The sequence below is a fragment of the Erythrolamprus reginae genome, chromosome Z (genome assembly GCF_031021105.1).
Source record: "Erythrolamprus reginae isolate rEryReg1 chromosome Z, rEryReg1.hap1, whole genome shotgun sequence".
Classification (NCBI taxonomy): Eukaryota; Metazoa; Chordata; class Lepidosauria; order Squamata; family Dipsadidae; genus Erythrolamprus; species Erythrolamprus reginae.
In genome coordinates, this window is record NC_091963.1 from 53,746,062 (window position 1) to 54,034,419 (window position 288,358).

A 288,358-nucleotide genomic window follows, 5' to 3' on the forward strand; every position below is an offset into this window, starting at 1 on the left:
AAATGAATGGAGGGAAAGAGGGTGGAAGGACCTTTGGGGGGTAATTTCTTTCTCTCTCAACATTCAAATAATACAATGCACCATCTAATTTTCCAGGAATAAAATGCTGTATTTTCTTAGTAACTAATATCAATCATCCCAAAAGTTGCAAAAGGTTTTTTTCTAATTTTGTCATCCAGTTACATACATTTTCTTTTAGTTAAATTCCCTCTTTAATGTTCCTTCAAAAAATATTTCTAACTTATTAACCAGTATGCCAAAGTGCTAAATTCAATTCCATTTATGCGTTAATCCAAATCAGTATCACCTACTGCATATCGTATTGTAATCAATACTTCTAACTTTATTAAAACAGATCAGCAATTCCTAAATTCATATATCTAAATAGAAAAATAAAAGTTAAAAAAGAGCAAACAAAACAATACTCTAAGCTTAATGAACCCTTCTCAAACTCCAATTTCTTCAATCTGAGCAGAACTTTGAACCAAACCCTTTTTAAAAAAAATTTGTATCCCCTTTTAATCCCCTTTTCCATTTTATTCTTTCTATTCTTCCTTCTAGGAAAAAAGGATTTTGTTAGAAAAATAAAGGGGTTTATTGGATCAAACTTTGGACACTTGACAAGTTAGTTATGATGGTGGCCATGTCCCAGGGTTATGTGAACATCTTTTGGGATGTTCAAGCAGCTGCAAGGATTAACTTAATGACTGTGGCAAGAAAGGTGGTAAAGTGAGGCAGAACTCACTTAATAACCGTCTTACTCAGGAGATAGAAACATTGGCCTCATTGGTTCATTTACTGATGGTTCAAAGTCGCAACGGCCCTGAATAAAGTGACATGGCCCTTTTTAACACTTAGCACCTTCGCAGCAGCCCGATGATCGGAGGATCAAAACTTTGCTGCCGTTTCATTTTTATGACCGTTGCTGTGTGTCCTGAGGTCACGTGACCCCCTTTTGTTTCTAACCGATCCACGCCCAGGCATGGAAATGTGCCGCTCAGACATTATACTTTTCTGCTCACACCGAAAAAAAAATAGAGGGAACACTGCTTGAAGATATCTGGCTGGGGAATTCTGGGAGTTGAAGTCCAGATATCTTCAGGTTGCCAAGGTTGGGAAACACTGGCCTATGGGACCGCCTCGCTTGGCGTAAAGCGGGAAATGATCCCCAGGGGATGGAGTGGCTCGGCGACTTAAAGTAGTTTTAAAATGGCGGGGGGCCCAGACACTTAACTGTATGGGGCCCCAAAATTCCTGATGGCGGCCCTGAGGACATGCATTGATTTAATACAGCTACCAGAGCAATCATGGGCTTTCCCAAATATGCCCATGTTACACCAACACTCCGCAGTCTGCATTGGTTGCCAATCAGTTTCCGGTCACAATTCAAAGTGTTGGTTATGACCTATAAAGCCCTTCATGGCACCGGACCAGATTACCTCAGGGACCGCCTTCTGCTGCACGAATCCCAGCGACCAGTTAGGTCCCACAGAGTGGGTCTTCTCCGGGTCCCATCAACCAAACAATGTCGCTTGGCTGGGCCCAGGGGAAGAGCCTTCTCTGTGGCGGCCCTGGCCCTCTGGAACCAACTCCCCCAGAGATTAGACTTGCCCCCACCTCCTTGCTTTTCGTAAGCTGCTTAAAACCCACCTCTGCCCCCAGGCATGGGGGAATTGAGATACACTTTCCCCATAGGCCTTTACAATTTTATGCATGGTATGTCTGTATGTATGATTGGTTTTTATAATAATGGGTTTTTAACTGTTTTTAGTATTGGATTATTGTTATATGCTGTTTTATTACTGTTGTTAGCCGCCCCGAGTCTGCGGAGAGGGGCGGCATACAAATCCAATAAATAAATAAATAAATAAATAAATAAATAAATGAATGAATGAATGAATGAATGGATGGATGGATGAATGAATAAATAAATAAATAAAATAAATACTATTTAAAATTTGAATTTGAAGAGTAGCAGAATGCAAGATAATCTGTACTACTGTATGTAACAAATCTAGCTCTCTTTTTTTTTTACAATACAGAGATATTCCAAAGTGTTCTTGGGATGGGGGAGAAACCAGCTGAGATATATATTGCCTCCCAGGATCTCCTGTGTGAGCTAGTTCTGCATAGGAAAATAATGGAAGATCTACAATATTTGGCATACAATATATGGTTCCAGAAGTCACAATGATCCTCCTTCATCCCACTCCAAGTGCTGATGATTCACTCTGGGTGTAGGAATAAATGTTATCTGGACAAATAAAATGTAATCCAAATTAATTTCAATAGAAATAAATTAGCAATCAGTTTCTAGTCTTCATGAATGATTAATAAAAAATCTTATATTTGTTCAAGTCACCATCTTTATCCCTAAAGATAAAGGAATAATCAGCAGCAGTGGGGACTATTCCCTCTCACTTGGGAATGTCCCTGAGTTCCCAATGCCTGGGGGTTCTGGTCCTTTTGGACAAGACCAGAACTCTCCTGCAGGGAGAGTGATGCATGGGATCCTGCCAGAGGCCTGGCAGGGGCCGGCATGCCCCACCAGGCGAATTGGCTTGTTTCGCATCAGCTTTGGTGAAGCTGGACAGGCAGCCATGCCTGAGCCGACACAGCTGCGGAGACAACATGACGCCAGGATGGTAGCTGAATGATTACATCTGGAAAGAGAGATGGAGGAGTTACTTACAGAGGAAAGAAGGGATTTTCTTTCTATGGTGGTAAGTGGAGATTGCCTGAATGGGAGACTTTTGTTTTTGTGCTTGGTTGCTGGACAGAGCTAAAATGGCCTGAGATTGAAGAAGGCAGCTATTTGTGTGATGTGGCATTTCAGCGGAAGCTTTGAAAAGTAGCAAATTGCCCCTCATTTGATTCTTGCTAACTATCTAATTGGTCTTCTTTGAAATTTGCCTTTTGGAATCTAGAACCTTAAATTTCTGCTGTAGAAGCTTTATTTTTCTTTTCTTATATAAACAAAGAGGAATGTAATACCAGAAGTACAAGTTTCTAAAAAAAACGGAAAGAGCTGTAAAAGAGCTATCCAGAAAAGACTTGGAAAATTGGCTATCTAGCGACATTGTGTGGTCGGAGGAAATATAGCAGTTTGTTATATGTCTAAAGACTTTGATATTTTGGCTATGAGAAGGTGGATCAGCTAATGCATGGAAGGAAGAAAATATTCAAGATGAAATTGACTCAACTGAACTGAACTGATTTGATATGATTGGACTGCTTGATTTGACTGAAATTACATTTGGACTACCTGATTTGACTGAAATCACATTGGACAATATAATTTGAAATTAAATACTTTTAAGAATTAAATACTTTTAAGAAAATCCAGAAGATACTAAAAGTTATCAGCACTTTCTTTTTCTCTTTTCTCTTCTCTCACAAAGTTAAAATTATAAAAAAAATTGAGTATGCATAATGAATTGGATTTATTAATATTTTAATCTTATGAGAGATTACTAATGAAAATACATATATTCTATACATATATACAAGCAAATGATATAAAGTATAAAATGGAAGAACTGTACAAGAGGAGAAAATGTAATGGCTTATGAATGAGAGAATTGAAAATAGCTCTGATTATTGTGCATAATATAGATGAGATATTTGATTATGATTATGATTATTTTTGGACGGTTTTCTTTTTCTCTTTTCTCTTTTGTTCTTTTCTCTCTTTTTTTCCCTCTGATTTATTGAATTATAAATTTCCTATCTGATTTATGGCCCTTGGAGAAGGGCGGCATACAAATCCAATTAAATAAATAAATAAATAAATAAATAAATAAATAAATAAATAAAATAGGAGTAAGGGGGAAAAGAAAAGGGAAGAGAGGTATAATATCAGGAGTAGGATTAATATGGGATAATAATTAGCACTAATTATGTTAGCCATCATAAGGAAACACAGATGAAACAATGAAGAGTTAAAATGAATACATTAGGGAAGATTATCATACTGAGTTCGATAGTGGAAGATATTTAGAATTAGGGATAATATATAGATTAGGGATATATAGAGAGAGAGATTAGGGAAAATTATGGCACTGTACTCAGCAGAGAAAATAATTAGAATAGGGGAGATTATTGCACTTTTATGACAGTGAGACACAGATTAGGGAGGATAATTACACTTGGATTGGCTTTGGAATTTATAGATTAGAGAAGACTATCACACTAAGAACGGCAGTGGAAAATATCTAGATTAGGGAAGAATATTAATACATTGGTCTTTCTTTTTTAATGGAAGATACTTTTCGCACAAAATAATGGAATAATAATGACTTATATTTATTTTGTTCTGTTAAAGTAGAAACGATATACTGATATAATGAAAGAAATGAAAGGAATGAATTGAGTAGCAAATACATTTTAAAATCTATAACAAAAACCCTTCCTCCTATGTATAGATTAAGATGATATGAATAGGGCTTCTTCTTTTTTCTTTTTTCTCTTTCCTTCCTGGGTTTTTAAAGAGAAGTAAATTCGAATATTTTTATTGTTAAGGGCAGTTACGATAAAATGAGAGTTTTTCAAATGAAAGTAGGAATGTGTTTACTAACAATGCTAGAAAGGGACTGAAGCACAATGGCACAGTTATGAAAAATAGCAAATAGCCAAGATAAATTTAGATAGCTATAGCACTTTAAATATACGGTAAATGAACTTTTCAAGATACGAACCCGGTGTTTAAGATTTTTTTGCCTCTTCTTCCAAATTATTTTCACCTTACGAACCCAAGCAGCTGCTGCTGGGATGAAGGGGTTTCTTTCCCCCCCCTTTTTTTGAAGAAAGAAAAGGGAGGGGCTGCTTGGAGTAGGAAAGATTTTGCAGAGAACAATGTGCTTGCAAAGGCACTGAAACGGTGTCTTTTTAAGAAAGAAAAGGGAGGGGCAGTTTGGGGGAGGAAAGATTTTGCAGAGAACAACGTGCTTGCAAAGGCACTGAAACGGTGTCTTTTGAAGAAAGAAAAGGGAGGGGCTGCTTGGAGTAGGAAAGATTTTGCAGAGAACAACGTGCTTGCAAAGGCACTGAAAGGGTGTCTTTTTAAGAAAGAAAAGGGAGGGGCAGCTTGGAGGAAAGATTTTGCAGAGAACAACGTGCTTGCAAAGGCACTGAAATGGTGTCTTTTGAAGAAAGAAAAGGGAGGGGCGCCCCCCTTGCCTTTCTTCCTTCCCACTCACCCTTTAGCCTAGCCTTGCTTCTTCCACCCGCCCCCTTTAGCTGCTCCTCCCTGCCCTCTGTTCGCCTCCCTTCTAAAGTTTGGGATTTTCCTGAAGGATTTGCACGCATTATTTGCTTTTACATTGATTCCTATGGGAAACATTGTTTCATCTTACGAACTTTTCACCTTACGAACCTCCTCCTGGAACCAATTAAGCTTGTATGATGAGGTACCACTGTATTTGGAAAGGAAATAGCACAGGATGAATGATATATACCAGAATAAATTGGATAAATAATTAGAAAAATAATATTAATTTGACTAAGAATTTGGCATTTGGTATTGTAGTGTATTATATTTTAATTTGAGATATGTAAATTAGAATCTCTGTAGGGTATGAAAAACAATAAAAAAGTTATGCCCCCCCCAAAAAGAAAAAGCATAAAACACAGGAACAGAATAGAATATAATTCTTTATTAGCCAAATGTGATTGAACACACAAGAAATTTGTCTTCGGTGCATATGCTCTTAGTGTACATAAAAGAAAATATGTATTTGTTAAGAATCATAAAGTACAACCCTTAATGATTGTCATAGGATTCAAATAAGCATAAAACTGGATACAAATGGGAGGTTGAACAACTAGCCTCGTGGTGCGACTGGAACAATCTAGAACTGAATACACTCAAAACCGTAGAAATGGTGGTAGACTTTAGGAGAAACCGTCCCATTCTACTGCCTCTCACAATACTAGACAACACAGTATCAACAGCAGAGACCTTCAAATTTTTAGATTCTATCATATTTCAAGACCTAACATAGTCGTCTAAAATCAGAAATGTCATAAAAAAAGCACAACAAAGAATGGTCTTTCTGTGCCAACTCAGGAAGCTCAAACTGCCCAAGGAGCTGCTGATACAGTTCTACAGAGGAATCATTGAATCTGTCATCTGCACTTCTATAACTGTCTGGTTTGGTTCTGCAACCCAACAAGACTTCAGAGGATAATCGGAACTGCAGGGGGGGAAAACAATTGCCACCAACCTGCTTTCCATTGAGGATCTGTATACTACACAAGTCAAAAAGACACCTGTGAAAATATTTACTGATCCCTCACATCCTGGACATAAACTGTCTCAACTCCTACCCTCAAAACATCGCTACAGAGCACTACACACCAAGACAACTGGACACAAGAACAATTTTTCCCCGAACACCATCATACTGCTAAACAAATAATCCCCTCAACATTTTCAAACTATTTACTAAGTATGCACTACTGTTACTACTAGTTTTTTCCTCATCATTCCTATCACCCATCTCCTCCCACTTATGACTGTATGACTATAACTTGTTGCTTATATCCTTAAGATTTCTATTAATATTGATTATTTTCTGATTGCTTATTTGACCTCTATGATAATCATTAAGTGTTGTACCTCATGATTCTTGACAAATGTATATTTGTCTACAAATGTATATTCTATTCTGTCCTGTCCTGTCCTATTCTATGATACATGATGTCTTCATATACTTTGCATAGGAAGCCAGATCTCTTGGGTTGTCATATTAGAAGTGAGGACAGTTGACCATTGTTCATAGGCAACTTTTATACCTTCTTAAAATAAAAATCATTAATTGGTTAATACAAGCTGACAAATCAAGCACTTGTACAAACCTCTGTCTATCCATTTTCTTTTAGCATGTAAAATGTTTCTCTGATTATAATACTAAGGGGTAGATTGATTTTTTTAAATATTATAATAAAACAAAAATGTAAAAGTTCATTTAGCACTGGAGGGAACCAGCCTGTATGGAGTCAGTCACATTCCTTGTGCTTATCTTTCCCAGTGTATAAGTGAAGACTTCCTTTTAAGTTTCTAAGGGTTGGGTTGAACTTGTGAGTATTGCTAACATAATAGTCACTAAGAAACCAGTCATAAAATTGAGGACAACTTGAACTTTTACCCACTTACAGCAGCTTAATTATTTTCTGTTAACTGCTTCTTTCATCATTCAATAGCCTCGTGAGCATGTGCAGAAACCTTGAAGCTGGGCAGCTGATGAAACTAGAGTACACTGCCTTCAATCTTCAATATGAAAGAAAAGGTGGATTGTACCATTTTGCACAGACCTGCTCTGGAGCTGTAAAATCTACATTTAAAAGTGCCACTAAAATGCACACAAATATTGTACATATATATACACAATTCCCCCTTCCTTCCTTCCTTCCTTCCTTCCTTCCTTCCTTCCTTCCTTCCTTCCTTCTTTCCCCTTTCAAACTCCTCAGCTGTGGCGGCTTCAAATTTCTTATTGTCGGACCTTAGCAGTTGGATAGAGATAGAGCCAGCCAAACTGAGAGGCAGACACCCTGCTTCACAAAGCTGAATTTAATAAGATACGAACAATATGCCAAGATGGTAGGCTCCCTCCCTAGCATTTATGACACTAGTCGCACAGCGGGGCTCTTATTGGAGCAGTAATCTGGGTGAAGCTGGCAGAGTCTCCTGCATACAGATTCAATATAATAGAACAGCAGGGCCCTGGGAGGGGGGCTGGCCGAACAGCTTAACAAACTTAAAACCTATTACACCATGCTTGAAGGAGAACAAGATGAGGTAAAAACAAAGCCAAACAGCAGCTCACAAAATGGGCTTTACAAGCACAAGGCCGAACACCATCAAGGGCCATGGACTATACACTCCTTTCTATAGTAACACATTTGGTATAGGGCAATTTAGCAAGACACAAAGAAATGGTTGTGATGCCAATTGAAGTGTTGATACAAATGTACCCTGCTCTTTTCTGGAGTGAGAGATGCACCATATTGCTGAAAGAGAGTTAGGAATGTTTGCAAATTTCCCTTTCCATATCCTGCATTCTTTTCAAAGTAAGTGGTATGCCAAAAAGTAGAGGTGGAGGAGAACATATTGAAGCTCTAAAATATTAACTTCTCCTAGCATACCTTAGTCCTGAAGTTTACAAATATATATCTATATTTATCCATTTATGTATATATGCATTTGTCCACTCCATTGATGCACACTTCATCCCTCTCGAAGATCTTCCTTCCCAAAACATACTGGACTGCCATCTGTCAGAACTGGTGTAGGTTATGTCATTTCTCCAGGGGGCATAGCCATGGACCCAGGCAAGGTGTCAGCACTAAAAACCTGGCAACCCCCAAGGAGAGTCAAGGATATGTTGGGGTTTGCAAACTACTATCGCTCATTCATACCAGGGTTTGCCCAGTTGACCGTGCCTCTCACCTGGTTGTTGCAAAAACGGGTCTCATTTCAGTGGGGTGAGGAGGAGGAGGAGCGGGTTTTTGTAGCTCTTAAGGACGCTTTCAAGAAAGAGCCCTCGTTGCAGCATCCAGATCCGTGTCGGCCATTTGTCGTTGAGAGTGATGCCTCTGATGTTGCTGTCGGTGCTGTACTTCTACAGGCCCGTCCCGAAGGTGGCACCTTGTTTCCGTGTGCCTACCACTCCAGAAAATTCATGCCCTCAGAAAGAAACTACATGATCTGGGAAAAGGAACTTTTGGCAGTCAAGTCCACGTTCAAGATGGGGAGACATCAGGTAGAGATCAGGACTGACCATAAAAATTTGGAGTATCTGCAAACGGCCCGAAAGTTGAACCAACGACAAATATGTTGGTCGTTCTTTTTAGCAAGGTTCAACTTTTGGATCTGGTATACGCCCAGCTTCCAGAATCCCAGAGCGGATGCTTTGTCTAAGAAACCAGAGTTTCTGCATCCAAAAGAGCTGGCCCTATTACAGACCATCTTGCCAGCGAAGCGCTGGCTGCTACCCAGGACCACGTTGACTTGCGGAGGCGTATCTGTGAGATACAGCGGGGAGATGGGTTTGTGACACAGCGGGTGAGGGAGATGGTACCCAATTCTCCCTGGACATTTGCTGAGGGACTGCTCCGGTACCGGGGGCAGTTGTATGTCCCAGCAGGGCCGCTTTGTGGATTGATTCTGTCCCAATGCCATGACAATCCTGCAGCGGGTCATTTTGGCTTGTTTAAAACCTTGGACTTAGTGACTCGAACATTTTGGTGGCCGTGAATCCAAGATGACGTTCACTCGTATGTTGCCACATGTGAACGGTGTCGTGTGGCCAAGTCAGCCACAGGGACCCTGCCATTACAGCCATTGCCAATGCCCACGAGTCCATGGGGAGCTGTGTCCATGGACTTTGTCACACACTTGCCCTCTCGGCGCGGTTCAGCACAGTCATGGTGGTGATGGACATGTTGACAAAAATGGTCCATTTCATCCCCTGTCGCCAGGTACCCACATCCCATGACACCGCTAAATTGTTTTTGCAACATGTCTTCCGGATCCATGGACTTCCAGATCAAGTTGTGTCAGACTGAGGAACTCAGTTCATGGCACGGTTCTGAAAAGAGCTCATCTGCTTTACAGATCCAAGTGTGTCTTGCTTTGATCCAGCACCCTCAGACTGATGGGGGAACAGAAAAAAACATTGGAATTTTGGAACAATACCTGCGGTGCTTTGTGTCAGACTGGCAGGCTGATTGGTCATGTTTCCTCCCGGTAGCGGAGTTTGCATTTAATAATTCCCGGCTTACCTCCATAAGACTCACGCCATTTTATGCAAACTATGGCTATGGAGAGGGGCGGCATACAAATCTAATAAATAAATAAATCCCTGGTTTTTCCCATTAACCCTGTTAGATTCCCTGGTCCTCGCAGCAGAGGATTTTTTATTGGAACTGCAAGCGGTTCATGAGATGGTGAAGCGGTATTTGATTAAGGCCAAAGAGGACTACAAACGGGTGGCAGACCAGCCCCGGTGAGACTGGTCAGAGGAGACCTTGTCGACAGATTCTACTGGGAGCAAAACAGGCCTGCGGCATGTGGATGTCTCCGCCACATCCACCCCCACATTCCCTGGGGCAGGAGCTGGGCCAGAGCTAACCACAACACCATCCCCTCCCGGGAGGCCCCTCCCCTGGCTCCAGTGCAAGGGATGAGGTTTCTGTGGCAATTGTGTTTGAAATGCCTGGACAAGGACGGGAGCATCAACCAGGGCAGCCTCCACCCACGAACAATTGTCAGGCTCACCCTCCACCCATTGCACAAGATATTGAAAACTATCGTCCACCCAATGGGAGTCCCGGATGGCATGGATCATGACCTCGGGCAGATGATCCCAAACACAGGGGGCAGGCAACAAAGGGACACTGGGACGAAGTGGGCACTCAGGAGAAACAGGTACCAAAAGGGAACAGTGAAAAACAGGGTTTTTCATGTGCCAATAATCTTCTTGTTCATTGGAGGCTCAACATGTTTCTTTAAACTGTCCAGTTCAGTTTCCATTGCATTATACCATTTTTCTTGTTCTGACTCAGGTAAATGTCTTATTTGAGAAAATTCTCAGGAGTACTTAGAACTTTCCTCAAAACCTATAAATCTGTCTTTCTGCTACTGGACTTCCTTTCTTTCTCTGGACCAGTGGAATATTAACCATGGCATATGAGCCAAAAATGTGGAGTTTTGGATATCAGGCTTCTTTCCATAAAGCATGTAAAAGGAGTTTGTTTTAAAACACTGCTCCAGATATGGTTAACAATGTAATTAGCATACCTTAGTGCTTCACCCCAGTAGAAGTTGTTGAGATCAGCGTCCTCTAGAAGACAGCGAAACATAGTCTGTAAAACACCCTTCCTTCATTCTACTATACCATTAAGTGCTGGCGTGTAAGGGACTGAAGTCTGGTGACATATCCCATTTCGTCTCATCCATCCTTGGAATTGCTGGGACATGAATTCTCCACCACAATCACTTTGAATTCTTCTGATGTGGACAACATGTTGATTGAAGACTTGTGCTGCAAAGTCTCTAAAAATCTGAAAGGTTTCTGATTTTTGTTTCATTGGATACACAAAACCATATCTAGAATAATTATCAACAATAGTTAAGAAATACTTACAATTACCTCTAGTAGGCCGAAATGGACCGACAATGTCGGTATGAACCAAATAAAAAATGTGTGTAGACAAACGTGTGGTGTGTTTAGCAATAGGTGTTGCTTTGAATTTTGACTTGTTGCAAACAGAACAATCCAAATAAATTTTGCAATTACTATCAACCTTAAAACCATTTAAAAACTCAGGCATCTTGGATAAGACATCATATGAAGCATGGCCCAAACGACAGTGCCAATGGTGAATACACCTAGAATGAAAAGATTTGTTTGTTAATACAGGTTTAACATTTGCAACATTATGCGGAACCTCTTGAAGTTCATTGGCTTTATGAGCCTTTGTTTCTATAGTAGCAACAGGTTTTCTCTCTGGCCCTGTGCTTTCATTGTTTGGAATGTTTATACTTACATCAACTTGTGCTTGAGGTTTTGGCTTCAGGTAATAAACACCACCAATTGGAATAGCATGTGTGATAACAGTCCCATTCTTAATAATGTGAATTTCATTTTGTAAAAGCATAACTTTGTAACCTAAGTCTTTGTTTAGGTAATACAGACTGAGTAGGTTGCTTGTAGCTTCTGGAATGTAAAGGACACATGGAATCATCTGGTCTAATTCTTTTAGGTAAACAGTTCCTTCTCCTTCAACTTTGCATAAGTGATTTGACACTGAATATAACTCTTTTACATCAGTCTTATGTAATTCTGTGAAAAGTTCTCTTTGGTAAGTGATGTGAAAAGCAGCTCCACTATCTAAAGTCCATAATTACCTTGTGTTGTACTCAGAATTTGAATCTGGTATGCTGTTTAGGGTTAAAGTATTGATATAAGGATGTGATTCACTTCTAGAACCTGGTCTGTAGTTGCTGGAGCTTCTGCGTCTGTCGCCTCTCGGATCTGTTCCTCTGGGCTGGGCAGGATATTGGGAGTGTTGAGAATCAGCAGATTGAGTGCGTTGAAAATCTGTTCTTCTGGGCTGGTTATACCCTGGATATCTCGGAGTGTTACCTCTTTGTTGGTAACTGTGACTCATTGGAGCTCTAGAAGTAGCTGTTCTGGATTTAAGTCTTCATTCCATAATGACTTCTTCTTCTGTTAAGAGTTGGGAAACTCTGGATGTGGTGCGTTGAGCTAAAGGTATGTTACTGTATTTTGTAATAGCATCTTTCCAATCATCATTTAATGACATGATGATCGCCATGGTCATTTGGATGTGGTCAATATTATATCCTCTTTCTATCAATTCCTTTTGCATTGCTAAGATTGCTTAGATAAATGTAGAGCAATTTTCTCTCCAGGCTATAAAGTTCATCTAGAGCAGTGATCAAGGCATTTGCAATAATATCATGTGAAAATCTAACTGATAAATCGGTGTCCATTGACATTAGCATCAGCATGCTGGCTCTCGTATTTAAGAATCTTTCTTCTTCAGTCCACTGTCTATTTGGTGGATTGAATGCCATGTGATCAGCACCTTCACTATGTAGTATTAGTCTAATTTCATGTAACCAAGCTCTATAATTTTGTCCATTATTCTTTAATCTTGACTCACCTTTCAATGGTGACAAGGCAGAAAATTGCCTTTGAATTGCAGCCTGTACTGGTACTGGTTGTGGCAGCTGAAGAAATGGAGCCCACAGTGGTTGTGATGGTTGAATTGGAATCTGTGGCTGGCGCACCTGTGGAATAGGAATTTGTGACTGCTGTACCTGTTGGATAGGAATCTGTGGCAGCTGCACCTGTTGGATAGAAATTTGTGGCCGCTGCACCTGTTGGGTTGGAATCTGTGGCTGCTGCACCTGTTGAATTTGTGCTCCTTGGCTTTGTTGCGGCGTTTGCTGCAAAAATGTTGGTTGAGGTACAAACCTTGGTTTGTCTGCAGTGTAGAATTGTTCTCCTTGATTCATTTGATTATTTGTGGTTCCTTCTGAAGCCGAGGGCTCAGTGGGAGATAAAATCCTCTCTCCTGTGAAAGGGGGGGCAGCTTGTTCCATTTCTTGTTCTTGCTGTGATTCAGCATCTCTCTCTTCCTTTACCCTCATTAGCTTTGAGATTGCATCTTTTACTTCTCGGTTTGTCATACTTAATGCCAAAGTGTTAGAAAAATAAAATTTTCATTTCTTAGCAGGCATAGCAGTCCTTTTAGGGAGTGCTTGCTTCCTTTTCAGGCTTAATTAAGATAACCATCCATCTGCTGCCATATCATGGTTTGAAAAGTAATTAAAGTCTGTTAGAACCTTAATACCGTGGAGGCAATGGATAAGAGCTCCAATCATTTGTTCAAAACAAGATTTCTTTTATTATTAAAAGTAAAATAAACATTGTCTTAGTAGACAAAATAACAGAGTACCTTACATAATGGAGTCTAAGGCAGAGAAGAACAAAGGATCTAGAGAGACAGCATAAAGACGGAAATGATGTAGCAGGATATTACATCAAAGTAGGAGGATCAATAATAAAAGCACACAAGTTAACTCTTTAATTACTAAATGTCTCTGAGGCTGGCACTATTCAGCGTGACATTATTGAATAGTAATCTTCTTTGCTATGCTGTTCTCTGATTATTCCCAACAGATACATTTCCAGTTTCATTTCCAATTGATAATTTAATATTTCTTTCCACCAATTTTGAATCCTGGACCAAAATCTTTCTGCTTCCGGACATAACCACCAAATGTGATAGTACGTTCCTATGGCAGATTTGCATTCCTAGCACTTATTAGTTATATTTGGATAGATTTTGGATAGATATGCTGGAGCATAATGCCACCAATAAAACATCTTGTGTAGATTCTCTTTATATGATACTGATACTGATAATGTCATCTTGTAATTAATTTTCCATAATTTTTCCCAGTCATCTAGCTGAACAGAATAACCAAAATTTGTCATCCATGCTATCATGTTATATTTAACTATTTCCTCTGTATTTTCATAATTTAGTAAATAATTATACATTTTGGAAATAATTTTTTTTATCTGATCCTGTTAAGACTTTATCTATTTCATTATGTTTTTTACAAATTCCAAATTCAATTAAATCTTTTTTTATATCTGCTTTGTACCTGAAAATATGGTAACCAATCTAACTCTAGGCCTTCACTTTTAAGTTTTTCTCTGGATTTTAAGACTTCCTTGGAATTAAGAAGTTATTCATATGTTTTAATTTGATTTTTATTGATTATATTCAGGTGTATTTGAGCTTCCAATGTAGATAACCATCTAGGCACTTCTCTGTAGTGTTTTTTTCTTACTTTTCTCCAGTATTCAAGTAGAATATTCCGTATCTGGTGTTGTCTAAATTATGAATGTTTGATACCCTCCCTTTCCCACAGGTGTGTGTGCCATCCCTCATTAATATTATGTCCTTCAATTGCTAAGATTCTGATGTTATCCAATATAATCCATTCTTTAATCCATAGTAATAGTGTAGCCTGATAATATAATTCTAAGTTCGGAAGACCAAATCCTCCTCTCAGTCTTGAATCCTGCAGTGCTTTGATACTTATCCTTGGCTTTTTATTGTGCCAAATAAATTTAGAGATTATTCTATTTATGTTTGATTTTTTTAAAAAATCCAGTTGAATTGGTGCTGTTTAGAAGAGGTATAGCCATCTCGGAAGTATATTAGATTTTATAGTATTAATCCTTCCCAGTAAAGGTAGATTTAATTTGGACCATTTTTCTAGGTCTTCTTTGGTTCTATTTAAAAGTTTCATATAATTTGATTCTTTTAAAGATGAATATCTAGATGTGAGCCAAAGTCCTAGGTACTTAATTTTTTTTTCTATTTGAAATCCATTTTTTTCCATTAATGTCATGGTTTGATCTTGATTGCAATTTTTGGTTAATATCTTAGTTTTATTCCTATTAATTTTAAGACCAGCTACTCTTCCATATGTTTCCAGTTCTTTTAATAAGTGTATCATTGAGTTGGTTGGCTCTTCTAGAAAGTAGACTAAGTCGTCTGCGAATGCCTGTGTTTTATAAACTTGTTTTTTAACCTTAGTTCCTTGTATTTGAGGATTCGTCCTAATTTCATTTAATAAAATTTCGATTGACATTATGAAAATTAAAGGAGAGAGCGGGCACCCTTGTCTTACTCCCTTCCTAATATCAAATGTATCTGTCAGATCTCCATTAATTAGGATCTTTGCCTTTTGTTTAGAATATATTTTGTTTATCATATTTTCAAAGTTGGATCCAAATTCCATAATTTTTATTAATTTTTTAAAGAAATCCCAATTTAAGTTGTCGAAGGCTTTTTTGGCATCTAAAAACAAAATTGCAAATTCTTTATCGCTATGGCTTTCATAATACTCTAGCATGTTCAAAGTTATTCTAGTATTGTACCTTATTTGTCTGTTAGGCAGAAAACCGTTCTGTTCTGGATGGATTGTCTTATTTAGGGTTTTTTTCAGTCTCTCTGCTATGATTGACATATACAATTTGTAATCGACATTTAGCAAAGATATTGGTCTGTAATTTTTAATCTGGTCTGCATCTGTACCTTCTTTGCATATCAATGTTATATTGGCTTTTTGCCATGATAAAAGCTATACAGCATTTTTTAACATATTATTGTAAATTTATAATAATAAGTCTCCTGTTATATGTAGTGTTGCTTTACAAAATTCAATTGGGAATCCATCCGGTCCAGGAGTTTTATTATTATTCTGTTTCATGATTACTTTTTCTAATTCTTCCTTAGTTATTTCTTTATTTAACATTTCTTTGTCTTCTTTACTTATAGGTTTAATTTTAGATTTTTCTAAATATTTTAATATATCTTTTTCACTAATGTTATCTTTATCATATAGTTATTTATAATATTCTAATGCTATTTCTTTCTTTTTTTCTAATTGGTGGTGTTATTATTTTCTTTAAGAAATAACTCCATTTCTTTTTTAATCCAATCTATATGTTCTTGATCTTTTAATAATTGTGAATTCAACATCCATCTTTTATTTTTTTTCCTACCTTCACCTTTCCACAAGATTTTTATAGGATTGTGATCTGCCCATTCATTTATATCAATTTAGATCTGATTAATTAAATTTTCTACTTTACTATTAGCCCAAGCCGTATCTATTCTGGACCAACTCTGGTGGGCATTGGAGTAAAATGTATATTCTCTCTTATCTTTGTTTCTTATTCTCCAACAATCTCTCAGATTTAATTCTTCACACATTTGATGCAATGTTTTCGGAAGCACTTTTCTTTTTTTGTATAAATTTTTACTAACACTTTTATAGTCTTTAATAGCATCAATCATACCATTAAAATCCCCAATTACACAAATATCCTCAACTTCCAGTTCTACCAATTTCTGATGTAATTTACAAAAAAAAGTTTTAAGGTTTTTTGTTTGGTGCATATATAACTGCTAGTGTAACTTGTACATTAAAAATTGAAACTGAAATTATTAATATTCTTCCTTTTCTGTCAGCATATATCTTTTGGGCATCTAGTTCTTTTTTCACATATACCGTAACCCCTCTTTTTTTATTGTACGATAAGGCTGTAAATACTCTTCCTATTTCTTATTTTCTAGCTGTTTTTTCATTTTCTTGTGGGATGTGCACTTCTTGTAAACAGATAACATTCATGTTTTTTCTTGTAGTTTACTAAATATTCATTTTCTTTTGACATATGAATTTTAACCATTTACATTCATTGAGAGTAGATTGACCGTATTTTCCATGCCCACTTAGTTTCGTATTTGCCTTCTATTTATTCTATTTTCTTTCTGCGCTCTAGTGAGCATTCTTTCTTCTTCCTGTTCTTTATCTTTAGATGTTCCTTCTTTTCCACTGTCTAAGTCTATTAAGGGTTGTACTTTCTAATTCGGATCTTTCTTCTACCATAAATTCCTCAAAGAATTCCTGTGCCATTAGTTCATTGTTTATTTTGATCTTTTTTCCTTTCCACGTAATAAGCATTCCTTCTGGGACTAAACATCTGAAGAGAATTCTCCTTTTATTTAGTTGTTCTGCCAACGGGTGATAGCCTCTTCGATTGTCCCTTAGTCTTTTTGGTATTTGCTTAAGGATTCTAATTTCTTTCCCTTTATGCAATACTGTTTCGTCTTTTGTAATTTTTAATATTTCATTTCTAATCTCTTTTTTGGAGCACCTTACATGTACTTCTCTGGGCAATTTATGTTTCCGGGCGTAATTGGTATGCACCCTGTAAATTTCATCTAATCCATTTGCGGTTTCTTATTTATCTTTTTGTAGGATGTTGGCTATCATTTCTGTCATTATCTCTGCTAGATTTTCATTTTTGTCTTCTACTACATTTTGAAATCTGATATAAAACATTTTGGAATCTAGACTGAATCTGGGCATAATGCCACCAATCCATTGTTACTCCTGCTTCATGTAATTCTTGTCTAGTTTTCAATTTCAATTGTTCATCTAGTAAATCATTGTATTTCCATATTTTACCTTCTTGTAGTAAATTAGGATGGCATATAGTTTCGATTGGGGGGATCCATTCTGGAATTGTTTAAAAAATGGTCTTTTTTATGTCAATCCATACTTCCAATAATGACTTTCTGATTATATGTCTCTTAAAATATGAATGGATTTTATACTTATCATACCATACAAAAGCATGCCAGCCTAACATTAAATCATGGCCCTCAAGATTCAATAATCTTCTATTTTCCAAGGTTAGCCATTCCTTGATCCATGATAAAGATGCAGCTTGGTAATATAATTTCTAGTTAGGGAGGGCAAGCCCACCTCTCTCTTTTACATCTTCTAAAGCGCTTAGTTTTATTCTCGCTTTTTTCCCTTGCCAGATAATTTTTTAAATAATCTTTCTTAATTTTTTTTTAAAAGTTCCCCCAGGATTAATTGGGATTACCTGAAATAAAAACAATACTTTGGGCAGAATATTCATCTTAATTGTAGAAATTCTCCCATGTAGGGATAATTGTAGGTTGTTCCATATTTCTAAATCCTTTTTAATTTGACCTAAAAGATTTGTTTAATTATCATTTTTAAAGACATAGATTTAGCAGAGATCCAGATACCTAGATATCTTACTTTTTTGTTATTTTCATATTTGTCAGATTTTCCAGTTGTTTTGTCTGTGATTCCGTCATATTTTTAATTAACAATTGCATCTTGATTTTATTAATTTTCAAGCCTGCCACACTCCCAAATTCTTCTATTAAATCTATTAATTTTGGTATTGATGTCAGGGGGTTTTCTGTGATGAAGACAACATCATCTGCAAATGCCTGGACTTTATATGATTCTCTTTTAATCTCTAATCCTTTAATATTCTTGTTCTTGTTTTTATTAACAGTGTTTCCTATGTTAAAATAAATAACAGGGGCGAGAGGGGACAACCCTCTCGCCCCTGTTTTTGTATCTCTAACCTTTCCGTTTGATCATTATTTAGTATAATTTTGGCTGTTTGGTTCAAATATATAGCATCTATTACATTAATAAATTTAGTGCCAAATTTCATTTTATTTAATTATAATTTCATAAAAGTCCAATCAACATTGTCAAAAGCACCAACACCATTTGTTTTTCTGGATGTTGTTAATAAAATTCCAATGTATTAATAATTGTCCTCAAGTTGTTTTTAATTTGTCTGCTCAGCAAAAATCCATTCTGGTCTTCATGAATTATTTCATTCAATTTTTTTTTAAAGTCTAAATATATAGATAGAGACAAATATTTTATAACCTACATTTAATACAGATATTGGCCTATAATTTTGTATTTTATCTTTCTCTGTTCCTGGCTTATGTATTAACATTATTAAGGCTTCTGACCATGATCTTGGAATTTTACCATCTGCAATTATCTTATTAAAAGTCTCTAACATATTTAAAGTAAGTACATTGCTATCTAGTTTATAGAATTCAGCAGATATAGCGTCTAGGCCAGTAGCTTTATTTTTTTTATTTTTGTTTGTTGTAATTCTGCCATAGTAAATGGTGCATTAAGACTTTGTTGTTGTTCTTCTAATAGTGGTGGTAAATTTATAGAATTTAGGAATTTAGAAATCTCTTCTTTTATTTCTTCTTTTTGATATAAATTGTTATAAAATTCCACCGCTATTTCCTTCTTTTCATCTGTTCTATATCTTAGTGTACATTTACTATCTTCTAGTTTCTTTATCATTTTAGATTCTCTATGTTTTCTTAATTTAAAGGTTAACCATCATCTAAGTTTATTTGCTCTTTTAATTTTTTCAGTTATTTGTTCTTGTTCAATCAAATTTATTTTGTGTTTTGACAAATCCATTTTCCTTTTTACCTTATTATCATGTGAGTTACTTTGTAGTATGATTTCTAAATCTTTTAATTCTTTCTCTAGTTGTTGGTATTGGTTCTTTTTCTCTTTTTCTTTTTTTGCAGTATAAGAAATCATCAGACGCCGAATGTAGGCCTTAGTTGTATCCCATAAATTTTGTGGGGTTGTTTCTGAATTTTTATTAATTCTAAAAAAGGTTTCTAATTCTCTTTCCATCCATTCTGCATATTGGGGATCTCGTAGGATATTTCTATTCATTTGCCAATTAATTTGTTTCTTATTTCCTTTCCAAAAAATTACTAATGGGTTGTGATCTGCTCAGCTGTTTGTTTCTATTTCAATGTCTTTTATATATTCAGAAGTATGTGCTGAAGCCCAAGCCATATCTATTCTAGTCTAAATTTTATGTGGGTTTGAATAAAAGGTATACTGTTTAGTTAATGGGTGTCACTCATGCCAAATATCTTTAAATAATAATTCTGAGCTCATTTTCCAAAATGACATTGGCAGAATTGTTTTCTTTTTCTTATCTTTCTTTTTACCAGAGTAATCCATTAAGCTATTAGGAATAGCATTGAAGTCACCCACTATAATCATATTCTCAATTGCTAATTCAATTATTTTATCGTGTAGTTTTTTATAAAATTCTTTTTGATTTTCATTTGGTGCATAGATGGATACAATGACGAGAGGTTCCAGTTCTAGTTTCAATTGTACAATAAAAATTCTACTGTCCTGGTCACTATATAATTGTTTTGTATCGATTGTTTCATCATAGTTAAGTGGTCGGTGGTCTTGTAATTCGCCCACATGCCACAGCCATTTCCTGCCATCCCCCAAGCCTACTATATACGAATTTGGCCCTGTTATCTTAACAATTTCTCCAGGTAGCTACAGGGGCCCCATGTCAAAGTTACCTGCGTAAGCTGGATCAGTTATTTATAATGTTCTGATTTTCTCCCTGCTGGGAGTTTCCCTTATATTGTGATAATTTGGGTGTAATCTATCCAGGATAGACTGGAGCTTCCTTCCCATTAGTAGCTCAGCTGGGATTTTGCCCACGGTTGTGCTAGGGGTTATATGTTGAGTTGCTAAAGTTTGTCTATTCTAGTACATTTATATTGGCACCACCCATAGACAGGAATGCAGCTCAGAGAGTTAGGTTAGGTTAGGTTTATTGGATTTATATGCCGCCCCTCTCCGCAAACTCGGGGCGGCTCACAACAATAATAAAAAACAGTACAGTACATAATACCAAATCCAATGCCCACCCATCTAGTTACAATTTAAAATTAATTAGTGCAGAATGATAAGGCAAAGGCCACATTGTCATTAGCAATGGGAGTTAGCAATGGGAAAACAGTCAGCTAGTAAATATAAGACTGACAGATAACACTTTCCAGACTTAGCAAAGGTTCAAAGAACTGTTTCAAAGAGAAATGGCTGGAGCAAAAGTTATCTTGACTCAGCAATTATATAATTTTAAACTGCAGCCAAATGGTTGTGTTAGTCAACGTGTGGATAAGATGAAAAGTTTGTTTGCAGAATTGGAAAATAGAGACCTGGCATTTCCAGAATATAAAACATACATCTTTTTATCCTCATTAGATAAAATCTGGGAACCATTCTTTTTAAGTTTACAAAGTGTCCCAGAAACATATCTAAAGATGTATTTCATAACATCCAAATTGATGGACTGCGGCTGACAGAGACAATGTTATGAGGAAAATCAGGTGAAAGATGTTAGTAAAGAAGAAAAGACTGTAAAAATATTTGCTGTCATTTGTTGTTATCATTGTGGCCACAAAAGACATATTGAAAAGAATTGTCCATACAGAAACAAACCACTGAGTAAAGCCAAGAACGGGCATGAGGATAAGATGCTGAGAGAAAATAATTCAGCATATTTGATATCAGGACAGAAGCAGCAGAACAAAGCAACTTGGATTCTGAACTTTGCGTGTTCTGAGCACATTGCAAACTCTGAAAACTTGCTGAATAGTAATATGAGAATGTCTGAATTGAATCATACTACTTTGGCAGACAGAACAACTTCAAATGGAGAATTGACTGGTTCAGCATATATTCCTTGTTTGGGTACAAATGTAAACAATGTAATTTGTGTTCCAAAGTTAAATTTTGTTTGTTAATCATAGGGAGATTAACATTTGAGGATTACATAGTTAATTTCTTTGAAAAGAGCTATAATGTTTTGAAAAATGGTATAGTTTGTACTGAAGGAATTCTAAAAGACAAACTGTATGTTATTCTTAACAAAGGTAATATAGGGAATGCTACACATGTTAAAAATGAACCATATACACTATCTACACAGAGTATTTGGACATGTCACGCTGAATGTTGGCAGCCACAGAGACATTCAGAGACATTCAGTAATTAAATAGTTAACTGTGTGTGTTTCTTTAAGATCCTCCTATTATGATGTAATATCCTGCCACATCATCATACCTCATATCCTTCTTTATGCTCTGTTGTTCTTTTATTCTCCTTTCCTGTTCTAGCCTCCATCATGTGAAGATGTATTTTTTACTTTGTCCCTTGTGACATATTTGTTTTGTACTTTTATAATAAAAAGAAATCTTGCTTTGAGAACAAATGACTGGGCTCTCAGTCCATCACCTCCACGATGCATTAGTGTTCAAACGGACATTAATCACCACCATCGTGACATGGTAGCAGATGATGGTTAATCTCCTTTAAGTATAAAAATCATCAATCTCTGTAATGCCTGCTAAGCATAACAAACAATTATTTACAGAGTCCTTCTTCTCTCAAATGTCCGATGATCAGATAAATCATGTTCAATCTCTTATAAATAAAACTAAGGAAAAATGTTCTGCAAAGATGCAAACACAGACTTCTGATCAAAAAGAGACTCAGCCTTCTTGGCAACAGATGGAGATAATCAAGCTACACAACAACAAATCATAAGTGAAAGTTACGATCCTCTTTTAAATGTTGAAATTCAACAAGTGATTCATGGTGCTCAAGCTATAAAACTGTCAGACAGCTCAGCTCATCTGATTTATGATCCAAGCCATTTAGAAACTGTTTTAATGAGTTCCTCAGAGCCCTGTAGTCAGGCAATCTCAGAATGTAGCGAGTCCCATGAACATGGCGCCTCCCTAAAAGCAGAAATGAAACTGAGACATTCCAGTGACCGAGAATCTTTAAAAGGCTCAGTCAGCAGTCTGAATTCAATTGATGATATTGAAAAAAAAAAATAACCTGATAGCAAACCTAGAACGTAGTTTGCAAGATACCCAGTCCTTTGTTTCTAATTTCTATGGGCAGAAAGGATCCAATCTAGATGAAGAAGAGAAAAAAGTAATGCATTCCTGCTTTGCTGATATTTTTAAATATAGAAAGAAGCTTAATAAATTAAGAGATATTCAAATGAATCTATATGAAAAAGAGCTATAAATTGAAAAAGATAATAGAGCTGAGATATTAGAAGCCCATACACATTTGAATACCCTTTATAATATGTCTGCCAAAGAAGAAAAATCAGAACTAGAGAAAGAAAAACTCAAAAGTGATGTTGCAGCACCATCTAGTGACCATATAAAGCAAATTTTGTCAAAAAGATGTATTCTCAAACGGATGTAACAGATTTCATTTCAGATGAATCCTTGAAGTATGGAGAGCATATAGTCCATTATTATCCTTCAATTAAACCACAAGTACCGCAAGCAAGCCAAGGGGCGCAGATGCAAAAGGACCAACAACCACAAGTTCCAATTTCTCAGATTCAACCACCGTTGGTTCAAGTACCCCAGATGCCACAACCAATAGCAGTACAAGCTGCAGCTCAAAGGCAAGTCCTTGCTTTTTCACCATTGAAAGTTGAGTCATGATTAAAGAATAATGGACAAAATTATAAATCTTGGTTACATGAAATCAGCAACTACAGATCAACTCAACAAAGTTCTAGAGGTGAACCATGTACTTACATCAGTTCTTTGGTCCTGAGCAATGTTCCACAAACAGGTCCACAGTATGACATTCGACATTTATGGACATTAGTCAGCGGAGCAGCTTTTCATATCACCTACCAAAGAGAACTTTTTACAGAACTACACAAGACTGATATTAAATAACTACATTCAGTGTCAAATCCCTTATGCAAAGTCGAAGGAGAAGGAACTGTCTACATAAAAGAATTAGACCACATGATTCCATGTGTTCTATACATTCCACAAGCTACAAGCAACTTACTCAGCATGTATTGCCTAAATGAAGACTTAGATTCATTTGAAGACTTAGGTGACATTTGAACAAAATGAAGGCCACATTGTCAAGAATGGGAAAGTCATTGATTGTGCTTTTCCAATTAGAGGTGTTTACTACTTAAGGCCAAAACCTCAAGTAAAGATTGGTGTAAATATAAAAGTTCCAAAGGGTGAAAGCACAGGCCCAGAGAGAAAACCTGTTGCCACTATAGAAACAAAGGCTCCTAAAGCCAATGAGGTTCAAGAGGTTCCGCATGATATTGCAAATGTTAAACCTATATTAACAAACAAATTTTTTCATTCCAGGTGTGTTCACCATTGGCATCGTCGTTTGGGCCATGCATCTTATCCAGTTTTATCCAAGATGCCTGAATTTGTAAATGGTTTTAAGGTTGATAGTAATTGCAAAATTCATTTAGACTGTTCTGTTTGTAACTCATCTAAATCTAAAGCTGCACCTATTGCTAAACATGCCATACGTTTGTCTACACGCATTTTTGATTTGGTTCATACCGACATTGTCGGTCCATTTCGGCCTACTAAAGGTAATCGTAAGTATTTCTTAACTATTGTTGATAGTTATTCTAGATATGGTTATGTATACCTAATGAAACAAAAATCTGACACCTTTCAGATCTTTAAAGACTTTGCTGCAGATGTTCTCACTCAACATGGTGTCCGCATCAGAAGAATACAAAGTGATCATGGTGGAGAATTCATGTCTCAGCAATTCCAAGGATGGATGAGAAGAAATGGAATCCATCATCAAACTTCAGCTCAAAACTGAGTTGCAGAAAGCCACCAAGGCATTTTACAGATTATGTTTCGTTACCTTCTAGAAGATGCTGATCTCAACAATTTCTACTGGGGTTAAGCACTAAGGTATGCTAATTACATTGTTAACTGTACTTGGAGCAGTGTCTTAAATCAAACTCCTTTTTACATGCTTTACGGAAAGAAGCCTGACATTCAAAACCTACACATTTTTGGCGCATATGCCATGGTTAACATTCTGCTGGTCCAGAGAAAGAAAGGAGGTCCAGTAGCAGAAAGACTGAGATTTATAGATTTTGATCAAAGTTCTAAGTACTATAAATTTGCTGACACGAATCACAAAGTTGTTATCTCTAACTCAGCTAAATTTGAAGAAGATACAAATTGGTCCAGAATACACAGTAATGATACTTCAGTTTATTTTCCTAAGGATGATGTTCAAGGTACAGCGCAACCTAATCCACAGGCAGCTGTTCCAGATGTTGTTTCCTCAAAAGATGATGCACAGTCTTCACCAGTCGCAGATGATGTTCCTAGCAATGCAATTGGAGACGGAGATGACCAAGATGAAGGATGGACCACAGTTCCAAGATGCTCGGAGAGAACCACAAAAGGAATTCCTCCAAAGAGATACCAGCAGCAAGTATTACACAAATCTTTTCCTTTTCTTTGTAACAATGTTACACTTCCTCCTGAGATAAAACATTTACCTGAGTCTGAACAAGAAAAATGGTACGAGGCAATGGAAACTGAACTGGACAGTTTAAAGAAACTTAAAGTGTTTCAATATGTTGAGCCTCCAACAAACAAGAAAATTATTGGCACACGATGGGTCTACAGAATTAAACAAAAAGCAAATGATTAGAAAATATACAAAGCAAGATTAGTAGCACAAGGCTACTCACAAGTGTATCCCGAAGATTACACAGATACATTTTCACCTACAGTTAAAAATGAAAGTGTCAAAATTGCCTTAACCACAGCTATTGCCTTGAATTTAGAAGTTTACCAATTTGATGTTGAAACTGCTTATCTGAATGCTGATTTAAATGAAGAAATCTACGTGAAGAGCGCACCTGGGTTCCAGGATCAAGAAGGGGATGTCTGGTACCTGCAAAAGAGTCTCTGTGGTCTGAAACAGTCATCCTTAATGTGGCACTGTTGTCTCACTGACAAGCTAAATTCAATGGGCTTTATTAAGTCCGACTCTGATGAATGCATGTTTACAAAAGGGCAAGGTAACATTTATGAAATTATACTTGTTTATGTTGATGACATTGTTTACATTGGTCCAAACAAACGTATGAGTGAAATTTTTGCAAAAGGTTTAGAAAGACATTTCACATTGAAAAGCTTAGGGCACATTCATGATTATCTAGGAATTCAGATTGAAAAAACTCAGAAGGGGTTTTGCCTCTCACAAGAAAACAAAATTGATCAACTTTTGCAAAATTGCAACATGACTGACGCACATCCATGTCGCTCTCCAATGCAAACAGATTTTTACAAGTTGACACAAAAAGATAGTCCTCAATTTGCAGACCAAACACTTTATCGGTCAGTCATTGGGTCACTGTTATACATTAGCAGTTGGACAAGACCCAAAATTTCACTTAGTGTCAAACTTTTGTCAAGGTACGTTGGCAAAGCAACTACATTTCACTGGACATGCATAAAGAGACTGCTGAGATACATGAAGCACACGAAAGACATAAAGTTGTTCTTAGAGCCGAAACACAACAAGTTTCCTAAGTTAATTTGCTATGCAGATTCTGATTGGGCAGGTGATAAAGAAACACGAAAAAGTACTTCTGGTTATATAATGTTTTTGAATGGTTGTCCAATTTATTGGAAAGTTAGAAAGCAGAATTTTATTTCTTGTTCTTCCACTGAAGATGAATATGCCTGTGTTTCTGATTGTTGTAATGCATTAACCTGTGTTTCTGCTCTCGTTGATAGTATTTGGGGCGATCCCATGAAACCAGTTGTTATTATGGAGGACAAAGTTTCAGTTACGTTCATATCTGAAACTGAATATGTTGGATCGCGTTCACGGCACATCGACATAAGATATAAGAATGCAAGAGAATACGTAAAACAAGGATTCGTGAAATTACATTATGTGCCCACAACTGAACAGATTGCTGACGTGCTGAATAAACCACTGCCAGCTAACCAACATGAATACCTATCCAAGAAAATGTGCCTTATGTGAACCAATGTCCCTGATGACTACCAAAGAAGGGGTGTCACGCTGAATATTGACAGCCCCAGAGACATTCAGAGACATTCAGTAATTAAATAGTTAACAGTGTGTGTTTCTTTAAGATCCTCCTATTATGATGTAATATCCTGCCACATCATCATACCTCATATCCTTCTTTATGCTCTGTTGTTCTTTTATTCTCCTTTCCTGTTCTAGCCTCCATCATGTGAAGATGTATATTTTACTTTGTCCCTTGTGACATATTTGTTTTGTACTTTTATAATAAAAAGAAATCTTGCTTTGAGAACAAATGACTGGGCTCTCAGTCCATCACCTCCACGATGCATTAGTGTTCAAACGGACATTAATCACCACCATCGTGACAGGACATGCAAGTTTATTTATTTATTTATTTATTTATTTATTTATTTATTTATTTATTTATTTATTTATTTATTTGATTTTTATGCCACCCTTCTCCTTAGACTCAAGGCGGCTTACAACATGTTAGCAATAGCATTTTTTAACACAGCCAGCATATTGCCCCCACAATCCGTGTCTTCATTTCACCCACCTCAGAAAGATGGGAGGCTGAGTCAACCTTGAGCTGGTGATGAGATTTGAACTGCTGACCTACAAATCTACAGTCAGCTTCAGTGGCTTGTGGTACCACACTATCTGCTGCACCACCCTGGCTCCTTTTTGGGGAGGTAAAATGTGAAGGTTAAATAACAAATCCAAATCCAATCAATCAATCAATAAATAAATAAATAAATGTCAGAAACTGCAAAAAGTTTTTAGAGTGTAAAATTTATAATAAAGTTAAAATGAAGGTATATCCGATACCAAAATTCAGCAGTAAAATCACGAAATGACCATTCAAATTGGTGCATGGAGATTTTAAACCAAGTCAAGGGGATGCTAGATATGTATTTGTGTTGGTAGATGATTAGACAAGATATACATATTGTATGTAAATGTGAAGTATTCTAAAGGTTTAGAGAATGGGTGGCTATGATTGAGAGACAATTTAACTGTAAAGTAGGTAAATTGCAGACATATAGAGGTGGAGAATTTACAGCATATAACTTTAAGAGATGGCTCAATATCAGAGGGATAATCCATAGATTAACTAACCCTAATTCACAGCTGAGAATGGAATTGTAGAAAGGTGGATAGGTATGTTAAATGTGGTCCGAGATGCAATGCTGGTTGATGCTGGTTTAAATTTTAGTTATTGGGGAGAAGCCATAATGACAGCCACGTATGTATTGAATGGAACATGGAGTTCTACTATATATGAGACTCCATATTACTTGCTGTATAGAAAAAATCCTTACCTAGATTATTTAAGAATTTTTGGTTCATATGCCAATGCATTAATTCCTGAGGCAAGAAGATTTAAAGGACAACAGAAATAGAAAAGACTTAGATTTGTTGGGTATGATACAGATTTTCAAGTGAATTTGGAAAAGTGGTTGTGTCTAGAAGTACAAATTTTGAGAAGCACTTTGGATAGGGAAATAATACATTGTAATACTGAAGTATTCTTTAACTAGGATAAAACCGAGTTTGACCACAATAATGAAGAAACTGGATAGAAACTGGATAGCTTTGCAGGATAGAGTTTGACCACAATAATGAAGAAACTGGATAGAAACTGGATAGCTTTGCAGGATAGCGTTAAGATAGAGACTGAGAATATTGCAGCGTCAGAGCAAAAACAGAGTAGCGGTTGTGAGAGACCATTACCAAGAAGGTCAGAGAGAACCAGTAAAAGAAAACCATCAGAACGTTTTGGGTATACACAGGGTGTATATGCATGCAACGTATTGTATGAGCCACAGAGCTGTGAGGAAATATTAACAAGATCACCAGAAGAAGTTAGGCAATGGAAGAAAGCTATGGATGTAGAGTTCCAGGTACTAAAAAGACAAAACAATGTTGGATAATATGAGTTTGCCCAGGGACCATAAAGTAATAAGGTTAAAAGGGATTTCAAACACAGTATTGCTGATGAGTGTATGTACAACAAGGGCAAGGAGATAATCATAGTTTATGTTGATGATATTTGTATTTGTGCAAAGGATGATTGCAGGATAGAGCAAGTGTTTAGGGATTTAAATAAGACATTTGTTGTTAAAGATCTTGGTTATCTAAAGCACTATTTAGAAATAGATATGCAAAAGATAGATGACAGGTATTACATGTTAAGTCAATGTGGAAACATTGAAGAGGTAATGGAAAAACTTAACATGACCAATGTCAATATAGTCAGGACTCCAATGGTCATTGATTTTAATGCATAGGAAAGTGATGAAATTTTCAATCAACCAGGTTTGCATAGGTCAGTGATTGTTAGTTTATTACACATTGCCAACTTTACGAGACCCGATATCTCATATGCAATCCGGGTGTTAAGTAGAAAGGTTTCAAAGCCCACTATAAAAGACTAGCAAAGATTAAAAAGAGTAGAGAGATATTTGAAAGGGACTGCTACATATGGGTTAAAAATTGCACCAAAGCAAGGGAATAATGTGCAATGTATGGTAGCCTGTATGATAGAAAATCATGTACAGGTTTCATTGTAAAGTATGCAAATGTTTCAATAACGTGGAAATCCAGGAAGCAGGCATTGATCAGCCTGTCAACTGCAGAAGCAAAGTTCACGGTGTTGTCTGAAGCATGCTGTGAAATTGCATGGATAGAACAGTTATTGAAAGACTTTGGGGAACACATTGAAAAACCAATAACTGTGTTCAAGGACTTAAAGACATACATACATCTTGCAGAAGCAGAAAGTATGAAAGCAAGAACAAAATATATTGCAGTGAAATGTCAAAATGCGCAACAGATGGTGCAGAGTGAAATGATAAAACTTTATTATGTTGAATCAGACTGTAATGTAGCTGATGGATTCACAAAATATCAAACTGATGTAAAACATTGTTATTTAATAAAACATATGAATGTACGACCAATGGAATATTAGAAGGGGTGTCAAGGATTAGTACTATCCTAGATAATATTCCATTTAGGGTAAAGTGAGTATGAAAAGCAGTCATACTGCCGAGTCATAGTAACAAAGCTGGGTTAGAACAGAATAAGAAGCAAGGCAGCTTTGCAGGGGTGTGGTTGTTCTTGGTGTTGTAGTTGTTGTGGCTGGTAGTGGTTAGTCTTGTGGGTGGATTGTATTATGTTTTATAGTTGTAGTAAAGTATTTTCTGTAAATAGAAGAATGGGAAAGATTCTATTTTTGCTACACTGAAGAGTAAAACTTCTTCAACCAGTTCCTGCTGAATTGTCTGCATTCTTCATCGGCTTCACTTCCTCAGTTCCTGTGTCACATTTTCCTGTGCCTAGCCAGTAGCCAATAGCTTTCAAATGTAACTTGGACACTATACTGGGTAGCTTGTTTAAGATTCATTCCATTATTCCTTGAAAAATTCCTAGGGCCACACTCACACTGAATTGAAGCCTATTACACTTTATAGCCCCACAGTAAGTAACTACCATTTGGGCCTCTATGGTCTCACAATCAACAGGGAACTTCTAGTATGCTTATGTGAGGTCTAACTTTGCAAAAATGGTACCTGGGCCCAGTGTGTGTAAGAGGTGTTGGACCACTGGCACCAGATATGCGCTCTGCTGTAATGCCTTGTTCAAGTGCATTTATAGTCAGCACATACAGTATGTGCAAAGACCCATCTTCCTTGACTATGGTGACTATGGGAGTTTCCCCTTTTGCATGACTGACCAGTTCTAAGATTCCCTGCCCTTTTAGTCTATCTAGCTCTTTGTTGATCAGTGGCTTAAGCACAAAGGGAAGTCTATGGGGTAATCTTATTGGATGCATTTGACTAAAAGAAATAGGGGTGACCACATAGTTACCCAGTGTCAGGTCAAATATGTCCTCAAACTCCTGCAATAGGTCACCACAGCCATCCACAGTTGTCACGTTTATTGTTTTATCATCATGAGCTGGAAAAGTAAGCGTCATCAAGGTTTGAAACTTACAATGTATTACAGCTTTTCTCAATTCAGCTAAGAAATTGTTTATGCTTTCACCATCCTATTGCAGAAGTTTGCTGATCTTGTACCGGATTACAAATTTTGACAGTGCCAGATCATAATGCCTCTTGAACACCACTTGGAATTTCATCCAAATGACTATTTCTATTGTTTTGGGCTCCGTTACAGCAACAGCCCTATTGAAAACTTTTGGCCTGCAATAGCTGAGGAACATGTCTCTTTTCCAGTTGCCAGGAAGATCTTTCATATCATTTGCCCCCAGGAAGCAATGGAATCTTGCAATATAGTTGTCTCAGGTCTTGTTGTCTGAATCAAATGGGGTCAACAGATGTTAAAGCAACATGGTGATGACTTGTTTCCTTAGTTCAGCCTTTGAATTTGGTGCCTTGTGGTTTGTCACTTCCTTCCAGCTGGTTGGATTGCCTTTGTTAAAAATTCCTTAAGCATCCCACTCTTGTCCATCCTCGTTGCCAGATGTTAAGTTCCTCTACTGAAGAGGCAGGAGACAGTTTAGTGACTTCAGCTCTTTATTGATCATAGTGAGCAAACATCAGCAAGGTCTTAATATAGGCAGGGGTTTAAATAGAGAGCCCTTTAACTCAAGAGCCAATCAGATTTTACCTGCTTGAGTTCCTGGTCGGACTGGAGTGAAAACTTCCCAGCTTCTCAGGACATATCATATATTTCCCTTGAGCTTCTTATGAAAGCTAGGATAAACAAATTAATAAAGCATTACTTTTCTTAATCACTTGTCCTCGATGAAATTTTCATCAAGTTCCATCAGTTCAAGCAATCTAATAGACAGGAATATTGGGAACTGAAACCAATCTATCAACTGGTCTAATATACTTGACTAACCAGTACATTTGATCTATTTCTTATGCAATGCTAGCTGCTACTAAGAATAATGGAAATTAGCCTACATCTAGTGGATGTGACAGTCAGATTATGACAAACCTAAATTTCTCACAACAGTCTTAACTCAGCCTAACTCATTCAACTTGTCATTCATGTTTTCAGATGGATATAGAAATAAAATAAGGAAGCTTTTTGTTTTCAGGACATTTATTAGAAACCATGGTTTTATCAGATATATCTTATAATCTACCAATCAACAGGGAAATAAAAGGATCTTAGGAAACTTTATGGAGAGTTTGGTACAGCCTTTCCCATATAATAGAGATCCTTAACCCCCAGAGTTAGTACTGGGTTATAGCCTGTTCAGAAATGGGCCTCAAAAGTGATGGACAAGCATACATGCAGCTCGACTTGCACAAACAGGTGGTCAATGGCAAAGGTGTACATCCGAAGCTCCATTTGTGTGAGCAGCAGGTGAGCACAATCACCTGCCACTATAATGTTCTCCAAATGTGTTGAATTACAGCTCTCAGAGTTTGTTGTAACATGACCACCAAGGGAATTGATACATACAGTACAGTGGTACCTCTACTTAAGAATTTAATTCGTTCCATGACCAGGTTCTTAAGTAGAAACATTCTTAAGTAGAAGCAATTTTTTCCATAGGAATCAATGTAAAAGCAAATAATGTGTGCCAATTCATTAAAAAAGAAATAAAAGCTCAGAATTTGGGTGGGAGGAGGAGGAGGAGAAAGAGGAGGAGGAGGAGAGTCTCTGCCGAAGGAAGAAGTTGAGGTGAGGGGAATCAAAAAAATCCAAAACTTTAAGGCTTAAAAAAAAAGAGCGACTCTGAGGCAGCGAGAAGGAGCATGTGCCTCCAATATACCCAGTGCGAGGCTGCCTCCCATACACTGGTTGCTGCTGCTGCTACCTGCTGCCTCTTCCTTCCCATGCTGAAGAGTTCCCCTCTCCTCTTGCTCGCTCACTTTGCAGCCAGTGCCTTTCCTTTGCTGTGATGACTCCTTGGCTGCCCAGAGTGAGGGATGCATTTCTTTTCTCTGGGCGCTGGCAGAGGTTTATTCCTTGTCTAAGTGCCCAGAGAAATGAAAATGCTTCATTCCACCAAAGCCTCCTTAAGCACCACCAAAAGGCTCCTTTGGCAGCCCAGATGACCAGAATTAAAGGGGGAATGGCGGGGAACTGGTCAGGCCTTCATGCCACTCTAAAATTTCCTGGTAAATTTTTCTGGGCTTGGGTTCTTACTGTATTTTGAAGTGTATAAGATACACCAATTTATAAGATGCACCTAGATTTTAGAGGAGGAAAACAAGAATAAAAGCATTCTGAACCAAATGGTGTAGTATTATATTGTTTAATAAAATTCCAGTGTAGCAGAATACTTTTTACAATCATGTATGCTTTTTAAAACCAAACTTCAAACTTGACAGCTTCAAGACTTGTGGACTTCAATTCCCAGAATTCCTCCACCAGTCATGCTAGCTCAGAAATGGTAGTTGAAGTCCACAAGCCTTAAACTTGCCAGGTTTGAAGACCTTTGCACTCCTAACCTCTAACTCAAGTGTCTTCAAACTTGACAGTTTTAAGACTTGTGGACTTCAACTCCCAGAATTCCTCCATCAGGCATGCCAGACTCGGCTCTCCTCCTGCTTCTTTCCCCACCCCATACCCGCCCATTCCACAGTTCAGATTCACCCACCCTTCTACTCTAGTTGGACTTAGAGCTGGCATCACTCTGCAACTGCATGACAGCTTCAGGCTCTGAAGACATAGCAGCCATCAGTGGGAAGCCAAGCCCAACTGAGGAAAATCTGATGGCTATGCACCAGGGATCGGCTGGAGTGTGAATTCAGCTGTGGGTGGCTAGCTTTCCACCAGGTTCTTTTCTTTTAAAGAGAGAGAGAGAGAGAGAGAGAGAGAGAGAGAAGGGGGTGGGTGAATAACCAGCTTCTCTGGAGAAAGAAATGTGTATCCCCCATCAATTGCAGTGTAATTCTGTCTTTCCTTCTGTCTTTCCATTGCAATTGATGGGAGATATACATTTCTTTCTCTAGAGAAGCTTGTTATTCACCCACCCCCTTCTCTCTCTCTCTCTCTCTCTCTCTCTCTCTCTCTCTTCTTAAAAGAAAAGAACCTGGTGGAAAGCTAGCCACCTCCATCTGAACCCACACCCCAGCCTCAGATCTTCCTTACATTGCAAGTAGAGCAATGGAAAAAACCCTGCAAAGACTTAGGGCATGGAAAACATTCTTCTTTGCAGAGAGTAACAGTGAAAGAACTGAAAGAAACTTACTCAGAGCAAGTTAGAGTAATGAAACAAACCCTGCAAAGACTTAGGGCTTGTAAAACATTCTTTACAGAGAGAAACAATTAAAGAGCTTGAAAGGTAAGAGCTGGGAAGATCGTTAGCAACTAGTTAGGGCTGGGGGGGAAAAGCTACATTTATTTTAGGGAGGAAAAAGGTGCATCTTATACAGCAAAAAATACAGTAAGTACAAAATGGTTCTTAAGTAGAGGCAAAAAAATCTTGAACAACCTGTTCTTATCTAGAAAAGTTCTTAAGAACATCTCTACTTAAGTAGAGGTACCACTGTACATCACTTCTGAAATATGCATAATGAAAGATTATCATAATATATAAACTGAATTATTGTCTATATAAAACTTCTCCTATTGTCCCCTTCTTATGTTGAAGCAAATAGTTCCAAATAACCTGGTGCCATGTCATTGAGGATGTTAAGTCCTCACATATATGACTGCACTCTGTTAGTCAAGCCTGATTGGCTATGATGCAAGCAGTCAGTCATTAGGAAAACGGAACCCTATCATTGACTCAGTGTTTGACAGCTCCAGTATAAAAGGAGCTGTCAAGCCACCTGTTCTCTGTTCTCTGATGTTGAAATAAAAGTTTGCTGTTGCTGTTTACCTCTGCCTCCATTCCTGTTAGTCCTGACTCGCTGATTTAATATTGGTGATGAGGATGGGCTAAAGCCTGAAGGAACACATGGAATTGAGACCTTTGCGGAGTGAGTCAGTAAAGCTGAAGTTTGAGCTGATCTGATCACTAGCCAGGCTATAAGAGCTCATTGAAAGCTGACTGTTAAAGCTGTCTTTCTCAGGATGGTTACTCTACTAGCCTTCTCTCCCCTCGAGCTGGCCACAGAAACTTGGAATGATTATCTAACCCTATTTGAATGCATTATGAGGGTGAACAATTTTATGGAGCTGTCCAGGTCACAGAAATTAGGATATTTCCTCAGCTCTTGTAGCTGTGAAATGTTCACCACATCCAGAGCTCTAACAGCATTGCAGCCTGTTTACATAGTTCCCTGGGACATAGAAAAGTTAAGGAACCACTACTCTCCGGTTCCTTTGCATGTCACCCCGGAGGCACACATTTCGCCAATGGTTTCAAAAAGAAGGTAAATCAATTAACGATTACATGGCTGCCCTTCAGACAGCTACTGTGGACTATGAATTCTCTTAACAATCTTCTCCTTGACCAACTCATCTGTGGAATGCAAGATCTGTGACTCCAGCACGCTGTGCTAGCTTGAAAAGAGCTAACCCTCATGACAGCCATAGACAAAGCCAGAACTTCTGAGCTACCTGAGAAATCAGCCACTGAAATACAGTGTTCCATGTCGCTGATATCTCAACCCAGGAGCCAGGCAGTGCATTACAAAAACACTGAATTATACATTCCCTCAGATGAAGAAACAGATGTGGCTGCCTCTAGACCATGTGCAGAAAAATTACCTCAGGCAACAAACAGCTTTCCTTGGCTGTGGCAGGAACCACAGTTGGGCTGACTGCAGGTTCAGAACCACCATCTATCACCGATGTGGCAAGAAAGACAACTGTCCAGGATGTGCAGAACCTCCCTGCTTTCCTCCAATCTTACACCAGCATCTGCCTACCCATCACGATCCATATCTGCCTACCAGTCAAGATAAAACAGAAAACCATCTTTTTCCAGAGATAATTATTTTTCCATCTCCAAAACAACCCAGCCTCACACTATGGCTGCAAGCTAGGCAACTATGTCCAATTCATCTCACAAACTTAGTAACTGTCCATCTCAAAGACCAATCCTGTAAAATGGAGGTTGATGCTGGCTTCTCCAAATCCTTACTTTTCTTGGCAACCATCAACCAATCACTGTCTAACTTAGACAAAAGCTGCCTCTAACCTTAGAGATTACCAAGGCAAGCTAATCCCTACTGCGGCTTGTGGGTCTTTTCATGTTTCTCATGCAGGTTTCCAGGGAGAGCTGACTCTCATCATTGTCAATGACCAGCTTCCATCACTTCTGGGACTTGATTGATTTTCTGTCCTAGGCCTTGCTGTCACTGGCATCCATGCTACCAGCAATGACACCTTGGATACCCTTGTCCCTGATTTCATTGATGTTTTCAGCCCAGGCCTAAATAATATATATTTGCTGATGACTCTAAAGTACGCAATAGGGTTGATATTCCTGGAGGTGTCTGTAATATGGTAAATGATTTAGCTTTACTAGCTAAATGGTCAAAGCAATGGAAACTGCAGTTTAATGTCTCCAAATGTAAAATAATGCACTTGGGGAAAAGGAATCCTCAATCTGAGTATTGTATTGACAGTTCTGTGTTAGCAAAAACTTCAGAAGATAAGGATTTAGGAGTAGTGATTTCTGACAGTCTCAAAATGGGTAAGCAGTGTGGTTAGGCGGTGGGAAAAGCAAGTAGGATGCTTGGCTGCATAGCTAGAGGAAGAGGGAGATTGTGATCCCGCTATATAGAGCGCTGGTGAGACCACATTTGGAATATTGTGTTCAGTTCTGGAGACCTCACCTACAAAAAGATATTGACAAAATTGAACTGGTCCAAGGATGGGCTACAAGAATGGTGGAAGATCTTAAGCATAAAACATATCAGGAAAGACTTAATGAACTCAATCTGTATAGTCTGGAGGACAGAAGGAAAAGGGGGGACATGATCGAAACATTTAAATATGTTAAAGGGTTAAATAAGGCTCAGGAGGGAAGTGTTTTTAATAGGAAAGTGAACACAAGAACAAGGGGACACAATCTCAAGTTAGTTGGGGGAAAGATCAAAAGCAACATGAGAAAATATTATTTTACTGAAAGAGTAGTAGATCCTTGGAACAAACTTCCAGTAGATGTGGTTGGTAAATCCACAGTAACTGAATTTAAACAAGCCTGGGATAAACATATATCCATCCTAAGATAAAATACAGGAAATAGTATAAGGGCAGATTAGATGGACCATGAGGTCTTTTTCTGCCATCAGTCTTCTATGTTTCTAAGAACTGATTTTTAAAATACAAAGGCATTGAAAACAGACTACTCATTTATTGCTGGATTAATTGGAAAGATATGATAGTTATACTTTAACTTGGGGAAGAAATTGAAGAAAATAAAGTCATGGAATAACTCTATGGAATTAATGTTAGACAACCACCTGTTGGTTGGAGGAAATACTGCAGGGGGAATTCCCCCCTATGTGATCTACAATTGATGGTCTTGGTTTTAAGAACATTTATCTATAGTGGTGGTCACATGGAAGGAATCTGTTTCTTTTGCACGGGATGGAAAACAGCTGGTGTTGGTGACAAAACAACTCTTTTAAAGGATTGAAGTATCTGCAATGGAGGTTTAGGGAGACAGAAATGGAAAATATCACATAAGGATTTAATGAACATAATATACACAGGGAGGTTACATTTGGACATGGAAAAGGCTTTAAAAGGACAATGATGTCAGGTGGTCAGTGAACAGTTAGGTCCCACAGAGTTGGCTTTTTCCAGGTCCTGTTGACTAAACAATGTTGTTTGGCAGGACCCAGGGGAAGAGCCTTCTCTGTGGTGGCCCTGACCCTCTGGAATCAGCTTCCCCCCCCGAGATCAGAATTGCCCCCACCCTCCTTGCCTTTTGTAAGCTCCTTAAAACCCACCTCTGTCGTCAGGCATGGGGGAATTCCCCCCAGGCCTATACAATTTATGCATGATATATTTGTGTGTATGTTTGGTTTTTAATAAGGGTTTTTAGTTATTTTAAATATTAGATTTGTTATATGTTGTTTTATTACTGTTGTTAGCTGCCCCAAGTCTACGGAGAGGGACGGCATACAAATCTAATTAATAAATAATAAATAAATACATTTGAATAATGATTAGTGTTGGACGAACTGAACTTGCATAGTTCGGTTCCGTACCGAACTTTGTGGTGTTCGGCATACCGAACCCGAACCTGGACTTTTTCAAAAGTCCGTGTTCAGTTTCGGCGTTCGAATGAACACCATGATACGCCAATCAACAGCTGTGTTGTAAGCCAAAGCCATACTGTATCTGGGCAGGAAACGCAAGGACTGGCTGTGGTTGGCCATGCGTCCTGCTTGCCAGTGATTGGCCAATAGGACACATGGCTGTGATTGGCCTGGCGGGATACTTGACCCTACCTGCAGGACCACATGCTCCAGTGCCCTTAAACGAGCTTAGGTAGGGACACTGCTGTCGCTACTGCTGACAGGCAGAGATAGGTTGGGGAGATTTCTAAGGACAGATCACCTAGGCTGCATCTGGTGGTGGCTGCCACTGAAAGGGGACATATTTCAACTGTGCCATTGTATTCCTAAGGGCAGATCACCGAGTCATCCAAGACAAAAAAAGCAAAGATTTTTGGGGGGCAGTCTCCCTGCATCTGAGGGTGGCTGCCACTGAAACGGGGTATATCTCAACTGTGCCATTGTCTTCGTGAGGGCAGATCACCTAGACATCCAAGACAAAAAAAGTGACATTTTTTATGTGTCCTGCCTTGCTGCATCTGGTGGCTGCCACTGAAAGGGGACATATCCCAACTGTGCCATTGTCTTCCTGAGGGAAGATCACCTAGCCGTCCAAGAAAAAAAGTGAAAATTTTGGGGGGGGGGCTGTCTCCCTGCATCTGGTGGCTGCCACTGAAAGGGGAACCAAACTTGCATAGTTCTGGCACGTGCTGGATATATTTCACTACCTTTATCTGTGCATTTATGTTTTCTGTGAAATACAGTGCCACTAGTGCTGTCTGTGCATTTATGTTTTCTGTCAAATAGCAGGCCAATTCCTTTATCTGTGATTTCACTTTTTCTGTCTAATACAAGACCTCTACTGCTGATTAGGCATTTAATTTAATTCCAGAGATTAAAACTGGGGTGTCATTTTTAACTGGCTGCTACTGCTCTCTGGCAATTTAATTTTGCGTCAAACACAGGGCCACTTCCTTTATCTGTGATTTTACTTTTTCTGTCCAATACAAGACCTCTACTGCTGGCTGGGCATTTAATTTAATTCCAGAGATTAAAACTGAGGGGTCATTTTTTCTTGGCTGCTACTGCTCTCTGGCAATTTAATTTTGGATCAAACACAGAGCCACTTCCTTTATCTGCATTTCCTTTTTCTGTCTAATACAAGGCCACTAGTGCTGTCTGGTCGAGACAGAAAGCTTCAAATATTTTATGGAAGAGGCTGTCCCACAATATGTCGTTCCCAGCTGCTACTACTTTTCATGCCAGGCCATTCCTGCCCTGCACCAACATGTAGTGGAGAAAGTTAGGTGTGCACTGCACAATGCTGTCAGTTCCCTCGTCCACATCACCACTGACACGTGGACCAGTAAACATGGCCAGGGCCGGTACATCTCTCTCACTGCCCACTGGGTGAATGTAGTGGCTGCTGGGAATGAGGCGGGAAGCAATTTAGCGCATATCTTCCACCACGCAGGATTGCTGGACATCAGTCGGTGCCTCCTGTTGCCTCCTCCTCCAACCTCTGCTTCCTCCTCTTCATCCTCCACATGCAGTAACTACAGCGCAACAACCACTGATTTGAGCACGGCCATGGGAAAACGGCAGCAGGCCATGCTAAAACTCATCTGCTTGGGCACACATTCCTTTACGCAGAATCCAAAGTAACTGAACACAGGAAGGAATTAGAAATCCCTGCATCAAATTTGTCCTCATGATTGCACTTGTTGGTGTGGGGATGGGAGATGAGCTTTGGACCTGGATGTAATCTTAAGGGACCTTAAGTTGGAATGAAACATGCTGAATCCAAATTGGCTTTGTTAATAAATGTGACCCTACGCTAAAGAAATAAGACGTGGAAGTTGATTTATTCTCTCAGATGCTTTGGGGGTTCTCATGACAATCAATTCCAACTTTCCCTTCTGAAGAATGCAGTAGGGAGTATCCAAGAATCTGGAGGCAGAAGGGTTTGGAATTTTCTACACACCTGGAATGCAACATCACAGAGGTAATGTGAATCGAGACAATGATGAATCCGCATACAGACGGGAAGTTGAACAACTATCCTTGTGGTGTGACCAGAACAATCTAGAACTGAACACACTCAAAACCGTAGAAATGGTGGTAGACTTTAAGAGAAACCCTTCCACCCTTCCACCTCTCACAATACTAGACAACACAGTATCAACAGTAGAGACCTTCAAATTTCTAGGTTCTATCATATCTCAAGACCTAAAATGGTCACCTAACATCAAAAACATCATCAAAAAAGCACAACAAAGAATGTTCTTTCTGCGCCAGCTCAGGAAGCTCAAACTGCCCAAGGAGCTGCTGATTCAGTTCTACAGAGGAATCATTGAGTCTGTCATCTGCACCTCTATAACTGTCTGGTTTGGTGCTGCAACCCAACAGGACCAACACAGACTTCAGAGGATAATCAGAATTGCAGAAAAAACAATTGCTGCCAATCTGCCTTCCATTGAGGACCTGTATACTGCACGAGTCAAAAAGAGGGCGGGTAAAATATTTACTGACCCCTCACATCCTGGACACAAATTGTTTCAACTCCTACCCTCAAAACGTCGCTACAGAGCACTGCACACCAAGACAACTAGACACAAGAACAGTTTTTTCCCGAACGCCATCACTGTACTAAACAAATAATTCCCTCAACACTGTCAGACTTTCTACTAAATCTGCACTTCTATTCTACTAGTTTTTCTCATCATTCCTATCACCCATTTCCTCCCATGTTGACTGTATGATTGTAACTTGTTGCGTATATCCTAAGATTTTTATTAATATTGCTTCTTCATTGCTTATTTGACCCCTATGACAATCATTAAGTGTTGTACCACATGATTCTTGACAAATGTATATTTTATTTTATGTACGTTGAGAGCATATGCACCAAGACAAATTCCTTGTGTGTCCAATCACACTTGGCCAATAAAAATTCTATTCTATTCTATTCTATTCTAAAGGGGGGAGGAACAGACTTGAATTAACTAAGCCAGAGACAATGTACCATTGTACTTCCACCCCACCAGTTGGCTCCCTAAGTGAATTGCAAGATAGATGCATGCTCTATTACATCAAAAGGATTCCTTTGTGGGGTAATTTCAAAATCTGTTCAGGCTGCCTTCTCCTGCTCCTTTGATTGCAAAATGGCAGACTGCTTCCTAAATTGCATAATGAGAGAGTTCCTCATGATGTTACACCGAATAGTGGAACAATAGTGGAGTAAAGCAAAGATTCCAATTTAAACAGGCAGGCAAGCCTGTGAAGAATTTTATGAAAACTGTTTGGTCCATATTTTCAACTGTGCCCTTGATCCAAAGTTGAGAGAGGCATGTGAACTGCAGGTGGGAGGCAGCTGGGCCATTCAAGACTGGTATGCCACCACAGTCGCTTTGTGGATGTAATTCTTGCTGAGAAGGGACCTCCCCCGCCCCATGCAACAAAGGATCTTTTAAGAGGTTGCCTTTTCTCTTGTCAGATGGGCTCCCTTTGCTCAGGAGTAATGAGGGGAACAAATTGCTACAGATGTGACCAGACTGGCCATAAGGGGACAGACTGCTTGACACCCCTCTCTCCCCCAAAACCCGAGCCATGCCCGATAGCAGAAAGAGGATCTGAAGAAGCCCCTCTGCAGGGTCTCTGGGCCTTTCAACCTACAGAATTGTGCCCTCCTGAGGATTTGATTGATTGTTAGAATTGAAAGGGACCATGACGGCCATTGAGTTCAACCCCCTGCCCAGGAACCCTATAGTACACCAGTCAAGTGGCAGTTCAATCTTCTCTTAAAAATGTCCAGAGCGTTGGAGTTCACAACGTCCGCTGCTAGGTTGTTCCATTGGTTGATCGCTCTGATCGTCAGAAAGTTCCTCCTTATCTCCATGTTGAATCTCTCCTTGGTCAGCTTCCAGCCGTTGTTCCTTGTCCGGCCCTCTGGTGCCTTGAAGAATAAAGTGATCCCCTCCTCTCTGTGACATCCCCTCGTATATTTGTAGACTGCTATCATGTCCAAGGAAGGAGAGGTAACTAAGAAAATATTAGATTGCGCAGAGACGGCTATGATGATAAGATGGTTAAATAATCAAGAGGAATCAGAATTTTATATTATTTGGAATAAGGTGTATACATGGATAAATAAAAAGAAAAATAAAATCTAAATGCCATGGAAAACTATAAATATACTAAAATGATTTTTTTCTCTCTTTCTCTTTTCCTTTCTTAATTCTTTTTATTGTAAGGTTTGAACAAAATTCTTCTTTTCATTTCAATTAGTATGTTGATTTAAGGTATTAATAGTGTATTCTTTTTCTGTAAAAAAAATTGACTTCTAAGATAAGAGGGGAAACTGCAACCCCAACTATATGTTAAATGTTTGCATGTCTGTCTGTCAATTTTTATGAAAAATTAATAAAGTTTATTTAAAAAAATCCACACCAGGCCTTTAGCGAAACCCATCCGGTTCCAGCAGGTGGATGGCTCTCTAGTGGGTGGACTGAGTTAGTGGAGCTGCAGATAGGCTGGCACCATGAACTCTTGAGATTCATAGTTGCCCGCATCCAGGCCCCCATTTGGCCTGGATGGACAAATGGACTCCTACCTTTCATTGGGAGGGTGGGCATCGTAAGCTTTTCATCCCCTTGGGCTCTAACCCTTTTCTAGAGACTGACAGGGGAAAATCTCCTCCCCGGGTCCTTAGCAGCATTTGCAACTAAGGAAGGAACACTTCCAGATCTCCTGAAGGTGCCCTTGGAATACAGAGACTTGGGAAAAGTTTTCAGTGAGAAGATTGCAATGAACTGCCCCCTCACAGACCTACAGACTGTGCAATAGAATTTGAACCAGGGGCAACTCTCCCAAAACCTAAGATGTATGCAATGTCACCGAAAGAATTGGGAGAGCTAAGAAACTTCATAGACACCAATTTAAAGAGGGGATTCATCCAGCCCGCAAATTCCAGGACAGCAGCCCTCATTCTCTTTAAGGAGAAGGACAGAGGTTTTCGCTTAGCCGTGGACTTCCGGAACCTTAATGTCATGTGTGTGCAAAACACTTATCCCCTCCCCTCATGAGGACTTATTAAATCATCTAGCCAAGGGAAAATACTTTACCATTGGACTTGAGGGAGGCTTATTACTGCATCAGAATAAAGAAGGGGATGAAACTCCCATTAGGGAGTTTCCAATTTCGAGTGATGCCATTTGGTCAGAAAGGGGCCCCTGCCATGTTCATGCAGTACATAAATGAAGTTCTACATGCCCACTTCTACAACGGGATTCCCGTGTACTTAGATGACATCCTTATCTACGGCCAGAATCTCCCTGACCATGTCAAACTGGTGAGGCAAGACTTGAAGAAACTTTTGTCTGCTAAGCTCTATGCGAAACTTTCCAAGTGCGAATTTCACCAGACGTCCATAGACTATTTGGGATACCGTATATCTAGCGAAGGCATAGAGATGGACCCAACCAAGGTGAAGGCAGTGCTTGATTGGCAAACTCCCCGCACATGCAAGCAACTACAGAGTTTCTTAGGATTTGCAAATTTCTACTGGCAGTTCATTGCAGCTTTCACAGAAGTTGCCTTGCACTTGATTGAATTAGGCCTCTACTAAGCCCAGCCAATCAGGTGGACAATGGAATGCCAAATGGCTTTTGAAAGGCTCAAAAGACTTTTTGCAAGGGAGCCAATCCTGCAGCACCCTGACCCCGAGCAGAAGTTTGTGATCCAGTCTGACGCCAGCGATGTGGCAATAGCAGCGGTGCTATTACAAGGCAATGGAAGGGGACAGTTGCTGCCTTGTGCATACCTTTCCAAGAAGCTGACCCCCACTGAGAGGAGGTGGGCTATTTGGGAGAAAGAAGCATTTGCTGTACGGGTAGCGCTGGGGACATGAAGGCATTTTCTGGAAGGCGGAGCCATTTCATTTGAAGTGTGGACTGACCATAAGAACCTTGAAGCATTAAAGACCCCATGGAGGCTATCTCCTAAGCTAGTGCAATGGCCCCAATATTTCAGATGGTTCAATTTTACACTGAAACATATCCCAGCTGGGAAGAACCTCATTGCTGATGCTCTATCATGAAAACAACAGTACAATAGCAAGAGAGTGGAAGAAGTGCATCCAATCATCCCATGTCTTTCCCCGCATCTTGAAAGTAAGGAGAAAGCTGCACCTGTTGTCACCCGAGACCAGACCAGAAGACAGGTTCCACCTGGGAAGGGGGATTGGGAAAAAAATTGAAAAATAAAAAGTTTTGCCCACTGACCCATGGTTCAACGATCAAAATTCCATTTATTAAAATAATAAAACTTGGTTTTTTTCTTTATTCTTTTTCCTTCTTTTCCTCTTCTTAATCCTTTTGGCTCTGAAAGATGTTACTGAATCAGCACAACTCTCTCAATCCTCTGGTGGAGGTACTGGTCCCTTAACTCTGGAATGATGAACCCATCCTCTTTCTCTAGTTCAGATTGTAAGCAAAACTTCAAAAGGTCCTTCCCATACAGATTGCAGTTTCTATTCCTTCAAGGCTTTAACCAGGACACAATCACCACTTCTTATATCATGCACTTGGAAATCAAGTATGGGAGTTTGCACCAACAATCCTTTAGACCTTAAATAAGAAAAACACTGCGACATTCCTTGTATATATTGTCTTAAAAACACATCCTTTAATTCTATTCTAGGCATCCCCACACTCCCTGTATAAGGTAATCCAAACATCATTTCATATGGGGAGATACCCACATCCTTCCTTGGGCTTGTACGCATGCGTAATAATGCTAAAGGCAAACATTTCGTCCACGGCAGTTTTAACTCCAGCATTCATTTTTTTCAACATGGTTTTTATTGTTTGGTTCTTCCATTCTACCTTTCCCAAGGAAATTGGGCAATGTGCCAAATGATATTCCCAAGTAATGCCCAGGTACTGGATTACCTGTCTTACTACCTGGGCCGTGAAATGTGTGCCTCTATGACTATCAATAGATTCCACCAATCCATAACATGGGATTATCTGTTCCAAAAGTATCTTTACTGTCATTTGTGCATTGGCCCGGGCACAGGGGAAAGCCTCCGCCCAACCAGTCAAATGATGTACAATTACAATTAGATATTTTAATGTTCCCACTGGAGGCAGCTCAGTATAATCCAATTTAATTCTTTGGAAAGGCCATACAGCTCTCCTGTTGCCGCATTATTTTTCTGTTAATTCATATGCAATGTATACATTTGCGTACAATTTGTATAGCAATAACATACATTCCCCAGCAAACATATTTACATTTTATAAAATCTACCAATGCTTGTGTTCCCCAATGTGATCCTTCATGTACCCTTTCTAATATATTCCTCATAACTGGTTTGTTCACTAATTGCAAACCATTATTCGTATACCATTTCCCATTTATTTCCATAGCCCCATCCTTCTTCATTTCATCCTCCTCATCCTTTCTAAATATCGGAGTAATATCCCATTCCAAAGTCGGAATCAGAACCATTACTTTTACTTCTCTAGCCCCTCTCGCTGCCTTCTTAGCTGCTACATCAGCCAATTTGTTTCCCTGTACTAACTTTGAAGTTCCCTTCCTATGGGCCTCAACATGTATTATGGCTAATTGTTTAGGGCCTTCAGCTTCATGCAATACCGCTTTTATAAGTTATACTTGTTTTACTCTTTTCCTTTGCTCGCTATTAAGCCCCATTCCATCCAAATCCTCCCAAAAGTATGCAATATACCAAATGCATACTTCGAATTTGTATATTCATTTCCCACTGTATTCCTTAACAATTTCAAAGCTTGTAATAAAGCAAATACCTCACATTTTTGAGCTGACCATTCTGTAGGTAGTTTCCCAGATTCCAATACTTTATTTGTATCACCATTCACTACAGCATATCCATTTTTCTGTTTTCCATCTTCTATGTGGGATGATCCATCAATGAAAAGATTCACTCCACCTTCTATTGCACTGTCTCTCAAATCTGCACATACTTTTGTCTGCAAATCAATCGCTTCCACACAGTCATGTTCTACATCATCCCACTCTTGTCTTACTCCAGATAAGAATTCAGCTGAGTTAAGATTCTTATCTGTAGTAAGCACTAAATTTTCTTGTGATAAAATAATTATCTCATACTGCAATAATTGAGAAATTGTGGTGATCAGAGGCTGGCCCAAATACATCCAGGCTGTGGCTGCTACTGCCCTGCTAGTGGAAGAAAGTAGGAAACTGACTTTGGGGGGGGGGGCGTTAGTGGTGAGTAAGCCCTCACCAGATGAGAAATGTGTTGATGCAAACGGCTCATAGATGGCTCACAAATTCTCAGTTATTGCAGTAAGAGGTAATTCTTTTATCACAAGAAAATTTAGTGCTTACTACAGATAAGAATCTTAACATGGTAAAGAAACAAAAACCTATATTGATGTTACATTTTTACTATAAATTAAATGATGTGGCTGTAAGTTGATTATGTTAAGCTTCTTTATGTAAAATTATATGAAGATTATAAACAATGAATTTATTGATGATCATGAAAGACTAAGGCACAATAATAATGAAATAAAGTGAGTGATAAATTGGAAATTATTATGGTAAATATCTTTTTACCTTTTTTACTATAAATTAAATGATGTGGTTGTAAGTTGATTATGTTATGAATATGTAATAATATAAATTTAAATTGATTGATATTTAATGAACTGTTATGGCTTGGCCTTCACTTTCTGATAATGCTATAGTTATGAGGATACTTTGTAAGACTTAGTTGATATGAATAGATGATAAATGTTTAGGAACAAGTAATTTGTTTTTTTTAATTTATTATGTTAATATTTCTTTATTGTTAAAAAGGGCAATTAAGCTAGGATAAGCATTTTGAGATGTATATGAGTAAATAAAGATATATGAAAATTGAAAATTAGCACTGTTAGAGGTCTCTTTGGCCCAAATGTATTAGAGGAGTAAAAGTAGTTGATAAGATGTATTAACTAATTGCAAATTTGAATAAGGATGTTGGAAAACTTTATATTTGATTTTTTTTCAGATGACAAAAGTAAAGGAGGCAGAACTTGTGGGAGGATAATTACCAAAAGTAAACAGATATTGTATTGTAATGCAGATAGAAGGTATATGGTATTGTATATGTTTTTGAGTAGGGGGAAAAATTAACCCCAAAGAGCCTATAGCCCACTCCAAATGGGAAAGCCCTATTGTCATTCCCCTAAAATCTGATGGCTCCAAATAGATTTGTGCTAACTATAAAGCAACACTGCAGGTCAACCCCTACCCTGTCACAATAGTAGAGCACCTCCTGCACTCCTTAGGCCAGAGCTCCATTTTCATCAAATTGGATTTGCACAAGCATATCAGCAACTCCATGTGGATGATACCACTGTCTTGGCTCAAACCACTGTCACCTATCAGGGAAACTTTCAAGTGTAAGCACCTCCAGTTTGGTGTGAGTGTAGCCCCTGTCATTTTTCAAAGTCTCATGGAAAGGCTCCTCCAAGAATTGCAGGGGGCTGGTTCCCTACTTTGATGACATCCTTATCTCTGCCTCCAGCCACTCTGACCTCATAAGCTGTCTTCCTCCATTTCCAGACAGCTGATTTCAGGTTGTGGAAGGACAAATATTGCACTGGAGTCCCCAAAGTGTTCTTGGGATTACTTATTGATGCTAAGGTTATCCATCCCATCCCTTCAAGATTGAGGCCATCCAGCTGACTCCTCCCACTTCCTCTAGGGCATAGCTATGCCTGGTGGCCCAAAATGGACCAACAGATTGAGGCCTGGGTAGCAAAATGCCAGATTTGTCAGCAGTCTAGGCCAGCCCCACCAGCAGCCCCCTCCTTGATTGAGAGACCCCTAAATTTCCCTTGTCAAGACTCCATCTCAGTTTGGCTGGCCCATTCCATAGCCAGATGTTTCTGGTGTTCATGGATGCCTATTTGAAGTGGTTTGAGTTGGCACGCAAGCCCACCACTTCTTCTGGGGCCATCATTAAGGTTCTGGATATGCTGTTTGCCATTCATGGCCTACCTGACATTCTAGTCACAGACAATGCCCCACAATTAATTTCTGCTACCTTCCAGGTTTTCTTAGCACAGCTAGTGCTCTGCCGTGCCACCACAGTGCTGGCAAATCCAGCTGCCAATGGCTTGGCTGAATGAGTCAGCTAAAGGGGCTTTGGGCCACCTGGGACATTTAAATTGGCATGGGAGTATCTGCATCTATCTCCTGGCACAGCATACCACATTGTGCCAGGCCACTGGTAGAAGCCTGGCTGAATTACTCATGGGATGCCAACTCAGAACTCACCTCAACTGTCTACACCCCAGCTATGCCATGAGCCAACAACTCCCTATCGCAACCCTCTACAGACAGTTCAGCCCTGGAAACCCCATCTTTGCCCTGAATTTTTGGAACTGCATTAAAATGGATTCCAGGGCCTAATGGGCCCATGATTCTATAGGGTGTGCTTAGATGATTGATGATTTTGGAGGCACCACAGCTTCACTGGCAAGTCCCCTGGGACAACATGGACCATCCAGCCAAACCCCACCCCACCTGTCCCCCTCAGCCAGAGCCTGTCTGTCTTCCTTCCACTGCCGAGTTTCCACTGGCAGTTTCACCTAAAGTCATGACCTCTCCAGCACTGAATGGGCTCCAAATGTGGCACCACCAGGTCTCCAGCAGTTCTCGTCGACAGTAGCTTGACAACTATGCATATTCTATCTGGGGGATGAAGGGAATTAAGCCCTCACAGTTGCGACCATGCCAGCTGCTAGTTGAGCCTGATTGTCTCTGATGCAAGCAGCCAGTGAGCAGGAAAATGGAGCCCTGACATTGATTCAGAATTTGACAGCTCCAGTCTAAAAGGAGCTGTCAAGTCATTTATTCTCTGTACTGTTCTATGGTGCTGAAATAAAGGTTTGCTGTTGCTGTTCACCTCTGAGTTTGCTTCCATTCCCGTCAGCCCAGACCCTCTGGTTTAATACATGGCTTTTGGTTTGGCCTGCCAGCAACCTGTGCAGCTGGTAGCTAATTACAACAGTGAAAAGGCTGATGTGGTGATGCGCCAGTGGCCTGTGCAGTTGGCACCCAAGTTGGACAGTGAGGAAGCTGGAGAGGACTCGGTGCCAGAGATGGAGATTCAGCTAGGGTCTTCAGAACCTCCAGAAGCTCCCATCAGTAACAAGAATGAAGAGAAGGAGCCTATTCTCAATGCATGGGCACACAGAACTGGCAAAAGTCAAGGATAGTTTCTCAAGAGAAAGTTTCCCTTAGGAGTAAGGCTTGGGATGAACTGGCCACTTCCTTAGCCTATTTAAGGGATGATGACGAAGGAGCCAATTTTCAGGAAACAACTTCATTCATATTCTTTTGTGTCTTGACTCTAGAAACATCTGACCAGTTCCTGTTCTCTCTCTTAGCATTTTTTTTTTGCCAACCACCATTCGATTGCTGTTATCTACAAGACTGTTTATTCAGAATTGAGCTATTATTTCATGAACTCGTGCTGTCTGTTAATGAAGTTGAATTAACAGCCAGTGTACAGAAAAAAGAAAAGAAAACACTGCATTAAATTGTGTTTGTGTTTGACCACTACTAAGAAAGCTCATTAATAGTCTTTAATTAGTAAAGTAAGATTTGTGCAGACTTTGTGTGTGCTGCATTCTTTATGATCCATTGCTGGGTTAGAACAACTTTATAGGTTAAAATCAGCTCTTTAAGTTGCACTCGGATGCTTCAGTGGTGTTTGGTTGGAATGCAGTGGTTAGAACACTATTGTAGACTAACTATTCCCACATACCAGGAAGTTGATTCTGGCCACCTCAAGTCTGACTCACCTGGAAAAATGTGGACTCAGATTGTTTAGGACAATATGTTGACTCAGTAAACTGCTTAGAAAATGCTGTAGAGCATTATGAAATGGTATATAAGTCTAAGTGCTATTGGTATTGCAACTGAATTCTGAGACACACATTTACAAAAAATGGAATATGTGTGCTTTCATTGTCAGTGAGACAGTGATTTCAAACTGAAAGACCAACAAACAAATTGGCAGCTGGCAGAACAATGAGAAATGTTAGCCATATGGTATTCACAAACTAAAATATTTATTTGATGTGTCTTCAACAATCTAAAATGGCCACATGTACTTTAAAAATGAAGATATTTTCGATTCTACACATTCTCAAAATAGGGATATCACTTGTTAAAAGAAACTTGTATTACTTCAAATAATATGTAATTTTTCTTTTGGCACAATGTTCAGAAATGTGCTAATAATTTCTATTTCCTGCCAACAATGTATACCTCAATCTTGCATAGAAAGCTAAGAATGAATAGACCTTTTCACTCAATTTTATTTATGTCCTCCACTTTTAAAAACATTTTCGAACAATGAGAATAATATGAGTAATTTTTTCTGAGGGAGAATTTACAGTGGAATATATTTCAAGTGAAAGATTTTATTATAGTATTAAAATGGCTCAGTTTCAAATTGGAGCAAGGAGTACATATTGAAATATAAGTGGGGAATTGAAAAAAGTCATTTATTTGTATAAAATGTAGAACTGAAATTTGCAAGCTTTAATTGCTGATTTGGCATAGTTGCACTTTTTACTGCTTTTATTTATTTATAAAAGGGAAATGCCATTTTGCCTACTTGGTGGGGCACTGTAAAGTGTTGTCTGCTACAAATTTCATTGCCTGCCCAGCTATTTCCTTGTAGCACTACACAAAAGAGTTCACTTGTTACTGATTGTAGCACTACACAAAAGAGTTCACTTGTTACATGGATTGTTCCTCCATGCCTGTGACATGAGCTTAGTGGTCTTCAGAAGATCATTAGATCAGTGCTCAGAAGTTGCTGAATGACAAGTCACAGAAAGAAAACACTTCATAGTTGAAATGTATAATTTATACAATTTTGCAGGTAGCTAAATCTACCATTCAAAGCACCAATTTCTCTTGCCCTGTTCCCTTCCATGTTAAGAAGAGTGATTGCTGGTTGTTGTTTTTTTATATCAGGTGACACTTGTCAGCCACAGAAACAAAGCTAAGGAATTCACCAATTATTTCCTTTAATTCATCCAGAATTTATTCTTTAAATATAGCACCACTCACAATTCTCATCACTGAGACAGAATAGAAGTAATTTACTGGTCACACAATTGATGCAGGCACACTTTCCTGTTGGCTCAAAGACTGGTGGATTTCATCTGAATGGAACCACTTGGTTGTACCTTAATTTAGTTCTAAAGACATATTTTTTTAAAAAAAATATCTCTAAACTGTGTTTTATATTGTATTTTTAAAACAGAGAGAAAAGGGTAGAGAAGATAGGAATAAGAATATTCCATCCATCCAAAAAGCAACTTCATCTGGACCTGCAGAGGAAAATCAAATGGGGCAGAACTCACATTCCAAACATTCTTGGGCAACTACAGGTGAAGCTCCTTGCTGAGCAAAGGAATAATGCCCTTGATCTTGGCCTTGACCTTCCTTGCTCTTAGCCAAGCCCAAGGCAATTGTGTGATCTCCTCTTGGAAGGTGATAGGCTGCCCCTCACCAGGAGCCCAAGGCCTACCTGGCTCAGGTTATTGGGGAGGGAGTGCCCTTGGGGCTCACCTGCTGCAGGCTACAAGCAACAAGCCAGGTGGAGCCTTTCCACATTCCTTGGGCATGGCTAAGAGCAAGGAAGGTCAAGGCCAAGCTCAAGGGCACCATTCCTTTGCTCAGCAAGGAGCTTCGCCCATAGTAGCCCAGGAATGTTTTGAACATGAGTTCCGCCCCATTTGATTTACCTATACAGTTCCAGATTTAATTTAATAAAGTTGTGCACTCTAGCGCAATCACTTTTGCCTCTTTCTTTGGCAGCGATGGCTGTGTTGTCCAGCCCCGCCGCAACTGTCAGCCCACCTCTAATGGCCAGACTTCAATTTCTATAAGATGTCTCCTCTGATTTGACTTGTTTTCACTCTAATCTGTATCTAGCTTTTACTGGGATAAGCATTTATTTCTAAATATTAGGGTATTACAGTCAGGGTAGTGCAGTGGTTAGGGTACAGCACTGCAGGCTACTTTAGCTAACTGCTGGCTATAGTTCACCAGTTCAAATCTCACCAGGCTCAAGGTTGACTCAGCCTTCCATCCTTCTGAGGTGGATAAAATGAAGACCCAAATTGTTGGGGGCAATATGCTGATTCTGTAAACTGCTTAGAGAGGGCTGTAAAAGCACTATGAAGCAGTATATAAGTCTAAATGCTATTACTATTAACTTTCTTTTTCCTCTTCTCTTTACAATCTGTTAAATTCTATGCTATGACATTTAAAATGTAGCACTGGGATTAATATTAAACCTATTTTGGAGGAAAAAGTGAATTGCAAATACTGTAAAGATAAACAGATACACAGTAAAATTAAATACACAATTAAATGCAATCTCCATAACATGTGTAATAACTTCAAAAACAGAAAGGAATAAAAGAAAAACAACACATTTGCCAGCATAAGAATATGGAATCTAGCTGTTCTTCAAAGTAGACCTTCAGCTAGAAAGCTGAGACAATAGGAAAGGACAAAATAATATTTAAGATTAGGATCATACAGAGAAATTTTGCATGTTTTTAGGAATTTTTTATTCATGAAAGTTTCCCTTCCAAATTTCTTCCAAAGGGAGAATAAAGTGTTCATGGACTCATCTTGAGTGAGGTGTTCTGGAATTTACATAAGTTAGGCAAGGTTGCCATGAAATGGATGTGAATATTCTGTCTTGCACTGTATAATGATTTCTCAAATATGTAGCAACCTCCCAAACGTCATGCTTCAATCATCTCCCAATGGAAGACACCATCCAAGAAACTCTCTCAGGAGACTCCTCAGACTGGGAATTGTAGGCAGACAGGGAGCCATCAAAATGATGCTGGTTGTATACTGTGGCAGGAAACAAATACAGTAGCACCTCTATTAAAACTTAATTTGTTCCATGGCCAGGTTCTTAAGTAGAAAAGTTTGCAAGTAGAAGTAATTTTTCCCATAGTAATCAATGTAAAAGCAAATAATGTATGCAAACCCATTAGGAAGGAAATAAAAGCTCAGAATTTGGGTGGGAGGAGGAGGAGGAAGAGGAGGAGGAGGACAGTCACTGCCAAAGGAAGAAGGTGACGTGAATCCAAAAAAATCCAAAACTTTAAGACTTAAAAAAAAAAGAGGGACTCTGAGTCGGCGAGGAGAAGCACGTGCCTCCCATACACCCAGCGTGAGGTTGCCTCCCCTACAGTAAACCGGAGAGAGAAACCCAGGCAGGCGAGGGGGGGGCCTTCTGCTCCTTTGACCGAAAGGCAGCGGCTGCTGCTACCTGGTTCCTCTTCCTTCTCATACTGAAAGGCTCCCCTCTCCTCTCACTCGCTTGTTTTGCCTTTCCTTCACTGTGCTGACTCCTCGGTTTGGCTGAAACCAAGTTGATCCGGCTGGGGTAAAGTGTCCCCTTTTATCTTTCTGCACCATGAGGCAACGTTGCCCCAGGTATATAGGAGGCAGCACGAGAGAGTCACAACTGCAAAGCGCCCAGAGAAAGGAAAATGCTTTGTTCGCTCTGGGCTGCCAAAGCCTCCTTAAGCATCACTGAAAGGCTCCTCTGGCAGCCCAGAAAAGCCCGAGATGGCTGGGATTAAAGGGGAATGGAAGGAAAATGGCTGGGCCTTCGTGCTGCTCTCAAATTTCCTGGGAATTTTTTTCGGGCTCGGGTTCTTAAGTAGAAAATGGTTCTTGAACACCCAGTTCTTATCTAGAAAAGTTCTTAAGTAAAGGTGTTCTTAGGTAGAGGTACCACTGTATTTCTATGGGATAAAGGAATGGGAAAGATATGATAAATTCTTGTACTTTACATGGATCAGTTTAATCTTTATGATCTTCCCACATTCTTCATCTATGTTTATGAACAGGACCACCACAGCTTGGTGTGCAAATTGTGTGTCACATAGGAGAACCACAGAAGGACACCACTATAGGCAGCACTTGTATGTGAGTGCAATTTGATATATTTTCTATTTCAAACTCCTTGGAACCACTTTAATGTGGCCCTTATTTTATAGATTTAACTGTTATTTTTACCATTGTTCTAGCCATGCACTTGATTTCACACAATTAGACACATTTCTTATTATTGGTTCATCACCACAGGCTTCATTTTTTAAAAAAGTGTACATGTATGCACAGAAATGTTGTATATATCATATTGTTTTATGCATAGAGTCTTGGACATTTTGGGAAGGAACTTTGATCTGGAACAGAACTGCATTCGGGAGTTGAACAGGCTCGAGGCAGCTGCCCAGCTTTATCTGAAAAACATAAAAAAGCTTCAGGGAAACATCATCCCTGAGCGATCATAAAAGCACCACTTGCATGTTTCCATATGAAATATTGTAAGAATCTTGTTCAAAAGCTCCAAAAGCATTGAGAGGCAACATTGAGTGGTTGTGATACCCAAAGGATTTCAGAGGGAGAGATGCTGAACATGAAATTCAAACTGTCTGGGTAGGAAAAAAAATGGGTGTAAATGCAAGATTCATAATCACATTCCCCAGGGGCCAGCTAAGGCCAGATTCAGGGTTGCTGAACAATCCATTTTGACTACAGTTCACCTCCCACTGAAATCATGGGAAATGGCTTTGCAAGATATCCTATATGGAAAAAATGTCATCTAGAAAATGCTGATGCTGTGGATGCATTCAAATTAATAATTCAATTTCACTTCAGATTCATACGAGAACTAACTTATTGAATTTCAGAGATTAAGTGGTTCATATTTTTTAATCACAGATTTTACAATGTTAAAAAATCTAAGTGCAGCCTTCTGTTTAAGCTAGCCATTTATTATTATTTTGTTTTAGAAATTATAGAGGGTTAAACAACTTAAGAGATTATAGGAAGAGTGCAGAGAAGAACAACAAAGATGACTTACAAAGTGGCGCTCAAGGTGGCAAGATGCGCGTATCATGCTGCCTTGATTGCATCAGCGGAATCCTGCCCGGCCGCTCTGTTTAGGGTGACCCGCTCCCTTCTTAATCAGGGGGGAGTTCGGAGCCCTTGCAGAGTAGTGCCAAGGACTTTAAAACATTTTTCGCTGATAAAATCGCTCAGATCCGAGCAGACCTTGACTCCAATTGGATAACAGAGTCGACTGACAACGAGTCTGGGAAGAGTTTGATCTGGTGACACCTGATGAAGTGGACAAGGCCATTGGAGCTGTGAGTTCCACTACCTGTTTGCTGGATCCGTGTCCCTCCTGGCTGGTCTCGGTCAGCAGGGAGGTGACACAGAGCTGGGTCCAGGAGATTGTCAATGCTTCTTTGGAGAGGGGGTCATTTCTGGATCCCTACAAGGAGGCACTTGTGCGCCCCCTCCTCAAGAAGCCTTCCCTGGACCCATCCATTCTCAACAACTATCATCCAGTCTCCAACCTTCCCTTTATGGGGAAGGTTGTCGAGAAGGTGGTGGCGCTCCAGCTCCAGCAGTCCTTGGAAGAAGCGATTATCTAGGCACTCAGCAGTCAGGATTCAGGCCCAGCTACAGCACAGAAACTGTTTTGGTCGTGCTGATGGATGATCTCTGGCGGGCCCGGGACAGGGGTTTATCCTCTGCCCTGATGCTTCTTGACCTCTCAGCGGCTTTCGATACCATTGACCATGGTATCATTCTGCGCAGGCTGGAGGGATTGGGAGTGGGAGGCACTGTTCTTCAGTGGTTCTCCTCCTACATCTCCGGTCAGTTGTAGTCGGTGTTAGTTGGGGGCCAGAGGTCGACCTCTAGGTTGCTCCCTTGTGGGGTGCCTCAGGGGTCGGTCCTCTCCCCCCTACTATTTAATATCTACATGAAACCGCTGGGTGAGATCATCCAAGGGCATGGGGTGAGGTATCATCAGTACGCAGATGATACCCAGCTTTATATCTCCACCCAGTGTCCAGTCAATGAGCAGTGGAAATGATGTGCTGGTGCCTGGAGGCTTTTGGGGTCTGGATCGGTGTCAACAGGCTCAAACCCAACCCTGATAAGATGGAGTGGCTGTGGGTTTTGCCTCCCAAGGACAATTCCATCTGTCCGTCTATTACCCTGGGGGGGGGGGGAATCACTGACCCCCTCAGAGAGGGTCCACAACTTGGGCATCGTCCTCGATCCATAGCTCACATTAGAGAAACATCTTTCAGCGTTTGCCCAGGTTCGCCTGGTGCACTAGTTGAGGCCCTATTTGGACCAGGGGTCACTGCTCACAGTCACTCATGCCCTCATCACCTCGAGGCTCGACTACTGTAATGCTCTCTACATGGGGCTACCTCTGAAAAGTGTTCAGAAACTTCAGATTGTGCAGAATGCAGCTGCGAGAGCAATCATGGGCTTCCCTAAATATGCCCATATTACACCAACACTCCGCAGTCTGCATTGGTTGCTGATCAGTTTCCGGTCACAATTCAAAGTGTTGGTTATGACCTATAAAGCCCTTCATGGCATCGGACCAGAATATCTCCGGAACCGCCTTCTGCCGCATGAATCCCAGCAACCAGTTAGGTCCCACAGAGTTGGCCTTCTCCGGGTCCTGTCGACTAAACAATGTCATTTGGTGGGACCCAGGGGATGAGCCTTCTCTGAGGTGGCCCCTACCCTCTGGAACCAACTCCCCCCAGAGATCAGAATTGCCCCCACCCTCCTCACCTTTCGTAAGCTCCTTAAAACCCACCTTTGTCGTCAGGCATGGGTGAACTGAGATATTCCCTTCCCCCTAGCCTATACAATTTATGCATGGTCTGCTTGTGTGTATGTTTGGTTTTTTAAATAGGGGTTTTTAAAATTATTTTACATATTAGATTTGTTATATGTTGTTTCATTATTGTTGTTAGCCACCTTGAGTCTACAGAGAGGGGCGGCATACAAACCTAATAAATAAATAAATGATCAGGAGATTGAAGGCTAGGGACTGTCTAGTTTAATGAAAAGAACTTAGAGGTGACATGATAGCAGCCTTCCAACATCTCAAAGGCTTCCATAAAGAAGAGGTGGTCAACCTATTTCCCAAAGCAACTGAAGGCAGGACAAGAAGCCATGGATGGAAACTGAAACAATGTACAACCTCTTCACAAGCCAATTAACAGAAATATGCAAAAAGCACAACACAATAATAATGGGGGACTTTAACTACCCTGACATTAACTTGAATACCAACTCAGCACCAAGCGGAACGTCCAACAGATTCCTAACCTGTCTCGCAGACAACTTCCTCGCCCAGAAAGTGGAACCAGGAACCAGAGGGACTGCAATATTAGACTTTGTTTGTTTGTTTGTTTGTTTGTTTGTTTGTTTGTTTATTTATTTATTTATTTATTTATTTATTTGTATGCCGCCCCTCTCCGTAGATTCACGAACAGGGAAGAAATTATAGAGGGAATTGACGTAGAAAGGACATTGGGTGAGAGTGATCATGTCATCCTAAAATACAACATAATACAATCACTAGCTGCTAGACCCAACACCACCATAGTCCCAAACTTCAGAAAAGCAGACTTTAATAAGCCCCGCAACTGAACTCAACATAAATAAAAACACAATAAGGGACCTCTTGTGGGAGCTCAATGAGTATAAATCACCAGGACAGACGGACTACACCCCAGAGTCCTAAAAGAACTGGCAGACATTCTTGCGAAATCACTACTCTTTATCTATCAAAAATCCTGGAACACAGGAGACTTACCGGAAGACTGGAAACGAGCCGATGTAGTCCCCATCCACAAAAAAGGAAAAAAAACAGACCCAGGCAACTACAGACCAATCAGTCTGACTTCTATACCTGGAAAAATACTGGAGAAAATAATAAAAAAACCAGCTCTGCCACTACCTTGAAACAAACAAGATAATAACCAACAGAAACAAATCATGCCAAACCAATCTCATATCATTCTTTAACACCATAATCAAATCAGTAGACCAATGCAATGCTGTAGACCTAATATACTTGGACTTCAGCAAAGCTTTTGACCAGGTAAAACATAATCTCCTAATCCACAAATTAGAAAAATACAGGGTAGATTACAATACATGTAGATGGATAAACAGTTGGCTGACTAACCGCACCCAACGAGTTGTCCTCAACAGCTCCAAATCCATATGGAAGAAGGTAGGCAGTGGGGTACCCCAGGGTTCAATCCTAGGCCCTGTACTCTTCAACATTTTCATCAATGACCTAGATGAGGGAATAGAGGGGGAGTTAATCAAATTTGTAGATGATACCAAGCTGTATGGGGTTGCCAACATCCTAGAGGATAGGCTCCATTCAGAAGGACATAGATAGATTATCACTGTTGCCCAAAACAACAAAATCATGTTCAATGTTGAGAAAAGCAAAGTCCTTCACCTAGGTTAAAAAAAACCTAGACACACATTCAGTCTGGGAGGAAACCTACTTAGCAATAGTGACTGTGAAAGGGATCGGAGTCTTGGTGGATAACCAACTAAATATGAGCAAGCAATGTGCAGCAGCGGCTAAAAAAGCCAATGCAATCCTAAACTGCATCAACAGATGCATACTCCAAAACTAGGGAGGTATTAATACCACTCTATTATGCAGACCTCACCTGGAGTATTGCATTCAGTTCTGATATCCACACTTCAAAAGAGACATAGAAACTCTGGAGAAAGTGCAGAAAAGAGCAACCAAAATGTTAAGGGGACTAGAAACCAAGACATAAGAGATTGCAAAGAAACCATAAGGAATGGCAAAGATCCTGAGGGGAGAATTTCTAACGACTGAATACTGCAAAGAAAAGCAAAGAGCCGGTGAGTTTTTAGCGTGCTACAAATATAGCAACGTGTACCCTTTTCCACTCACCTTCTTCTAGCTGCTCCATAACAAAACAAAGAATCTCAGCAGCCAGAATCTGAGGTATAAGAATCCAGATACTTTTCTTTCCTTAACTCCAGAAAATCTCTTTCCCTCTTCCAAAGCTTAAACTCAAACCATAAGCTCAGAGACTTAATTAACCTCAAGAAGTTTTTCAAGAAGTTTCAAGAAATTTTAAAGAGGAAAAGTTCTTCTCTCCCCCCCACTCCCCTCCCCCCCAGCCCATCTCAATCTTCATCTCAAGAGCCTGAAGAAAGGAAGCTTTGACTTTGCAAACACCCAGATGGTGCTAGGAGCTGGTAGGAGCTAATAATACTCTAACAAAAGGAATAAACAAACCAACTTATTAACAAAGAATTGCTTTCAACCCAACAGTAAATTCTCTGATTTTCCACCACTATATACTATATACAAACATCCCCAGCTGATTTAAATTACTTCCCTGCTAAAGAAGTTTTACTTACTCAGCATTAGGAATCCTGACAATAGCGAAAGGACTCTAAATAAACTTTAAAAAGAGTCCAGCCGTTGCAATGGACTTCAGAAGACGCCTGACCCCCAGCTGTGTAGAGCCATCATTAATTACCTGACCTTAAAATTCCTAGCTGAGACACTCAGCGGTAGGAGCCCAGCCTGCAGGGAAAGACCCTGCTAACGCCAGAGTCTAGCGGCTAGTGAAGGACCCTGGAAGATGCCTGATTCCCAGTAAAACCGAGGACTCTGAAAACGCATTCCTTCCAACTTTAAAACTGCAAACTGCAATTAGCAGCTTTTCAAACTGCAATTAGCTCTTACCTTACCTTGTAAGAGAAGAAACCCTCAAGCATCTCATTCCATCACCCCCTTCCCCAACCAAAGTGATACAAAACAATAAAGCTACAAGTGGCAAAGCAATAAACCCAGTGACCGAATATGCCTGGCAAAAAAAAGGCTCAAAACTCCCAGGCAAATAACATCAGCATCTTATGCTTTAAGTGCAACGACTCAATTATTATATAAGAAGAATCCAAAAAATGCCACTCCTGCAACAAATTAGCTCACCAACCTGCCTTAACATAAATAAGCAAATTGCCTCCTTTCTTCAAGGTAATTCCTCGTTCTATTATTTCTGCTCATCTTGTACTCCCAAACTTGACTCACTCTACAACTTATCTGACGAGATCCTCTCCCTAAAAGCAATAACAAAAACTCAACAATCATACATAGAGAACATAGAACCACAGCTTGCTTCCATTGAAAAAATTATCCAAGATCTGATAAAAGATAAACCACCAAAACAAACACACTATATTACTCCACCACCACCTGTCTATACTCCACCAAGTCCTCCACAATTTTTACCTGCAAGCTCAACTACTGACATTCCCACTCTTGTAAAAGATGTCATGGAGTGTGAACAAAAGTGACAGAATGCCATCCTTTTTGGCCTTGAGGAAAATGGGGAATCTGATTTAACAAATATACGCAACATCATCCGCCGTCTATATCCACAAACCTTTGCCCCTGATGACATCCTAGAGGTTACTAGAAACGGCCCTGCACTTAAGTACAGCGATGGATCAAAGGCCCCTCATTTCTGTAGGATAGTCTGCAAAAATGAAACTGCCAAACAACTGTTCATCAAAACCATGAACAATGTACAAGTTTAAAAAGTAAATATTAAAAGTATTTGGCTGTCAGATCATGCCCCACTATTGACAGAATTGAAAATGGGTCAGCTGTGGGCCACTCTGATCATGGCATAATTCACCTTGTACCTGCTTACAAACAAAGATTTAAAGCCACAAAACCAACAATTAAATCAGGGGACTTGGACTGACAAAGCAAAGTTAAAGCTACAGGCTTGCTTTGACTGCACAGACTGGAATATTTTTAAAGACACCTCTGCAGACCTAGATGAACTCACAGATACTGTAGCATCATGTATTGTATTTTTCCCTAATGAATTTTAATCTATTTCCTATTTTCTTAACCTTTTTAATTTTAATATTAACTTTTAACTTTTAGATCTTTTAATATTAATATTAGTAGTAATATTTAATTTTTTAATTTTTTTAATTGATGGATAATTGGGGTGGGTTTAATAATATGTATGGAATGAGTGAGTGGTATGAATGGTATGGGTGGGGTGGGTGGTATTATGGATGGTGTAAATGGATATGATACAAATGATTTACATGGCCCATCTGATGAGACAGAGGTGGGAGGGGAGGAGGCACCGATCTCTGGGGTGGCAGAGGGTCGGAATATTCCAGTGTTGCTGGGGAGAGGCAGATATGGCGGGAGCCACAGAACTAGCCATTCCAGGGAAACGAGAGATCACTGCTTAATAACAATCCCTTGTTCTATCTCTGTGAGCTCAACCCAGGGCACTGGTGATGAGTGTAACTCTGGCCCTGGGCTCAGGCTGCTGCTACTCAATGCCAGGTTGGTGGTAAATAAAGCTCTCCTCATCCGGGATTTGATCCTGGATGAGGAGAAAAACCTGGCATGTGTGACTGAAACCTGGCTGAGCCCAGAGGGAGGAGTTCCTCTTTCTGAAATTTGCCCAGCCGGGTTTCAGATAGGACATCAGCCTCAACCTCAGGGAAAGGGTAGAGGAGTGGCTATTATAGCCAGGGAGAGCCTTTGCCTGTGTAGACTCATTGCTCCAGAGATTGCGGGTTGTGAGTCCCTCCTAGTGAAGTTGGACTTAAGGGTTCAGGTGGGCTTGCTGCTCACATACCTGCCTCCCAGCTGCATGTCAACAGCCCTGCCTGTGCTGCTTGAGGAGGTAGCTGGGCTGGCGGTGGGATTCCCCAGACTCATTGTCTTGGGGGATTTTAACCTGCTGTCACTTGGCGAAACCTCTGGATTAGCACAGGAGTTCATGGCCACCATAAGAGCCATGGACCTGGAACAAGGCTGCAGCGGAGGCTCTTGACCAGATTGTGCCGCTGCGACCTCTCCACAGCACTAGACCCCATAGAGCTCCATGGTTCAACGAGCAGCTCCAGGAGTTGAAACGCCAGAAGAGACGTCTAGAGAAGTGATGGGGGAAGAATAAGTCTGAATCCAATCGAACATTTGTAAGAGCTTTTATTAAGACTTACAAAGTGGCGCTCAAGGCGGCAAGATGCGCGTATCATGCCGCCTTGATTGCATCAGCGGAATCCCGCCCAGCTGCTCTATTTAAGGTGACCCGCTCCCTTCTTAACCAGGGGGGAGTTGGGGAGCCCTTAATGAGTAGTGCTGAGGATTTTAACATGTTTTTCGCTGATAAAATTGCTCAGATCCGGGCGGACCTTGACTCCAATTGAATAACAGAGTCGACTGACAATGAGTCAGTCGAGGTGACTGGGGCCCATACTTGTCCACCTGTCTGGAAAGAGTTTGATCTGGTGACAACTGATGAAGTGGACAAGGCCATTGGAGCTGTGAGTTCCGCCACCTGCTTACTGGAACTCAAACTCAACCCGGATAAGATGGAGTGGCTGCGGGTTCTGCCTCCCCAGGACAATTCCACCTGTCCATCCATAACCCTGAGGGGGATTATTGACCCCATTAGAGAGGGTTTGCAACTTGGGTATCTTCCTCGATCCACAGCTCACATCTTTCAGCTGTGGCGAGGGAGACATTTGCCCAGGTTCTCCTGGTGCACCAGTTGTGGCCCTATCTGGACCGGGACTCACTGCTCACAGTCACTCATGTCCTCATCTCCTTGAGATTTGACTACTGTAATGCTCTCTACATGGGGCTACCTTTGAAAAGTGTTTGGAAACTTCAGACCATGCAGAATGCAGCTGTGAGAGCAGTCATGGGCTTCCCAAGGTATGCCCATGTTACACCAACACTCCGCAGTCTGCATTGGTTGCCGATCAATTTCCGGTCACAATTCAAAGTGTTGGTTATGACTTATAAAGCCCTTCATGGCATTGGACCAGAATATCTCTGGGACTGCCTTCTGCCACACAAATCCATTGTCCCATCGACTAAACAATGTTGTTTGGCAGGTCCCAGGGGAAAAGCCTTCTCTGTGGCGGCCCCGAACCTCTGGAACCAGCTTCCCCCTGAGATTAGAACTGCCCCCATCCTCCTTGCCTTTTGTAAACTCCTTAAAACCCACCTCTGCCGTCAGGCATGGGGGAATTGAGACATCTCCCCCGGGCCTATACAATTCATGTATGGTATGTTTGTGTGTATGTCTGCTTTAATAATGGGTTTTTTTAATGTTTTTAAATTATTATATTTGTATTGAATTGTTTTATTGTTGTTGTGAGCCACCCCGAGTCTACGGAGAGGGGCAGCATACAAATCTAATAAATAAATAAACTATCCTTGTGGTGTGACCAGAACAATCTATAACTGAACACACTCAAAACCATATAAATGGTGGTAGACTTTAGGAGAAACCCTTCCACCCTCCTACCTCTCACAATACTAGACAACACAGTATCAACAGTAGAGACCTTCAAATTTCTACGTTCTATCATATCTCAAGATCTAAAGTGGTCACCTAACATCAAAAACATCATCAAAAAAGCACAACAAAGAATATTCTTTCTGTGCCAGCTTAGGAAGCTCAAACTGCCCAAGGAGCTGCTGATACAGTTCTACAGAGGAATCATTGAGTCTGTCATCTGCACCTCTATAACTGTCTGGTTTGGTGCTGCAACCCAACAGGACCGACACAGACTTCAGAGGATAATCAGAACTGCAGAAAAAACAATTGCTTCCAATCTGCCTTCCATTGAGGACCTGTATACTGCACGAGTCAAAAAGAGGGCGGGGAAAATATTTACTGACACAAACTGTTTCAACTTCTACCCTCAAAATGTCGCTACAGAGCATTGCACACCAAGACAACTAGACACAAGAACAGTTTTTTTCCTGAATGTCATCACTGTCAGACTTTTTACTAAATCTGCATTTCTATTCTACTAGTTTTTCTCATCATTCCTATCATCCTTTTCCTCCCACTTAGGACTGTATGACTGTAACTTGTTGCTTGTATCCTAAGATTTTTATTAATATTGATTGTTTCTTCATTGCTTATTTGACCCATATGACAATCATTGTGTTGTACCACATGATTCTTGATAAATGTATCTTTTTCTTTTATGTACGCTGAGAGCATATGCACCAAGACAAATTCCTTGTGTATCCAATCACACTTGGCTAATAAAATTCTATTCTATTCTATTTCAGGTATTGCTGCGTGGTTTATCAGCAGCAAAGTTAAGAGATTTGGACAAAAAACGTAATTATTGGTTTGAAGAAGATAAAAGACTGAGAGTAAGGAAAAAGTGGTTAATAGCTAATGAGAACGCCCTTGCTTGGAGCTGTAAAGAGATGAATTTCAAATTGAAAGATTAATGGAGCTGCAATTATTTGAAAATAAATGGGTGAAATTGAAAAAAGAGATGAATGGGATGAATAATAGAGAATTAATATTTATAAGCTGGAACAAGAGCAATCTAGATAAACTAATAGGTTCCTTGAAAAAGACTGCGGAAATTTGGAAAAAAATGGCATAGGAAATTAGGATTATACAAATCAAAATTGTCATTGTTATATGTAATGAATAGAGATAACAAAACAAATTTAAATAAGGTAACAGGAGAGTTGAAGGGAGGAGGGATGACTAGGATAGAACAGTTATACAAAAAGAATGGGAGGGTAAATAGAAATCATATAGAATGATAGCTAGGCCAGGGAAGTTGGCTACAATATGTAAATATTGTATGCATATGCATATGCAATATGCAAATATTTGAATGAAAGGGAGAATAAGGAAGCACTACTAAGGGAGGAGATAGAGTTAGGAAAAATAATAAGGGAAACAAGTGATGGCACCAAAGCGCAAGCAAGTAATATATATGAGATGTTATTGCAGGCAGATGGGTGTGTGATCCAAGAACTGACTAAATAATGGTAAAGTGAATTACATGTAGATGTGCAAGAGATGAAGAGTACAATGGAGAATATAAGGAAAATCAAGAATATAAGAGTTAGGGAAACGAGAAAGAAAATACATAAGTGATATCACACACTGCTCAACTTGCATACTTTCAGCAGAATGTTAAGAATACTTGTTGGCATGGGTGTCAAGATAAGGGAGCGTTTATGCATATGTTTTTGGAATGGCCAGTAGTGCAGAACTACCAGGTAGGAAAGAAGTGCAAGAGGACACTATTAGGATGTTAAATATACGATGGACAATTACAAAGGAAATGGCGGTATTAGTAAAAAGGAACGAGATGGGAGAATTTAGAGAAATAAAATAAGCAGCGATAGAAAGCGCTCAGGTGGTAATAGTCCTAGGATAGAAGGATGCGACAAAATGGACAATACAAAATTGGTATCAGTATATGGTGGATCATATTCAGTTTGACATTATGGATAAGAGGATGAATTTGGACAATGAAACTAATCTGTGGGAACTTATGGGATAATGGGACAAGATAAGAGGACATGTGGTTAGTAGAATTCTAGACCAAGGAACAGAGAATAAATTAGAATTACTTTATAATATGTAAATAGATGTACTGCTCTTAAGTTAAAATGGTATATAGAAAATATGCCCCCATTTTGGTGGAGAGGTATGAATGTTGTCTGGTGGTGGGCACTTTGAGCATTGAGCACACTGTTATGTGTTGGGTGAAGTTTTCACTGTTATATTGTTATTATAAAAATCAATAAAATAATTAGAAGAAGAGGTCCTGGGTCTCTGATACAAGTGCCCAGCACCAGTCAGGGATATGTTAAACATAGAGGAGTCCTGCCAATGGAGGCACGCTATGATAGTGAGGGACAGGAGTGAAAGTGGTGAGAGAACCACAGGGGGGAAGGCTCACAGAGAGCAACATCCTGGCTCTAACAGTACTACCCTGGAATTGCCCAAGCCAGCCTCAGGCTGAGAGTAGGCTCACAGGTTTATGTCATACTACCCTAAAATTGCCCAAGCCAGCCACAGGCCATGCTAACTCATATAGGACAGCAGGCATAGTTGCTGGGCACTAACGTGGACAGGACAGCAAGCGAGGGGTTGCATACAATGACATGGGGTACAGATCAGTGGCAGAGCATACAACCGCGAATCAAGACATCACAGTTTTTCAGACACAGGTGCCTACCACCAGTCAAAGATATGTTAAACGTAGAGGAGTCCAAATAAAGGAGGTGTATTAATACAGTCAGAATCTGGCCACAAGTCAGGAATAGGTCCATAGGTCTACGCCATGCTACCTCAAAAGAATCCAAGCTGGCCATAAACCGAGGGTTGGGGCCTAAGCCTACAACATACTACCCCAGAAACATCTAAGCCAGCCATAGGCTGAGGGTAGTTTCATAAGTACATAGAAACATAGAAGATTGACAGCAGAAAAAGACCTCATGGACCATCTAGTCCCCCTCCCCTTGCCATTTTTCCCAAGTTTTTCAGGTGGGTGCAACTGTCAAAGGGAGAAGGGTAGATCCCACTTCCCAGTTCACACCTGTCATCCACTGCACTTAAAGGGAACAAAGGGGCAGAGTCTGGGCATAGATCAGCATTGACTGGCCGAGACTCCTGGAGCATGCCTGGGATAGGAGGAGCCACAGGCGTGTGGTCTGCAAATAAGGGCAGATCAAGGAAGAGAGAGGCAGGCACGTGCTAAAGGAGGGGAAGCAAGGCCAGGTGTCCATCCAGTGATAAGCGAAGGAGGAAGTGAATAGTAGCACACCTCACTTCAGAATGTCATGGGGGCTTTGGAGTAACATAGAAGGGCCGCTTTGGCATGCCCCCAGCATGTGGAAAGCAGGGCTGAGGCCTGATACATTCCAATTGGTCACTAATTAATGACACTGTTGCATTCTGCATTTGTCATAGATGGAACCCCAGTCCAGGGATCATGGTCAGGCCTCGTCAATCAGGGCAGAGTGGGGAGCCAGACTGTGAAGGCTAAAACTGAAATTGCAGCCCAGGCACATGCTCTGGGGCCAAAGAGGAGTCATAAAATCGCGTGATGATTGCGGCTGAAAAGAATGGTTGACCCAAGAGAGAGAGGAGATGGAGGAGGGGTCACCCCCCATATTCTCCTCCCTTGCTTGGAGGGATTGCCCCTGCAGGTTGTTATGCAGTGACATATGGGCCCATGGGCCCAATTGGCATGTGTAAGGTCTTAGCCCTGTGGGGCTAGGCGCCAGATGAGCCAGTGAGGGCCCTGGCCCCAATGAGCCAGCGAGGGGCCTGGCTCAATGTTTTTTTTTTTGTGCAGCTTGGCCTCTCTGGGGAAAGCTGCTGTGGACCTATGGAGCGTGATGCCTAACTGGCTGAGGTAGTGGCTGGGCTGTGAAGGGGTGGCCATATGGGAGGGCCATGTGAATGGCAGAGCACACATGTTGGGGAAGTGGAGTGGCCATGAGGCAGCAAACACCAGGGACCTTCAGGTCAGAGCCTAGCCCAGGGGCAGGCTGACAGGGAAAATCAGGTTGGCAAAGTTACATTGGCAGATAATGGGTCATTTGACTCTGGGGCTGTGCAGAGGGGCCTACAGGAACTGGTGCAGGCTTGAGGGGAGCAGAGGGCCTAAATAGAGATTCCCCCCCCCCTGCCATAGTGGTATGGGATGGGAAAAGGGGGCTAAATCATATGTGTGATCTCTTTTAGGGCACCGTCTGGAAGGTGATGGGCTGCCCCTACCCGGTTTGGATGCTGGGGAGGGGATGCCCTTGGAGCTCACCTACAAGAGGCCTAGAGGCGACAAGCTGGGGGTTAGCCATAAGAACATAAGAAGAGCCATGCTGAATCAGGCCAAAGCCCATCGAGTCCAGCATTGTATGTCACACAGTGGCCCACCAATTGTACATGGGGATCTTGACCAGAAAGAGAAGGCAAAACCCTCCCTTCGCTTGACCCCCAACAAATTGTACTAAGGGAATCCTGCCTGCCTCAACCAACATAGAGGTGGCACACGGACATCTGTTTCAATAACCACCGATACACTTGTTGGTCCATGAATCTGTCTAATTCTGCCTTGAAGCTATCAAGGCTGACAGCTGTCACAACCTCTTCTGGAAGTGAATTCCATAAACCAACGATCCTCTGGGTGAAGAAATATTTCCCTTTATTTGTCCTCACTTTTTTAGCTATGAGCTTTAGGGAGTGCCCCCTAGTCCTAGTATTGTCTACTACCTTTTCTATCTCATGCATGATTTTATACACTTCGATCAAGTCACCCCCTTAAATGTCATCTTTGAAGGCTGAAGAGACCAAGGCATTGCAACCTGGTTTCATAAGGAAGTGTTGGTTATGACCTATAAAGCCCTTCATGGCATCGGACCAGAATATCTCCGAGACCGCCTTCTGCCGCACGAATCCCAGCAACCGGTTAGGTCCCACAGAGTTGGCCTTCTCCAGGTCCCATTGACGAAACAATGTCATCTGGCGGGACCCAGGGGAAGAGCCTTCTCTGGGACGGTCCCGGCCCTCTGGAAGCAACTCCCTCCAGAGATTAGGATTGCCCCCACCCTCATTAAAACTCACCTCTGCCATCAGGCATGGGGAAATTGATTCCCCTTGGCCGTTTCCGCTTTACGTATGGTTTATATGAGATGTATGATTGTCTTTTATACTAAGGGTTTTCAATTGTTTTTAACTACTATTGGATTTGTATTATTCTGTTGTTGTGAGCCGCTCCGATTCTCTGGAGAGGGGCGGCATACAAATCTAAATAAATAAATAAATGAATGAATGAATGAATGAATAAATAAATAAATAAATAAATGAATAAATGTGCTCCATTTCCTTGATCATTCTTGTTGCCCATTTTTTGTACCTTTTCCAGTTCCATTAAATCCTTCTTGAGGTGCGATGACCAGAACTGTACAGAGTACTCCAAGTGTGGTCTCACCATCGATTTTTACAGAGGCAATACAACACTTACTGATTTATTTTCGATTCTCTTTCCTAATCATGCCAAGGAATTTGCTTTTTTTACAGCTCTTCATTGAGCTGTCCACCAAAACCCCAAGATTCCTTTATTGAGTTGTCTCAGAAAGCTTGGTCCCCATCAGTTGGTAGGTTTGCTTGGGGTTCTTTGCCCCGATATGCATAACTTTGCACTTGTTTAGGTTAAAATGCATTTGCCACTTTGTTGCCCACTCACTCAATTTTGAGAGATCCTTTTAGAGCTCCCGACAATCACTTTCACTTTTCACGACCCAAAACAATTTAGTGTCATCAGCAAACTTTGCTACCACACTATTTAATTCTACATCCAGATCATTAATGAATAAATTAAAAAGTAAAGGTCCCAAAACTGAGCCTTAGGGCACATCACTTCTCACTTCTTTCCATCAGAGAGTTGTCCATTTATTGCCACCCTTTGCTTCCTACAATTTAACCAGTTACCAATCCAGGAGAAGACCTGTCCTCTAATTCCATGGCTGAACAGCTTTTTTGGGAGCCTTTGGTGAAGGACATTGTCAAAAGCCTTTTGAAAGTCAAGATATACAATATTTATTTATTTATTTTGTCAAACAATTATAGGGTGGTAATTTGTACAAATAAAATATTAGATAAATAATGATAAAAAGTAACAAAAGAAGACAATAGGACAGGGACAGTAGGCACAGTGGTGCACTTATGCACGCCCCTTACAGACCTCTTAGACAGGGGGAGAGATCAATTGTAGATAATCTAAGGTTAAAGGTTTTGGGGTTAGGAGTAGAAACCATAGAGTCAAGTAGTGCATTCCAGGGGTTGATTATTCTGTTTTTGAAGTTGTATTTTTTGCAGACATTTAGTTTAAATCGATTTTATGCTATGTGTTGTTGTGGTGGAAAGTGAAGTAGTCGTTAACAGGTAGGACATTTTGGTATATGATTTTATGAACTATAATTAAGTCGGAACGGAGACGATGGAGTTGTAAGTTGTCTAAACCAAGAATTTCAAGTCTGGTGGAGTAAGGTATTTTGTTGTGAGAAGAGGAGTTAAGGACTCTTCTTGTGAAATATTTCTGGACTCTCAATTGTGTTGATGTCAGATATGCAATGTGGGTTCCATACAGGTGAGCTGTGTTCTAGGATTGGTCTGACAAATGTTTTGTAAGCTCTTGTTAGCAGTTCAAAATTACCAGAGAAGAAGCTGCAAAGGATTAGGTTAACAACTTTTAAAGCCTTTTTGGCAATGTTGTTGCAGTGGGCTCTAGGACTTAGGTCATTGGATATGAGTACTCCAAGATTGAGGGTTAACAATAAGTTCAATTCCTCCAAGTTTATATTTAGTATTCTGATTCTTTTTACCAATGTGTAAGACAGAGCATTTAGTGGTGGAGATTTGAAGTTGCCAGGTTTTAGATCATTCTGCTATGTGGTCAACGTCTTTTAGAAGGGTAGTAGTATTGTCAGTGGTATTAAATAGTTTGACATCATCTGAAAAGAGAACGCAATTGCTAGTGATGCAATCGCAAAGATCGTTTATGTATAGTATGAATAGTGTTGGTCCTAAAACACTGCCTTGAGGGACATCACTGTTAACAGGAGCAGGAAGAGAAGTGGCACTTCCTATTTTGACCACTTGTTGTCTGTTAGATAGGAATGCTGTTAACCAATTGTGTAGTAGTCCAGAGATGCTGTAGGATTTGAGTTTCAGAAGAAGTTTGTCGTGGACAACTGATTCTAACGCTTTGCAAAAGTCGATATAGATTGCATCAATTGGATTACCTTGGTCAAGTTGAGTGTTCCAAAGTTTTTACAGTGTAAGACTTGTAGAGTTGTAGATTACAGGATAATTTTTTTCTGAAATTTTATTGGAAAGTAGGTTATTAGCTTCAAGGTGGAGTGTAATGGATTGGTTTATGATTGATTCCATAACTTTGCAGGTGACACAACACAAAGAGATGGGTCTGTAATTTTCAACGTTGCTTGGATCTCCTTTTTTGAAGATAGGGATGACTGTGGCAAGTGACCATAGTCTGGGTAGGGAGCTAGTACTGAAAGATTTATTAAAAAGTATGCTCAGAGGTTCAGCTAAGGTGGAGGAGTGCATTTTTAAGAAGTATGCACATAGTCCATCTGGTACAATAGATAAAGATGGTTTTAGGTTGTGTAATGCCTTTATCTTCTGTAAAATCAATTTGTTTAAAATCATTGAGGTTATTTGTGGTGTGGTTAGGAAATGTTGGGCATGAGCCATTGTTGTTAACAAAGACTGAGCTGAAGAAGTTGCTAAAGAAGTTGGCTTTGACTGATTCATCATTATGTTCTACATTGTTTGGTCCTTTAACCCTGCTACCCTGTTCAAAACCACTATACACTTGTACTGTTTTCGAGTCTCTGTGACTCGAACTGAAAATTCTTTATTTTAAGTGCTTATATTTGGTCAATTTGAAAACTTCTTTCCCTTGGAAACTAGGTTCAGCATTTCAGCACACAATGAAATGAAAATTGAAATTAAAAAATAATGTTTATTGGTTTATTTTGCTAATTAAAGCCCCCCCCCCTTTTGTGAATTTTTTTTCAATTTATAGATAGTTTTGCCTGCAAACAATGTACAACTTTACTAAATTTGGTGTGGAATTACTAGTTTGAACATTTCTGAACATAATGATATGAAAATTGAACTGAAAAAACTGCTCATTAAAGGGCTGTGCCTCCCCCCATTTTTTCAAGCATGTCACTTTATAAATTTTTCTAAGCCCCTAATTCCAAATATTTTCAATAACTTTGGCATTGAATTACCAGTTTGAACATTTCTGAACATAATGAAATGAAAATTGAACTGAAAACATTGATGCTTATTTGTTTATTTTGCACATAAATGTCTCCCCCGCTGTGTTCAATTATTTCAATTTATATACAAATTATGCTGTTAATTTCAAAATTACATACTTGTTTTTAGTAAAATGAATTTATTTCATAAAATTAGTTGTCTGGCTATCATGTGCTTGCTTTTCCAAAGGATATTCCCAATATTTCTAGCCAAATCTATATAAAAAGTGAAAATAATGGCACACAGCAAGGCCGGGGTGGTGGCCCTTTTGTGAGCAAAATAAACAAATAAGCATCATTTTTTTCAATTCATTTCTATTTTTCCTATGATCAGGAATGTTCAATTTAGTATATCAAAACTTTTGGGGGGAAATTCCTTAGAGATTTGTAGCCTAAAAAAATATAAACTGACACAAAATGCTCAAAAAATGGGGGGTGCTTTTGGATCAAAATAAAAATATAAGCATCAATTTTTTCAGTTCAATTTTCATATCATTATGTTCAGAAATGTGCAAACTAGTTTCCCAGTGAAAATGGTTTTCAAAAAGACCAAATTTAAGTACCTAAAAAAATATTTTTGGTCCAGGTCGTATACCATCCAAAACAGACTCAACGTGAGTTTTTTTGCCCAGAAAAAAGTTAGCCCCCACCCTCCCAAAAATATTTTTATAATGATCAGCAATGTTAAATTTAGTAAATCAATACCTAAGATATGAAAAATATTTTTGATTTGGAGCATAAAAAAAAAAAAGTGAAAATGGTTGCAAGCAGCCGGGGGGAGGGCTTATTTCTGATTTTAAAAACCCAATAAGCATCATTTTTTTCAGTTCATTTATATTTTTCTTATGATCAAGAACGTTCAAACTAGTAATCCCACACCAAATTTAGTAAAATTGTATGCATTTTGCAGGCTAAAGTATCTATAAATTGAAAAAAAATTCACAAAAAACAGGGGCGGGCTTTTATGAGCAAAATAAACCAACAAGCATTATTTTTTTATTTCAATTTTCATTTCATTGTGTGCAGAAATGTTCAACCTAGTTTCCAAGGGAAATAATTTTTCAAATTGACCAAATATAAGCACTTAAAATTAAAAAAAATCAGTTCGGCTCACACAGATTCGAAAACAGTACAAATGTGACTTTTTTTGCCCAGCAAAAAAGCCCCCCATCAATGTACCCTCTAAGGTGCATGGCCACGTGGCTGCGCACCCCAAAAAACCCCTTGTGCACCCTTTTCCAAGGAGCCCCGGCCACCCCCGCCCCCCTAGCGCCTCTGGCCCCCTCGCTCCCCTGGCTTCTTGCCACTACTCCCCGCCCGCCCGATCCACCCCTCTTTCCCCTCCTCCGCTTCCTTCCTTGGGGCGTGGCTCCTCCTGCAGCCGTGGCTGCAGTGGCGGTGGTGGCTGCGGCTTCTCGTCCTCTTGATCCGGCAGCTAGCTACTCCGAACACTTTGGGAACACCCGCCCCACCCCTCTCGCAGTCCCTTCGCCGAGAGCGCTTTCATCCCAGCTATTAGCAAAGGGGCTGCAGGAGAGGTCGGGCAGGCATTTTTCTCACAACAGAGGCTGGTGAAGGTTAGTTTGAATGTCGGGCGCATGTGCGCACACGCTCCCCATCCCCCTGCCAGCCAGCCCAGAATATTCAAACTAAGAAAAACCTTTGCTGACCTCTGCAGAGAAGAAAGGAAGAGAGAGAAAGAGAGAACAAGAGAGAGAGAGAGAGAGCAACAGACAGAGCAAGATAGAGAGAAAATGAGAAAGAGAGAAAGAGGGGGAGAAAGAGAGATAGCAAGAGAAAGAGAGAACAAGAGAAAGTGTGTGTGAGAGAGAGAGAAAGAAAGAGAGAGAAAGAAAACAAGAGAGAGAGAGAGAAAGCAAGAGAGAAAGAAAACCAGAAAGAGAACGAGAGAGAGAGAGCAACAGACAAACCGAGATAGAAAAGAGAGAGGGAGACAGAGTGAGAAAAAGAGAGAGAGAGCAAAAGAGGTGAGAGAGAGAGAGAGAAAGAGAGAGAAAGCAAGCAAGAGAGAGAGAGAAAGAGAGAGAGGGGGGAGAGAGGAAGGAAGAGAGTGAGAGAGAGTTTGAGAGAGGAAGAAAGCAAGAGAGAGAGAGAAGAGTGGAAGAAAGAGAGAGAGAAATGATAGAAAAAAGAGGAGAAAAAAAGAGAAATGAGAAAATGATTGAGGCAGAGAATGATAGGAAAGAGAGAGAAACAGAGAGAGAAGTGACTCTTGATTTAAAGCATATGGTAAAAGCACTTAAATAATAATAGAGAAAAAAACCCCAGCCCTCACCTGTTTTTATTAATAGTTATGTTTTGGGTTTTGCTGGTTTTTTTAGTTTTAATAGTAATAGATTTTGGTTTTGTTTTATTGTTAATTTCTTTTAATAAAAAAGAATTATTATTTATTTATTTTTACTTCTATGCCGCCCAGTCCCAAGGGGACTGCTGCTCAGACACTATACATTTCCGCCCACACAGAAAAAAATTAGAGGGAACATTGCCCCCCACCCCCAAAAAAAAGTCTCATAGAGAGAGCCCCTGAAATGATGAAAAGTCAGGGAATTTCAAGTTTCAGAAATGCATTAGACTTTGTCTGTAGAAGGTTTTCTTCTTGGATGATGTGATAATTGGTACATTCAGTCTTTATTTGGTGATACAAATTTTTATGGCGGCTTTTAAAGTTTGAAACATGGCCGGCTTTATTTTTGTGCCAAAGAATTCTTTTTTTGGTTTGGAGCTTTCTTATTTTTATGGGCAATTTGTTTTTCTTAGTTTTGGTGAATATTAGTGGTACGTATAATTTGATGACTCTTTGGATTTCAAATAAAAACACATTGTAGTAGTCTTCAGTAGTGATGCAGTCAGAGAAAATTGTGTGCCAATCGAGAGGTGAGAGGTAGGCTTCAATGAGGTCGTAATTGGCCTTTTTGAAGTTATAGTTGGTTGTCCTTTCATTAAGATGGTTTTTGTGAGGGTGTATGTTTAGGTAAAAGTCAATCATGCTATCATCACTGTTAAAAAAGGGTTTTTATTTGTAGTCCATAAATTGAGTGTACACTGTTGCAGAAGATGAGGTCAAGGCAATTGTTAAGTCTAGTGTTGTCAGTAACTAGTTGATCTAGTCCTAGACTAGTAATGGCATTGTAAAGGGTTGAATGTATGGGTTCAATGGAACATTACTTTAAAGTCCAGTTTATATGTGGAAGGTTTAAGTCTCCAAGAAATATAAGAGGATGTGGGTGGAAGCTTGCCCGCATTAGTAGTGAGGTTAGTTTGTTTGCGTGTGTGATATCATAATCTGGAGCTCTATAACATAGAAAGAAGCGAAGTGTGCTAAAGTCAGTTCACAGATGATGGTTTCAGGAAGAAAAAGTTCTTGTTTAACTTGCACTTTTTAAGGTTGAGTGATTTCTTGTAGAAGATTGCAACATCACCTCCTCTGCGGGATTCACGGTCAGAACGGTAAACTTGATAGTCACTTACTGTGGTAACGGAGTCTGGGAGGGATTCATTTAACCATGTTTCACAGATAAATATGATGTCAAATTTAGCAGTTTGTAGTAAAAGAAAGAGTTCAGGTATTTTATTAACAATGCTTCTTGAGTTCATCAGTTTACATTTGAGATTAGCAGTGGATGGTGCTGAGGAAATAAGGGGCGTACATATCTAGTCTTGGTTTATTGAAAGTTGGTTTTGAGTAGTGATGGATTGGAAGTTAGGATGGTTGTGGGCGATGGTGGCTTGAAGGTAGTGGTTAAGGAGGGTTTGATCTTGGTTGAGGGTAGATTGGAGGTTGGGGTGGTTTTGGTTGATGATGGTTTGGGGGTTGGTTGGTGGATTGCATAACTTGGTTTTGATGCAGCCAGCACAGTAGTTGATATAAAGATCAGTTTGGCCTTGGTCTTGACATTTTTTTAGATCTGCTCGTAATTCAAGGGATTGGATACGTTGTAAAATTGATAAGTCCGGTCTAAAGCAAACTTTTTTAGGGTTTGAGTCATCTCTGTTTAATGAGTTTATGGTCTTAATGAATTTGCGTTTGCTAAGTTCATTTGTGAGAACCAGTCTGCAGAATTTGGTTAAGTATCAGTGAGGTTAAGTATCTTGGGACTTGCTGATGGGTCTATTGTATTTCTGAAGCTAGGAGCAATCAGGGATGATTAGGCTGGGCTATTGGAGTTTATGGTAATCTCTGGAGACTGAGATGATTCTGCTGAGCTCCAGGTGCCCCTCACAGCCACTTGATTTATTTATTTAATTATTTGGTTATTTGATCCCTTTCACCCATGGGATCATGTGGTCTTTTTGTTAGAAGAGTGGTTTGTTTGAAGCCATGAGGTTAAAGTTTCTTTAATGGTGGACACAACTTTCAACAGAAGCTAGATTTGCAGGATGGGTCTTTAGTAGTCAGAGCTTTGAGGAGAGATCTCTGGGCTTCTGGAGTTTGGAGGTGGAATCCTCCTGAAGATTACCTGATGGCTCTGTAAAGGTGAGGGGGGAGGAAACAGCTGGCCAGCAGAGGCTCATGAAGGCAGCTTAAGGAAAGAGGGGGGGGAATCTCAAGCTAACGGAGGCTCCGGGGGAGGAAATCAGCTGGCCATCTGTCTCACGAAAGGTTTTTGAAGGTTCAGTGAAGGTGGGGGGTGGAAGAATCAGCTGGGCAAAAGGGGCTCAGGATGGTAGCATTGGCTTTGGGGAGTACCGGAGGAGGGACATCCCAGGTTGGTGGAGGCTATTTCCCAGTTGTCAGAGGCTCCTGGAAGGCATCAGCTGGGCATTGGGGAGGAGATCAAAGCTCGTGACTCCTTGCTTCCTTTCCCGGCTAGTGGCTTCCTTTCACAGTGCAAAAATCCTCTCCCTCCCCACAGTAGTTTTGTCTGGTTTAATTAACTCAAACGCTCTCTCCCGTCCCGCACAATCTCTTCTATAGTCCCTGATCTCTTCTTTAGTCCCCGCTTACCCTCTGTCCAGGATAGTTGAACTTTGAGCCTGTGCGTGCTGGCGAGGATATGAAGGTTTTTGTTTTTGTTTTCTTCTTAGCTGAGCTTTGCAGAGGCTTTTCGCTAGAAGTCCTTCAGGGTAGGAGTCCGTGGGCTCTCCTTCAGTAGTTATTTTAGTAATTTTTGTTATTTATGTACTTTTAAAAAGGCCAGCAGATGGTGCTCTTGATTCACACACAGCGCCTACCTGTCTCCTGAGTTTCTGAGTTTATCTATGTATTTATTTACATCCTCAAACAATTCTAACAAGTTAGTAAGACATGATTTGCCTTTGCAGAAACCATGTTGATTTTCTTTCAGCAATGCCTGTTTTTCTATGTGCCCAGTAATTTTATCTTTAATAATGGTTTCCTTCACTTTGCCTGGAACTGAGGTTAAACTGACTGGTCTATAATTTCCTGGATCACCTCTGGATCCTTTCTTGAAAATTGGGATTACATTTGCCTCCCTCCAATCCTTAGGTACAATGCCTGATCTTAGAGAAAGATTATATATTTTAGCTAGAAGTTCAGCAATTTCACAATTGAGTTCCTTGAGAACTCTAGGGTGGATGCCATCTGGAACCGGTGATTTGTTGACATTTAGTTTAGAAAAGCATGCAAGAACATTTTCCTTGTTTATCTCTATCTGGTTTAATTCTTTGAATTCCTTCCCTGAGAAAGCTAATTCAGTGGCAGGCAAATGCTCTCTATCCTCCTCAGTGAAAACAGAGGCAAAGTAGTCATTTAGCCTCTCAGCAATCTCCTTGTCTTCTCTGATTATCCCCTTCTAACCATTGTCATCAAGTGGCCCATCTGTTTTTCTGTTTAGGTCCCTGCTTATGATGTTCTTTAAAAGGTTTTGTTATTATTTTTAATATTCTTTGCTATATGCTCCTCAAAATCTCTTTTGGCTTTCCTGACTATCACTTTGCATTTGGTCTACCAGAGTTTGTTATCCTTCCTGTTCTCCTCGGTAGGAAGAGCCTTCCATTTCTTAAATGAGTTTCTTTCCAATAACCTCCTTTGCCTCATTCGTAAGCCATACTGGTATCCTCTTGGACTTTCCAGTCCTTTTTCTTCTTTTAGGAATGCATTTTAGTTGAGCCTGTTGTAACGTATTTTTAAACAGTTTCCAAGCATTTTGGAGGGATTTGACTTTTTTTTACTGTCCCTTTTAGTTTCTTCTTTACTATTTTCCTCATTCTGGCAAAATTCCCTCTGTGAAAGTTTAAGGTCTCTGTGTTTGTTTTTGTTGAATACTCTGTAAATAGCTGTAACCAGGGAAAATATGTAAATAAGATTGCACCTGATTGGTTGAGGCGCTGACAGCTCGTTTTAAGCGGGAACCAAAAATGTATAAAAGGAGCGGTTTTCTCCTTGCCCAGCTGAGATGCGTTCCAGCTGAGAGTCACTTCCTAAAGAGCTGAAAATAAAGAACCGTCTCGTTTACTCGCTGTCTCAAGTCACTTCACCTGGCGACGATGGAAGAAAGAGCCTTCGCTTGCCGCTATGGATTCCCTGCCTGTCGGGAGAGCTCCGGAGTTCTTCGACCCGGAGAAATCTACATGGGACGCCTACCTCGTGAAATTCTAAATATTCCTCGAGGCTGCCGGCATGAGAGAAGCCAACAACGATCGGAAAAGAGCAATCTTCTTAAACTACTGTGGCTCGGAGATGTTCGATCTCGCCCAAACGTTGGCAGACCTGGTACCAGCCAACTCCATTGCCTGGGACTCGTTGAAGGCAAAGCTGTCTGCCCATTTTAAACCCACGAAGCCGGCGATCGTTTTCAGGCACCAGTTCTCGCGAATGGGACAACTAGAGTCGGAGAGCATCAATCAATATGCTACGCGCCTACGAATGGTGCTGTCCAAATGCCGTTTTGACAACCCGGAAGCCCGCCTCATAGATGCACTCATCTTCGGGATGAAAAATTCCACCGTCCGCAACAAGCTCCTCACCGAAGAGGAGCCTACACTACAAACTGTCATCAAATTGGCCCAGACTGCTGAGGTCGCCGAAGCCGCTGCATGAGAGCTTAAACAAAATGACAAAAACGAAGTCGTTGCTCAAGTCACTTCACCTACTCGCCTCGCTGAGTCTCCTAGCAACTTAGCTCCATCTACACCATCCGAAGATGACTGCTTCCTACTCCAGCAAGACCCGGCATGCTTTTTGAGGCAACCTCGCTCAGCATTTCCATGCCCAGGCTGCCGGGAAAACCATCCCCGTCAACGCTGCCCATTTCGGGATGCAATTTGCCACCGCTACGGCCGCAGGGGCCACAACGCCGAAGCCTGCAGAGCCCCCGTGCCGGAGGAAACGTTCTTCACACAACGGGCACCAAGATTCCAAAACCAGCAGCCTCCACACCACGACAACAGGGGATTTCGATCTTTCGGCCAGAAGAATCACTCAAACTTTAACCGCGACTACTCAAAAGGTAACCGGGACTTTTCAATCAATCACACGGTAACGGCAAACAAAACCAAAATTACTATTTCTTTACTCCTAAACTCTCACCCATGCCAGATGGAACTGGACACGGGGTCTCGGTATAGTATAATGCCTTGGGGAAAAGTCAAACTATATATGCCTAATGTTGTCAAAAATGATTTAATATCTACTAATTTAATTATTAAGGATTTTCAAGGGGGGTCAATTCCAGTATTGGGAAAGCTAATCGTGCCAATTGTGTTTAAACATATAACCACTAATCTTCCATTAGTCGTGGTATCTGGTCCTAGGCACTCCCTTTTGGGATTAGAGTGGATGGCTCCCCTAGGAATAGAAATCTCGGGCATTTGCAAAATAACAAATAACCTTGTCCCAAACTTTTTAAAGGAATTTCCAGAGGTGTTTAGCTCAACTTTGGGGTCCTATAAAGGCCCACCAATCTCATTCTCTCTTGATCCAAAAGTGCCCCCTGTTCGCCTCAAACCGAGGAGAGTTCCCCTGCCACTACTTCCTAAATTGGATATTCAATTAGATAAACTTATACATCAGGGCATTCTAGTTCCAGTAGAACAAGCTCCTTGGGAAACACCCATAGTAACTCCTCTCAAACCAGATGGCTCCTTACGAGTCTGCGCCGACTATAAATCCACCCTAAATAGAGCCTTACAACATCACCCATACCCCATACCTGTAGTACAACAGCTATTACACTACTTGGGGGACGGGAAGGTGTTTGCAAAGATCGACCTGGCGCAGGCTTACCAGCAATTGCCTGTCAATGGGCCTACATCCCTGGCACAAACCATCGTTACCCATAGAGGGGCTTTTAGATGCACCCAGTTACAATTTGGAGTAAGTGTAGCCCCGGGAATTTTTCAAAGTCTAATGGAGAGGTTATTGACAGGAATTGGGGGAACCATACCATACTTTGATGACATTTTAATTTCTGGGGAGGACCAGACACAGTTAAACCTAAGAATAAGGGAGGTTTTAACAAGATTACAGGACAAGGGACTTAGGATCAAGCCAGAGAAATGCGTATGGGGAACCAGTAGTGTCGAGTTTCTGGGATATCGAATAGATGGCGAAGATATCCACCCCACTAAAGAAAAGGTCAAGGCTATCAAGGAAGCCCCCGAGCCCAAAAGTAAGGCTGAATTACAGGCGTTTTTAGGCCTTCTAAATTTTTACTCTATTTTTTTGAGACAGAAGGCCACAGCAGCGGAACCTCTACACCGGCTGCTTCAGAAAGGAGTTCCTTGGACATGGGGGAGAATTGAAAGTGAAGCGTTCTCACGAATAAAGAATCTGTTAACATCCACAAGTGTAGTGGTACAGTATAGTACGTTGCTTCCCCTACGTCTGACGTGCGATGCTTCCCCCTATGGAGTGGGTAGTGTCTTGGCTCATGTGCTGCCTAACAACACAGAGGCCCCTATAGCATTTTTTTCAAGGTCTTTGTCCAGCACTGAACGTAACTACAGTCAACTGGACAGAGAGGCTTTAGCATTAGTAGCGGGAGTGAAAAAGTTCCACAACTACCTTTTTGGGAGGAAATTCGAACTTGTTACAGATCACAAACCCTTGTTGGGCCTTCTGGCCCCAGACAAACCAACTCCCCCCTTTATGTCACCAAGATTAATTAGATGGAATATATTCTTGTCAGGTTACCAATATGGATTAGCAGATGGCCTTAGCAGGTGCCCCATTCCCGAAATAGTGGAGGACCCTGCCCCTTCCACTGATGTATTACTTATAGAGTTAGAAGATAACCCCCTGACAACTGCCAAGGAAGTGGCCGAACATACTAAACAAGACCTGAGGCTAAGGAAAGTAATAAATTGTGTCCTAAGAGGGTGGACTAATGAACCTGATGAAAAATACCTGTCTGAATTTAAGTGTAAGAGATTTGAGTTGTCTTATGTTAAAGGATGTCTTTTATGGGGTGACAGGGTCATAATCCCTGACAGTCTGAAGACTAAGGTTTTAAAAATGTTACATGTGGGACATCTGGGCATTGTCAGAATGAAGGGGTTAGCAAGGGGCCATTTCTGGTGGCCGGGACTGGATGCTGAAATTGAAGGGTGGGTGGCCAAATGTGACCCCTGTCAGGAGTCAAGGCCAAAGCCCCCCAAAACTACACCCATGGATTGGGAGCAACCTAAGGGCCCATGGTCCAGAATACACATTGATTTCGCAGGCCCCATTGGCTCACAGTATTTCTTAATTGTAGTAGATGCTTATTCTAAGTGGCTCGAAATAATTGCAATGCATAACATCACCACATGTGCTACTATAAAAGCGCTTAGCCATCTTTTTACAACCCATGGCTATCCAGACGTATTGGTATCGGATAATGGGCCCCAGTTGACAGCCAGGCAATTTGAGCTTTTCCTAGACCAGCTAGGGGTCAGTCACGCCCTCATATCCCCTTTTTTGCCGTGGGCTAACGGATTGGCGGAGAGATACGTATGTGTAGCCAAGTAGGCCTTACGTAGGGCTGGTCATGGGGAGGTACAAGCCCATTTAGATAAATTCCTATTGGCCCAACATATAACTCCAAATGCAGCAACCCACATGAGTCCTGCAGAAATTCTCATGGGGAGGAAACTCAGGTCAACCCTTGATAGGTTACACCCTATGTATTGTAAAAATAAGTTTATGTCTGAAAACGCTGAAAGACATATGTTTTTAGGGCAAAGTATTCTAGCACGAAATTTTGGAGGAGGCCTAAGCTGGCTAAAGGGAACCGTGGTCCAACAAAAAGCGCCTAAAACATATTTAATAAGATTAACTGATGGCCGGTTATGGACTAGGCACATTGATCATTTAAGAAGGGGCCCGGACTCTGAACCTAACCAAAATCTTAGGACTGACTGTTTTACCCCGCTTGAAGTCGACGCACCACCAGCTGAAATAGATTTAAATATGGACTTACCACAAAGAAGCTGCTCAACCAGCGCCGCAGAACCATCTTCGTCAGCAGAGGTCGGTGATGTGCCAGCCAGCTCGACTCTGGGGGCCGGAGCTCAGCCTCGGCCCTTAGAAACTAGAGGAGGTACCGACGAACCGACCTCCTCTTCTGCCGACGACGAAACCCCAACTGAACTGCGCAGGTCAGCAAGGAACATACAAAGACCGCACCGATTGGACGACTACATCACATGGCTTTCCGATTAAACTGGTTTTTTTTCTAGAGAGGGAGGGGTGTTGAATACTCTGTAAATAGCTGTAACCAGGGAAAATATGTAAATAAGGTTGCGCCTGATTGGTTGAGGCGCTGACAGCTCGTTTTAAGCGGGAACCAAAAATGTATAAAAGGAGCGGTTTTCTCCTTGCCCAGCTGAGACACGTTCCAGCTGAGAGTCACTTCCTAAAGAGCTGAAAATAAAGAACCGTCTCGTTTACTCGCTGTCTCAAGTCACTTCAGTTTTCACTAGCAATTTGCTATCCATGGTTAAGTTGAAGGTTATTGTGTTGTGATCGCTGGTTCCTATGGGCTTGATTACAGAGACATCATGAACCAAATCCTGTGCATTAGTTGGAATTAAGTCCAGGATCCCCTTTCCTCTGGTTGGTTCTATGACCATCTGCTCAAGGGAATAATCAGCTGGCTAGGCTTTGCGCATGCGTCCAGAGTAGACGCTCCCACGGAACGCTCTCCAGATGTGATTAGAGAAAACAAATATTAACCCTCAACAGCCCTCCCAAGCTAAGTGAAAGTGATTTATGAGATAGAGAACTTGAAAGAGACTTCGAAAACCTGCTTGGATCAGCTAAAAAGAGGAGTTATAGACCAGAACTTCACTGCTAAAAAAGTGAGTAAAATGACCAAGGGAAATGGCGACTATCCCAGATCTAGGGGAAAAAATGGATACACTCCTCCAGGCATTTACTAACGTGGGGGAACAACTTAAATGCAACTAGCCATGAAAGAAATGACAAATGGCATGAACGAACTGAAAGTTCAATCCAAAGATCAGGAGATAAGGATCTTGAAACTGGAGGCTGATAGGAAAAAACAAGAGCAGTGTATAAACAATTTGGAGGACCAGCAGAGGAGATCAAACTTACGATTGAGGGGATTTCAGCAGGATTTTGGTGAAAATAAGAAATTAACCCAATTGATTTACCAATGGTTCCTGGAAAGTAAAATCACAGTGGACTTGGATGAAATTGAGAGAGTCCATTGGGCTTACGGTCCTCGGAATTTAGCCAATCAAAAAGATATTCTGATAAGATTTGCCCTGGAGCGGAGAGCAGCCGAAGTTTTTACACAGCTTAAAAAAACCCCAAATCTTCATTATAAAGGCTCTCCTGTCCGGGTCTTGAAAGATTTATCTCCTCAGACGCTGATGTTAAGAAATCAGATGAGACAAGTGGCGAATATGCTCCATCAGAATAATCAGCGTTACACATGGAAATTTCCAGCCACGATCCTGATCTTCAAAGATGCCAAGACTTATTTTGCGAGTTCCCTGGAAGAAGGAATGCAAATGCTTCGACAGCTGGGAATTAATCCGAATATGGGAGAAGCAATTCCTCTGTTATCTACAGGAGATCCCAGCAGTCAAGAGAAGGAGGAAAGAATCATCGCATTAGAAAAGGAACTAGCTTTACTCCGAGACAAGGGAAAGAAGGAGGAGGGATGCGTCACACGCCAAAAGAAGAAATAAGAAACAAGCATTGCATTGTATAACTGGTGTTGTTGTTCCCAGCTGACTAACTTTTTGGGTATTCTTTTCCCTTCAATATCTAAAGGAAGGAATGGGGGGGGTTGAGGGTTACTATTTGACTCTTAAAGGAGTATTTTTGTTAGAGCGTACTAGAGGGATAGCAAAGCCATGGGTGCCTCTCGGAGCCAATGGAGATTTCTTCCATTGATTCCCCCCAGGGGGAATGTTGAGGGAGGGGCACTTGGGTGGGGGTTCAAGATTACAAATGAAGAATCTTCCAATATGCTTCGCTTTACAGAGGAGAGAAACATAACTAAAAGGAATGGGTGAAAAAGTTCTGATGTCACTAAATGTGAATGGTTTGTCGTCACAGATCAAACGTTACAGAATCATGAAACTGGCTAGGGATAAAAAAGTAGACTTTCTATTTTTATCAGAAACACATAAGGGGAGAAAAAGAAATGATAAATTAACAAACTGTAAGGATTGGGGAGGGGTATATGAGTCCAGAAGCAATAATAATAAAAGTAAAGGAGTGGCAATTTTAATAAATAAAAGAGTTCCTTTTGAATTGACCCAAACTAAAAGGGACAAGGAGGGAAGGATGTTATTTGTTAAAGGAAAAATGAACAATAAGGTAATAACATTAGCAGTAATTTATGCCCCAAATGTAAACACAAAGCAATTCATATTAAATACAAAGCGTAAATTGAATAACTTCGCAGAAGGTACAGTGATTTTGGCAGGTGATTTCAATATTGAACTGATAGCAGGGAAACAGGGAAAAAATAATTTGCCATTAAATAAATTAGGTATGATGGATCTTCATGACGAGGCAACAAATAGAGCCACGTTCTATTCAGCTAGGCATAACAAGTTTAGCTGCATCGACTATATATTAATGAACAAAATCGGGAATGCCTATCTTAAAGGAGCTGAAACTGAAAGCATTTGGTTATCTGACCACGCCCCATTATTGTATTTGACTCAAACAATAAACAAAAAATATGGAGATACAATCCTATTGTGTCAGGAAGAGAAGAAAATAAATTGAAACTCCAAAAAGAATTGATTGAATATTTTAAATTAAATGACACGGGAAATATGAAGCAATCAACAATTTGGGATGCACATAAGGCCTTTATGAGAGGGAATTGTATCAGTACCGAAATGTGTATTAAAAAAAAAAGTGAGACAGAAAGGAAAAAATTAATTAAAGATATTGAGTTAACTCAAGATTGAAAAGTACAAGAAATGGGGAGTGGAACAATTTACTAAAAATTAAAAAACAACAACAAATATGGAATAATATGAGATTGATTGTAAAGCAGAAAATGTTGGGATGGGGCAATAAATCAATGAAACAAATGGCAAATTATTTTTAAAAAAGAAAAGAAAAATCTTGTATAGTTGCTTTAAGGGACAAGAAAGGTGTTACAAAACGTAGTAATGATGAATTGCAAAAAATAATGAGAGTTTTATGAAGAATTATATAAAAAAGATCAGATTATTTTGCAAAAGATAGAGACTAAGGAGAAACTAACTGATGAAGATAAACAAATGCTAAATGAGACAATAACAAATGATGAAATTATTAGAGTTGTTAATGGACTGAAACCTGCCAAAGCTCCAGGCCCAGACAGACTTACGGGGGAATATTATAAGACTTTTGGGACTCAATTATTACCTCATTTGGGGAAACTATTTAATAACATACTTCAAACCTTCAACATTCCACAGTCATGGAAGACATCCGAGATTATCACTATTCCAAAACCAGATCGTGATTTGTTAGATCCAGGATCCTATCGCCCCATCAGTTTATTAAACCAGGACTATAAAATATTTATGAAAATTATAGCAAATAGGATAGAGAGTATCTTACCAAAAATAATTGGGGAAGACCAATATGGATTTGTTAAAGGAAGAAAGATTCACGAACCAATTAGAAATGTTGTTAATGTGTTACACCATGCTACCACTACCAAAAAGAAATTATGTGTTCTGAAGTTAGATGTGTACAAAGCATTCGACAAAGTTAATCATAATTACCTGTTTCAACTTTGTAAGGAATTAAATATGGGAGAAAACTTCTGTCAAATTATAAAAGAAATTTATAAGGATAATATGGCCTATATTAGGGTAAATGGAAATAGAACAGAGAAAATTAATATCCAAAATGGAACTAAGCAGGGGTATCCACTTTCCCCCACTTTGTTTGCAATGGCAATTGAGGTTCTAGCAAATAAAATTAGAGATGATAGGGATTGGAAGGGTTACCGAATTGGGAAACTCGAATTGAAATTAAATCTCTTTGCAGATGATGCCATAATACTGTCTGAAACCCCAATTGAAATGATGCGAAAATTAATGGTGGTACTTCAGGAATTTAAAGACCAATCAGGTCTCTCAATTAATATTGAGAAATCAGAAATATTCTGTTTGAATATAGGTCCCCGACTTCCGGTTTCGCTGAGGACCGCAGCGGAGTCTCTTGGCAGGGCTCTGCCTTGAGACCCCATCAACCCTCCCAGAGGTCGCTCCAACGCGATCGGATCGAGTCCGGATGGCTCGATCCTAGAACAGGGGATTCCCCTCTGTCCAGAGAGCCATTGCCGAGGCTCCGGGGACAGAGGGTTTGTCCTGCAGCTCTGGTGTAGGGAGCACCGGTCCTCTTTCGAGAGGACACGGCCATTGCGATCCCACCTAACCAGCGGGAAGCAAGAAACATCAGAAAGTAAAAAGCAGAGAAATTAAACAACTCTATCTGAAAAGGGAATACTTCAAAAGAAGCTACAATTAAGGTAAAAAATTTCTATGTTCCATGTTAAGTAAGAAGATTGAAATACAAGAAAACGGAGAATTGAGAGTTTAAACGAAGGCGAAAGAGAAGTTGTTAAAACAACATTGTATCCAGGCGCGATTTAACAGCCGGAACTTATTCTTAACACTTTCACTTATTTGGAACTGTAAAATTTCTGCAAACAAGGGGATCCAGAGGATTTTAAAAATGAGACACTAAAGGATTTATTATATACAAAATGATATTATTTGGTTGAAAATTTTTTCTTTTCCCTTTTTGAAGTAATTGGTTACGAAACATTGCAAAAATGAAGTCCGGGCTGGGATTTTTCTAGCGGAAGGACCAAGACTGCTCATTATCTACTTACAATTTCTGAATAAATATATATAAAGAAAAAAAACAATGGAAGAACTCCTCACAGTTATTAAAAAGCAGAAAAATAACAAAGCTATGGGCCCGGACGCTATTCCAGCAGAGTGGTATAAAATAGAAAATGAAGTATTAAGAAATAATATGTTACAAATTTTTAACGAATGTAGAGTAGATGGTAAAATTCCTAAATCATGGTCGGAATCTTTGATAACTTTAATCCATAAACCAGATACAGCAAAAGAAAAAATCAAAAACTATAGACCAATATCTCTATTGAATGTAGATTATAAAATCTTTATAGCAATATATGCAGATAGGTTGAAAACAGTAATAAATAGCAAAATTCATCCAGACCAAAATGGCTTCCTTCCAGGTAGACAAATCAAAAATAATCTTAGAACAATCATTAATGTATTAGAGTACTATGAGCAATACTCAGATAAAACATTATCTTTAATGTTCCTAGATGCCCAAAAAGCTTTTGATAACGTGAATTGGACATTTATAAAGATGCAATTAAATAAAATGAGATTCGGCCCCAAATTTGTCAATTTAATAGATGCCATTTATTCAGAACAAACAACAAAAATTATATTAAATAATGAGCAATTAGAAGCGTTTAAAATAAATAAAGGAGTGCGGCAAGGATGTCCCATCTCACCTGTCCTTTTTATTATGACTTTAGAAACACTCTTAATAAAAATAAGAGCAGACCCAAAGATAAAGGGTTTAACAGTTAGAAAAGAGACATATAAAGTCCAGGCTTTTGCAGATGATTTGACTTTTATAATGGAAGATCCGTTAGTTACAGCACCAAGATTAATCCAAACAATAGAACAATATGGTAAGGTAGCAGGTTTGAAAATAAATAAAAATAAAACAAAAATTATAACTAAAAATATGAGTAAAATACAAGAAAGTAATTTAGAATGTATTACTGGAATGCAAATAGTTAAAAAAGTAAAGTACTTGGGAATATGGCTAACAGCTAAAACAATAACATTAAAAAATGATAACTACATAAAATTAATTAATGAAATAAAAAAGGATTTAGAAATATGGAATAATTTAAAAATATCATTTTTGGGAAGAATTGCCACGATTAAGATGAATATCTTACCTAAGGTATTATTTTTATTTCAAGTGATCCCAATTAATCCAGGGGCAATTTTTTTAAAAAATCTAACAAACGTGGTTAAAAAATTTTTATGGCAAGGGAAAAAAGCAAGAATTAAGATAAATATGTTAGAAGATATAAAAGAGAGGGGGGGTTTCGCCCTCCCAAACTGGAAATTATACTATCAGGCAGCCGCTTTAACATGGATTAAAAATTGGATAACTTTAGAGGACACGAGAACATCAAAATTAGAAGGACATGATCTTATGCTTGGCTGGCACGCATTTGTTTGGTATGATAAAGATAAAAATCATTCTTATTTTAAAAGACATACGTTGAGAAAATATTTATTTGGCGTCTGGAAAGATATAAAGAAAAACCACTTTTTAACAATCCCGGATTGGGTCACCCCCTTGGATGCAATAATACACCCAAACTCTATTAATGATACAAGAAATATAAGATATAAAGACCTGTTAGATAACCAAATGAAATTGAAATCTAGAATTAAATTACAAGATGAAGGGATACAAATTGATTGGTGGCACTACGCACAGATTAGATCCAGATATCAGAAAGACAGTATACTTTACATATTTAATAAAAGTAAAAATCTGTTAAGTGATTTAATCACTAAAAATCAAAATAGGGTAATTGGAAAAATATATAAATATTTGATTACTCACAAGAATATTGAGTTAACATTAAAAGATAGTATGATACACTGGTGTAGAAACATAGGTAAAGAAATTGATTTAGATACATGGGAGAAAGTTTGGATGTGTAATTGGAAGATGACAAAGTCAGTTTCTATGAAAGAGAACCAAATTAAAATGTTCTATAGATGGCATCTCCCACCAAGTAGAATAGCAAAAATGTTCCCAAAGACATCACCCTTATGCTGGAAATGTAAGAAAGAAATAGGATCCTACTACCACCAATGGTGGACATGTAGTAAAGCTAAAATGTATTGGAAAATGATTGAGAAAATGACAAAAGAGATTACAAAGCAGAAAATAGATTTCACCCCGGAGTTTTGTTTGCTAGGAATTACTAACCAAAATTATAAAAAAGAAATGTTGTATTTGATTATACATATTTTTACAGCGGCAAGGATTATCTACGCGCAAAATTGGAAAGGGGAAGATATCCCCAAAGAAGAGGGAGTTATTGCAAAAATATTAGACTGCGCGGAAATGGACATGATGAGAAGACGCTTGAATGATCAGGAAGAAACCAAATTTTATGAAACATGGAACAATGTTTATGAATGGATAGATAAGAATAAAAAATAAAGATAGAAGAGTAATAATAAGTATAGATACTTTAGAAAATTTTTTCTCATTGAAATTTATATTAGATTTAGTTTATATAGATAGAATAGAAATTTGGTTTTTTTTAAGATTTTTTGACTTGAAACTAGTTAGAAATTGTTATATGATATTAATTTTTATTTCCCTATTAGATACTTTTTGTATTAATAGCATCGAATTAGATATTCAATCGTGTATTCCTTTTTCTGTATCTGCATTTATACTTTTGAGAAGAGCAGGGATGATACATCCCTACATTGTATGTTAAATGTTTGTAAGTCTGTATGTTTTTTTAAAGAAAATTAATAAAAAAATGAATATAGGTCCCAAAGAGCAAATCGAGATACGAAAAAACTCAGGATTGAAATTAGGATGTAAAAAAATGAAATACTTAGGAATTTGGTTATTTAAAAACCCAAATAAAATTGCTGAGGCAAATTATAACTTAATATGGAAAAAAATGCAAAAGCAAATTAAAAAGTGGAAAGATAAAAGTTTGAGAAAAATGGCCAAAGTAAGAGCTCTTAAAATGATGATTATTCCAAAAATGATGTACTTATTCCAAGTTTTACCAGGCACCTTCCCAGGAGTAAAATTAAGGGAATGGGACACTAAAATGAACTATTGGATTGAAGGAAATAAAAAACCTAGAACAAGGCAACGATGGCTGATTTCCAGAGAAAAAGATGGAGGATGGGGGTACCCAAATTTAGAATTATATAGAGAGGCATTTCAAATAGAAAGATTAATGGAATTACAATTACTGACAGAAAAGAAGTGGGTGAAACTTGAAAAGAAGATTAACAACGTTAAAAACAAAGAGATCTTATTTAAAAAATGGAGTAAAATAGAAATCAATAGATTAGCCGATCCTTTGAAAGCAGCTGTAGATATTTGGTCAAAATGGCAAGGGAAATTAGCAAATAGGAACTCAAAATTATCAACATTGCATGTTTTGAACATAAATAATGACATTAACCTAGATAGAGTTATAAAGGAATTAAACGATAAAGGCATAATGAGAATAGAACAATTAAATGAAACAGATGGAAGAGTTAACAGAACTCGCCTCGAATGGTGGTTGGGCCAACAAAAATGGTTGCAGATTAATGCAATATGCAAATATTTGAATAAAATGGAGATTAAAGAAGCATTTTTAAGAGAAGAAAACTGTCTAGAGAAAATACTGAAAGAAAAGAGCTAGTAAGGACTGAAAGGACAGGCTAGTAAGATTTATAGTATGTTATTACAAGTGGAAGAGGAAGTGATTAAAGGCCTAATAAGATACTGGCAAAACGAATTACAGATCAATGAAAACGAGATGGAAGACGTAGTAGAAAATATATATAAGATAAAGAACACAAGAATTAGAGAAATGAGAAGGAAAATTTTACACAAATGGTACTTCACGCCAGTAAAACTAGCACACTTCCAGAGGAAAGGAAAAGGAAACTGTTGGCACGGTTGCCAAATAAAAGGAGTTTTTATGCATATGCTCTGGGAATGTGCTGAAGTTCAAAAATTTTGGAAGGAAGTACAGAATGAAATTAACAATATGTTAAACATTAATTGGATAATCACGAAAGAATTAGCAACATTAGTTAAACATGGGGAATTACGAGAATTTAGAGAAATCAAAACAGCAGCCTTGGAAAGTGCACAAGCAGTAGTGGTATTAGGGTGGAAGGACAGCAATAAATGGACAATCCAAAATTGGTACTGGTACATGGTGGATCACATTCACGTTGAAATTACGGAATCAAGATTAATTAGCTGTGATGAAAATAAATTGGAGAAGCTGATGGCACGATGGAATAAGGTGAAAGATTATATTTTACGTAGAATATATGACGACAATGTGAAAAATAAACTTCAATCACTCTTTGTATGTAAAGAAATGTAAACCAAAGCCAAGGAAGAAATTGAAATTTATTGTAAATAACTGAACCCCCTAATGGTGGAGGGATTATTGGTGTTGGGCACTTTTTCTTTAAGCTTTTTTTGTTTGTTTGTTTGTTGTGGAAAAATTTAATTAAAAAACTTATTTTTTTTTTAAAAAGGGAATAATCAGCTAACATGTTGAGGAACCTTATCTCTCTTTCATGCGTAGAACCAGAATTTTCCCAATCTATTCAGGGATAGTTGAAGTTCCTCATTATGACTACCCCATTTCTTTTTGAGGCCTCCTTAAATTCATTTTTCAAATAGCAATCTCCTCTGGAGTTTGGTAGGGAGGGCGATAGCAGATCCCTAACGTCATATTAGTTTCTTGTCCTGGGATTTTCATCCACAATGTTTCTGTGGTTGAGTTTGAATTTTCTTGAATTTTGAGTTCATGAGATTCTAACTCCTCATTTATGTACAAGGCCACACTACCACCATTCTCCTGTCCATCCTATACAGTTTGTAACCTGGAATCCTTGTGTCCCCTTGGTTTTCATCTGTCCATCAAGTTTCTGTTATGCCAATAATATCAATATTATTTTCTTTCGCCAAGCATTCCAATTCCCCTATTTTTGCTTGAAGGCTTCTAGCATTTTTGTACAGACATTTATATGTAATTTTCTGGTGCACTTATAACTTTGACTGTAGATTTTGACTGTAGAATTTGTAGATGGCCTATTATGTCCTTCTGCTTGACTATTACAATTTATTTTTCCTGTTGATTTACCAATATGTGCATAACTTCCACCCTCCATATTTGGCAGTGCGCCTTCTTGAACTGGAAGCTGCCCAGCTCCTGTCGACTTGCCCCTATGGATCAGTTTAAAAGCTGCTCTGAAACCTTTTTAATATTAATCACCAGCAGTCTGGTTCCATTATGGTTCAAGTATAACCCATCCCTTTTGTACGGTGTGGCTTGTCCCAAAATGTTTCCCTGTTCCTAGTGAATCTAAACACTTCTTCTCAACGCCATTGCCTCATCCATGCATTGAAGCTCCTGAGCTCTACCTGTCTAGCTGGCCCTGCATGTGGAACAGATAGCATTTCTAAGAATAAAACCTTGGGGGTCCTTGACTTTAATCTTCTACCTAGTAACCTAAATTTGGCTTCCAAGACCTTTCACTTAGCTTTCCCAATATCATTGGTACTGACATGTACCACAACAGTTGGCTCCACCTCAGCAGTATCTATCAACCTTTCTAGATGTCTCGTGATGTCCGCAACCTTTGCACCCGGCAGGCAGTTTTCCATGCGGTCAACACTTCCATTGCAAACCCTATATTTGTAACAATCGAATCACCCACTACAAGAAGCCCCTCTCCCACTACCCGTGGAGAAGTATCCTTGGTGCAAGAGGACGTGGGCACATCCTCCAAGGAAGGGGTCCCAACTAAAGGAGCCTGTCCCTCTTCCACAGACTGATGTCCTTCCTGCCCAAGATCCCCATTCTCCAAAGCAGCTGGAGAGCTGCTCAGCCTGGAGTGGGATGTTCCTACTGAATCCCTGCCTCACTATTTCTCTCTGATTCTCCAGGTCTGCTACCTTGGCTTCAAGGGAAAGAACCTGTTCCCTGAGAGCCAGTAGCTCACTGTACGGATCATACACCCAAGATTTCTGTCCAGCAGACAGAAATCATCAGAGTGTCATACATGTGACACTCAATGCAAAACACTGGGAAGCTCCCCTCCGTCTACCGGTTATCTACCTCCATTACTTATTAGTATGTGTTTACTGTTATAAGTATACAAATTACTTTTTAAAAAAGATATTTAACTTCCTCTTCTAGATATCGATGATTTTTTGATGTTTTTGATAAGGTTAATAATTTTATTCACTTACTCACTTCTATTGATTTTTTTTTTTTAATAAACCACAGCTTTTTAGTTTGTTCAAATTTTTGTTTTGGTCTTAGTTCACTTTTCAGATTTATTTTTCCTACTTGCTTTAGGGTAATATCGCATGCCAATAGGCATGCGGGCTGCTATAAAAAGCCGATTTAGTAGTTAAACAAGAAACTCACCCCACAAACTTAACAGGGCTCAGCAGGTATTCTTCCCAAGGTTCTTGCCAAGTTCCTTTCTCCCTTTTAATTTTCTGTTTTATTTCCTTTTTAAAAATATTCTGCTTAAACAAAAAGCAGTTGCCTCTCTGCTTCCCAAAGAAGAAAGCCTTCCCACTTGCCTTCGGCTTGGCAGAGAGCAAGGAAAGGCCAAGACCAAGGCTAAAGTCAAGGTCAAAGTCAAGTGCAACCTTCCTTTGCTCAGCAAGGAGCTTCTCCCATGGTTGTCCAAGAATATTTGGAATGGAAATTCCGCCCCATTTGGTTTACCTCTGCAGGTCCAGGTTTAATTAATAAAGTGACCCATAAATCCCAGCTCTGTGATCCGTGTGCTTATTTCTGCATCCTATGCAATGGCAGATCACAATAAGGACCTGAAATTATGTTTGTCTTCTAGCCATATAACTTAAATTTCATCTTTTGTAAATATTCTATATATCAATTTAATATTCCATTTCATTATGTTTTTTGACACCAAGACTACACAGATTATGAATGGTGCATTTCAGCAATGGTTATGGCTCTCCATCTGCTTACTTTACCAGCTTCTTTCTCACTTTAGATCTGATATAGGTTTCCTATGCCCTTGCCTACCACTCAAAACTCTTTCCCATCACTCTGTCTATCCTCTCAGTAGGTACATTTGTGATCCTTCTGTTCAGATGGAAACTATCCCACCTGTACAGGCACCATCTGTTCCAAAATGCCCAAATAATTAAAAGGAAGATGGAGGAACAAAAATTACAGATTGGAACTATCTTGAGTTTTGGAAATGTAAAGTATTTCCTCTAATGAATACAACACTTTTACTTGCTGCATAATGTCCATTATAAATAAATCATTTGGGGCACTTATCAAGTCACTTCTTCCCCCACCTTTGGTTTCTCTACAGTTGAGCACTTAAACTTAATGTACCTCCAAATTGTCATACTTGTTATATTTCTGCAGCTTAGATTTTTGTGGTTGTTGTTAACATTTTATTATAAATACTATCATTCTTTTTCAATTTCATACATGTACATGTTATAAATGATAACCAGTCTCATCCAGTAGTTGGGAAAATGTTAAAAAAGCAAGGTAGAGAATATCTTGCTACCTCAACAACTATCTTATTTTTAAGGTGTGCAAATCCAATACTTATTCTATTATTGTGTGATGAGCTTATTGACTGTTATAGAATGCCATTTGTTCTCCTTATAGAATGCCATTTGTTCACTGGAAAGTTTTCTGCAGTGAGTAAATTACTTTCAAAATAGAAAAGAACAAACAACAAATGTTAGAAAAACAATGTGAAACTCACACACTATGAAGAATTCAAAATTAAGACTGAAATCAAAGACAGTCAGATGGAACCTGCTACAACAATAAAGCTGTATATTTCTGCATATACCCATAGATCCCTAGAATGCAGGGATATTTTTTCATGTGTTTAAATGGAAAAAGGAGCTTTTCTTTAAAAAGGAAAAAGAGGCTTTTCTGAGAAAGAACAGGGATAGAATGAAAACTAATGTTTGGCTTGAAGAGAATAGCAAGACAATAATGAATCCCGTGGGATTGGGTAGCATAGAAGTCAATTAAATTAAATTAAATTAAATTATAAAGATAAATTAAATTATTTGCATGCAGAATATATTTTTAGACTTGAGAGAAAAAGATGGTAATACTCTTTTTTTATTCTTCTTCTTCTTCGTCTTCATCTTCGTCTTCGTCTTAATGTTGGTGATGAAGGAAACCGCAGATTAGATATTGGGGTGAAAAACCAATAGAAACCACATATTTAATACAGTACATGGACTTAATTTAAAGATTTGTAGAATAAGAAGAAGCTGAAAGATTTCTTTTCTTTTTAACAATAGATTTAGATGCTCAAAATGAAAAAGCAGCGGGAGGCCTCTGAAACCAAAAGTACAGTAATCTCTCACTACTTCGCGGTTCATCATTCATGGATTCACTATTTCATACGTTTTCAAAGTGGGCTTAAATCCATTCAATCCATTGAAAATTTTAAATCCATTAAAATTCATTTAAAAAATTCTACAGTACTACTGTACTCTATTAAAGAAACTGGTAGGATATCATATGTAGTTCCAGCTGAGAAACATTATAGAATGACTGTTTAATGCAAAGGGTGGGTTTTAAAAGTCCAAAATACATTAAATACATTAAAAAATATATTTCCTCTCCTTCACGGAAATTCATTTTTCATGGGTGGTTTTGGAACGCATCCCCCATGAAAAATGAGGGATCACTGTATTAGATTTGCATGGAAAGATGTAATTGTTTGTGATTCTTCCTCTCATATGTGCCCCAGTTTCCGTCAGGTAAGAGCGCTGCAGCTTTGTTTATCTGCTCCCTCCCAATATTGTCAGGATGCCACTGTGCTACAATCTGTGCTTATTTCTCAAGCAGCTAAACCCTTTGACACTGTGGTTTTTAATTAAAATTACATTAAAGTTAATCAGCCAGAAAGAGACTTCTGTAGAAGGCAGGTTTGATTGCAGCCTGCAAAGGCCACTGAGGCTGCCAACTTGCTAAAGATGTGCTGGTAGATGCCAAGCTGTTTGTGCAAGTCCAATGATAGTAGCTGAATTGTTGAATGAGGTCACATCTGTTTTACTTTTTCAAAGGACTGTTACACAAGAGTAACCAAGGATCAATTTTGTGGCATGTTTCTTTTGACTTAAGAAATATTGATATTCTTTACTCCATTTAATCCATTTTAAATATTCTGTTTACTTTGTTTAACATCCTTAAATCATACATTAGGATCATAGGGTAGACAAATATTCAAAAAAAAGTGTTTACTTTTTTCATATCTCCAATGCTAAATAGGGATGTAGGATACTTTTCTTTTGGGGGGGGGTTGTTTTTTTTCTCCACTCAGAAACATGTACAATGTCATATACCTTCAAGTTGTATTACAGTACAATAATTATCCATTTACCTTTGGTATTTATCATCCCAAAAATGCTGCATCCTTTTCTTTTATCATCTGAAAAATCAAATATAAAATTTTTCAATATCCTTATAAAATTTGCAATGCCATTAGCTAATCTAATCAACTGCTTTTACACATCTAATACATTTGGGCCACAGAGACCTCTAACAGTGCTACTTTTTAATTTTTATACATCCTTATTTATTTCATATACCATATTTTTTTGGTGTATAAGATACACCAATTTAACTTTAATAAAGTGACCCATTTAAAACTCAGCTCTTGTTGTCCATGTTATTATTCTGCATCCAGCGCAATGCCTTTTCCCTACTTATCTTTTCACATAATCATAGAATGGGAGCATCGGAAGGACTGTAGAGATCATACAGTCCAAACTCCAGTTCAGAATAGAAATGCATTACTACTGTACAACTTCTCAGATAACTATTCAGCTTCTCTTTTCACTATCTCCACTAAAAAAAGCCCCAGTCAATTCCTGACGTTGCCCTTTTCTTTGCTGAATAGCTCTTAGCAATTAGTAAACGTTTCTTGATTTTCCACCTAAAATCTATTTTCTTGTCATTTAAAACTGCTATGAGCCACCTTCTACAGCATGGCCTTCAGATATTTAAAATAGCTATGTCTCTTATAGTCTCATATTATCTGGGTAAATATAATAAAGCCTGCAAATGATCCTACTTTTCTCTCCTTCCTGTACACTTGTCATCCTGATTGATCCTTCAGGCACTTTGATTTGTCTATGTCCTGTTTGAAACATAGTTTCCCAAAATGGAATCAATATTCTAGATGCACTCTCACCAATGCTGAATAGAAAAGAAAAATTAATCATGACATTATATTCCATTAATGGAAGTTTAAGATTGTCTTTACATTTTTTTAACAGCTGTATCACACTTTTGGCTCAATTCAGCTTGTGAGACATCAAGACTTCTAGATTCTTTTTATATGCACTTCAGCCAAATATAGTTCTCCGCAGTTCTTTTCTGTACTCATGTCTTTGATTTTTCTGACCTATATTTAGGATTTGGATTTGTTCCTGTTGAAAGTTTTCTTGCTGTTTTTGCCAATGTTCCAGCTTGTCAAGTTCTTTCCAAATCTTGATGCTGTCCTTTAATGCATTTGTTATCTAACAATTATTATAAATGTTTTTGACATAAGCACATGGTATTAAACAAGAGCAATATTGGCAACCTAAAAAGAAACATGGTATGCATTAATGGGAATAAGGAGATCGCTGACCATTTCAATAGCTACTTCTGTTCGGTTTTCTCAAAAGACACCTTACAAAATAATACTATAGAGGGATATAGCATTGCTTCCAGCTGTACGGATTCAGCTCTAGTGATCTTAGAAGCCGATGTCTTAGAAGAACTTGAACGATTAAATATAAATAAGGCAATGGGTCCAGATGGCATCCACCCCAGAGTTCTTAAAGAACTCAGATCTGTCATTGCTACCCCCCTGACTGATTTGTTTAACCAATCCTTGTTAACAGGAGATGTTCCTGAGGATTGGAGAATGGCCAGTGTTGTGCCTATCCACAAGAAGGGCAGTAGAGAAGAAGCTGGTAACTACAGGCCAGTTAGCTTGACATCAGTTGTAGTTAAAATGATGGAGACTCTACTCAAAAAGAGGATAAATCAGCACCTAAAAAACAATAACTTATTGGACCCAAATCAGCATGGCTTTACTGAAGGCAAATCATGTCAGACTAATCTCATTGATTTCTTTGACTATGTCACAAAGCTGTTGGATGAAGCTGGTGCCGTGGATATTGCCTACCTGGACTTCAGCAAAGCCTTTGATACGGTTCCACATAAAGAGCTGATAGATAAATTAGTGAAAATTGGACTTAATCCCTGGATAGTTCAATGGATTTGCAGCTGGCTGAAGCGTAGACATCAGAGAGTTATTGTTAATGGAGAGTATTCTGAGCAGAGTCAGGTTACAAGCGGTGTGCCACAAGGGTCTGTTCTGGGTCCTATTCTTTTTAATATGTTTGTGAGTGACATAGGGGAAGGTTTGGTAGGGAAGGTTTGCCTATTTGCCGATGACTCTAAATAGGGTTGATATTCCTGGAGGTGTCTGTCATATGGTAAATGATTTAGCTTTACTAGATAAATGGTCAAAGCAATGGAAACTGCAGTTTAATGTTTTCAAATGTAAAATAATGCACTTGGGGAAAAGGAATCCTCAATCTGAGTATTGTATTGGCAGTTCTGTGTTAGCAAATACTTCAGAAGAAAAGGATTTAGGGGTAGTGATTTCTGACAGTCTCAAAATGGGTGAACAGGGCAGTCAGGCGGTAGGGAAAGCAAGTAGGATGCTTGGCTGCATAGCTAGAGGTATAACAAGCAGGAAGAGGGAGATTATGATCCCGCTATATAGAATGCTGGTGAGACCACATTTGGAATACTGTGTTCAGTTCTGGAGACCTCACCTACAAAAAGATATTGACAAAATTGAACGGGTCCAAAGACGGGCTACAAGAATGGTGGAAGGTCTTAAGCATAAAACGTATCAAGAAAGACTTAATGAACTCAATCTGTATAGTCTGGAGGACAGAAGGAAAAGGGGGGACATGATCGAAACATTTAAATATATTAAAGGGTTAAATAAGGTCCAGGAGGGAAGTGTTTTTAATAGGAAAGTGAACACAAGAACAAGGAGACACAATCTGAAGTTAGTTGGGGGTAATATCAAAAGCAACATGAGAAAATATTATTTTACTGAAAGAGTAGTAGATCCTTGGAACAAACTTCCAGCAGACGTGGTAGATAAATCCACAGTAACTGAATTTAAACATGCCTGGGATAAACATATATCCATCCTAAGATAAAATACAGGAAATAGTATAAGGGCAGACTAGATGGACCATGGGGTCTTTTTCTGCCGTCAGACTTCTATGTTTCTATGTATGCATGTTTTTCCTAATTTCTAGCCTATGCTGAAATGTGGCTTGTTTATTATATAGTTATTATGCTATAATTTCGTTAAGTTATAATAAAAAATAAAATATACCTTACCACCACCATATTGAAAGGGGTCAGATAATAAACATTTTTATAAATTTCTCAGCTGCCATTTTCAAAACAAGTGTGACACAAGTATTTAATTGAAACAAACAAACAAAGGCAGCAACTGACAAAGATGTCTTTGAACATCCTCCTGTATTTATTGGACAAACTTTTTTAAAAATAATAAATATATTTGTTAAAATATCTAAGAACAAAATAAATGTTTGCATAAATAAGAAAACTAGGGATATAATGAATAAATAAAATGTCAGAGTTTAAATAATGGATTTACAATTACAAAATTTAAAATTAATATTTTCATTCTTCATTCATATGTCATATTCATTATACATCTTAAGAAACAATTAAACTTCTCTATAAAACTCTAAATATGATATTAATATTAATATCATCACTATCTGTTATCTTTCCAAAGTACATGCACATAATCACAAAGGAAGAGAACTTGCAAAAAAAATCAGTTAATTGATCAATAAGATATTGGTTTTAAAAAGGAGAAAAATAAATAAAAAACTAAGTTCTCTCCCATTGTATTAAACTGGCAATAAATATTTTTAAATACTGAAATAGCTTCCAATTGCTATAATTATGTAAATTATTTCTCCCTTTAAAAAATCATACAAAAATGTCTGAATTTTATTTTATTTTTATTTTATTTGTTTGTTTTGTCAAGTACATATTGGTGGTATACAAAGATATAATAATATTTATATACACGACACTAGTAAAAGAGAAACATTAGGACAGGATATGGAAGACACTCTGGTGCACTTATACATGCCCCTCAATGACCTCTTAGGAATCGGAAGAGGTCAGCAGTGGATAGTCTAAGGGTAAAGTTTTGGGGGTTAGGTGATGATACTATACAATCTGGTAATGAGTTATATGCCTCAACTACTTGGTTGCTAAAGTTGTATTTTCTGCAGTCGAGTTTAGAGCGTTTTACTTTAAGTTTGTATCTGTTGTGTGCTCATGTGTTGTTGTGGTATAAGTCAAACTCCTCCCAGACAGATGGACAAGGATGTGTCCCAGTCATCTCGACTGACTTGTTGCAGCCGACACTGCTATCCAATCAGAGTCAAGGTCCGCCCGGATCCGAGCAACTTTATCAGTGAAAAATGAATTAAACTCCTCGGCACTGCTCTGCAAGGGCTCCCCAGCTCCCCCCTGGTTCAGAAGGGAGCAGGTCACCATAAACAGAGCGGCCAGGTGGGATTCCGCTGATGCAATCAAGGCAGCATGATACGCGCATCTTGCCGCCTTGAGCACCTCTTTGTAAGTCTTAATATGAGCTCTTACAAGTGTTCGATCGGATTCGGACTTACTCTTCCTCCATCGCTTCTCCAGACGTCTCTTCTGGCCATGGAGCTCTATGGGGTCTAGTGCCATAGAGAGGTCACAATGACATAATTCAGTCAAGAGCCTCTGTGGCAGCCCTATTCCAGGCCACGAAAAGAGACTCTGCCAAGCTGTGAACGAGCGAATCTGGTAAAACCCCAAGCACTCTCTGAAAGCCCTCTGGGTCCATCAGGCATCTGAGGCGGAACCATCTAATCAGTCCTGCCTCCCTGCAGGGGAGGATTGGCGCCATGAAGTCAAGCAGTAGTAGAAAATGGTCTGACCATGACAAAGGCAACACATCTAAGCCCCTTAGTCTCAGACCATTACTCAATTGCTCCAAGAGAAATATCATGTCGGGTGCGTGTCCCCCCTCATGAGTCAGACCCTGAACTACTTGAGCCAGGTCCATGGCTGTCATGGTGGCCATGAACTCCTGTGCTAACCCAGAGGACCCGCCGAGTGATGGCAGATTGAAGTCCCCCAGTACAATGAGCCCCGGGAACTCCACCAACAACCTGGCCACCTCCTTGAGCAGCACAGGCAGGGCTGTTGATATGCAGCTGGGAGGCAGGTATGTAAACAATAAGCCCACCTGAACCCCTAAGTCCAACTTCACCAGGAGGGTCTCACAACCCGCAATCTCAGGAGCAATGAGTCTACATAGGCAAATAGTCTCCTTGGCTATGATAGCCACTCTCCCCCTTCCCTGGGGTCACGGCTGATGCCAAGCCTGAAACCCGTCTGGGCAAATTTCAGAGAGAGGAACTCCTCCCTCCAGGCCCAGCCATGTTTCAATCACACATACCAGGTCGGCCTCCTCATCCAGGATCAAATCTTGGATGAGGAGAGCTTTATTTACCACTGACCTGGCATTGAGTATCACCACTTGAACCCAGGGCCCAGATTACAGTATTGAGCCCAAATTGAGCTCATGGGACCGGAGCAGGGGATTGCTTTCAAGCAGCAAACCCTTGTTTCCCCAGCATGGTTCACCCCGTGACTCCCACCATATCTGCCTCTCCCTCTGCCACCCCAGAAATAGACACCACAAACCCCCTGCCTCTCCATTGCCAGATGGACTATTCTCATTCATACTATTTCCATTTGCCTCATACATAACATTCCACCCACCCCAATCATTCATTCCATGCATACCTTCCCACCCATCCCAGAAATCCATCAAGGTGGAGAGGAGCCTGGGCTCATGGCTTTATGCATTTATTACTTATGTATGTTTACATGAAAATGGAAAAGGACATGAGCCAGGTCAAAGAATTGATGAAGTACATGGACTTCATGGACTTAAGAATTGATGAAGTACATGGACTTCAAGTACTTAAGAACACCTTTTGAGTATGAGGGGCCTGCATGGTTACATTATGATGAGATGTTCAGGTTGCGGGCAGCAATGGATAAAAAGCTATCATGGGAAATGATAGTCAATGATCTATGGACACAGGCCACCCACTCATGCCTGGCCTGCAAAGGAAAGCACATGGCGAGTGGCCACCTCATGCCTGATAAAAGCAGCCCGTACACAACACCCTGCCCATGGGCGGTGCAGGGGGTTCGATCCTCCCTGCCTTGCCATGAGTTCAGCTCCAAAGATTCATGTTCCTGGGCCCAATGTCAGTACTGCCATGCCTGTAGCTCTTGTGGTGGACTGCATGCTACCTCTGCCTGCCCCAGACCACAAATGCTGAGAGCTACTCATGATCGGGGCAGCGGAGGCAAGCCTTCTCTGCAAGGTCAAGAAAAAGGGTCCCAGTCCAATTAAGTTGGGCAGGCTCGTGCATTGGCAACTAAAGCGTGAGTTGTTAATTAATTTTAGGGAAGGCTTCAGGACCCCCCATCAGAGGCCCAGAAGGGCTTTCCTAACACACAATTTGAAATTGGTGAAGGGAATGGAGGATATAGTCAGGGTTAAAATTGACAAGGAGGTTAAGGAGGGGAGGGTGATAGGCTCATTTGTAGCCCACCCCATAAGCACACTCAGGGTTTCCCCCTTGGGGCTGGTCCCCAAGAAGGTGATGAGTGAGTTTAGGTTAATTCATCACCTGTCCTTCTCCCCAGGTGAGTCTGTGAATGATTTTATATCAGAAGAGCTAGCATCAGTAAGATACACATCATTTGATGAGGTGATTCGGATGGTTCGAGCATGTGCCAGGGGGGCACTAATGGGTAAGAGTGACATTAAGTCGACCTTTCACCTCTTGCGGGTGCACCCCAGGGATTTTGAGCTACTGGGATTTTGTTTCAATAGAGGTTATTACATTGGTTGTGGGTCCACCCAAGAGTGGGCGGTGCAAAGAATGGGCAGTGCAAAGAGTGGGTGGAGCTAAGTGACTTTGGGGCACTTTGCATGGATCTAGGGGTGCCGTTAGCACATGAAAAGTCTGAGGGTAATATCGCAGTAATCAATTTTGGAGATAAACCTAGACTCTGTCTTTCAGACATGTAGATTACTAGAGGACAAATTACGTAAACTTCAAGAGCGGATAGAGGAGCCGCAAAGTGCAAGTAGGGTAAAACTGATGCAGATCCAGGAGGTTGCAGGCCTCCTGAACTTTGCTTGTTGGATGGTGGCACCAGGCAGGACTTTTGCCAGAAGGTTATATTCAGTTATGAAGGCCAGGGGCCCAAGAGGGACCTCTCAGTATGGTTGAGCTTCCTGACCCAGCCCAATGGGGCATCCTTTTGGAGACAGGAGCGCCTGCTAGAAGCAGAGTTGCAGGTTCATTCAGATGTGGCCAGCAGTGCAGCTTCGGGGTGGTCCTGGACGACAGCTGGTGCCACTCATCATGGCCACAAGAATGGCTCGGGGGTGACATCTGCAGGGACCTCACATTTTTGGAGTTCTTCCGCATTGTTGTGGCAGTTGAGTTATGAAGGGAGGATTTTAGGGAGACGATGGTATGGTTCTAGTGTGATAATCAAGCAGTGGTACAAGCCTTAACACTCTATCCTCCAAGAACGAGTGTGTGATGCAGCTAGTTCAACATTTTGTTAGCAGGTGCCTCAGCCTCAACACATTGTTTATGGCAAGACATGTCCCTGGGGTGGAGAATGGCATGGCTGACGTATTGTCACATGGACAGTTGGCCAGGTTCTGGACGCTGGCACCCAGGGTGAATCAGATACCATGTGAAGTTCCCCCACACCTATGGAATCTTGGAAGGCAGAGGTAACCAGAGCAGTGACAATAAGCTGTGGCAACAAGCACCAGGCAATCTTATCAGAGAGGAGGTAAGGAATTTTGGGCTTTTAGGCGCATGAACGGTTATGAACAGCAGTGGCCCATACCTGTTGAACACCTTCTGGAGTATTGTGTGGTGAAATATCAGATGGGTCTGACAGCCAGGTATGAGGAAAGCTGGTGGGCCTGGCTTTCTTATCCAAGGTTAACGGTTTCAAAGACACATCTGGGGATTTCAGGGTGAGGCGAATGCTTGAGGGATGGAGCAAGGAGAGGTTGCATGAGGAGTGCAATTCTAGAAAGCCATTGACCATTCCAGAGCTAACGCAGATCAGTGAGCAATGGCAGAAGCTCTGCTCCTCACCTTACAAAACAGTGCTTTTCCATGCCACAACTATGATGCTGTTTTTCAGTGCTTTTCGCATCAGCTAGGTCCTAGCCCCATCCCACCGGGATGGCTCTAACAGAGTATTCCAAGCTAGTGATCTGGCAATAGGCAAGGAGGGGATGCAATTGCTTCTGCGGCATTCCAACACCGATCAGAAGTGTAAGTGGGAAGCGTTTTGCCTGGCAAGTACTTCAGAGAAAGGAATATGCCTGGTGAAAGTGCTGACTTGCTTCAAGGAACTCAGGGGTTATCTCGGGGATTAACCATGGGTTATCTCTTCTACCATCAGGATGGCTCTCCTCTCACGAAGTACCAGTTTGGGGCCATTGCAGGGAAGGCCCTGCAAAGAATCGGGGGAAATCTTCACCAGTATGGGACGTGGTCCTTAGGAGCTTAGTAGAGAGATAAACCCTATCCCCCACCTTGTAATCCACCACAGCCATCCTTTTCTTATCAGCCTGGGACTTATGTGTATTTTGAGTGTCATCCAGTGCCTTCCGCGCTATGGACCAAGCTGCCTTAAATTGTGTTACCCAATCTTTTAATGATGGGTAGTGAGGCTCACCTTGGGGTAATTCTGGGATTGGCACAAAATCTTGTCCACTTACCAATTTAAATGGAGTGAATCCCATACTACTATGTAGTGAATTGTTATAGGCCACCTCTGCGAATGGCAAAAGTTCACTCCAGTTATCTTGCTGATAATTCAAGTAACACCTAAGGTACTGCTCTAGTACAGAGTTAGTCCTCTCACACCCACCATTGGTCTGAGGGTGATGGCTCAAACTGAGCCCGTTTTGTACCCAACAACCTTAAAAAGTCTTTCCAGAAGTTGGAGGTAAATTGTACCCCTCGGTCCGAAATGATTCTCTCAGGAACTCCGTGCAGACGATATACATGTTGTATATCCTCCTCTGAAGAATCTCCCTCACTTTCACATTGAGACATCTTTGCCAGTCCCTGGTAGCGTACTTCTCCAGGAATGACTGTTAGGGCAGACTTTGCTTAATGTCAAGCTGCCAATCAGAATTCAGACAAATAAAACTCAGAGTCCTTTTATAAAGGTTCAAAAGTTAATTTATCAAAATCAGAACTTGAAGCATCGAAAAAAGAGCAAAGTCTGAGGAAAAATGGCGTGTTACACACATATCAAACCCCCTTCCCACCCCCTGTTGGGCATTCACCCAATCTCCATTATCCAGATGCATCAGGTGGCACATGTTGCTCCTCCCATACTCTTCAGGAATTTTCCATCTAACGGTCTCCTCCTGGCACCTGGGAAATCGAAACTTATCTCTCCTCCTCCATGCTTCCCAACCCCTCCCATGATCTCTACCCCTCCACGTCTCTATGACAACCAAGCGAAAGAATGCAGCAGCATAGCGAAGGTTGACCGCAGGGCAGGAATCCAAACAGACCAAGACTATGAAATAAGTTTTATGTTCTTCACCCTTTTATGTCCATTTATCTTTTCAAATTGTTTTTCTCTTTCTCTTTTCTTCTCTCCAAAAGAAATATTAAATTCTGATTTAGGCAAGTCATTCTCTGAACACTGTTCTACAGGTAAAAAGTTGCAAGCTTTAAAACAGCTGTTCTTACATAATTTTTAGGTACTAAAAATGAAAATAACATTTAAAATGTATATTGGCTCTAGTTTCCATGATATAAGCAACTAACTAATGAAACAAGGTTTATAAAATGTATGATTCAACTTACACCATAGATTACATAGTCAGTATTGGTGACCAATAGAAAACCGTCACACATACTAAGTTGATGCAATATTAGCTAGAATCACCAAATTCTATAAAAGTCATAGTATATGTTGCTTGACAAGTTAGGCAACACCTTTAAACATCTTGTTTTGTTCTAGTAAATTTAATTATGCCTCGAACCTGTTTTATTCTAGTAAATTTAATTATGTCTCGAACCTATTTAAATAAAGCAGGTAATTTCTGCTATATTTGAGGTGAAGTTACTTTTGCATTCCTAAAATGAAGGATCACAACGGTGATTAAGAAAGCTTACAACTTGCATTTTGATTGCAAAATATGAGACCAGGACAAAAACTGGATGCCACACGTATACTGTAATTCATGTGGATTGAGACTTGTCCAATGGTTGAATGGGAATAAGCCTTCTGTGCCTTTTACAATGCCAATGATTTGGAGAGGATCAACAGATTATGCCAATAATAGTTATTTTTGTATGGTGCCTCCAATTGGGAAAGGTCTTACTAAAGAAAAAAAGTTGTTTGTGCAATATTCAAACATTCCATCAGCAATATGTCCAGTAACTATGCAGAAGGACCACCAATTCCAAAAGCGCCTGAAACTTTTGTAGTTGAGTACAATGAGGAAGAACCTTAGGAACTTGTAGTGGTGAACAAAAAGCCTTACATAACCCAGATTATCTGCCATCCACATCCTCTGAACCGCACCTCATAACACAAATGGAATTGAATGATTTAGTAAGAGATCTGGATCTTCCGAAGAACAAGGCAGGGGTTTTAGGTTCAAGATTAAAGCAGTGGAATCTCCTGGCAAGTGATGTTTTTACATCTCTATACTGTGACTGTCAAAAAGATCTTCCATTCTTTGGCCAGGAAGGTGACATCAAATTTTCTTGGAAACAATAAAGCAGCAAGCTACAAGTGAAAAACTCATCCAGACTTACAAAAATCTTGGTTGTAACATATCCTTAAAATTCATTTTCTACACTCTCATCTGAATTTTTTTCCATCAAATTGTGGAGCAGTGACAGCCATAGGGAGTGCTTCATCAAGATATTGCCACTGTGGGAAAAAATATCAAGGTAAATGAAGCCTATCAATGCTTGCAGACTGCTATTGGACAATTGTAAGAGACAATCCTTTCCTTGAATACAAAAGAAAAGTCAAGAGAAGCAAAAAGGACAGAAACTGAAGGCAAGATTGATGAGAAATTTAAACTTTTGAACATTTTAAACTTGTTTATTAATTTAATTTTTCTTGATAAACATAGACAATAAATAATTTCACGTTGCAAATATACAATAAATTATTTCATGCTGTGAATATAATTAACTTAATTTTAATAAAAATATGCAGGTTTATATATACTTACTAGAACATTATTTGCCTACCTGTAGTTGGAAAATGTAAAATGTCCATTGCATGAAAACTAGAGCCAACTAACAAATTTCATTACTATATTTGAATTCAGCATGTGAAATTCATTAAAAATTGGCACAATTCATTTCTTAAACTAACAAAAAAATTGAAAATTTGTAGAACAGTGAATTAGGCAAAACCCAATGTTTATTATTATTAGTATTAGTATTATTATTGATATTATTATTTTATTATTGCTAATGTTTTTGTTTTTACCAATACTTACTATGCTTGACTAAATAAATAAATAAAACAAATAAATAACTTTAAATATCTGGTGTGCAGAGTATGATCCAAAAGTAATGCAATTTTTTTAAAAAAGTAATTTATTATTTAATTATTTATTAGATTTGTATGCTGCTCCTCTCTGAAGACTCGGGGCGGCTCACAACAATTGAACAGATTTGCACAAACACTTAAAATTCTTCAAAGTACTGTCCTTGGGCCTCTACACAATTTTTCCAGCGACTCTGCCATGACCGTCACGCTCCCTGGAAGGTGTCTTTGGGGACCTCTCGCAAGGTCTTCATCATGGCTAATTGGATCTCTTCTATAGATGAAAAACGTGCCTTGCCACAATGCGCTATGAGTCCACGATTTCCTGGCCAAACACCAGGTCCAACCCTGCCCCACCACCTCCTATAGTTCTGACATCAGCCCAGCAGACTTCTTTTTGTTCCCAGCCCTGAAAGGAACCCGTTTTTCGTCCATAGAAGGGATCCAATCAGTCATGACGAAGACCTTGCAAGAGGCCCCCGAAGATGCCTTCCAGGGTACGTACTGGTCATGGCAGAGTCGCTGGAAAAAATGTGTAGAGGCCCAAGGACAGTACTTTGAAGAATTTTAAGTGTTTGTGCAAATCTGTTCCATAAATTACTTTTAAAAATTATTACTTTTGGAACGCAGCCTGTATCTTTGCACAGAGATGAATCTATACTTAATTCAAGACAAGAATCACCATGCAAGATGAAATATTTTAATGCTTTCTGCTAAAGATATACATCTGCAGAACATATATCATTCTAGTTTCAGAACCATCATGATCACCAAAGGATCACAGGGACAATCCTAAAATAGCTTCTTTGTATAAGGACTTTGGCCATTTTCAACATTACATTATATTGTAGTGATAAAGCAGTCCCACTCCCTGCCTGCTTGCTTCTATAATGGATTCAAAGACATGAATAAAGCACCTTAATTTTCAAGTATTTCCCCCCCCCACACTTCTAAATTAATATTTGAAAAGAAAAAAAAATAGCTTGTTAAGAAAGAACATTTCTAAGGTTGTAGCTCTTGCATAGAGGGATGTAGCTTGGTGGCCTCTCTTGTTATAAATGTTCTAGTACCCATCTGATGCCCACTTATTTATGGATTTTAGACTAAAAGCTCTTTTTTGCCAGTTTTCTTCACAAGCACTTATCTCAACATCCTCATTAGATGGTTTTCCTCTTTTCCTTTCTTTTCTTTTTTACAGGCCTATCCATGCCCTCAGTACTTCTTTTTGTTCCTTTCTGCAAAGGAAATGGCTTTAAATGATGGCTCTCCAGCAGTTCCAACTTTTTTTTTCTTTTTTGTAATTAGCTTTATTTGAAGACCAGAAACCAGAAAAGACAAGAATGAAATAGTAATAATAATAATAAAAAGAAATCTCACTATTGAACAAAAGGGATAGAGTTCCTTAGTAGATTCATATGCTTTGAGAAGTGTGTACAGAATGGGTCAGCATGTCTCTGTTTTGAAAATTAGTTTGTTAGTCTCTGTTTAATAGAAACTACAAAGATGTATATACATTTTATAAAATTAATTTGATATATTCAATATTCTAAATAAATTGCACCAAATAATAAAATTAGAACAGAGCTAGTAGGGACACACACAAATGAATTTTAATCTTATTGCATAAAATTAAATTTATATAATTTCTATTTATTGGGGAAAGAGCCTGGTTTTCATAAAAGGAACAAGCTTTTTAAGCATTTTCTTGCATGACTTATAGGTATATACTAATAATAGTCTTTATGTGAAAATCTGTTTCAGTGGCTTATTCATCCAATAATACAGCTGATGAACTGGTATCAGAAACAAATACTGGTTTATAGGAATTACCGGAATGAATAAAACTATTTTTTTTTCTTAAGACACATTCTTAATTACCATGTGTGGGTATTTCTCTTGAGTGTCTTAAAATGGCATTGATGTACAATATTTAAAATCAACATAGATTTCCTTGAACTAATCACAGAATTCTATCTTTGACGTGAAATATTTTTAATGCAATGATGCACATCAGGTTTATAGATTGTTATAAACAGTAATTTCTCCAATGTTTGGAAGGCTAGCACAGAGTTCAAAAATATTTTACAGAGGAGATATATCCAAATGCAAGGATGTCATGCTCTATTCTTGGCTAGGTCATGCAAATCCACCAATCAGATTTATTGGGACTATATCTCCAATAGTCCTTAGTCAGCCCAATACCATTATACCAAACCACAAGCAGCATGAGTTTAAGAAAGTTCTGCTGATTGATATAAAAAAGATTAGTATAATACTCAGTGCCATGCACAATGAATTATAGGTACAGTACATCTATTTACAAAATATTTAAGTATAAATTATGCAAAAAACTATGCAGCGTAAAACCATCTCCATCTATTGGATCTGATGGACCATGTACCTACTTCTTTAAAAAGCTTTCCTCTGTCTTAGCAGAACTTCTAGGCATAATCTCTAAGCAAAATCTTTCAAATATCTTTCAAGACTAGGTCCCTGCCCAATCTATGATCACTAGCCACTGTCATTCACATGTTCAAAAGAGGAGACTCCAGCTTAAAAATTATAGATCAATCTCTTTATGTTGAATCACCTGCAAAGTTATGAAATCAATCATAAACCAATCTATTACCCTCCACATAGAAACAAACAACCTATTCTCAAACAAACAATTTTGTTCAGGAAAAATTTATCCTGTAATCTGCAACCTCTACACTGCAAAAACATGGATTTACACGGGACTTCTGGTTTGACATCACGTCGTGGCGGAGCGGTCTTCGAGAGCTCTCGAGATCGATCTCCGTGTTTCAGCTTTTTGGTTCGCCATTTGAGGCAGTTGCAGCCTGGAGGGACGAGCAACTTGTAGGGGAACTCTCCGTGCACCCGTAGCGGTAAGGCAACCCGCGGGGGGAGCGGAGAAATGCCCGGGCCTGGGGCTGAAGAGATCGGCCTGTACTGATCCGGAGACGTGGCTGCCTAACATCCTGTAGGAAGCTAGAAGAGCAGCTAATATAGACCAAGTATCGGGGATGCGAATATTGTATATCGAATTGGATGGTGTGATGGTTGGTGAGATTGAGAAGGGTCTTTGTTGAACGGCGTCGAGCGGTGGCGAGCGTGTTTCCTTGCTGCGAAGAAAAGAGAAACCAACTCGGTGACTTAGCAAGATCATAAGGCGGCGGCCATTACCGAGTGAGGAAGAGAGGTCGGGGGATCGCACCAAACGGATCGGTGTTGAAGGTGGAACCTGGTTGGAACTTTCCCCCATACTCGGCTTTTTGTGTTGGAGAGGACAACATCTGTTTGGATCGGCAGCAGGAGTAGAGTGGATTCTTATTGAAAGTGAATGATGGTCTGTGGAGGTTTGTGAAAGTTTCTGGAAGTTTCTGGAAGTTGCGAGAAGGAGTGATACTTGGCTATTTGGAGTGGCCCAAACCGAACTCTGTGAACCGGAAGCCGGCGCGGATACAAGGGTAACTCAGCATATACAAGTTTGAAATATTTGATTCGTTGGAAATAATTGAACAGCTTTTGGAAATACAAAATACTCATAAGAGGGCTTAAGCGGGTTAAACTTTCGCATAAATTCTTTGACTCTTTCTGTCTCTGACTATGCTATAAATTTCGAAGATTTTCTATTAAACCCTTGACTATTGATTACCTATATTGGATTTAACTTATCTCCTCCGATTATAATACTTTTAGACTTTTTGAACAACTGACTATCATTAAACTGTTGACTAACACTTGATTAAGGAAAATAAATATTGAAGACAGAAGATAGAAGACAGAAGATAAAAAGAAATTACTTATAACTGTGCTAAAATATCTTGTTTCAAAATATAACTATAAACTTTCTAATCTCTGTTCTAGTATACTTTAGTTCTTTGCTTCAACCTTTCCTTGTTCTCTCTCTCACTTTAGTATATAACATAATATAAGATTTTGATATTTATATACCGTATTTTCCGGCGTATAAGACGACTGGGCGTATAAGACGACCCCCTAACTTTTCCAGTTAAAATATAGAATTTGAGATATACTCGCCGTATAAGACTACCCCTCTTCTGACTGTCAAAAACTGAGTCTAGATCTATGATGTACTTGCATTGAGAAAAAAATCATTTCTGAACATGATAACACAATATTTTAATTACTAATGATGAAGATCTTATTGTTAAAATTATGAATGAATTATTTAGAGAGAGAGAGCCAAGTGGGAGCACTCTTCTGTCTATCTCTCCATATGTCTCTGTCTATCTGTCTTGTCTGCCTCTCATATTTCTCCTCACCACAATTAAGTTTATTATTATAACTCATCATAATTTGTCAACACAAAAAGGTGAACCTGGCTATTTTTCTTTCTCCTACCATCTATTCTGCAGGTATCTTTCAGTCTAACATGCAGCATGCTGACACCTATGTGAGAATCTATTATGGAATGAGAATCTGTATGTGATATCATGATATGGCAATCCAAACAGCCCATCCATTTTTTCCTCTTTCCGCACTTTCTGTCTTTATCCTCTTGCAATGTCACTTAAACAGATTTTAACTTGTCGGGTTTAATTAGTGACCCTGCCAATTTTCAGTACTGTGCAGTGTGCTATGATACAGAGCAGGGTGAATAATATGACCTCAGCTTTTAAAGTTATTTTAAAATGTTGCCTAAGAAATATGGAAAGATGATTCTTTTTGGAGGAAAAGTACATTTTCAATGGTTAAACATAAGAACAAATACAAACAGGAAGAAATAAATGCATCCAGTTTAACATTCAATTTTGCAACCACTAATAATGTTGGTCAAGTAGGTACAAAAATACCTGGGGAAATGATCAAAGTCTGGGAAATGGGTCCCTTGTCAGTTAAAAGGAGTGCTGATTTACCACCTGCTAGAGCAGTGATTTTCAACCTTTTTTGAGCCGCGGCACATTTTTTACATTTACAAAATCCTGGGGCACACCACCAACCAAAATTACACAAATATAATAAATAAATACATACATACATACATACACACACACACACACACACACACACACATAAATAACCCCCTCATATATACAATCCCATGTAACATCCCCTTATAAATACAGTCAATCATCAATCATCCCTCCTCAAATTTATACCACTGTCTCATTTCTGGGTTCTTCTCCTGTCTTTCCCCCTTTTCTCTCTCATGTTTCTCATTTCTCTCTCTTCCTCCCTTTTTCCCTCATTCCTTCTCCTTCTCACTTCTCCTCTTTTTCCATCCCTGTCTCTCTCCCCCCCTTATGTGTGTGTGTGTGTGTATATATATATATACACACTCGAACCATTTCCAAAACCAGTTGAGGGCTGGAGTTTTTTTCTCTTTTATTCTTTTCAAACACAGGTGTGGGCTGGGGGGGGTGTTTCTTATTATTTGGGTGCTTTTTACCATATGCTTCACGAATCACCTCTCTCCCTCTCTCTTGTTCTCTCTTATTTTCTTTCTGAGGCTCCTCCCACAATGGTGGCTACAGCGGCGCTGGCGATCCGGCCGCTAGCCGCTCCGAGCACTGTGGGAACGCCCACCCCTCTCACAGTCCAGTCCCGGGCTGACAGTAAAGGGGCTGCTTCCCATCCTCCTTCTCAGAAGGTTTCCTTCTGAGCAAGCTGGCAGGAGGATGGGAAGCAGCCCCTTTACTGTCAGCCCGGGACCGGACTGTGAGAGGGGTGGGCGTTCCCACACCGCTCGGAGCGGCTAGCGGCCGCATCGACAGTGCTGTTGCAGCCACCGCTAATGTAAAGGGGCTGCTTCCCGGCGGCAGGAACTGCGGGGGGTAGCCGGCATACGCTCCGGCTAACGAGCCCTTGCCGCAGCTATCCGCCGCTTCTTTCTTCTCCACCTCGCCTCCGCTACTCCCGCCGCCGCCTTTGCTCTCCCCGCCGGGCAAGAGGCAAAGGCGGCGGCGGGAGTAGCGGAGGCAAGGCGGAGAATAAAGAAGCGGCGGATAGCTGCGGCAAGGGCTCGTTACGCCGGCTACCCCCCGCAGTTCCTGTCGCCGGGAGTGGCGCTCCACCCCAGCAAAGCCGGCGGCGGGAGCGGCAGCGTCCAGCCCTCTAGCTGGCGCCTCGCCAGCTATCCGCCAGATTCGAGTGCCGCCGCCTCAGGCGGCAGCGACAGCAGCAACAGCAGCGCTTCGATGAAGCCGGCGAGGGAGCTCCGGAATCGGTTGGCGCTCGCCCGACGCCTTGTTTTTTTATTTCCCCCTTTGGTTTCTCTTCACAGGCGGGAGTTCGGGAGGCAAGGGAGCGCTCGAGGAGACAACGTCTTGCGGCATCGCCTCCCGTCGGGTTTACGACGAAGGGACGCTCAGCAACTTCTTTTTCCTTTCGGTGCCATAGCCACCCGCAGTCCCCGGAGCCGGCGGGTTGAGGCAAAGGGCTGCGTTTCCCTTCCCTCCCTCCCTCCTGCCCCCGTCCTGAATGGAAGCCCCGCTCGGCCAAGCAGCCCGGGATCTCCGCCGCTTGCAAACCGGGCGGGCGGAGCGGACCCGCGGTCACTTTTGGCTCTGGGGACTGCGGATGGCTATGGCGCCGAAAAGAAAAAGAAATTGCTGAGCGATGCCGCAAGACGCTGTCTCCTCGAGCGCTCCCTTGCCTCCTGAACTCCCGCCTGTGAAGAGAAACCAAAGGGGGAAATAAAAAAACAAGGCATCGGGTGAGCGCCAACCGATTCCGGAGCTCCCTCGCCGGCTTCATCAACGCGCTGCTGTTGCTGCTGTCGCTGCCGCCTGAGGCGGCGGCACTCGAATCTGGCGTGGTGGAAAATCTTTGCCTGCCTCCAGATTTTCCACCACGCCAGATTCGAGTGCCGCCGCCTCAGGCGGCAGCGACAGCAGCAACAGCAGCACTTTTTCCTTTCGGCGCCATAGCCACCCGCTGTCCCCGGAGCCGAAAGTGAGCGCGGGTCCGCTCCCCCCCCCTCAATCCCGCTCCCGGCCTCCTCCCGCCCGCGGCTGTGGAATGGGCGCAGTATCCGGCCTATAAGACGACCCCCCACTTTGGAAAAGATTTTCAGGGGTTAAAAAGTCGTCTTATACGCCGGAAAATACGGTATTTATATATTTAGGAATATTGCTATTAGATAGATTGGATTTAAGTTTTGAGCTTCATATTTAAAGGTATGTTTAAGATTTAACTGTGCTTAGAACACTAGGACATAAAGATCATTTACTACTCACTAGCTAATCAAGACTATCAAGTCGAATACCAGAGTACTATTTAATTAAAAGTATCAAAGCATTTTTGGAATTAAATTATTTTTATGAAGATTTTATAAAAAATTTATAAACTTAAATTAATTGGTAATTGTACAACTCTTGATGAATTGATTGGACTGAACTGATGAATTGATTAGATTGAACTGATATTGACTGTTATTTAAATCAATCAATCAATTAATTAACTAATTTAACTGCTTAGCTGTTTTTATTAACTATATTGTATAATTATAGAAATTGATTAATTGACTATTTGAATATTTGACTGTTTAATTACTTGGTGGGCAAATTGATTGTATAATCTGCGATATAGTGGGTATTAAGATTATTTAAAATGTCAAGGCCTTCAGCAAATCCCTCCCAATTCAAAGGTGGTAATAAATTAGTAACATCTCAACCTACAACCCCTCAGAATACTAAAGGGGCAGAAAGTGTGACAACTATGACTTCCCAGTCCTCAACAATAACACTTGCATCACTGCAAGAGTTAATATTAAAAATGCAAGAATCTTTGGATCAAAATTGTGAAAAATTGGTGGGGAACATAGAGAATGTAAGAGGTGAAATCCAAAAAGATATACAGAGAGTGGAGGACAGAGTAGGTAAGATCGACGGGAAAATTGAGCTAATACAAGGTGCCCTTTCTGAAAACGCACAAAAGATACAGGAGATAGAGCAGAAAAATGAGAAACTGGAAGCTAAATTGCAGGAAACAGAAGATAACACAATGTCAGCCATCAAAAATATGGAACAGGCCTTATTAAATATGGAGCTTGAAAAAGCCTCTTTTTTCTTAAGATTTCAAAACATACAAGAAAGTAAAGAAGAAAACATAGCAGAAACAATGGCGGAGATAATAGCGGGCGTAACGGGCTCAACAGCTAGTAGAGTACTGAAGGAAATAGATGAGATATATCGTGTGTACACTGGTTACGCCCAAAGGAATAAATTACCTCGAGCAGTCCATGTTAGGTTTGTTAAAAAAACAGCGAGGAATGAGATATACCACTTAGCCGATAATACATAAAGGAAAGGAGGTAATAGTCTTAAAGCAAATCCCCAGGCGAATTAGAGAAAAGAGAAGACAATATCAAATTTTGACATCTAAACTACACCAACATAAAATCTCCTTTAGGTGGCTTAGTTACCCTCCTGGGGAAAAAACATAGGATTAATACAACAGAAGGGGCTCAATTTTTTTTAGATCAAAACATTAAGATAATTGAATCACAGGAATTAGGGGGGAGAGGGAGAAAGGAGGTGGAGAGCAGAGAGGAATCAATATCGGATGAAAATATACAAGAACCAGAGATCAGATACAAACGACCAATCGATGGCAAAGAAGGGGCAACTACAAGGTCTAGAGCAGGAGGTAAAGAGCGGAATTAAGGAAACAACTATAGATGAAGAACTATCATTAATATCCATAAACATCAATGGTATAAATGCTTTAAAGAAAAGGAATAAAATATGGCACAAATTAACTAAAAGCAACCCAGATATAACCTGTCTCCAGGAAGTACACATCAAGAAAGATCAGCACTCAATCTTAGAATGTCCAAAATTAGGAAAACTTTTTGCTTCTCTAGCCCCAGTTAAGAAACGCGGAACTGTAATTTATGTCAAACCACGATTAAATCCCAATCTACTATATTCTGATGAAGAAGGAAGGATCTTGGCAATAAAAATAAATAAAGGGAACACGCCCACAGTAATAATTTCAATATACGCTCCAAGTATAAAACAGGCTGAATTCTATGCTAAAATACATAAAATTTTGTTAGATATTGACTCAAAAATATTTGTAATAGTCGGAGACTACAATTCGATAGCGGACAGAAAAAAAGATTATAAAAGTAATAATAAGAAAAAACTTAGGATAACTCTGCCACACACTTTCAATCAAATGGTAGAAGAATTCTTATTGAAAGACACGTGGAGATCTCTTCACCCAGATAATAGATACTATACATACTTCTCATACCCACACAAGTCGTGGTCAAGAATAGACATGGCCTGGGCTCACCAAGAATTTATTCAAAATATTACAGAATCAGAGATCCTCCCTAACATCTGGGCGGATCATAATCCAATTTGGTTAAAATGGAAAGAGCAGGAAAGATCTATCAAAAAAAGGTGGTCATTAAATCAATCTATTATTAAGGAAAAGGATTATACACTAAAGATGGAAAAGGAATTAAAATATTTCCTAGAAATAAACGATAACGGTGAAACAAATAAAGCCAACCTATGGGACACCACGAAGGCCTATATCAGAGGCTTATCGATATCATACTTAGCGGGTAAAAATAAGCAAAAGAAAAGTGAAATGCAAAAACTGTTTCAGAAAATTACCATTTTAGAAGGAGAACTTCACAAAAACCCATCAGATCAAAAAACACTAAAAGAATTGAATTTGACAAAACACAAGGTGAACTTACATAACCAAGAGGAATTGGCACAAAAAATTAGGAGTCAAAAACAAAACTTTTTCGAAAATGCCAACAAGCCTGGAAGATGGCTAGCTTGGAAGCTAGCCTCTCAACAATCAGATAGATATATCGAAGCTTTAATTGACTCACAGGGGGAAAGACAAACAAAGGAATCACACAAAAAAATTATAGCTGAACAATTCTATTCCAATTTGTATGACCAAGAACAGGTGGAGGAAAGTAAAATTAATGAGTATTTAGGACAAATAGAACTACCAAAAATTACTGAAGACCAAAAAACAAAACTAAATGATAAAATTACGATAACTGAACTCAGGCAAATTCTGGGCAAACAAAAAAACAATAAATCCCCCGGACCGGATGGGATACCCTTTGAGTTATACAAGACACTACAAGGAATATTAGAAACACACATGTTAGAATTATTTAATGACATCCTATCGGGAGGGAAAATACCAGAGTCCTGGAAGCATGCATACATTACCCTAATTCCTAAAAGTGAATCTGAAAAATTCCTAATCCAAAACTATAGGCCAATTACCCTTCTTAATACTGACTACAAAATCCTAGCAGCAATTAACTCTGAAAGATTAAAACCAATTTTAAATCAAATTATCCACACTGACCAAAGCGGCTTTCTCCCGTACAGACAAATTAAAAATAATACTAGGACAATACTGAATGCAATCGAATATTACGATGTACAGATTGGAAGACAAGCTGCATTGGTCTTTGTGGATGTGGAAAAAGCTTTTGACAAAATTAATTGAAGATATTTCATCCTGCAGTTCCAAAAAATGTTTTTTGGAGATAATTAGTAGGTTTAATTAATACAATATATACTCAGCAAAAAGCAAAAGTAATAATTAATAAAGAAATGACTGAGGAGATACAAATTAGAAAAGGCGTAAGGCAAGGATGCCCATTGGCACCATTGATTTTTATAACAGCATTAGAAGCACTATTGATTAAGATAAGAAACAATTCGAATATAAAAGGATTAAAAACCAAAAACGAAGAATTCAAACTTCAAGCCTACGCGGATGATATGGTATTCATTCTGGAAGACCCATTAGCATCAGGCAAATACTTATTAAAAGAAATAGAAGACTTTGGAGCAGTGGCAGGGTTAAAAATAAATAAAAATAAGACTAAGATAATAGTTAAAAATATGACTTTAAATCAAAAACTAGAACTAGAAAATGAATTAGAACTCCAAACCGCTCCAAAGGTAAGATACCTGTGAATAATTCTCACAGCCAAATGTAGTACCATATACAAAGACAATTATGAAATTGTTTTGCAAACAACAAAAACAAATTTGGATAAGTGGGCCAAACTCCAACTCTCATTTCTGGGAAAAATCGCAGTGATAAAAATGAATGTGCTTCCTAAAATTCTTTTTCTCTACCAGACAATACCAATAAAACTACCCAGGAAATTTTTTGATTCACTAAAGAAGTTTACACATCAATTTATCTGGAGCAAAAAAAAAGCCAGACTAAAATACAAACACCTACAAGACCATAGGAGCAGAGGAGGGATGGGAGTTCTGGACTGGAAGCTATATTACAGAGCCGCATCACTGAATTGGATAAGAGAATGGATCACCTTAAGGGACAAAAGAATACTAGTCTTGGAAGGCTATAACCTTGAATTTGGATGGCACTCATACTTAATTGGGAAAAAGGGCAAATTACTCACACATTTTAAACAGCATTTCATGAGAAAAAGTTTAATAGAAACGTGGCAATCAGTGCAAAAGTCTCAATACTTGCAGACACCAAGATGGCTCTCACCAAACAAGGCCATAACATACCCCAAAACAATGATTTTAAAAAATAAGATAACATATGATCAATTATTAAATGAAAATGACATACTAATCTCCAAATCAGACCTGCAGGACAAAGGGATCAAACTGGATTGGATCCAATACTACCAAATTAGATCTAAATATAAAGAGGACAGAGAAAGGCAAGGATTCCAAAAAATTGGTGCATTTGATAAAATTCTATTGGGCACAGATGAGAAACAAATTTCTAAAATATACAAATATTTGCTCTACCAAGAACTCGCCGAGGAGGAAGTAAAAGGTAACATGATAGCCTGGGGGCAAAATTTCGGTTATACGATAAATTTACCAGAATGGGAAAAAATTTGGGTAAACAATTATAAAATAACACTTTCAATCCCATACAAGGAGAATATATACAAGATGTTCTACAGATGGCACCTCCCCCCAGCCCGTCTGTCTAAGATGTACCCAAAACTCTCCCCCATCTGCTGGAAGTGTCAGGAAAAACCAGGCATTTACTATCACATGTGGTGGACATGTCCATCAGTCAAGCAATTTTGGGGGGAAATTAGAAACATGATTGAAGGAATTATAAGGAAGGAAATAAATATAAGACCAGAACTTTTTTTATTGGGAATATTCAGGCAACATTTTACAAAGCATGACAGACACGTAATATTGCATATCACAACAGCGGCCAGAATCACGTATGCTCAATGTTGGAAGGAGGAACTCACACCCACAATCTACAATGTGATAACTAAAGTGTACCAGGTAGTTGAAATGACAAAATTGACCTATGAATTGCAAAATAAGGACATGGAAGACTTCCATAAAAGCTGGGACAGGTGGTATATCTGGGTTGCAAAAAATAAATTAGAATAAAAATTTAATTAATCCAAGTTAAAATCAGGAACCCCAATACCAAATTCAAAAACAATAAACTCAAATACTATTTATATACATTAATATACCATAGTACTATTATACCATTGAAACAAGAAGGATATATGATTGACAAAATGACATGAAGAATTGGAAATGTATTTATGTAACCGATGTATAACAAAGCAATAAAAGGAAGATTTAAGCTGCATATCAAATTCACTACTCTTAGAGTAGTTCAAATGTAAATAACGATATCAAAAATGTAATAGATAAAGCAGAGTGCTTTATTCTCTCTTTCTTACTTTCTTTCACACCTATCTCTCTTTTTACTCACCTTTTTTCTTTTTTCTATTTAAATCTTTGTGTATGTATTGTTGTATTATATGTATTGTAGTTGTGTGATTTTATTGTAAATATTTAATAAACTTTTTTTTAAAAAAACAAAACAAAACATGGATTTACACAACTCATTCAAGGCAAAGCAATAGACAAAACTTACATAGACTTCTGTAAACCCTTTGATTAAGTGGTGCACAACAAACTTCTTCTAAAACTGCAATCTTATGGCATTTCTGACACCCTGCATAAATGGAAAACTGGTTCCTGTCGAATAGGCAACAAGTGATCAAAATACCGAACGCTATATCAAATCCTGTACCTGGTAACAGTGGTGTCCCCCAAGGCAGCATTTTAGGGCCAACACTTTTTCTACTTTACATTAATGACCTTTTTGATCATATTATAAACGATTTCATGTTCTTCACTGATGAGGTAAAACTATTCCACATTACCAACAATGCTGCTACTCTTCAAAAAGACTTTTAACTATTTGTCTGAATGGTTAAACAAGTGGCAACTTCAAATCTCAATAAACAAATGCTCTGTCTTACACATTGGCAAAAAAAGTAAATCAGAACACAAAATACAAACTGGGTGCATACACTCACTCTGTCCAAGATCTTGGAGGAGTATTGATGTCTAAATGCCAGAACCCACTGTAATATTATTGCCAAAAAAGCATTAACCTAATCTTGCATACTTTCTTCCCTGGTAATAGTGTACTTTTAACTAGAGCATACAAAATATATGCTAGACCTATTCTTGAATACAACTCATCTGTCTGGAGTCCAGAGGTATTTTACAAGAAGAGTCCTCCACTCCTTTGTTTGCAACAAAATACCTTATGACACCAGACTTGAAATTTTGGGCCAAGACAATTTAGAACTACGATGCCTTCAGTGTGACCTAATTGTACCATATAAAATTATCAGTTACATTGTCCTACCCATCAATGATTACTTCAGCTTCAACCACAACAGTACATGAGCACACAATAAATACAAACTTAAGATAAGCCACTCCAAACTCAATTGCAAAAAATACAACTTCAGCAACAGGGTGGTCAATGCCTGGAATACACTACCAGACTCTGTTGTTTCTTCCCCAAATCCCCAAAACTTTAACCTTAAATTGTCTACTGTTGATCTCACCCCATTCCTAAGTGGGCTGTAAGGGGCATATATAAACACACCAATGTGTCCACTGTCCCTGTCCTAATGTTCCCATGTACTCAAAATCATCTCACATTTATATTTTTACTTTAATCTTATATATGCCGGACAAAAATAAATTAAAATAAAATAAAATAAAGTGCATGTGTCCAGCCAAATATTTTTCAGTAATATGCTCACAGGGTATGGAGTACCAAGTAGTGAAATCTCAATTTTTTTTTGTTCTGTGGGCATAGTTTGGTAACCATGGCTTGGTCATTGACTGGATGGGTGTGGCCAATTTGATTGGTCTCACCCTTAGGAAATTTCTCCTTAGCTGAACTCACAATAAAATAGCATAATAAAATAGCACTGTTCCAATATTTAAAATAGAGTTGGAAAGGATCTTGGAAGTCTTTTAGCCCAACCCCCTGCTTAGGCAGGAAACCCTACACCACTGCAACAAATGGTTATCAAGAGGGCATGGCCAAGCACCCAAGGGGACATGGAGTTCCTCTCACTCTGTAGAGGAACCCCAATAGCCCTGCCACTTGGGGACCTGCTTCTATCAGAACCAGTTCGGAATTGCCCTGGAGGGATGGTGAAGAACTGAGACTGCCAGCGAGCTGAAAGGGGTCAGCAACCCCCCAGAAAGCCAGCTTAGACTGGTGGCAATAGAAACAGCCTGTAAAAAAGCTGTCTAAGCTACAGACGCCACAAATGGATTGATAGATTGATTTGAAAGATTGGAAGTCATCTGGAAAGGAAAGGTAACTTAACTGAAGGGCTGGACTTAAAGATTTAAAGATTAAACTGGTGTGTTGCTTTGCTGGAGAAAAATTTGAGACCATTTTTTAAGATTAAGGGAGACAAATACATTGGAAAGCTTGGAAAGTGTTGTGATTCAGCCTGAGGCTCCTCAGGGACCGGCTGCGTCTCTGCTGGATCCATGCCCAGAGGAGGAGGATAGTGAACAGGAGGGGGAGGACCAGGCAGACGGGGGAGAGGAAAGTCAGGAAGAGGAGGAGGGAGAGCAGCCTGAGAGCCCCAGGGGGGGGCTCTCCCCAGCTAGTAGCCTGGACTCATTGGATGAAGAAGCACAGGCTATAATTGACATGAGACAGCGACGTGCAGCTCAGAGATGGGACCAATTAGAAAGGTATTTGCATCACTGAATTGGCAACAGCTGGGTTTGGGTGTGGTTCTCCTCAGCAGGGTTTAAAAGGCAGGCCCGCCCTTGCAGCCTTGTGGAGCGTTATTAACTGGAAGTTCTGTGACCCTGCTTCACCTCTCGGCGTCTCTGATCTTGGCTTGTGGCCTAGAAGTCTGGAAGACTTGGGGGAGGCGTGGGTTTGTTATCTCCAGCGTTGTTTTTGACAGCAAGAATCCTGTTTTATTTCATGGTCTTCATGAAACAGCGTGTTCCTGTCTAGAAGAACAGTTTCTGTTACCTGTGTTTGCTTTGAATTATATAAACTGCCTTTGCTTTTTACCAGTGTGTCTGGATTCTCTTTTTGGTTGGTGTTGGCTTCTGGAGGGACCCAGACAGAACAGTATAATGCTCCACCAACCACCAGACACCTGGTTCACAGTTTGGGGGTGGTTTGTTTGTTTTTTCTTCCTGCTCTCTGCTGCTGGTTCCTTGTTTGGCATTTTTGCTTTTTGGGTTCCTGTTTTTGCCTTCCACCATGGCAGTTTCTGCAGCTGACATGCAGGCTGTGTTTGATGAGTTGCGCAGGGACATTGCGCAGTTGACCCAGACGGTCCTGGTGTTACAACGCCAGGTGGAGGACCTGTCCCACCAGCCGGCCCCACCCCAGGCGCCCCCTGTGGTACCTCCTCCAGCGCCTTTGCCGAGGAGGAAATGTTTTGTGGTGATGCCAGAAACGTTCTGGGGGGACCGGCAGCTGTTTTCTGCGTTCCTGAGCCAAATGCAGCTGTTTATAAACGCCCAGATGGTGCACGTTCCTGGAGATGACCACAAGGTGGAGTTTCTTTGTAGCTTGTTGGCTGGCCCTGCAGCGTCGTGGGTGGCACCTTACCTGGCTCGAGATGACCCTCTACTTCAGAACTTTACTGCTTTCTGTGACCAGCTGCATCATCAATTCGCAAACCCAGTGCAAGAGCAGACGGCCACATGGGCGCTGAAGCAATTGTGCCAGGGTTCGCGCCCCCTGGCGGACTACATGGCTGACTTTCGGTCCCTGGCTGGGCAGGTCCAATGGAATGAGGCTGCCCTGCTCGAGGCCTTTCAGGATGGATTATCGGACACTATGTTGGATGAGCTGGTGCATGAGGTGCTGCCCGGCACTCTGTACGCTTTGGAGGGGCATTGCCTGGCAATAGAGGCCAGGCTGTTGGCCAGGGAAGTCCGTCGAGCGGGACGGTCCAACCCCCGTGCTTCAGGCGTCCCGCTGACACCTGTTCTGCAGCGGGGGTTGTCGACCATAGGAACCCCGGCTCCAGTCCCTGCGCCCCGCTGTTTTCAACCAAGCCTGATGGATCGTGTTTCCGCCGGGGAGCCAATGGACGTGAGTTACGCACGACCCCGCCAGACCCCAGAGGAACGGGGGCGTCCGGGTTGTGTTTTTATTGCGGGGCCCCAGGACATTTTGCTGTGGTTTGTCCCCACAAGAGGCAGAGCACAGTGACTGCCGCCGTTCCAGTACCCTCCAGCTCTCCTGTGCTTCCAGTGGCTTCCCCCATTCAGTTCCAGGAGACAACCCCTTGTGTCCCTGTCCCTGTCATGGACTCTCTGATGGTGGGGCCTTCGTCTGGACGTCCTCAGTCATCGGAGCGGTCGGGAAACGAGGGGGGGGCGGCTTGGTGGCAACACTAGGTCGGGCAGGGATCCCACTTTCTCCTGACTCCACGGCTACCGACTCCAGACCGTTTTGACACCTGACGCTCGCTGTGACCTTGCATATTGCTCAACAGACTCGGATTTATCCAGCGTTGGCCCTCGTGGATTCGGGGGCGACGACGAATTTCTTGGACGAAGCCTTTGCCCACCGCCATTCCTTGCCCCTTTCTCCTGTCATCCCGCCGTTAACTGTTGAGACCATTGATGGGCGGGTGTTGCTGGCTGGTCCCATCCCTTTCCAGACCCTGCCGGTGCGGATGTGCATCGGAACTCATGAGGAGGTCCTGCAGTTTTATGTCACCAAGGGGCTTCATTTTCCCCTCGTGCTGGGGTTGTCGTGGCTGCGCGCACATGACCCGCATGTGGTGTGGTCCCAGAACCTGGTAACATTCTCCAGTTTGCAGTGTGTGGACCACCACCGACATGTGTGCGCAGCCCACGGCCCAGTAGTTCCCGTGATCCAGTTACCCCGTTGCCTCGAGGAGTTCGCCAATGTTTTTAACAAGAAGGAGGCGGATCGGCTACCACCGCATCGGACGTACGACTGTGCCATAGACCTGATCCCTGACGCCAAGCTCCCGGCTGGTTGTTTGTACTCCATGTCAGAGCCGGAGCTTGTGGCTCTCAAGGAGTTTATTGAGAAGAATTTGGCCAAGGGATTTATTCGGACATCCAAGTCCCCTTTGTCTGCCCCTGTTTTGTTCGTGAAGAAGAAAACGGGCGATCTTCGCCTCTGCTGTGACTATCGGCGCCTTAACACCATCACGGTGTGGAATAGGTACCCCTTGCCCTTGATCCCTGAACTCATGGACCGGTTGCAGACGGCAACGGTGTTCACCAAAATTGATTTGTGCAGTGCGTACAATTTGGTCTGGATGCGGGCCGGGGATGAGTGGAAGACAGCGTTCGGCACACATTACGGCCACTTTGAATACACCGTGATGCCCTTTGGCCTCACCAACACCCCGGCCGTGTTTCAACATCTGATGAATGATGTGTTCCGGGACATGTTGGACCATTTCGTTGTGATTTACCTTAATAACATTTTGGTGTATTCCCCGAACCATGCCCTGCATTTGGACCATTTGCGCCGGGTCCTGCTCTGGTTACGGGAGCAGCATTTGTATGCCAAGCTGGAGAAGTGCCAATTCTTCCAGACTACCGTCAAATTCCTTGGGCACATTTTATCTCCAGGTGGCATTTCCATGGACCCGGGCAAAGTGGCCGCACTTCAGTCTTGGCAACCTCCACGACGGGTGAAAGTCATACAACGTCTCTTGGGGTTTGCGAACTACTATCGAACTTTTATTCTGGGGTATGCCACGTTAACCACGCCCTTGACTTGGTTGTTACAAAAACAAGTCCCGTTTGGTTGGGGAGAGGCGGAACAGCGGGCTTTTGATGCCCTGAAAGCGGCGTTCATGGCGGAACCGCTTCTGCGCCATCCTGATCCCGCTCAGCCTTTTGTGTTGGAAACAGACGCCTCGGACATAGCGGTTGGCGCAGTGCTCCTCCAAGCCCATCGTCCCGGTGACATTCTGTTTCCGTGTGCCTACTTCTCCCACAAATTGTCACCCTCGGAGAGAAATTATACAATTTGGGAGAAGGAACTCTTAGCGGTGAAGGCCGCCTTTGAGCATTGGCGGCATTACCTGGAGGGGGCCCGTCACCAGATTGAAGTACGGACGGACCACCGGAACCTTGAGTATCTTCAGACGGCTCAGAAATTGAACCAGAGACAGATCCGCTGGTCCTTCTTTTTCGCGCGGTTCAATTTCCGCATCAGGTACACTCCCAGCACCCAGAACCCTCGAGTGGACGCATTGTCTCGCAAGCCGGAGTACACTCACCCGAAGGAGCTGGCTCCTCTTCAGATGGTTCTTCCCCCTGCAGCTTTGGCTGCGACTCAGGACCCAGTGGACTTGCGTTGCCGTTTACGGGAGGCGCAGTGGGGGGATGGGTTCGTAGCGCAGAGGGTGCGGGAGTTAACACCCAATTCCCCCTGGACGTTCCAAGATGGTCTGCTCCGGTACCGGGGGCAGCTGTATGTTCCCGCTGGCCCAGTGAGGGGCCTGATTATGGCCCAGTGTCATGACTGTCCAGTGGTGGGGCATTTTGGCCTGTTCAAAACATTAGAGCTGGTCACTCGGACATTGTGGTGGCCACGCATCCAAGATGATGTGCGTTCCTATGTGGCCACCTGTGTCCGGTGTCGTACGGCCAAGAGGGTGACTGGAGCCCCGCCAGGATTACTGCAACCTTTGCCCATGCCTGAGAGACCCTGGGGTGCCGTGTCCATTGACTTTGTGACCCATTTGCCTTCCTCAGCTCGCTTCACGGTGGTCATGGTGGTGATGGATATGCTCACCAAGATGGTTCATTTTGTACCTTGCACTAGGGTGCCCACTGCCCAACTCACGGCCCAAATGTTTATCAGCCACATTTTTAGGTTACATGGGCTCCCGGATCTGGTGGTCTCTGACAGGGGAACACAATTCACAGCCCGGTTCTGGCGGGAATTGATGTCGGCCTTGAATGTGTCCATGTGCCTCGCATCGACGCAGCACCCCCAGACTGATGGAGGCACAGAAAAGGTCATAGGGATACTGGAGCAATACCTGCAGTGTGTAGTGGCGGATCGCCAGTCTGATTGGTCCAGGTTCCTCCCTGTAGCGGAGTTTGCTTTTAACAACTCCCGCCACTCCTCGACCCGACTCACGCCCTTTTTTGCAAATTATGGCTTCCATCCTCGCTTCTTTCCCTTGACCCTCCTAGATTCCCCGGTGCCTGCTGCAGAGCACTTCCTCTCGGAGCTGCAGGCGGTCTACGAGATGGTGAAAAGGTACCTTAATAAGGCCAAGGAGGACTATAAGAGAGTGGCTGACCGCTCCAGATGGGATGTGCCCCCCTTGGTGGTGGGGGATCAGGTGTGGCTGTCCACAAAATATATAGCCTCCGAATTACCCAGACACAAGTTAGATCCCCGGTTCCTGGGGCCTTTTCTCGTTGAAAGGGTTATCAACCCGGTGGCCTACCGACTCACCTTGCCGGCCAACTTGCGGGTCCACCCTGTGTTTCACCGTTCGCTGTTAGTCCCTGTCCCTCCCGATTGTCCGCTCCGTCCCAATGTTCCCGTGTTTCCTGCCCCGTGCATTCGTGACCACCTCCCTGATGCTATGGTGCATGCCATTCTGGATTCCCGTTGGGTGGACGCTGGCTTCCAATACAAGGTGCAATGGGTGGAGGGGGACCCTGATGATTGCTCCTGGGTGGAAGCTGCCTTGCTGGACGCTCCCGACCTTCTTTGGGATTTTCACGCCCGGTTTCCCCAGAAACCACGTCCTCTCCGCTGGCAGGTGGGGAGGGGCCTTCCGATGGGGGATGGTGTTGTGATTCAGCCTGAGGCTCCTCAGGGACCGGCTGCGTCTCTGCTGGATCCATGCCCAGAGGAGGAGGACAGTGAACAGAAGGGGGAGGACCAGGCAGACGGGGGAGAGGAAAGTCAGGAAGAGGAGGAGGGAGAGCAGCCTGAGAGCCCCAGAGGGGAGCACTCCCCAGCTAGTAGCCTGGACTCATTGGATGAAGAAGTACAGGCTATAATTGACATGAGACAGCGACGTGCAGCTCAGAGACGGGACCAATTAGAAAGGTATTTGCATCACTGAATTGGCAACAGCTGGGTTTGGGTGTGGTTCTCCTCAGCAGGGTTTAAAAGGCAGGCCCGCCCTTGCAGCCTTGTGGAGCATTATTAACTGGAAGTTCTGTGACCCTGCTTCGCCTCTCGGCGTCTCTGATCTTGGCTTGTGGCCTAGAAGTCTGGAAGACTTGGGGGAGGCGTGGGTTTGTTATCTCTAGCGTTGTTTTTGACAGCAAGAATCCTGTTTTATTTCATGGCCTTCGTGACACCTCTGTGAAGTTCCAGCGTGTTCCTGTCTGGAAGAACAGTTTCTGTTACCTGTATTTGCTTTGAATTATATAAACTGCCTTTGCTTTTTACCAGTGTGTCTGGATTCTCTTTTTGGTTGGTGTTGGCTTCTGGAGGGACCCAGACAGAACAGAAAGTGGCTAATTAGCAAATGGAAGTTTCTTAAATAAATAACTCAGAAGACTGTAACTAAAACCCAACACTAGAAAACTCTGAGAACTTTTGAATAAATTACAGATTTAAAAAGTATTGGATTCAATTTATATTGGTTTTTTCCATTTTTAAAATATACAAAGACATTGAATAAAAGCAGGAGACCTTTTTGGACCCTTAAATCTTTTCGGAGACAACTTAGTTGTAAATTTTCTATATTTAGTATTTGAAGTCTGGAGGAGTAGGGTAATTTGTTACATGAGGAGTAGTGAAGGACTCTCCTTGTGAAGTATTTCTGGACTCCTTCGATTGTAGTAATATCTAATATGCAGTGTGGTCTCCACACAGGTGAGCTATATTCTAGAACAGGTCTTACAAATGTTTTGGATGCTCTGGTTTATAAATCAGTGTTTCTAGAGAAGAAGCTATGTAAGATTAGGTTTACAATTCTTAATGTTTTTTTGCAATGCTGTTACAGTGGGCTCTAGCACTTAGGTCATTGGAAATGAGTACTCCAAGGTCTTTGACTGAGTGAGGGTCCTCTGTTAGTTCAGTTTTACCAAGTATGTATTTAGTATTTGGATTCTTTTTAACAATGTGAAGGACGGAGCATTTGTTGGTAGAGATTTGAAGTTGCCAGTTCAGCTACATGGTCAAGGTCCTTTTGAAGAGTAGAAGTATTGTCAATGGTATTAAATAGTTTAACATCATCAGCAAAGAGAACACAATTGCTTGTGATATTGTCACAGAGATCATTTATGTAGAATATAAAGAGAGTAGGTCCTAAAACATTGCCTTGTGGGACACCACTGTTAACTGGAGCAGGATTAGATATGGCATTACCTATTTTGACCACTTGTTGTCTGTTGGACAGGAACGCTGAAATCCAATCATGCAGAGGTCCAGAGATGCCATAGGATTTTAGTTTCAGAAGACATTTGTCATGAACTACTGCATCAAAGGCTTTGCAAAAGTCTATATAGATTGCATCTATTAACCTACCCTGATCAAGTTGGGTAGTCCATATGTTTTTACAGTGTAAGAGTTGCAGATTGCAGGATAATTTTTTCCTGAAACCGAATTGTTTGTTGAAAAGTAGGTTATTGGTTTCAAGATGAAGTGTAATGGATTGGTTTATGATGGATTCCATCACTTTGCAAGTGACACAAGTCAGGGAGATTGGTCTGTAGTTTTCAACATTGCTTGGATCACCATTTTTGAAGATAGGGAGAACTGTGGCTAGAGACCAGAGTTTAGGTAGGGAACTAGTTGTAGAAGATATTTTGAAAATTATGCTTAGGGGTTCCGCCAGGGTTCAGGAGAGCTTTTTTAAGAAGTATGTGCATAGTCCATCTGGTCCAATAGAAAGGGAAGGTTTTAGGTTGTGTAATTATTTTTTAACATTTTCCTCTGTAAATTCAATTTGTGTTAGATCATTGAAGTTAGTTGAGTTGCGACTAGGAAATGCTTGGCATGAGCTGTTGCTGTTAACAAAGACAGAGCTGAAGAAGGTGTTAAAGAGGTTGGCTTTAATTGTTTCATTGTTATACTCTTTATCATTAGGTCCTTTAAGGAGTGGGATGGATCTAGAGTCTTTGAGTTTATTGTTTACAAAGTTATAGAAGGCAGGAGTTGATTTTGCACATAGGAGGTTTTCTACTTGATTAATGTGATAGTTGGTACATTCAGTCTTTATTTGATGACATAAATTCTTATAGTGTTCTGTCTGGGTTTTCCCAAACCTCAACACCAACTGAAAAAACAGCCAGACACTCTGGTAAAAGCCAAAAGTATTTTATAGCTGGAAAAAATAAGCACAAAGGAAAACCTGTCTTCACAACAGACAGGCTATAATACGTTACAGCAGGGTCCTGATGTCCAGTCAATACCACAAGCTTCTTGCTGGCACACACCCCCAAGTTTTCAATAGTCCAAGGCACAAACCAGGATTGTAAGCCACCAAAGTTCACAGACAGGTCTCACGAATCTCCAAGATAAAACTCCACAAGCCAGGAAGGGTGGGTCCGCCTTTTATCCTTTCCCAAGAGCACCACACCCAAACCCAGCTGTGACCTCTAATGCTGGAAATACTTAGCCAATTGAGTCCGTCTCTGATTAGCTCTCCTCTGTCGCATATCTATGATGTCTTGAGCATTTTCCCCTAAGGAATCCAGGCTGCTTGCTGGGGAGAGCTCCCCCTGGTGGGACTCTGGCTGTCCTTCTTCAGCCTGGGATTCCTCGTCAGTCTGCACCTCCTGTTCCTCAGCCTCTCCCTCTGAGCTGGAAACCGACAGAAGGTCAGCCATTCCCGGAGGGGTCCCAGACCGAACCACAACATATAGATAGCTGTTTTTAAAGTTTGCAACATGACTTGTTTTATTTTTACGCCAGAGTAATCTTTTTTTGAATTGTAGCTTTCTTATTTTTATGGGTAATTTATTTTTCTTGGTTTTGGTGAATATTAGAGATACATATAATTTTATGACTCTTTGGATTTCAAGCAAAAATATATTGTAAAAGTCATCTACAGTGATACAGCTGGAGAATATTGTGGTCCAGTTAAGAGATGAGAGATAAGATTCTATGTTTTCATAGTTGGCCTTTTTAAAGTTGAAATTGGTTGTCTTGTTCTTGGGGTTGTTTATTTGAGGAAGTACATTGAGGCAAAGTCGCTTGTGTTGTGGTCACAGTTGGAAAAGGGTTCTCTTACTTTGAGTCCATAAATTGAGTGTAAACTGTTGCAGAAGGTGAGGTCTAGGCAGTTGTTGAGTCTGGTGTTGTCTGTAACTAGTTGCACTAGTCCTAGACTAGTGATAGTACTAGGTGTAAAATATACAGTGATCCCCCGCTCGTTGCGAGGGTTCCGTTCCAGGACCCCACGCAACGAGCGGGTTTTCGCGAAGTAGCGCTACGGAAGTAAAAACACCATCTGCGCATGTGCAGATGGTGTTTTTACTCCCACAGCGCTAGCGAGGAGCCGAAGATTGGGGGCGGTGCGGCTGTTTTAAAACGTCGCCGCCGGCATGGGGGGCTTCCTAGCAGCCCCCCAAACCCGGGTTGGGGGTCCGGGGGGTGCTTGCAAGCCCCCCATGCCGGCGGCGACATTTTAAAACAGCCGCGCCGCCCCCAATCTTCGGCTCCTCGCTAGCGGGCAGGCAGGCGGCGGACAAGCCGTTCGCTGGCGCTTGCTCTCGCCGCTTTCGAGCTGAGTCCTGGAGCGAATTCGCTTCAGGACTCAGCTCAAAAGCGCCGACAGCCAGCGCCAGCGAACGGCTTCTCCGCGCTGGCTGTCGGCGCTTTTGAGCTGAGTCCTGGAGCGAATTCGCTTCAGGACTCAGCTCAAAAGCGCCGACAGCCAGCGCCAGCGAACGGCTTCTCCGCGCTGGCTCTCGCCGCTTTCGAGCTGAGTCCTGGAGAGAATTCGCTTCAGGACTCAGCTCAAAAGCGCCGACAGCCAGCGCCAGCGAACGGCTTCTCCGCGCTGGCTCTCGCCGCTTTCGAGCTGAGTCCTGGAGCGAATTCGCTTCAGGACTCAGCTCAAAAGCGCCGCCAGCCAGCGCCAGCAAACGGCTTCTCCGCGCTGGCTCTCGCCGCTTTCGAGCTGAGTCCTGGAGCGAATTCGCTTCAGGACTCAGCTCAAAAGCGCCGAGAGCCAGCGCCAGCGAACGGCTTCTCCGCGCTGGCTGTCGGCGCTTTTGAGCTGAGTCCTGGAGCGAATTCGCTTCAGGACTCAGCTCAAAAGTGCCGACAGCCAGCGCCAGCGAACGGCTTCTCCGCGCTGGCCCTCGCCGCTTTCCAGCTGAGTCCTGGAGCAAATTCGCTTCAGGACTCAGCTCGAAAGCGGCGAGAATGAACGGCGTGGGCGGGCGAAGGGCGGGCGGCAGCGAGGAGTTTGCGTGGGCGGTGGGGAAACTCCTTGCTGATGCCTGCTGCTCGCCCTCCCACCAGCAAGAGGGGGAAGACCCAGGGAAGCCGCCCAGCAGCTGATCTGCCGGGCGCCATCTACGCATGCGTGCCCATAGAAAAAGAGGGCACACATGCGCAGATGGTGTTTTGACTTCCGGGTTGAAAAATCGCAAATTACCCTGTTCGCAATGGTCGGGGACGCAATAACCGGGGTATTACTGTACATTAATTATGCTTTTCTGGGTTTGTCTTGAGGAAGGAATGTGATTCTGAAAGACAGTATCTTAAGTTACACATTACAATGAGAAACAGCATAAAAACAAGTATTAAAGTACTAATAAGGCAAAGACTTTTATTTTGAAAACCATATACAGTGGTACCTCAAGATACGAACCCCTCGTCTTACGAACAACTCGTGATATGAACCCGGAGTTCAGAAAAATTTTGCCTCTTCTTATGAACTTTTTTCGAGTTACGAACCGGTGTTCGGAGACTGCTGGGAAGCCGCGCGGCTGTTTTAAAAGGTGACAGCCGGGTGGCGGGGCTTCCCAGAAGCCTCCCGAACCCCGGTTCGTAACTCGAACAAAGTTCGTAAGAAGAGGCAAAATTTTGCTGAACCCCGGGTTCGGTTCGGGAGGTTGCTGGGAAGCCCCCCAGGCCGGCTGCGACCTTTTAAAACAGCCGTGCCGCTTCCCAGCTGTCTCCCGAAGCTGAACGCAGAAGTTCGGCTTTAGCGTTCGGCTTCAGGAGACAGCTGCGAAGCGGCGCGGGTGTTTTAAAAGGTTGCAGCCGGCCTGGGGGGCTTGCCAGCACCCCCCGAACCCAGGTTCGGGGTTCGGGGGGGTGCTGGCAAGCCCCCCAGGCCGGCTGCGATCTTTTAAAACACCTGTGCTGCTTCCCAGCTGTCTCCTGAAGCCGAACACGGAAGTTCGGCTTTAGCGTTCGGCTTCAGGAGACAGCTGGGAAGCGGCGCGGCTGTTTTAAAAGGTCGCAGCCGGCCTGGTGGGCTTGCCAGCACCCCCCCGAACCCCAAACCTGGGTTCGGGGGGGTGCTGGGAAGTCCCCCAGGCCGGCTGTCACCTTTTAAAACAGCCGCACGGCTTCCCAGCAGTCGCCGAAAGCCGTTTTTTTGCGGGGGGGGGGGGTTGGTTGCACGGATTAATTGACTTTACATTGTTTCCTATGGGAAACAATGTTTCATCTTACGAACCTTTTGTCTTACGAACCTTTATTCTTCGCGCCTCCTTTTCCCCACCTTCCTTCTTTGGGGCCCAGCAGGAGAGCGCTGGAAACAGCGGCATCTGGCAGTAGCCGGGGGACAGCTGCGAGTGGGAGCTCCAGGTCAGAGGCACAGGCACAGGCAGCGCCCCGCCCAGCTGGAGCTTCCCTGGCGTCGGCGGCAAGTGTCCTTTGGGGCCTGGCAGGAGGGCACTGGCGGTGGGAGTGGGAGGGTGCTGGCTGCAGCAGCCCCAGGCAGTCGCGGGGAGATGGCAGTGGCAAGAGGGAGCTCCAGGGTGGAGGCACCGACGGTAGCGGTTGGATGTGCTGCTGGAGACGTACATGCTGGCACTGCGGGGCTGGCACTGGCTCGCTGGCTGGGCCGAAGGTGCCAGCCCCATGCCCATGCCCAGCGCAGCGCCAGCATATACGGCGTCCAGCTGCCGCCATCAGGGCTCCCGCTCACAGTCAGCCGCTCTGCCGCCACCCTTGGCTACTGCCTGATGCCACTGTTGTCGGCGTGGTAGAAAGAGAGAGAGAGACAGAGAGAGAGAGAGACATAGCAAGAGAGAGAGAGAGAAAGAAAGAAAGAAATAGCAAGAGATAGAGAGAAAGAGAGATAGCAAGAGAGACAGAGAGAGAGAAAGAGAGACATAGCAAGAGAGACAGAGAGAGAGAGAGAGAAAGAAAGAGAAATAGCAAGAGAGAGAGAGAAAGAGATAGCAAGAGAGACAGAGAGAGAGAGACAGAGAAAGAGAGACAGAGAAAGAGAGAGAAAGAGATAGCAAGAGAGACAGAGAAAGAGAGAGAGAGAAAGAGAGAGAAAGAGAGAGAATGAAAGAGAGATAGCAAGAGAGACAGAGAGAGAGCAAGGGAGAGAGAAAGACATAGAGGGAGGGAAGGAGGGAGAGAGAAAGAGAACAAAAAAGAGAGGAAGAAAGAAAGAAAGATGGAGAGAGAGAAAGAAGGGAAGGAAGGAAGAGAGAGAAAGAGGGAGGGAGAAATAGAGTGAAATGGAGGAAGAGATATTTTTTTTGTCCAAACTTTTCTTTAGCCCCCCACCCCACCCACCCGTTCAGTGTTCCCCAGAATTTTGAAAATATGAATAATGTGCCGCGGCTCAAAAAAGGTTGGGAAACACTGGCATAGACTACCATAGTGGTTAGCATTACATTTTCCAGATATAAATACACAATGCTGGACATCATTTGCAGGATGATAGGTTCTAATTTTCATATATCTCTCTTTTAGATATTTCTTTCCCAAGATGGGAGGAACTAGCCTCCAAATATGGGTTAAGACCACCCTGTGACCAATGTTCCCTCTAATTTTTTTTCAGTGTGGGTGATCATTGGGCTGCTGCGAAGGTCCTAGGTGTGAAAAGGGTGTGACTTTGAATGGTCAGTAAATGAACCGTTGTAAGTCGAGGATAACCTGCTTTCCCCCCTAGATGTTTTCTGTGGAGCTTCAAAATGGACTCCTGATCTGCTGATCTGCTTCTAAAAGAGTGCACTGATCAGTCAGATAATCCTCGACTTCTGTTGTGACCCCAATGGAGGCCAACGTTTCTATCTCCTGAGTAAGACGGTTATTAAGTGAGTTGCTTGTCAGAAGATCCCAAAAGATGTTCACAAAACCTTGGGACATTGCCACCATGATAACTACGTTGTCAAGTGTCCGAAGTTTGATCCAACAATCCCTTTATTTTTCTAACAAAGTCCTTCCTTCCTAGAAAGAATAAAATGGAAAAGGGGATTAAAGGGGGGGGGAAATAAAACAGTTTGGTTCAAAGTTCTGCTCAGATTAAAGAAATTGGAGTTTGAGAAGGGTTGATTAATTTTTGTTTGCTCTTTTTTTAACTTTAATTATTTTTTCTATTTAGATACCGGTATATGAATTTAGGAATTGCTGATCTGTTTTAATACAGTTAGAATTATTGATTATAATAAGATATGTAGAATAGAATAGAATAGAATTATTATTTTTTTTGCCAAGTGCGATTGGACACACAAGGAATTTGTCTTGGTGCATATGCTCTCAGCGTACATAAAATAAAATAAAATATAGTAGGTGATACTGATTTGGATTAATGCATAAATGGAATTGAATTTAGAATTGTTGGGGAGATTAATGATATTAATTATTTTAATTGATTGAAAATAGAAAATATTTAGAATTTTTTTCCCTTTCTTTTCTCAAATTGACTGAAATTTAAGATTAATAATTAAGTAAGAAATGTAGATAGGTATTAATTGGCTAAATGTTAGATGGGCTGAAATAATTTTTAAATTTTGGATTAGGTAAATGTACTATTTAGAGGGAAGGAAGAAGTCTGAAATTTGTATATGTTTATGTTTTGTTTTTAATTTTCTTTTGTTAACATCTGATTGGCTATACAAGGTTTTCTTGGTTAAAATGTATAAAGAAAGAAGGATGTACTTTGGCATAATGGTTAATAAGTTAGAAATATAATTGGTGTTGTACTTTTTGAAGAAACATTAAGGAAGGAATTTAATTAAAAGAAAAGCATGTACCTGGATGACATTAGAAAAACTTAGATACTGCATTTTATTCATGGAAAATTAGATGGTACACTATTGTTTCAATGTATGCTGAGAGAATTTTTTTTAAAAAATTTACACACACACACACACACACACACAAAGTCCTTCCTTCCTCCGTCCTTCCATTAATTTAATTCTTCCTTCCTTCCTTCCTTCCTTCCTTCCTCCCTCCATTTCTTCTTCCTCCCTTCCCTCTTTCCCTCTTCTCCACTTCTCTCTTCCCTCTCCCTTTTTTCCTTCTCTCCCCTTCTCTCATTTTTTTCTTTTTCCTCTCCCTCGTTCTTACCCTCCATCATTTTCTCATTTTTCTCTTTCTCTTTTTCTCTCAAAAAATTCTCTCTTGCTCTCTCTCTCTCTTTCTGTCTCTCTTGCTTTCTTTCTCTCTTTCTCTCTCTCTCTCCCCTCACTCTCTCTCTTTCTCTCTCTCTCTCTTTTCCTCCCTTTCTCTCTCCCTCTCTTTCTTTCCCCCCTTCTCCCTTCCTTCCTTCCTCTCTCTTCTGCCAGGGTCCACCTGCACTCACTCTCTGCGATGACCAGGGCAGAGTTACCCTGGTCATCATGGAGAGTGAGTGCAGCCGGGCACGGACACCCCAGCAGGAGAAAGCAGGCTGCCTGGGTGCACCCATTCTCTGGCTGCCTCCTTCCTATCAGTAGCAGCAGCAGCAGCAGCAGCAGCAGCAACACCCATCCCCCCGCCGCTCCTTGCCGATGTCCTCGCTGCCCAGGCTCAGCAGCCGAAGGAGAGACTCTATCATTCAGGGAAAGTGCCTGATGGGCACCGCCATCTTTCCTGGAATGGGTGGGGCCAATGTGAATGGGGAGCACACACATATGCGCGCCGACAGTCAAATGGAGAAAAACCTTGTCGCTCCCCACCCACAACTCCAATGCCTGGCTCAGCTGCACAGCCTTGGAAAAGGCTGCGCGGGTCAGGTTTTTTGCGTGCATGCCCGCGGAGGCACGCACCTTACAGGGAACATTGCCTGTGACTATTTAGGAGTCATATCATTTCCTGCCCTCCCCTCTTTTGATTTAGTCCATGACCAAACAGGACACATGCTTTCCTTCAACTCATCAGTAAACAAGGGAAGTTTCTTTCCTTTCTTCTGAAGATCTCTTTAATCTTTTTCTACTTTTCTTTTGTACTTATCCTTTATTTTTTTATTAAAACAACAACAAATAAATAAAAAGCAAGAAGGAACACAAGGATGGCAGGTGATTGCTGCCAGCCAAAGATACGTTATTGAAGGGAGGAATTCCCATAGAGGCAGCGGAGTAGCCGACTGACCTGATAGGGTTTTGAATGACGGGAGGATCCCCCAGGCATGATACCAGAATGTGTTGCTGTAAAAGGTGGAGGTGAGAGGAAACACTGGACTGGGGGATTTTGGAACTTTGGGCCTCCTCTCCCCTCCCCTTTCTTCTCTCTCTCTTTCTTTTTCTCTCTCTCAGCTGCAACCACAGTGACTGAGTGCACCTGCCCTTTTTGCTGGCTAGCGGATCCCTCAACTATTTTCCTCCCCTTTATTGCAGCTCTGGTAGGGATCCTGAGAAGCACAGCAGAGCCACGGGGGGGGGGAGTTGATATTTTTCTTCCAACTTGCACCTGATACAATGGCGGACAGCTGGCAAGGTGGCAATCTAATTGCTCATCTTAGAAAAAGAGATAATTCTCCTTTCTCTGTTGCCACCAACATTTAAATGCACCATGGGGGAAGCCGGGACTGGGTGCCCTCCCTCTTTGGTGGCCAGCTGCCGGCGGCATTGCAGCCACAGCCCTTCCAGAGCACACCACCATCTGCTCTTTAAGGGAATCACTTGGGCATAGTCCCAGGCAGTGGCCAAATCAGGAATCAATGGCATAGGCGCAGCCCTAAGGGATGCACGGTCCAGCTGAGTGGAGGGGCCAAACAGCATATCAAAAGTCCAGAATCATGATTGATATCTACATGGCTATTCTCTATTCACCTCTTTGTTCCCTTGCAGCAACCACGTGGCCAGTTCTACTTATCCCTTTGTTCTCCCAGACTCTTCAGTCGCCCATGTGGACAGTCTCTTTTTTATTATTATTATTTTTTAAAAATTAAGATAACACAATACAAAACACAAATATAAAACATACCGGTATATAGGAGTTCTTTGCAGCCCCTCTCTTATCAGAAGTTGTATTCCAGAATTAAATGCATTTACTAATACTTTAACATTTACAACCTTTCTTAAACATTTATAACATACCTTACCAATGTTTTATATAATTCTTTGCACATAAAATTCTTGTATTATTCACTATTTACACAATTATATTGTTACTTATCAGTTACAGTGTTACTTTAGTATTCTCTTTTCTAACCATTCACAGAATTTGTCCCATATTTTATAATACCCTGATTCTTCCTGTCCTTTTAACCTTCTCATCATCATATCTATCTCTGCACATTCAGTAAGTTTTTTTATTTTATCTTCTTCTTTGGGATTTTCTTCACTTTTACACTGCTGTGCAAAAGTTATTCTTGTCGCGGTCAGGATATGTATGGTTACATACTGAATTTCTTTTTTATAGTTTTTAGAGAATATGCCTAATAAAAATAGTTCTGGAACTTTCTTAATCTTGTTGTTCATAATTTCTTTTAACCATTTTGCAATCACGTTCCTGTAAATTTTGGCTTTGGAACATGTCCACCAGAATATTCCATTTTCTTTTCTGCACTCATGCAGTCCCCCTTCAGGGATCAGGTGCTAAGAGATGCCAGGACAACATGGAGCATTCTGGAGACACATGAGTTCCTGATTAATAGGGCCAAAAAGCAGATAAACCCATCCACAAGGTTGACTCATTTAGGGGCAATCATAGATTCCATGGAATGTATGGTGTACCTGTTGAGAGCATATGCACCAAGACAAATTCCTTGTGTGTCCAATCACACTTGGCCAATAAAAATTATATTCTATTCTATTCTATTCTATTCTATTCTGATGAGAGAAGGGATAGCCTACTGGAGGCCATTGATGTCATGAGGAGTAATTCCCCATCCATCTCCAAATGCTATCTTCCCTCCTGGGGAAAATGATTTCAGCCATACATATTGTCCCATGGGCATGTCTTCATTCTAGGGACCTCCAGTGGTTTCTTCTCCCCTTACAGCAAGTTGGATGTGAAGCATCATCAATCAAGGTGTGTCTTCCCAGGAAAGGCCGAGCATCGCTGGAGTGGTGGAGATCTCCAGCAATCAATAGAGGGACCTATTTCTTGGAACTACAGAGGGAAATACTAACAACAGATACAAGTACCTTAGGTTGGGGGGCCCACCTGGAAAAAAGGGTGGCGTAGGGCATGTGTCCCCAGAGGAGTCGGCATGCATTATTAACCTGCTGGAGTTGCAGACTGTTGCCCTGGCTCTCAAGCACTTCGAGCAACACCTGTGAGGATGCCATGTGCTGGTCCTGATGGATAATGTGACCACCAAGGCACATATCAATAGGCAGGGGAGGACCATGTCTAAGCAACTAATGACAGAAGCCATGTCTCTGGGCTTGTGGGCAGAGACAGATGTAGCATCGCTCATGGCAAACTCATCTCAGGGGTAAACAATGTCAAGGCGTACTGGCTCAGCCACCACAATATAGATCAGATGGAGTGGTTGTTATATCCAGCGCTACTCTGGAAGCTGATATCTCTGTTTAGCCGTCCAGTAATAGATCTGTTCACCACCCCATCCAATGCTCAGCTGCCCAGGTTCATGACACAGTTCCAGGTGGTGGGCACTGAGGGGACGGATGCCCTATGCTGCTGATGGCCAGGGGGTTTACTATATGCCTCCCCCCTACCAGTTTTATCCAGAAGAGTCAGGAGGTTAGGGCAGAAGCAGGCAGAAATTATCTTGCTGGTGCCTCACTGGCCCAAGAGGGCATGGTTTATGGATCTGGTGTCCCTTTCCGTAGCTCCTCCCTAGAGGATACCAACGACAGAGTGGTCACTGTCGCAGGGCTCAATTCAGCATCCAGATTCAAGCTGGTTCCAACTGACTGCTTGGCATGGAGCAGCTCACCTTGAGACAGTGGGGGGAGGGTTGCCGGATAACCTCACGGCCATAATGTTGGCCTCTAGGAGACCATCCACCGAGAGGATATAATCATTCACCTGGAAGGCCTTTTGCCAATGGTGTATGGAAGCGGAGCACTTCCACTGGAGCTATCCATCATAGATATACTCCAATTTTTATGGCAGGGACTGTAGCTGGGGCTGTCCCTCAATACCTTGCGGTGCCCAGTAGCTGCTCTATCTACGGTACTGACCTGTGGGCCGCTGGAGTCTCTAGGGACCCATGACCTGGTTAAGCAGTTCTTCAGAGGGGTATTGGCAAAATAAAATAAAATAAAAGCTGGATGTCAAAGATATTTAACAGAACTTGGATTACTTCAGAATGAGAAATGGGAATGGATGCTGTGCGTGCACTGTTTTGTGAGAGGAGTTGCAAGGAGCATGCACCAAGAATAACTGTGAATAGTTATAGTTATAGTTTATTAGATTTGTATGCTGCCCCTCTCCAAAGACTCGGGGTGGTTCACAACATAATAGTGATACAATACATTACAAATCTAATAGTAGAAGTTAAATCAGTTTAAAAACATTAATACATAATAAAATCCCTAACTATACAATCATACACATTCAACCTAATCCATCATATAGTGAGGCCAAAAACATAATAAAAAGGGGGAGAAGGTGGTAATTATCCCCATGCTTGGCGACAAAGGTGGGTCTTCAGCATTTTACGGAAGGCGAGGAGGGTGGGGCTATTCGAATCTCTGGAGGGAGTTGATTGCAGAGGGCTGGGGCCACCATAGAGAAGACTCTTCCACTGGTTCCCGCCAGCTGACATTGTTTGGTCAATGGGACCCAGAGAAGGCCAACTCTGTGGGACCTAATCGGTCGCTGGGATTTGTGCGGCAGAAGGTGGTCTCGGAGATATTCCGATCCGTTGCCGTGTAGGGCTTCATAGGTCATAACGAACACTTTGAATTGTGACTGGAAATTGATCGGCAGCCAGTGCAAGCCGCAGAGTGTTGGCAAAATGTGGGCAGATCTTGGAAGCCCCACGATGGCTCTCGCGGCCACATTTTGCACGGTCTGAAGTTTCCAAACACTTTTCAAAGGAAGCCCCATATAGAGAGAATTGCAGTAGTCAAACCTCGAAGTGATGAAGGCATGAGTGACTGTGAGCAGTGACTCCTGGTCCAAATAGGACCGCAACTGGTGCACCAGGCGAACCTGGGCAAATGCCCTCCTCGCCACAGCTGAAAGATGATGCTCTAATGTTAGCTGTGGATTGAGGAGGATGCCCAAGTTGTGAACCCACTCTGAAGGGGTCAGTAATTTCCCCCCCAGGGTAATGGACAGACAGATGGAATTGTCCTTGGGAAGGAAAACCCACAGCCACTCCGTCTTGTCAGGGTTGAGTTTGAGCCTGTTGGCACCCATCCAGACCCTCACAGCCTCCAGGTACCAGCACATTACTTAGAATAATTCTAATAATATTGAGGCAAGGCTTTTAAATTACTGCTCCAGCTACCCCAGGGTTTCATTAGTATTCCTGGTGGCCGGGACTGATGTTGGAAAAATCTGTGGTATTTTGGAGTAATTGACAGCATGCTGTGCTTTGTGCGAATGATAGAATTATGGGGTAGAAATAGTGGTCAAGCAATGGGAATACTGATAAAGGAAAATTATGGTTAACTGCGGTGATGATAGTGATAGCAGCAGTAAAATCAGCTGAATGGAGAGTGGAGGAAGGTAGAGGAACACTGTGTCACTGAGTCAACAGTGAGAGCGGTGGACAGAGGTGGCAGCAGCAGCAATGAGAGTGTTTTGTGAGAGCTCTGAGACTGCAGAACCAATAAAAGGGAGCAAGGGAGTGAAGGAGAGAATTGGCGAGAGTGCTGCTGATCTGGCCAGTGAGAGTGGTCAGTGGGAGCACTAGTGATGAGCATTGCAGAGCCGACAGAGGAGAGAACTGCGTTGCCAACCCAATAGGTGAGAGCAGTCGAGGGCAGCAGTAGTGTCAGAAATTATGGAGCAGCAGAGACAGGAAGGAACCAGCTTACCCCCTCCTCCCCCACGGACAGACACAGAGGATGCCGGAGATGATGACCTGTAGGAGCAGTCATCATTAAAGTTACAACAAGAACTTTGACTTGATTTTGATTAACAGCTTGCCAACAGGGAACACAAGTAAGACCACCATCATGCTGGCAACCCCCTTTTTTGGACTTTTTGTGATTAATGCCACAGCTGCCACAGATCCCATTAGGGGAGAAAACAGCAGGCATAATGTTGACTATGCTGGGTTTATAGCATTACCCGACTGGATCACTGCCTTATTAAGGGCTGTGACTGTAACCCCTACAACAGCTTCAGTGGATTGACAACACCTCAGAAGGGAACTCTTATGGAGAACAGAAACTATTTGTAGGAAAATATTTCCCTTCTTAAGTAGAAACTCTCTCAAATAAATCTATCCAAGATACACTGACAATCTATACAATCTACAAACCTGCTCATCTATCTATAGGAGAGAGGTTAATCCCTGGCTGGGCTGGTGTTATATTTAGTATAATATTTCAATATCTTTATTAGCAGTATTTTAACATTTTTATAGCCTTGTATTAACATTAACATTAGCATTAGCAGAATATTCCGATCCTGCTGGGGAGAGGTAGATATGGCATGAGTCACGGGGCTAGCCATTCTGGAGGAAAAAGAGATTGCTGTTTAATAGCAATCCCTTGTTCTGGTCCCGTGAGCTTAACCCTGGGTCCTGGTGATGAGTGTAATCCAGGCCCTGGGCTCAAGCTGCTGCTGCTCAATGCCAGATCGGTAGTAAACAAAGCTCTCCTCATCCTGGATTTGATCCTGGATGAGGAGGCCGATCTGGCATGTGTGACTGAAACTTGGCTGGGCCCGGAGGGAGGAGTTCCTCTCTCAGAAATATGCCCAGCCAGGTTTTAAATATGGCATCAGCCTCGACCCCAGGGAAGGGGGGGAGGAGTGGCTATTGTAGCCAAGGAGAACCTTTGCCTGCATAGACTCGTTGCCCCTGAGATTGCAGGTTGTGAGTCCCTCCTTGTGAAGTTGGACTTAGGGGTTCAGGTGGACGTCCTTCTTACTCATGTACCTGCCTCCCAGCTGTGTGTCAACAGCCCTGCCTAGGCTGCTTGAGGAGGTGGCCAGGTTGGCGGTGGAGTTCCATGGACTTATTGTCCCGGGGGACTTCAATCTGCGGTCACTTGGCAGTTCCTCTGGACTAGCACAGGAGTTCATGGCCACCATGACAACCATGGACCTGACTCAAGTAGTTCAGGCTCTGACTCATGAGGGGGGACACATACCCGACATGGTATTCCTCTTGGAGCAATTGAGTAATGGTCTGAGACTAAGGGGCTTAGAAACACTGCCTTTGTCATGTTCAGACCATTTCCTACTGCGGCTTAATTTCCTGGCTCCAATCCTCCCCCGCAAGGAGGCGGAACCGATTAGGAGGTTCTGCCCCAGATGCCTGATGGACCCAGAGGGCTTTCAGAAGACGCTTGGGGTTATTCCAGATACACTCGTCTACAGTTCGGCAGAGTCTCCGGCTGAGGCCTGGAACAAGGCGGCAGCGGAGACTCTTGACCAAATTGCGCCATTACGACCTCTCTGTGGCACTAGACCCTGTAGAGCTCCACGGGTCAACGAGGAGCTCCGGGAGTTGAAATGCCAGAAGAGACATCTAGAGAAGTGATGGAGAAAGAGTAAGTCCCAATCCGATCGAACACGTGTAAGAACTTTTATTAAGACCTACAAAGTGGCGCTCAAGGTGGCAAGATGCGTGTACCATGCCACCTTGATGGCATCAGTGGAATCCCGCCCAGACGCTCTGTTTAGGGTGACCCACTCCCTTCTAAATCAGGAGGGAGTTGTGGAGCTCTTGCAGGACAGTGCCGAGGAATTTAACTCATTTTTCGCTGATAAAGTCGCTCGGATCTGGGCGGACCTCAACTCCAATTGTATAGCAGTATTGGCTGACAACGAGTCAGTCTAGGTGACTGGGGCTAAACGTCTTTGTCCATCTGTCTGGGAGGCGTTTGACTTGGTGACACCTGATGAAGTGGACAAGGCCATTGGAGCTGTGAGTTCCACCACCTGTTTACTGCATCTGTGTTCCTCTTGGTTGGTTTCGGCCAGCCGAGAGGTGACACGGAGCTGGGTCCAGGGGATTGTCAACGCCTCCTTGGGGAGAGGGTCTTTTCCGGCTCCTTATAAGTAGGCACTTATGCGCCCCCTCCTCAAGAAGCCTTTCCTGGACCCAGCCGTGCTTAATAACTACCGTCCAGTCTCCAACCTTCCCTTTATGGGAAAGGTTGTTGAGAAGGTGGTGGCGCTCCAACTCCAGCGATCCTTGGAGGAAGCCGATTATCTAGGCCCTCAGCAGTCTGGATTCAGGCCCAGCTACAGCACGGAAACTGCTTTGGTCGCATTGATGGATGATCTCTGGCAGGCCTGGGACAGGGGCTTGTCCTCTGTCCTGGTGCTTCTTGACCTCTCAGCGGCTTTCGATACCATCGGCTATGGTATCCTTCTGCGCCGGCTGGGGGGGTTGGGAGTGGGAGGCACTGTTCTCCAATGGTTCTCCTCCTACCTCTCCGTTCGGTCACAGTTGGTGTTAGTGGGGGGTCAGAGGTCGACCTCAAGGTCTCTCCCTTGTATGGTGCCTCAGGGGTCGGTCCTCTCCCCCCTGCTATTTAATATCTACATGAAACCACTGGGTGAGATCATCCAAGGGCATGGGGTGAGGTATCATCAGTATGCCAATACTGTACCCAGTTATACATCTCCACCCCATGTCCAGTCAACGAAGCAATGGAAGTGATGTGCTGGTGCCTGGAGGCTGTTGGTGTCTGGATGGGTGTCAACAAGCTCAAGCTCAACCCAGACAAGACGGAGTGGCTGTGGGTCTTGCCTCCAAAGGACAATTCCATCTATTCATCCATTACCCTGGGGGGGTGAATTATTGACCCCCTCAGAGAGGATTCGCAACTTGGGTGTCCTCGATCCACAGCTAACAGTGGAACACCATCTTTTGGCTGTGGCAAGGAGGGCATTTGCCCAGGTTCACCTGATGCACCAGTTGCGGCCCTATTTGGACAGCGAGTCATTGCTCACACTCACTCATGCCCTCATCACCTCAAGGCTTGATTACTGCAATGCTCTCTACATGGGGCTACCTTTGAAAAGTGTTCAGAAACTTCATATCATGCAGAATGCGGCCACGAGAACCATCATGGGGCTTCCCAGATTCGCCCACATTTCTACAACACTCTGTGGCCTGCACTGGCTGCCGATCAGTTTCCAGTCACAATTCAGAGTGTTGGTCATGACCTTTAAAGCCCTACATGGGATTGGACCAGAGTACCTCCAGAACCGCCTGCTACCGCATGAATCTCAGCGACCAATAATGTCCCACAGAGTTGGCCTTCTCCGGGTCCCGTTGACTAAACAATGTCATTTCGCGGGGCCCAGGGGAAGAGCCTTCTCTGTGGCGGCCCCGGCCCCCTGGAATCAACTCCTTCCCCGGAGATTAGAACTGCCCCCACCCTCCTTGTCTTTCGTAAATTACTCAAGACCCACCTATATCGCCAGGCATGGGGGAACTGAGACACCTCCCCCAGGCTTTTATATTTTATGTTTGGTATGTATGTGTTGTTTGGTTTTAAATGATGGGGTTTTATATGTTTTTTCTCTTTTAATATTAGATTTGTTCCACTGTAACATTGTTTTTATTATTGTTGTGAGCCGCCCTGAGTCTTCGGAGAGGGGTGGCATACAAATCTAATAAATTATTATTATTATTATTATTATTATTATTATTATTATTATTATTATTATTATCAGCATCTGGAATCAACTCCCCATGGAGATTAGAACTGCCCCCACCCTCCTTGTCTTTCGTAAATTACTCAAGACCCACCTATGTCACCAGGCATGGGGGAACTGAGATACCTCCCCCAGGCTTTTATATTTTATGTTTGATATGTATGTGTTGTTTGGTTTTAAATGATGGGGTTTTATATGTTTTTTCTCTTTTAATATTAGATTTGTTCCATACCGGTCATGATGGGGAGAGGTAGGTATGGTGGGAACTGGGGGGGGGAGGGCCCACTACTTGAAAGTGATCCCTCGTTCCAGCCCCTCGAGCTCAATCTGTGGTACTGGGGATAGGCAAAATCTGGACCCTAGGCTGCTGCTGCTGAATGCCAGGTCAGTTGTAAATAAAGCTCTCCTCATCCGGGATTTATTCATGGATGAGGAGGTCAACCTGGCATGTGTGACCAAGACCTGGTTGGGTCCTGAGGGAGGTGTTCCCTTCTCAGAGATGTGTCCAGCCAGGTTTTGGGTGTGTCATCAGCCATGGCCCCAGGGAAGGGGGGGAGAAGTGGCTATCATAGCCCATGAGACCTTGGGCTACGCAGGCTTGCTGCACCCTGAGTTAGTCAATTGTGTGTCTCTTCTTTTGAAGTTGTACCTAGGGGTTCAGGTGGGCTTGGCTTTGAATATGGTTTGTTTGTAACTGCCATTTGTTCCTTATAAATAGTGGTGAGGGTGGAGTCCTGGTTTAAATGTTGCAAGTAGATTGGGTGGTTGTGTTTTAATGGTTTGATTAGTTGGTGGAATCACATTTAGTTAGATGATTGACATGGTGATGATTGTGATATGTTTTTTTGGTTAGAGCTGGCTTCCAAATTTCTGGTAAGCGGGATGTGTCATCATGTTTATTCATATTGAGGGGTTGTGTTTCTATTTCTATGGCTTCCATGATTATTCTTTTGTGTATGTGTTCTGTTTTGGAGATTAATTTAGTTTTTTCAAAGTCAACTTCATATCCTATTTTTTTAATGTGCTGAAAAAGGGAGGAAGTTTCTTCTTCTTTTTTGACTGCATTTTTATGTTCTTCAATGTGTGCATTTATTCTTCTATTAGTTTGTCCAATGTATGTGGCTGTGCATGTTTTGCATGGTATTTCATAAATTCTTTGGTTTTCAAGTTGGATTTTGTCTTTTGGGTTTCTTAAGATCTTGGATATTTTCTGGTTAGTGACAAAAGATGTTTTGATATTATGTTTGTGGAGAATGTTGCCAATTTTGTCTGTGGTGCCTTTAATGTAAGGGAGGAGGATGGTGCCATTGTCCTGTTCTTTGTCTTGGTGTCGGGCCACCTGACACAGTACAGCGATAGGGATATGAGAGAAGTGAGTGAGAGAGAGAGAGAGAGATTGGCATCACGGCACATTCCTTGTGCAGAGCTCTAGATCGACTGAACAAGGAAAGATGCCAGCATTCCCTTCCCCGGATTGGTACATGTGATGCACTTGTGGGTGTGGGGTTGTGAAAATGAAATTTAACCTAAATAATTACAGAAGTGAATTACAGTGTTGGTATTTCACAGCAAGAATCCAGACATGGCTCTGATAATAAATGGAACTTTCTGTGTTTACACAGCAGTGGATTAGGATTTATTTCCCAGATGCTAGCTGGTTCACTGACACTTGGTTTTTGGGGGGTGTCTATTTTTTATTAGGTTTGTAATTTTTTTTTCTTTCAAATCCGTTGGAAAGTAATACATTTTTGAGATTGTTTAATTCAGCTTTCAGGTGGTCTTGGTCAGCTAGACGTTTGGTTCTGGAGATGAGGGTTTTGGCTACTGAGATGATCTGTGCAGGGTGGTGGTGGGACTGTGCATTTAAGTAACTTTTAGTCCTATTTTACCCTTTTTTAGAGCCTCCTTTCAAGATGTCACCCATTATGACTCAACATCCTTTTTATCTTCTAAGCTTCTAAGTCCTTCTGTAGCTTCTGTGAATTCCTGTTTCCTGCTATATATCCATTTAAAAGGAAAAACTTTAGTAAATATAGTTCCTTTAGTCTTCATGTCTCCATTCTCTGGAAATTCAGCCTGATCTTACTCAGTGCATAAAAAAAACTTTGCCCGTGTCTTTTCCTTTCTCCTTTCTCTGCTTTTGTCTCTGCGTGCCGCTTTCCAGAGGGGGAAAAGATGGCAGAAATGTTCCCTCCTTCCCTCGTTTGCCCCTCCTTTTAAATAAGTCACCACCAAGGCTCTTTTCCAGATTGCAACAGTACTTTGTACCTGTCAATATAACATATCGGGTAGATCTTTGGACAGTTTCTGCCATGCAACTGTCCTGCTAGTTACTTGCTGTTCTCTGTCAGCTGAGAGCACACTCCGGTCACCAATGTGCACTGTCTTTTTGCCCACTCAGTTTGTCCAGGGTATTCCTGGTCCGCTGATCAGATTGCCATCTCAGAATCAGCTCCCAAGACTCCCCTATCTTTTGATCCCTCTTTGGGGGATCTACGACTTCTGAGTAGCTCACCAATCCATCAAAAATGTCTGGTATATCTCGGTGATTTGTTCCATGCCATCCACTTGGCTCCACAGCTGGCTCCACCTCCTATATATGTTGTGGTTGGCTCTGGGCTAGCTCCTGCCCCAAGGACTGTCGGGGTGGATGTGGGTGAATCCTCCCAGGGTCAGAGGCCAGTTTTATTGCTGACTGCTTCTGACAGCAAAGTGTTTGAAGCAGATAGTGGAAGTGAAATGGGATCCTCAGAGGGGGTAATGGCAGACAGCCCATTAGGTAGTCGCCCCCTGAGTGATTCATCATCGTTATCATAACTGGATTCGGAAGAAGAGACATTCATTGATGTACGCAGATGCAGGGCAATGTCTAGGAAAGAGCAACTGCGTAAATACTACAGGAAATAAGGTAGATCCCTTGTGGCTGGGTGTCATTAGACTAATAGGGGCTGCTGTTAAATAGTCAGCATTTTGGCCTCTGGGGGTGGAAGTTCATCCATTCTGTAAAGGAAGACGTGTGTTTTGTATCAGGATTCTACAAGGACTCTCTTTGAACTGTTTCTAGGACTTTTGAACTAAATCATAGTCAAGTTTGTGACTTTGTGAATTCTTGAAGGAGAGTGGCTGTGAAGTCTTCACAGCTGCTTGTTATTTGCTTTGTGTTTGTTTACTATTCTTCACAGCACTTAAGGCAGTTGCTTTGAAGGTGAGCATTTTGCCTGACTAAAAGTGTGTGTGGCTCCTTTTTTACTTTCAATAAAAAACATTGTTATTGACTTGCAACTGTGTGTGTCTGAATTCCTACCTTTGAACTTAATTGAGGGCTCGTGCCCAGAAGCTCGGCAGAACAATATATAGCTTTCTAATGGGTTTATAGTTGCTGAACCATTACACAGGGGAGAAGTGTTGCCTGTACATGTTTTGAATGTTTATACAGTTTCTTTATTTGCTAAATTTCATGGCATTTCAATCTAAATATTGCAAAGTATACTGCATACTATTTCTCCTATTACATATTGGAAAAATTAGAAAATGCTTTAGTGATTCTTGGAATTATCCAGTCCCACTTTCTTTCTGTGGTTCAGGAGATTAGAAAATCCATGTCTTTTTAATCCATCATTTAGTGCATCAGCTGAATCTTAAATTGTGGTTAATTCTCCCATTTACAAATATGCTGTCAAATTAAATATTCTTGGAAAATTGCAATAAGGTACAATACAGCATTAGATGGCAGCAAAATCATTTCCTATGTCTATTTGCTTCCATCTTGTGGTCATCTGCTTTTTTGTAGCTCAGATCTCATTTCCCTATGTCTAATATTTTGTCTGATATAATGCTAACTATAAATGTATTTTCTCGTGGAATGTAAAACTAATAATTTAGAGAAGTTATAAGCCTCTTTTTATTTTAAAATGTAGTATTATGAATGAAATGAAAATGAAATGAAATAATAAAATATTAGATACTAAGTTTTAAACAGTTATTTAAACAGCACAGGAAAAAGTATAATTTTTGAAATTAAAGTATTGCATAGTTTGAAATCACATGTTTAATAATAAAGTCTCCAAACCTATTAAAACTGAAATAATTATCTTTTCATCATCCAAATAATTATCTGCTTTTATGTATCCAATTATATGTCCAACAGACACTACATAGATTTAAACTCCTGAGAAACATACTTTCCTTACCTTGTACTCCCTACTCACAAAATTACTAAAAGTACATGACCTCTAAGAAAAATGTGATTGTCTTATTTTTTATATCCACAACTTCCACTAACAGTTTTGTAGATCTAAAAAAGGGATTTGACAAACTAATGTTTTTACCTAATGTTAGATAGTATTTGTCTATACTTTAGTGCCATTCACTGTCATTCCAGCATGACAGCACATAGTGTTTAGTTGAAATAAGTGGTTTTATGTCCTTTGATAATACAACATGTTCCAGCTTTCTATTCTCTACAATTTCAGTTCCATCAGGAGTGGCATAAGACATCTTAGTATTCCCAGAGATTTTCAACCTCTGGCACATGATGAGGTTTGTGGTGCACTCAAATCATTTGGATTGGGTTCAGGGGGGAATAAAATTAGTCAGTCACTTCCCCCTCCCCTTTTATACAACCTTACGCCACACTGTTTTGAACATTGGTTGTTTTGATTCACCCTTTGAGTTTTCTAGAAAAGTCTTCAGTAAATTCAAGATTTGCCAAGATGCTAATAGATAATGTAACCTTAACTCAAATGCATTACATCCCCACTACATAATTATTCAATTAAAATCACATGCAACATTTTAATAGTAAAAATTATTCTAAGATAAATTGTGAGCAAGGGGACTGAGAACATACCATGTTAAATGATTTTCAAATGGGTATCAAATTAAGTGACAATTTTGTATTGAGAAAACACATTGGCATTAATATACAGCAAGGGTATATTCAGTTTTCCAATGTCAGCTTAGATATCTCATTCAAACAATTCCCAATAGTTTTAAAACTTCAGTGAACACATACACAAAAAAACCCCTTCACTTTCCAATGTTCTCCAGATTCTCTTAATTAATGAAAGATCTTTAAGAAAAATAAGAAGAAAATGCTGAATGTTTATGTTCTGATTCTGGAGAATACATTTATGCCTGGGGAAGTTTGTGGGGGCAGGTATTTTTGCTTTTTGTATAAATGTCAAGTATGCAGTTTGAAATGGGAGTGCACTCCTTTATTACATTTTGCAAATTAATAATATTTATATTTTTCCAAAAGTAACTTTAGAAAAGAAACTTTCAGAAGAGGACCTGGTACTTAAGTAATTTCTTGACACTGATATTACACAAAGCAAAAGAAAAGAATAAAATTACTTCATTTTGTCTACTTCATAAACAACTGGATTTCTTTATGTTCTATCTGATGATGTCCATAAATATCTTTAAATAAATAGAACAGATATTTATGGACATCATCAGAAACCCATCTGTCTATATTAGTGGTATAAAGATGTGGAAGAGCTCATTTATAATAGAAAATCTGCAAGAAGCCTGCAGCCACCTTCTCTTTGCCAGAGAATAATCCATCAATTTCCTGCAATTCCAATTTAAATTACCATACTAAGTCACAGGATATTGTTAAACCCATGCACGATATCTCACTCCTTGTAAAAGACATGATTGAAAGAGAAAAGAAGCAAGCAAACACAATCTTATTTGGATTGGCCAATTCTGATGAATTTGAAAACATCACCAGGGTGCATGGCATTATCAACAGTTTCCAGGCATCAACCATGAGACCCAATGAAATTGTAGATGTTTTCCATAAAGGCCCCAAGTACAGTGGGTACCTCTACCTAAGAACGCCTCCACTTACAAACTTTTCTAGTTAAGAACTGAGTGTTCAAGATTTTTTTTGCCTTGTCTCAAGAACCATTTTCCACTTACAAACCCGAACCTCCAAAACTGTAACCAGAAAAGGCAGGGAGAAGCCTCCATGGGACCTCTCTAGAATCTCCTGGGAGGAAACAGGGCCAGAAAAGGTGGGGAGAAGCCTCTGTGGGGCGTCTCTAGGAATTTCCTGAGAGGAAACAGGGCCGGAAAAGGTGGGGAGAAGCCTCTGTGGGGCCTCTCTAGGAATCTCCTGGGAGGAAACAGGGCTGGAAAAGGTGAGGAGAAGCCTCTGTGGGGCCTCTCTAAGAATCTCCTGGGAGGAAACAAGGCCGGAAAGGGCAGGAAGAAGCCTCCATGGGGCCTCTCTAGGAATCTCCTGGGAGGAAACAGGGCTTCCACCCTCCCTGTGGTTTCCCCAATTGCATACATTATTTGCTTTTACATTGATTCCTATGGGAAAAAATTCTTCTTCTTACAAACTTTTCTACTTAAGAACCTAGTCACGGAACAAATTAAATTTAAAAGTAGAGAATAGAATAGAATAGAATAGAATAGAATAGAATAGAATTTTATTGGCCAAGTGTGATTGGATACACAAGGAATTTGTCTTGGTGCATATGCTCTCAACGTACATAACATAAAATATACATTTGTCAAGAATCATGTGGTACAACACTTAATGATTGTCATAGGGGTCAAATAAGCAATGAAGAAGCAATATTAATAAAAATCTTAGGATATACGCAACAAGTTATAGTCATACAGTCAACATGGGAGGAAATGGGTAATAAGAATGGCAGTTTGGTGGTAACATGTTTTTGCAAAGTAGTTTGCAAGAGTGAACCCTGTAAATGGGAGTTCATATCCATGATAAATTCATTCACCAAAAGCAGGGTAAACCAAAAGAAATTACTTTCATGGCCTGATTTGTCCATTGTACAATGTGTCTGAACTCAAAAGCCCCATACAGAGCTTAAAAAATGTTTGGACAAAGGTGAAACAGATTTATATGTTGATTACCATGCTGACCTGTATTAAACAGAAGAACATTGGGCCATGCCTTAACATCCTGTCCACAAATGTTAGGTATGCATGCCCCCCCCCCACCTTTTACTGGTTTAATGTGTTAATTATTTAATGAAAGAAGCCTTTCAAACAAAATTTCTTAATTCCTTTTGATCTTGACATGTCTTTTTTTGACCTAATTTTTGTTTACAAGACTTGCTTGAATGTGTCTTTTCTAGACACTTCTTTTACCCCAAGTGATTATCATGTTTTTTGGTCTAACAGTTAAAATTGTGGAGGTGTGGTAGTGTTGCAATTTTTTTATAACAAATCCGGAGAAATGAAAAAATAATAATAATGTTACTCCTGAACTCATTTTCTCAGAGTCCATTGTCAAGACCAAGGCCAAACTCATCTTTATATTGACTCCCATGCCAGCTGCATCAAAACCAAGTTACGCAATCCTCCAACCAACCCCCAAACCATCATCAACCAAAACCACCCCAACCTCCAATCTACCCTCAACCAAGATCAACCCCTCATTAACCACTACCTTCAAACCATCATCGCCCTCCCTGGACCCAGCCGTACTTAACAACTATCGTCCAGTCTCCAACCTTCCCTTTATGGGGAAGGTTGTCGAGAAGGTGGTGGCACTCCAGCTCCAGCGGTCCTTGGAAGAAGCTGATTATCTAGGTCCCCAGCAGTTGGGTTTCAGGCCCGGTTACAGCACGGAAACCGCTTTGGTCGCGTTGATGGATGATCTCTGGCGGGCCCGGGACAGGGGTTTATCCTCTGTCCTGGTGCTCCTCGATCTCTCAGCGGCTTTCGATACCATCGACCATGGTATCCTTCTGCGCCGGTTGGAGGGGCTGGGGGTGGGAGGCACTGTTCTTCAGTGGTTCTCCTCCTACCTCTCTGGCCGGTCGCAGTCGGTGTTAGTGGGGGGTCAGAGGTCGGCTCAGAGGTCTCTCCCTTGTGGGGTGCCTCAGGGGTCGGTCCTCTCCCCCTTGCTATTTAACATCTACATGAAACCGCTGGGTGAGATCATCCAAGGACATGGGGTGAGGTATCATCAATATGCGGATGATACCCAGCTTTACATCTCCACCCCATGCCCAGTCAACGAAGTGGTGGAAGTGATGTGCCGGTGCCTGGAGGCTGTTGGGGCCTGGATGGGTGTCAACAGACTCAAACTCAACCCGCATAAGACGGAGTGGCTGTGGGTTTTGCCTCCCAAGGACAATTCCATCTGTCCGTCCATTACCCTGGGGGGGGAATTATTGACCCCCTCAGAGAGGGTCCACAACTTGGGCATCCTCCTCGATCCACAGCTCACATTAGAAAACCATCTCTCAGCTGTGGCGAGGGGGGCGTTTGCCCAGGTTCGCCTGGTGCACCAGTTGCGGCCCTATCTGGACCGGGACTCATTGCTCACAGTCACTCATGCCCTCATCACCTCGAGGTTCGACTACTGTAATGCTCTCTACATGGGGCTACCTTTGAAAAGTGTTCGGAAACTTCAGATCGTGCAGAATGCAGCTGCGAGAGCAGTCATGGGCTTACCTGGGTACGCCCATGTTTCACCATCACTCCGCAGTCTGCATTGGCTGCCGATCAATTTCCGGTCACAATTCAAAGTGTTGGTTATGACCTTTAAAGCCCTTCATGGCATCGGACCAGAATATCTCCGAGACCGCCTCCTGCCGCACGAATCCCAGTGACCGATTAGGTCCCACAGAGTGGGCCTTCTCCGGGTCCCGTCAACTAAACAATGCCGGTTGGCGGGTCCCAGGGGAAGAGACTTCTCTGTGGCGGCGCCGGCTCTCTGGAACCAACTCCCCCCGGAGATTAGAACTGCCCCTACTCTTCCTGCCTTCCGAAAACTCCTTAAGACTCACCTTTGCCGTCAGGCATGGGGAAACTAAACATCTCCCCTGGGCATGTTAATTATACATGGTATGCTTGTGTGTGTGTTTGCTATTACATGGGGTTTTCTTAAATCGTTAAATATTTTAATTAATTGGATTGTTGTGACTGTTTTTACTTGTTGTGAGCCGCCCCGAGTCTCCGGAGAGGGGCAGCATACAAGTCCAACTAATAATAAATAAATAAATAAAATCATCGCCTAACTTCCAATCCATCACTACTCAAAACCAACTCTCAATAAACCAAGACTAGGTATGCACACTCCTTACTTCCTCAACAACATCCACTGCTAATCTCAAATGTAAACTGATGAACTCAAAAAGCATTGTTAATAAAATACCTGAAATCCTCTTACTACAAACTGCTAAATTCAACATCATATTTATCTGTGAAACATGGTTAAATGAATCCCTCCCAGACTCCGTTATCACAGTAAGTGACTATCAAGTTTACCGTTCTGACCACAAATCCCGCAGAGGAGGTGGTGTTGCAATCTTCTACAAAAAAATCACTCAACCTTAAAAAAGTGCAAGTTAAACAAGAACTTTATCTTCCTGAAGCCATCATCTGTGAACTGACTTTAGATACCACACTTCGCTTCTTTCTATGTTATAGAGCTCCAGATTATGATATCATACACACAAACAAACTAACCTCACTACTGACGTGGGCAAGCTCCCACCCACATCCTCTTATATTTCTTGGAGATTTAAACCTTCCACATATAAACTGGACCCTTAACGAATGTTCCACTGAACCCATACATTCCATCCTTTACAATGCCATTACTTTCATAGGACTAGATCAACTAATTACTGACAACATTAGACTTAACAATTGTCTTGACCTCATCTTCTGCAACAGTCTACACTCAATTTACAGACTACAAATAAAAGAACCCTTTTCTAACAGTGACCATAGCATGATTGACTTTTACCTAAACATACACCCTCACAAAAACATCTTAACAAAAGGACAACCAACTATAACTTCAAAAAGTCAATTATGACCTCATCGAAGCCTACCTCTCACCTCTCGACTTGCACACAATTTTCTCTGACTGCATCACTACTGAAGACCACTACAATATGTTTTTACTTGAAATCCAAAGAGTCATCAAATTATATGTACCACTAATATTCACCAAAACTAAGAAAAACAAATTACACATAAAAATAAGAAAGGTCCAAACCAAAAAAAGAATTATTTGGCGCAAAAATAAAGCCGCTATAAACATTTGTGTCACCAAATAAAGACTGAATGTACCAATTATCACATCATCCAAGAAGTAAACCTTCTACAGACGAAGTCTACTCGTGCCTTCTACAATTTTGTTAACAATAAGACTCTAGACCCATCCCACCCCTTAAAGGACCAAACAACATAGACCATAATGATGAATCAGTCAAAGCCAACCTCTTTAACACCTTCTTCAGCTCAGTCTTTGTTAACTACAATGGCTCATGCCCAACATTTCCTAATCGCACCACAAATAACCTCAATGATCTTACACAAATTGATTTTACAGAAGATAACATTAGAAAGACATTACACAACGTAAAGCCATCTTTATCTATTGGACCAGATGGACTATGTGCATACTTCTTAAAAAAGCTCTCCTCCACCTTGGCTGAACCTCTGAGCATAATTTTAATTTATTTATTTATTTATTTATTTATTTATTTAGATTTGTATGCCGCCCCTCTCCGCAGACTCGGGTGCTTTCAGTGCTAGCTCCCTACCCACACTATGGTCACTTGCCACAGTCATCCCTATCTTCAAAAAAGGAGTTCCAAGCAACGTTATTATTATTATTATTATTATTATTATTATTATTATTATTAATTGAATTTGTATGCCGCCCCTCTCCGCAGACTCGGGGCGGCTAACAACAGCAGTAAAACAGTACAACAAAATCCAATACTAAAAAAGCAGTTAAAAACCCATTATATAAAGACCAATCATACATACAAACATACCATACATAAAATTGTAAAGGCCTAAGGGGAAAGTGTATCTTAGTTCCCCCATGCCTGGCGGCAGAGGTGGGTTTTAAGCAGCTTACGAAAGGCAAGGAGGGTGGGGGCAATTCTAATCTCTGGGGGGAGTTGGTTCCAGAGGGTCAGGGCCGCCACAGAGAAGGCTCTTCCTCTGGGTCCCGCCAAGCGACATTGTTTGGTTGACAGGACCCAGAGAAGACCCACTCTGTGGGACCTAACTGGTCGTTGGGATTCGTGTGGCAGAAGGCGGTCCCTGAGATATTCTGGCCCGGTGCCATGAAGGGCTTTATAGGTCATAACCAACACTTTGACTTGTGACCGGAAACTGATCGGCAACCAATGCAGACTGCGGAGTGTTGGAGAAACATGGCATATTTGGGAAAGCCCATGATTGCTCTCCTAGCTGCATTCTGCACGATCTGAAGTTTCCGAACACTTTTCAAAGGTAGCCCCATGTAGAGAGCGTTACAGTAGTCGAGCCTCGAGGTGTTGAGGGCATGAGTGACTGTGAGTAGTGACTCCTGGTCCAAATAGGGTCGCAACTGGTGCACCAGGCAAACCTGGGCGAATGCCCCCCTCGCCACAGCTGAAATGTTAAAAATTACAGACCTATCTCTTCGTGTTGTGTCACCTGCAAAGTTATGGAATCAATCATAAACCAATCCATTACACTCCACTTTGAAGCTAATAACCTACTTTCCAATAAACAATTTGGTTTCAGAAAAAAAAATATCCTGTAATCTACAACTCTTACACTGTAAAAACAGTTGGACCACTCAACTTGACCAAGGTAATCCAATTGATGCAATCTATATCGACTTTTGCAAAGCCTTTGACTCAGTTGTCCATGACAAACCTCTTCTGAAACTCAAATCCTATGGCATCTCTGGACTACTACACAATTGGTTAACAGCATTCCTATCTAACAGACAACAAGTGGTCAAAATAGGATGTGCCACTTCTCTTCCTGCTCCTGTTAACAGCGGTGTCCCTCATGGTAGTGTTTTAGGACCCACACTATTCATACTATACATAAATGATTTTTGCGATTGCGTCACTAGCAATTGCGTTCTCTTTGCAGATGATGTCAAACTATTTAATACCACCGACAATACTGCTACCCTTCAAAAAGACCTTGACCACATAGCAGAATGGTCTAAAACCTAGCAACTTCAAATCTCCACCACTAAATGCTCTGTCTTACACATTGGTAAAAAGAATCAGAATACTAAATATAAACTTGGAGGAATTGAACTTATTGACAACCCTCAATCTGTCAAAGACCTTGGAGTACTCATATCCAGTGACCTAAGTCCTAGAGCCCACTGCAACAACATTGCCAAAAAGGCTTTAAGAGTTGTTAACATAATCTTTCGCAGCTTCTTCTCTGGTAATTTTTAATTGCTAACAAGAGCTTACAAAACAATTGTCAGACCAATCCTAGAATACAGCTCACCTTTATGGAACCCACATTGCATATCTGACATCAACACAAGTGAGAGAGTCCAGAAATATTTCACAAGAAGAGTCCTTCACTCCTCTTCTCACAACAAAATACCTTACTCCACCAGACTTGAAATTCTTCGTTTAGACAACGTACAACTCCGTCGTCTCCATTCCGACTTAATTATAGTTCATAAAATCATATACCACAATGTCCTACCTGTTAATGACTACTTCATCTTCAACCACAACAACACATGAGCATGAAACCGATTTAAACTAAATGTTAACCGCTCCAAACTTGACTGCAAAAAGTACGACTTCAGTAACAGAGTAATCAATGCCTGGAATGCACTAGCTGATTCTGTGGTTTCTACTCCTAACCCCCAAACCTTTAACCTTAGACTAGCTACTATTGACCTCTCCCCTTTCTAAGAGGTCTGTAAGGGGTGTGCATAAGCGCACCACTGTGCCTACCGTCCCGTTCCTATTGTCTTTTTTTGTTACTTTTTATCATTACTTATCTAATGTTTTATTTGTACAAATTACCACCCTATAATTGTTTGACAAAATAAATAAAACAAACAAACAGGGAGTTGGCCTCCTCCAGGCCCTGTCGACTAAACAATGCTAGTTAAGGGGCCTACGAGGAAGAACATTCTCTGTGTCTCTGACATTATGGAACCAACTACCCCCCAATGTCTGCACTGCTCCCACCCTACTATCCTTCTGAAAGGCTGTGAAGACCTGGCTTTGTGGCCAGGCCTGGGGGCCGTAAATTGTAACATATTATCATGTCCGACTGCAACTGTTCTGTATAATTGTGGATTTGATTGATTAATTCTTTTTTTATGATGTTTTAAATGTTCTTATTTCTAATTTGGCTTGTTTATTGTATGTACTATTTCCGTTGTAAGCCGCCCTGAGTTCCACTAGGATTGCGTGACATAGAAGTCAATTAAATGAAATTAACATCAATAATCAATCTAATCAGTCAGTATAATTATCAGTCTAATAAAATCAATTAATTAATATCAATAATCAATAGGATTGATATTAATAATCAATACCAACAATCAATCTAACCATGAATAACCACTTAATTAATTATACTAATTAATGTATAGTTAGTTAATATTACCTAATCAAGTCAAGTTGTCAAACATATTAGTATAGTATCAGATTAATAAAAGTCAAATAATAATATAATTTATCTCAAGTTAAATAATGTTTGACTAATGTCTGAGTTATTAAGTGATCAATTGGATGGATATAGACTGTTAGGTGTGGCTGCATACATTGCGAGTCAGTAGCCTTTTCCCAAGCTTGTGGGGGCAGCCATTCCACAGCAATTTTGTGCTTTTTTGGCACCAATCCTGTCTTGAAGAGTCGGGATTGAAAAGGAAAAATCTGGCAATCCATATGGTGAGCATAAAAACCCTGGTGGAGCCAGTCCATTTGATCAGTTGCCTTCGGAGGTAATATGTTACCTTTAGCATTGGAGGAGTAACAGCAACAAAGAAGAGGAAGCAAATTGAAGTCATTTGGGTGAGATTATTTTTTTCCTTTGGGTTTAAATTTTCATAAAAGGAGGAAATTTGAGAGTGAGGTGCCTGAGGTTTGCTTTGAAGCTTGAAATTAATGAGGGAATGTATTCCAGAGTAGCAACTGAAAAACATTTGGGGGGGGGACTTCTTTTGAGAATACTGGATTACTATTTGATTATTTTTGGATTCTGGAAACAGGAAGAAATACTGTTTATAAAGTTATACGTTATGAATTGCTTTATATTTTTACTTTTTGGGGGGGTAGTGCTGCCATCTAGTGTACATGGTGAGCAGAGAAGGCTACATTTTAAATGCCAACTTTTGTTGCTGTCTTCTCATTGGCCTTAGGCAGACAGAATTTCCCATAACAAGACCATCTGGTGGGAAAGTTAAAACTTGGGGTTTTGTTTTTTGTTTGCTGTGCTTTGGATTTATGTTATCTCTGGAATAAGACAATGGAAGAGAGATTTTTAAAGATATTTGTTTACCCTTCCTTTCTTTTGCTATTTTTATGTTTACAAAAAATCCCCACTCTTTTTTCTCCCCTTTTACTTTTGATGTATAAGACTTTCACTCTATCCTTTCCCCTTTGTTCTTTCCCCTTTCCCCCGTTTCTCTCTATTTTTTTTTTTTTTTTTGGATTTTTGGATTTTTCTTAGGACTCTTCTTTGGATCTATTTTCTATTTTTTGGATTTTTTTAGTTTTTTTCTTTTTGATTACTGGGAGTCTTTCCTTGTTGGATTACTTTTATGGGTGTTTTTTGGAGCACCAGGTTTGTTTACCCATTGGATTACAAATATTCCTACATTTTCTGATTGAATTACAACATTTGTTCTGCTTGACTGATTGAATTGAACAATGGCAGCAAAGCAAATATCTACATTCTACAAGTATACCACCACCATCTTCATTAAGTATTGGAGAAAAGCTGGATATAACAGAAATTAAAAATATGTTTCAAACTTTAAATAAAGGCTTTAAATCTCTCAAAGAGGAATTTTGCTCTATAGAAGAAAATTTGAGTCAAGTGAATGAGAATGTAAATCAGGTGAAAGCAGAAATGAAAGAAATTATGGGGAAAAATTATCAGCATTTACAAAGGATAAGAAAAGGCATGATTCAAAGTTGGGGGAGCTGGCTACAGTTGATAGAGTTCAGGAAAGGGCTATGATTATTATGGAAATGGATTGTTCTGAATTTCACCTGCATTTTCAAAATACAGTGGTACCTCATATTACAAACTTAATTCGTTCTGTGAGGAGGTTCATAAGAAGAAAAGTTCATAAGATGAAACAATGTTTCCCATAGTAATCAATGTAAAAGCAAATAATGCGTGCAAGCCCATTAGGAAATCCAAAACATTAAGGCTTTAAATAAAAAGCGGAAGGCAGACGAAGTGGAGACGAATGGAGTGGGGACAGAGGCGAGCCAAGGAAGCAGTAGGTGAGACCATCTCACTGCTAAAATGTGTCTGTGGGAGCCCCGGTCATCCATCGCCTGCCACCCTCTCCTGCCAGAAGCCCGCAAGGGGCCAAAGCCAGGTGTGGGGAAGAGTGGAACTTTCGGCTTCTGGATGGACATGAGAGCCCGGAGCTGCCACTTCCTGCTCGCCCGCCTTGCTGGTGGCCCCCCCTTGCCAAAGGCACCCATCCCACCCGTTCCATGAGCTGCACCGAGGCCACCCGGGAGCCACCGCTTCCAGGACAGGATCCCCTCGCTGCCCATGTCCCCACTCCATTAACCTCCATTTGAGGTTCCTGTCCTTGTAGCCGGCATGAGAGAAAATGAATGAGCGAGAGAGATGACCCTCTCTCGCTGAGCCTCGGGAGGAAAAGGACACCTGATGTTGAACCTGGGACATGTCCCTCACCTTCAAAGGACAGCTAAGCAGGGCGCTTCGGAACTGGGCCGGCTGTGGAGCAAAGCGCAACCTCCAAGCAGCAGTGGCGGCGGCAAAAGAAAAAGAACCAGCCGCTGGATGAGTGTGCAACTGCACAGTCCAAAGCTGTGGTGGAAGAGCACCCCTTGGCTTATTTCTGCAGCAGAAAAAGTTCTCGGGGCTGCCCTTCCTTAGTCTGGACCATGGACTCAGACACCCTTGGCTTCTTTTGGGGTGCTCTCCTTGTGCCCCACTTCGCTTGCAGATCAACCTTGTCCAGCAAGGCTCGGACAGCTCCGACTGGATGGAGCAGCGAGAGGAGCATCCTGTAAGCCACGTGTGGGAGGCCACTGGGTCTGCTGCTCTTCGGGGAAAAAGCCTTGGGAGATGGCCAAGAGAGAGAAAGAAAGAGAGAAAAGCTGAGGTTGGGAGGGTCTCCTCGAGATCATCTATACATTCCAGGCTCAGCCCCCTTTCGAAGGAGGGTGCCCGCTCCCCCCTGCCTCATAACACATCCCCGAGAAGGCAAGGCGGATTCCCCAGGTCTCCCCTCGATGTCCAGACCCGTGTGCTGCTTTCCAGTCCTCTCCGAATTATAGGAAGCGGGTTCGTTTATGGGGGGGAACAACCCCCTTTATTTTCTGAGACTGCATCAGCTGCCAATAAAGGGAACATCTCCTCCCCTCCAGGTTCCCTTAATCTGGCCTTGGAAAGAAAGCGGAACCGGGTTGGTTAAGGAGTGGACAGGAGACCGCTCCAAGATCTCAGGATAGTTTAGTGGTGAAATTTTGGGAGGGGAAAAAGATTCCCACAGAAATCAATGGGACACATTTTTACCCCCCTCCTGGTGAAGGAAGAAGGGCGAGTTCAGCCTCGAGGGGACAATCCAGATTGGCTTTCAATTCCTGATCGAGTCCCGCAAAAGAGATCCTTTGTAAGCTAGTTATGGTGGATCTTACAGCCTCGCCTGCCCAGCATTGTGAATCCAGGCAGTGGTTTGTCTCTCTCTTTATTTTCTTTTAAAATAAAGAGAGCTAGATGGAGGAAACTCCCAGCAAGGGGCTAAGAACTCGACCCCAGCCAAAACGGGAGGGAGGGAGGAGGAGGAGGCAGCCGCACAGCTGATTTTTTAGGGATGGGAGGAAAGGAGCATGCAAGAGATTGTGGCCATGAAGGAGAAAATGGACTGAAAAATCCTGACTCTTCCCCCCCCCCCCCCCGAAGACTGGGCCAAAAAAATCCCCCATCGCATTTGAAAGACCCCGATAACAAGCCCTTGCGTGTCCCAACCCCACCATTCTTCACATTGCCCGAACCCCGTAGACAAGGGACATGCATCCTTGGCCACCCCACAGCATCTGGAGCTCCCCAGTCCACATTTTGGGACGAGCATGCAGAACAGGGGGCAAAAAATGGGTCCCATTGATTTCTGCAGGAATCTTTTTCCCCTCCCAAAATTTCATCCCTAAACTATTCTGAGATCTCGGAGCAGTCTCCCATCCCCTATTTAACCATGTGATGCGGAAACGGGAAAGCACGGCCATTTCGACCCAGGAAGGTGGTGGTACCACAATGGTACAAAAAAAGAGGAAGCACCTCAATTGCTTGGCCTCCCTCAGTAAACGCACCCCACACACACTCTTCCACCCTTCCCGCACTTCTTTTCCATACTCCTCTGAGGAAGTCCTGCCAAAGCTGCTTGCAACAACAATTGAGCCTTCAAAGGAGGCAAGAGCGAGCTCGGCGTTTTGTGTGTGTGTGTGTGTAAGCAATAAGCCGGTGGCACCAACGGGGCTCCGCAAACGTGCAGCTGTCATCTCTTTCGCCACCCATTTCTTGTGGGTTTGGTTCATCTTTCTGGCAGGGGAAGGCAGGGAGCAAGGGGGGATCTGAGCGAAAGAGTCTCGCGGGAAGGAGAGGCATGCATGTACTTGACAAGCGGTGGTGGTCGCCGGCACAAACTGCCTAAGAAGGCGGCTGGTGGGCGAGTTATCCCTGGAGATCATTTTTTCCTCAGGACAGGGAATGGGATATTCAATGTAGAATGTAGTTTTCAGGTCCAATCTGCCGGTCCCATTCTCGCATTTGAAAACTTCCCATTCCTTTGGGGGCATTACATTTTTTCCCCCCTAGTTATTCCTGGAGATCAATCTTTGAGCATTTAATAAGCTGTTTCTCAAAAGGGGTACTGTTGCTAACATTTGCTTTGATCTAAGGTCAAGGCTTGTTTGTGTTAAATAGACGTAAGAGTGCAAAGAGGTTAAATCTGAACTGCTCTTCTTGAAGGTAGCATCCCAGACTTACTTTATAATAGGTGAGGGTAGACCTGAAAACTACATTGTACATTGTTAATCCTCCTCGCCCCACAGTCCCCCCCCCAAGACTTTCTCCTGTCCTGGGGTAAAGTTTAATCTCCAGGGATAACTAGGGGGAAAAATAAAAAAACCGTAACCCACCCAAAGGAATGGGAACAATCTCCCAGTCCCATTTTTGCCTTTGAAAACTAACACCTCGGAAATCAGCTGTCCTCCCCCCCCCCCCCGCCACCACCCCCGAGTAAGAATGTTAAACCTCACTTCGTTCAAAGATGCTAAACGAAAAATGTGGCTGGCTACAAGGGAGCTCAGCCCAATCGTGCGTGCCAGCCAGTATGTTTATTTTATAGTTCAGTGTGTTATTGGGAAGGAGACGAGGAGATTCCTCTAGTAAGGCACTGAGCTGCAGCTGACGATTGGCTGTAAGAATGCCACTGGTTTCTCCGGCCTCCACAGCCCCCACCCCCAGATGCCAAAAGGGATGCCTTTCTGGCAACCCTTTTCCAAATGGTTTCTACAGTATAGGACCGAGGAGGGGGACAGGAGAAAAAAAGTGCTCACCTTTGGAGGGACCCCGCATTTTCCCTTTTTTAAAAAAAATATTTTTATTGATTTTATAATATAAAACACACACACAACATATAACAAGTACTCAGTGATTGTGCCCACCACCAGACAAACATTCGAACCCCAACACCAATCGGGAGTGTTTCTGGTATAAACCATTTTAACCCAAGAGCAAAATATCTATTTACATATTATAAAGTGATTCCAATTTGTTTCTTGTAGCTTGGTCTCAGATTCTACTCGCCATATATTGTTCTACCTTGTCCATCGTCCCATCAGTTGTCGCAAATCAGTTTCATTACCAAATTCATCCTTTTGTCCATGATCTCAAATTGAATGTGGTCCACCATGTACCGGTAGCAATTTTGCATTGTCCATTTTGTCGCATCCTTCCAACCCAAGACTATTACTGCCTGAGCGCTTTCTATAGCTGCTTGTTTTATTTCTCCAAATTCTCTCATCTCATTACTTTTGACTAATACTGCCATTTCATTAGTAATTATCCATCTTATATTTAACATCCTATTAATATCCTCTTGCACTTTTTGCCAAAAATTCTGCACTACTGGGCATTCCCAAAACATATGCATAAACACTCCTTTATCTTGGCACCCATGCCAACAAATACCCTTAACATTCTGCCAAAAGTATGTGAGTTGAACGGGTGCGTAATACCACTTATGTAATATTTTCCTTCTCATTTCCCTAACTCTTGTATTCTTAGTTTTACTTATATTCTCTACTATATTTTTCATCTCTTGCGCCTCTACTTGTATCTCATTGTGACACCATTTAGCCAATCCTTGGATCTCATCCCCATCTGACTTTACTAACATCTTATATATATTACTGGCCTGCGCCTTGGTACCCTCACTTTTTTCTCTTATTATTTTCTCTAACTCTATCTCCTCCCTAAATAGTGCTTCTTTATTCTCCCTTTCATTCATATATTTACATATTGCATTTGTTTGTAGCCATCTTCACTTACCCAACCACCATTTCTACTTGGCCTCGCATCCTTCTTATATAACTGTTCTATCTTAATTATCCCTCTTCCCTTCAACTCTCCTGTAACACTATTTAAATTTGTTTCGTTATCTCTATTTATTACATATAGCGATAACAGTTTTGATTTATGTAATCCTATTTTCCCCTGCCATTTTTTCCAAATTTCCATAGTCTCTTTCATGGAACCTATTAATTTATCTAAGTTGCTCCTATTGCACCTTATAAAAATTAATTCTCTATTCTTCATCCCATTTATCTGTTTTTCTAATGTCACCCATTTATTTTTGAATAATTGCAGCTCCATTAATCTTTCAATTTGAAATGCTTCCCTATACAACTCCAAACAAGGAATTCCTCATCCACCCTCTTTTTCATTCGCAATTAACCACTTTTTCCTTATTCTTGGTCTCTTATCTTCTTCAACCCAATAATTAAGTTTTTTATCTCACTCTCTAAACTTGGATGCTAATATACTCCCTGGCAATACCTGAAACAGGTACATCATTTTGGGATAGAAGACTGATGGCAGAAAAAGACCTCATGGTCCATCTAGTCTGCCCTTATACTATTTTCTGTATTTTATCTTATGATGGATCTATGTTTATCCCAGGCATGTTTAAATTCAGTTACTGTGGATTTACCAACCACATCTGCTGGAAGTTTGTTCCAAAGATCTACTACTCTTTCAGTAAAATAATATTTTCTCATGTTGCTTTTGATCTTTCACCCAACTAACTTCAGATTGTGTCCCCTTGTTCTTGTGTTCACTTTCCTATTAAAAACACTTCCCTCCTGTGTTGTGTTTGGGCCTGGGCCAGCTGTTGCCCCCACAGATGGGGGAGACGCGGCACACAGTGACTGTGAAAGCCTGGCTGACAACCAGAATGATGCAGCTGACAGCCAGGAAGATGTAGCCGTCAGTCAGGAAGATGAGGCAGAGAGCCAGGACGAATTGGCAGACAGTTCAGGGAAAGGGGCTGGCAATTCATCAGACAGTTTATCCTCTCTCAGCTCATCTGCAGGACAATACATCAATTTACGCAACCGTAGGGCCTTACAAAGAAGGGATCGCTTTAAGAAGTAGGATAATTGGCTTCCGGTTTGGCGGTGATCGCGGCGGGACATCCTTGGCAGGGCTCTGCCAAGCGATCCCTTCTACCCCCTTCGAAGGTCGCATTCGCGATCGGATCGGGCTCGGATGGCCCGATCCCAGAACAGGGGGCTCCCCTCTGCCCGAGGAGCCATCGCTGAGACTCCAGAGGCAGCGGTTCGCCCCGCAGCTTCGAAGACGGGAGAACCGATCCTCTTCGTCTGAGAGGACCGGCCAGCGCTTTCTCCCCTCACCCAGCGGGAAGCTGAGAAAAAGCTCTAAATTGAAAGTTCTACATTTATCTAACTGAAAAAGAATACATCCGATAAAGGACTCAAGGTAAAAAATTTCCTCTTTGTTTCAAGACCAAAATCTGAAGATTTGATCGTTCGCAAGCCTCAAGGGAAAGTTTTTTCTTTAACGAGGCGAAAGTGAAAGTTTTTTTTTTCTGAGTCTCATCCGCAAATAACAGCCGAGACTAAATTCTCTCATCTTCATTGTTTCCATCTTGTATTTGATTTTTGGAATCTATAAAATATTTTTTTCTTACTCTATGCTTTAATAAAAGATTTTGAACTGGAAATGGCTATTTAGAAGATTTCAATGCTTAAAAGAAGTTAGTAAAGATGACTAAAATTTCTTTTTTATAGTCTGTTAAAACATTGTGTTCTGGGCTGACATCTTAACTGCGGAGGAATATAACTTTGTTGCCTTATTTTTTTTTCTCTCATCCTGTTGTCTTTGCAACATAATATCATTATATAACAACTTGAAAATAAATGGGAAATAGAAGGAACTGATACCTTTCCTTTGGAATATTTACCTTTGGATTAACCTACTTGGATTACTTGCTGACTGTCTTTGAACTACTTTGGATTACTTGCTGATTGTTTTTTTTCCTTGGGATTATTTTTTCCTCTGAGAACCTTTTCACATCTGCCTGATCATATGAACTTCTGACTTCTAACCTGACTCCATCTTGGGATCTATTTTTTTTGCCTTTGTCTTGAACTTGGAAAAGAACATAGACTCCATTTTAACTACAAGAAAATTATTAATTTGACTTTTTTTTTTCGTGAGACTTGCAATTGGGATTAAGTACAATTGTATTTTTTGACATTGGGATTCACACTCTTTATTTATCTAATATAATTTCCTGATTTATAAGAAGAACATAACTATACATATTGTGTTTTCTTTTTGATTAATTAACTCTTTCTTTGTTCTCCTTCTGATTTTCCTTCTTTTTATTTCTATTTTTGAAAGAAGTTTGAATTGAAGACTATGCATTGTTAGCAACCCTTGGTTTCCTGCTCTATTTTAACTATTTGAATTGAAATACTCCCCATTTCTTTTTTTTTTTCTCTCCCTTTTTCTCCCTCTTCTTGCTGCCTTATTAAATCTTTTTTCTCTTCTTTTTTTCTTTGTACTTTTTCAAACTTTCCCTTTTTAAAATAGTTATTACTCTTTCTTTGCTGTCATTTATTTTGTCTTTTTATTAGACCATTTATTTTTAACTTTTACTGGTTTTTTTATTCCTAAAAGTTTTATATTAGTTTCCTGAGGTATTATATCTTTAAATTTTTAAAGACAATTTAAATTTTTAAAATAATTAATAACAATATATATTGGATTTTGAATTTTGAACTTTTTTGATAATTGAATAGTTATAATTTAAGCGTAACCGCTAATAAAACAGATTGAATAGATTTGGAATTTATAGAAATTTTCTCCTTTTCACTATATATAAATTTAGATTGATTTAAATTAACTCAAATTTTAAACAGCGGATTCAAAATTGATAATGTCAACTTATTCAACCGTTGTTAAAACAGTCAAAAAACAACCTACTGCAACAATCTCTTCTCCACAAGTGTCCCCACGTCCTTCCCCGACACACCAGGCCTCAGCTATGGCTTCCAAGGATAAAGAAAAAGACAAAACAACGCAGCCCAACTTTGCAACATTACAAGAAACTTTAAACAATATGCAGGACTCTATCTTTAAATCTCTAGAGAATGCCACCCAACAAAGAGAGGTTATAAAAGAGGATGCAACACAACAAAGGGAAGCCATAAAAGCAGACTTGGCAGAATTTAAAAAGGAGATGGCCCAACTGAAAGCTGATATGGGCGAGGTGAAAGACCAGATAAAGGAGATCCAACAAACACTACAAGAAAGTGATGATCGAGTGAAAAAGGTTGAAGAGAAATCTGACAAAAACGCAAAAAGAATTGATTATCTCGAAGGGAGAGCTGATGCAAGACACAGAAGACATGATGAATCAATTATTCAGCTGGAGATGCAACGTGCTTCGTATGGACTACGATTTCAGAATATGAAAGAGGAAAAAGATGAAGATTTAAAAATGACTATGGCGGAAACGATTGGAGGTATACTCCAGGAGGATCCTGCTGCGCTAGTGAAAGAAATCGATGAAGTTTACAGGACTTCGAATAGTTACATCCGTCGCCACAATCTTCCAAGAGAGATTCATATCAAATTCACCAGGAAAACTTTGCGAGATGACATACTCCATTGGGCAAGAAACTCCAAACTCCAACATCAAGGAGTGGAAATAAAAATATTAAAACAAGTTCCAAGAAGTGTCAGAGAGAGCAGAAGAGATTACCAGTTTCTTACCAGAATTTTGATCAAAGAAAATATAACCTATCGTTGGTTAATCCCACAAGGTCTTTCTCTGACATGGCGTTCTACAAGATACAAGCTGGAAAATGTAGAACAAGCTAGGTATTTCTTTGAAAATAGTGGCATCAGCCACATGGACTTTTCAGATAAACAACAAGAGGCTCATCAACAACCAGCACAACAGCAATCAGGGGAGATACTAGCAATCCAACAAGAAGAACTATTGGGGGCCACAGCTCTAGCAATAGAGCAGGACCAAGGTGCTATAAGAAGAGTTCAGCCTCAGCGAGAAACCAAAAAACCCACTAAATGACAACAACTAAAGATCTAAAGATCTTTTCGGTAAACGTTAACGGACTTAATGAACCAAGGAAAAGGAAACAAATCTTCTCTAAAATCAGAAATCAAAATGCTCAAATTGCAATATTACAAGAAGTACATATCAAAAAAGATAACCAAAAATTATTGTTGAATCCCAAAATTGGAAAAATGTATGCTGCATTAGCAGATCAAAAAAAAAGAGGTGTGGTGATGTATGTAGAGAATTCTATAAATTCCAAACAGATATATAAGGATAATGATGGTAGAATATTGATTGTACAAGTTGATATTGAACCTAGACCTATAGTGGTTGTTTCTATTTATGCTCCCAATGAAGACCAAATGATATTTTATAAAAATTTACATCAAATAATAATAGACTTAGCTATTGAGAATGTATTAATAATAGGTGATTTTAATGCTATTGTGAATAGGCAATTAGACCATTCAGGGGGAGGGAGCCATAATAAAAGGAAAAAAACAAAAAGAAATCTACTACCTAGTACTTTCCAAAAAATGAAAACAGAATTATTGCTAAATGATATATGGAGGGAAAGACACCCCCATAAAAGACAATTTACGTTTTATTCTAATCCCCACAAAATCTGGACAAGAATAGACATGGTATGGACATCAAAAATGGTTGCAGAAGAAATAAGGGAAGTAGAGATAGATGTTAATACATGGGCTGACCACAACCCAATAGTGGTCTATATAAGAAGGAACAACAAACAGAATATTTGGCGGATGAATAGAATTATACTAAATGATAAGAAATATAAAGATTGGATTGAAAAGGAATTAAAAATATTTCTTGAGATTAACAAAACCCCAGACACCACTCCACAGAATATATGGGATACACTCAAAGCTTATATAAGAGGGTTAACAATATCTTACACAGCAAAATACAATAAGGAAAATAAATTAAAGTACGTACAACTAATAAATGAATTAAAACAATTGGAATTTGCATCGCAGCAACACACCAAGAACAGAGACTTTAAAACAGAAATAAATGTAATTAAACATAAAATTAGAATTATAGAACAAAATCAAATAACTGAAAAAATTAAAAGAGCAAAACAACATTATTTTGAACATGCAAATAAACCAGGCAGATGGTTAGCATATAAACTTAGAAAGCAGAGTCAATCCAAATTGATAAAAAAATTAGAAGACAAAGATGGTACAATAAAATATGACACAGAAGGAAAGGCGGACATTGTTTATAACTTTTATAAAGATCTTTATGCCAAAGACAATGTTAGTGAAGATGAGGTTTTTAATTACTTACAGGCTTCAAAATTACCACAAATAACAGAAGATCAACAGACTATGTTGGATGGTCCAATAACAATGGAAGAACTCCTAACTATAATTAAAAAACAGAAAAACAATAAGGCCACTGGTCCGGATGCTATACCGGCAGAATGGTATAAGATAGACAATGAAATAGTAAGAAACTATATGTTAGAAATTTTTAATTCATGTAGACTTGAGGGCAAAATTCCGAAATCTTGGTCAGAATCGCTGACAACTTTAATACACAAATCCGGCACTGACCCACTAAAAATCAAAAATTATAGACCCATATCTTTATTAAATGTAGATTATAAAATATTTATTGCCATTTATGCAGATAGACTTAAAAGAATTATAAATGGAATAATACATCAAGACCAAAATGGATTTCTACCAGGGCGACAAATTAAAAATAACCTTAGAACAGTAATAAATACATTAGAATACTATGAACAACATCCAGATAAGACAGCATCCTTAATGTTCTTAGATGCTCAAAAGGCCTTTGACAACGTTAACTGGACATTTATAAAAATGCAATTAAACAAAATGAGATTTGGCTCAAAATTTGTTAATTTAATAGATACTATATACTCAAAACAAACGACTAAAATAATATTAAATAATAACCAATTACAAGCACTTGATATAAACAAGGGAGTTCGTCAAGGATGTCCTATATCACCATTGTTATTTATTATGACACTTGAAACTTTATTAATTAAAATAAGAGCGGATTCCGAAATAAAAGGTTTAACTATAGGAGACGAAACTTACAAACTCCAAGCTTTTGCAGATGACTTAACGTTTATAATTGAAGAACCGATAACAACTGTCCCTTCTTTATTGCAAACTATTGAACAATTCGGAAAGGTAGCAGGTTTAAAGATAAATAAAAGTAAAACTTCTTTCTTAACCAAAAATATGAATAAAATACAAGAAACTAAATTAGAAAATATTTCTGGAATAAAAACCGTAAAGAAAGTAAAATATTTAGGAATAAATTTAACAGCGAAAACAATAACTTTAAAAAATGATAATTACATAAAATTATTATCAGAAATTAAAAAAGATTTAGAAACATGGAACAACCTGAAAATATCATTTTTAGGAAGAATTGCCACAATCAAGATGAATATTTTGCCTAAGGTTTTATTTCTCTTTCAGGTAATTCCAATAAACCCAGGGGGAACTTTCTTTAAAACTTTGACAAACTTAGTTAAAAAATTTATATGGCAAGGGAAAAAAGCAAGGATAAAAATAAACTGTTTGGAAGACATTAAAGAAAGAGGAGGATTTGGTCTTCCAAACTGGAAATTATATTATCAGGCCGCCGCCTTAACATGGATTAAAGATTGGATAACCTTAGAGAATAAAAGAATATTAAATTTAGAAGGACATGATCTTATGCTGGGTTGGCATGCATTTATATGGTATGACAAGGAAAAAAATCACTCATATTTTAAAAGACACACATTAAGGAAGTATTTACTAGAGGTTTGGAAGGACATAAAGAAAAATCACTTCTTAAATGTCCCAGAATGGATAGCCCCCCTAGAAGCAATAACACATCCAAAATCTATAAAAGACACGAAAATATTTTATAGATATAAAGAATTATTAAATGATCAGATGAAGCTAAAGCTTAGGAATAAACTACAAGAAGAAGGGATAATAATAGATTGGTGGCATTATGCCCAGATTCGATCCAGATACCAGAAGGATATAACTCTTTATACTTTTAATAAAAGTAAGAATTTGCTAAGTCATTTAATTATTAATAACTCAGTAAAAATGATAGGGAAAATATATAAATTTCTTATCGCTCACAAAAATATAGAGTTGACTCTAAAAGATACCATGATAAGATGGTGCAGAAATATAGGCAAGGAAATAGATATAGATACTTGGGAAAAAGTCTGGATTAATAATTGGAAAATGACCAAGTCAGTTTCATTAAAAGAAAACCAAATTAAAATGTTTTATAGATGGCACCTTCCACCTAACAGGATAGCTAAAATGTTTCCTAAAACATCCCCACTGTGTTGGAAATGCAAGAAAGATATAGGAACTTATTACCATCAATGGTGGACATGTAGCAAAGCTAAAACTTATTGGAAGATGATTGAGAAGATATTAAAAGAAATATTAAAATATGACATAGATAACACCCCGGAATTTTACTTATTAGGAATTACTAATCAGACTTATAAGAAGGAAACTCTTTACTTAATTATACACATATTAACTGCGGCTAGAATAATATATGCGCAAAACTGGAAGGGGGAGGAAATCCCCAAGAAAGAAGAAGTTATAGCTAAAATATTAGATTGCGCTGAAATGGATATGATGACAAGACGATTAAACGATCAAGAAGATACAAAATTTTACGAAACATGGAACAACATATATAAATGGTTAGATAAGAAAAAATAAGAGATAGATCTGTTTTTATTTAGGTAATAACAATATTAGATGTATTTGTTGATGATTTTGACATAGTTGTTTACTCACAAGCGATATATTAAAAATTTTGTTTTATGTATGCTTAGTAATTGAGATTAGTTTGAATGTTTGATTAGATGAATATATTACACTTAAATAACACATTAAGCATTTTTACTTATACTGTACTAATATTGCATTTAAGATTTGAAAATTTTTTACTATACTTTTTAACATTCAACAAATGTTTGATTATGTATTCTTTTCTCTATTCGAATGTATACTTTCAAAAGAAGCGGGGAAATACATCCCCATTTTATGTTTAATGTTTGTACGTCTGTATGTCTGTTTTATGAAAAATAATAAAAAAAAATTAAAAAAAAAAAAAATAAATAAATAAGAAGTAGGATAAGCACACCTGGGTTGGGTGTGGTTCCCTTAATGAGGGCTAACAGCATAAAAAGGGAAAGGGGCCAAGGCAAACTGTGGCTGATTATCTGGGTGGTTGGTGTGACGTCGTTTGTTCCTGCTTTGAAGTTCCCGCTCAGCGTTGTGGGAGTTGAACACTCTGGGACAATCTGCTGCTTTTGTGCTGTGAATATTCAGAGACTCTTGGACTATTTATGCTCCGTGACTTTTGTATTTGTTGGCTTTTCACTGAACTTTGTAGCTGACTGAATTTGCAACGAATCCTCTTTGTTTCTCCTGAAAGTAAGGACCATTTGCTTTAGACTTTTTCCTTTACTGTTTAATACAAGTTTGCTGACTAACTATCCACGTGTGTGTCTGACCTCCTTTTCTGGACCGTTAATCATTGCTTGAGGCCGGTCAGGCAGAACATCCTGAACCTTATTTAACCCTTTAACATATTTAACTGTTTCGATCATGTCCCCCTTTTCCTTCTGTCCTCCAGATTATACAGATTGAATTCATTAAGTCTTTCCTGATACGTTTTATGCTTAAGACCTTCCACCATTCTTGTAGCCTGTCTTTGGACCCGTTCAATTTTGCCAATATCTTTTTGTAGGTGAGGTCTCCAGAACTGAACACAGTATTCCAAATGTGGTCTCACCAGTGCTCTATATAGCAGGATCACAATCTCCCTCTTCCTGCTTCTTATACCTCTAGCTAAGCAGCCAAGCATCCTACTTCCCTTTCCTACCGCCTGACCACACTGCTCACCCATTTTGAGACTTTCAGAAATCACTACCCCTAAATCCTTCTCTTCTGAAGTTTTTGCTAACACAGAACTGCCAATACAGTATTCAGATTGAGGATTCCTTTTCCCCAAGTGCATTATTTTACATATGGAAACATTAAACTGCAGTTTCCATTGCTTTGACCATTTATCTAGTAAAGCTACCATAAATTTACCATATTACAGACGCCTCCAGGAATATCAACCCTATTGCACACTTTAGAGTCATCAGCAAATAGGCAAACCTTCCCTACCAAACCTTCCCCTATGTCACTCACAAACACATTAAAAAGAATAGGACCCAGAACAGACCCTTGTGGCACACCACTTGTAATCTGTCTCTGCTCAGAATACTAACCATTAACAACAACTTTCTGATATCTACACTTCAGCCAGCTGCAAATCCATTGAACTATCCAGGGATTAAGTCCAATCTTCACTAATTTATCTATCAGGTCTTTATGTGGAACCGTATCAAAGGCTTTGCTGAAGTCCAGATAGGCAATATCCACGGCACCACCTTCATCCAACACCTTTGTGACATAGTCAAAGAAATCAATGAGATTAGTCTGACATGATTTGCCTTCAGTAAAGCCATGCTGATTTGGGTCCAATAAGTTATTGGTTTTTAGGTGCTGATTTATCCTCTTTTTGAGTAGAGTCTCCATCATTTTAACTACAACTGATGTCAAGCTAACTGGCCTGTAGTTACCAGCTTCTTCTCTACTGCCCTTCTTGTAGATAGGCACAACACTCGCCATTCTCCAATCCTCAAGAACATCTCCTGTTAACAGGGATTGGTTAAACAAATCAGTCAGGGGGGTAGCAATGACAAATCTGAGTTCTTTAAGAACTCTGGGGTGGATGCCATCTGGACCCATTGCCTTATTTATCTTTAATTGTTCAAGTTCTTCTAAGACATCGGCTTCTACGATAACTGGAGCTGAATCCGTACAGCTGGAAGCAATGCTATATCCATCTATAGTATTATATTGTAAGGTGCCTTTTGAGAAAATTGAACAGAAGTTGCTATTGAAATGGTCAGCGACCTCCTTATTCCCATCAATGTATGTATTATTACTGGTACTAAGCTTCGTGATGCTGCAGTTTGTCTTCTTCCTATCACTAATATATCTGAATAAGGTTTTATCCCCCTTATTTACAGATTTGACAATTTCTTCCTCTTTTGAGTCTTTAGCAGCATATATTATCTGTTTCGCATCCTTCTGTCTCATTTTATATATCTCTCTATCAGTTATACTTCCAGACACTTTATACCAGAGGTCCCCAACCGCCGGTCCGCGGACCAGGACCGAGCCGTTGGGGTTTTTCAGCCGGTCCGCGGCACCAGGGCCCCCTCGGCCTTTCCGCACCACCAGCGGCGCTCCCCCCGCCAGCCAGCCAAGCCCCGCACCCGCCGAAACCGGCTCCTCGCTCTCCCCCCGCCGCCCGCCGCGTTTGCAGGAGGTGGGTAGGGTCGGGCGGCCCGCCAAGGCCAGGAGGGACGCCGCTGCCCCCCCTTCCCTCTCTCCGCCCGCCGCTGCGCCTCCTTGATGCCGAGAGGAAATGCCGGCAAAGGTTTTTCTCAGCGGAGGCCGGCGAAGGTGATATTCAATGTCGGGGGCGCACGGGCAGTTGCACGCGCTCCCTATCTCCCTGCTGGCCCACTCGGAATATTCAAAATAAGAAAAGCCTTTGCCAGCGAAGGTTTTTCTTATTTTGAATATTCCGAGTGGGCTAGCAACCGCCCGTGCGCCCCCGACATTGAATATCACCTTCGCCGGCCCTGCCTCTCCTGCAACCCCCTTGCTGAGAGCCCGGGATGAAAGTGCTCTCGGCAAAGGTGAGGCGGGCAGGGCGTGCGCGCGTCACCGCTGAGAAGAACGGAGAGAGAACGAGAGTGAGTGAGAGCAACAGAGAGCAAGATAGAGAGAAAGTGAGAAAGAGAGAGTGAGAGAAAGGGGGGAGAGAAAGAGATAGCAAGAGAGAGAGAACAAGAGAGAGAAAGAGCGTGAGAAAGAAAACAAGAGAGAAAGAGTGAGAGAGAGGGAAAGCAAAAGAGACAGAAAGAAAACAAGAGAGAGAAAGTGAGAAGAAGAGAGAGAAAGAGGGGGAGAGAGAGAGAAAGAGAGAGGGAGGAGAGAGAGAAAGAGAGGGAGAGGGAGAAAGAGAGAGGGAGAGGGGGGAGAGATAGCAAGAGAGGGAGAGAGAGAAAGAGAGAGGAAAAGGGGGAGAGAGGGGGAAAGAAAGAGAGAGGGAGAGAGAGAGGAGATAAAGGAAGAGGAGAGAGAGAAAGGAAGAGAAAGAAAGAAAGAGGGATAGAAAGAGAGAGAGAGTGAGAGATGCTCAGTGAGCCTTTCTTTGAAGTTGCCTTTCTTTCTTTCTTTCTCTTTCTTTCTTTCTTTCTTTCTCTTTTTCTTTCTCTCTTTTACATTCCCTTCCTCTATTTCTTCTTTTCTTTCTCCTTCCTACCTTCTTCCCTCCCTCCCTTCAGTCCTTCCTCTCTTACTCTCCCCTTTCATAAGTTTCCTTGCTTCCTTCCTCTGTTCCTGTCCCTTCCCCCTTTCTTTCTTTCTTTCTTTCTTTCTTTCCTTCCTTTCCTCCCTCCATTTCTTGCTTTCCTTTTCCTTCCTCCCTTCTTTCCTCCCTCATTCCCTTCTTTCACTCCTTCCTCTCTTACTCTCCCCTTTCACACCTTTCATGCTTCCTTTGCACCCTTCTTCTGTTCCTGTCCCTTCCCTCTTTCCTTCCTTTCTTCCCACCCTCCGTCCATTCATTCACCCATTCCTCTCTTGATCGCCCCTTTTACGGCGCCGCTGACCGCTAGCTCCCACCCCACCAGGCCATGGAAAACTGGTCTAGCTTAAAGCCGGTCCCTGGTGCAAAAAAGGTTGGGGACCTCTGCTTTATACCACCTATAGGCAGACTTTTTTTCATTGACTATAGCCTTTACATCATTGCTAAACCATAGCGGTTTCTTCTTCCTTTTACCTTTAGATATTTGCCTTAAATACAGTCCAGTGGCTTTTAAGATGGCCATTTTTAATATTGTCCACTGGGTGCTTGCTCCTGCCATTTTATCCCTCCCTTTTAATTCATTATTTAAATATTCCCCCATTGCATTAAAATTTGTTTTTCTGAAATCCAATACTTTGGTTGCAGTATAGGATTGATCACAATCAGTTTTTACATCAAACCACAGACACAGATTGTCACTGCAACCTAATTTTTCTCGCACCTTAACCTCTGAAACCCAATTCCCATTCGTAAAAACTAAATCTACAATATTCTCCCCTCTAGTCGGTGTCTTAACCAGCTGTGCCAGAGCTGCTCCTGTAAAGGCCTCTACTATATTCTTACTTTTGCATGTAAGGGCACTGGGGATATTCCAGTCAACATCAGGCATGTTGAAATCACCCATAACCACAATATCTGCCTTTACTGCCATTTGGGTAATTTCATCCACCATCTTGTTGCCATATTCCTCAGATTGCCCTGGAGGCCTATAGATCAACCCAATTCTAATGACAGAACCTTCTTTGTTTTGCATGCAAACCCATGTATTTATACATTTATTTTGAATTAGTGTTGGTTTTTAGACTTTCCTTAACATAAATGGCTACTTCACCTCCCCTTCTCTCTATTCTATCCTTCCCATACAGTGTATATCCTGGTATGGATATTTCCCATTCATTAGAATCCTTAAACCATGTCTCAGTTATGGCAACCAGATCCAAATTATCTCTAAATATTATGGCCATTAACTCACAGAGCTTGTTGCTCAAGATTCAAGCATTCGTGCACATTACCCGAAGAACATTATTTTCATTATTAGTTTGTCCCTTATCATCAACAGCTACATCTATTTTAGTTAAAGCTCCCTTTTCATAAGCTTCCAGAAACAGATTTATCTTCATTGGTCGGGGACAGAAGTCATCCACATCAGTTACATCTCTGTCCCCTTTACCTAGTTTAAATGCCTATCCAAAAAAGTTCTGAACTCCTCACCGAGCACCTGGGTACCTCTGTATAATGGATGCAACCCATCCCTCTTAAAGAACTCCCTATTAGACCACCTACTGACATCATGACTTACATAGCCAAAACCTTCAGCTTTACACCACTGCCTTAACCACACATTAAACTCTCTGATACAAGTTGTTTTATCCTCCTGACCACAAACTGGTAACACCTCCGAGAAAGTCACTGAATCAGTTATTCTGCCCAGCTCCACACTTACACATTGGAAATCTCTTTTTACTACATTAACATTTATCTGGGACAAATCATTTGTGCGAAGATGTACCATCACATCAACGTTATTACCTTTACTCACAGCCTTGACAATATTTGTAATCCACCTCCTGTCCCTGCTGGCAGTGGCCCCTGGGAGACACCTCATCAGCTTCACCACCCTTACTTTGTCCCAAATCAACACCTCTAACAGTCGAGTCACCCACAAGAAAATGTGTCCTCTTTTTATTTTTACTAACGGCACTTGATGGTTTGGTGACACTATGCACCTCACTTACAACAACTTCCCCTTGGAACATCCCCTCATTCTCCGCCTGAGGGGCCTCGCTAATATCTCCAACATCCTTACCATTTAAATCCGCAAGAACATTATAGGAATTCGATACAGAGAGACCAAAATTGGTATGTTTTTGTTCCACTGCATGTAATCTCCCTGAACCGACAGTTGTCCACACAGCCCTCCTCCTCGGGGGACGCATGGAAGTGGAGGCTGCACATATGGCTGCATTACAGCATGTGGCTGGGACAATCTTTCCACTTCTGAATGCAAGCTACAAACTAAGGACTGCAATCTAGATATCTCACCATATAAACTAGATGTCCTTATGCAAAGAGTGCAGCACCCCAAGTTCCACAATGTACTAAGGAACACAATAGCCAAACGAGTGTTACACTGCACCAAGCCAGACATCTTAACAATTTATTGAAATACAAGTACTTAGCAAGAAAATCAACAACCCCTATTGCTACCAAACTTCTGCTGGTTTTAGTTTATAGTTATATGAATTCAAGAAATAGAAAATATCTTTAAAAGCATTACCTTTCTTTCCTCCTTCTCCCACTAGCTCTCAGGTCCCAGCCAGGAGCAGTTTTTCTGGCTTCTGTGATCTGAAAGTGCAAAATTTGTTCCCCATATTTAATTCCTTACATAGTTTGTACAAATAGCTATGGGTAACTTTATCAAAAGCTTTATAAACATCTAATTTCAAAATTCCCAATTTCCTTTTAGTAACGGTAGCACAGTGCATCACATTTATTACATTTCCAATTTGGTTCACTTATCTTCCTACCCTTCACAAATCCATATTGATCCTCTTCAATTATTTTTGGTAAAATATTTTCGAGTCTGTTTGCCAATATTTTCATAAATATTTTATAATCTTGATTTGCCAAATAATAGGATGGCAGGACCAAGGCTCTCTTAAATATCGATCAATCTTCGGGATGGTAACCATCTCTGAAAGCTTCCATGTCTGCGGGATATTTACCTGCTCCTCTTTATACAAATCCTCATAATATTTTCTCATTATCTTCTCTAGTTGCTCTTTACCATATCTAACCTCTCCACTAGGGTAATATACATGATTTTTCTTTCGTCTTCTTCTAATATCTTGCCATTTGTTGCATTGATTTTGTCCCCCAGCTAAATATTTTTGTCGCATCGTCATTTTCATCTTATTCCATTGGATCTCATCATACACCATCAATTATTTCCTTTGCAATTTCAAGACTATTCCAATCCCTCCTCTTAGTTAATCTCAGCTGCTCTTGTATCAAATCTATTTCCCTTATTTTCGTTTCCCTTTCCCTACCCCACCTCTTTCTGATATCTACTTCTATACCTATTCATTGTCCCCTCATATAAGCCTTACATGCATCCCACACAATTGATTGTTTAATATCACCCACATCATTAATTCTAAAATATTCACATAACTCTGTCTGCAATTTATCTTTATCTTTATCTTATTCACTAGAAGTTACAGCTGCATTATATCTCCAAATTCTTTGATTACATTCCTGACCTGTTTCCAATTCTGCCAGTAGTGGGGCATGATCTGACAACCAAATACTTTTAATATCTATTTTTTAAACTTGTATATTGCCCACCCTGTTCATTAATATATAGTCAATGCAACTAAATGTATGATATCTTGCTGAACAGTAAATAGTATATTTGGTATATCTGCATGGAGATCCACCATATTAAGTCTATTTAAATGTAACATACTACTATTTCCGATCCCATTTGTTAAATGCATATTAAAATCTCCTGCCAAAAACGTTGTGACCTCCATAAAGTTATCCAACTTCCTCTTTGTATTTATTATAAATTGTTTTGTTTTCGCATTCGGGGCATAAATTGCCGCCAGTGTCAATTTCTTTTGATTAATTTTCCCTTTAACAAACAACCATCTCCCTTCTCTATCTTTCTGAACTCCAACCTCTTCAAATAAAACCTTCTGATGAATAAGAATCGCCATACTTCTACTATTTTGCGTTCCTTGAAATTCATATACCCATTTCCAATTTCTATCATTAACCAATTTATCCATTCCTCCCTGTCTTTTATGTGTTTCTATCAAAATCATAATATCCATCTTGTTTTGCTTAGCCATCCTCAATATCCTGTAACGTTTCAAATCTGATCCCAAACCATTCACATTTAAAACCATTATAGTACACTCATTCATAATATACAAGAATAATCCTTTTTCCCTCTTGTTTTGTTCTTGGGTTACTTATTTTCCCCTTCCTCACTCCAGTCATCCCCCCAAAGTGCCTCCCCCATGCCCCCCCCACCAGAAACGGGTAGGACAAGAAAAAACCTTGTCCAGTCATGAGGCATTTCTCCTGATTGCATTCCCACACTACTGATCTCAAATTGCAACCATTTTTTAATATGATTAGATGGAAAAATTCCCCTCCCACCCTCCCTTATCCATTTGAATAATACCTTCTTTTACTTTTTTTACTTCTTTTACTTTTTTCCCTTCTCCCCCCAACAAGAATCAAAATTAACACTAAATTCCAGAAACATCTCTAAGGGGGGGACGACAGAATCAGTTTCAACTCTTCACTTCTTCACTTTCTTCTCACGCTGGGCTCTTGTTTTTCTCTGCTCCCTTGTTATGGCCTCCACCTGCCCCGTTATCTCCTTCAGCTGCTCCTCCCTTTGCCTTTCCTCCTCGTCTGGGGTACTGCGACCGTTGAAATAATCTTCTCCTCCTTCTCCTCCTACTGCTCCTTGTGGCTTTCCAACTACTCCGCTCTCCCCTCCTTCTCCTGCTTGTGCTTTGCTTTCTCCAAACTCAATACCCAGTTGATTCAATAGTGCCTTTCCCTCCTCCAGTGATCGTGCTCTAACCATCTTATTTTCTTTGAACACCAAGATGGCAGCTGGAAAACCCCAGGTAAACTTTTTTCTGCTTTGATATAGACGGCTTGAAATTGGGCGTAAAGCAGCTCTCGCTCTCGAAATTTCCCAGAAGAGACCTCTAAGAACTCTTATTTCATTTCCATCTTGCTTAAGGTCGGCACAACTTTTCAAATACTTGTAGATAATATCAGCTTTTTTCCTCACTAACCAAGGCCATAACAATATCTCTTTGTCTCTCCCGGTTTCTATGTGGGATGCCCCAATGGACACGTAAAATGTCATCAAAAACAACCTATATTAAATTACTGCAGCAGGAGGCAAAGAAAGTGGGGATTAGTTTTCGGAATCCACCAGTTCTTGGCTCCTTGTTGCATCCCTCAGGAGGAGCCACACTCCGTGAGGGAGACAGAGAGAAATAGGGTGGTGGAGAGACAGAGCACGCATGCACAATCTCCTCACCGTCCCAAGCTCAGCAGTGTGCTCACACACACACTGTGGTCTGCAGAGGGCAGTCTGTCCTGAACCTGGGCAGACAGCGGGAGCTTTGGAAAGGAAGAGGAAGTCGCGTTTTGGGCCGGATATCCACACTGCTTTCCAGCCGCTGTCAAAAAAACCCCAAGAGCGGACTGAGTGCAGAAAAGGGAACATGGGTGCGTTTTGGGGGTGTTAGAAAAATTTCTCTTTCAAAGTCTAGGGGAAACAGCACAGGTGGGAAATTTTCTGCACGGCTTCGCATGGGCTCCGTTTTTTCGAGAGGGGGCTTCAAATCCCCCTCTTCGTTCCTCTTCCTTATGACCACAAGGGAGCCCTGAAGGGATTCCCCCGGAAAAAGCGGGTGCCAGGCACAGAGTGAAAGCCAGGGAGCCTTGTCTGAGACTGAAGTGCTTGTCCTTGCCATTGCTGGGATTCGCCACCTCTGGACTTCTGCAGCAAGCAAAGGGGCATTGGCAGCCTGGAGGCAGAAAATTCTGGCGGGGGTGGCAAGCAAAGGGGAAATCACTGTGGCAGTCACAAGGCAGGGGAATCCCTGTGGCAGTAAGAGAGCACACATGCAATAAGAGAGCGCACGCACCTGGGCTCGGGTTTGTAAGGTGAAAATGGTTCTTAAGATGAGGCAAACAAATCTTAAACACTAGGTTCGTATCTCAAAAAGTTCGTATGAAGAGGCATTCATTAGATGAGGTACCATTGTATTTTGAAAGAAAGGAGAGGATTTGCATGAAGTAATTGCTGAAGTATTATCAGAACCTCTAGAGGAAGAGAAAGAAAAAAAATAATGATATTGATGAGGCTTACAGGGCAAATACTAGATTTGCCATGAAGAATAACCTACTGAGAGAAGTTCATGTAAGATTTATAAAAAAGACAAAATTTTGTGCAGACGGGACAAGGTGAGAGAGGACTACAAATAAAGGGAACAGAAACAGCCCAACTACCACCAGCATAGCATCATTTATTGGGCATAGCAGAAGGGAGGATGTAACCAATTCCAATGCTATCACTTGAGAATATTGCAATCGTAGAAGAATTGGAAAAACAACTAGTGGCTAAGGAACAGAGAGAAAGAGTTATGATGAGATCAGCAACAGAGAGGCAAAAGCCTTAAGATAGAAAAAATGAAAAAATAAATAAATATGGATCAACAGATTAAATGGATGTCATTGAATGTTAATACACCAAATAAGAGGAATAAAATATTTGCTAAACTTAAAAAATTAAATATGGACATAATTTGCTTACAATAAGTACATACTAAAAATCAACATAAAAAGTTTTTGGAAAATACATTTCTAAGAGAATTGTATGTTTCACTAATTGATCAGAGTAAAAGAGGAGTGGCAATGCATGTTAAGAAGAATATAGAATTGAAAGATATACACTCCAGTCAAGAAGGCAGAATTTTAATGGTTGAAATAAAGATGAATAATCAAAATATACTGTTGGTAGCGATTTATGCGCCAAATGACAATCAAGAAATGTTCTACACAAAATTACATTAAAATATTAAGTATGATAATATTTGTATCCTAGGAGACTTTAATGCGATATCAAATATTGAATTGGACCATAAAACTAATAAACAAAAGAAAACAAAAAGAAAAACGCTTCCCAAAGCCTTTTTCAATATGGCAGAGGAATGGAACTTAACTGATCTCTGGAGCGATAGACATAAGAGAGAACAACAATACACCTTTTTTTGGTTAGACACAGATCTTGGTCTAGAATTGATAGGATATGGATTACGTTAGAATTAATAAAACAGATAGAAAAAGTGGATATTAAAATGAATGTATGTGCAGACCATAATCTTATATTTATTTTATTTATTTATTTATTTATTTATTGGATTTGTATGCCACCCCTCTCCGGAGACTCGGGGCGGCTAACAACAGTAATAAAACAATGTACAATAATAATCCAATAAATACTAAAAATGATTTAAAAACCCATTAATATAAAAAAACAAACATACAGACAGACATACCATACATGAAATTGTAAAGGCCCAGGGGGACAGAGCATCTCAATTCCCCCATGCCTGGCAGCAGAGGTAGGTTTTAAGTAGCTTACGAAAGGCAAGGAGGGTGGGGGCAATTCTAATCTCTGGGGGGAGTTGGTTCCAGAGGGCCGGGGCCACCACAGAGAAGGCTCTTTCCCTGGGTCCCGCCAAGCGGCATTGTTTAGTTGACAGGACCCGGAGAAGACCCACTCTGTGGGACCTAACCGGTCGCTGGGATTCGTGCAGCAGAAGGCGGTCCCTGAGATAATCTGGTCCGGTCCCATGAAGGGCTATATAGGTCATAACCAACAGTTTGAATTGTGACCAGAAACTGATCAGCAACCAATGCAGACTGCAGAGTGTTGGAGTAACATGGGCATACCTTGGGAAGCCCATTATTGCTTTCGCAGCTGCATTCTGCATGATCTGCAACTGGTGCACCAGGCAAACCTGGGCGAACGCCCCCCTCGCCACAGCTGAAAGGTGTTTCTCTAATGTGAGCTGTGGATTGAGGAGGACGCCCAAGTTGCGAACCCTCTCTGAGGGGGTCAATGATTCCCCCCCCCCAGGTAATGGATGGACAGATGGAATTGTCCTTGGGAGGCAAGACCCACAGCCACTCCATCTTGTCTGGGTTGAGTTTGAGTTTGTTGACATCCATCCAGGCCCCAACAGCCTCCAGGCACCGGCACATCACTTCCACTGCTTCGCTGACTGGACATGGGGGGGAGATGTATAACTGGGTATCATCGGCATATTGATGATACCTCACCCCATGCCCTTGGATGATCTCACCCAGCGATTTCATGTAGATATTAAATAGCAGGGGGGAGAGGACTGACCCCTGAGGCACCCCACAAGGGAGAGACCTCGAGGTCGACCTCTGACCCCCCATTAACACCGACTGTGACCGACTGGAGAGGTAGGAGGAAAACCACTGGAGGACAGTGCCTCCCACTCCCAACCCCTCCAGCCGGCGCAGAAGGATACCATTGTCGATGGTATTGAAAGCCACTGAGAGGTCAAGGAGCACCAGGACAGAGGACAAGCCCCTGTCCTGGGCCCGCCAGAGATCATCCATCAACACGACCAAAGCAGTTTCCATGCTGTAGCCGGGCCTGAATCCAGACTGTTGAGGACCTAGATAATCGGCTTCTTCCAAGGACCACTGGAGTTGAAGTGCCACCACCTTCTCAATAACCTTTCCCATAAAGGGAAGGTTGGAGACTGGTGTTGGATTTAGAAGGACCGTTACCTTAAGCAAGGTGCTCAGCCTGAGGGACTGAGCCAGGACCTTCCGGAGGTGATGGTTATTAAAGTACAGACAGAGCATGTTCAAATGAACTAAACTTTTATTAGAAAAAGTAGAAAAATAAAGATTGTCTGAAGAGACATAAAATGGCACATCTACATGGTTAATGAAGATGATGCGTAATAAAGGCGTTTGCTTTCTTTTCCTGCAAGGAGGAGGATGTGAGCAAACAGGTTACATCACAAAGGAGGAGCTACATTACTAGACAGAGTTAACTATCTAACTACTGGATGTTTCTCAATGTCTTTGGAGGCTGTCAATCACAGCGTAACACCCCTTCTTTGTCAGTCATCAGAGACATAAGGGACATCAGGACATCAAGGCATCAGTTCACTTAAGGCACATCTTGTTGGTGAGGTATTCATGTTGATCATCTGGCAATGGCTTATTCAGCAAGTCAGCGATCTGCTCAGTAGTAGGTATATACTGAAGTTTTACGAATCCTTCTTTCACCTTCTCTCTGGTATTTTGATACCGGATGTCAATGTGCCGTGAACGAGCTCCAACAAATTCAGCTTCAGCAATATATGTGACTGAAATGTTATCCTCCATAATAACAATTGGTTTCTTTGGACTTTCCCAAATACTATCAATGAGATTAAAAAGAGAGGTTAACTCATTACAGCAATCAGAAACACATGCATATTCAGACTCCATTGAAGAGCAAGAAATAAACTTCTGCTGCCTAACTTTCCAAAAGAAAGGACAACCATTTAAAAACAGTACATAACCAGAAGTACTTTTTCGTGTTTCTGTGTCACTTGCCCAGTCAGCATCTGCATAACAAATCACTTCAGGGTACTCAACATGATTCGGCTCGAGGTACAACTTCTTGTCCTTTGTGAGCTTCATGTATCTCAACAGTCTATGCAAGACCAGTGAAACGTGGTTGCGTTGCCAACGTATCTGGACAGTAGATTCACACTCAGCGAAATGTCAGGTCTTGTCCAACTGCTGATGTACAATAGCGATCCAATCACTGACCGGTACAGTGTTTTGTTGTCAAAAGCAGGATACTCTTCTCGGGTTAACCTGTAAAAATCAGTCTGCATAGGAGAACGACAAGTTTTCGCATCAGACATATTACAATTCTGCAAGAGCTGGTCAACCTTACTTTCTTGTGAAAGAGAGAACCCCTTCTCAGTTTTCTCAAACTGAACACCTAGATAATCATTAATATGCCCTAGGCTTTTTAAGGTGAAATGTTTCTCAAGACCCTTAGCAAAAGTTTTACTGGTGCTTTCATTTGGACCTATGTAAACAATATCATCAACATAAACAAGAACAATTTCATAAGTCTTACCTTGCCCTTTTGTGAACACGCATTCATCAGGGATGGACTTAATAAAGCCCATTGAATTTAGCTTTTGGGATAACAACTTGTACCACATAAGGGCACTCTGTTTGAGGCCGTATAAAGACTTGCTCAGAGACCAGACTTCACCTTCTCGGTCCTGGAACCCGGGAGCACCCTTGACGTAGATCTCTTCATTCAGATCAGCGTTCAAATAGGCAGTCTCTACATCAAACTGAAAAACCTCTAAGTCCAAAGCAATAGCAGTGATTAGGGCAATCTTGACACTCTCATTTTTGACTGTGGGTGAATATGTGTCAGTGTAGTCATCCGGATAAACTTGAGAGAATCCTTGAGCTACAAGTCTAGCTTTATACAGTTTTCCTTCATTAGGTTTCTGTTTGAGCTTATACACCCAGCGTGTGCCAATGACTTTCTTCTTGTTGGGAGGCTCCACCTGTTGGAACACCTTAAGCTTTTTTAAGCAGTCCAGTTCGCGTTCCATAGCCTCATACCATTTTTCTTGTTCAGATTCAGGTAAAAGTTTGATCTGGTGAAAATGATCAGGTGGAAGTGTAAGATTATTACACATGAAAAGAAAGGGAGATTCAGATACTTGCTGTGCAAATCTCTTTGGAGGAGTTCCTTTAGTGGTTCTCTTTGAACGTCTTTGAACGCTGGTCCATCCTTCATCATCATCTCCGCCTTCAAGTTCATCGCCAGGGATTTCCTCTGCGACTGTCGAAGGCTGTTCATCGTCTGGAACATTCGGAATATCTGGCACAGCTCCCTGGGCATCAGGTATCGCCACACCTTCCTTAGGAAAATAAACTGAAGTATCATTACTATGTATACTGGACCAATTTGTGTCTTCCTCAAATTTGGCTGAATTAGAAATATAAACTCTGTGATGAGAGTCAGCAAATTTGTGGTACTTGGAGACTTCATCAAAGCCGATGAATCTCATTCTTTCTGACACAGGACCTCCTTTCCTTCTTTGTTCAAGTGGAATGTTAACAGTGGCATAACAACCAAAAATGTAGATGTTTTGAACATCAGGCTTCTTGGCATGAAGCAAGTAATAAGGAGTGTCTTGTATGACGCTACTCCATGTTCTGTTAACAATGTAATTAGCATACCTTACTACTTCGCCCCAGTATGAAAAGTCCAAGCCTGCATCCTCAAGGAGACAACGAAACATCGTCTGCAGAATCCCGTTACGGCGTTCGCAAATCCCATTGTGGGCCGGCGTCGCGGGTGCTGAGGTCTGCTGGCGGATTCCATTCCTGGCCATCCATCCTTGGAATTGTTGCGACATGAATTCGCCTCCACGGTCCCTTTGAATTCGCTTGATCCAGACGTCGTGTTGGGTGAGTATCTCTGCAGCAAAGTCTTTTAAGACCTCAAACGCCTCTGATTTTTGTTTTAAAAGAAAAACATAGCCAAATCGTGAGTAACTGTCAACTACAGTTAAGAAATACTTACGTTTACCAACAGTAGGCCGAAATGGACTGACAACGTCGGTGTGGACCAATTCAAAAATGCGTGAACACAATCGGACAGCAACCTTAGGTATTGGTGAATTTTTGGACTTGCCTGAGTTACAAATTTTGCAATCTAAGTAAACTTGGCAAGTCCCATCAATTTTAAAACCATCAACATATTCAGACATCTTTGCTAAGACGGGGTAAGAAGCATGCCCCAAGCGACGATGCCATCTGTGGACACACCTGGAATGAAAAGATTTGTTTGTTAATACAGTGGTACCTCAAGATACGAACCCCTCGTCTTACGAACAACTCGTGATACGAACCCGGGGTTCAGAAAAAAATTGCCTCTTCTTACGAACTTTTTTCGAGTTACGAACCCAAACCCGAACTTCCGGGTTCGGCGTTGGGAGGCTCCTGGGAAGCTGCCCGGCTGTTTTAAAAGGTGACCGCCGGGCTGGGGGGCTTCCCAGCATCCCCCCAACCCCGAATCCGGAAGTTCGGCAAAAGTTCGGGGTTCGGGAGGTTGCTGGGAAGCCCCCCAGCCCGGCGGTCACCTTTTAAAACAGCCGGGCAGCTTCCCAGGAGCCTCCCAACGCCGAACCCGGAAGTTCGGGTTTGGCGTTTGGCTTCGAGAGGCTCCTGGGAAGCCGCCCGGCTGTTTTAAAAGGTCACAGCCGGGCTGGGGCGCTTGCCAGCAGCCCCAACTCCCCGCCGCTCGCCCATGGCCGGCAGAAGATCGCTCTTGCCCGGCTTCCCCGCGAGGCATCAGGTCAGCATTCTGTGCGGGCGGGCGGCGGGGAAGCCAGCGGCTGTGGCAGCTGCTGCAGGAGGCTTTCCCCCTCCTCATCCGCCGCCCGCCCGCCCAGAATGCTGACCTGATGCCTCGCGGGGAAGCCAGGCAAGAGCGATCTTCTGCCGGCCATGGGCGAGCTACAATAGGCTTCCACGCCCTTCGCCCGTGCCTGGCGGGAGGTGAAGAGTGCTTTGCCCAGTGCAAAGTTGACAGCAAGCAGCTCCGCAGTCGCCAAAGGAGGCTTAACCCCGCCCCTCTGTCTCACCCCTCGCCCGTGGCCAGCATAACTTCCTCCTGCCTATCCCCGCTCTTCTGCCGGCCACGGGCGAGGGGTGGGGTTAAGCCTCCTTTGGCGACTGCGGAGCTGCGCGGCTTTGCCTTTTGCTGGGAGGGCAAGTGAAGGGCCGGACCTCCTGCCTTCCCCCCCCCCCAGCCAAAACCCCAAATGTCTCCGCTGTAGCAGCTACTACAATAGGCTTCCACGCCTTTCGCCCGTGCCTGGCGGGAGGTGAAGAGTGCTTTGCCCAGTGCAAAGTTGACAGCAAGCAGCTCCGCAGTCGCCAAAGGAGGCTTAACCCCACCCCTCTCCCGTGGCCGGCAGGAGAGCGGGGATAGGCAGGAGGAAGTTATGCCGGATACGGGCGATGGGTGAGACAGAGGGGTGGGGTTAAGCCTCCTTCGGCAATGCGAAGCTGCGCGGCTTTGCCTTTTGCTGGGAGGGCAAGTGAAGCGCCGGATCTCCTGCCTTTTGCCCAGCCAAAACCCCAAATGTCTCCGTTGTAGCAGCTGCTACAATAGGCTTCCACGCCTTTCGCCCGTGCCTGGCGGGAGGTGAAGAGTGCTTTGCCCAGTGCAAAGTTGACAGCAAGCAGCTCCGCAGTCGCCAAAGGAGGCTTAACCCCACCCCTCTCCCGTGGCCGGCAGGAGAGCGGGGATAGGCAGGAGGAACTTATGCTGGATACGGGCGAGGGGTGAGACAGAGGGGCGGGGTTAAGCCTCCTTTGGCGACTGCGGAGCTGCTTGCTGTCAACTTTGCACTGGGCAAAGCACTCTTCACCTCCCGCCAGGCACGGGCGAAAGGCGTGGAAGCCTATTGTAGCAGCTGCTACAACGGAGACATTTGGGGTTTTGGCTGGGGGGGGGGAGGCAGGAGGTCCGGCCCTTCATTTGCCCTCCCAGCAAAAGGCAAAGCCACGCAGCTCCGCATTGCCGAAGGAGGCTTAACCCCACCCCTCGCCCGTGGCCGGCAGAAGAGCGGGGATAGGCAGGAGGAAGTTATGCCGGATACGGGCGATATGTGAGACAGAGGGGTGGGGTTAAGCCTCCTTCGGCGATGCGGAGCTGCGCGGCTTTACCTTTTGCTGGGAGGGCAAGTGAAGCGCCGGATCTCCTGCCTTTTGCCCAGCCAGAACCGAAATGTCTCCGTTGTAGCAGCTGCTACAATAGGCTTCCACGCCTTTCGCCCGTGCCTGGCGGGAGGTGAAGAGTGCTTTGCCCAGTGCAAAGTTGACAGCAAGCAGCTCCGCAGTCGCCAAAGGAGGCTTAACCCCACCCCTCTCCCGTGGCCGGCAGGAGAGCGGGGATAGGCAGGAGGAACTTATGCCGGATACGGGCGAGGGGTGAGACAGAGGGGCGGGGTTAAGCCTCCTTTGGCGACTGTGGAGCTGCTTGCTGTCAACTTTGCACTGGGCAAAGCACTCTTCACCTCCCGCCAGGCACGGGCGAAAGGCGTGGAAGCCTATTGTAGCAGCTGCTACAGTGGAGACATTTGGGGTTTTGGCTGGGGGGGGGGGGAAGGCAGGAGGTCTGGTGCAAAGTTGACAGCAAGCAGCTCCGCATCGCCGAAGGAGGCTTAACCCCGTCCCTCTGTCTTACGGCTCATGTTGGCTTACGGGGAAGGGGCAGCGAAGTTGGTGCCGAGGCACCCTAAGCCCACCGGTGACCGCCAGAGGGTTGGCGAAGGGAGGGTGCTGCGGTGACCCGGCCAAGCCTATGGACGCGCCTCCCACCGCTCTGCCCAATCGCAAAGCCGAAGGAGGCACGGGAGGCGGTGAATGTCCTGTCCTCCGACCAGTCAAGCGAGGCAAGGCGGGGCTTGGCGGGGAATGTTGGGGGGGGGGAGTGAAGAAAATTAAAACAGATTATGAAAAGTTAGTTGGTGGATGGCACTCCTTCCAGGAAAACGCCTCTGTGGGGGCTGGGCTGGGGGTTTTCCTGGAAGGAGTGCCATCCACCACCGAGCTTTTCATAATCTGTTTTAATTTTCTTCACTCCCCCCCCCAACATTCCCCGCCTTGCTTCGCTTGACTGGTCGGAGGACATGACATTCACCGCCTCCCGTGCTTTCTTCGGCTTTGCGATTGGGCAGAGCGGCGGGAGGCGCGTCCATAGGCTTGGCCGGGGGGCTGGGCTGGGAGGGGAGGGAAAAAGAGAAAGAAGGCGGCGCTTCCCGCCCAGCCACGATGGTCCCTTCCTTACGGCTCATGTTGGCTGACGGGGAAGGGCTAAGTTGGTGCCGAGGCACCCTAAGCCCACCGGTGACCGCCAGAGGGTTGGTGAAGGGAGGGTGCTGCGGCGACCCGGCCAAGCCTATGGATGCGCCTCCCACCGCTCTGCCCAATCGCAAAGCCGAAGGAGGCATGGGAGGCGGTGAATGTCCTGTCCTCCGACCAGTCAAGCGAGGCAAGGTGGGGCTTGGCGGGGAATGTTGGGGGGGGGAGTGAAGAAAATTAAAACAGATTATGAAAAGTTAGTTGGTGGAGGAAAGAAAGAAGGCGGCGCTCCCCGCCCGGAGTGAAGCCGCTTTGCGCTTCCAGACTTCCCGCGACCCTTCCCACTCCTCACTCCTCCTCTCCCGCTCTCTTCGGGAAACTGAGGCTCCCGCCGGCGATTTTCCCGCGACCCTCCCCCTTCATTTTCCACTTACCGGCACGAGGTTTTCTCTTCCCCTCCCCAACCCATTTCACTTTTTAAACGCCAGGGAAGGGACGTCCCCTTCTTCTTCTCCCGCAGCCTGGAGAGGGAAAGGGCCGCCGCGGGGCTGAGCGGGCGGGGTCTGGAGAACAATGCCTGGCGCCACGCTCCGATGCCCGAGCTCCTTTCGCCTGCGGGGTTCCCGCTCTCCCCAACCTTCATCGGTGTGCGGGGAAAACCGCAACCCGCTTGGGACCAGCATCCCCACGGAGAAATGTCGCCTCCCTGGCGCCCCTTCCCACTTTTCCTCCCGAGTCCCGCCGGGGTCCATTTCCAAAGCGAAGGGCGCAGGAGGCAGGAGACAATCGGGCGACCGGAGCAGCAGCACCGCCGCCGTCAGCGCCATGCCCGGCTGTTTTAAAAGGTGACAGCCGGGCTGCGGGGCTTCCCAGCAACCTCCCGAACCCCGGGTTCGGGAGGCTGCTGGGAAGCCCCCCCCCCCCTGGCTGTTTTAAAAGGTGACAGCCGGGCGGCAGCGTTTTTTTGCGGTTTTTTTTTTGTTGTTGCACGGATTAACTGACTTTACATTGTTTCCTATGGGAAACAATGTTTCGTCTTACGAACATTTCATCTTACGAACCTCCCCTTGGAACCAATTAAGTTCGTATCTTGAGGTACTACTGTATATGTTTAACATTTGTAACAGTATTAGGAACCTCAGGGATTTCATTGGCTTTAGAAGCCTCTGAACTAGTAGTTGCACTAGGTTTTCTCTCTGGACCTGTGCTTTCGCCCATTGGAACGCTTATACTTACACCACCTTTCATTGGAGGTTTAGGTTTTAAATAAAAAACACCTTTAATGGGAATGGCAGTAGCAAGAAGTTTGCCATCCTTGATGATGTTAGTGTCTGTGAGTTCAAAGTTTATTACAACCTTCAATTCTTCAATGATTCCAAGATGGCGCCGACAAAGGCTGCCTCGGTGAAATGCTCTCAAACAGTTTTTTCATTTTCTACTATTCCCTGCAATTCTCAACGGATTTCCTACTCAAGAGACCATCTGCTAAGAATGAAAGAACATTTCTTTAAGGAGCAGCTATCTGCAACTTCAACCCCACCTGTCTTTACAAACGCGGAGGAGATTTTAGCACAGGAGGAAGCCATTTCCCGGCAACCATGGATCACCAAAAACATACGCAGCCGGCAGAGACGAAGAGGTAAAAGGGCGGGAATTTTAAATAGACTAAGGAACAAGGGAATTAAAAAACAACCGCTCCCTTCTATCTTTCTTACTAATTTACGTTCACTTGCCAACAAGATGGATGAAATACTGCTTTTAAATAGATGCTATTCTGATTTTCACAACACATCTGCCCTATGCTTTACTGAAACCTGGCTAAACGAGGAAATTGATGATAACGGTATGCATTTACCGGGCTTTCAAATTTTTCAGGGTGATCGGAATGCAAAATTATCAGGGGAAAAAAATGGGAGGAGGCTTATGTATATATATCAACAACAGCTGATCTCAAGACATCACCATTATACAAAAGTTCTGTGATGAAAACTTGGAGTCTTTAATTATTAATTGCAAACCCTTTTATTCTCCCGTGAGATTCATTCCTTCTTAATTTCTACAATTTACATCCCTCCCCAAGCATCTGTACAAAAGGCACTAAAAACCCTAGCTGATCAGATTATGGAGGCTGAAGCCAAATACCCTGATTTACTGGCCATTATTTTGGGAGATTTTAACAAGGCAAACTTAAGAGATGAGCTACCAAAATACTTTCAACATGTAAATTGTCCCACCAGAGGCAATAATATCTTAGACTATTGTTACACAGCTGTAAAAAATGCATACAGGGATTTACCAAGAGCAGCTGTGGGCCATTCTGATCATTGCATGATTCACCTTGTACCTGCTTACAAACAAAGATTTAAAGCCACAAAACCAATAATTAAATCAGTGAGGACTTGGACTGAGGAAGCAAAATTAAAGCTACAGGCTTGCTTTGACTGCACAGACTGGAATATTTTTAAAGACACCTCTGCAGATCTAGATGAACTCACAGATATTGTAACATCATATGTCAGCTTCTGTGAAGACCTATGTGTACCAACCAGGAACTTGAAAATATACAGTAACAATAAACCTTGGTTCACAGCCAAACTCAAGCAGTTACGTCATTCCAAAGAGGAAGCCTACAGAAAAGGTGATAGAATGCTGTACAATCAGGCCAGAAATATATTAACAAGGGAGATCAGAGCAGCAAAAAGGAACTACTCTGAAAAGCTAAAGAATCAATTCTCAAGAAATGAACCAGCAAACATGTGGAAAACTCTCAAAAACATCACCTGTTACAGCAAACCACCTTCCCAAGCTGAAGGAGATCAGCAATTGGCAGATGACCTGAATGTGTTCTACTGCAGGTTTGAAAAGAAACCTCAACCACTTATGTGCACAACCTCCATCCCAGACACACCAACAACAGCTAAATCTTCTACAAGTGAACCCATCCCATTGTGTTTACAACCCCTAGTGATAACAGAAAAGGAAGTGAAATATCTATTTCTCAGACAGAAGCCTGGAAAAGCACCAGGCCCAGACAAGATAACTCATTCTTGCTTAAAAGTCTGTGCTGACCAATTGGCCCCCATCTTCACCCAAATCTTCAACAAATCACTAGAGTTGTGCTATGTTCCTTCCTGCTTCAAACGCTCGACTATCATCCCAGTGCCAAAGAAGCCCTCCATCAAGGAACTGAATGACTACAGACCAGTTGCTCTAACATCTGTAGTTATGAAAACCTTTGAAAGGCTAGTGATGTTCCATTTGAAAGCCATCACGGATCCACTGTTAGACCCCCTGCAATTTGCATACCGAGCAAATAGATCAACAGATGATGCTGTTAATATGGCTCTACACTACATCCTTCAACATCTTGAATCTCCAATGACCTACGCCAGGGTCCTCTTTGTGGACTTCAGTTCAGCATTCAATACCATCGTACCGGACATTCTCTTAACCAAACTAAATCAGCTAGCGGTACCTGAACACACTTGTAAGTGGATCACAAGCTTCCTAACAGACAGGAAGCAGCAGGTGAAGCTAGGAAAAATCACATCAGATATATTTACAATTTGCACAGGTGCCCCACAAGGCTGTGTACTCTCACCACTTCTCTTCTCTCTATACACTAATGACTGCATCTCATATGATCCATCTGTTAAACTACTGAAGTTTGCAGATGATACAACAGTGATTGGACTCATTCGAGACAATGATGAATCCGCATACAGACGGGAAGTTGAACAACTATCCTTGTGGTGTGACCAGAACAATCTAGAACTGAACACACTCAAAACCGTAGAAATGGTGGTAGACTTTAAGAGAAACCCTTCCACCCTTCCACCTCTCACAATACTAGACAACACAGTATCAACAGTAGAGACCTTCAAATTTCTAGGTTCTATCATATCTCAAGACCTAAAATGGTCACCTAACATCAAAAACATCATCAAAAAAGCACAACAAAGAATGTTCTTTCTGCGCCAGCTCAGGAAGCTCAAGCTGCCCAAGGAGCTGCTGATTCAGTTCTACAGAGGAATCATTGAGTCTGTCATCTGCACCTCTATAACTGTCTGGTTTGGTGCTGCAACCCAACAGGACCGACACAGACTTCATAGGATAATCAGAATGGCAGAAAAAACAATTGCTGCCAATCTGCCTTCCATTGAGGACCTGTATACTGCACGAGTCAAAAAGAGGGCGGGTAAAATATTTACTGACCCCTCACATCCTGGACACAAATTGTTTCAACTCCTACCCTCAAAACGTCGCTACAGAGCACTGCACACCAAGACAACTAGACACAAGAACAGTTTTTTCCCGAACGCCATCACTGTACTAAACAAATAATTCCCTCAACACTGTCAGACTTTCTACTAAATCTGCACTTCTATTCTACTAGTTTTTCTCATCATTCCTATCACCCATTTCCTCCCATGTTGACTGTATGACTGTAACTTGTTGCGTATATCCTAAGATTTTTATTAATATTGCTTCTTCATTGCTTATTTGACCCCTATGACAATCATTAAGTGTTGTACCACATGATTCTTGACAAATGTATATTTTATTTTATGTACGTTGAGAGCATATGCACCAAGACAAATTCCTTGTGTGTCCAATCACACTTGGCCAATAAAAAATTCTATTCTATTCTCTCAGGCAATATCCACTAAGGATGTTGTTCTTGGCAGTTGGAACGTAGAAAACATTTGAGACGAGGGAGTCCAGTTCTTTGACGAAGACTTTTCCTTTTCCTTTCACCTTGGAGTGTAGATCCCCAAATCCAATCAATTCCTTGACATCTGTCTGGTGTAGCTCAGTGAAGGATTCCTTCCGGTACGCGATGTGCACCGCTGCTCCGCTGTCTAGGGTCCATAACTCACGTATGTCGTAGAGTGGACTCTTCTCAGGAACAGTGTTGAGGAGGATGGTACTAACGTAAGTAGCTTTCTCATCTTTGGAGTCTTTGGGAGTTGTCTTTGCAGTCCCAGAACTCTTTCCTCGGGATCCTTTCTTCTGTGCGCCCTTTGGTTGAGTTGGATAAGGTGGAGGGTCATGTGTGCCAGAGTGGACACTTTGCAAATCAGCAGACTTGTGAGTGTCATCCTTCTTAGGTTGTTTCTGGCATGGGTACTTTGGAGTACTAGTTTTCTGTTGACTGCTCTTTGCCAAGTTAGGTTTGAATGCTGCTGACATAGGTCTAAGGCTAGTGCGCAGCAACTCTTCTTCTTCAGTTAGCATGTTACAGTGTCTCTGTGTGGTCTTTTGGGCCAATGGAAGTATACTGAACTTGTAAATGACTTCCCTCCATTCAGGACCAAGGGAAGTTATGATAGCAGCATTGACTTGATTGTCGTCATAGCGGTATCCTCTCTCCTCTAAATCTCTATGCATGGTTAGCATCTTAGATAAGTGTGGAGCAAGTTCACTCCCAGTTGGAAGTTTAGTATTGGTAAACTTGGATATCAGGATGTAGTTGCCTTCATCTGATACTGGCCTAAACATGCCGTCAAGTGACTCTAGTATCTCAGCAGAAGTGATGTCATGAGTGTACCTCATTGACAATTGTGAGTCTATGCTCATAAGAATGAGTAGCTTGGCTTTTATGTCAGCTTCTCTTTCTTCTTCAGTCCAGCGCCTTACTGGGGGATTGTGAGCAATCCCATCTATGTCGTGAGCCAGTAGGTGCAAATTAATCCTGTGAAGCCACTTCCTGTAGTTGTGTCCATTTGGCAACAGCACGAACTCACCTTTCAATGCAGAAGAGGTGATGGTTTGCCTTGTAGATGCAGTTGTCTGAACTGCTTGCAGCGGTTGGAGTTGAGCCCCAACCCCTGCTGGCAAACCTGGTGGCTGAGCCATCTGGGGAAGCTGCGTTGGTATCTGTGGAGTAAGGACTGGTGGCCTCTGTGGTGAAACAGAAATGCCTGGAATTTGAGGGATTGGGTCCCTTTGCATCTGTGCGGCGAGGGAAGCTCTAGATTTATTAGGCTTCACATCATACACATTGGCTTCAGGAAAAGTTTGTGCCTTTCGGGCATTCCATCCACTAGTGGCCGCTGCTGCGTAAGTTGCTGCAGTGGGGGAATTTGCCCCCCCCCCCCACGGCTTCTAACTGCAAAAGGCAAATGTTCCATTTTTTTTTTCTGTGGGCAAGCTTGCCCTCCCTTCTCCCTCCTGAAGGGCCTCTATGTTAGATAAGATGGCAGGGGAGAAGTGAGTGATCGCCGAAGCGTGTCCCTTTTGCGCATGTGTATCTTCGGCTGGATAGGAGGAGTACATTCCTACACTATCTGTTTTCTGAGACTGGGCATACGTGGCTTCTTCCAAGGACACTGACTCCATCTTTTCTGTAATTAATTTAAGTTGGAGTTTCTTCAAAGATCTTAATTCAGTTCTAGCTTCATTAGCTTTTTCTAAGTAACTGAAGTACATTTCTCTCTGCGCATTATTTTTCATAGTAGGTAAATTATCAAAGTGAAGACAGAAAGACTCTAACTGATGGATTTCTCTCTCATGTTTTTCAATGATTCCCTCAATTTTCTCCAGATTCAGGGGTGTCCCCTTTATTCTAGCGGAAGTGAGAGAAATCAAATCATCGATATGTTTTGTCTTGGCAGAAGCCTTTACAGGCAAAACTGATGATTGAAATTCTTGAGATTGAAACAGTGTTAACGTTTCGTCCTCTGCTTCTTCGTCACTAGGCTGATTTGAAATACTGCCTGAGGGGCACCCTCGGGCAGATTTACTTTCTTCCTCCCGAATCCCAATTTAATCATCAATCATGTAAGAGAGACTTACGGTTTGGTGAATGTCGCCAGCCTCAGAGGGTTCCGTCTCAGGTTGCAAAGACATGATCGTTTTCCTTTTATTATCTGCAGCACGGATAGTCTCTTTAAGTTCAGCAAGCTGCTGGCTTGAGAGGGAGTCGATGTAGGATTGCGTGAGAGGATTTCTCTTCTTCTTGGCTGGCATCTGGAGGACAGCTAGTGAGCTTACGGAGTGTAAGCAGCGTCTGTTTCTTTAATAATAACCGTCCATCTGCTTACCATGTTGGATTTAGAAGGACCGTTACCTTAAGCAAGGTGCTCAGCCTGAGGGACTGAGCCAGGACTTTCCGGAGGTGATGGTTATTAAAGTACAGACAGAGCATGTTCAAATGAACTAAACTTTTATTAGAAAAAGTAGAAAAATAAAGATTGTCTGAAGAGACATAAAATGGCACATCTACATGGTTAATGAAGATGATGCGTAATAAAGGCGTTTGCTTCTTTTCCTGCAAGGAGGAGGATGTGAGCAAACAGGTTACATCACAAAGGAGGAGCTACATTACTAGACAGAGTTAACTATCTAACTACTGGATGTTTCTCAATGTCTTTGGAGGCTGTCAATCATAGCGTGACAACTGGACGGTAGTTATTAAGCACGGCTGGGTCCAGGGAAGGCTTCTTGAGGAGGGGGCGCACAAGTGCCTCCTTATAAAGGGCCGGAAAGGACCCCCTCCCCAAGGAGACATTGACAATCTCCTGAACCCAGCTCCGTGTCACCTCTCGACTGGCCGAAACCAACCAAGAGGGACACAGATCCAGTAAACAGGTGGCGGAACTCACAGCTCCAATGGCCTTGTCCACTTCATCAGGTGTCACCAAGTCAAACTCCTCCCAGACAGATGGACAAAGACGTTTAGCCCCAGTCACTTCGACTGACTCGTTGTCAGTCGACTCTGTTTTACAATTGGAGTTGAGGTCCGCTCGGATCCGAGCGATTTTATCAGCGAAAAATGCGTTAAAATCCTCAGCACTACTCTGCAAGGGTTCCCCAACTCCCCTCTGATTAAGGAGGGAGCGGTTTACCCTAAACAGAGCGGCTGGGCGGGATTCCGCTAATGCAATCAAAGCGGCATGATACGCGCATCTTGCCGCCTTGAGCACCACTTTGTAAGTCTTAATATGAGCTCTTACAAGTGTTCGATCGGATTCGGACTTACTCTTCCTCCATCACTTCTCTAGACATCTCTTCTGGCGTTTCAACTCCCAGAGCTCCTCATTGAACCATGGAGCTCTATGGGGTATAGTGCCGCAGAGAGGTTGCAGTGGCGCAATTCAGTCAAGGGCCTCCGCTGCCGCCTTGTTCCAGGCCTCAGCCAGAGACTCTGCCGAACTGTAGACGAGTGTATCTGGAATAACCCCAAGCGTCTTCTGAAAGCCCTCTGGGTCCATCAGGTGTCTGGGGCGGAACAACTTAAACGGTTCCACCTCCCTGCGGGGAAGGATTGGAGCCAGGAAGTCAAGCTGCCACAGACAATGGTCTGACCATGACAAAGGCAACACTTCTAAGCCCCTTAATCTCAGACCATTACTCAGTTACTCAGAGAGGAATACCATGTCGGGTGCGTGCCCCCCCTCGTGAGTCGGACCCTGTAATACTTGGGTCAGGTCAATGGCTGCCATGGTGGCCATGAACTCCTGTGCCAGTCCAGAGGATTCGCCAAGCGACGGCAGGTATATAACTATGCAATGGAAAGGTAAAAGGCCAAGATGGATTTCAAAAAGAGAAATTTTACAAGAAAAAGATTTTCAATTATTTATAAAGAAAGAGATGGCATTCTTTTTCCAAGAGAATAAAATGGGACACTACTTTATAAATCCTTTGGGACACTGCTAAAGTCTATTTTAGAGGCTTAGTTTTGACTTATATAAGCAATCGAAATAGACAATTTTTTGGATATAAAAAGATCTCGAAAGGAGACATAGAGAACTGGAACAGTTTCTATAGTCAGATCCACAAAATACAGAAATTCAGAAAATGTTAGACTTGACAAAGCATAAATTAAATTTAATGGAAAATGAGGAAATAGCTAAAAATATTTTTTAAAAACAAGGCAAAACTCTTTTGAACAGGTGAATAAACCAGGGAGATGGTTGGCTTATAAAGTAAAGAAAGATAGAGGAAAAATGGAAAAAATATTTAGAGGATGAAGAACGAGAATTGAAATATAAAGATGAAAAAAGGAAATTTTATCAGAAATTATATAAGCAAGGTATTATCGAGGATGAGAAAATATGTCAATACTTAGAAAAGGCAAATTTACCTGAAATTCCATAAACTATTAGGGAGACATTAGATGTTAAGATAATAATGATGAAATTGTCAGAAGCTATTAAGAAACAAAAGAATGGTGCAATTTATAAAACAATATAATGGAAAAATCGGCTTTCTTCTTATGCTTTCAAAATGTAAAAGAATCAAAGTTCAAGAACTCCCCTAAACCATGGCCGAAATTCTGGAGGAAATGACAGGAAAAACAAAGCAGGAAATGATAGATCAAATAGATGAAATCTATCGAATTACAACTTCATTTGCAAGAAGACACAGACTCCCTCGAGAAATACACGTCAGATTTACCAAAAGGAGTATTCGAGACGAAATATATCAAGCCTCAAAAGAAAACGTAATTACTTATAAAGGAAAAGAAATTACAGTGTTCGAACTTCACGGAAAGTCTATACCACGGATTTTCAAAAATAATAATTAAAAAATACTTTGCAGGTTTTTTCCCTATACCACGGTTTTTCCCACCCGATGACATCATATGTCATCGCCAAACTTTCGTCTGCCTTTAATAAATATTTTTTTTAATAAACTTTAATAAATAAACATGGTAAGTAATAATCTGAATGGTTGCTAAGGGAATGGAAAATTGCAATTTAGGGGTTTAAAGTGTTAAGGGAAGGCTTGTGATACTGTTCATAGCCAAAAATAGTGTATTTACTTCCGCATCTCTACTTCGCGGAAATTCAACTTTCGCGGGCGGTCTCGGAACGCATTCCCTGCGAAAAAGCGAGGGAACACTGTATTGTACTTAGACAGATTCCAAAACGCATAAGAGAAAAGCACAAACTTTATCCATTCTTGACAAATAAACTAAATAAAAATAAAATCATATTTAAATGGTTGATCCCTGAAGGAATTCTGGTAACTTTATTTGATAAAAAGTATAAAATCAACACCCCAGAAGATGCGAAAGAATTTTATGAAGAACTCCTAAAACTCTTAGAAGACAGATTCACAAAAGAAAAAGATAACAAAGATATAACTAGTACAGAAGAATTAAACTCAGAGGATAACCCGCAGGACAAAGAAGACGATTTAAGACCAACTCAGGAAGACAAATTACAAACAAAATAAGACAAACATGAAAGACAGGGACCCATCACTAGAGGAAAAGCAGAAACAAGAAAATAAAAAACATAACCGTCGACACTACCTCAAGGAAATGACATTGCCATATTTTCAACTAACATAAACAGATTGAACTCAGACAGAAAAAGGAATTTTTTTTTCATAAACTCCTATCACACAACTTTTCAATAATATGTTTACAGGAAACTCACATTACAAAAAAATATATTCTGCTCCTACTTCTCCCAGGCCTTGGTGAACTCTTTACAGCTTCAGCATCGGTTAAAAAAAAGAGGGATAGCAATGTATGTTAAACCTCAAAATACACCACATCTCATCTATGAAGACCCAGATGGGCAAATATTAATGGTTCAAGTATCAATTAACAATGAGCAAATAACGATAATAGGAATATATACACCTACAACTAAACAATCCACTTTTTTCACAAAATTACATTAAAAAATAAATGAAATGAATTTATCTAACTTTATCATCATAGGTGATTTTAATGCCATACATGACAAAAAAAAGATTATAAGAGCACTAAACAATCTCACTGATTTTATGAAATTTGGACCTAACTTTCTTAATGTGATAAAATCCATATACACAGAACAAACAGCTAAAATTCTTTTCAATAAATGCATTACAGATAAAATAACAATCAAAAGAGGCGTACGTCAGGGATGCCCCCTTGCACTGCTAATTTTTATTTTGGCAATAGAAACACTACTAAAAAATATAAGAAACAATACACAAATAAACAGAATTAAAATTAAAAAAAGAACATTTCAAACTACAGTACAAGCATTTGCGGACGATATAGTTCTTATAATTCAGGACCCACTTAATTCAGCACATATATTAATGGAAGAACTTTAAAAATTTGGAGAATAATAATAATAATAATAATAATAATAATAATAATTTATTGGATTTGTATGCCGCCCCTCTCCGTAGACTCATAGAAATAAGCGGTCTTAAAATTAACAAAGATAAAATGGAAATCATAACCAAAAATATGACAAAAGAACAAAATACTCAACTTGAAAAAAAATTAAACCTAAAAGTAGTTTTAAAAAATTAAATACCTTGGCATTTGGATTTCAGAAAACTAATACACTAAAAAAAGACAATTTCGATAAATTAACGCAAGACATACAAAAAGATATGGATAGATGGACAAAATTAAATCTATCCTTAATGGGCAAGATTGCCGCAATTAAGTCAAATATACTCCCCAGATACATATACTTATTTCAGGTAGTCCCAACTAAATTGAACAAAACATTCTTTGAACATCTTCACAAAATAATTCGAAGATTTATCTGGTCCAAAAAGAAGGCAAGAATTAAATTTAAAAATTTACAAGATCACAGATCTAGAGGAGGCTTCGGTCTCACCAATTTTTATTTATACTATCAAGCATCTATTTTAACCAAAATCAAGGACTGGATAACTCTTCGAAATAAACGACTGCTCACCCTAGAAGGATATGATCTACAAACGGGGTGGCATTCATTCCTAACAATGAATATAAATAAAATCCCAAACTATTTCAAAAAACACAATGTAAGAAATACCCTAATAACAACATGGTGCCAGATTTAAAAAATTCACTATTTAGCAATTCCGAAATGGATATCCCCTAATGAAACCTTAATATATCCGACCGCAGTCTCCACACCCCAGACCATAACATACTCCAAATTACTTGATATGGATGACAACATTCTTACCAAAAAACAATTAGAAGAAAACAGAGTAAATTTAAACTGGTTAACATATATGTAGATAAAAAATAAATACAATTATCATAAGAATACTTTTGGTTTTCAACATAACAATCCAATAGATGAAATACTATTAGGACCAAATCCAACAATGATATCCAAATTATACAGCTATTTATTAAAACAGGACACCATAGAAGAAAAAGTCAAAGGAGGTATGATTGCATGGGTGCAAAACTTTGGCTATGTAATAAATCTCCCAAAATGGGAGAAACTATATACAACTACCGTATTTTCCGGCGTATAAGATGACTGGGTGTATAAGACGACCCCCTAACTTTTCCAGTTAAAATATAGAATTTGAGATATACTCGCCGTATAAGACTACCCCTCTTCTGACTGTCAAAAACTGAGTCTAGGTCTATGATGTACTTGCATTGAGAAAAAATCATTTCTGAACATGATAACACAATATTTTAATTACTAATGATGAAGATCTTATTGTTAAAATTATGAATGAATTATTTAGAGAGAGAGAGCCAAGTGGGAGCACTCTTCTGTCTATCTCTCCATATGTCTCTGTCTATCTGTCTTGTCTGCATCTCATATTTCTCCTCACCACAATTAAGTTTATTATTATAACTCATCATAATTTGTCAACACAAAAAGGTGAACCTGGCTATTTTTCTTTCTCCTACCATCTATTCTGCAGGTATCTTTCAGTCTAACATGCAGCATGCTGACACCTATGTGAGAATCTATTATGGAATGAGAATCTGTATGTGATATCATGATATGGCAATCCAAACAGCCCATCCATTTTTTCCTCTTTCCGCACTTTCTGTCTTTATCCTCTTGCAATGTCACTTAAACAGATTTTAACTTGTCGGGTTTAATTAGTGACCCTGCCAATTTTCAGTACTGTGCAGTGTGCTATGATACAGAGCAGGGTGAATAATATGACCTCAGCTTTTAAAGTTATTTTAAAATGTTGCCTAAGAAATATGGAAAGATTATTCTTTTTGGAGGAAAAGTACATTTTCAATGGTTAAACATAAGAACAAATACAAACAGGCAGAAATAAATGCATCCAGTTTAACATTCAATCATTTCCCTGGCTCTTTTTATTGAAATGAACAAGTTCATACAGTCAATTTTGCAACCACTAATAATGTTGGTCAAGTAGGTACAAAAATACCTGGGGAAATGATCAAAGTCTTTCTCTCTGCCCCTCTCTCCCCCTCTCTTTCTCTCTTTCTCTCTTGCTATCTCTCTTTCTCTCTCTCTCTTTTTGCTTTCTCTCTTTCTCTCCCCCTCTCTCTCCTTCTCTTACTATCTCTTTCTCTCTCTTTCTGTCTCCCCTCTCTCCCTTTCTCTCTCCCTCTCTTGCCATCTCTTTCTCTCCCTCTCTCTTTCTCTCTCTCCCTCTCTTGCTATCTCTTTCTCTCTTTCTTTCCCCCCTCTCTCCCTCTCTTTCTCTCTCTCCCTCTGTTACTATCCCCCTCTCTTTCTCTCTGTCCCTCTCTTGCTAACCCCCTGTCTCCCTCTCTTGCTATCTCTTTCTCTCCCCCCTCTCCCTCTCTTTCTCTCTCCCTCTCTTGCTATCTCTTTCTCTCTTTCTTTCCCCCCTCTCTCCCTCTCTCTTTCTCTCTCTCTCCCTCTGTTGCTATCCCCCCTCTCTCTTTCTCTCTCTCCCTCTCTTGCTATCTCTTTCTCTCTTTCTTTCCCCCCTCTCTCCCTCTCTCTTTCTCTCTCTCCCTCTGTTGCTATCCCCCCTCTCTTTCTCTCTGTCCCTCTCTTGCTAAACCCCTGTCTCCCTCTCTTGCTATCTCTTTCTCTCCCCCCTCTCCCTCTCTTTCTCTCTCCCTCTCTTGCTATCTCTTTCCCTCCCCCTCTCTCCATCTCTCTTTCTCTCTCTCCCTCTCTTGCTATCTCTTTCTTTCTCTTTCTGCCCCCCCTCTCCCTCTCTCTTTCTCTCTCTCTCCTTCTCTTTCTCCCTCTGTTGCTATCCCCCCTCTCTCTCCCTCTCTTGCTATCTCTTTCTCTCCCCCCCTCTCTCCGTCTCTTTTTCTCTCAGCAGCGGCAGCAGGGTGATCAGCTGTGAGGCGGAGCTACGGAACCGAGGCACAGACGGCGGTGGCTAGACATGTCGCGTGTGGGTGAGCCTGCGCTCTGCGCAGCCGCGCCCAGCTAGGAGGCGGTGTTTTTGCCCCCCCCCCAGCTGAAACTGACGTCCGGCCGGGGCGATTCTTCCCCGGCCGGACAGGCACGCTTGTGCTGCCAAAGGCAGCGTGTGGGCGAGCCTGCGCTCTGCTCAGGCTTGCCCAGCTGGGAGGCGGTGTTCTCGCCCCCCCCCAGCTGAAACTGACGTCCGGCCGGGGTGATTCTTCTCCGGCCGGACAGGCACGCTTGTGCTGCCAAAGGCAGCGTGTGGGCGAGCCTGTGCTCCGCTCAGGCTCGCCCAGCTGGGAGGCGGTGTTCTCGCCCCTCCCAGCCATCGCAAATATCGGCGCCACTGTCCTATATCCAGCGTATAAGATGACCCCCCACTTTGGAAAAGATTTTCAGGAGTTAAAAAGTCATCTTATACGCCGGAAAATACGGTAACTATAAATTAACATTAGCAACATCATACAAAAAGAATCTATTCAAAATGATCTATAGATGGCACCTACCACCGGCCAGACTTTCATATATGTACCCTAACATATCTCCGATGTGCTGGAAATGTAAAAAGAAAAAGGGAACTTATTATCATCTATGGTGGACCTGTACCTATACAATAAAATATTGGACAGACATTAAAAAGATAATAGACCAAGTCATATCAATACTGATCACAATTAAACCAGAACTATTCCTTCTAGGCATATTTAGACAAAAAATTAAAAAAGAAGACAGATACCTCATCACACAAATATTAACTGCAGCCAGAATAACATATGCCCAACAGTGGAAACAAGATACCATACCCACAACCCCAAATATCATTGCTAAAATTATGGAATGCGCCGAACTTTCCAAAATGACGCTGGAACTGCAAAACAAAAAAGAATCAGATTTCTATAAGGCCTGGGAGAAATGGTATCAATGGATATATAGAATACGAAACAATCCAAAAGCTATCTGAGTTCAATTCTACTGATATGTCCACATAATCACTGAGGAAAAAAAATCCTATCTTAACTTTAACTCATCTTTTACTATTCTCATTTCCTTTTTTTTTCACCGCTTAACAAGAACGACAAGTCATTAAACTCAATGTCTGCTATTGATGCAGACAATTCCCTTCCCACCCCACTTCCTCCTTAGAATTATTAAGTAACATATGGTATAGATAATAAATATGGTCACTGGAATGTAAAGTAAGAATGAAACATGAATAGAACTATTGTAATAATATTAATTGCTATATAATAATAATATATATATTAAGGAATATATATAATGGACCTCTGTAATTCTTTGCAATCTTTTACCTTCAAACTCATTATACTTGTAATCTTACCTCCCCTCCTCTCCCCTTTGATTTTGTACTCCCCTCTTCCCCTTCCTTTTTCAATAAACCAATAAATTATATTTTTTTAAAGAAAGAAAGAAACAAAAGAATGGCAAAGCACCAGGACCTGATGGATTACCATCTGAGGTTTATAAGGTGTTTGAAGAGGTATTACTTTTTGGACTTCATAAATGAAATATTTACAAAGCTAAAATTCCAGATACTTAGACAGAAACTTACATATCTCTGATACATAAAAAGTAAAGAATTATAGGCAATTATCTTTGCTAAATGTTGACTATAAGAATTTTGCATCAATTATTGCAAATAGACTTAAAATATATTTAAATGAATTTACACATACAAACCAGAATGGATTTTTACTTACAAGACAAAATAAGGACAATATGTGTATAATTTTAAATACTTTAGAGTATTATGAACAACGTAACAAAGAAATATCATTTATTATTATTTTAGGCACTGATTCTGTGGTGTTTTTTTTTTACTGCTTATGTTGTTTTTACTGTATGTTGGAGAAAAAATAAAGAACATTTTATACCTCCCCTCAAAAGATATAATATTGGTTGGAAAACAAACAGAATCCAAGATAATCCTTTGGGTGAAACATGCTGAAAGGAATGGAATACTGAAAAGATTTGTTCAGAATTGCTTTACTTGTTTGTTTATTGGTGCAGGTAGCAGCAGCTCGTTTGTTTATTAGTAATGTTGGTAATCAGAAGCTGGTTCAGGAGGGTCATTAAGAAATATAAATCCTTTGTTTTAAACTTTTTAAATTCAGAATTTGTGATCCCCACCTTTCCCCCTCTTAGGCAGCTTTTTTTGTTATTCAGAAGGTTGATGGGGGGATTTTTTTCTTCTTAATGCTGGGATGATGTTAGATACTAAATACTGTTTAGGTATTATATTATAGAGGATACACTTGAAGTAAAATATATCAAAGAAAGAATAGAAGAGAAAATATAGGAATAAAATATATCAATGAGAGAATAGAAAAAAAGATATAGGGATGGAAGAGAAGATGTAGGAGATATAGGAGAGACAATAGGTCAAGGGATGGAAGGCACGCTAGTGTGCTTATGCACGTAGGTATCAGCAGCTGGTTCTGGAGGGTTTTAAAGTAGCACAGATTTGTTATAAAGTGTCTTTTAAATGCAGAATTCACCTTTTTTACTCTTAGTTCTGTTTGTTATTTGGAAGGTTTGGAAGGTGGAGGGAAGCTTTGCCTGGACCAGGGTTTGCCTTGATGCCCCTGAAAATTTATTGTTTTATTCCAGGCTTGGAATGTTAAGAACTCATTGAGAGCAGATATTTTGGCAGCTTTCTAATTGAGGCAAACGTTTTGAGTAAGATGGCAGAAAGATTTTTTTTCCCGCTTTTAAAGTCACTTCTCTGTGTTGTTGGAGGGAAGTTTTGCCTAGATGCTGGGGTAAAGGTTATGGCCTCTTGCTTTCTCTGGATTTATTACAGTAGTTTTGCACACGTATTGTGCAAAGATTCTCTGCCTCTTGCCTTTCCTGGATTTTAATTCAAGCTAGGGAGATTCTAGTTAAGCAAAGAGAGCTGGTAGCTTTGGTTTGTTATGGAGCAGCGGGCAGTAATGAGGTAAAGAGGTAGCTGAGACGAGGATGAGCAAACAAGGATGCATTGTTATACTCTGTAGCATGCTGCAAACTCACTGGATCTGATGATTTTGGGTGATGGGGTGTCCATTGATCCACCAGTCCAGTTGTTAAACTCCGTCTGAACTGTCCCTTTGTAGCTGTCCCCTTGTGGAACTTTTCTGCAGCTCTTTCGAGATTGTGATGGTTTTTCGAGCCTTACGAAGCTTTCTAGTGGTTGAGTACTCCTAGGCTTCATTACGATCCCTTATGGCTGAGTCCTCATGGTTTTTTTGCTCATGATCTCTTTGCTCTGGATCATCTGATGTCTTTTCCCTACTTTTCTCTACTTTTTTTAGATCTTTCCCCTACTTTTCACTACTTTCGGTTTTCAGCAATGGGACTAGACGTCTGCTTCCATCACCATCTTGAAGGATTTCCTTCAGCCTGGCAAGTTGGTTTGCTATAATTAGTGATATTTTAAAGTTTTCCACATGTTTGCTGGTTCATTTGTTGAAAATTAATTCTTTAGCTTTTCAGAGTAGCTTCTTTTTGCTTTTCTGTTCTCCCTTGTTAATACATTTCTCGCCTGATTGTACAGCCTTAGTATTAGTATTGATATTTGTATATTTGTCTAAATCCGTGGTTCCCAAACTTTTTCAGTCCATCACCCCCTTGTTGCTACAAACTCATCAAAAATTAGTTTTCCTCTTTTATATTTCTATGTACAATTATAAGTAATTTAAGTAATTTAATTTTCTTAAATTATAAGTAATTTAAGAAAAACAGGTACATGGATAGGTAAATGGGAAGAAAGAAAGAGAGGAAGAGAGGGGGGAGGGAGAGGGGGCAGAAATGTTTCATAGCAGAAAATATGATTAGAAATTTCATTATAGTAGACTGAAATTATTTGCTGTAAATGTGTATACTTTAATATCTAAATGTTAGTGATAATCATACATAATCAAAAATAATCTGATGTTATATTTCCAGGCAGTGGTGAAATTCAGCATACACAAGCTTATGCCTCTTATCATGGGAATTGATTCATCACACTTCAATCAATCTTTTTGGATCTTATCTGAATACAGATTAAGATGCTGGAAAAAATTTACATGTTTGTGTAATAAAGAGGATGCACAAGAAAATAGATCTGACTGAGGATAGGCTTTAGCTCCAATACCAATTATTCATGAAGATGACTTGCAAAAGATTATTTAAAAACTGGATTAAGGCCATTTTCTTTCTCTTAATGTAAAACCCCCCCCACCCTACACTACAAATAGTCTTAATCTTTCCTTTCTCTTCTTCAATTTACTTTGGCAATGACAACATCAAGGTTACCTCTGTGAGGCTTTTTTAAAAAGACTTAATCAGAAATGGTGGGTGTGTTTGATAATAATCTTTTATCAGACTAACCAAAAATCAGTTTCTTGATTATAAGTTAATTGCACAAATATGGCTTTTCAATTTAAAATTCAAATAGACTTGATTGTTTACTTTAAATCTGTATATTTTAACTTTGCTATTTCATATTCATGTATCCTTGCTTATTTATTTTTTATTACTTTTAACTCAACGAAGTCTTAACTCAAGTAATCACTAGCTCAGCCTCACTCAAATGGATGCTTGATGTTCTGTGGTTGACTTAGACTGAGACTGATAGGAGTTGTCATTCCATACTGTTTTTATTTGGGAAAATCAGTTGTAGAATTTTATATATCTATGTAACTATGGTGTGCACCTGGTATTTGTTTGTTTGTTCGTTTGACTTATATGCCGCCCTTCTCCGAGGACTCAGGGCAGTTTACAACATATAAAAATACAAAATACAGAAATAGATTCAAAAAGTCCAATATTAAATAATCTAAAAAACCCAATTAATAATCTAAAAGACCCATTTTAAAAAAACCATACACTCATTCTCACACGCATTCATACCACAATCAAATTCAAATTAACCTCCGGAGCTCCGGAGCTGCTGGCACAGGTGAGTTTTTAGGGCCTTCCGGAAGGCCAGGAGAGTGGGGGCAGTGCAAATCTCCAGAGGGAGTTAGTTCCAGAGGGTCAGAGCTGCCACAGAGAAAGCCCTTCCCCTAGGGCCCACCAACCAGCATTGCTTGACTGATGGGACCTGGAGAAGGCCGACTCTGTGGGTTCTAACTGGACACTGGGATACATGAGGTTGGAGATAGTTCAGTAGGTAATTTGGTCCTAGGTCATGTAGGGCTTTAGTGACCAACACTTTGAATTGCATTTGGAGACCAACCGGCAGCCAATGCAGCTCATGGAGTGATGTAAATACATGGGCAAACCTTGGTAATCCCATGACAGCTCTCGCGGTTGCATTTTGGACTAGCTGAAGTCTCCAAATGTTCTTCAATGGTAGACCCATGTAGAGAGCATTGAAGTAGGTGATCCTTGAGATGATAAGGGTGTGAGTGACTGTGAGGAGAGAATCCCTGTCCAAATAGGGCCATAATTCGTGTACCAGATGGACCTGGGCAAACACCCCCCTCGCCACAGCTGAGAGATGGTGTTCTAACCTCAGCTGTGGATTCAAGTTTGGGACACTTTCTGAGGGGGTCAAGAGCTCCCCCCCCCCCCCAGGATAATATATGGACAGGTGGTGTTGTCCTTAGGAGGCCAAACCCCTAGCCACCTCATCTTGTCAGGGTTGAACTTGAGCCATCCAAACCCCAACAGCCTCCAGACATCGACAAATTACTTCCACTGCTACACTGAGTTGGCAGAGGGCGGAGATGTACAGCTGAGTATCATCAGTGTACTGATGATAACTTACCCCATGTCAGCAGATGATCTCACTCAATGGTTTCATGTAGATATAACACAGCAGGGGAGAGAGGACAGACCCCTGAGGAATCTCAAAGAGGAGGGGCCTAAGAGTCAATCTCTGACCCCATGCCAACACTGACTGTGACTGACTAAAGAGATAGGAACCACTCTAATACACTGCCTCCCACTCTCAAACCCTCCAATTGGCACAGAAGGATACCATGGTTGATGGTATTGAAAGCCACTGAAAGGTCAAGAAGCACCAGGATAGAGCAGCCTGCCAGAGATCATCAGTGCAACCAAAGCACTTTCCATGCTGTAGCCAGGCCTGAATCTGGACTGTTGAGATCGAGATGATCAGCTTCATCCAAGGACTGCAGGAGTTGGAGCAACACCACCTTCTCAACAATCTTCCCTAAAAATGGAAGGTTGGAGACCAGATGATAGTTATTTAAAATAGCCGGGTCAAGAGAATGCTTCGTTGAAAAAAAAAATTTCTCCACCTTCACAAAATAAATTCACATTTATATACCCTCCAATATTACAACAGAACATATATAAATACATATTTTATCCATCCATTTATAACAATTATAGCCTTAAATATATTTAATACAGGGTATATAAACACTCATAAAAAGGCTACCTCCACTAAAAAAAAACTCATCGGAGTTTTCCACTATCAGGTTACAACAATTAAAACTCCCTCAATTAATTGTCATAAGTTATCTTTTCCAAATTGTTATTTCTCTCTCATTCTTTTGCCTATTGATTTTACCCCTTCTTTGATCATTTCCTCAATCTCTATTTTTCTTTTGCCATACTTTTTATCATAACCAAAAGCCTCTATTCAGCTTTTGTGTAAACATATAATCAAACTGATCAAATTCTTATCATTTCCATTTTAAATAATGTATTTTCTTAATTATAAATATTTAATATAGTACCAAGTTTAAACATTAAAAATATCTTTCTATTTAGGCATTATTTCAAAGTTAAAAAGAACAAACATTATTCTAAAACAAATAAACAATTCAATTTCTTATATAATATAATGTATCTTCAAATTTTCCATTTAGACCTTAGCTCATAAGTTAAAATCATTTCTTTTCTTTTTAAAAAAATATTTTTATTGAATTTTTTAAAAAGACAAAGACATACAACACTAAACATTTAAGGAGCTACCATTGCTCCGCTTGTTGTAGAAGTCTATCTAATACAAAAATATAAAAAATCTTAACTGTAATCAGATCTAAGCAGAAATACCACACATGTAAATTACATTCTTGTTAGATTCAACTCTATATTTTTAATATTAAACTTATTGATTAAATTTCTTTATATTTTAAAATATTCTATGCTTATACAAAAAGAAAAAAAGAAAAAAAAGAAAGAGAGAAATTATTAGTAATACTATTTACTATTTCATTCTATATTATAATTAATTATTGATACCATTTATAAAATTCCACCAATCATATACTTTGTCCCATATTTTATAATATTCTGTTTCAGTTTGGTTATTTAAAAGTTTAGTCATCATATCTAGTTCTGCACATTCTATAATTTTTTTAAATACTTCAGTATCTTTTGGTATTGTTTTTTCTTTCCATTTCTGTGCAAATACAATTCGGGCCGCAGCCAGTATATGTATTATTAAATAATAAGTTTCTTTTTTATACTTTGTATTTGAAATACCCAATAAAAAGAGTTCAGGAGATTTTTTTATCTTCTCCTTTGTTATTTCATTTATCCAATTCTCTACTTTGTTCCAAAATATTTTTGTCTCGGAACATGTCCACCACGCATGGTAATATGTACCAATTTCTTTTTTACATTTCCAACAAATAGGAGATACAGACGGAAACATTTTAGAAATTCTATATGGTGGAAGGTGCCATCTGTAGAACATCTTAATTTGGTTTTCTTTAAAGGAAATTGATTTTGTTATTTTCCAATTATACGTCCATATTTTTCCCATGTATCTAAATCTATCTCTTTGCCTAAATTTTTGCACCAATTGATCATATTGTCTTTCAATATCCAACTTATTGTCCTATAATTTAATAAGTATTTGTACACATTTCCAATTATTTTTGAATGATTTTGAAATAATAATTTACTCAATACGTTATTTTCTTTTAAAAAAATATAAGTCTTTACATCTGTTTGATATCTGGAACTAATCTGCATATATTGCCACCAATCTAAGTCAATACCTAAATCATATAGTTCTTGTTTTGTTCTTAATTTAAATTGATCATCTAACAAGTCCTTATATTTCCACATGTTACCTTTTTCTTTAAGGTTCGGGTGGGTAATAGCTTCAATAGGTGATACCCATTCCGGCATTACTAAAAAATGGTTTTTCTTTATTTCATTCCATACCTCTATCAATGCTTTCCTAATAATATTATTTCTAAAATAAGAATGTGTTTTTAATTTATCGTACCATATAAGTGCATGCCAACCAACCATCAAGTCGTGACCTTCTAGGTTAAGTATCCTTTGGTTTTCTAGGGTCAACCATTCTTTTATCCATGTCAAGGTGGTGGCGTGATAATATAATTTCCAATTTGGGAGGCCTAAGCCTCCTCTTTCCTTACGATCCTCTAATGAATTTTGTTTTATTCTTGATTTTTTACCTTGCCAAATAAATTTCTTTATTATCCTATTTAATTCAACAAAAAATTTCAGTCCTGGGTTTATTGGAATAACTTGAAAAAGAAACAAAATTTTAGGAAGAATATTCATTTTAACTGTAGAAATTCTTCCTACCAATGATAGTTGTAAATTACTTCATGTTTCTAAATCTTTTTTAACTTGACTTAATAATTTTAAATAATTATCATTTTTCAACGATACAGCTTTAGGGGTCATCCATAACCCTAAATATTTCACTTTTTTTGTAATTTTCATATTTGATAAATCTCCTAAATACCTTCTTTGTGTTTCAGTCATATTTTTTGTTAATATCTGCGTCTTTTCTTTATTTATTTTCAATCCGGCGACTTTCCCATATTCTTCAATTAGATTTATTAAGTTTAAAATAGATTCTGTTGGATCCTGTTAAAATCATTTCTAATTCAATAATTATCAAGTCAGAAATTATTCCATCTTCAATGCTATGATCTTTCCTCTAAAAAGTAATAATTTTAATAATAATAATTCATATTAATTATATAAGTCAAATCATTAAATTAAAAAATCATGCTATTCTCATATTATCATACTCCTTATTTTATATCGTCTGTTGAACAACATAAAAAAATACACTCATTTATTTCAGACAGGGCTTTACCTTTCAACATATTTCTCTTATAAAATTACCGTATTTTTCGCTCCATAAGACGCAGTTTTTTTCCTCCCAAAGTAGGATGAAAAATCAGCAGCGTCTTATGGAGCGAAGATGCAGGCAGGGGGGGGGGGCGCAAGCCCAAAAAGCAGCCGCAGCGGAGGCCAAGTCTCGCTCCGGGCTGTGCCCCCTCCGAGCGCTCGCCGCCTGTCCCTGTCAGCGGCCCAGCCACCTTCACCCGTCTTCGCGTCACTTCGGAAGCCGCTCTGCATCAGCGGGAAGGAAGGCGGAAGGCAAGCTGCAAAGCGGCACTTGGCGAGCGGAGAGGCGCTTCGCTGGCTGCAGGCATTTCGGAAGAGAAAAGAGCCCGCAACATCGGGGGAGGCAGGGGGTCCCGCGCCGCAAAGCAGCCAGAGAGGCTCCCGCGGGGGAAGAAGAGACTAGGGGCCTCCCCTCGGAGGCGGGCGGGGGAGGGGCAGGTAACGCGCACCGCTGCAGGAGGGATGAGGAGCCGAAGCAGCCCCCCGTCCGCCCAGCTGCCCGTCCGGGGATTTGGCAGCGCAGGCCGCTGGGCCCTCCCGCCTGCAGGATCAGCCTCGACAGCCCCCCCCACTCGCCTAAAGGCCTGGCCGGGAGCCCGCGGGCTCGCCCCAAAAGCGCCTTCGCCCCAGAGAGCAGCCGCCGCCGACCTCTTCCTCGCCCGCAGAGTGGCAGGAGCAGGCCGAGCAGAAGCGCCCCCGCCCAGCGCTGGAGAAGTCGCCCCTCCGAGCCCGACGTTCCGGGCAGATGCGGTTGGCGCGCTCCCTATCTCCCTGCTAGCCCACTCGGAATATTCAAAATAAGAAAAGCCTTTGCCGGCGAAGGTTTTTCTTATTTTGAATATTCCGAGTGGGCTAGCAGGGAGATAGGGAACGCGTGCAAACGCCCGTTCTCCCCCGACATTCAATATCACCTTTGCCGCCGGCCCCGCCTCTCCTACAACCCCCTTGCTGAGAGCTCTCGGCAAAGGTGAGGCGGGCAGGGCGTGCGCGCGTCACCGCTAAGAAGAACGGAGAACGAGAGTGAGTGAGAGCAACAGACAGCAAGATAGTGAGAAAGAGAGAGTGAGAGAAAGGGGGGGGAGAGAGAGAAAGAGAGAGGGGGAGAGAGAGAAAGAGAGGGAGAGGGAGAAAGAGAGTGGGAGAGGGGGGAGAGCTAGCAAGAGAGGGAGAGAGAGAAAGAGAGAGGGAAAGGGGGAGAGAGGGGGGAGAGAAAGAGAGGGAGGGAGAGAGGAGATAAAGGAAGAGGAGAGAGAGAAAGGAAGAGAAAGAAAGAAAGAGGGATAGAAAGAGAGAGAGAGTGAGAGATGCTCAGTGAGCCTTTCTTTGAAGTTGCCTTTCTTTCTTTCTTTCCTTTTCTCTCTTGCTCTCTTGCTCTTTCATTCTTTTTTCTTTCTCTTGCTTTCTTTCTTTCTCTTTCTTTCTCTCCTTCCTTCCCTCCTTCCATTTCTTTCATTCCCCCTCTCTATTTTTATTTCTCTTTCATTTTCTTTCTCTCTTTCTTGCTTTCTTTCTTGCTCTTTTTCTTTCTCTCTTTTACCTTCCCTTCCTCTATTTCTTCTTTTCTTTCTCCTTCCTACCTTCTTCCCTCCCTCCCTCCCTTCAGTCCTTCCTCTCTTACTCTCCCCTTTCATAAGTTTCCTTGCTTCCTTCCTCTGTTCCTGTTCCTTCCCCCTTTCTTTCTTTCTTTCTTTCTTTCCTTCCTTTCCTCCCTCCATTTCTTGCTTTCCTTTTCCTTCCTCCCTTCTTTCCTCCCTCACTCCCTTCTTTCACTCCTTCCTCTCTTCCTCTCCCCTTTTTGGCTCAAAATATTTTTTTTCTATTTTCCTCCTCTAAAATCTAGGTGCGTCTTATCAGCAGGTGCGTCTTATAGAGCGAAAAATACGGTAGATAATTGCTTATTTAAAGGTAAAACAGAGACAACAATAAAAACATTGAAATAATAAAGAAAAATCAGAAAGGGCAACCAAAATCCATAAACCTCTCAAACATTCATAATAATATTTTATCTATCCTCATCATTTTTATATTTATATTTTTTCCATCTACATTCCTTTAATTTCCACCTCCTCTCCCCCCTTCTTTCTCTTTTTACTTTTTTTTCCTGCTGCTCTCCTGTTTATACCTAATCTTTATCCCAACTCTTTTTTCATTAAAAAAAAAACCTTATTCCCTCCTTATCTATCTCTGTAAAATTGCTAGTCCCCATCTCTTTACTATCCCTCTCTTTTCCCCTAATAAGTTCATCACTTTCAAAATAATAATCATCTTCATGTTTGCATTGTATGTAAAAATTGTTAACATAGTCTAGTTTTATTTCATTAGTCACCACTTTTTCCTCCTCCTTGTATAATTCAATATTTTCCTTAATACACATATCTTCTTCTTCTGTAGTATCTTCTTCTGTTCTCTATTCTGTTTGGATTTTCTTCCTGGTTCTTCCCCAAATTTCTAAGCAATCATCCATAAAGTCCTCCACCAATTTTCTCAGTAAATCTCTCAACTCATTAAAATTAAATTCCATTGTGTTTACAGAGTCACCCGTTATTCAATCTTAAATTTTGTCTAAAAATAACCAGCAAGCTCTTTTCCACATGTTATCTAATTACAAGCCTCCACTTTTGGATCTTTCAGCTGCTACACAGTAACTTTTCCACAGCCTCGATATCAACCACATCCATTTTGTTCTTTTGGCTTTGTTTTTTACTCCCACTCTTCAGTAATAAATCACTCAGTTTGATGTCTTAGCAATCATTTGCACCACTATCCAATCGTTTAAGGTAAAATCCACACATCTGGCCTTTAGTTACAATGCTTTGTTATAGAAACATAAAAACATAGAAGATTGACCGCAAAAAAAGACCTCATGGTCCATCTAGTCTACCCTTGCACTATTTCCTGTATTATGGATCTATGTTTATCCCAGGCATGTTTAAATTCAGTTACTGTGGATTTACCAATCACGTCTGCTGGAAGTTTGTTCCAAGCATCTACTACTCTTTCAGTAAAATAATATTTTCTCATGTTGCTTCTGATCTTTCCCCCAACTAACCTCAGATTGTGCCCCCTTGTTCTTGTATTCACTAGTTAGTTACAAGTTGCTAGTTCCTTCCAACTCTCAAAAGTCCTTTTCCAGTAGCTATTTGGCACAAAAGGCATACACCAACCTCATTTTTTTGCTTCTCGCAAGTCTTCCAGCACAATTCTTCCTATTCCCAGATGACTCTCAACTGCTTAAATTCCTGATCCTTTTGACATTTAGCCACTGCAGCTAGGACAGCTCTCTCATAGAGTTGATCTTCACCACCGTTGGTCGAGGGTTCTTGTTCAGGCTCCTTTGGGGTATGCCACCCCCAAACAGGTCCCATACAGTGTCCCTCTTCTTCACTGCCCCTCCAGGGCAGCTCTGGGGTTGGTTCTGAAATAACCATACACCCCTGGATGGTGGGAATTTGAGGTTCAGGAAAGCCTTGTTGAGGAGAGGGTACACAACTGCCAGCCAGAAAGGATCCCTCCCTCAGAGAATTGTTGACAACTGCCTGTATCGAGCTCCATCTCACCTCCTGCTGGCTGAAACCCCATGTGGGATATATGTGCAACAAACAAGTGGTGGAGCTCACAGCTCCTATGGTCTTGCCCATTTCATCAGGTGTCACCAGGTCGAACTCCTCTCACACAACAGGATAAAGATAGGCCCCTATCACCTAGACTGACTCATTGTCAGTTGACACTGCATTCCATTCTGAGTCCAGGTCCGTCCAGATCAGAGTGACTTTATCTGTGAAAAACTGCAAAAGTTATCAGCACTACTCTATAAGGGTTCGTGGATTGCGCATGCCTCACAGTTTTTTCTAGACACTCTCATCTCGAGTTCCAATGTGATATACTACATAAAGGGGAAATTCTCCCTCAAAATACCATAAATCCTTCTTGAAGAAAAGCAGAGGCGTAGAGAATTCACAGAAGTTCAGAGAATCTATGATTTGCGGTTTCAAGGGAAGACAGAACTTCTTTCGCTATCACAAAGTGAGTACAATAAATCTCAATAAAATGGCTGAAGGGGATGAACCTAGCCTCGGCAAAAATGAAACAAAATTAGACCAGCTGTTACAAATTGTTACAGGTTTTGAACAAAGATTTTTGACAGTGGAATCAGCATTGGGAATTCTTTCCTTAAACATTAAAACAGTTAAGAAAGGAGCAGATATAGCAGCCGAAAAAATTCAGAATTTAGAAAAACAAGCTAAAAGTCAGGATGAGATTTCTAAACAATTGAATTACAGAATTGCTAATTTGGAAGATCGCCAAAGGAGAAGAAATTTACATCTGTGAGGTTTTAGACCAGATTTTGCTTCAGGCTCAAAATTAACTGAAGCAATTCTTGGTTGGATGAAAGCGCATGGTGCCCAGGTTGTTTCTGATGATATTTTACATGTCCATTGGGCCGTTCCACATAGAAACTGGGAGAGGCAAAGAGACATTGTTATGGCCTTGGCCAGTGAGAAAAAAGCTGAGATCATCTACAAGTATTTGAAAAGCAGTGCCGGCCTTAAGCAATATGGAAATGAGATAAGAGTTCTGAGAGATCTCTCTTAGGAAACTTTGAGAGCGAGAGCTGCCTTATGCCCAATTTCAAGCCGTCTATATGAAAGTGGAAAAAAGTTTACTTGGGGTTTTCCAGCTGCCATTTTGGTGTTCCAAGAAAATAAGTTGTTTAGAGCATGATCACTGGAGGAGGGAAAGGCACTATTGAATCAACTGGGTATTGGGTTTGAAGAAAGCGAACCACAAGGAGCAGAAGGAGGAGAAGATTATTTAAGCGGTCGCAGTACCCCAGACAAGGAGGAAAGACAAAGGGAAGAACAGCTGAAGGAGTTAACAGGGCAGGTGGAGGCCATCACAAGGGAGCAGAGAAAAAGAAGAGCCCACGTGAAAAGAAATGAAGAAAGCGAAGAAGTGATTTTGTTTTCCCCCCCCCTCGGAGATGTTTCTGGAATGTAGTGTTAACTTTTATTCTTGTTGGGGCGAGAAGGGAAAAAGGTAAAGGAAGTTAAAAAAGTAAAAGATTATTAATAAAAGTATTATTCAAATGGATAAGGGAGGGTGGGAGGGGAATTTTTCTCTCTAATTATATTTAAAAGTGGTTGAAAGTGGAGCTCAGCAGTGTGGGAACGCAATTAGGAGATGTGCCTCATGATTGGAGCTATTTTTTTGGGGGGGGTGACTGGGGTAAGAAAGAGGAAAATAAGTAAACCAAGAGCAAAACAAGAGGAGGAATAGGTTATTTTTGTGTATTATGAGTGAGTGTAATATAATGGTTTAAAATGTGAATGGTTTGGGATCAGATTTGAAATGTTACAGGATATTGAGGATGGCTAAGCAAAATAAGGTGGATCATGATTTTGACAGAAACACATAAAAGATGGGGAGGAAGGGATAAATTGATTAATGATAGAAATTGGAAATGGGTATATGAATTTCAAGGAATGCAAAATAGTAGAGGTATGGCGATTCTTATTCATCAGAGGGTTTTATTTGAAGAGGTTGGAGTTCAGAAAGATAGAAAAGGGAGGTGATTGTTTGTTAAAGGGAAAATTAATCAAAAGAAATTGACACTAGCAGCAATTTATGCCCTGAATGCAAAAACAAAACAATTTATAATAAATACAAAAAGGAAGTTGGATAACTTTATGGAGGGCGCAACGTTTTTTGCAGGAGATTTTAATATGCAATTAACAAATGGGATCAGAAATAGTAGGATGTTACATTTAAATAGACTTAATATGGTAGATCTCCATGCAGATATGCCAAATAGAGGTACTTACTATTCAGCAAGATATCATACATTTAGTTGCATTGACTTTTAATTAATGAACAGGTTGAGCAATATACAAGTTAAAAAAGTAGATATTAAAAGTATTTGGGTGTCAGATCATGCCCCACTATTTTCAGAATTGGAAATAGGTCAGGAACGCAATCAAAGAATTTGGAGATATAATGCAGTCATAACTGCTAGTGAACAAGATAAAGATAAATTGCAAACAGAGTTATGTGAATATTTTAGAATTAACGATGTGGGTGATATTAAACAATTAATTGTGTGGGATGCATGTAAGGCCTATATGAGGGGACAATGTATACGTATGGAAGCAGATATTAGAAAGAAGTGGGGTAGAGAAAGGGAAATGAAGATAAGGGAAATACATTTGATACAAGAGCAGCTGAGATTAACTAAGAGTAGGGATTGGAATAGTTTATTGAAATTGAAAAGGAAACAATTGATGGTGTACGACGAGATTCAATGGAATAAGATGAGAATGATGATGCGACAAAAAATATTGAGCTGGGGGACAAAATCAATACAGCAAATGGCAAGATATTTGAAGAAGAGGAAAGAAAAATCATGTATATTAGCACTGAGATATCCTAGTGGAGAGGTTAGATATGGTAAAGAGCAGCTAGAGAAGATATTGAGAAAATATTATGAGGATTTGTATAAAGAGGAGCAGATAAATATAGGAGTCTGCAACGTTGGGAAAATAGTAAGTAAAGAAGATAAACAAATATTGAATGCAGAAATTACACCAGATGAAACTGCTAGAGTAATTAAAGGGTTAAAACAAGCCAAAGCACCGGCCCCCGATGGGTTTACAGGGGAATTTTATAAAACTTATATGAATGAATTGTCGCCTCATTTGGGGAAAGTGTTTAATAAAGTGTTCTTCAGTGGTTCTCCTCCTACCTCTTCGGTCGGTAGCAGTCGGTGTTACTGGGGGGTCAGATGTCGACCCCGAGGTCTCTCCCTTGTGGGGTGCCTCAGGGATCGGTGCTCTCCCCCCTGCTATTCAATATCTACATGAAACCGCTGAGTGAGATCATCCAAGGGCATGGGGTGAGGTATCATCAGTACGTTGATGATACCCAGCTTTACATCTCCACCCCATGTCCAATCAACGAAGCAGTGGAAGTGATGTGCCAGTGCCTGGAGGCTGTTGGGGCCTGGATGGATGTCAACAGACTCAAGCTCAACCCGGATAAGATGGAGTGGCTGTGGGTTTTGCCTCCCAAGGACAATTCCATCTGTCCGTCCATCACCCTGGGCGGGGGGAATTATTGACCCCCTCAGAGAGGGTCCGCAACTTGGGCGTCCTTGATCCACAGCTCACATTAGAGAACCATCTTTCAGCTGTGGTGAGGGGGGCGTTTGCCCAGGTTCGCCTGGTGCACCAGTTGCGGCCCTATTTGGACCGGGACTCACTGCTCACAGTCACTCATGCCCTCATCACCTTAAGGTTCGAGTACTGTAACACTCTCTACATGGGGCTACCTTTGAAAAGTGTTCAGAAACTTCAGATCATGCAGAATGCAGCTGCAAGAGCAGTCATGGGCTTCCCCAGGTATGCCCATGTTACACCAACACTCTGCAGTCTGCATTGGTTGCCGATCAATTTCCGGTCACAATTCAAAGTGTTGGTTATGACCTATAAAGCCCTTCATGGCATCGAACCAGAATATCTCCGAGACCGCCTTCTGCTGCACGAATCCCAGCGACCGATTAGGTCCCACAGAGTGGGCCTTCTCCGGGTCCTGTCAAGTAAACAATGTTGGTTGGCGGGCCCCAGGGGAAGAACCTTCTCTGTGGCGGCCCCGACTCTCTGGAACCAGCTCCCCCCAGAGATTAGAACTGCCCCTACCCTCCTTGCCTTTTGCAAACTCCTTAAAACCCACCTTTGAGATATCTCCCCCGGGTCTATATAATTTATGTATGGTATGTTTGTAGGTATGTCTGCTTAAAAATGGGGTTTTTTAACTATTTTAAATTTTAAATTGTAAATTATTAGATTTGTCAGGAACTGTTTTTTATTGTGTTGTGAGCCGCCCCAAGTCTGCGGAGAGGGGCCTCATACAAATCTAATAAATAAATAAATAAATAAATAAGTGGTATTACACACTCATTCAACTCAGCAGAAGGTTAAGGGTATTTGTTGGCATGGGTGCTAAGATAAAGGAGTGTTTATGCATATGTTTTGGGAATGCCCAGTAGTGCAGAATTTTTGGCAAAAAGTGCAAGAGGATATTAATAGGATATTAAATATAAGATGGATAATTACTAAGGAAATGGCAGTATTAGTTAAAAGTAATGAGATGTGAGAATTAAGAGAAATAAAACAAGCAGTGATAGTAAGCGCTCAGGCGGTAGTAGTCTTGGGTTGGAAGGACGCAACAAAATGGACAATGCAAAATTGGTATAGGTACATGGTGGACCACATTCAATTTGAGATTATGGATAAAAGGATGAATTTGATTAATGAAACTGATTTGCGACAACTGAAGAGACGATGGGACAAGGTAAAATGATATATGGCGAGTAGGATCTGAGACCAAGCCATAAGAAACAAGTTGGAATCACTTTATAATGTGTAAATAAATATTTCGCTCTTGTGTTAAAATAGTCTATACAAGAAACACCCCCGATTGGTGGTGGGGTACAAATGTTTGTCTGGTAGTGGGCATAATCACTGAGCACTGGTTATATGTTGTGTGTGTGTTTTCAATAAAAATATTTATTGAAAAAAATACCCTGTAAGGGTTTGTCAACACTCTTTGCCCGCCCCCATGTTAAGGAGGGAGCAAGTCACCCTAAACAATACAGCTGGCCGAGATTCATCTGATGCAATCAATGTGGCATGATACACGCGCATCTTGCCACCTTGAGCACCACTTGAGAAGTCTTGATGTAAGAATTTAATAGCATTTGGTCAGATCCAGATTTACTGTCCTTAATAGCATTTGGTCAGATCCAGATTTATTGTCCCTCCGATGCTCCTCTAGAGGTCTCCTCTGGCATTTCATCCTTCTGAGTTCCTTGGTAAACCAAGGAGATCTCTTGGGTCTACTGCCACAGAGGTCACATAGGCACAATCTGGTCTAGAACCCCCTTTGCAGCCATATTCTAGGCTGTTACCGGGGACTCCACCAAATTATGTATAAGCGAATCCACGAAAGTCTTCGGAGAAAGGTGGCGTACAAATTTATTATTATTATTATTATTATTATTATTATTATTATTATTATTATTATTTTGTTAATAATAATAATAACAACATAATAATAATAATAATAATAATAATAATAATAATAATAATAATAATAATAATAATAATAATAATATCACCAAGCACACTCTGAAAGCCCAATGGGTCCATTAGGTGTCTGGGGAAGAATCACCTAGTTAGTTTTACCTTGCTGTGGGGAAGGATTGTAGCCCTAAGATCAAACCATAGCAGATAATGATCTGATCATGACAAGGGCATAATATCTAACCCCCTTAAATTCAGATAATTTTTTAACTTTCCCGAGAGGAAAATCATGTCAGGAGTGTGCCTCCCCTTGTCTGATGGGCCTTGAATTATCTGGGTCAGGTCCATGGTTGCCATGGAAGCCATGAACTCCTGCGCCAACTCAGAGGATTCACCGAGTGACAGCACATTGAAGTCTCCCAAGACTGTAAAGCCGCCTCGAGTCTTTGGAAAAGGGTGGCATACAAATCTAATTAAAAATAATAATAATAATAATAATAATAATAATAATAATAATAATAATAATAATAATTTTTAAATCTGGGGAACTCAACCTCTAGCCCTGCTACCTCCTCCAGTAGTGCAGGCAGGGCTGTTGACATGTAGCTGGGAGTCAGGTACCTGAGCAGCAAGCCCAACTGAACCCCTAGGTCCAACTTCACAAGGAGGGATTCACAACCCACTATCTCAGGAGCAGAGAGCATGCGTAGGTTAAAGATCTTCTGGGCTATAATAGCCACTCCTCCCTCCTTCCATGGAGTTGAGGCTGATGCCATACATAAAACCCAGCTAGGCAGAGCTCTGAGAGAGGAACACCCCCATTGGGACCCAGCCACGTCTCAGTCACACATGCTAGGTCGGCCGCCTCATCTGAAAGTAAATCCCGGCTGAGGGGAGCTTTATTATTTGCTGACCTGGCATTAAGTAGTAGCAGCCTGAGCCCAGGGCCTGGAATTTTCTTACCACCAATACCATGGGTTGAGCTAGATGATTCCAGGAGGCCAGAACAAAGAATCACTTTGAGGCAGCAAGTCCTCATTCCCCGTGAGTGGCCTACCCCCCAGCTCCAGCCATACCTGCCTCACCCCATCATGACTGGTATTCTCCCACCCTCTGTCACCCCAGAGATTGCCTTCCCCATCCCCACCCCAGATTCCTCTTTCATCAGTAGGCCTGTTCATTCATTCCATACATTCCATAAATTATCCATATCTCTCATGTTATCCATACATACCTAAAAAACTCTCCCTTAAAATCCCCACCCTCCACCTAACCCAATTAAGGTTAATTAACTCTCTCCTACCCCCACCCCCTAGTTTCCCATCCTCCCAGCCCCACCCTTAATTACATCCTTAATCACAGCAATATGCAATCACAATGAGAAATGTAAAACAAATGATACAAAAGATGATAAAATACCCACCCTTAACCGGCCAGGACTTGTATTAAAAATTCATTATCTAGTTAATGTAATAAAAGCTCTCAGAGTCACAAGAGCCAGAGAAGATGATTTCAAGGGGCTTAATACAAGCAATATATATGAGTCCAGCAAGGATACGAGTAGATGTCCTATTCATAATTCTCCTGATAGACCAGTCTGTTGCATACAACTCCAAAATGACTATAACCAAAGGTCTATATTCCTCTCTTACTTTGCTAGTTGTAACAGGAACTAATGTGATAAAAATGAGGCCGTCCTCATGGAAAGGCTCCTGCAGTTCCTTCTAACTGGTTCAGCAGCAGTGATAACATAAGATTCCACCGATAATCTTTCTCCATGGTGATGCACATCCAGCGTTGATGGAAAAACTCTGGGCAAGTAAAGTCAGAGGGGTTGGGGCCTGCTTCAGCTCATCATCGCAAGCTCCCCAATTTCTCCAGCATCGCTCCTGGTGTAGTTCCTCCCTTCCTGATGCCTGGGAAGAAACCTTGGTGTCCTTGGCATCATCAGCCTTTCCAGTCCTCCAACATCCTCTCCACGTTTGGATGTTATTTTGAGCATCTGCCAGGGCACTGCTGGTGGCACTCGCAACTCACAAAGCTTCATCTCTCACAGTTAATCTGGATGATCCACCGCTGCTCTTGTTCGCTGTCAAGCTTTAGCATCCCTAGCTTCCCTCTCCAATCTCTAAGTCTCGAGCATTAACCACTAGCTGCCATCTTCCTGGGACTTGTCGTCGAGCCTCCAGTCTCTAGTTCATGCTGAGAGCAGTTCCCACAGGTACTAAGTTTTCAGGGTGCAAGTAATAGGCAAAGGAAACTAAGACAGTCCAATGCAATTTCAATAATTGTTCCGCAAATTGCTGTGAAAAATATCTTAAAACCATAGTTGCCAGAGTTCCTTTTAATTACCCTTCCCTTTATTTTTTAAACATTGCTATCACATTCATTAGTAGATATAGTAACTATGAATGAACACTATTTTTTATTATTGTATATTATTGTAAATTACTTTTCATTACCATAAAGTAAATTTAAAGTTGTAATAGATAAATAGAATTATGTGATTCAATATAAACCAAAAAAGTAAGAACACACAAACTTGGTTGTGCTTATTACAGTACTGTTATTCATAACCATCAAGTTAAATGAAGACAAAGTCTGGCTAACTAGAAAATAATTTGATAGCATTAGTTTAATAGAGTACAATTGAAACCAATTTACAGTCTAGAATCACTTTTGAATCAACATCTGACATATAGTGATTTTAGTATGTTAATTATTTGTATTCTCTTCTAGGCTGCATAAATTTAGTTCCTAATTAAGAGTGTTGTGATTCTAGTATTTCAGCTGATGCATAGACATCTATCTGGTCTATTAAATTGTCCTGAATGTCCAGTTCTCATCCTTCCCTTGCAATAATTATAATTTGGACCATAGGTCAAATAAAATAAAATCAAGCAAATCAAGCAAATTACCAATCACAAATTATTTCTAAGTCAGAATTGGAAGCCTATTTTAAAGCCTGATTTTCAATTTGGCAGCAAATTATTGTTTGTGTTCATTGTCACAGCATGTACAGTTAATAAGAGAGGGAAGAGGAACCTGTAAGAGGAGAAAACATTGCTTTAATGAGGTAATAAATGATTCATGCCATCTGAAAAAAAAAATCAAGAAATAGATTTTGATTTTAAAAAATCTCAAATGTACAGTGAGAATTCACAGGTTTTTATACAAAGCTGCTTATTTTTCCCTGAATCTGAATACCATCTAATCTTCTTTGAAGAATTGATGAAGAGGGAAGATTTGGGAAATGAACTTGAGTGAAATGACTGAATGTCCTTGCTACCCCTGCACAAGCAAATATATAAGGAAACTAATAATTTGGAGCCTTTCTAGAGAAATTTCATCTGAAGTATGGCATGCATAAACAAGCGTTATTTTCCCCTACTTTAGGGGGGTGGGGGGAAAACCTGCTTAAATAAGCATTACTGTTTAACAGAACAAATATGACAGCATATGCAAGCATTTGCAAAGGAAAAACAATTTTGCTCAATCTCAGCCATAGTTCCCTCTAAGCTGAGCAGTGAGCAATCGCTCACTTAAAAATCATCATCAACTCAGAGTTTTCCAAACCTGCCCAGAAGCCGAGAGGGAAATTTTATTATTATTTCTGTGTCGCCCAGTCCCGAAGGGACTGCCGCTCAGACACTATACTTTTCCGCCCACCCCAAACAAAATTTAGAGAGAACACTGATCTCAGCAGGTATAATTTGAAACATCCCAATTAAAGAAAGTAAACAGCATTTGCCAAATAAGGCAAGAAAAGTGGAAGTAAAAAAAGGAAACAAAATTGAGCAGGGAATGTTCCGTTGCTGTGAACAAGAGAGGTTGAAGGAGAAAACAATTTAAAGAGAAGCAATTTGTCAAGAGAGATCCACAAGGTGGGCAACCTCTGGAAGAGGTGAACTACAGAGTCAACAATTTTAGCAAACATCATCAGCATTGAGAGTTGGCCAGAGTTGTGGTTCAGCAACATCTGAAGGCTTGTGCTGCATACTAGCTTTTATGATGTCATGAACTATTGTAATTTGAGCAAAGGTATAAAATTTCATAATGGGATTGCTTCCTCCCAGAAAATGAATTGTGTTTAGCCAATTGAAAAGTTCAGTTTTACTTGTTTTTGATGGCAAGTGGCATAGTACTTGGATAGGCAAGTGGCATAGTACTTAGATAGGCAATGTGTATCTAATCAATGGAGCTATGTATTTTAATTTAATTCAGGATTCACAGATATTTATAACTAATGCATTCAAAATCCCTTTTGTGACTTTCCTACTGAGTCACAATTTCCAGAGCAAAATGGAACATAAGAAATATCTTGAACTCAGGTAGCTGCAGCGTGAAACAATTCTTACATGTATTATATGGCATTCTACAAGACCAGGTTTTCCCATGGCTACCAATTCTTTAAAGTACAGGTGTCAAACTTATCAGATCATGTTGCCATCATATGACTTTTAATATGATGATTTTCCCATTTGCGGAGCTGGGGTGGTCTGCATGTGATGCATCCGGCCACAGGCTGCCAGTTTGACATCCCTGCTAAAGTATCAAATATACAGACACAGCAAAATACAGCAAAAATACGTCATGTGTTGAATTACAGGGAAAGAAAATGATTTTTAGTTTGTTAAACGTTGAATCCTAGTTGTAATTCTTTGGAGCCTGCTCATTATATATTTCATTATTTTTATAATGTATATATTGCCTGTATTAAGTGCTATTCACAGGTTAAAACTGCCCTTTCCTTGTTTATGAAACCTTGTACAGCATTGTTCCTTAGTGAAATCTCTCCTGATAAAATTTTTTAGATCTTTAGAGCTGCCACGGGGAACTGAAGCAGCTGTAAAGAATATGACAAATACATTCTAAGGAGATTTTTCTGAATGGTTGTTGAGAGGGAATTGGGACTGAGGTGACTTCAACAAGATAGATAACAGAGGAAAAGCTTGATCCATTCTGTCACACATAATGTTTAGCTGAGTACTGTATCACAATATTATTATTTATTCAACTTCTATGCCGCCCAATCCCGAAGGACTCAGGGCGGCTTACAACAGTATAAAATTTACAAAAACACTAAAATGTCAAATATAAAAACTAAATTATAAAATCTTAATTAAAAACCATAATAACTAACCCATTAACATGCCTACATAAGATTCATACAATATGCCCATGGTAGTTGTTAAATTCATGGGCCTCAGACCTGCCAGCAGAGTAAGGTCTTAGTGGCCTTACAAAAAGCCAATAGGGTGGGAGCAGTACAGACCTCAGGGGGGAGTTGATTCCATAGAGCTGGGGCAACAACAGAGAAGGTCCTCCCCCTGTGGCCCCAACAACTTGCATTGCTTGCTCGACGGAACCTGAAGGAGGCCAACTCTATGTATTCTTATAAGTCTCTGGGAGATATGTGGCAGGAAACTAAAGCCTCCAGCTGTAGGGATGACAATTCAATTTTTTCCCCTACTGATTTTGTGGGGGTGGCTTAGTGGTGAGGTCATTTACTGAGTGGACTTGGCCAACTTGATATCACTCACAGCAAAGTGGGGCAGCACCATCCTAACAAGCCATGGCCATTAAGCTACACCCACAGAATTGACAAAAAAGTTCAGCCAAGCCAATTCAACTTGGCTGCTTCTCATCTCTTTCTCATGTTTGCTCTGTGTGTGTGAGCCAGAGAAGGAGGAGAGAAGCAGCCACACTGAATGCTGTGGCAGAGAGAAGCCAAACTTTTCTCCTTCCTTTCACAGTGAAGGTCCTCCCTTTATGGTGTCTTCTGCCCCCTCCCTCCTGGGGGTCAAAGTACCTTAAAGGGACAGACTTCAGTAGCTCCACTGTGAATGAAGGGAGAAAAGTTTGGATTCTTTCTGCTGCAGCATTTAACACTGAAAGCTGTGGCAGATAGAAGGTGAACTTTTCTTCCTCAATTCCCAACAGAACTACTGTTCCTGTTACCTTTATGCCCCCCTGCCCCTCCCTCTCAGGGTTGAAGTACCTTAAAGAGACAGGCAGGCTGCTGCAGCTCCCTTCCAAGCAGGTTCCCTTCCCTTCACTGCAAAAAGAGGAAGAAAAGTTTGGCCAGGTGTTCTCCTTCTTGGGCAGACACACAGAGTGGAAGGAGTGAGCAAAGGGCAGGTGGGAGGGTGGTGGGAGCAACCGGGGGTGTTTTCTACCGGTTTGGTGAACCACTTCAAATTGCTACTACCAGTATCCGTGATCCAGTCTGAAGCAATCAAATTTCACCCCGTACCCAGCTGGAATCCTGACTCAGGATTGGATAGCTAAAATTAGATACAAGTTAATCGCACATCTGTATTCCTCCCTTCCTTCCCATTCCCTATTAAATATGTACATGTTTTTTTCATTCATTCCTTTCTTTTTCTATCTGTGCAATCAAGCTAGCTAGTGATCCTTCCTTTCTCCTTTCAGGAAAAGTGAGGAAGATATTAAACACAAGTTGTTGAATATATAACTAAAACTCAGAATAAATTTGCACTTTCTGCTTGCTTGAGTACTTCTATGGGCAACTGATTGCTTAAATGTACTAAAAAGTGACAATGTTCACCCTGGTCAATTGTAAAACACTCTATCTGTTTCAAAACTATTGTTTGTGAGCATTTTCAAGTCCTTTTTCATTTTAGTAACAGCTCCAGCTCTCATTGGATAGAAAATTTCTATAAGCCGACAGTGGAATGTAAGAATAAAAGAAAGACCTGTATACTTAATAACTTTATTGTTGGAAGCAACAAATGTATAGTAAGGAATGGGGAAAGGTCTGCATTGGTGTCAGAAGAGAGAATGTGGGAAAGGTGTAATGAATCCATTCACCCAAACACTAAAGAAACTAGGCAAAGCCAGGGGATTAGCAGATTTTTTAAAAAAAAGTGGAGGGAGGCAATGAGAAGATCTAGCCACATATGGTTCAGCATGGAGTGAGATCTGAATGTAGAAAAAAAAAATATAAATCTGTTTTCAGTATAACTTTGTAAAATAGATTAGATGAAATAGTGAATGGCCAAGTTTACACAATGATGTCCAATGGCTAAATGAATATTTGAACCAGCACTTTATCAGATTTTTATTACTCATTTAATTGGTTAACATCACTCATATATTTCACTGCCTCCTATTCTCTTCTGATTCAAAGCCGTTTCAAAAAACTTTCACTCTCATATTCCTTCAACTCCAAAATTGGTACATAATTGTGTTACGGACAATTGTATTAAAATACACAGAGTCTGCAGAGAGGGGCGGCATACAAATCTAATAAATAAAGAACATATTCAGTTAAAACAAAAATTATTTTACAAGGATATAATTTGGCTTCAAAAAGAAAAGGACATATTGAAAAAATATGCCTCTCGTGACCTAATCATTTTTCTACAGGGCAAAGAGCTTTTATGAGTTTCATTTCAATCTACATCACACTAAAGCAATATGACATATGGAACTGGCCCTTTGTTCTCAGTAGCCAATCACTGGTCAGAAAAGCAAATGCTCATTTAAATTCTTACCCTTATAAAAGAGTACAAGTAGGAAGAAGTCACAGGCATTTGTAGGCAGACAGGCAGACAAGTAAGCAAGCAAGCAAGCAATCTTGGTATATGAAACAATGGCTTCACGGAGAACAATGCGTAGAAGACCACGATACAGAGTAAAAGCCAGACGGAGAAGACATATTGTCCGAAAGAGAAGAATGAGGAACAAGAAAAGGTTCCGAAGGAACATCCGTTCAACTAGAATGACTTCTAAATTGCCAAAGAGACTGAAACCTAGGAAGATCCGAATGACCAGAGATGCTTGGGGCATGCTGCATTCCTATGTGGATGGCATCTACAGAAAAGTCTCTGGGGAAGCTGAACGCCTGAGAAGAAAAGATCGGCGTCCTTCCATCATTTCTTCAGATGTGCAAAGTGCCCTGAGGCAAGTCATGCCAAAAAAATACAATAGGCGACCTACTTACAGCAAAACCCGCTAGAAAGCTAATCCTTTCCCTTCTTTAAGGTGGGTTTAAATCTACAAGCAAAAAAAGAAGGGAAAAGAAAAAAACCCAGCCTGAGAGAAACATTAATGTTCTGCCTGCCTAAAAGATCGAACATGGCCTTCAAATTGCCAAAGAATCCTGTAACCTATCATTTTTTTCTTAAATCAACCTCACTACTTTATTATTTGAAGAAGAAAAAGATCTAAGAGAAACCATCATACAAGAATGTCGTCCACCATGATAAAATCAGACTTCCATTGAAGTATTTTCTATTACGTGTGGAAGCAATTATCAAGCTATAATATACAGCAATTTTCCATCTTTGTGAATCTGAGTCAGCAGAAAGAGAATACAGAAGATACATAGAAAATACAGGACTATGTGAGGTGTATGCTGAAGGAATGTTTCCCTTGCAATAAAACAGGATTGGCAGGATTATTTGTGGCATTTTCTTCAAACCATGGCATTTGAAATTGTTTGCCCCTGTGTGAGAGACTAAATGATTAGGTAAACAGATTGTATTGAACCAATTATAGCTGAGTAAGTCATACTATCCTGCTTTATACATAACTCATAAAGTAAGAAATCACAAATTTCCCTGGCCTGAGGCTTGCACACTTTGCAGATGATCATACTTCAGAATATGGTGGGTAATACCAGGAGAAAAAATAAATTTAATTTCATACTTATTGTTATGTTTAATATAAATATAGACAGTATAATTACTCCCAGTCACATTTAATAATGTTATTTAAATTTAAGAAATTTAATTTTATATTTAAAATACTTTAAATAAATATAGTAATAAATAATAATTTAGTAATATTTTTTTTTAAATAATATTTTTTTGAATTTGTAAGGCTGATCATCAAGCAACTCAAAGCAGTTACAGACTATATTAAATACTGAATAGAACTGGAAGAAAAACTAAATAGAAAATTATCGGGTGTGGGGAGAGAAACAGAATACTAATTGAATTACAAAATGCATAACTAGAGTCTGTTGGAACAGCCAGGTCTTTATATACATCAGGATTAAGTTCATCCAGAGGACAGGAACAGCTACAAAGAAGGGACACTCGTGAGATCACAAAAACTGATATTTCTTCAGCATTCGTTCATTCATTCATTTGACTTCTATGCCACCCAATCCTGAAGGATTCAGGGCGGCTAAGTAAGAAGATCCAAAGCATGACAATTTAGCCATCATTATGGGGTACACAAAGACAATTGGAGAGAAGCCATCCCACAAATATTCAGACCCCAACATGAAAGGTTTTAAGAATGACCATTAACACAGAGAATTCCATCCAGAAGACAGCTGGCAAACTCTGCATCTCATATACCAGCAATATACTTATTATATCATCCTCACTGGTTGCATCACTGCATTCTAACCATCTGATAACCACCTATAGAGTACAATTTAATAGCCCCAAAGAGAGGTGATTAAGCCATGTGTTACTCTGAGAAGGATCTCATGATAAAAAAAGGTCCAAATAATGCTGATTAATCTGAGCAAAGATTTTCCTAATCCTAGCTAAGTTTATACACATGACTTAATACAATATGTGAGTATAACTGATGAGTTCCTTCTTCAAAATTCTATATTGATACAAGATAATGATGAACCATTATTCTAGTGGCAACAATAATTATAAATATTGACTGTGTCAAACCTGAACCCCCTAAATTTGCAGAAAGCTATTCTGCTTGCAACTCCTCTATTTTTATGTCCTTGCTTAGTATTGAATTAAATTTCCAGCAGTCTCAGATCATGAACAGTATTGTTATGAATCCAACAGTAGACACATATAGTTTATGAAACTTGTATGCCATTAGACTATCAATGACTCTAGATCACAACAATAAAATTACAAGAAAAACAAGAAAAACATAATAAATGGGAAACATCATGAAGTGAGAATGAAGACACAATGGAGCTATAGGTCAAATAAAATCTATCATACCCTTGGTTACTGATGATGCAATAATAGTAATCCAATAAGATGCTTGATAATGCGAGACAACTCTTGAGTTTATTTTTCATGGATTTAAGGTGTTTTTTTAATGAACTCTGATGGATAATCCAGATTCATTGATAAATAACTAAAAGCTAAGACTGCAGCAACCATCTAAGAATATTGTCAGAATTTTTATTATACAAAATGATTTTTACACCTCTCAATTCATAGCTATGAATAGGTGTAAAAAAGAACTCTAAAAATGAAAATACCTCTCTTGTAAATGAGTTTTCTCTCTTTTCCCATGCTAGGTCATTATAATTTGTCCTAAAAACCTTTTGAATTGTATTATATAATTTTTATTTTAACAGGATTAAATAAGAATTCTACAATGGTCAAGATGAAATTGTATTTACTTCTGTTCAAAAAAGGAAATGTTACAAGAAATGTTTATTTTAACTATTAGCAATTAACAAAATTAATAAAGCCTACAAACTAAATAACTTTTTTTTGGTTTTTTTCTCATCAGATATTGCAATATTATATGTACCTCTGAAATAATGTATCTCCAAAAAATTAGCAAAAAGTTTACCAGATGAAGTTGATATTTCAGTTATTTATGTATATAAAATTCTCTGTAAGTTTTTAGAATCAATATATGCAAAAAGCTCAAAATATTGAATCCCAAAAAATATGGGAGAATATCTTATGCTATAAAAGAGATTACAGTGGGTATCAAATTATATTTTAAGCCACATTGACCTATTTTGCTTAACAAAGCATTTTCTAGATTCAAACCATGATTCAGTATTGTTTACAGGAAATAGTAATAACAACTATAGGATTTATCCCAGAACTCTTCTTATTAGGTATATTTAAAAGGCAATATGACAAAGCACTAAGGACGTAATCTTGCATATCACAACAGCACTAGGATTGCATATGTGCAATGCTGGAAAAATCCTAATACAGTGATACCTCGTCTTACGAACTCCTCGTCAAACGAACTTTTTGAGATACGAACCCAAGGTTTAAGATTTTTTTGCCTCATCTTAAGAACCATTTTCACCTTGCAAACCCAAGCCCAGATGTGTGCGCTCTGTTACTGCGCGTGCGCTCTTTTACTGCCACAGGGATTCCCCTGCCTTGTGACTGCCAAAGAGATTTCCCCTTTGCTTGCCGCCCCTGCCGGAATTTCCTGCATCCGTGCTGCCAACACCCCTTTGTTTGCTGCAGCAGTCCGGAGGCGGGGAATCCCAGCCATGGCAAGGACCAGCGCTTCAGCCTCAGACAAGGCTTCCTGGCTTTCACTCCATTCCTAGCACCTGCTTCCTCTGGGGGAATCCCTTCAGGGCTCCCCTGTGGTCATAAAGAAGAGGAATGAAGGGGGGAATTTGAAGCCCCCACTCGAAAAAACGGAGCCCATGCGAAGCTGTGCAGAAAATTTCCCACCCATGCTAAGTTTCCCCTCGCCTTTGAAAGAGAATTTTTCTAACATCCCAAAACCATGCCCATGTTCCCTTTTCTGTGCTTAGTCCACTCTTGGTTTTTTTTCACAGCGGCTGGAAAGCGGTGGGGCTATCTGGCACAAAACACAACTTCCTCTTCCTTTCCGAAGGAAGTTTTCAAATGCGAGAATGGGACTGGAAGATTGGACCTGAAAATTACATTCTATATTGAATATACCCCCCCCTGCCCAAGAAGTTCTCCTGTCATGGGGGAAAGATTGATCTCCAGGAATAACTAGGAAAAAATAAACCTAATGCCCCCAAAGGAATGGGAACAATCTGACGTTCCTATTCTGCCATTTGAAAACTTCCCATTCCTTTGGGGATGTTACGTTTTTTTCCCTTGTTATCCCTGGAGATCAAACTTTCCCCCAGGACAGGAGAAAGTCTTGGTGGGGGGAGGGGATATTCAATGTAGAATGTGGTTTTCAGGTCCACAGAGAGCCAGGCGGAGGAAAATCCCAGCTAAGAACTCGATCCCAGCCAAAACGGGAGGGAGGGAGGAGGAGACGGCAGCTGCACAGCCGATCTTTTAGAGGTGGGAGGAAAGAAGCATGCATTTGAAAGACCCCCATAACGAGCCCTTGGGCGTCCAAACCCCGACATTACTTGCATCCCCCAAACCCCATAGAAAAGTGACCACAAAAAAATCGGGACCAGGTTGGAGTGGACGGAAGACCACTCTGAGATCACAGGATAGTTTAGTGGTGAAATTTGGGAGGGGAAAAAGATTCCCGCAGAAATCAATGGAATCCATTTTTCACCCCCTGTTCTATGCGCTCATCCCGAAATGCGGGACCAGAAAGCTCCAGATGCTGCGGGTTGGCCAAGAATGTGTGTTCTTTGTTTACGGGGTTCGGGCAATGTGAGGAATGGAGGGGTTTGGATGCACAAGGGCTTGTTATGGAGGTCTTTCAAATGCGATGAGGGATTTTTTTGCCCGGTCCACCCGCGGGGGGGGAGGGGGGAAGAGCCAGGATTTTTCAGTCCATTTTCTCCTTTGTGGCCACGATCTCTTGTGTGCTCCTTTCTTCCCACTCCTAAATAACCAGCTGTGCAGCTGCCGCCTCCTCCTACCTCCCTCCCTCCAGTTTTGTTTTTTCAATATTTTTTATTAATTTTTTAAAATATAAAATAAAACAAGACAAACAGCATTAAACATGTAGATGAGCTACCATTGCTCTACTAAGCAAAGAAGTCTTCCTAATACAAAAAAGAATAACTAATTATATCAGTACAGAAAGATAAAAATTGTTAGTAACATCTCTCTTACTATACTACTATGGTATAAAATCTACACAATTCAACATTTTCTTTGTATCATTATAGTTAAAATAATCGCAATCAATTAATAAAACTAAAACTTATCCATTAAGTATCAGTATACTATATATTCTAACTGGAAAAGTTAATTTTTCTATAGTCATTTTTATATCATTAATAATCTTTGTTAGCATTCCACCAAATATATACTTTCTCCCAAGTTTTATAAAACTCTGTTTCCATTTGGTTATTTAACCTTCTCGTCATCATATCTAATTCTGCACATTCCATAATTTTCTTAGAGACATCTTCGTCTTTTGGAATTTCCTTTTCTTTCCATTTCTGTGCAAATACAATTCTTGCCGCTACCAATATATGAATTATTAAATAATATATTTCTTTTTTATATTTAGTATCAGTAATACCTAGTAAGAAAAATTCTGGAGTTTTCTTAATTTCCTTATTTGTAATTTCTTTTAACCATTTTTCTACCTTATTTCAATATATCTTAGATTTTGAGCAGGTCCACCATATGTGAAAATATGTACCAATTTCTTTTTTACATTTTCAGCAAAAAGGGGAGACATTTGGGAACATCTTTGAAATCCTGTATGGTGGAAGGTGCCATCTATAAAACATCTTAATTTGATTTTCTTTGAAGGAAATTGATTTAGTTATTTTCCAGTTATATAGCCATATCTTTTCCCATGTATCTAAATTTATTTCCTTTCTAAAAATTTTACACCAACTAATAATGTTATCTTTCAATATCCAACCTATCATTTTATAATTTATTAAATATTTATATAACTTCCCAATTAATTTCCCTTGGTTTTGAATTAGTAATTTCCCAATTATATTATTATCTTTATTAAAGATAAATGTTCTCACATCTTTTTGATATCTAGAGTTAATCTGGGCGTACTGCCATCAATCAATGTCCACCCCACTCTCCTGCAATTCTTGTTTTGTTTTCAATTTTAACAAATTAGGGTGAGAGATAGCTTCTATAGGTGAGATCCATTCTGGGATTACTAAAAAGTGATTTTTTCTTATCTCATTCCAGACGTCTATCAATGCCTTCCTAATTATATTGCTTTTAAAATATGAGTGAATTTTGGACTTTTCATACCACACGAAGGCATGCCAGCCTAACATTAAATCATGACCCTCTAAATTTAGCAATCTTCTATTTTCTAAGGTTAGCCATTCTTTTATCCATGTTAGCGCTGTTGCTTGATAGTATAACTTCCAATTAGGGAGAGCAAGCCCTCCTCTCTCTTTCCTATCTTCTAATGAGCTTTGTTTTATTCTTGGTTTCTTGCCCTGCCATATGATTTTTTTTGTAATTTTATCTAATTCTTTAAAGAAATTTGGTCCAGGGTTAATTGGAGTAACTTGAAATAAAAACAATACTTTAGGAAGGATATTCATTTTAATTGTAGAAATTCTTCCAACTAAAGATAACTGTATGCTATTCCATATTTCCAGGTCTTTTTTAATTTGGCCTAAGAGTTTTATATAATTATCATTTTTTAGGGACATAGCTTTGAAGGTGATACAAATACCTAAGTATTTTATCTTTTTTGTTGTTTTCATATTTGTTAAATTTTCAAGATATTTTGTCTGCTGTTCTGTCATATTTTTTGTAAGTATTTGTGTCTTTTCCTTATTAATTTTCAAGCCTGCTACTTTCCCATAATCTTCTATTAAATCTATTAATTTTGAGATTGAATTCAAAGGGTCTTCTGTTATAAAAACTACATCATCAGCGAAGGATTGAACTTTATATGTTTCTTTTTTAATCTTCAAGCCTTTTATTTCATTTTCTGCTCTTATTTTTACTAGTAAAGTTTCCAATGTTAAGATAAATAGTAGTGGTGATATAGGGCAGCCTTGTCTAACTCCTCTTTGTATTTCTAATCTTCCTGTTTGTACTTTGTTTGTTATAATTTTTGCTGATTGATTAGCATAAATGGCATCGATTATATTAAAAAAATTGGTTCCCATATTCATCTTATTTAATTGTATTTTCATGAAGGTCCAATCTACATTATTGAATGCTTTTTTGGCATCAAGGAACATGAGTGACATTTGTTTTTCAGGATGTTGTTCATAATATTCTAGGGTATTTATAATTGTTCTCAAGTTATTTTTAATTTGTCTATCTGGTAAGAATCCGTTCTGGTCTTCATGTATTATTTCATTTACAATGTTTTTAAACCTAGAAGCAAATATTGATATAAAAATTTTATACTCTACGTTCAATAGTGAAATTGGTCTGTAGTTTTTATTTTTTTTCTTTTACAGTTCCGTTTTTATGTATTAGTGTTATTAAAGTTTCTGTCCATGTTTTAGGTAATTTACCATCTGCTATTATCTTATTAAATATCTCTAACATATTTAAAAAGAGTATTTCATTATCTAGTTTATAAAATTCTACTGGTATTTGATATTGTTTACTACTGATAGTTCAATTATTTTATTGTGTAGTTCCTTATAAAATTGTTTTTGATTGTCGTTTGGTGTGTATATTGATATAATAACGAGAGGTTTCAGTTCTAAATCCAATTGTACAATTAGGATTCTACCTTCACTATCACTATATATTTGTTTTGACTGTATTATTTCATCAATATACATTGCTACACCTCTTTTTTTTTTAATTTGCTAGGCTGGTATAAAGTTTCCCTAATTTTGGTTTGTTTAGCAATTTTCTATTTGATTTCTTAATGTGGACTTCCTGTAAGATATTTATTTGTGTTCTTTGTTTCTTGAGTTTAGTCAATATTTGATTTCTTTTCCTGGGGTTGTTCAGTCCATTTACGTTAACTGAAAAGATTTTCAAGTCATGTGACATTTCTATTTATAGTATTTTTTTATTTCTTTCGGTTCACGCAATCTGCTGTCTAACACCAATTCTTGTTGGATTTGTAGTTGTTTCTTTTTAGCATCTTGTATTTCAGCCCTCCCTTTACCGGTAGCCCCCCTTTCTTCTTCTTTATCTTTAAGTTCTATCTCTATTTGGTCTGTTCTATTCAAACCGCTTTCTGCAAAGAAAGTTCTTGCTTCTTCCACGCTCTCTATCTTGATTCTCATTCCTTGCCAAGTCAAAGAAAGTCCTTCAGGTACAGACCATCGAAAGATTATGATTTTTAAATTAAGACACTTGTAAGAAAATAGTACTCTCTTCTACTTTCTCTTACCCTCTTTGGAACTTGTTTCAATATTGTAATATCTTTCTTTATACTTCCAAGTCTGATTTCTTGCCTGTCTTAAGATGTCATCACTAATTACTCTTCTAGAAAACTTGACGTGAACTTCTCTTGGTAGGTTGTGTCTCCATACATAGCCAGTTTGGACTCTATAAATTTCATCTATCTCTCTTATAAGTTCTTGTGGGTCCATTTGTAAAATTTCTCCTATTATCTCTGCCATCTTTGCTGGCAGGTCTTCGTCTTTCTGTTCACTTACATTTTGAAATATCAAGCCATGTGAGGCGGATTGTAGCTCAAGGTTGACTATTGCTTCGTCAAAGCCTCTATTGATTGCGTATGTATGTTCTTCATATTCTTCCACCTTTTGTCCTATATCCTGGACTATATCTTCCATTGCTTTCATTCTTTTTTCATTTTCTTGTAGATTTTGTTGTATAGCTTTCATATTTCTATCCATCTCCTTCATGCTCCCTTTTACTTCACCAATTTCAGTTTTGAGATCTCCAATCTCTGTCTTGAGTTCAGCTTTTAGATCTCCCATCTCATTTTTCATTTCTTCTTTCATTCCTTCTAAATGTTTTTTCACTTCTTCTTTATTTGTAGCCATTTGAGTTTGTGTTTTCTGCATGAAGTCTTGAATAATAACTAAGGTATCTTGAATAGTCTGAAAATTTGATTCTGTCGGAGTTTTCTCCTTTTCCTTTTCTTTCTCTTTAGCTAGCATTGTTATTATTGATCTTTGTTATAACAGAGATGAAGTGAAGGATATCTTTGGAGTAGGAGTTGGAATTAAAGTTGGAGATGATGTTTGTTTTTGGGTTGTTGTTGTAACAGAGGTCACACTTTGAGCCCTAAAAGAACCTTTCATGTCTCAGGGGATTACAATCTATTATACAATACCTTAATTTTCTTTCTTTTTCAATTTATAATAAAATTTATGTTCTTAAAGGATCACTATAAAATTAAAGTAATCAAACTTAGTAATTATGCAATAAAAAGAAATAACAATCAAACAGGCAAATCAATCCATCAAGGAATACCAATATTAATAAGCAATAAAAGAATGGAAGAAAGACAATGGTTTTTTTTAAATATACTCTAAATCAAATATCAAACAATACCCTTAGCCATAAACTTATCATGTGTATAAAAGAAAGAAAAGAAAGAGATAGAGAGTAAATGTAATATATAATCTAGAATGTGTTATAAATTTGGGGGGTATACCAGATCAAGAGGGGGGAAAGTAATATTCTAGCACATTCTTAATACCAAAAATAAAGGAAAAGAAAATAGAGAAGCCAAGATAAAATATAACAAAGAAAAGGGGAAAAAGAACAAATTTTAACAACCCAATATAAAATTATAAAGTGTGTAAAAATGTAAATATGCAAATATAAAAATATAAAAAGCGTAAAAATATATTTATGAAATTATGATATATAAAGTAGAAAAAATTTGATAAATGCTTAAAGGAAAAAAGGATTCTCAAAAAAGATAAAAAAAGAAATTTATAAAACACAAGCATTTGCAGATGACGTGGCGTTTATTCTGGAGGATCCAACAGAATCTATTTTAAACTTAATAAATTTAATTGAAGAATATGGGAAAGTTGCCAGATTGAAAATAAATAAAGAAAAGACGCAGATATTAACAAAAAATATGACTGAAACACAAAGAAGGTATTTAGGAGATTTATCAAATATGAAAATTACAAAAAAAGTGAAATATTTAGGGATATGGATGACCCCTAAAGCTGTATCTTTGAAAAATGACAATTATTTAAAATTATTAAGTCAAGTTAAAACAGATTTAGAAACATGGAGTAATCTACAACTATCATTGGTAGGAAGAATCTCAACAATTAAAATGAATATTCTTCCTAAAATTTTGTTCCTTTTTCAAGTTATTCCAATAAACCCAGGACCTAAATTTTTTGTAGAATTAAATAGGATAATAAAAAAATTTATCTGGCAAGGTAAAAAATCAAGAATAAAACAAAATTCATTAGAGGACCGTAAGGAAAGAGGAGGCTTAGGCCTCCCAAATTGAAAATTATATTACCACGCCACCGCCTTGACATGGATAAAAGAATGGTTGACCTTAGAAATCCAAAGGATACTCAACTTAGAAGGTCATGACTTGATGGTTGGTTGGCATGAACTTATATGGTATGATAAATTAAAAACACATTCTTATTTTAGAAATAATATTATTAGGAAAGCATTGATAGAGGTATGGAATGAAATAAAGAAAAAACATTTTTTAGTAATGCCGGAATGGGTATCACCTATTGAAGCTACTACACACCCAAACCTTAAAGAAAAAAGTAAGATGTGGAAATATAGGGATTTGCTAGATGATCAATTTAAATTAAGAACAAAACAATAACTATATGATTTAGGTATTGACTTAGATTGGTGGCAATATATGCAGATTAGTTCCAGATATCAAACAGATGTAAAGACTTATATTTTTAAAAAAGAAAATAATGTATTGAGTAAATTATTATTTCAAAATCATTCAAAAACAATTGGAAATGTGTATAAATACTTAATAAATTACAGGACGATAGGTTGGATATTGAAAGACAATATGATCAGTTGGTGCAAAAATTTAGGCAAAGAGATAGATTTAGATACATGGGAAAAAATATGGATGTATAATTGGAAAATAACAAAATCAATTTCCTTTAAAGAAAATCAAATCAAGATGGCACCTTCCACCATATAGAATTTCTAAAATGTTTCCGTCTGTATCGCCTATTTGTTGGAAATGTAAAAAAGAAATTGGTACATATTACCATGCGTGGTGGACATGTTCTGAGACAAAAATATTTTGGAACAAAGTAGAGAACTGGATAAATGAAATAACAAAAGAGAAGATAAAAAAATCTCCTGAACTCTTTTTATTGGGTATTTCAAATACAAAGTATAAAAAAGAAACTTATTATTTAATAATACATATATTGGCTGCGGCCCGAATTGTATTTGCACAGAAAATGGAAAGAAAAAACAATACCAAAAGATACTGAAGTATTTAAAAAAATTATAGAATGTGCAGAACTAGATATGATGACTAAACGCTTAAATAATCAAACTGAAACAGAATATTATAAAATATGGAACAAAGTATATGATTGGTGGAATTTTAAAATTGGTATTAATAATCAATTATAATATAGAATGAATTGGTAAATAGTATTACTAATAAACTTTCTTTTTTCTCTTTTTCTTCTCTTTTTGTATAAGTATAGAATATTTTTCAATATAAAGAAATCTAATTAATAAGTTTAATATTAAAAATATAGAGTTGAATTTAACAAGAATGTAACTTACATGTGTGGTATTTCTGCTTAGATCTGATCACAGTTAGGATTTTCTATATTTTTGTATTAGATAGACTTCTACGACAAGCGGAGCAATGGTAGCTCCTTAAATGTTTAGTGTTGTATGTCTTTGTTTGTCTTTTTTAAAAATTCAATAAAAATATTTTTTAAAAAAAATCTTTCGAGATTCAAAATTTCTTAAAACAGTCTTGGATCTTTAATTATTATGTTTTAATTTTATTTTCAAAAAAACCTTTTTAAAAAAATGTTATTTAAAATATTACCGAACTCCTCTGTCCAAATTTCTCATGATTATTCTGGAAGCCATTGAGATAGAAAAACATCCCCCAAATATGAACAAGCGGGATGATACCTCCCACCTACCAGACATCTGGAAACCAGCCCTCATTAACAAATGTATCTCAGCCATAGAAACAGAAACCAGACTCAGAACACACATTGCAAAACAATCAAGTAGCCTGCAAGCTCCAACCACTCAGGATATCACGACTAATCCACAATCATTAACTAATCAGCATATCTCAGTTACATCAACAACCCCAGGTGTTACCCCACTGACTCAACAGGAAGTTTCTACACAGCAGGCAATTGCAGAGCCATCAAATCACACCCAGCCACCAGTATTTATAGAAGGAAGGCAGCTCAGGTCTCGCTGTGTTTGCCCTAGAACAAGGACAGAAGCACCAGCCTGAAGATGATGAGTGGGACCTCGTCGAAACGTCACCAGAAATTTCCAAATTCTACACGGGAAGAAACCTGAATATGCCAAGACCGTCATACCTGTACCCGTGAAAATCTACGAAAACATGGGCTTCTTCCCTCTTCCTAAATTTTGACATTATTATTATAGATCTTGAATTTGATATAACATTGAACTTTTGAATTTATACTAGTACGCTTTATGAATTATATTTGGTGGTGTTGAATTTTTTAAAATTACAATTTGATTAATATTGTTCATTGCTACTGCTGCAACATATCCTCCAAAATGGGGAGTCGCCAGGGGTCCTGGATGAACAGACGTTGTAGGTCCGCGAACCAAGGCCAGCGTGGCCAGTGCGGAGCTATCAGTATCACCTGGGCCTTCTTCAGGATGATCTTGTGGATCACGTCTGGGAGAATTGGAATTGGAGGGAAAGCGTAAAGCAACCCTTGAGGCCAGGGAACTCTGAGTACATTTATTGCCTCTGCTACTGGGGATGGAAAACTGGAGTAGAATTGAGGGAGTTGAGTGTTGGTCGCGGTCGCAAATAGGTCTAGCGATGGGTGACCGAATTTAAGGCAGGTTTGCCAGAATAGAGCTGGATGAAGGCTCCACTCTCCTGGATCCAGAGTCGACCGGGAGAGCCAATCTGCCTGCACATTGAGAACTCCCGATATGTGGTCAGCCCACAGGGACTGTAGATGTCTCTCTGCCCAGAAACCCAGTTTCAGAGCTTCCCTCATCAGGGCCTTGGACCTGGTACCCCCTTGCTTGCAAATATGGCTCTTTGTAGCTATATTGTCCATGAGAATGAGTACATGTTGATTGATGATGTGAGGTTTGAATTGTTTGAGGGTCAATGACACTGCTCTCAATTCCAGCCAGTTGATAGGTCTGGAAGCCTCCTCTGCTGACCACGTGCCCTGAGCATGGGCTCCCCAGCCCGTTAAGCTGGCATCTGTGGTGATAGTAAATTGATCTGGACACCTGAAGGGGGATCCCTTGTCCAGAGCGGGGGAGGTCCACCACGTAAGGGATCTTAGGACTGTGGTCAGAATGGTGATGAGGCATGCCGAGTTGCTGTTCCCCGATCTCTGGAATGGTAACAGAAGCCATTAGAGATCTCTGGCATGAAGATGAGCCCATGGGATAATACCAATGCAGGACACCATCTTCCCCAGTAGGGAAGACAGGGTAATGATGGTAGTCCTTTTCTGAGACCTTATCTGGGAGATAAGCTCCTTGATACTGATTTTTCTCTCAGTAGAGAGAAACACCTGAGAGAGATCTAAATTAATAATGGCTCCCAGATGTTGAATAGAAGTACAGTGATCCCTCGATTTTCGCGATCTCGTTCTTCGCGAAACGCTATGTCGCAATTTTTCCACCCAATGGCGTCACTCTCTTCCTTCCTTTCTCATCTTTCTTTCTCTCTCTCTTTCTCTATCTTGCTTCTTCCTCTCTCACACTCTCTTCCTCCCTCTCTCATCTCTTTCTTTCCTTCTCTCTCTTTCTCTATCTCTCCCACTCTTGCTGGCGGGCGGGCAAGCGGGCGGGCGCATCAGCGAGGAGCCGGGGTTTCCCCTTTGCGTGGGCGGCGAGGAAACCCGGATCTTCGTCTGCTCGCTGCTGCTGCAGGCAGGCAGGCAGCGGACAAGCGGCGGCCGGACAAGCGAGGCGGCGGACAAGCGGCGGGCAGGCGGCGGACAAGCGGCGGGCGGACAAGTGGCGGGCAGGCGGGCAGGCAGGTGGCGGACAAGCGGCGGGCGGACAAGCGGCGGGCAGGCAGGCGGCAGACAAGCGGCGGGCGGACAAGCGGTGGGCGGACAAGCGGCGGACAAGCAGTGGGCGGACAAGCGGTGGACAAGCGGCGGGCGGACAAGCGGCGGGCGGACAAGCGGCGGGCGGACAAGCGGCGGGCGCGGCAGCAGCGAGGAGCCGAAGATCGGGGTGTCCCCTTTGCGTGGGCGGCGGGGAAACCAGGATCTTCAGCTCCTCGCTGCTGCAGCGCGGCCGAGCAGATCAGCTGCTGGGCGGCGGAAGGAACCTTCCCTGGGTCTTCCCAGGTGCGGAAGTAAAAACACCATTTGCGCATGCGCGGCCATGGAAAAATGGGTGCGCATGCGCAGATGGTGTTTTTACTTCCGCACCACTATATTGCGAAAAATCGAGTATCGCAAGGGGTCTTGGAACGTAACCCTCGCGATACTCGAGGGATCACTGTAGATGGAAGGAGCTCACTTTTTTTGAAATTAATGGAAAAACCATGATCCTGTAGGATAGACATGGCAATATTGAGGTCTGAACAGGTGCCTTCTTTAGAGGAGCCATGAATTAATATGTCATACAAATAGCATAAAATATGAATGGGTGTGGCTTTGATATGAGCCGCCAGGGCACCTAGGAGCTTGGTAAAGACTCATGGAGCCGAGGACAGCCCAAAGGGCATGGCCCTGTACTGATGTTTGCCCTGGAAGGCGAAACATGGGAATTGCCTGTGGTCCTTAGCAATAGGGATGTGGAGGTAGGCTTCCGTCAGATCCAAGGAGACCATAAAGTCTCCTGGATGGATAGAGGCTAGGATGGATGACAAGGAATGCATCTTAAATTTCCTATATTTAATGAACTGGTTTAAACTTTCGAGGTCTAAGATGGCCCTCCATCCTCCAGACGTCTTAGGGACCATGAAGAGGATGGAGTAGAAGCCAAGACCTCTTTGGGAAGAGGGAACTGGTTGAATAGCTCTGATATCCAACAGATGTTGAATAGCTTCCTCCATTTGGAGACGAGATGGAGATCTGGGGGATGGGCATGAAATGAAACATTTAGGAGACATGAGAATAAACTCCAAATGGAGCCCCCATTCCACAGTGGAAATAACCCAGGGGTCCTTACAGGAACGGCGCCAGCTGGAGGAGAACCAAGCCAGGCGCCCCCCAATGGGAGTAGAATGGAGATCACCATCTAGGCTTTCTGGAAGCTCTGGTCGAGGAGGAACCTCTTTGAAAACGGGATCCTTTACCCCTGGGGTTTCTGCCAGCTTGGGAGTGAAAACGAGGGGAATACTGACCTGAGTTTCTCTGGAAAGTGAATCCTTTATCTTGTTGACGACTGGGACATCAAAAAGGTTGAGTTTTGATGGCCTTCTTGTTGGTGGGCCCCAAAACTTTCTTTTTGTCAGCGGTTTCAGTGAGAAGGGGGTCCAAGAGGTCACCAAATAGAAGGTCGCGCTTCAAAGGACCCATATCTAGCTGCCATTTTTGCCTCACTCCCGCCTGCCAAGGGCGAAGCCATAGAAATCTTCTGGCTGTTGTTGAGGCTGCTACTGACCTTGCTGCAAATCTTGATGATTTCAAGGTAGCATCTGCTACATATTAGGCCGCTGCAAAAACCTTATTGAAATCCTGTTGTCCCCGTAAATCATTAGGGGGAATATGCTACTGGAGCTGTTGAAGCCATAAGAGAATAGCTCTAGAGAAGAAAGATGCTGCTGCTGCACTCTTAATAGCCCAGGTATCCATGAAGAAACACCTTTTGAGCATTTGCTCTAGGCACTTGTCTTCGGGTTTTAACACCTCCTCTGCTTCACCAGGCATAGCAGCCGCAGAGTGTAGAGTTTTTACCGGTTCATCAGGTTTGGGACAGACAAGAAGGTCTTCATAAGATAACTTTTTGTCTTTAGTTGTGGGATTGAAGCCGAAAGGCCGGGTGGTCCCACTGCTTGAGCAGAGCATCTTTGAACAATTTTGGCATGGGGATGACCTCATTGTCTTCCTGTTCCTCCATAAAGTATGACAGATTTTTCTCAGGTGGATCTGTGGGAGGAACAGATTGTTTATCTTGACCAGCTAAGCCTGTGGCAACTCTTGCCTTGAATAGAAGTGATTTGAAGAGTTGGGCTGGAAAAAATTGCTGCAGGAGTTGGAATCTTGATTTGTGATTCCTCATCCTCTGACAGGCATTGGAACGGGTCATCCTTGTCATCTACGTCCATATCATCATTCTCATCCTGAGAGGAATCCGAGTCTTCATGAACTGGAATTCTGTAGGATGAGAAAGAGCTCACAGGCCTAGGTGCGTGTGGAGGGGGACGAGAGAGAGAAGGCACATTGATAGCCGTGAGCTTGGCATCAATGGCTTTAGATTAGGCAGAATACATAGATTGAAGCTCTGGAGGAAGGTTAGTAATGGTAACCGGTAGATACTCTGTAGGCCTGGGTTGGGTCTGACTCGGAGGGATCTTCCATCATAATATCTGGCTCCTCTGGACCTAAGCCCCATAGGTTAGGTTGAGGTCTGTTTAGGTTTGGCTCATCCAGAGAGAGCACAGGGACACCAGAGGGAGGCAGTTTAGAAGCCTCTGGAGGGTCCGGTCTAACGTGCACTTGGGCCTGCACTTTTAAACATTTAGCTGATTTCTCATGTATCCTTTGCAGAGCTTGGTCCCTTCTCTTCTCAGCCCTGGTGGGTCTAGCCATTATAGGGGCTCACGAGGAGCAGGAGGAAGAGGCCTGGGGGATATTTTCAATTTCATTGCCAGCAGGCCTAACCTCTCTGGGACCTTTAGAAGTGCCTCTCTTAGGAAATGAAGTCATGGCAGGAACAAATTACAGGTACAAGACTTGAGCCAAAAAATAGGTGGGAGAAGCTCTATAGGGCAACGTTCCCAAGAGGAAGGGGGCCCTGCTCCTAGGCCCAGGAGTGTCTGCAACTCAAAGTCAATCTGGTTGGTACCAGAGTTCGTGCCAGTGAGTACAGAAGGGCAGGCCTCGCTAATCTTAACAAAGTAAACCAAGACACACTGGTTTTGAGGCCTAGCCAGGGAGAAAAAGTCTGAGGGTCTCACAGCTTACTCCAAGGCCAAGCAGCGGATTTAATGGCACCAGGCAGGACACGCGTAGGCGATCCACAAGTGCTGGAATTACTGGGCGCTGAGGGCCTTCGCGTCAAAATAAACCGCTCTGATTTTTTTGCAAACGGAGGGAAGACTAAAGTCCAGAGGATAATCAAGGGAAATTTGCTAAACAGTCCCACACCGCAGGAGGAAAAAGCCCTTTTTTTAACAGTTCCTTAGCTTGCTGGTAAACTTCCTGGCCGATTAGATTTTGTTAAAAAAATAAAATCCAGCAGCAGCACGAGCAGGGCACTTTGGAAAAAGCAGCAATAGCCGCACTGCAGCTTCTCCCTTGGTGCCGAGCCTAGTAAGACTGGCGCGAAAACAAGGCAAGCTTGAAGTAAAAAGGCAATTGGAAATTTTACTTATCTGATTGAAGAAGGAATGAATGAAAGGTGTTTTAGAGAAGAGCGAGCCACCACATGTCCTGCTGGATCGCAGGACCAAGTGAATTCAGGGGAAGACTTGATTTCAATATAAAAATGTAGAAATATAATATCAAATCACTAAATCAATTAGTATCATTATTATTAAAATATTAATATATATTAATTAATTGTCAATTATGCAATATAAAAGTACAGATTAGTTATAAAAAAAATTCAATACTTATACATTCATTTACAATTCATTTTAAAAGAAAGGGAGGGTAAAAGAAAAAATCCAAGAGAAAAAAAAGATGTTAAATTCATACAATTTTTTATAAATCTGTTTTAGCTCAAAATCTATTTATTCTATAAAGCTTGGAAAGGAACCTAAAGAGAGAAGAAAAGAGAAAAAGAAAAGACTAAAAAAATATTTAGAGCAATTTCTATGTATCTTTAAATAAGTCTTGAACAATCCTAAAGTGTTAAAAAGTACTTAATACTTAATATCAAACTGTATATAAAAAGTGATAAAAATGGGAAATTTGGGGAAATTGTGGGGGGTTTTGGCAGAGAGAGAGAGAAGAAGAAAGTATTTTACTTTAAAAAGACAAGAAAGACTAGATATAAGACAACTGGGATTTGGCAAGAGAAATAGAAATTTGAGGATGGATGATTGAATATTAAAATGAATTGATGTAAGGATGCAATTTGATAGAATTACCATTGTTTTTTTTAATGATATGTGAATTTATAAAATTGGGTCAGAAGTATAGAATTATATGGATAATTTATAGCTCAGGAAGGGCTATAGTGGCCCTATATAACTGTAGTTATACAGCTACCTACAATTCTGTACAGTCCCAGAAAGTTCTAGATAATTCTGGACAGTTCTAGAAACTTCTTGATAGTTCTCACAATTCCAGAAGCTTCTTAAGTATCTTGAAATATTGCAAATATCCTTAAAAATAGATCAATTTCAAAATATCATTGTGCTGACCACAAAAGCAAAGTTTACAGGGAATAATAACTTTTTTCTATTCATTTAAGGTACAAACAATCAAGAAAACACACTTAATAACTGGGAACCATTTTTTAAAAAAAATATTGTTACATGGATGCAAACCCATTAGGAAAGAAATAAAAGCTTGGAATTTGGATGGGAGGAGGAGGAGGAAGAAGAGGAGGAGGACAGTCGCTGCCGAAGGAAGAAGGTGAGATGAGGGGAAACAAAAAAATCCAAAACTTTAAGGTTTTTTCAAAAAAGAGGGACTCTGAGGCAGTGAGGAGGAGCACGTGCCTCCCATACATCCGGCGTGAGGCTGCCTCCCATACACTGTGCCAGAGAGAGAAACCCAGGTGGGCGAGAGGGGGGAACCGCCCGCTCCTTTGACTGAAAGGTGGCTGCTGCTGCTGCTGCTGCTACCTGCTTCCTCTACCTTCCCATGCTGAAAGGATCCCCTCCTTTCTTGCTCACTCGCTTTGTAGCGGCGCCTTTCCTTCACTGTGGTGATTCCTCAGTTTGGCTGAAGCCAAGTTGGCTGAAGCCGAAGTGCCCCCCTTTTGCCTTTCCATGCCCAGGCGCTCCAGGAGGCAACCTTGCGCTGAGTGTGTGGGAGGCAGTGTGAAGGAGTCACAACAGTGAAGTGGTTTATTCCCTCTCCAAGCACCCAGAGAAACAAAAATGCTCCATTCGCTCTGGACTGCCCAAAGAGAAAGGAGCGTTTCTTTTCTTTGGGCGCTGGCAGAAGTTTATTCCCTCTCCAAGCACCCAGAGAAAGGAAAATTCTTTATACACTTTGGACTGCCAAAGCCTCCTTAAGCACCACTGAAAGGATCCTTTGGCAGCCCAGAAAAGCCCGAGATGGCCGGGATTAAAGGGGGAATGGTAGGAAACTGCCCGGGCCTTCGTGCTGCTCTCAAATTTACTGGGAAAGTTTTCCGGGCTTGTGTTCTTAAGTAGAAAATGGTTCTTAAGAAGAGGCAAAAAATCTTGAAAACCCAGTTCTTATCTAGAAAAGTTCTTAAGTAGAGGCGTTCTTAGGTAGAGGTACCACTGTATATTTAATAAACTGAGGTTTAGAAAACAAGTTATGTAGAGCACCAGTGGGTTGCTCCCAGTTATGACCAGTTCTTAGAACCGGTAGTAGCAGCGGGAGAGGCTCCACCCATCCACCCGGGATTTGTATGCATGCATACAAATCAGTAGCAAACTAATTCAGAACCCACTACTAAAAATTTATTAAATATTATTGAACTCTTTGTCCAGAGTAATTTGACTTTTTATTTTATTTTGTTTTATTTTGTTAACCACACATCAAACAGATTATGGTTTTCTTTCTCTCAGATGCAGAAGGTGTGGGGACTTCTGAAATAGATAATTAATCTCGTTTGCTAACTATAGTTTCATAGTTAACACTGCCTTGGTTGAAGTGTAAAAACACATTCACACTTCACACTAGAAAGCAGGTGATTAGTTAATCAAATGACAATATGAATGATAGACAAACACAAAAATGACTGCAAGGTGGAGCAATTTATGAGCAGCCAAAATTTGTCCATGTGAAATGTATTCATTATTATTTTACATTGCAGTTTCTTACATTTTGGAAGTTTTGTATTCAATATGCTTCAGTTATTATGGCCCCACACTAATTTAATATAGCAGAGGTCCCCAACCGCCGGTCCGCGGACCGGGACCGGGCCGTTGGGGTTTTCCAGCCGGTCCGCGGCGCCGCTGCCCTCCCGGCAGAGGACATTATGCAGGACAGGGTGGGGCGTCGGGCAGGGCGGGGAGAATCAGGAGGCTCCTTTGGCGGCTGGGGGCTGCCTGGCTTTGTGATTTTGGCCGGGGGGGAGTTAGGAAGGTCCTACTTCTCCCCCCCAGCCAAAAACTCAAAGCCTATCTGCTGGATACGGGCGATGAGCGGGACGAGCGGCACCGAAGCCGGTGGCTGTGGCAGCTGCTGCAAGAGGCTTCCGCGCCGCTCTGTCCCACTCATCGCCCGTATCCAGCAGATAGGCTTTGAATTTTTGGCTGGGGGGGGGAGAAGTAGAACCTTCCTAACTCCCCCCCCCATCCAAAATCACAAAGCCAGGCAGCCCCCAGCCGCGAGGTGCCCCCTCCCCTCCCATGGAGCCCTGCCCTGTTTGGTGCCCGCTGGCCGGGCAACGGCCTCCCTCCCTCCCTGCCTCGTGTTTGCAGAGCTCCGCCGGGCAAAGTTCGGACACCTTCCGGGCGCACGCACACATCCACACCTCCACCCCCCCGGGAGGAATTCGCCCCCTGCCCAGAATTGGCCAGCCCAGCAACGCTGCCCTGCTCCCTTCGGAGGTGCGGAGAGGGCAGGGAGAGGAATTTAACCCCGAAAGTGGCCGGGGTTGCACAGAAATTCCCCCAATCTTCGCTGGTCTAGCTTAAAGCCGGTCCCTGGTGCAAAAAAGGTTGGGGACCTCTGTAATATAGTAATCTTTCTTTTCTTTTGGTCATATTCACTCAAACTGTAATAATTAGGGAAAGAATTTCTAAGCTATGTCATGTTTTTCTGGAACCTATATTTGAATTTATAAGAACATTAAAACATATTTTAGAATAATTTGGTTAGAATTAGATGCTTTTATTTTACCATATTTTCACTTTTGAAAAGTTATTATGTCACATTTCTGCTTAATTTTGTAATTAATGTCAAATTTTGATCATATTTTTGTCCTTTGCAACCATCTGGCTAAGACAGCAAGTTTAAGCCAGAAAAGAAAGTGAGAATTTTATTGGCTTCCCAACTCAGAGAGATGCATAAGCATTCCTATCTAAAAGAGATATAGAAAGAGAAGTGGGAGAGAAAGGGAGGCAGTGATGGACTACTACGGATATGGTCAGGAAGCAGAACCAGTAGAAAAATTTAGGTAAGGTACACAGAACTGGTAGAAAAAAGTTGAATTTTTTTTCTCTTTTTTCCTTTGTGGGCTCTGAAGTATGTTTTTCGTATCACAGTAAATGAGGTTGAATGTGTATAATTTTAGAAGAGCTTTGTGTGCGTGTGTGTACAGGCATATGCAGTTTATATAGTAGATAATGTATATTTTTGTGGGTCTGTATGTAATATATATGTACACATATGGCATATATATATAGAATTAAATAGTATAGTTTGGATTTTGTATCTCTTTTGAGATGAGGAAAGGCCAAGCACCCTAACCCTAACCCAAACTCTTGACATGAATGATATCAAGCTGGCTACTTTTAAGTCAGTCACATGACCTTTAAGCCATTCCCTGGTCACATGATCATCAAGCCACTCCCCCTTGGCAGAGCAATGATGGCATTGCTCCACGGGAGTCTGACAATCAATCATACATTTCTTATACAGGCACAGGGAGCTCCAAGGCAGGGCTCAAGAGAAGGTGTAAATCTCTCTCCCTCTTTCATCCATGTGCTTTTTTTTTTGCTTCGTACCTCAAACCATGTGGTCCTGTCCACCATTAAACTACCTTTCCAAGCAGTCTCCATGTTTCCAGTCAACAACATTGTGAAATTGAAAAACACAAGAGCTGTTTAGCAAAATTTACCATTACTGAGAACACACAATATCTCCTTTTTGAGAGAGCTTCTTCTTCACCTGCAGGTTCATCAAATACCCAATCAGAATTTTGTAGGAGCCTCTCTACAATGATAGTTACTTTAAATATCCCTTTAAGGAAATTGAGTAGTGGTAGCCTTGGGAATTTTTTTGACAAGTACACCAGCCACTTAATTCCAAATGAATCACTTTCAAGGAAATATTATATCCCTGTCTGCTATGAAGATGTATTAGGAAGGATAAGATCTGCTGATGACAGTAAGATATGGGTTTCAATATATGAAACATATAAATGGAATGATATGTACCAAGTATTATTGGCACTCTGAAATGTGACAAGTCCTGGTAAAGTATTGCTTCTAATATGTGAAACTCTACAAAAAATAAATAATTCCACTATTGCTGTCCTCTGATGATTTTGTGAAACTGCTCTAGTGGATAGTATAAAAAGGGAAATATCTTTCTTAGTAACAGATGCCACTCCATGTATGACTAAAACAGCTAAGTAACTTAAACATCTCTAATTGGAATGGGGAAAAAATGTTCATTAAAGAGTGCTTCATACAGATATGCTGTCTATCCATCATCTTTCTTAACCATTGCCTTCTGTCCTTTCACAGAGAACAATCAGTTGTATGTTTGTTTACTTATTTTATTTATTAGATTTATATGCCGCCCCTCTCCGTAGACTCAGGGTGACTAACAACAATAATAAAACAGTGTATAACAAATCTGATATTTAAAATATTTAAAATAGGTAAAAACCCTTATTAAAAACCAAACACACACACAAACATACCATGCATAAATTGTATAGGCCTGGGGAGAAAGGAATATCTCAATTCCCCCATGCCTGACGACAGAGGTGGGTTTTAAGGAGCTTACGAAAGGCAAGGAGGGTGGGGGCAATTCTGATTTCTGGGGGAGCTGGTTCCAGAGGGTCGGGGCTGCCACAGAGAAGGCTCTTCCCTTGGGTCCCACCAGACGACATTGTTTAGTCGACGAGACCCAGAGAAGGCTAATTCCATGGGACCTAACTGGTCGCTGGGATTCGTGCGGCAGAAGGCGGTCCCAGAGATATTCTGGTCTGATGCCATGAAGGGCTTTATAGGTCATAACCACCACTTTGAATTGTGACCGGAAACTGATCGGCAACCAATGCAGACTGTGGAATGTTGGTGTAACATGGGCATACTTAGGGAAGCCCATGATTGCTCTCACAGCTGAATTCTGCACAATCTGAAGTTTCCGAACACTTTTCAAAGGTAGCCCCATGTACAGAGCATTACAGTAATTGAGCCTCGAGGTGATGAGGGCATGAGTGACTGTGAGCAGTGACTCCTGGTGCAGATAGGGCCGCAACTGGTGCACCAGGCGAACCTGGGCAAACGCCCCCCTCACCACAACTGAAAGATGTTTCTCTAAAGTGAGCTATGGATCGAGGAGGATGCCCAAGTTGCAGACCCTCTCTGAGGGGGTCAATGATCCCCCCCACAGGGTGATGGATGGACAGATGGAATTGTGCCTGGGAGACAAAACCCACAGCCACTCCGTCTTATCAGGGTTGAGTTAGAGTCTGTTGACACCCATCCAGACCCCAACTGCATCCAGGCACCGGCACATCACATCCACTGCTTCGTTGACTGGACATGGGGTGGAGATGTACAACTGGGTATCATCCGCGTACTGATGATACCTCACCCCATTCCCTTGGATGATCTCACCCAGCGGTTTCATGTAGATATTAAATAGCAGGGTGGAGAAGACAGACCCCTGAGGCACCCCACAAGGGAGAAGTCTAGAAGTCGACCTCTGACCCCCCACTAACACCGACTGCGACCTACTGGAGAGGTAGGAGGAGAACCACTGAAGAACAGTGCCTCCCTCTCCCAACCCCTCCAGCCAGCACAGAAGGATACCATGGTCGATGGTATTAAAAGCCGCTGAGAGATTGAGAAGCACTAGGACAGAGGATAAGCCCCTGTCCCGGGCCCGCCAGAGATCATCCATCAACGCAACCAAAGCAGTTTAAGTGCTGTAGCCGGGGCTGAATCCTGACTGTTGAGGGCCTAGATAATTGGCTTCTTCCAAGGACCACTGGAACCAGAGCACCACCACCTTCTCAACAACCTTCCCCATAAAGGGAAGGTTGGAGACTGGCCGATAGTTACTAAGAATGGCTGGGTCCAGGGAAGGCTTCTTGAGGAGGGGGCACACAAGTGCCTCCTTGTAGGGATCCGGAAAGGAACCCCTCCTCAAAGAAGCATTGACAATCTCCTGAACCCACCTCCCTGCTGGCCGAGACCAGCCAGAAGGGACACGGATCCAGTAAACAGGTGGCGGAACTCACAGCTCCAATGGCCTTGTCCACTTCATCATGTGTCACCAGATCAAACTCTTCCCAGACAGATGGACAAGTACGGGCCCCAGTCACCTCGATTGACTCGTTGTCAGTCGACTCTGTTATCCAATTGGAGTCGAGGTCTGCCTGGATCCGAGCAATTTTATCAGCGAAAAACGTGTTAAAGTTCTCGGAACTACTCTGTAAGGGCTCCCCAACTCCCTCCTGGTTAAGGAGGGAGCAGGTCACCCTAAACAGAGCGGCTGGGCGGGATTCCGCTGATGCAATCAAGGCAGCATGATATGCGCATCTTGCCACCTTGAGTGCCAATTTGTAAGTCTTGATATGAGCTCTTACAAGTGTTCGATCGGATTCGTACCTACTCTTCCATATATACTTGTGTATGTATATATGTATGTATATATGCATGCACATGTTTATGCGCACATAGACATATCCACACATATATATGCACATATGTTCATACATATACACACACATTCAGACACACACACACACACACTGAGCATGTTTGTAAATTGTATATGGTTCTTACCTGATGGGATGCAGGTAACAAGGTCAGCAAACAGGTGTTGCCAAGAAATATTGGTGTATGTATGTACATATGAGTGTGTATGCATACAATATTATCAAAGAGGCTAGAAATAGTGGAATTGTTTATTTTTTGTAGAGTTTCACAAGTTAAAAGCAATACTGGTGCACATCTCAAAAAAAATTAAGGCTACATTCATACCTGATTAGAGCATGCAACAGATTTTTGAAATCCCCTTAAAACTTCCCTCTCTATTTCCACATATACCAAATACAGGGCATATTGCCATATATTAAGTAGAAATAGATATCCTTTTGGAACTTCTCTGCTGCTTCCATTATTCATTATGATAGATAATGATAGCAGTACTATCTTAAGTATCCTACCTTCTTTGAATCCAGTTTGCACATCTGGGCTTTCTCATTCATCTATTTTTATGATATTGATACCACTTCCTGGGAAACACTGACATAAGATCGACCAACATGGCGCATGCTGATACACCAAGGCTGCCAAACATCGGAGGCCAGAAGAACATTTATAGCAGAAAAGCAAGCACTCCACAAAGCCAGAGCTGCAAATGCTGCAACAATGGTGCCCACACATGTCTGTCCAACATGTGGCAGAACATTTTGTGCCCATATAGGTCTTACCAGCCACCTGCAGACACATTGTGTAAAGCCTACAACCCATTAGATGTCAAGGTCCTCTTTGAACATGATGGACAAGCATCATTATTAATTCACAGTTGCAAAGTCCTGAGTGTTATCTTACTGGTGAGATAAGTGCAACGCTTTGATTTTTGAACATTTTTATAATATCCTTTTTGATATTTATTTATTTCATTTATTTATTCAATTTTTTTAATGCCGCCCTTCTCCTTAGACTCAGGGCAGCTTACAACATGTTAGTAATATCACTTTTTAAAAACAGAGCCAGGCTTATATAGTTTTACATATGGTATGCTTGTGTTGTATGTTTTTAAAATAATGGGGTTTTAGATATTTTCTTTTAAATATTTGATTTATTCATTGTACACTGTTTTATTATTATTAATTATTATTATTATGAGAAGAGGAAGCAGGTAGCAGCAGCAGCTGCCTTTAGGTCAAAGTAGCGGGAGGTTTCCCCCTCTCGCCCGCCTGGATTTCTCTCTCTGGCACAGTGTATGGGAGGCAGCCTCACACCAGGTGTACGGGAGGCGCTTGCTCCTTCTCGCCGCCTCAGAGTCCCTCTTCTTTTTTAAAAACTTAAAGTTTTGGATTTTTTTGATTCCCCTCACCTCACCTTCTTCCTTAGGCAGCGACTGTTCTCCTCTTCTTCTTCCTCCTCCTCCCACCCAAATTCCGAGCTTTTCTTTCCTAATGGGTTTGCACGCATTATTTACTTTTACATTAATTCCTATGGGAAAAATTGCTTCTACTTACAAACTTTTCTACTTAAGAACCTGGTCACAGAATGAATTAAGTTCTTAAGTAGAGGTACACATGTAGTTGTGTTTCACAGAAAGGAAAGAGTACAAGATATACAAGAAACAAGAGCAAGTAAATTACAATATGTATTATGTGGTTTCTTGTCAGGAAACAATGTAGAACAAATAAAGGTAAGAATTAAGAGTAAATGGGTATTGAATGAACATGCACTGAATAGAAAAGTGACTATAAATGTTAAATAGATCTACCTGGTTTAAAATATAGAGAATTAAATCTGAGTTGCTTAATAAATATATGAAATGAATTTAAGATAAAAGATAATAAATTCATTTGTTGAACCCTTCAATTTGATGAAATTGATAATCCTGAAAAATTAGGATTTTTTTGGTAGACTATGAAAAGTGATCTCAAAAAACAAAACAAAACCCGAAAACAAAAACTAAGCAAGATCAGGTTATAAAGTACCATTTAGCCTTGTAAACTAAGTTAGAAAGTCAACAAAGTATCCAGAAGACAGTGACAACCGCTTGCATAAGAAACTGCATGGATTTCTCTTTGAACGATATCCCCTGAAAAGTTCTCCGTGCCAACTTCTGTCTTTTAATCCATATAGACATCCGTGGACTTTTCCTGAAAAGGATAATGATGCCAGTTTGATTCTTGAAACTCTTGTTCTCAGCTTAATGTCTATGGAGATTCTTAGTAATACAGGCCATAGTTGTCCCAAATGAGCTTTTTCAAGAGGCAACTGGTCTTCCTGGTTTTTATTTGAAAACGTTCCGCTGACGAAGCTTCTTGGATGAAAAGCGAAAAGTCTTCAAAGAAAAATCAGAAAGTCCAGTTGCCTCTTGAAACGCACCTCTAGGTCTTCTTGTCCGTCCCGTCCCCCACCTTTTAAAAGCACAACGAAACAGCGATTCCAATTATAGCGTTCGTTTACCCAAGTCAACGCTCTCCAATACTTAGGAGCCGCTGCTTCGCTCTTTCTGCAGGACCGCCCTTCCCTACCCGCTGCAGAATCTCTTTGACGCAGGCGCGATATGAGCACAGGACTATGTTTTTTGTCTGGTGACGTAAAGGACGAAGGCTGTAGAGGTCATGTTTCCGGGGCTGTGAGATTACGAGTGGGTCGTTTCCTGCTTCGAGCAGTAGCTGCTCCTTAAGACAAGAAGCTGCTGATGGAGTCTGTCACTAGTTTTGCAGGTAGGGGCAGTTGTTTCCCCTGCTATTTATGCAAATGACTCATAATGTGGTGGAGGGCTTCTACAATCAGCAGGACCTGCCCTTTCCCTCTCATATGTTTTAATTCTGCTTTTATTTTTATCTGTCTTTACACTGGGGTTTTCCTGATAGGTTGGGGTTACGGTTACCAGCCAGCAAGGAATAAAGACCAGGCTGGGTGAAAATTCTGAGGATATAGTCATCTCACCATTTCACATGGAGAAAGTACTGAGTTATTAAAGCAATGCTTTAAACATCCTACGGTTTTCCTAGTAAGCAGATTTACAGATTCATCGTTCCATTCTTAAACCTGTGGATTATTGTTAAATTATTAAAGATTGAAATTATATTAAAGAGGCAATGTTGCCTTTTGCTCTAGATTTGTTGAGTGGTTTTAGTGTTCTTTCCTCACATATTTTCCTTTCTAGTGGGCAAAAATGGTGGTGAAGAATGTTGACCAAGGAAGGTTATTGTCATTTGAGTTAAGTCAGAATGCAGTAATTTTTAAAGTGTTTGTGTTTCCAAATGATCAGAATGTGTACATGTATTATGTACTCTTTAAATAATACAGCAATTTAGCCTAAAATATAAAAAGACCTGTCCTAACCTTGAGTGGGAAGAGTGATAATTTAAAACTATGTTAAAAAAATATTTTTATTAGGAATCTCCAGGTTTACAAAATACTGTGCTAACTTTGAGTTTCTGAGGGAATGGTCATCTTCAGTTTAGAGTTGGTTGAAGGTAAAGGACTACAAGGTAGCTGAGGGCAATGGCAACTCAGAGATAATATATTTATTTCTAAGGGAGGTAATGATAGATACATGTCTTAAACAAATATCTTTTGGGTTTGTATGCTAGCTTCTGTGCTACAAATGTCCCTCAGTATTTATAAACTATGATGCTGTGATAACATTGAACATGTTACAATGGTTGGGGACTGTTTACCTCCCTCTTGCTTTTTCTTCTAAGTTGTTGCTAAAGTTTTATTTATACTTTCTACTTGACTTCCATTGTGCTTTTCTCCAAGCAAGAATGCCATTGTTGAAAGAAATATCCTATACAAAATTAGTTCCTCTGTCAAACAAATATATCAATCAATTTATTACAGTCCTAGACTAGAGACCAGAACAAATAAAAATGCTCAGTAAATATATAATTAAAAATTCTAGTATAAAATAAATTATAAAATTATAGCACAGAGAAAAGCAACAAAGATGATTAGGTGATTAGAGGCTAAAACATGAAGAACTGGGTGTGGCTAGTTTAATGAAAAGAAGGACCAGGGGAGACATGATAGCAGTGTTCTAAGAAGAAGAAGAAGGAGTCAACCTATTCTGCAAAGCACCTGAGGGTAGAACAAGAAGCACTGGGTGGAAACTAAACAAGGAGATAAGTAACTTAGAACTAAGGAGAAATTTCCTGACAGTTAAAACAATTAATCAGTGGAACATGTTGCCTCCAGAAGTAGTGAATGCTCCAACACCTGAAGTTTTTAAGAAGATGTTGGGCAACCATTTGTCTGAAATAGTATAAGATTTCCTGCCTAAGCAGGGGGTTGGACTAGAAGACCTCCAAGATCCCTCCCAACTCTGTTGTTATTATTATTAATAATAAACAACAGCTAAAATCTATAATAAAATCCAGTCTGTCAATGATACATGATCTAATTATACTACAATCTATAAATTGTGTGGCCCATTATAGGTTCAACGCTAAAAGGAGAAGGACTAAGCAGTGAAAATGGTTTGCCACATTTGTTATAAAATGTAATTATGGTGGAGAAGACACGCGTTTGGGATGAATCCCCAGTGCTGCTGTGCAGAATCTGGCCACCTGCACTGTAGTTATGGACTGTTCATCCTTAAGCAACCATTGAAGATAGGTAATCTCGGAATGGCCAGGATACCTAGCAGTTATTGGCAGAATTTCTTTTTTCCTAATCTCTGTATAAAAGATAATCTAAGGAGCATGTGACCCAAAGTCTCCACCTTTCCTGAGCTGCAGGGACAGAGTCTTTCCGGCAATGATATCCTTTGTATGCTTGCCATACAGGATTACCGATGAAAGCGCATAGTACCGTGCGAGCGACAATGATTTCTGGTGGTTTGTGGGCTCCAACTGACTAAGATAGCTGGCAGGAACAACACTACATCTAGTGGCATTTGGAGCCAGAAACAGCGCAGCTTTTCCAAAATCTGTGTGCCTCTTGATGTCCCCCATCCTTTGTCACAAGGGTGGAGGACAAGTTGCTAAGTTGTAGTCTATCTTGAGTATTGAAGCTGGGAAGAAGCCTACTTTGGGAAGGTTAGACTTGATAGCCTTGATCCATGATGGGAAGAATTTGTTGTGGAGGATTAATGGAGCAATCCTTTGCGGAAAGAAATTAAGTTTTAGCCAGAGATTTAAGAACACTATGCAGGGGAAGGGGCGTGGTCACTGGCCCGGCAAGACAGAATCTCCTGTGCTCTGGTGGGGGGATATCTGAATCCCTGCCGTACGGGGGTGCTGATTCCTTTGAACCAGCCTGAAGCCTTCCTGAAGGGGAGGTGAAGAAGGGGACTTGGCTGAGGGTCCGTTTTGGGGTCAACATATCCCGCGGATACCATGCCTGGAGCCTCCACTGATGGCGGAGTGAAACGGTTTCAGTTGCCATAGTCGTGGCTGGACTACCTGTCAGGAAGAGACTTGTTATTTTGTTGGAAGTCATCTGGAAAGATGAAAAGAATTCTTAAAGAGTTGTGCAGGCGGTTGAGTGGACGAAAATTGTGAGTTGGGGTGAAGGATTTGCCAAAGGTTTTTCTTTTTTAAAGAGAACTGTTCTTTTGATCAAGGAGAAAGAGATTTGGGGAAGTTGAGCAAGGCGGCTAATTAACATTGGAACTGTTCAATGTCTATTGACTGGATTGGAAAGCGACAGCTAAGATCCAGGTGGTGACTTTTGGATGTTTAGATTGATTAAGATTTGATTTAAAAGACTTAAAAGACGTAATTTGTTTAAATTTAGGAGTTCTTCCTTCCCCCTTTGGGCTAAACATTTTTAAACGGGAAGTAAGTCTTTTTTTCTTTTTTGAATTAATGGTGTTGCCATCTATTGGAAGAAGGTTTGTTCATGGCAGAATTATTTGCTTCTTTTCATTAACATCTGCTGTTTGGCCTTGGAAAAGGTGAAAGCCCTGAACTTGCACTTATCTCACGAATTTGGTGGACATAATATACAGTACTAGGCTGTTGAAGAGAATTTGTTTAAACAGCTGGAAAAATAAAAGTCTTTTTAATGATATTCGAGGAATGATGATTGAATTTAGAGAATTAGTGAGAGACTGGACAGGAATTGCTCAAGAAACAAAAGAAGTGAATGACTCAAAAGAGAAAAGTGGAGCAGAGGATTTTCCGGGACTACTAGGACAAGTTGAAAAACAAGATATGAGCAATATGGAGAATGGGCAGACTAAAGGACATGTTACTGAATGGGATGACTTTGTTACCTTAACAAATGATACTGGCAAAAACCATCAAGAATTGTTTGGTCAATGATTGGGCTGTTGACCACATGTTTTACTATAAATATATTGAAACTAGCACAAAAGGAAAATTGAAAGGATGTGATTTGGAGCTAGGGGTTGACCAGACTCAAAAAGAAAACAATATTGAACGTGATTGGTTAGAAAGATATAAAAAGTTGGCATTTTTAAAAATTGAAGGTGTTAAGAGAAGAAATAGAAAGAATAAAATGGAAAAGGGGATTAAAAGGGAATACAGTGGTACCTCAAGATACGAACCCCTCGTCTTACGAACAACTCGAGATACGAACCCGGGGTTCAGAAAAAATTTGCCTCTTCTTACGAACTTTTTTCATGTTACGAACGCCAAACCCGAACTTCCGGGTTGGCTTCGGGAGGTTGCTCAGCCCCCCAGCCCGGCTGTCACCTTTTAAAACAGCCTTGCAGTTCCCCAGCATTCTCCGAAAGCGGTTTGCTCTCCATGTGTCCTCAACCTTTCACGGAGGGTTTTCCACCTCTCCTCTTCCCAGTTTGCTCTCCATGTGTCCCCAACCTTTCAGGGAGGGTTTTCCACCTCTCCTCTTCCCAGTTTGCTCTCCATGTGTCCCCAACCTTTCACGGAGGGTTTTCCACCTCTCCTCTTCCCAGTTTGCTCTCCATGTGTCCCCAACCTTTCACGGAGGGTTTTCCACCTCTCCTCTTCCCAGTTTGCTCTCCATGTGTCCCCAACCTTTCACGGAGGGTTTTCCACCTCTCCTCTTCCCAGTTTGCTCTCCATGTGTCCCCAACCTTTCACGGAGGGTTTTCCACCTCTCCTCTTCCCAGTTTGCTCTCCATGTGTCCCAAACCTTTCACGGAGGGTTTTCCACCTCTCCTCTTCCCAGTTTGCTCTCCATGTGTCCCCAACCTTTCACGGAGGGTTTTCCACCTCTCCTCTTCCCAGTTTGCTCTCCATGTGTCCTCAACCTTTCACGGAGGGTTTTCCACCTCTCCTCTTCCCAGTTTGTTCTCCATGTGTCCCAAACCTTTCACGGAGGGTTTTCCACCTCTCCTCTTCCCAGTTTGCTCTCCATGTGTCCTCAACCTTTCACGGAGGGTTTTCCACCTCTCCTCTTCCCAGTTTGCTCTCCATGTGTCCTCAACCTTTCACGGAGGGTTTTCCACCTCTCCTCTTCCCAGTTTGCTCTCCATGTGTCCTCAACCTTTCACGGAGGGTTTTCCACCTCTCCTCTTCCCAGTTTGCTCTCCATGTGTCCCCAAACTTTCACGGAGGGTTTTCCACCTCTCCTCTTCCCAGTTTGCTCTCCATGTGTCCCAAATCTTTCACGGAGGGTTTTCCACCTCTTGAAAGGTTATTTTTTTTGCGGGGGGGTTTTTGGTTGCACGGATTAATTGACTTTACATTGTTTCCTATGGGAAACAATGTTTCGTCTTACGAACCTTTCGTCTTACGAACCTCCTCCTTGCACCAATTAAGTTCGTATCATGAGGTATTACTGTATAAAAAAGAAAAAAGAAAAGGGTTCAGTTCAAAGTTCTGCCCAGTTTAAAGAAATTGGAGTTTGAGGAGGGTTGATTAAGCTGGAGCATTCTTTTGTTTGCTCTTTTTTAACTTTAATTTTTTCTCTATTTAGATATATGAACTCGGGAATTGCTGATTTGTTTCAATAGAGTTAGAAGTACTGATTATAATAAGATTTGTAGTAGGTGATACTGATTTGGATTAATGCATAAGTGGAATTGATTTTAGAATTGTTGGGGAGGTTAATGATGTTAATGATTTCTAATTGATTGAAGATAAGTATTGATTGGCTAAATGTTAGATGGGCTGAAATAATTTTTAAATTTAGGATTAGGTAATTGTATTATTTAGAGGGGGGAAGTATTCTGAAATTCTTACATGTTTATGTTTTGTTTTTAATTTTCTTTGGTTATCATTTGATTGACTATAAAAGGTTTTCTTCGTTCTTAGAAAAATGTATAAAAAAGGAAGGAAGTAGTCTGACATAATGGTTAATAAGTTAGAAATGTAATTGGTGTTGTATTTGTTGCAGGAACATTAAGGAGGGAAATTAATTAAAAGAAAATGTATGTAACTGGATGACAAAATTAGGGAAAAAAACTTTTGCAACTTTTTTGATGATTGATATTAGTTACTAACAAAATACTGCATTTTATTTATGGAAGGAAAACTATATGGTACATTGTATTATTTGAATGTATGTTGAGAGAGGGGGAAAAAGAACACTATGCAGCAAGAACACTTGCTTTCACTTTTGTCAATCCTGTCTCCAGGCATAGAAGTGCATTTGAGACACAGCATGGCATCTTGAGAATTGATCTAATCAATTTGGATTGAACTATTTATAATGGTGTAAAATATGAAGCTGATGGTCCAAGCAAGATCCTATAAAGAAGCTGTGCCAGCGGCTTGGCTAGAAATAGCTTATTTGTGGCAGGGAAATAATATTGTCCCTTTGTGTAGAAAAATTTAAGGATGGTGCTCGCTGATATTTGGCCCAGGGCAGCTGCATATTCTCCATGTTCTTTTCTGGAACCATTGACCTAGATGACCCACCTTCTCACCACCCACCCCCAGTATTTGAAGGTGGTTACCTTCTCTATTTTGTGGCCATTTAGATAACATGAATAAAGTTTTCTCATAATTTATGTCCAGTTTATTATAATTACAATACTGGACAACAAATAAATATAAGTAGTGCTATACCCTGTGCATATGTACATATTGTTCTAACTGAATGTTTTTCAAACTGGGCAACTTTAAAACTCCTAATTGCATTCCACACATCTTAAAGTTGCCACATTTGAAAAACATTGTTCTAAGTATAATTTGCCTATGTTGACTACATTATATTATGGCTTAATGCAATATGTGAATAGTGTAGTTCTCCATTTAATCTAATCTCCTTTGTTCTAACAGTGATTTGCCAGGTTAACAGCCATGGGTCCTAGGCTCCTATTACTTGAACTTTTAAACCAAATATATGTGAAATTAACCAGAAATATTTTGCATTCAGAATTATGACAAATCTGCTGTCCTTCTTAGGCCCAATATTTATTTATTTATTTATTTATTCATTCATTCATTCATTCATTCATTCATTCATTCATTCATTCAAGTTTTATGCCGCCCTTCTCCTTAGACTCTTGCAACATGTTAGCAATAGCACTTTTTAACAGAGCCAGCCTATTGCCCCCACAATCCGGATTCTCATTTTACCGTGTTTCCCCGAAAGTAAGACAGTGTCTTACTTTCTTTTTATCCCCAAAAGCCCCACTATGTCTTACTTTCGGGGTATGTCTTATATTGTTAAAGGGGCACTGACAGCTAAAAAAACTGTGTAAAATGTGTTTTTTTAGTGTATATGCATTTTATCTTCTGTGACGGGCGGGGGGGAGGTTTCTTTGGAGTAGGGACGTGCCCAAGTAAATTTGCAGAGGCGGCAGTGACAAGTGCAGGGGACGGCGCGGCGACGTATGGAGAGGGGGATGGTGCGGACGTGGGCAGGAGGTGTCGCGCAGCTAGATGAGAGGGAGGCGGCAATACCCCCCGTGTTTCCCCGAAAGAAAGACATATGTCTTACTTTCAGGGTACGGCTTATATTAGCCGACCCCCCTGAAACCCCCGATACGTCTTACAATCGGGGGTGTCTTACTATCGGGGAAACAGGGTACCTACCTTGGAAGGATGGAAGGCTGAGTCAACCTTGAGCCGGTGATGAGATTTGAACCGCTGACCTTCAGATCTGCAGTCAGCTTCAGTGGCCTGCAGTACAGCACTCTACCTGCTGCACCACCCCGATGGTCTTAGTTGAAATGATAACATAGTTAGATCATTTTAATTTGAAATATCATCTTAAACCTTATAGTTACAACTTTTAGCATACTTTATTTTCTGCTTCAGATCTGTTGAGGAAACTGTATACGCTACAGTATATCTGGAAGCTGCTTTCCTATTTCATGGTAACATAGAAACTTTTGGAGCATGAACAAGGCCATACATGCAGCCTCATTTAGTGATCACAAATGTAACTGGTGACCTAGGCATTAAGCAAAACAATAACTAAGTTTCTATATCAAATTTTAAATTGCCAGAATGAAGTTACCTTCTTGGCTTTATCATTGGCAAAAATAAATCACTATCACCGTGATGGCAAACCTATGGCACACATGCCACAGGTAGCATGCAAAGCTATATCAGAGAGCATGCAAAGCTTTGCCCTATGTCAGCTCCAGCGTGCATGCCAGCTGATTTTCAGCCTTGGGAAAGGCCGTTTCGCACTCCAAAAGCTTCAGGAAAGTGTCCCTGAAGCCCCGGAGGCAAAAATAATAGATAAATCATCCAACAGACAAACCGTAAGTTTGGAAGAACGTTTGGTTTACTGCAAACAGAAAGTTTGGTTTGCAGCAAACAGAAGGTTTGCTGTTGTGCTGCTTTTTGCACTCCGGAGGGTTCAGGGAAGCTTCCCGGAAGCCCCGGAAACAAAAAAAATTGCCCAACAGGAGCTATCTCTGTTTCCCATCTTCCTTGGCAGCCTAGGGATCAGAGATAGCTTCTGTCAACCGTTCCCTTTTTTCCTTGGCCGCCCGAGAAGTTGTGAACCTGAAGCAAACTTTCCAGAGTGAAAGCTTTCCTCTCAATTGCTCTCTCTATCTTGTGTGTGTGTGTGTGTGTGGCAAGTGACAGGCAGAAGCCACTCAGAGCAGGAGTTGGGGGAAAGAAAGCTTTTCAGAGTGAAAGCTTTCCTCTCAATTTGCTCTCTGTCTCACCCACATGAGGAATGCAATGGAAATATAGTGTGGCAAGGGGGAGAAGTGGCTTCTGCTTGTCACTTGCCACACACGTGTGTGAGAGCAATTGAGAAGCCACTGAGAGCAGGAGTTGGGGAAAAGTTGCTTGCTTAGGGGAACAATGTGAAGTTCATCTTTCCCCTATCCCTAGGTTAGGGTGGGGAGGGACATGAGATCAGCTCTCTCCCCTCCTTCCCCACTTTCTTGGGGTGGGGTGGGAAGAGTAACCACCTGCTCCCAACCTGCTGAGGGGCAAGACAAGGGATGGCCAAATAGATGGCCATCAGAAAGTAGCAATGGGACAGAACTGCTTGCGACAGCTTTTGTGGCTTCTGATTGTCGCGAGACTGGTAAGAGCGGCAAATGGGGAGGAGGGAGAAAGAGAGAGTCCCATTTTCAATAAGGGGGGAAAGGAGAAGAGAGTCTCGTTTTCAAAAGAGCTTTGGAACGGGTTCATGGAAATCCCAGCTCTGGTTAAGGCTAAGTGACCAGGGAGAAGCAGGAGGCAAGAGAAAGCACAAGCATTGCTTGGCAACCCAGATTCTGCTTTTTGCCTTCTCTGTGGTTTGGAAGTTTGACAGAAAGGGAAGGGGAGGTGGCAGCTGGCCTGAAAATGGAGCTAGAGCTATGCTGCAGCTACCACCTTCCTCCTTCCCCCAGCACCACTGCCACCCAGTAGGAGGGAGCCTAAAAGCTGAGTTTGCTAGTCAGGCTCTCTCCTCAGGTGGGAAGACACGCTGCCAAAGCCCTCCATAGCCAGTGCTATGGGATTGGTGGCAGGATGGCAGCTCTTTTAAATAAAATACAAGGCAGAATATCTCTGGTGGGCACACATGTTTAAAGTAATGCATTCACTTGCTTGCTTTTTTAAATTGCAAAAACGTTTGGAAAGAACTTTTTGGGGGGATCACCTCTTCTTCATCCCACCCTCCTTTTGGTTGAAACACATCAAAGAGAAACTAAAGATTTATGGTTTTAAGCAAAGACGGAGATTCTTTCGCTATAACGAGAGAGTGATAAAGTGAGTACAATAAATCTTAAAATGGCGAAGGGAGGAGCAGACTCAAGCCTAGGGAAGATTAAAAAAAAGCTGGATAGATTGTTAGACATTGTCTCAGGATTTGAGAAGAGATTTATTACAGTGGAGTCAACAATTGGAAATCTGGCTTCAGATGTTAAATTGATTAAAAAGGAGGCTGAGTTTTCTAATGGAAAGATTCAGAAAGTTGAAAAACAAGCGAAGGATGAGGATGAATTAATTAAACAAATGAATTATAGAATTGCTAATTTGGAGGACTGTCAAAGGAGAAGAAATTTACATCTGCGTTGGTTCAGATCAGACTTTGCTTCAGGCTCAAACTTAAATGAAGCAGTAACAGCTTGGATTAAGAAGCATGCTGGTGTCCAAGTCGGCTCTGATGATATAATATGTGTCCCGCGCAGAAATAGGGAGAGGCAAAGAAGCATTGTTATGGCATTGGTCAGTGGGGAAAAAATGGAGATCGTTTACAAGTCTTTGAAAAGTTCTACCAGCCTTAAACAAGATGGGAACGAGATAAGAGTTCTGAGGGATCTCTCGGGAAACCTTGAGAGCGAGAGCTGCCTTACACCCAATTTCAAGCCGTTTTTATCAAAGTGGAAAAAGATTTACTTGGGGGTTTCCAGCTGCTATTTTGGTGTTCCAAGAAAATAAAATGTACAGGGCACGTACATTGGAGGAGGGAAAGGCATTATTGGATCAACTGGGGATCGGGTTTGAAGAAGTTGGAGCACAAGGAATTATGGGTGAGACAAAAGAAGCAGAGGAAGGAGAATATCTTTTCAACGGTTGTAGTACTCCAGACGAGGAGGAAAGACAAAGAGAGGAGCAGCTGAAGGAGTTAACCGACAACTGGAGGCCATTAGAAGAGAGCAGAGAAAAACACGAGCTCAGCGTGAGAAGAAAGCTAAAAAGTGACCTTGTTGGCTCTCCTTGTCTTTTTGTATTTTTTTTCTTGGAGATGTTTTTGGATTCTTGTGTATCTGTTATTCGGTGGGGGAAGTTTAAGGGGAAAAAAGGGTTAAAGAAGTTAAAGAAGGAATTATCTAAAGGAGAAAGGAAGGTGGGAGGGGAATATTTCTCTTTTATTACAATTAAAAGTGGTTGAAAGAGAATGTGCCTCATAATTGAACAAGGGTGGGGGAGCACGGGAGCACGGGGGAGGCATGTTGGGGGGGTGATAGGGGTAAGGAAAGGGGAAAAAATTAAACCAAGGGCAAAACAAGAGGGGAAAACGGTTATTTTGGTATATTATGATTGAGTGTAAGATAATGGTTTTAAATGTGAATGGTTTGGGATCAGATTTGAAACATTTTAGGATATTAAGGATGGCTAAGCAACATAAGGTGGATATTATGATTTTGACAGAAACACATAAAAGACGGGGAGGAAGGGATAAATTGATTAATGATAGAAATTGGAAATGGGTATATGAATCTAGAGGAACGCAAAATAGTAGAGGTACAGCGATTCTTATTCATCAGAGGGTTCCTTTCGAAGAGGTTGGAGTTCAGAAAGACAGAGAAGGGAGGTAGATATTTGTTAAAGGGAAAATTAATCAAAAGAAGTTGACATTAGCAGCAATTTATGCCCCAAATGTGAAAACAAAACAATTTATAATAAATACTAAGAGGAAGTTAGACAACTTTATGGAGGGCTCAACTCTTTTGGCAGGAGATTTTAATATGCAATTAACAAATGGGACTGGAAATAGTAGGACATTACATATAAACAAACTTAATATGGTGGATTTTCATGCAGATATTTCAAACAGAAGTACATATTATTCAGCAAGATATCATACATTTAGCTGCATGGATTATATATTAATGAATAGGGGGGCAATATACAAGTTAAAAAGGTAGATATTAAAAGTATTTGGTTACCAGATCATGCCCCACTATTGGCAGAATTGGAAATAGGTCAGGAACGCAATAAAAGAATTTGGAGGTATAATGCAGTCCTAACTGCTAGTGAACAAGATAAAGATAAATTGCAAACAGTTATGTGAATATTTTAGAATTAATGATGTGGGTGGTATTAAACAATCAATTGTGTGGGATGCATGTAAGGCCTTTATGAGGAGACAATGTATATGCATGGAAGCAGATATTAAAAAGAGGTGGGGTAGAGAAAGGGAAATGAAGATAAGGTAAATAGATTTGATACAAGAGCAGTTAAGATTAACTAAAAGTAGAGATTGGAATAGTTTATTGAAATTGAAAAAGAAACAATTGATGGTGTAAGAAGAGATTCAATGGAACAAGATGAGAATGACGATGCGACAAAAATATTGAGTTGGGGGACAAAATCAATGCAGCAAATTGCCAGATATTTGAAGAAGAGGAAAGAAAAATCATGTATTTTATCATTGAGAGACTCTAGTGGAGAGGTTAGATATGGTAAAGAGCAGTTAGAGAAGATAATGGGGAAATATTATGAAGATTTGTATAAAGAGGAGCAGGTGAAGATAGGAGTCCTCAATGTTGGGAAAATAGTAAGTGAAGAAGATAAACAAATATTGAATGCAGAAATTACACGAGATGAAATTGCTAGAGTAATTAAAGGGTTAAAACAAGGCAAAGCACCAGGCCCAGATGGGTTTACAGGGGAATTTTATAAAAGTTATATGAATGTATTGTTGCTGCATTTGGGGAAACTGTTTAATAATATATTGTTAAATCGTGATATCTTGCAGACATGGAAGTTTTCAGAGATTGTTACTATCCCAAAGATGGATCGAGATTTAAGAGAGCCTGGGTCCTACCGTCCTATCAGTTTGGCAAATCAAGATTATAAAATATTTATGAAAATATTGGCAAATAGACTAGAAAATATTTTACCAAAAATAATTGAAGAGGATCAATACAGATTTGTGAAGGGAAGGAAAATAAGCAAACCAATTAGAAATGTAATAAATGTGATGCATCATGCTACCATCACTAAAAGGAAATTGGGAATTTTGAAATTAGATGTGTATAAAGCTTTTGATAAAGTTAACCATAGCTATTTATATAAAATATGTAAGGAACTAAATATGGGGGATAAATTTTGTGAAACTATAAAAGAGATTTATAAAGGGAATGAAGTGTATATAAGAGTGAATGGACAAAGAACGCAGAGAATTAAAATATTAAATGGCACCAAAAATGTCCTTTATCTCCAAAATTATTTGTAATAGCAATAGAGATCTTAGCTGATAGGATAAGACAAGATAACACCTGGGCAGGATATAAAATAGGGGAATTAGAAATGAAAATAAACTTATTTGCAGATGATGCAATTATATTGACCCAGACCCCGATGGAGATGATTAAAGGTATAAGAAATATTTTACAAGAGTTTAAACAGGAATCGGGACTGTCGGTTAATATGGAAAAATCAGAGATTATGTGTTTAAATACAGGTCCGAGAGAGCAGATAGAAATTAGGAAAGAATCAGAGTTGAAATTAGGACTAAAAAAATTAAATATTTGGGAATCTGGTTATTGAGAAACCCAGCGAAAATTGAGGAGCTGAATTATAGATTAATATGGAGGAAAATGTTGAAACAGATGAGGAGCTGGAAAGAGAAAAAGCTAAGGAGAATCTCTAAAATAAGAGCTTTAAAAATGATGATCGTTCCCAAAATGATGTACCTATTTCAGGTGCCGCCAGGGAGGCTATCAACATTTAAGTTTAAAGAGTGGGACAAAAAACTTAATTACTGGATTGAAGAGAATAAGAGACCAAGAATAAGGAAAAAGGGGTTAATTGCGAATGAAAAAGAGGGGGGATGGGGAGTTCCTTGTTTGGAGTTGTATAGGGAAGCTTTTCAAATGGAAAGGTTAATGGAGTTGCAATTATGTGAAAACAAATGGGTGAAATTGGAAATTACAAGGCAAAGGTTGCAGGTTCAAGTCCCAGTGAGGGTATGGCTAGCTGATGAGGCCAAAATAACGCCGAAGTAGATCTATCCTAGTCTCCCTTAATTTTCAAATTCAGCAAAAAAACATGTGACATATATATATATATGTTTTCGTAAATTTTATCTCTTTTCTTTCTTTTATACACATAATAAGTTTATGGCCAAGTTTATTGTTTGATATTTGATTTAGAGTATATTTTAAAAAACCATTGTCTTTCTTCCATTCTTTTATTGCTTATTAATATTGGCATTCCTTGATGGATTGATTTGCCTGTTTGATTGTTATTTCTTTTTATCGCATAATTATTAAGTTTGATTACTTTAATTTTATAGTGATCCTTTAAGAACATAAATTTTATTATAAATTGAAAAAGAAAGTAAATTAAGGTATTATATAATAGATTGTAAGCCCCTGAGACATGAAAGGTTCTTTTAGGGCTCAAAGTGTGACCTCTGTTACAACAACAACCCAAAAACAAACATCATCTCCCACTTTAATTCCAACTCCTACTCCAAAGGTATCCCCCACTTCATCTCTGTTATAACAAAGATCAATAATAACAATGCTAGCTAAAGAGAAAGAAAAGGAAAAGGAGAAAACTCCGACAGAATCAAAATTTCAGACTATTCAAGATACCTTAGTTATTATTCAAGACGTCATGCAGAAAAAACAAACTCAAATGGCTACAAATGAACAAGTGAAAAAAATTTTAGAAGGAATGAAAGAAGAAATGAAAAATGAGATGGGAGATCTAAAAGCTGACCTCAAGACAGAGATTGGAGATCTCAAAACTGAAATTGATGAAGTAAAAGAGAGCATGAAGGGGATGGATGGAAATATGAAAGCTATACAACAGAATCTACAAGAAAATGAAAAAAGAATGAAAGCAATGGAAGATATAGTCCAGGATATAGGACAAAAGGTGGAAGAATATGAAGAACATACATAGGCAATCAATAGAGGCTTTGACGAAGCAATAGTCAACCTTGAGCTACAATCCGCCTCACATGGCTTGATATTTCAAAATATAAGTGAAGAGAAAGATGAAGACCTACCAGCAAAGATGGCAGAGATAATAGGAGAAATTTTACAAATGGACCCACAAGAACTTATAAGAGAGATAGATGAAATTTATAGAGTCCAAACTGGCTATGTATGGAGACACAACCTACCAAGAGAAGTTCACGTCAAGTTTTCTAGAAGAGTAATTAGAGATGACATCTTAAGACTTGGAAGTATAAAGAAAGATATTACAATATTGAAACAAGTTCCAATGAGGGTAAGAGAAAGTAGAAGAGAGTACTATTTTCTTACAAGTGTTTTAATTAAAAAAAACATAATCTTTCGATGGTCTGTACCCAAAGGACTTTCTTTGACTTGGCAAGGAATGAGAATCAAGATAGAGAGCGTGGAAGAAGCAAGAACTTTCTTTGCACAAAGCGGTTTGAATAGAACAGACCAAATACAGATAGAACTTAAAGATAAAGAAGAAGAAAAGGGGGCTACCGGTAAAGGGAGGGAGGAAATACAAGATGCTAAAAAGAAACAACTACAAATCCAACAAGAATTGGTGTTAGACAGCAGATTGCGTGAACCGAAAGAAATAAAAAATACTATAAATAGAAATGTCACATGACTTGAAAATCTTTTCAGTTAACGTAAATGGACTGAACAACCCCAGGAAAAGAAATCAAATATTGACTAAACTCAAGAAACAAAGAACACAAATAAATATCTTACAGGAAGTCCACATTAAGAAATCAAATAGAAAATTGCTAAACAAACGAAAATTAGGAAAACTTTATACCAGCCTAGCAAATAAAAAAGAGGTGTAGCAATGTATATTGATGAAATAATACAGTCAAAACAAATATATAGTGATAGTGAAGGTAGAATCCTAATTGTACAATTGGATTTAGTATTGAAACCTCTCGTTATTATATCAATATACACACCAAATGACAATCAAAAACAATTTTATAAGGAACTACACAATAAAATAATTGAGCTATCAATAGAAAACAATATCAAATACCAGCAGAATTTTATAAACTAGATAATGAAATATTCTTTTTAAATATGTTAGAGATATTTAATAAGATAATAGCAGATGGTAAATTACCTAAAACATGGACAGAAACTTTAATAACACTAATACATAAAACCGGAACCGAAAAAGAAAAAAATGAAAACTACAGACCAATTTCACTATTGAACGTAGATTATAAAATTTTTATATCAATATTTGCTTCTAGGTTTAAAAACATTGTAAATGAAATAATACATGAAGCCCAGAACGGATTCTTACCAGATAGACAAATTAAAAATAACTTGAGAACAATTATAAATACCCTAGAATATTATGAACAACATCCTGAAAAACAAATGTCACTCATATTCCTTGATGCCAAGAAAGCATTTGATAATGTAGATTGGACCTTCATGAAAATACAATAAAATAAGATGAATATGGGAACCAATTTTTTTTAATATACAGTAATCGATGCCATTTACGCTAATCAATCAGCAAAAATTATAATAACAGGAAGATTAGAAATACAAAGAGGAGTTAGACAAGGCTGCCCTATATCACCACTACTATTTTTCTTAACATTGGAAACTTTACTAATAAAAATAAGAGCAGAAAATGAAATAAAAGGCTTGAAGATTAAAAAAGAAACATATAAAGTTCAAGCCTTCGCTGATGACGTAGTTTTTGTAACAGAAGACCCTTTGACGTCAATCTCAAAATTAATAGATTTAATAGAAGATTATGGGAAAGTAGCAGGCTTGAAAATTAATAAGGAAAAGACACAAATACTTACAAAAAATATGACAGAACAGCAGACAAAATATCTTGAAAATTTAACAAATATGAAAATAACAAAAAAGATAAAATACTTAGGTATTTAGATCACCTCCAAAGCTATGTCCCTAAAAAATGATAATTATATAAAACTCTTAGGCCAAATTTAAAAACACCTGGAAATATGGAATAACTTACAGTTATCTTTAGTTGGAAAAATTTCCACAATTAAAATGAATATCCTTCCTAAAGTATTGTTTTTATTTCAAGTTACTCCAATTAACCCTGGACCAAATTTCTTTAAAGAATTAGATAAAATTACAAAAAAAATCATATGGCAGGGCAAGAAACCAAGAATAAAACAAAGCTCATTAGAAGATCGGAAAGAGAGAGGAGGGCTTGCTCTCCCTAATTGGAAGTTATACTATCAAGCAACAGCGCTAACATGGATAAAAGAATGGCTAACCTTAGAAAATAGAAGATTACTAAATTTAGAGGGTCATGATTTAATGTTAGGCTGGCATGCCTTCGTGTGGTATGAAAAGTCCAAAATTCACTCATATTTTAAAAGCAATATAATTAGGAAGGCATTGATAGACGTCTGGAATGAGATAAGAAAAAATCACTTTTTAGTAATCCCAGAATGGATCTCACCTATAGAAGCTATCTCTCACCCTAATTTGTTAAAAGAAGGTAAAATATGGAAATATAGAGACTTACTTGATAATCAATTAAAACTGAAAACAAAACAAGAATTGTAGGAGACTGGGGTGGACATTGATTGGTGGCAGTATGGCCAGATTAACTCTAGATACCAAAAAGATGTGAGAACATTTATCTTTAAGAAAGATAATAATATAATTGGGAAATTACTAATTCAAAACCAAGGGAAATTAATTGGGAAGTTATATAAATATTTAATAAATTATAAAATGATAGGTTGGATATTGAAAGATAACATGATTAGTTGGTGTAAAAATTTTGGAAAAGAAATAAATTTAGATACATGGGAAAAGATATGGCTATATAACTGGAAAATAACTAAATCAATTTCCTTCAAAGAAAATCAAATTAAGATGTTTTATAGATGGCACCTTCCACCATACAGGATTTCAAAGATGTTCCCAAATGTCTCCCCTATTTGCTGAAAATGTAAAAAAGAAATTGGTACATATTTTCACATATGGTGGACCTGCCCAAAATCTAAGATATATTGAAATAAGGTAGAAAAATGGTTAAAAGAAATTACAAAAAAAAGAAATTAAGAAAACTCCAGAATTTTTCTTACTAGGTATTACTGATACTAAATATAAAAAAGAAATATATTATTTTATAATTCATATATTAGTAGCGGCAAGAATTGCATTTGCACAGAAATGGAAAGAAAAGGAAATTCCAAAAGACAAAGACGTCTCTAAGAAAATTATGGAATGTGCAGAATTAGATATGATGACAAGAAGTTTAAATAACCAAATCGAAACAGAGTTTTATAAAACTTGGGAGAAAGTATATATTTGGTGGAATGCTAACTTTTCCAGGTAGAATATATAGTATACTGATACTTAATGGATAAGTTTTAGTTTTATTAATTGACTGTGATTATTTTAACTATAATGATACAAAGAAAATGTTGAATTGTGTAGATTTTATACCATAGTAGTATAGTAAGAGAGATGTTACTAACAATTTTTATCTTTCTGTATTGATCTAAATAGAATTAGTTATTCTTTTTTGTATTAGGAAGACTTCTATGCTTAGCAGAGCAATGGTAGCTCCTCTACATGTTTTATGTTGTTTGTCTTGTTTTATTTTATATTTTAAAAAATTAATAAAAAGCTGTCCCGATGCTATTTGTAAAAAAGAAAAGATTTGTGGCTATGTTGCAACTACTGAAAGTTGAATGCCATTACAGTGCACAACCGGTACACTTTGCCTTTGATCCCTGAACTCATGGAGCGCCTTTGATCGATGGCCATCTTCACCAAGATTGACCTGCAAGGCGCCTACAACTTGGTACGCATCTGGGAGGGGGAAGACTGGAAGACCGCATCCAGTACTCGGTATAGCCATTTCGAGTATACGGTCATGCACTTTAGACTTACCAATGCTCCAGCTGTTTTTCAACACTTTATGAATGACATCTTTATTTATTAGACCGATTTGTGGTGGTTTACCTCGATGACATCCCGATTTACTCCCCCTTGTGGGAAAGTCATCTTCAGCATCTATGACCAGTCCTGCAATGCCTAAGAGAATACCACCTTTATGCCAAGCTGGAGAAATGTCAGTTTTACCAGACCACCATTGAGTTCCTGAGACATGTTATTTTTCTCCCAGGCATTGCCATGGGAGAAAACACGAGGCCTTGCAAACGTGGCAATCTCCATGTCGGGTGAAAGATGTTCAGAGACTCCTGGAATTTTATTGAACTTTCATCCCAAGGTTTGCCACCTTGACCGCGCCCCCACCCAGCTTTTGACCAAGGGAGTCAAGTTCCAATGGAGCAATGCTGAGCAGCAAGCGTTCATTCAGGAACCTATCCTCAGATATCCAGACCCTTGTCGTCCCTTTGTGGTGGAAGCTGATGCCTCAGATGTCAGGGTGGGCCCATGCTCCTTCAGACATGCCACAATGGCAGCCCCTTATTCCTATGTGCTTAACATTCCAAAAACTAAACTCATTCAAGCACCACTACGCTATGTGGAAAAAGACCTCTTGGCCATTAAGACCGCATATGAGACCTAGAGACACCACTATGAAGGAGCTCTCTATCAAGTATAAGTTCAAACTGACTACAAATTTTGGAATTCCTGCAAGCAGACATGAAAACTGAATCAGCGGCAAATCTGTTGGTATTTTTTCATTGCCAGATTCAACTTCAAATTCCCCTACATCCCAAAGTGGAACAACAAACAGATGCCTTTTCTCGCAAACCGGAATACCTCCAGAGCAAAGAAATGTTGCTGCTTTGTACCATTCTGCCTCTCAAGTCGATCACATCTGTGCATTATTTGGTAGATTTCTGAGGACAGATTCAGGAAGCACAACTACAAGATGACTTCGTGGAGCAACGAAAGTAAGACATTGGCCCTGATTCACCATGAACATTTTTCGAGGGCCGGTTATATTTCTGAGACCTGTTATATGTTCCAATGGGGTCACTTTGAGACCTCATTCTGAACCAGTACCATGACAACCCTGCAGCCGGCCATTTTGGCCTTTTCAAGACACTACACCTATTATCTCGGACTTTTGGGTGGCCTAGACTTTGCCATGATGTCCACTCTTATGTAAATTCTTGTGTTCATTGTCTCCAAGCCAAGCCAGTAACAGGAGCCTCTCTTGGCCTGTTACAACCTTTGCCTACATCAGAGAGACCTTGGGGGCTATCTCCATGGATTTCCTGACATGTTTATTGCTTCCGCTAGATTCACAGCCATGTTCGTGGTGGTGGAGATGTTAACCAAGATGGTGAATTTTATTCCCTGTCGAAGAGTACTGACAGCTAAAGTCATCACCCAGCTATTCATCCAACATATCTTACAGCTACATGGTCTACCTGACAGTATAGTATAAGACAGAGGACCTCAATTCACTGCTAGGTTTTAGAAAGAACTCATGTCAGCTCTCCAGGTCTAAGTCTCTTTGGCATCTACGCATCACCCAGAGACTGACGGGGGTAGAGAAAAAGAGATTGGCATCCTGGAGCCGTACCTACGGTGTTTTATCCACGGCCAACAGAAAGATTGAGTGAAATACCTTTCCATAGCTGAGTTCGCAATTAACAATTCCCAGCACACTTCCACACAAACCAAATTTTTACCAATTACAGCTATCATCCTAGATTCTTCCCACTCACACTCCTGGACTCTCCAGTTTCCGTTGCCGAACATTACTTGGTTGAGCTCCAGTCCATCCACAAGATGGCCAAACATTCCCTGAATAAAGCCAAAGAAGACTACAAGAGATTTGTAGTCCACTACCGCAAGGACATACCACCATTGATTGTTGGAGATCTAGTTTGGCTATTGACCAAGTATTTATCTTCAGAGAAACCATGTCGCAAGCTCGATCAACGTTTCTTGGGATCTTTCCCTATCGAAAAAGTCATCAATCCGATGCCCTATCGCTTGACTTTGCCCAGCTCTCTTTGTATACATTCTGTGTTTCATTGCAGTCTACTTGTTCCAGTAAGCCCTGATTCTCCGCTACAACTTCCTGCTCCAGCCCCAGCTGTTCCCAGTGTTCCAAGCCCATTGCCCAGGCTACAAGTTCGTCTGCCCAAGTTGGACACTGTCGGCATCTATGATTCCTGATGGCTCAATGACCGCTTCCAATATCTGGTTGAATGGACAGGGGGCAGCCTTGACAATTGCCTTTGGGTAGATGTCCGAGATATTGAGCCCCCTGATTTGATCTTTGACATTCATGTCTACTTTCCTTCCAAGCCACATCCCCTACAACAACCCTGGGGGAAGGAGCCTGGTGTGTGTGTGTTGGGTATAGCTACTTGGCCATAACCTGAGTTTTGCACACACATAAATTAACCTACCAAGTAGCCACCGTTAACCACTATACTTAATTGAAGTCTTCAATGAAACACAGCAGCAAGCTCTCTTGTAAAAATATATTTACTTCTCTTTTAATCAAACTGTTTCTCTAAATAAACTATCATACAATACTTTCATATAACTCTTATAATATCCACCCCTGCAACCATTAAGCACTAACCACTAAATTACAAACCACTCTGTAACAAACCACACTCTGTAACAAAGCACACCCATGCAAGGGTGTTCCTCCTTTTTTTGTTGAACTGATGATGCCAGTGGAGATGCTTGTGGTGAAGATGTAGGTGAAGTCTGTTTTTAGATGTTTTTATGTTGGTGGATGTACTTGACATTCTGTCTATGTTTCTAGACTACTTAGTGTCTAAGGTAAGCCTGATTTTTTTCCAAAATGGCATTCACTTATTTACTTACACTTTTTATGTAAAAGGAATAAGAAGTTATTTTAAAGAGAAAAAATTCTTACTATTTACTTCAATAGATTTTTCCAAAATCTAGGATGAAATTACCAATTATCAAATTAACACTGAATTGATTTCCACCTACAAATCAGTTAATACAGTCTTATTTCAACAATCTATATTTATCACTATAATTTAAAAACTTGATTATAAGACCCTACAAAAAGCTTATACAGATTATATCAAATTGCAAAATTGTTACAAGTTAGTCTAATTAGGTCCACTCCAAATAAAATGTAATATTATCAATATACTTAATATGTAATCAGTTAATGTATAAATGAGAAAGGGAATATCTTTATAAAGCAATTATATGCAAACTTAATAATATGATATAAAACTTAATAAACTTATAAACTTATACTCTATATAAATGTGATATAAAACTTAATAGACTCTAAGGATTACTAATTAAACAGTTATTATTTAGTATCTTAATCAAATCTATTAAAACAAAAAGCCAAACAAAAAAAGAATAAGAAAAAGAATAAACCTAGTGACCACAGCAATACCTAAGACAACAGAGTTATTAGGAGTTGGGGTATACCAGACCAAGAGGGAGAAAAAAGAAAATTAGCACTTCATTATATACTTTAACAATCTATTAGAAAGAGAAAGAACACCAAAATGACTATGGGATAAAATAAGAGGAATAATAACAATGAATATACTTATACTAAGTTTTCTTTGCAGTCTATTTCAGGAGTTTTTAATTAAAAGCTTCTTTATGATTTTTCTTTTCTTCCTTGTTCTCTTTGTCTTTAATTTTTAGTCCTTGTTTAGTCCATTCATCTCGTTAATCCAAATAATGAACAAAGAATCCAAGTAATTTAGCCAAAGAAAAATTAATCTTCAATTATAATCCAAATTGTAATCCAATTGTAATCCAAATTAGAGTTTCTGTTTATTTTTACACAAATGTTCAAGTAATTATATGCAATTTATGCAATTTATATGCGATGTATGCAATTTAGTCCATCTACAATCTACAATCCAGTCTCTTTCAAAATAGTCCACTCCTGTACAAATTTGAGTACAAATATCAACTTTCTAAAATCAGATTTAATCCATCAAAGCTCAGTCCTTTGTTTTCAATATCCAATCATTTGTTCCATTTATGTTCTTTTCACTTTTATGCATAATTTTCATATTTTCTTTGTTATTGAGCAACAAAAAAGACAGATCTTCCAAAAAAGAAAAGTTCAGAAAACAGCAGCCGCTCAAAATTTCCCTTTTATCTTCTTTAATTACTTTGATTTAATTTATTAACGTACCAGTCCTCATCCCCTAATTTTAATATAAAAAACAAGTTCTTTTATTCTTTCCAGGGATAGGATCGCAGGTAGAAACAGATTTATTCTTTATTTCTTACAATTCATTCAGAAAAGAAAAAAAAAGTTCCGGCTGGTATTTTTCCACTCGCCCAAGGATTTAATTCTGAAAACTTCTCTTTGTTCGCCTTATTACTTTCAAATTCTTAACTGTTCAAAGATTGTGGAGACTTTTTCTGGCTTTTCCAATTCCAATCTCAACAAATTCTCCAACAGTTCTTTTTAAATTGTTTTAGCACTCCAAACTCACCAGCACACCGTTTAAGATTTCTTCACCTCGCCAATGCTTAATATTTATTCTCTTCCCAGATGTTACTGCTCTTCTTCAATCTCCTGCATTGGGTTGTCATCCACTGTTCGCGTCGACACACCATTGCAGCCTGGCCGACTTTGCACCACCGCCAGCACGTGACCAGGTCGGTTCACCTGGCAGGGGTTTGACGACCCCCAGCCAGGCCCCCGATAGCATGTCCTATGTCACCTCCCCTTTGGGGAGGATTGGGCCCGGTTCAGTTGAACCGAGACCCCGGATGGTGGGGATTCGAGGCTACCCTCAGAAGAGTGAGGGCAGCCCCGTGTTGCTGCAACCATTGATCCCGCCCCTCTCCTGGAGGGGTGATTTTGGAGGCCACTTGTGGGGCATAGGAAGTGAATGGAGGGGTGATTTTGGAAGCGATTTGGGGCGGCATAGGAAGCGCTTGGAGGGGTGATTTTGGAAGTGATTTGGGGTGGCATAGGAAGCATCTGGAGGGGTGATTTTGGCAGGGAGATAGGGCGAAGGAAGTGGTAGGTGAGGGGGGATTTTGGCAGCGGGATGGGGTGGCTGCGGGGAGCAGAGGAAGCAGAGGGCTGAGGGGGAAGTGGCAGTGAAATGGGGTGACTGCGGAGAGCTCCTCCGATGCACCGGGGTTTTTTTGTTGGTTTTTGTAATGTTTTATTTATAGTTTTCAATTATATAAAAGAAAAAATATCTCAGTAGACATATACAGATCATTACCTGTTTCAAATTCATTTTGTGATTATCTTTACAACACTACTAATTGTGATCACGTCATTATAAGCTTAGTAAAAAAAAGAAGAAAAGAAAAAACGTCAAAAATGTATGTAACTTTATATATATCGATGTGTCTATTTAAAGAATTTTCATTCGAGAACCAGGCTTCTTTTAGGAGGCGACCTCCCTTGGTTTCATCCCGTGCCAGAATCTCGATATGCCATCAGCATACCAGGCTTTAAGGCACCAACAACGACTTAAAGGAGATGGGTCATTAAGATTGGACACAGCCCCCAGCAGAATTCCCCAGGCCACACATAGAAACCAGCCAAATGAGGGTGGGATAACCCCCCACGAGAAACAAGGGAACATACTGGAGCAATACGGAGGTAGAGGTGGAGGGGCACAATTTAAGTCTAACATAGAGGACAAGGGGGGATTAGAACAGTGTAGACCTAGGACGAGGACATGGGTAAAAAAATTGCAAGAGCAGACATGTACCATTATAAAAAGTAACAACGACAATGGGGGGAAGAAAGGAATACCAAACACCTCCGAAGCATTGCCTCACAACTCCACCCCCTCCCTTGGGGAGGGAAAAAGGCAACAGACACGAGTAAAAGCGGCAGGTCTCCCTACAGCCAGCAGGATTAAGCCTCACAATTCCACCCCCTCCCTTGGGGAGGGAAAAAGGCAACAAACACGAGCAAAAGAGGTAGATCTCCCTTCAGCCAGCAGGATTAAGCCCACAATTAGGCTTACCGCAGGGGGGAGGGGAGGGTGTGGCCCCGTGACGCAGGCAATGAGCAGACTGAGTAATGCTTTATAAAGATGTTTGTCTCCCACGGCATTTTAAAAACTCTGACGAAGTTAGCAGCACGCTAACGAAAGCTAAGTGGTTTTATTAAAGTTTCTATGTTCCGGTGATCGAGATGGCTGCTGCCTCATCATTCACTTTATATATATATATATAAAAACATTTAACATATATATATATATATATATATATATATATATATATATATATATATATATGTCACATGTTTAAGCTGAATTTGAAAATTAAGGGATATATATGTAATATATATATAATATAACATATAATATATGTTTACTTGTGTTAAGCTTAATAAAAACGTCATATATATTTGTATGTACGCTAAGTCTGAATGTTTCCTTTTACATTTCTCTGAATTCTTCTATCTTGGATCCATATGTACCATTCTTCCCATAGTTTTTCTGTTTCATTGTCTTTTATACCCTTAATGTCTCTCATCATTTCATCCATCTCCATGCATCTATAAATTTTTTAATGATTTGACTTTCTCATGTGATGTATTGATTTTTTCCATGTTTGGGCATAGGTTATTCTGGTTGCTGTGATTATATGTGTCACTTGTTTAGGATATTTTTTATTCCAAGTTCCCAGTAAAAAACCTTCCGGGGAGAATTCTATCTTCTATCTCTGCTGCGTAATTTCTAACAACCATGTATGTATAGTCTTCCATAGAGTTTTAATTTTGGGACAAGACCATCACATGGTAGAAAGTGCCTGTCTCTTTTTTACATTTCCAAAAAGTTGCTTTGGAATTCGGGTATATTTTAGCTATTCTTGAAGGGTAAAGATACCACCTATAAAATAATTTATCATAGTTTTCTTTGTAGGCTGCGGATAATGTTATTTTACTGATTGTAGTTCAGGATTTTGCCCACTTGGCTAAGTGAATATTATGACCTATATTTTTGGCCCAAGCTATCATTCGGCCCTTCACTATTTCTTCTAAATTTTCATTTTCTAATAAATAATTATATATCTTCATTATATTTTTATCATCCGGTTTAGTAAGGATTTTGTCCAGTGGGTTAGTTGTTGTTTCTATGCCTGCTCTTTTTATATCTTTATTATATCTAGAACTGATTTGAATGTAAGTCCACCAGTCCATCTTATGATTTTGACGTTCTAAGAGTTCTCTGGATTTTAGAAGTCCGTCTGGGTACAGGATATCATTATAGCTTAATGTTTTTGTGGGGTCAATTAAATTTGGGTAAATGATCACCTCCATTATAGATAGCCACCTGGGTATTTTGATGTAATATTTCTTTTTTGTTTCATGCCAGATTTTCAATAGGGATTTCCTGATCATATGTTTGTTGAATGTATTCTGTTTTTTAGATTCGTCTGTCCACAGGTGGGCATGCCAACCCATTTGGAGATCATGCCCTTCTAATGTCAGCATTCTTTTATTTGATAGATTAATCCATTATTTAATCCAAGTTAGGGAGGCGGCTTTATAGTAAAGTTTTAAGTCTGGGAGGCCAAGGCCTCCTCTTTGTTTGCTATCTTGTACACATGATAATTTAAGTCTTGGTTTCTTTTTTTGCCAGATGAATTTTGTAATATTTTTGTTCAGTTCTCTGAAATACTTTTGGTCTAAATAAATTGGGGCAATTTAAAATAGGTACAAGAATTTCGGGAGAATAGTCATTTTTATTATTGCTATTCATCCCCAAAATTTCTAAATTTATCCTTGTCTCTTGGGCCAGTTTTTCACAATTGTCTTTTGATAGATGACAGTTCGTTTGTTATGTTAAGTCCCAAATATTTTATCTTTTTAGTTATTTGGAGCTTCAAAATTTTTTCAAATTCTTCCTCTCTTTTTTGGTCATGTTTTTGACATGAGTTTAGTTTTTTATTTGTTGAATTTTAGCCCTGATGTGCCATTTTGGCTGCTGCAGCAGCAGCAGCAGCCAAGAGAGAAGCGAGGGTTTGTAAGTAGAAAATAGTTTGTGAGTAGAGGCAAAAAAAAATCTTAACCCTGCTGTTCTGTTCGGGTCTGTGAGACCCGAAATCAAAGTTTGAGACCCTGTAAAACAATTTCCCTGCATATCTGAAACTTGAAATTTCATGACTTTGCATCATTTCAGGGGTTCTCTCTATGAGAATTTTTTGGGGGGTGGGGGGCTTCTTTCTTGCTTAAAAAAATAGGCCTAAAGTTCTGTTCCTGGGTCACCCTGACCCAGCCCGAAAATTCTTCATTTGAGGTGCTTATGTTTGGTCAATTTGAAAACCTTTTTCACTTGGAAAGTAGTCTGAACAGATACAGTGGTACCTCGGTATTCGACCATAATCCGTTCCAAAAGTGTGGTCGAGAACTGATTTGATCGAGTACCGAATTAATTTATCCCATAGGAAATAATGGAAATGGGTTTAATTGGTTTCCAGCCCCTATTTCCTTTATTTACTATGGGATAAAGATATGAGGTCTAAGCACTCCAAGCTGTAGTTAGGGTGGGGGCAGTTTCGGGGGGGGCTCCTTTCCTCAGTGGTTCGTCTTCCCTTTAAGCAGTTACACCAACTTTCTCTTTCCCGAGAGTAGCGACGGCAGCAGAGGCTTTCCTTAGAGCAGCAGCAGCGCCAGGAACGTGAGATGAGAAAGGGAAGCCTCTGACGTTCCCGGCACTGCTGCTGCTCTAAGGAAAGCCTCTGCTGCCGTCGCTACTCTCGGGAAAGAGAAAGTTGGTGTAACTGCTTAAAGGAAAGGAGCCCCCCCGAAACTGCCGGTATTGCAGCCGCCCCACCCTTCCTACACCCTTCCACTCCAAGCTGTAGGGAGTGGGGGGGCGGCTGCAATACCGGCAGTTTCGGGGGGGCTCCTTTCCTTTAAGCAGTTACACCAACTTTCTCTTTCCCGAGAGTAGCGACGGCAGCAGAGGCTTTCCTTAGAGCAGCAGCAGCGCCGGGAACGTGAGATGAGAAAGGGAAGCCTCTGACGTTCTCGGCGCTGCTACTGCTCTAAGGAAAGCCTCTGCTGCCGTCGCTACTCTCGGGAAAGAGAAAGTTGGTGTAACTGCTTAAAGGAAAGGAGCCCCCCCCGAAACTGCCAGTATTGCAGCCCCCCCCCACTCCCTACAGCTTGGAGCACGACTGGGAGTCTGTTTAGAGGGCGGCCAGAATGGGCGTGTCGGATTCCGACTCCCATTCCTTCTCACCCCCTCCCCTCATTTCAGATAATAAACAAAATTTTCTGTGGCTGTTCGGTATCCGAATTTTTGTTCAGATACCGAAGCAAATTTTTGCCGAAAATTTTGTTCGGTATCCGAAATGTACGAGAAAGGAAGCGTTCGAGTACTGAGGTACCACTGTAGTTAGATATAGATAGTTTAGCCTGCAAAATTAGTTCAATTTTACTAAAGTTGGTGTGGGATTGGCAGTTTGAACATTTCTGAACATAAGAAAAATATAAATGAACTGAAATAAATGATGCTTATTGGTTTTTTAAAATCAGAAATAAGGCCTGCCCCCCCCCCCCGGCTGCTTGCAACCATTTTCACTTTAAATCTTTTTTAGGCTCCAAATCTGAAATATTTTAAATATTTTAGGCATTGATTTACTCAATTTAATATTGCTGATCATCATAAAAATATTTTTTGGGGGTGGGGGCTAATTTTCTTCTGGGCAAAATTTTACCTACACTTGTACTGTTCCCAGGTCTATTTGACCCGAAACAAAAAAAATCTTTTAGGTACTTAACTTTTGTCTCTTTGAAAATCTTGTTCACTGGGAAACTAGTTTGAACGTTTCTGAATGTAATGATATGAAAATTGAACTGAAAAAAATTGATCCTTATATTTTTATTTTGATCAAAAAGCCACCCACCCTCATTTTTTCAGCATTTTGTGTCAGTTTGTTTTTTTTAGGCTACAAATCTCTAAGGAATTTCCCCCCAAAAGTTTTGATACACTAAATTGAACATTCCTGATCATAAGAAAAATAGAAATGAACTGAAAAAAATGATGTTTATTTGTTTATTTTGCTCACAAATGGGCCACCCCCTCAGCCTTGCTGTGTGCCATTATTTTCACTTTTTATATAGATTTGGCTAGAAATATTTAGAATATCCTTTTGAAAAGCAAGCACATGATAGTCAGACAACTAATTTTATGGAAGAAATCCATTTTACTAAAAACAAGTATGTAAATTAACAGCATAGTTTTTATATAAATTGAAATAATTGAACAGAGCGGGGGGGGGCATTTATGAGCAAAATAAACACATAAGCATCACTTTTTTCAGTTCAATTTTCATATCATTATGTTCAGCAATGTTCAAGCTACCAATCCCACACCAACTTTAGTAAAACAGAACGCATTTTGCAAGCAAAACTATCTATAAATTGAAAACAAATTCACAAAAACGGGGGGGGGGCATTTTATGAGCAAAATAAACCAATAAACATTACTGTTTTTCATTTCAATTTTTATTTCATTGTGTGCAGAAATGTTCAAACTTGTTTCCAAGTGAAAAAATCTTTCAAAAAGACCAAATATAAGTACCTAAAATGAACAATTTGCGGTCCGGGTCAAATAGACCCGGGAACAGAACATTGGGGTGTGTTTTTTTGCAGAACACAAAGTTAAACACATGGTTCGTATCTCGAAAAGTTCGTAAGTATAGGCATTTGTAAGTAGAG

At 40.6% G+C, this 288,358-nt stretch overlaps 2 protein-coding genes and 1 long non-coding RNA gene across 6 annotated transcripts in view; 2 read left to right on the forward strand and 1 right to left on the reverse strand.

Moving 5' to 3' along the window:
• Positions 1–96,172: 96,172 nt before the first annotated feature.
• On the reverse strand, positions 96,173–230,143 carry LOC139153413 (uncharacterized). Its single transcript, XR_011556823.1, has 3 exons — positions 230,095–230,143; positions 179,628–179,695; positions 96,173–96,208 (listed from the first exon to the last, which is right to left on the reverse strand). It is a non-coding gene; the product is annotated as an uncharacterized lncRNA (long non-coding RNA).
• A 1,568-nt stretch (positions 230,144–231,711) lies between these two features.
• On the forward strand, positions 231,712–232,077 carry LOC139153826 (uncharacterized). The gene has a single exon (XM_070728246.1). It carries the CDS (start codon positions 231,712–231,714, stop codon positions 232,075–232,077), a length of 366 nt encoding a protein of 121 aa, XP_070584347.1.
• A 27,193-nt stretch (positions 232,078–259,270) lies between these two features.
• Positions 259,271–288,358, forward strand: part of CMC1 (C-X9-C motif containing 1) — a 151,294-nt gene continuing 122,206 nt past the window's right edge. For 3 of the 4 annotated variants that reach the window (XR_011556818.1, XM_070727297.1, XM_070727298.1), the window contains exon 1: positions 259,272–259,450. Coding sequence is in view for 2 of the 4 variants with exons in the window: in XM_070727297.1 (XP_070583398.1) it covers positions 259,426–259,450 (25 nt within the window). In the remaining 2 variants the exon portion in view is untranslated. Of the gene's footprint in view, positions 259,451–288,358 lie in introns of all 4 variants that reach the window. The other variant, XR_011556819.1, reaches the window with a different exon arrangement.

Bases quoted from the DNA above. Each gene is read 5' to 3' on its own strand.
- LOC139153826 (XM_070728246.1), top strand. From the start codon at position 231,712: ATGGCTTCACGGAGAACAATGCGTAGAAGACCACGATACAGAGTAAAA.